At 40.6% G+C, this 288,358-nt stretch overlaps 10 protein-coding genes, 1 non-coding gene and 1 pseudogene across 25 annotated transcripts in view; 4 read left to right on the top strand and 8 right to left on the bottom strand.

Annotated features, from left to right (window-relative positions):
- Window positions 1-21,750, bottom strand: part of SEC62 (SEC62 homolog, preprotein translocation factor) — a 26,089-nt gene extending 4,339 nt beyond the window's left edge. The window contains exons 1-7 of one of the 2 annotated variants that reach the window (XM_032836136.1): window positions 21,672-21,750; window positions 13,759-13,867; window positions 12,449-12,554; window positions 7,836-8,055; window positions 7,485-7,577; window positions 5,074-5,134; window positions 2,449-2,568 (exon numbers count right to left, since the gene is read on the bottom strand). In XM_032836136.1, coding sequence (XP_032692027.1) covers window positions 2,449-2,568; window positions 5,074-5,134; window positions 7,485-7,577; window positions 7,836-8,055; window positions 12,449-12,554; window positions 13,759-13,867; window positions 21,672-21,707 — 745 coding nt within the window. In that variant the 5' untranslated portion in view covers window positions 21,708-21,750. The remainder of the gene's footprint in view (window positions 1-2,448; window positions 2,569-5,073; window positions 5,135-7,484; window positions 7,578-7,835; window positions 8,056-12,448; window positions 12,555-13,758; window positions 13,868-21,671) is intronic. The other variant, XM_032836137.1, reaches the window with a different exon arrangement.
- A 21,153-nt stretch (window positions 21,751-42,903) lies between these two features.
- On the bottom strand, window positions 42,904-59,424 carry SAMD7 (sterile alpha motif domain containing 7). The gene is made up of 7 exons (XM_032836054.1): window positions 59,339-59,424; window positions 58,329-58,453; window positions 54,901-54,979; window positions 53,117-53,748; window positions 51,879-52,000; window positions 46,815-46,925; window positions 42,904-43,101 (listed from the first exon to the last, which is right to left on the bottom strand). The coding sequence occupies exons 1-7, from the start codon at window positions 59,422-59,424 to the stop codon at window positions 42,904-42,906; spliced, it is 1,353 nt and encodes a 450-aa protein (XP_032691945.1).
- A 35,970-nt stretch (window positions 59,425-95,394) lies between these two features.
- Window positions 95,395-95,928, bottom strand: LOC116854299 (60S ribosomal protein L17-like). The gene has a single exon (XM_032836051.1). The coding sequence runs from the start codon at window positions 95,926-95,928 to the stop codon at window positions 95,395-95,397; it is 534 nt and encodes a 177-aa protein (XP_032691942.1).
- Window positions 95,929-108,359: 12,431 nt separating this feature from the next.
- Window positions 108,360-136,281, top strand: LRRC31 (leucine rich repeat containing 31). Of its 3 annotated transcripts, XM_032836133.1 has the most exons (9): window positions 108,360-108,639; window positions 116,869-117,012; window positions 118,688-118,855; window positions 121,264-121,431; window positions 121,665-121,832; window positions 122,614-122,781; window positions 126,146-126,313; window positions 129,859-130,026; window positions 135,825-136,281. In XM_032836133.1, exons 1-9 carry the CDS (start codon window positions 108,450-108,452, stop codon window positions 136,178-136,180), a joined length of 1,698 nt encoding a protein of 565 aa, XP_032692024.1. In that variant the 5' UTR covers window positions 108,360-108,449; the 3' UTR covers window positions 136,181-136,281. The 3 variants fall into 3 exon arrangements, with proteins under 3 accessions (XP_032692024.1, XP_032692025.1, XP_032692026.1); XM_032836134.1 differs by lacking the exons at window positions 116,869-117,012; window positions 135,825-136,281 and having other exon boundaries at window positions 129,859-130,615; XM_032836135.1 differs by lacking the exons at window positions 126,146-126,313; window positions 135,825-136,281 and having other exon boundaries at window positions 129,859-130,615.
- A 1,855-nt stretch (window positions 136,282-138,136) lies between these two features.
- Window positions 138,137-158,586, bottom strand: LRRIQ4 (leucine rich repeats and IQ motif containing 4). 2 transcript variants are annotated; one of them, XM_032836050.1, is made up of 6 exons: window positions 158,551-158,586; window positions 150,524-151,584; window positions 145,611-145,784; window positions 144,251-144,389; window positions 143,145-143,341; window positions 138,137-138,364 (listed from the first exon to the last, which is right to left on the bottom strand). In XM_032836050.1, exons 2-6 carry the CDS (start codon window positions 151,544-151,546, stop codon window positions 138,212-138,214), a joined length of 1,686 nt encoding a protein of 561 aa, XP_032691941.1. In that variant the 5' UTR covers window positions 151,547-151,584; window positions 158,551-158,586; the 3' UTR covers window positions 138,137-138,211. The 2 variants fall into 2 exon arrangements, with proteins under 2 accessions (XP_032691941.1, XP_032691940.1); XM_032836049.1 differs by lacking the exon at window positions 143,145-143,341.
- Window positions 158,587-159,020: 434 nt separating this feature from the next.
- On the top strand, window positions 159,021-176,142 carry LRRC34 (leucine rich repeat containing 34). Of its 3 annotated transcripts, none has more exons than XM_032836129.1 (11): window positions 159,021-159,106; window positions 162,827-162,947; window positions 163,487-163,605; window positions 163,702-163,766; window positions 164,989-165,072; window positions 168,171-168,299; window positions 170,133-170,228; window positions 172,622-172,776; window positions 173,157-173,312; window positions 174,503-174,629; window positions 175,884-176,142. In XM_032836129.1, exons 2-11 carry the CDS (start codon window positions 162,874-162,876, stop codon window positions 176,085-176,087), a joined length of 1,209 nt encoding a protein of 402 aa, XP_032692020.1. In that variant the 5' UTR covers window positions 159,021-159,106; window positions 162,827-162,873; the 3' UTR covers window positions 176,088-176,142. The 3 variants fall into 3 exon arrangements, with proteins under 3 accessions (XP_032692020.1, XP_032692021.1, XP_032692022.1); XM_032836130.1 differs by lacking the exon at window positions 159,021-159,106 and adding an exon at window positions 159,252-159,361; XM_032836131.1 differs by lacking the exons at window positions 159,021-159,106; window positions 164,989-165,072 and adding an exon at window positions 159,252-159,361.
- MYNN (myoneurin) lies at window positions 166,401-205,255 on the bottom strand. Of its 4 annotated transcripts, XR_004380137.1 has the most exons (10): window positions 204,661-205,254; window positions 203,510-203,806; window positions 198,064-198,857; window positions 197,164-197,323; window positions 194,235-194,413; window positions 193,272-193,355; window positions 192,169-192,255; window positions 190,163-190,483; window positions 182,852-182,931; window positions 166,401-166,589 (listed from the first exon to the last, which is right to left on the bottom strand). XR_004380137.1 is itself a non-coding variant. In XM_032836127.1 (8 exons), the coding sequence occupies exons 2-8, from the start codon at window positions 203,773-203,775 to the stop codon at window positions 190,221-190,223; spliced, it is 1,833 nt and encodes a 610-aa protein (XP_032692018.1). In that variant the 5' UTR covers window positions 203,776-203,806; window positions 204,661-205,254; the 3' UTR covers window positions 187,986-190,220. The 4 variants fall into 4 exon arrangements, 2 of the variants coding, with proteins under 2 accessions (XP_032692018.1, XP_032692019.1); XR_004380136.1 differs by lacking the exons at window positions 166,401-166,589; window positions 182,852-182,931 and adding an exon at window positions 187,986-188,512; XM_032836127.1 differs by lacking the exons at window positions 166,401-166,589; window positions 182,852-182,931 and having other exon boundaries at window positions 187,986-190,483.
- Window positions 205,256-206,448: 1,193 nt separating this feature from the next.
- Window positions 206,449-206,521, bottom strand: TRNAV-AAC. Its single transcript has one exon. It is a non-coding gene; the product is annotated as a tRNA-Val (tRNA).
- A 1,724-nt stretch (window positions 206,522-208,245) lies between these two features.
- Window positions 208,246-210,424, top strand: ACTRT3 (actin related protein T3). The gene is made up of 2 exons (XM_032836132.1): window positions 208,246-208,498; window positions 209,319-210,424. Exons 1-2 carry the CDS (start codon window positions 208,299-208,301, stop codon window positions 210,235-210,237), a joined length of 1,119 nt encoding a protein of 372 aa, XP_032692023.1. The 5' UTR covers window positions 208,246-208,298; the 3' UTR covers window positions 210,238-210,424.
- A 16,555-nt stretch (window positions 210,425-226,979) lies between these two features.
- On the bottom strand, window positions 226,980-227,581 carry LOC116854344 (DAZ-associated protein 2-like). Its single transcript, XM_032836126.1, is given in 1 exon segment — window positions 226,980-227,581. A coding segment is annotated over 1 exon segment (507 nt). The 5' UTR covers window positions 227,487-227,581.
- A 56,735-nt stretch (window positions 227,582-284,316) lies between these two features.
- Window positions 284,317-288,358, top strand: part of MECOM (MDS1 and EVI1 complex locus) — a 540,895-nt gene continuing 536,853 nt past the window's right edge. For all 6 annotated transcript variants that reach the window (XM_032836115.1, XM_032836111.1, XM_032836110.1 and 3 more), the window contains exon 1: window positions 284,317-284,469. In XM_032836115.1, coding sequence (XP_032692006.1) covers window positions 284,433-284,469 — 37 coding nt within the window. In that variant the 5' untranslated portion in view covers window positions 284,317-284,432. The remainder of the gene's footprint in view (window positions 284,470-288,358) is intronic.
- On the bottom strand, window positions 284,887-286,289 carry LOC116854341 (annotated as a pseudogene).

Below are 288,358 nucleotides of genomic sequence, written 5' to 3'. Positions count from 1 at the left end.
GCACCAAATATAATTTTGACCAATATATAATACTTCACAGGATAATATAAAATAAATATCCAGGTTATAAGTAGGCTACAGATGAACACTATTTGAAAGTATATTTGGCCTTGCATTTTCTAACAGAAACAAAATGTTGGGTTTGTTTTCCGGTTTAATTCACAAGATTATCAATCCACAATGCATACTTAGATTAATAGTATATTTAAGATGGAAAACACTATTGAAAACTGTTATTTTAAAGAGCAAAATGACATAATAACCATAAATTATTATGAATACTAGTTTAAATAAAAGCTAAGTAAGTGGGTTAATTCTATTCAGGAGTTAAATCTTCACTGAAATTTTTCAAAGAGCTTCTAAATTTTCAGGGATTTGAGAGCCTGAAGATACCAATTTGATTTTTTTTTTTTAAGATTTTATTGATTTATTTGAGAGAGAGTGAGAGAGAGCACGAGATGGGAGAGGGTCAGAGGGAGAAGCAGAGTCCCCTCTGAGCAGGGAGCCCGATGTGGGACTTGACGCAGGGACTTCGGGATCATGACCTGGGCCGAGGCAGTCACTTAACCAACTGAGCCACCCAGGTGCCCACCAATTTGATTCTATCTAATGTCAGATCAAAGTTTATAGCTTCTCATTCTTTTTTTTTTTTTTTTTTAAAGATTTTATTTATTTATTTGACAGACAGAGATCACAAGTAGGCAGAGAGAGAGAGAGAGAGGAGGAGGAGGCAGGCTTCCCGCTGAGCGGAGAGCCCGATGCGGGACTCGATCCCAGGACCCTGGGATCATGACCTGTGCCGAAGGCAGAGGCTTTAACCCACTGAGCCACCCAGGCGCCCCTATAGCTTCTCATTCTTGATGCAGATAGTACATTATCACTAGTTAGCTGCTTTATAATCTTAGATATAATTTCTTGGCCTACAAATGTGCTGTGTTGTATGTAGAAGCATCAGGGGATTTCCTCAAGGTGACTAAACCAGAGGAGGGAAAATATGAAGTTGGTGAAAAAAGCTTCACACAATCAGAGATCACAGAGAAAAAAGGGAGGCCCATAAACATGATAAATTGAATGAAAATACTATATGAGCCATTGGGTCCAGGGATGGTGGCACTAACTCAGGACACCCTGATGTTCAGGGTGATGCACATGCAGAGGAAAATTGCTTAGGGGCAGAGGAGTAATGCTTTACAATACACAAATCTATTATATTTCACAAACCTCAGAATAACACGTGCTCAGCTCGGATAATCTTATACAAAGTACGTCCTCTAACAGCAAATGTTAGGTCAATACTGTGATGTTGTATTTCCTTTTTGTACAGAAAGTACTCTCATGTCTTGGTGGAAGATGATTTGTCATTTGGGGAAATAATCAGAACTTAGTACCATTTGCCAATATAAACTCTACCAAAGAATTATATATAGAAGTTTAAAAATCAATATACAGCTTTAGATAAGCAGAGAAAAATTCCCATTTCTTTCTCAAAGTAAAAATTAAATTAGACCTACCCACCCTATATGGGAAAATCTTCAAAGACTAGGATTTTAAGTAAAACAGTATTTGTTGGGTTTTTTCATGGTAAGTAATATACTCATTGTAAAAACTACAGACAAGTATAAAGAATAGCTTTAAAAGTATTCACAACTACCATAACTTATTTTACATAACTTATTTAGGTGTATTTCCTTCTAGTCAAACCCTCCCTGGCATTGAGTATTTCCATTTCAAAAAAAAAAAAAAAAAATCTTCCTAATTAAACATGCAAAAAACCTACTTTATCATCTTAATTTTATTATTTGATTACTGGTGATAAGAATTTTTCATGTATTTAAAATCATTGTTTTTAACTTTCTCATTTGAAGTGAGTTATTTTCATATTGGTTTGTTTTTAGTTATAAAGACCCTAATTCATCCAGAAATGTAAAAAAATACTACTTACATTCTGATTTTTAAAAACCCTTTGAAAACTCCTTAATGTATCTAGAATTTATTTTGGTACATGGGTGCAAAATTTTTCCCAAAATGGCAACTCAATTGTTTAGAATCATTTATTGAATATACACATAGAACTTAAATATTTAATACAAGTTTCATTTGCCTTAAATCAATACATAAAAATGCTTTACTGAAAGTATTACATCTCATAAATGATCAACCACTGTAAAAATATTAAAGTCTTTGTGGTGGCTAAACTTTAAAACATATCTATATGCAGATTAAGAGACATTAAATACTTTTTCTTCACAATACACCAAATCGAATCAGGTACATATTCTACTTCAAGCCTGAGTCAGTTTTGGGATAAAACCCAAAAAGTAGGTCCATATACTTCTTCATTCGCCTACATTAGTTTTGCTATTAAGCTTTACTTGAAGCTCCAGACTACAGTCCCAACTCCTTGGTATCAACCTTACTAAGGCCAAATATACTTGTAACAATACTTACCAACAGCAAGAAGAAGAATGCTGGCTACAAAACAGCCTGCACCCACACTGAGGTAATAAACACCTACTCTCATTTCTGCGGGCCAAAGAGGGAAGAGGGTGGCTGCTATCACTGCAATCACTAGAACAAGAAATGACAAAGTTACATAGACAACTTTGAGATTAAAATTTTAAATGGCTTGGTTGCAATAACAGTGAATATTTTCCTAGGAGACAAAAGTAAAATATAAACATATTGAAACATACAGAATTTCCATTTTTATAGGTAAAAAATGGTAAATTACCAGCCATTTTACACAGTTCAATCTAACATTTTAACTACTGCTTTCAGGTTAGGATTTTTCTAGTACAAATTACTTATGATTAGAAAAAAGTGTCTAAAAATGTGAAATTGTTAGCCCCTTAAATGATCAACTGCTACTGTTTCCAAGCAATGTCTGTCTTATTTTTTTAATATATCTGCCTACTGAATAAGGGGAGCTTAAAGAAACAATCACCAGACAACACTAACTAAAAAATGATTCCCAAGATCCCTCCCCCAGGGAGGGGTGAGTCTGGGGTGGAGCTTTGACATCTATAAACTGAAAAGCTCAGCAGATAGACTCTGATAGTTTTTTGGTAGTTATGGAAAACTGGATACAAACACTTCCAGTTTTTTTCTAAGTACCATGGGACCGCATGGAATAATCAGAAGAAATCAGAAGTCTGGTTTCAGGTCTTGAGAACAAGAGAGCTCTATCATTTTTAAGCTAAGTAACTCTAGGCAAGTTATTTCAAGGCTAAGTTACCTTATATTTAATATGTGCCTCTTCCTCTTTTTTAAAGGTGGCCGTGAGGATGAAATAATACATGTAAAATATTCAATGAAGTGACTAGTACTTAGTAAGTGACTGACGTTTATTAGCAATTTGGGTAGGATTTAACTGAGTTATTTTGTATGGGATCCTATGCCATCATATTGACCACACTTATTATTTGACAGCTATCTATTTTTTTGTTTGTTAAATACCCTTCCTCCCCAGGCTCCCACCTTGAACTTACAGGAATAACAGATACCCATGATAAGAAAAACAATCCAAAAGGTATAAAGTGAAGTCTTCATCCAATTATTGGTCAGAGGTTACTACTACTATGTTTCTAATTTATACTGCCAGAGACTGCCTATGTATAATTAAAACAAGGGACATAGGATATTTTTTCTACAAAAATAAGTTTATATTCTTCTTACATTTATAGTCTCTTTCACTTAGTCTATTTTAGATATTTCTCCATCAGTATATCCTACCTAATTCTTAAAAGCTGCATGGTATTCTACTGTGCAGCTGTGCTATAATTTATTTCACCATTCTCCTACGCAGGAACTTGAATTATTTCCAGTTTTATTCTATTACAAACAACAGTGCAACCAATACCGAAGTATTGTACATTTGTGCAACTGTGATTAGGGTAGTATACATAGGATAAGTTCACAGGATATATTCCTTGAAGTGTAATTGTTAGGTCAAAAGGTACTGACATTTAAACTTTAAAAGATACTTGCTAATTACCCTAAATATAGTCTGAGGGACTTGGATTAGAATAATGTGTCAATGAGGGGCATCTGGGTGGCTCAGTTGTTTAGGTAGCTGCCTTGGGTCACGATTCCAGGGTTCTGGGAGCTGCATGGAGCCCAACACAGAGCCCCACATTGGGACTCCCTACTCCCTGGGGAGTCTGCTTCTCCCTCTCCCTCTACCACCCCCCCACCCTGGTCATGTGCATGCACTCTCAAATAAATAAAATCTTTAAAAAAAAAAAAAGAATAATGTGTCAATGAACATTTCTGCATAGATACTTTGTGTAACTGTATTAAGAACAGTCATGGGATAAATTTCTAGAAGTATAACACCTGAGTTAGTGTGTGTGCATTTAAAATTTGGAAGACATTGCCAAACTTCTCCTTAAAAACTAAAACAATGGACATACAATCAATTGCTAGAGAGTGTTGGTTTTTCCTAAGTGTTGAACCTACACTAAGACTCTGTACTATCAAACTCTGTAAGCCTCTTAATCATGGTTGCTTTAATGTGTGTGTGTGTGTGTGTATATATATATATATATATATATATATATATATATATAAAATGCGTGACTAAGTTTTGTTCATGATTATTGATTACTGTATTTATATGTGGGCTGCCTTTACCATTTTTCTTTCTTTTTTTTTTTTTTTTTAAAGATTTTATTTATTATAGAGAGTGAGCACACAAGGAGGGGGAGCGGCAGGCAGAGGAAGAAGCAGGCTCCCTGCTGAGCAAAGAGCCTGATGTGGGACCCATCCCAGGACCCTGGGATCATGACTTGAGCCGAAGTCAGATGCTGAAACTGACTGAGCCACCCAGGCATTCCTACCATTTTTCTAAGAGGTTGTTAATCTCTTAATTTTTGTTTTCATGCCTTGTAATTATTTTCCTCAGCTTATCATTTATCTTCTACTTTATTAGAATATATTATATATATATTATATATAATTATATTATATTATATATTATACCTATTTTAAAATAACTATTTTATGTTGAATATTTTTATGACTTTTATATTTTTATTTTTATTTTCCTTTCTAAATTTTAGAGATTGTACTTACCAAGAATTAATCCCATGACAAATGTTTTAAAGTGAACTGGGTCATAGATCCACACAAATACCTAAAAAAATCAAGAAACCCCAGTGCTTAAGGTTACTTTAGAAAGTTAAGCTTAATTCTATATCTTCTACTATAGTAGCTTTCAACTTCTTAACATACAAGAACTATTCCCTAAGGCAAACAAATTCCAAAGACCCTTTCGTCAGTAGTAGGGTTTCTCTGGGTATTCATTTAGTTAGAAAATTATTTTCAAGACTATAAATTCTGTAATACACTTAAGTAAATTTCCAATTATTTAACATGAATTTAACAATTTGTTCATGTGTGCCAACCATTATTTAATTTTCAACCCAAAGACTAGCACTTGTACAACTTTTTGTCCCTAATGGAATGGTGCACACTGGTGTAAGTAGAAGCAGTCTGGGCTAAGAGCACAGTTAAGATAGATCGAGCCAGGCCCTATTATAGATCCAGCAGTTATCAACTCTACCTTGTTCCCTTCATCAGTGAAACGCAAAGATTCATTAATAAAGTTCATGCTTACTAGACATAAAGATGCTATGACTATCTGCAATAATTACATTGCCTACTCCCGTGGGGAGGGTGTATAGCCTGTAGGTTGGGAACCACTGCTTTAAGCTTGATTTACTTTTACAGAAGAGAAGTTTACTTCATTCACAACAATCAGAACTCTGCTCAATCCCTATCTAAAACTCCTACTTTTATCTTAGTTTCTATAAATATCAGTACTCTTCCATTTCCTGATTTTATTTTGACCAGAGTTCTTTGTTATTGTCTTTTTGATTTGGTTCTATTTCTAACACGAGGGTTCTATTCCTCTTTTTTAACTGCAAATTTCCCCTGGAAATCAGATCCACAGACCTCACTTCTACCAGTTAGCATTCTAAAAACCAAGTTTTTAAGGACATTTCCCAGCTTTAAAAGTTTGAAAGCATGTTGCTTCCTACAGAATAAAATATAGCCTTTTCAAGAATGCAAGCACCTCTGCTTTTGCTCAGGCTGTTTCCTTCACCTAACAGATTTGGAATTCCTTCCCACTGCAGCTGGTAATCTGCCAGTCGTCCTTCAAAGCTCAACTCAAGTGTTCAAGGTCTCCAGACCCTTCTTATCCTGTCTTGATTAAATTTACTATTCTTAATTGATATTCTCATATTGTAACACTCACCACACTATGATATAGTAACATTTAAAAGCTTATATCTTTGCTAGAGTATAAAGCACTTCCAAGAAAAGAATTTCTTATTTATCACGCTATTCCTAGCACCTATAAAAATGTCTTTGCATATAGCTAATGCTTGATGTTTAACTGAAGGTATCTTAGCTTTCACACTAGCAAAAACCTATGGTCTTCTATTACAGTGGTTCTTAACCAGGGGTTCACAACAGAATCACCCTGGGACACGTTATACAAAACACACACACACACACACACACACACACACACACACCGCCTTACATTCCATACTACAGATTCTCATGCAAGTATGTTTGGAATGAGCCAAGAGCACATATTTTCTGAAAAGCCTTCCCAGAATTTCAAACTCATAGCTCTAGGAACCACTACTTCATATATACTATTACTTTTGTATTAGGTATAACAGAAGAAATATGTCTTGAATTTCACAAGAATTCAACGGCTAGTATATAACTAATGTTTCTATATGAGTTAAATGACTAAGTAATCTTCACGGAAGGCTATCATCACAGAACTCTCCATTACAAAAGAAATAAGAACAATAAAATATTGTGTCTGACTGTAAGAGGACAAAACTATAGGTGTTCTCCATTAACCATTCTACTCTTTTTTCCTCTGAGAGTAAAGGAAATTCTGCATTTTAGCTGGGCAAATGACCACCAGTATAAAAGCACACTTCTAAGACTTTACTGCAGGTAGGCCATGACCATGTGACCAGGTTTTGGCCATTGGGATCAACGCAGAAATGCAGCCACTAGCTTCCTGGAAGGTGTCCTTAAAGAGAAGGCATGTCCCTCATTCTTTCCTCCTTTGGATGCAGAGATGAGACTGGCAGTCATTTTGGACCATAAGTTAACCTTTACTAATTGCCTCAAACAGCTCCACCACAGAGCTGCCAAATCTGTACTACTTACCTGCAGATTTCACTGATGAGTGAGAAAGAGCATTTATTTTAAGTCACTGTTATTTCAGATTTCCTATCATTCATAGATAGCTAAACCCAATTCTGACTGATTTTCTTACACATTTTTTGTAACTCTAAATTCAGGGAAATTACTGACTTTTTTTTTTTTAAAGAGTAGTATCTACATGGTTAGTTACCAAAAATACTTCTTGTCTTAGTAAAGTTATCAAAGATGATTCTAAAAACTCCTATGGAAAACTGGAATTCTATTTATAAGCTAGATACTCTCACCTCATTTCCATCCAGAAAAACTTGATCATCATGTGGCTCAAGTTTGAATTTTTTCTTAGTTTCCTTCTTTTTGGGAGTTCCTGGAGTTTCCTCCTAATAAAACACAAGTTAAACAGAAGAAAAAAACACTTACAAAAAGCAAGAAAACAGTAAGACATTCACAGAGTCAAAAGAAAGTTTCACTTTCGAGACACAGAGATAAAAATTCTCAACCATGGTATTTATAAGAAACCTAATACAGTTATATTTAAGTGTTTTTGCACAGCATTTCAAAAATACTCATATGCCAGTGATCATGTCCACATAATAATTTAAATTCTGACTTAATTAATTAATTAATTCTGACTTAACTGTAGTTGAAATCACCTTTTTGGGTTCTTCCTTTTCACCATCTTTTTTTTTTTCTTTTTCCTTTTTCGTTTTTTCATCCTTTAGATTTTCTTTCCTGCTCTTTCTATCTTCTTCTTTTCCACTTTCGGTCTTTCCTTTCTCTTTTTCTTTTTTTATGTCTTTATCATACTTCATTTTCATTACTTTTAGTGCCCGGTGAAAAAATTGTTTCTTTAAAAGCCTATGGAAAAAATGGTATGACATTCCATTCCTTATCAACTATACAGACACAGACTGAAAAGAAAAACACCAAACCCAAATAAAATGAGCAAATACTACACTGGCAACTCACAAAAGAAATTACAACTAGTAAATCAATGGAAAGAATCAACCCCTAACATAAATAATTAGAAAAAACTATATTGCCAACTGTATTGATTACATAAAAGCTTGTCACTTTTCAACCATATAATTTATATATAACAGATTACAGGCTTGGAATTATGCTTATGAAGCTTTTCTATGAATTCATAAAAGTAAATCAAGATTCTATTTTATTTAATGTTAAGTCTCAAATTCAAAAGCAGACATAAGGGGAAATTAAACAGTTTAAGAAATGTTCAATTAAAAATGTGCCCATGATTTGTCTGATCTAAATCATGTCTTCAGATGTCTTTCTTCATGTCATGTTCCCTCAGGTCTTCCCTCAAATGTTTCCTTCGCAACTAGCCCTACCCTGTTTAAAATTATAAACCCATTCTCCCACCCTCCCTCCTGTTTCCTCTTATCCTATCTATAGCATTTATCTTCTAACTTAATATACAATTTATGTTTGTCTGCCCCCTTCACTAGACTATAAACTCCTTAGGAGATCTTCGCTTTATTCATTTCTTTATCCGATGAACTTACAAGACCCAAAATTAAGTCAATGTAGATGGTAGTTCCTTTCTAACATTATAATTCTACTCAAGAAACTGGGTTGCCCTTGCCTTTATTACCTAAAAGCCATCCTTTCAAATTTTATGTTCCAATTTCAGAGTTCTTGACTTCTTCCTTCATTCCTTCCTTGATGATGTACAACTACCAAAACACAACCTACAAGCTACATTTTAACTGCCACTATTTGTGCCTGTTGACTACCCACCTTTCTACTGCCACTAATACCTGTTCAGCACATCATACCACTTGTTAACTAGATGCTTCATTCCTGCCCAATGCCCACTTACTTCTGGTCATTATGCTGTGCCCTCTGAGGCATGTGTTTTCAACTGCCTGGCTGGGCTTCATTCTCCTGCCCAATTAGGTCCACCCCATGAACATCTCCACAAAACTAACTTTTAGGTCTTCTCATTTGGCCTTCTCCTTGTTCAGAAAATCTGTACAGCATAAAATTACACAACGTCTGAAATGCCCCAAAGAGTCTACCATTAATATCTACTACCCAGGTGCAACTGGCCCTTGAACACAGGTTTGAACCATGCACGTCCATTTACATATTTACATGTGGTTTGTTTTTTGATAGATACAGTATGCGCTATAAATGCATTTCTCTTTCCCAGAGTTCCTTTTTTTTTTTTTTTAAAGATTTTATTTATTTATTTGATAGAGAGCAAACCAACAAGCAGGAGGAGAGGCAGGCAGTGGGAGAGGGAGAAGCAGACTCCCTGCTGAGCCGGGAGCCCGATGAGGGACTCAATCCCAGGACCCTAAGATCATGACCTGAGCCGAAGGCAGATACTTAACCAACTGAGCTTAATAACATTTCTATATTAACATTTTCTTTTCTCTAGCTTACTTTATTATAAAAATACAGCATATAACATATAACATACAAAATATGTGTTAATAAACTGTTTATGCTATCGGTAAGGCTTCTGGTCAATAGGAGGCTATTAGTGGTTAAGTTTTGGAGTTCAAATATGGATTTCTGACTGTGTGGTGGGTTGACACCCCTTAACCCTCATGTTGTTCAAGGGTCAACTACAGACTATTAACCAAACTGGTGTTGAAAAGGTCACATTCAGGTACATGAGTTCAAATACCATGTCTACCACTTAACTGTGTGGCTTTGGGTAAATTACTTAATTTTAGTAAAATTTCGAAAATGGGGTATGTACCTCACAGGGGTTTCTAGGACTAAATGAGAAGTGCAGACTGTATATAGTGTGGTCCCTGGAATGTATGTACTCAAAGTTAGCATTATTATTGCTATAGCAAAATCTTAATTTTGTTTAATAGTTATGGAATACACACACACACATTTTGGGCTCATATTATTACATTACAACATCAATCTACTCAGTAATAAGTAAAATTATTGACTTATTCCTCGATAGGTCCTTAGAGAATGCCTACTTCAACTCACTCTGTGGCTAGAAAAGTAATATGACATTTACTACTGTAATAAAATCAGTGTCTCCATTATTTAACACATCATATAGTATAAATCACTCACACAAACAAACCTCTCTTACATTTTCACAGAACTACTGCCTTGTCCCAGTATGTTCTGTCCCCTTTGCCAGGACTGACTGTCCTTTCTCCCATTGTTTCCTGGGTAATCACCTATTTATGTTTCAAATTTTGGTTAAATATTTTCCCTGTGAAGCCATTTTTGAAGTTTTCTCTTCCCTGTCCTCCTTACAGAATGCAACATACTATTTTTAGTCATGAATCTTCTCTGAAGGCTAGAATATGTATTTAGGAGATGAAGACCAAGTCACAGTCATCTTAGTATTCTTGGGGCCTGGATTACAACAGGTGTTTGATAAATGTTTGTTGAATACACAAATGGATCGTTGAAAGCATCTGGTACAAAGTTATTAATTGCTTATATTTTTCCTCATCTCTTTTATTTTCAGGTTTCACAAACATTTATTGAAGCCAGACATGTGTTAAAAACTTTCACCTATGTGGCAATGGTGAAGTTTTATTAAGTGGTATTATGAATGAGAGTGAGAAAGACATTATTGTAGTAATGGGTTGGAGATGCAAAGTCACATGGAGTTAGAATGGTGCTAGATCAAGGGTTCATACTCAAATCAGATTATTAAGAGGCACAGAGCATATTAAAAAAGGTTGCTTTGTATATCATCCTACACTTTCCTGTTTTCTTTTGTTTCTCTTCAGACTCCTTCAAGTCCACTTATCAGCTTCATAAAATGAGACCAGACAAATGTCCCTTCCTGGTTTTGTTTATAGTCAAGCTGGAACCCATGAGGGCTGGCTGTGGTTGTTATCAGAAGTGGCTCTGAAGAATTTACGTAGTTATGCTTCTCTATTTTGTGCAGAAAGGACACAATCAACCTGACATGAGTGGGAATAACAATATACAACAAAAAGTTGAGTGTATCTCTAGGTCTTTAGGGCTTTTCACAGAATACTATATGCTGGCTCCTGGCTCCTGAAAGGACAAGAGATATGTGCACTAATACTGGCTGCTCTGTCTAGGTTGACAGATTTAATATTCAAATAGTATTGACAGACAAATCCTTCATCTTAATTTTTGTTTCATTAAATGCATCCTCATTTTGTTGGAGGAGAAAGGATACCACAGTGGTTAAGGGCATGGACTATGGAGTTTGAGTGCTGGATTTAGAATTCTGGCTCTATCACGTACTAGCTATGTGACCTTCGGTAAATTATCTAACTTCTGTTTTTGCATGTGTAACATCTCTTAATTTTCACACCATATGTACAAAACAAATCTATTTTGAGGCAGGCATGAAATTTGCACTTTAGAGTTCTACATAAACGGCTTAAGAGAAAAATGCCAGCTATACCACTAAGCTCATTCCTGCCCCAACAGTGAAACTTTCATTGTTTCAGAAAGGTCCAATAGTGACTCTAGTTATTGGCAACTAAGAATTTTAAGAAATATTTGATAATTCTTTGACTTCACAGTTTTAAAACCAGGTTGTGAAACAGTGGTTTTTAGATGGGTCTCATCTGCCTGATACTTTAAATGCCATTAAACAATGTATTAGTAAATACTATGTGTATATCACTACCACGGATATAAAATAATCTGAGATGTTAAATTCCCACTGATTATAAACTTCAGTTTTGATGTTTCCCAAAGTACCTATTATGAAAAACATGGATGTTACTGAACTATCTACATTTCACCATGGAATCAAGAAAAGCCAGATGTTGTAGTTGCCTTGATTTTATCAGGAATACATGAACAATCACTAAATAAAATAAGGAAGGGTACCTGACTAATAACCCCGTGTGGGCATAAAAATAACTAACAACCAACCAAGGGGCTATTAGGAATCCCTGCCAAAGTTCTGGAAAAGACTCCCTAGCTATGTGCCCTAGGAAAAAAAAAAGAATTTTTTGGTTACTTTTGGCACTGGTATATGATTTTTATTGCTGATCTTTCAGTTCACTCAGCCTAGCAAATGTACAAATAGAACACAAATTAAAATTATGAAAATATCATATCTAACACCAAATAAATGCCATTTCCAGAGGTACTAAAAAAATTCAGGTTGCATATAAAAGCTCTGTTTGTGCTATGTTGTAATATTACTATATTTAATGATAAAAATGGGTAATGGGCTTCTGGACTATGGCAAGGATTTTGAAATTACTACTTATGTTATCCGTCACTAAGAAATAAACACTACCTGTTGCAGTAGTCAACCACAGACTCCCTTGTTGTAAATAAAGCTTCCTCTCCTTTCTTGGCCTTTGCCCACTTTGAATCCAAAAGGCAATCCACTGCTTTTGAAGCTAAAGAAGAAATTTGTCATTTTAAATTTAGTATACATGGGAATTTATGTCTATCTAAATGATAATTTGTAAGACATATATCAACATTCTGGCATCAGAAAATAAAACCAAATCCAGAGGAAATGATCATGATAAACACACGGTTCCTCAAAACCTCAATTTATGAAACACAGCAATAAAGATCTTTTTAAGATAATGCTGGGAAATAAATGACATTCAAAAATATTAAGTAAAACATGGGAAAATGTTCTAAACAAATACATTTAAAATAAATGTAAGTATCACTCTTAATCAAATTATCACAATTAAATGTATGCTAAACAAACCAAAAATCTTCCTCTCCCACGGTAACAGAAATTGTTATCAAGCTTTACTGTTACCCACTGAGAAATAAGTCTGTGAAAAATCTACTGCTACCACTAGAAGAAGCTAAATATATTAGATCTGAAGAGAATAGCATTTATTTTTATTTTTAACGAACATCAAAACCATTTATCATAACACTAAAGAAAAGGAAGATAAGAAATTTCTTTATAATGGGAATTCAATCTTAATCAATGAGAGGCAAACTCAACCACTTTGTGGTTAGTGGGTAAGTTATGGGGCTATATTATAGATGACATTAGCTTATAATGAGGTTCTTTGGATTATGTGAAGAACCAAAGCTCCTACATTAGTTCCAACAGACTTATTTCACACTGCATTTTACTATAGAGTTTTTTAAAAAAGATTATTTTCAATACATATACTATCCGAATAAAAGGTAGTACTAATACTGAAAATAAATCTTATTTTTAAAATTTGCAATGAATGGTATTACACAGTGCTTTCTTTCTTTCTTTTTTTTTTTCTTTTTTTAAAAAGGGAGAGAACAGGGGAAGGGCAGAGGGAGAAGGAGAGAATCTTAAACAGGCTCCATGTCCAATGAGGAGCCTATGCAGGGCTCAATCTCACAACCCTGAGATCATGACCTGAGCCCAATCAAAAGTCAGACGGTAAACTGACTGAGCCACCCAGATGCCCCTTTTATCTTTTGCTATTCACATTTCCAATCATAAAAGAAAAAAACAGAATCATCAATTGCCATATGCTCATCACCCAACTTCATCAAGCATACTCAGAAAGCACTTTTAAAACATCTACAAAACTGAGATTTAGTTATCTTCATAAAATATGTACACTAATATTACTGATGTAATCCTACCAATAAAATAATCAACTCGGTGCCCCATCATATTGGTGGACTTTGTTGGACAGTTGAATCGAAGATACTTGGCTACAGCCTTCTCTTCTTTAGATGGTTCACCAACTTCCTGCAAAATAAGAGTATTAATTTAATATAATCATTTTTTAAAAGATTTTATTTATTTATTTGGCAGACAGATCACAAGTAGGCAGAGAGGCTGGCAGAGAGAGAAAGGGGAAGCAGGCTCCCCGCTGAGCAGAGAGCCTGATGCGGGGCTCAATCCCAGGACCCTGGGATCATGACCTGAGTCGAAGGCAGAGGCTTTAACCCACTGAGCCACCCAGGCGCCCCTAATATAATCATTTATTTCACAAATTCGTGCACTGAATTTACAGATGTGTTTGGCAAATCTTTTAAAGTGAAGTATAAGCCTTCCTTTCAAGCTTTATATGGAGCAGAGCTGGTAATGTATACAAAAGAATAGAGATTTTTAAAACTACATGGTTTTCGAATACATGTTGATAGGGCCAAAACCTGCCTCTTTGCCTCAGCTACAAGGCATTTATTTCTTTTGAGTTGTTTTTCCAGTATGGTAACTACTTTGTACTAGCCCACCTTCTCTCTTGCCCGATCTCTTTATAACCCATGAAGCAATAATTTAAAAAATTAACAGGCTGCCAAAAGTGAGTGCCCAAATGTCAAAGTAAGTAGAAACAGGTGCCATAAATAAATGTTAAATAATAGTCAAAGCTATGAACCCTGAACAATGGACAAAAGACTATAGGAAGAATTCTCAGATTAATCACAGAGATCTTTCTCAGTGTGGGATCCCTAAGACTATTTCAGACTCTTTTTTAACCTTGTCTTTCTTTTCTTCCCTAGTAGGGGTGAAGCAAAAATAAAAATGCAATAAACAGATAAATTATAATCTAATTTAACTCATTAATGGAAGTACCCAAGAGTTTGGAAAGGCTGCTTAAATCCTTCCCTATTCTCTCTCTTCATTTCTCCAAATTTTCTATTACTTTCTTCACTGTTTATCATTCCCTTTTTATTTCCTTATATTCTGAACTACTCCTTTAATTTGACAATTCCTCCTGTGTACTTATTCTTACCACCCACATACTGAAGAAAATGAAGGCAGTCTACATTTGTATACATCTTATATATAAACTTCTATAAGTTGTCTTACTGCTATAAGCTACTGGAACAAAAGTACGGTCTTTAATTTCATGTTTAAGCATGATATATACTCAAGCACTATTTCCAGCAATGCATAATCTAAATGTGAATGATTTCAGGAAGGTTTGTTTCTTAACTAAATGAAGTGCCAAATATTAGTAAAGAATTATCTGCCAAGAATCTAGGATGCTGAAAACAATTAATGCTACTAAAGACAGTTATGTTTTGTTTTTTTTTTTTAAAGATTTTATTTATTCATTTGACAGAGAGAGAGACAACTAGAGAGGGAACACAAGCAGGGGGAGTGGGAGAGGGAGAAGCAAGCTTCCTGCTGAACAGGGAGCCTGATGTGGGGCTCAATCCCAGGACCCTGGGATCATGACCTGAGCCGAAGGCAGATGCTTAACGACTGAGCCACCCAGACGCCCCTGGCAGTTATGTTTTAGACAAGACATTCTAATAACACAAAATAGAAAAAATAATCGACCCAAATCATCTGTCTTTATGTCAGTTATCACGCAAAATTTATATAAGTCTGAATTCAGTTATGTTTGATGAAAATGAGGAAACAATTAACAAACGAAGCTTCCAGCTTCAATTTTATCTAGAAAAGGAGTAATTTGTTGGATGAAGTGAAAGCCTGTGCTTTGGCTATTAAATCACCTGGTAGCTACTTCTCCTATTTCTTCCTTTGTATTTTCCAACTCCTCTACTTCCAATTGCCCAATTAATAGTTCATGATTCTTACACTCTGTTAGTAAGCCATCTGTGAGTTATATGTGGCAATATTAAAAGCTCAAACCATTCAATCCAAAAGAAGACTAGAGTAAAAAACAAATAACTGTGTGAATAAAAAGCCTTTAGTTTTATATAAAAATATGTATCACAGAAAAATAAAATCTTAAAAAACTACAAATTTAAATTTAACACCGTTAACAAAATTAATTAACAAAATTTAATGCTCCAAGTTCACTAACAGCTACAAGGTTCATAATGATTTGGGACTTAGCCACAAAATATACTTTTTGACAAACTAAAAAGGTGAAAAGTCTGTATTTCAATTTTTGAAATCACACTAAAATATATTAATATGTGTTAGTATATGTGAAATGATAGTATTTAATTATGCTTGTATAATACAATGGATTTCTAGGAGGCTCATCTATTAGTAAATAATATCCTATATATTTGTGGTGCTGCCAAAAAAGTAATACATAATATGATAAATAGTTGAAAATACTGTAATTTATAAATTATTTATGGAAACCAATTCTATTTTATAATCACACCAACATATGCTCAATTTTCTTCTCAATTGATACATCTGTTGTCACTTAAAGTTTTATATACTTAACTGGTAAGTTGTTACTAGAATATACTTGATTGAAAATGACCATATTTGTTCAAAGACATACTTACTGAGTGTACACCTTAGAATACCTTTGGGTGTTTAGGTTAATACCAAGATTTGTAAAACATGATATCTATACTCTGTTACAACTATCTAAAATAGCAACTGTTATATTCTGGAAACATATACATATTTTCCAAGTACATCAACTTTAGATGTGGCAAACTTATACTAGCACTCAAGCCATTTACTAAACAGAGGTATAAATGCACTAATCTAATGATTTTTGACAGAGAGATCACATGTAAAATCTGATACAAGGATACAAAGAAATGCAAAAAGTCCATTCTACTATTTTACAGTAGGGAATCTGATACTACATGAATCCACAACACTTTTACACCTCATTTTAACAATTAACTTCCAGTTTACTGAACTCTTCCAACAACCTCAAGATAGATGCAAGTAATGTATTTTTATTCCTTTCCCCTCCTTGGTAAAGGTACTACTAAGTAACAATGAATAGAGGAGACCCAGAAAACATGGACTTGAATAATCTTTTCCAAGTAGACAGTTACTTATCCATTGATACTTTTTAAAAGTATCAGTGACTTCCTTTGAAAATGACTAGGAAAGTAGTGACCTCTATCAAGATAATTGGTATAACAGAACTGATAACCTTCCTTATTCCTTCTTCAAATTCAAATCCTTAGTAAGTTTCTATTTTCTTTTGTGAATTATGAAATGTTCATTATACCACATATAAGTTATACACATTGTAGAATGCCTTTAGGTGAAAAGTATAGAATTTGTGCCATCTGTTGGGGCTTTGAAGACAGAAAGAAAGATTGCTATAAAAAACTACCAAGAAAACATGACCATGGGAAGCAGGTTAGATAGAAGATCTTGCCATGGAGTCTTCACTCTCACTGTTCCCTGCTGCAGCCAATGAGTGTATAAAACAGTCTTACCCTCTTCCTGTTTATACTTTAGACTATAGTACTTCCCTTCTTTGTTCCCTTTTGATGTGAACAAATCTTCAGATTATTTTCATAACTTTCCTAGAAACCTTCTAACAAAAACTGAAGGCCTTATGGGAATAGCACCAACCACTAAGAGAAGCCAGCTCATCAACCCTCAAATGAAAAGAACTTCATAGCTCAATCAGTGAGCTCAAATGTCTTAGAAAGAGAAGGCAAAGAAAGAGCCAATAGGTTTTGAGGCTGGACTGCCATCTTTGCACCCAAATACCAAATGCTGGCTGTCACAACTTACGATCCAAAATTATTTTAAGTTGAAAGTTCAGTTAGAACATTTTGTTTAAGTTACTTAACAAATACTCTTTTTACTTTAGAATAGATCAAGATGCAAATACAATAATGAAATAAGGATTACCATTTTAAACCATAAATTGTTTTAGCCAGTACCTATGATAACCTCTTCAGGAAAAAATATTAGATCAAGGGTCAACACGCCAGTCTTCAATCTTACTGAATTTTTAAAATTACTATATTCAGTAGAAATAAGCTTGCTTGATTTGTTGAGTGAAGTAAGCAAAAAAGAAAAAGATTAGTTCACAAATCATTAATTTTTATTTTCATACAAGCAGTATAAAATATTTGTGAAAGGCAAATAGATTAACAGAGTAAAATCTGAAACTTGGGGGGGGGACCTTAGATAAATCATTTGCTTAAAGTCACATAGCATATTACTAATAAAGCTTTTCAAGAGTCTCTGTATCTTGACTATGACAGTGCCCTTCTGTAAATACACCACTGTTCACTCCTATTGCAAACTCTCCATTAAGCCTCTGGGGAAGTTTTCAGACTTAGTACTGGCTTCCTGGGTTCCTTCTATTTTCTTCAGAAGTTCTCAGACAGTTTGTATAGTCACAAACTTTCTCTTTCCTTCCCTTTTCTGAAATGAAGCATATAGGCCCATGATATGTCAGGGTTTTACTGCCAGGCAGACAGAGGAGTGCAATAAAATTAACTGAGATGAAGATTATAAAAGTTCTAAGAATTAGTAAGCCATTTAAATGTCCTAATCCTCAACTGAATACACATAAGCAGTACACTAAATGGGATGTTTCTCTCTTTAGCAGGGACAAATTATGTTAAGTCTTTATGCTATACAATTTAATATAAAAATTTTAGGATTAAAGTATTTCAGAACAATTTATCACATCACTGGGGAGGTGTAAAGAACACTCAACTGGGAATTAGAAGACTTGGTCTAAATTTGGGTTTATATCCTTGATGAGTGACATTGGGTCAAATCACATAACCTCACCGAACCTCAATTTATTTATAAAATGATGGTGATATATTAGATCTATAAGTTTTATACCCAGTAAACTTGTAGATGTCGATCCTAAAAATAGTTTAAAGGACCATGAGGTATGGGATGATGGTAGTCGGGTACTGAGGTGATAGGGCTTTGGGCCCATCATCCTGCTTTTACATAAGAACTGCATGTGTGCAAAACAAAACAAAACCAAAAAACCTGCATGTGTGCAAAAGGATCCCAAACACATTCTATTATCTGAAAATCCTTCTCAACTCTAAAATTTCATGACGCCCCGATTTCAAACCAGTAAGCACTTTGTTAACCAAAAAGCACATACTATATATTCTTAAAAACTTACATAATTCATTTCTTAAATCTTAAAATCATTTTCAAATGGTCCATTAATTTGGATTGACATCATTCTCATTTGAGAACCTCAATCATTAAAATTTCTTATTATAACATTAATAAACATGTAGCTCACTTCCAGTTTTCAGTGATCAGTGAAGTGAATCCAAGAAGAAAATGTGACAAAATAGTTCTATTCCTTCCAACTTTGATGGGATATCAGAATCTGAAATTATGCAACACTAGAAAAAGCAAATGAATTAGCTACTTTTCCAAACCCTGAAATTGTATCAATCATTTCCCCCAATGTACCAATTACAATTCAAGGTCACTTGAATCTTTAAACATAAAAATTTTTTCTAAACATGAAACATCAAGTAACAAACAACAGGAAATTCAGTTGATATTACAGACCTTTTTGCCCAAAAGTCTTACAATAGAATCTCTTCTGTAACTTAAACTCTGAACTTTGTCATTACATTTGATCTTTTTGTCTAAAGTGATGCCAATATTATAGCTTCTGATTTGGGGTGGGATGGGTGGAGAGAAACCCAAGGATGTTATAAGATACTTTATATTTATATTAATTTGTTAACACTGCATAGTAGTACTCCAAGTAGCACTCCCAAGATCTCCACAACATTCTAGCACAGCTATATATAAACTTGGAGAATGGGAAAAATAAATGTTACATATTTTAATTTAGCAATATGTGAAGCTGATTTTTAACCATCAAATCCTCACATATTTATCTGATCCTCAAATAAATATTAGGTAAATAGCTATATTTTATGGAATCACAACTTAATGGTTTATTTACTGAATAGATAGCTGTTAATCTTTCTTCAGCATATCAGAGTGGTTAAAAAATAAATAAAACAAACTATCCTAAATCCTTCCTCCTTTTAAAGAAGTGGAAAGGAATGAATTATATGCCAAACACTCTTTTACTAACTTCTACAAATTTTAATAACAAATCACTAACTCACCTATTTTTCATAACAACTCTACAAACTTTTTTTGAGGTACATATCCTTTCTTATGATTTGTAAATTGAGGTAAAAAGTTAAGTAACTTGCCCAAAATTACACAACTAATAATTAGTGAAACTAGGGTACAAACAGGCACAGTTTGGCCCAAGTTTTAGCACCCTGCCACTGCCACTACTACACAGCTTCCTAATCTACCTTACCATTGAATATAAGATCAAAACTGAAAAAAAAGGGGGGGGATCAAAACTGAAAAAAGAGCAGCTATTCAAAAGTGAATAAGGATCACCTTTACAACAATGATAAAGAAAACCTGAAATGTACAAATAATGTGTATTAAAGGGCATAACGTACTATACGTGTAAATTTAAGTAATTACAGATCCGGCCAACAACTTCAATATAAATTCTAACCAAAGTATTACATATCCACACCCAACCAATAACCCTAAATTCTGAAACTAGGAATAGCAGAATTAGAAACTTCTTCCATAATAACCTCAAGCCCTGGTTTGATGACCTGTTGGAACTGGGGGGACTTGTCTCTTTTTGATTCTCTTCTGTACTCTGTTCGGAACTACTTTCTTTCTTCTGCTCTATTCCAAAATTCCAAATTTACTGATCACTGGCATCTTTTTTTTCTAGTAATTCATAGTTTTCCAGAGGATTTTAACGTGCATGGCTCAAATCACCTGCGGTATAGGCCCAAACCCAAAGTTTTTTGTTATTTCTTTTTAATGGTGGAATAAAACTTTAAATAGAAGAAGTCATTCTCAGCAATGAAATCCTAAGAAACAGAAAGACATTAAGTGTAACAATTTGAGATTAGTATAGTAACAAGTCACAACATTTCATCAATTTATGATAACATATGAAGGGTTCTAGGCAGATAAGCTGATGAGACAACTGACTAATAAAAAAACATCCTGAGCGTAAGATATTCCACGTATTTAATCCTCTTGGCAAAAAGGAAGAACAACAGGGGGAAGACTGCAGGGAAGAAATGCACCAATGACATGCATGTGGAACAAGCGAGGGATGTTATGTAGGTTATGAGGCTAACACACTGGCATGTGAAAGGTTTCTGGGCGCGACCAGGTCGCTGCAGTACCAACAAGGTTGTATTTATTTACACTGTGTCGCCTGAAAGAGAGCCGGAAGGCTTCAAATGGACTATGAAGTTAGTAACATTGAGGAGAAAGAAGGGGTATACGCAACTGAACATCTGGATAGGCAGACCGTCGCCTGGGCCCCCAGGGCAGCTGACCGAACCCAGATCACTCCCTCTCCTACGTCCCTATTTGCGCACAAAGAACCGGCTGCTTTAGTTCTATCAGTTCTCCACCTCCTTCTACCCTAATTACTATGGCCTTAATTTCGGGATAACTAAGGGGAGAGGATGAGGCAGAAAAGGGAGGGGAGGAGCCCGGGGAGGTCTGTGTCTGAGCTCGGGAGGAGGCTGACCTCCCAGGGCAGGCCTGGGCCGGAGCACTCACTGAAAGCCTCCTTTGGCAGCCGCGCCTCCGCGGCCGATTCCGAGCGCAGCTCCTCTTGCCTTCCGCCGCTGCCCCACCACGTCCGCCTAGCTCTCCACGGTCACCAACACCGCCCCTCCTCAGGCCCCTCACAACGACGCAGCCCGCACCCGGAGACCTCGCAGCAGAACCCCAGCTCATCTCGCCCTCGGTTTCGCTCGCCCTTCCAGGGGCTTCCCTCGCTTCTTCTACTGCCGAGCGCCCTGAAGCCCCCTACCCCTGGGCTCGCCTTTACTACCTGGATCCGCTTCTTGTGTCGCCTGCGTTCCGCCATGTTGGCCGCTCCGCCCGGTTCCCTCTGACGTGGAACGAGGCGGGGAGGGCGGCGTTGGAAACCTCGCGAGAGCGCGCGTGGGCCCGTTATGTAATCTGGCGGCTGGCTGCCGGCTGCTGGCGCCGGGCACCCAAAGAAGGGGAAGGCTGGCGAGAACCTGGGACCCCGGCGGCCCGGCGGGCCTTGTTGGCTCCTCCTTTCTCCTTTTCACTCCTTTTGTTGCGGGAACTGGAAATCTCTGGGACCAGAAGGAAGCTGAGAAGTGGTTCAGAGAGCGGGAGGGCTGGAAAGAGTCCTTGGTTCTGAAACCCGACTGAGCGTCTGAATCACCTGGGAAGTTAGTAAGATACAGATTCCCGGGCCCCACCCCGCTTTGGGTCGGTACGTTCGAGGTGGGGCTCTTCACAGTGAGTTTTACTAAGATCTACGGAATTCCGGACGTCTCTGTGGCAATTCCTGTCTTTTCAACGAGTTCTAACCACCGAGACTTGACCCGTGTGTCAATTCTTTTAAACCCACTTAAGAGAGGGAAAACTACTGAGGGGCAGAGTTTTGAACTGATTTATCGAAGTCCCCACAGTTGGTAGACTGACGGAGCCGGGACCTAAACCAATTTTCTTTTCCATACGAAGTACGGGGTAGGACGGCTCATCTTAAAGTTTGGATTCCCCATTCCATTTTCTACCTTGTTTCTCAAAAGTCACCTTTAGAATCCGAGAGTCGGAACCTAGCGAAGTACAAGCAACTAGTAAGATAAATGGGAGAAAGAGTCCACGAAGTTGGGACTGAAGAAGACTGCAGGCTACTTGAAGTCTGGTGAATTACTCATACTACTCCAGCTATTATTATTTTAGAGATTCTCAGGCTTACAACTTAATTTCAAAATATACTGCATGAATGTTTATTTCTAGCTGTCTTCTGGATATTTCCACTGAATATCCAATTAAAAGTCACTATTTCCCCCACAAAACCTGCCCCTTTGGCTGTATTTTAAATCTCTGATAGTTTTATCACTGTTCACGCAGTTACTCATAGTAGGAACCTTGGAGGTATTCCAACCATGCTTTGCTAATCGGTTACCAATTCAGTTGATTCTACAGCTGAGATGTTTGGAATTCTTTCCTTCCTCATCATTCCTACTGCCATTTCTTTCTCAGGTCTTCAGCATTACTAACCTAGACTATTGTTGGAAGAGCCTCCTCCTCATCATTTGCCTCAACTCTACCCTCTCTACTACACTCCAGCGGTCTTCCACTCCCCCACCCTATGGCTCCCCATTGTGTACAGCATTCATGATAGCTAATGTCCACACATTTAAGCCAAATTTACAGCTCAAACACTCTCCCCAGCACTCCCATTTACATATTTGGTGGTAGTAGGGAGTTTCTCCTAGGCATTTCTTGCTCTGATTTCCTTTTGAATTTACAATCTCACTCCTGTCATTTGACTGTTCTTTCTTTCCCAAAGGAGGAGCATTGCCTCTTTTTTTTCTGTCTTTTGCCAAAGCAAAACTTTTCTTTGCCCCTGAAGTCTGTCACTTCTCCCTAGGGCTCCCTCTGAAAGTTAGATTTCTCTTGATTCATAGAATAGAGGAATTGAGTTCTTCCCTCTTTACTGGATTCCTTTGGGCATATAGATTAAAAGACTCATTACCATGCTCTATTAAACAAAGGGCTCTCCACTTTGCATCCTGTCTCGGGAGGACTGATGAATAGATGGGGGTTTGAAAAATTCAGTTTCTTGGGTTCTACCCTCTCAGTAATTGGAAGGGAATAGTATGTAGTAGTATTCTCATTGATCAGACTTAAATAAACTGGAAACTGGTACATTCAGATTTTTGTTTTAAATAGCACTTTCTTTGGGTCCATTGTATATGTTAAACATATATGTATGACTAAATCAAAAAGAAAGAGATTATAGAGAAGTATAGCAAAATAAATGAAGAGGCCTTTTGAGGGCATGGTTTTTATAAGAGCATTTAAAAATATGTAGTTAATAATGTCAGTGACTTAAAGTTGTTATTACAAAGAAAATAAATTTAATATAAATATATTTAATATAAAACAAAATACAGTGAGCCCCATTTTATTTGAAAATTGACTTAATATTTATTTTTTTGGAAAAGCTATATGCACCTCTATGTTTATTGCAGCATTATTTGCAATAGCCAAATTATTAATTTTTTTTTACATATATTATTTGTTTCAGGGGTACATGTCTGTGAATCATCAGTCTTACACAATTCACAGCACTCACCATAGCACATACCCTCTCCAATGTCCATCACCCAGCCACCCTATCCCTTCCACCCTCCTCCCCTCCGGCAACTCTCAGTTTGTTTTCTGAGATTAAGAATCTCTTATGGTTTGTCTCCCTCCCCTGTCCCATCTTATTTCATTTTTTCCTCCCTTTCCCCAATGACCCCCCGCCCTGCCTCTCAAATTTAATATTTATTTTTTTAAAGATTTGATTTATTTATTTGACACAGAGACTAAGTAAGAGAGAGAACACAAGTAGAGAGAGCACGAGAGGCAGAAGGAGAAGCAGACTCCCCATGGAGCAGGGAGCCCAATGTGGGGGGGACTCAATCCCAGGACCCTGGGATCATGACCTGAGCTGAAGGCAGATGCTCATCCTACTGAGCCACTCAGGCACCCCTGATGTAATATTTAAAATAAGTTGATTCTGTAGACTTCTAGCATAAATAAAAAATGGCATAAGTAAGACATTGAGCATGTATTATTGAAAAACAAGCACAGATATTTTGTTTTGAAAAAGTGCTATATATATATATCCACTATTTTTAAAAAAATGTATATTTTTATGTTTAATATTTAAAAATCACTTTGTTGGGGCACCTGGGTGGCTCAGTTGATTAAGGGTCTGAATCTGGGTTTTGGCTCCATTCATGATCTCAGGGTCATGAGACTGAGCCCCCCATCAGTCTAAGCCCTCAACATAGAGTCGGCTTGTCCCTTTCCCTACCCCTCTGCTTCTCCCAACATCCATGCTCTCTCTCTCAAATAAATAAAGATCTTAAAAATACATAAAAAAATAAAGTAAGAATCACTTCGTCTTTTTAACTGAAATGGTAATTTTTTTTTGTCATTTCAAGGGCAAATATTAGCAGTACCAATCTCATTCCAATAACGGATACTCAGGATTTCCTTTATATTAATCAGGGTTCAGTGTGTAAAAGAGGAACTAATATAGGTATTTTAATAAGAAAGGAACTTAATTACCGTAATTAGATGTTTCCAAAATTCTTGAAAGATTGGAGGAGCAGATTCAAGTCTGAGGCTGCCTGAATGACTGCCAGAACCCTGCAGCATAGACCAGTGAGGGAAATCTTTACCCTTGGGGAGACAGGAATCTAGAATTAGGAACACTGAGTTCAAGAAACTCCTAGGATAATTGTGACCCAGCCGCTAGGAAGCCAGAATCAGAAGCTGTTGCCCACACTGTTACAACTGCCTCTTAACTCCCACACTGAAGAATGCACACTGGAGCAAAAATGTGGAAAAACCCTGTGTCTCCATGATCTTGCTTGCCAAGAGCACCAGGAAGATGGCCTCCCCATTACTTTGGTCCTGATACCCTGCCAGTGCATCGAATTAGAACCAGAACTCTAACTGTAAGGGAGTCAGGAAATGAACACGTTAGCTTTCCATCTTCTGCTGTGTGCTAGTTGACCACATCCAAGCATCACCTTCTTCCTTAGAATCACCTAGTACATGTCTACCTTTCCTCCTTCATCTTTGATACTGTGAGACAATTGTGGGGTGGTGGAGTACAACGACCAGGAAAGAAATCTTAAGATGTTTTAGGGTGCAACTTAGTAAATTTAGTTAAACTGCAAGGAGACAAGACCCATGGGCAGAAAGGGCTGCACTTTTGCTGTATGAAGCTGATGGTTACATGTTTAGTGCTCAAGGGGGGAGGGAACATGCAGGAAAATTAGATCATAAATGTCTTCTTTGAATTTCTATTCATGAAACTACTTTTGCAAGATTTCTCTGGTACTTATCATTCAGTTTAATTTTGGCTATTGGTATGATGTACAGGCAGTCATGAGACCCGTTAAGAACGTAGCCACCAACATGTATTTGATCCTTATCAAAACTATGCTGGCTATAGGTCAGCCTTCTGGGTGAAAGGTAAACATTTTTCTGCTCTTACCAAGACTACATTTCTCCTCCTACTCCCCCATCCTGCCATGTGCACTTTCATACTCACATGTTTCCCATTTACCATATCCTTCAAGGGCCAGTTAACACATCACCTTCGCAGTGAAACCATCCCTGAATTCTTTCTTCAGCAGACTCAATTATGTCTTTCTCTGGCCCTTATAACATTTTGTGGACTCACTGCTATAGTATACAAATTTACATTATAATTTGTTGTTTTTCTTTCTACCAAACTGAAACACTCAGACTGTTCTCAATGTCTAGTCCAGTGTCTGGTTCAGAGCAAATAGATGTCAGTGGAGTAGGTGACATATGATGAGACTGACATGGTTTATTATTATTATTATTATATTATTATTCTCTGGAGCTTTAATAAATAAGAAGAATATTCTTATAAGGCACACAAAATTATGTTGGGGACTCTTCGTTATATCCCAAGGCTTCTATTATCTCTATAGTCCTCTTGATATTTAAAAGGAAATCAGTTTAATAAGAAGCTCCCCTAGTTCAGGTTGAGGAGGCACTTTCCCATGCAAGAAGAGAGAAATCTATCAGCCATTTTTCCTGGTTTCCTGTGAGTGTAGTCTCATCTGAGAAAAGAGACATGTGAGAATCTACCCTCTCAACCTACCTTCAACCCAGCAATCTGAGAAGAAATACAGGGTTTGGCAAAGCTAAATGCCTCAGATTGAAGCCTTTTGGACATGAAAAGGCAGCTAAACCTCAGAGATTATTAGTATACTTAAAACTTGTTTTTTGTGCAAACCCAACATCGATGAAGATGGGAAGAGAGGAGAGGATTGGCAATGAAGAACAGAGGTCCTGCTGGCACAGAATTCATGGAATGGAAGTGAGGCAGGCCAAGAAAACCAGGGCTTCTAGACCAGGAGGGCCTGGACATTGTGAGAAAAATCCTAACCTTTTCCTTCCTTATGTTGGCCTCAGATAATTTTCTGACAACTCTTGTGCTTGACTAGCAGTTCAATAATGCTGATTTCTCTGAAATAAAAAGAACAATAGGCCAAGTAAATCTTATAGATTGGATATTTTAACTTTTGGGTAGTTATCTAAATAACTTGGTGGAGGCTGTGGTAATTATGCATCTACCCCCAAATTAAAGCTACAAACTATTCAATTATTTTTCTTTGTATATCTATGTAAGCAACTATTAAGATATAACATTTTCTATTCCTATGTGACATGTAAGATATTTTGCTTCCCATGGCTCCAATTATTGTTATCTTTCTTTCTACAGGTTGCTTCTAAGTTATGCAGCTTCTCCCCTGCCCCACAAAAGAATTCACTGCATTTGATGTGGTAAGGCAAACAGCAAAGCAGTACTAGGTTACTTTCCTAAGCTATGTTTAAGGGAAGGGATTTGCGGAGGAGGGTTCTTGATTTTTTTATCTGCCAACTGGAAAACTTTCCTCTTCTATCCAGTTTCCACTGAGGAATTGCTGATCTGAAGGTCAGTTTATTTAGAATTCTATTGTCATAATAAAACACTTCCCAGCAAAGGTCTATTCATATCATTAGAAGGACAGACCTGAGTCACCTAAAAATTTTCACAAACAATTGCTATTCTGATATTCAAGTTTTGGTAATAAAATAAATGTTAAAAGCTTAGAGCATGCTTTTAAGAAATGCCTGAATAACTCCACACCTGACTAATCAAAGGAGAAGGTTGCTTGTCTAGTCTTAAATTCAAGAGTGAAATTATTTCTTTTAATTAATATGTATATTTTTATTTTGTCCAAAACCCAATATTGTAATAAGTCAATTTTGCTCAGCCATAGTTTTTTAAATGTATTTAAAACTTTTTTTACTAACCATTTGGAAATACTTTCAGACCTTTGAAAAAGTTACAAAAAAAGAATATGAAGAATTACCATATGCTCTTCATCCAACTTACAAATGTCAACATTTTATGTAACCACAGTACCATTTTCTTTTTTTTTTTTTTTCCACAGTACCATTTCAAAGCAGGAAATTAATTTGACAGAATACCACCCAGTAATCCACAGACCTTATTCAGATTTTGTCATGTCCTACTAATGTATCTTTTTTTGCTCAGGATCCAGTCCAAGATCCTGTACTGCATTTAGCTTTCATGGTTCATTAGTCTTTAATCTTTTAAAAAAAAAAAAAAAAAAAAACTTCAATTTTTCTTTGTCTTTCATGACTTTGACTCTTTGAAGAGAACTAGTCAGTTAGAATGTTGCTCAGTTTGGGTTTGTCTGATTATTTCCGCATGATTACATTCAGGTTACACCTTTTGAGCAAGAATGTCACAGAAGTGACATTGTGCCTCTCAAGGCATCCTATCAGGAGGAACGTAGTTGATGTGTTCCCATCACTGGTGATGCTAATTTTGATGACTTAGTTAAGGTGATATCTGCCAGCTTTCATTTCACCACTGAAAAGTTATAGTCTTCCCTTTGAAATTAATAAGCATTTAATGAGGTGATACTTCGTTGTTGTTATTTTTATTTTTTAAATTTTTTTAAAAAGGTTTTATTTATTTATTTGACAGACAGATCACAAGTAGGCAGAGAAGCAGGAAGAGAGAGGGGACAGGAAGCAGGCTCCCCGCTGAGCAGAGAGCCCGACGTGGGGCTGGATCCCAGAAGCCTGGGATCATGACCTTAGCCGAAGGCAGAGGCTTTAACCCACTGAGTCACCCAGGTGCCCCTGTTGTTGTTATTTTTAAAAAATATTTTATTTATCTATTTGCCAGAGAGAGAGAGAGAGAGTGCACAAGTAATGGGAGTGGCACGCAAAGGGAGAAGCAGACTCCCCACTGACAAGGAGCCCGATGCAGGTCAGGACCCTGAGATCATGACCTGAGCCAAAGGCAGACACTTCACTGACTGAACCACTCAGGGGTCCTGAGTGAGGTGATATTTTGAAAGTATATAAATATTTTGCTTTTTGTCATACTTTTGCCTGCTTATTTTAGGGTCCATTAATTATCTCTGCCTGAAATAATTATTACTATTATGTTTGCCAAATAGATATTTTCTATTTCCATCATTCCCTCTACATTTATTAATTGGGATACTACTGTAGGGAATAGTCAATTAGTTATTTAGTTATCAGTTTGGCTTGACTCTCTGGAGACTATCACTTAGGAATGGTTTGAGAATGAGAGATAACACAGTGACCATTGGGTTCTTTATTCCACCCCATAAGAACTACTGCTTTTGTGCTATGTGTGCAGTCAGATTGTGGGGAGAGGGTCTGGAAGAGAGCTCATGTGTTTTTGTAGGGAGGACATCTCTCATTATGAATCTGTTTGCATCCACTCATCTGCATTGAGGGCAGACATCTTTGCAAGAAAAAGACATTGAACAAGAAAGCATATACAACATGGGTGATGGACTGGCAGGGTCCTCCCAGGAGCCAGAATTTTGGAAGGAATAATGAGCGCAATAGGAGCACCTTAGAAGAGAAGAGGGGGCCTGGTCAGGGAAGTCAGACCCAGTAACAGAGAGAGGGGGGAGGTTTTAGATCATTGGGGTCCTATACTGCCGCTCCTGAGCATCACCCAGAGGGAGTATTCTCCTTCTCACTTTGTAAGACCAACATTTGGACCTCTCACCTCAAAGACAACACTTCAGTTCCAACTCCACCAGACCAGTGACACTAGAGGTAGCTCTAGGCATTGTTGAGTTTTTGTTCCAGCAGTATTTAGGGGACAGCCATGGGTGCAGGGGTGATTTTAGTGCTGGGTATCACTTTTATGGAACCATCAGCCCCTGAGGTTGCAATCCTAGTCAAACTCACCAGAATGGCAAGCAATGGACATTACTGACTCATGGATACATGGGAGATCCCCAAGGATGCTAGCAAATTTCCAGAAATAAGGACTCTGTTAAAAACTGGGTCTCTTACAGAGAATTGAGCAAGTGGGAATGAGTTATAATTGATTAATATCAATAATTAATATCAATAGGGCTTCATTATAACTGTTGTCTTAAGATAATGAGGCACCAAGATCTAGGGTTAAAATGATAACTTGGCCTCGTCTGCTTGGTCTTCAGAGCACACATATGAGCCATTTTCAACCCATGAAATAAGGAGATCTTCATGAAACACTGTCTTCCTGCTGCAAATGAATAATAGTAATTATGTCATCCTTATTCAGATCTTTATCTTCTATATAACTTTAATTGTGCTAATCCCAGATCTGATGATGAACTTCAAAAAATGTATAAGTAACCCAGGGGCAATTATGGCCACTATGCTGCTGATTGCCCATCTACCAGAAAAATCTAACATGGGTTAAGGCAAGGACAGTCATGACTGAAAACCTTTATCTTTCAGTAGCTTGGAAAATTCCAGAGATGAAGTAAAGTATCTGAGGAACAGTTTCCAAAGGAGCATGAGATTGACCATTTTGTGAGCATGCTGGGTATCTTCTCTTGCTTTTCTAGGTCCATTTTCCATCCTTCCCCATTACTTTGTGATCAGGAGGCTGATCAGTAGTCTCCCTCCCACTCAGGTTTCTGGGTACATTCAGCCAATGGAGAGTGCTGGCAGGAGATTGGAGGGAGGGTAGAGAGGGTCACCTTGCTTAGTCTGCCAGTTCTCGTCCCTGCTGGGAGGCAGTGGTCTTGTTGTGTCCTTGGTTGAAGATCACAGCTCTTGCTAGGTGGCCCTCTCCATTCAGGTCTCTCAATTGGGGTTCTAGAAATAGTTCTACCCCTTGGCCCTTCAGGTTTAAGCATAAGGTAGATTCCAACTGCTGCTAGACTGAGGGCACAGGCAAAGAGCTCTCTAGGAAGAGTATCAAGAGTAAGGCAACAATGGATGCTGGTGGGCAGACTGGCTTGATGAATGAACACTGGGATCTATCTCTCCTCCTTTTCAGGATGTAGAGAATGAACAGGTTCCTCAAGCAGACATTTTGCTACTTCCTATAGGGTAAATATTACCAGTGAAAACTCTACTGATATTTTTCATCTATTGCACTAGCAAAAATGAGAAGTTTTGATAAAACTGTTGGCAAGAGTCTGGGTAATAGGCACTCCTGCATGGCTGGCAACAGTGTAATATTCTATTACATTAAAAAAAAGAAAGCCAAGTGCAGTATTTTAATGCTTTCATAAAAAGGGGGTAAAAAATATATGTACATGTTTGCTTGTTATGGGAGGCTGATGAGTAGCTGGAAGGCAGGACTGGAGCAGCGGTTTTTCACTGTATACCTTCTTGAGCAACCTGACCTCATGGACCAATTTTTTTTTAACCATAAAATTCAAACTCAGGGGTGCCTGGGTGCTCAGTCAGTTAAGCATCCAACTCTTGTTTTCGGCTCAGGTCATAATCTCAGAGTCATGAGATCAAGCCCTGCAGTGGGCTCCATGCTCAGTGGAGAGTCTGCTTGAGATTCTATCTCTCCTTCTCCCTCTGTCCCTTCTTCCCCTGTAGGCACACACTCTCTCTCTAAATAAATAATTAAATATTTTTTAAAATTTCAAATTTAAAAAACAAAAGAAGTAGTAGGAGGAGGAGCAGCAGCAATAGCAGCAGCACCTTTAGCTGAAGACAGGAGACTGCTTTCCTATCCCACTGGAAGCAGCACTGGCCCCCCCAGTACTGGAACCACAGGAACAGAAGGGCCGCAGGAACAGAAGGGCCCAGGTGTTAAACCCACATCCTATTTGGTGGCCACATTAGTGATAACTGGATAAGCAAGACCTGGCCTAGACAGGAATCAAAGACAACACTTTGGACCAGGCCTGGCACTAGGTGCTATGAGCAGAGGGGCCAACTGTCCCAAGCTAGAGGAAATGAATAAGACTTGGTTGCATTTCAGTCAGATTGGGAATGGACAAATCTGTTCTGATTGGTAATTTGGAAAAAGCAGACACTGAAGGTGGTGAGTTCCAAAGGCTTGGTGCTCTTGAGTGGATAAACTTCCAGGAGCAGGGTTTTCCCAGGGTGCTTCTCCCCAGTCCCACCACACCACCCCCCAACCATGCTTCATCGACGTTCCACTTAAGCAGATGAAGAGGCACAGGCATAAAGGAACCCAGCCTAGCCCAGATCATGTTGGAAATAACTCATTTCATAAATGCTCTCCACTAATGAGTGTGGGGTTTAAAAATGACTCTAAGCTTGATGGGCCAGAAATAGTACATGGTGGTGGTTCCTACTCTTTTCACCCAGACACTGATCATTTAGTCAATGATTTAATCATTTTCCTGTCTCAACCTGTTTTGATATTAGGATTTCTTTGCTTCAGTTGTTAAGTTCCTTTACCAAACAGCACATCACTCACAGATCGGTGAAGAGCTATTCTCTGCTTGTAACCTTGGGAATGGGGTGAGGGGAGGCAGGTATTTCGGAAATGACACAACAGAATGTAAAGCCATGAAACAAGAGAGGGAGACTCAGATGAAATTACAACATACATCTGAGAATTGGACTAAAAATTACTAAAAGGCACACACATAGATGTTTTTATTCTGTTTTCCTTTGTTGGTTTTCATGCTTTCAGTTTTCCCATCTTAGCCATGGAAAGTAGTTTTGTTGTTTTGAGTAAACTCTACCCCCAACATGGGGTAAAACTCACAACCACCTCAATTTCCTATAATATTTTTAGTTTTTAGAGGCACCTGCATGGCTCAATTGGTTAAGTGTCTGCCTTTGGCTCTGGTCATGATCCCAGAGTTCCTCTAGGACAGAGCCCCACTTCAGGCTCCCTGCTGAGTCTGCCTCTCCCTCAGCCCCTTCCCTTCCCCCTGTTCCTTCTTTTTCATTCACTCTATCTTTCTCAAATAAATAAGATATTTTAAAAAAGATTTTCCGTTTTTAGAAAATAAGTAAACAAAACCAGAATCTATCATACTAGTACCACAAAGGTTAGTTTCTGGGCCCTTTCTTCACTAAAATATAAAGCCTATATATACACATATATGTGTGTGTACGTTTGCATAGAAATACAAATTGGTGATCCATAGATCATGGGCTGGTAACTGCTGGGGATCCTAAAAGTCAGTGTCTTCATTTCACAGATTAGAAGATGGAGGTTTAAAAGAAGTAAAAGGAGAAATACAATGAACCAGCTGGAATTCAAACTCAGACCTTCTAGCTCCAAATAAAGGGCTTTTCCACTTGTGAAGTACTCCTTTCAAGGAGGGATTTTCTTTTTTTTTTTTTTTTAAAGATTTTATTTATTTATTTGTCAGAGAGAGAGAGAGAGAGAGAGAGAGAATGCACAAGCAGGCAGAGTCACAGGCAGAGGCGGAGAGAGAAGCAGGCTCCCCTCTGAGAAAAGAGCCGGATGCGGGACTCGATCCCAGGACACCCGGATCATGACCGGAGCCCAAGGCAGCAGCCCAACCAACTGAGCCACTCAGGCGTCCAAGGAGGGATTTTCTGAAGGAGTTTTTAAATACTGTGGTTTCTCAATGGTTTCTGACAAATGCCAATACCTGGTATTCTTTTGGCAGGGACACGGGAACAGAAATGGTGGAGGAGTTACTGTTTATTTCCAGTAGCATATGGGAAAAAAAAAAGGAGCAGGTTTGGACATTCACTTATTTATCCTTTTACTGAGTACCTACTCAGGCAGGATTGTGTTAGGTTCTGTGAGAAATGAAAGATGAATAAAAATAATAATGTGTAAAGAAACTCGAAAGAATATTTACAGTAAGATCCTAGAGTGATTGGGAGAGGAGTGAGTAAACTTCAAATATACACCAAAATGTTAACCAAGAAGTGGGGGCGGGGGGGGGGTGAGTGGAACAGCATGCTGGGGAGGGAGGGGGATAATTAAGGACTACTCTCTCCCACCTCCTGTTTGGGGATGGGGGTTAATTTCAAATTTCTGCATTCTGCATGACTAGCATGCATTACTTTTGGAATAAGGAAGGAAAGTTATTTTCAGTTTTGAGAATTGACTAAGATATGCTTGGTGAGTTTGTCAGAGCCAGGTGGGCTGTGCACAGGTGTTCTCCAGCCCTAGGCTACAGTGTCTTTAGTGGTCTCAAGTCTCCCCCAAAGCTGTAGCTTCCAGGAAGCACTGACTGGATGTGAGCATGAACAGGGAAGGCATTGTTCCTGTATTCACGTGACCCTCTCTTACCCCATCTGCCACCTCTTGGACAGCAGGCACTTTGCACTAATTTTCATGGTTACAATACTTGTTCTACCTGTCCATGCTAAATAAGGGCCAAACTGCTCTCATTGGAACAGCTTGGAACAACAGGGACATGCTCATTGGTTACCCAAGGAAGAGATAAATGAGAGTCAAAAACATTTTTTAAAATATATATTTTTTTAGCTTAGAGAGTGTAATCGATTTTTTTTTTTTTTGAGAGGTCAGCAGTGTTAAATCTCATACAAGCATTTCAGTTTAATGAGGGCAACTCCGTCCATTGTATACAGGGAAAAACAAAGTGCTTGAAACAACAGGAAACGTTTAAGCATGCTTTATGTTATCTTGATCTTGAACTTTGACATTATAGTATTATTAGAAACATCGTGTGTACAGTGAAAGTCTTCTAACTTCAAAAAATGAAACCTGATGTATGTTTTACTGTCTTTGGTTAAAATCATTTACTGGTAGTGCTCCTGGCCTTCTTCAGTCCCTCTGTGATCTGAATTCAGCAAGAGGAGTCAGCATTTGGGGACAGAGAGGTACGGCGATTGCATCATAGAGCATCCAGATTGACACACCATCCCAAAACAAGATAATTGAAGCAAACTACTATTTTTAAATAAAAGATTTTCATGTTCATAAAAAGCGTTTGACTCTTCACAAGAATTCTTGCATTTTATTGTTATTCTTTATCTTAAATTTTTATTTATTTATTTATTTGAGAGAGAATGGACAAGCAGGGGGCAGGGGCAGAGAGGAAGAATCTCAAGCAGGCTCCATGCCCAGCACAGAGTGTTGATATCGTGACCTGAGCTAAAATCAAGGGTCAGAATCTTAACTGATTGAGCCACCCAGGCATCCCTCCTTATCCTAAATTTTAAAACATAGCTCTGATTTTGAATTAAATATTTCAGAGATAAGAATCATAAGAAGTAACCCAATGAGACCATTCACTTTGGAAAATTCTCCACAAGGGAAACAATGCTTAGAATGTATTCTGTGAATGTCATTTGCTTAAGTGCTGGTGAATGTAGACAAAAGCTGGTGAATAATGATAGTTTTATGCCTCTGGCATGGGAACATTCATCAGGCCAGAAATAAGGACTTTTGTCATAGGCTCCCAGGACTAAAAAGGCAACAATCTTTTAAGGATTTGTCCTTTGGGGTGGCTGCTATATATCTTAGGTACAGCCTACACAATCATGTTGGCAGATTCATTCTGATTCTTATGCTGTGACCCTTTATTTTCTTGCTCAGTTAAATGAGTGGTTTTAGTGGCAAACCATTGGTGTTAATATAAAGTACTAAGAACCAACAGTTTTAAGAAAAGCCGAGTGTTAAAAGGTTCTAAACCTGTTAGACTACCATAGTAATTCCAGTCTCATGAGACCTGAACCAACCAGCTGATCATCATATAATTTATTAAAACAAAAACAAAACCAAAAAAAACAAAACCTAACATGGACAAAATTGCTTTCTGATGTTTGAAGTCATTTCTATTTATTCAGTGTCTGGGGACCTAAATGTGTATCTGAAAAGAAAATGTTGCCTTTTTTCAAGAGAATTCTGCAATTGGAGTCTTTAAAATATCAGCAGAACTGTTTTCAATGATTATTTATCAACTGTACCAATGCTTTTTGTAAACACTTGTAATTTCTGTCATGTAGGTGAAAAAAACACTGCAGCAGGGTTCTGTTATCAAGGCAAAGCACAGCACTGTATTTGACATAACTCCAGCAAATACTGTGCTTTCTTCATAGAACTGGTTGGATTAGTCATATAACGTCAAAAAACACGTTGACAGTTAACCATGATATCTGCCTAGCCCATAGAGAAAGCATGGGAATTTCAAGTCCCCACAGAACACTTTGCAGTGTTCAGAGAACAGTGGGCATTGCTAGTTTGATTCAAGGCAGCTGGTGGCACAACCTACCTTAGGGAAGAAAAGGGCTTCTGATGTACAACATACACAGAAACTTTGCCTCATAGATTCTGCACAGCGTGTCTGGTTGAATTCATCAAATAACTTTACAACAGTATGGAATAAAGTCTTAGAAATGCTTAAAACAGTTTGAGGACCCAGATAAGTAGAGAGAAGCAGCAGAATGGTTTGCAGACATGGAAGACTGTTTCAGAGCCACATAGTAAATATAGCTCATAGATTCTGCATCCTAATGCGTGTGTGTGTGTGTGTGTGTGTGTGTGTGTGTGTGAGTGAAGAGGCCTGTTTTCTAGAGGGAAGAGGAGATTCTGATCCTGTCTCCCTGGAGATATTTCCTCAGGACATCAGGACAGTGAGTGGGAGACTGCTTGAGGTAACCAAGATACGAAGATGGAACAATTTAGAAGAAAGAATGGATATCCTACAGTTAACAGGAAGTGCTCAGGAAGGAGGTAAGCTGAATTTAGAACGGGTGGGCTGGTGTCCTAAGGAATTTAGAGTCAAGAGGTAGAACAAAGGATGGTGTGTATCAGCCTGGTCCCCAGGACAGGGAAAGACATCCATCCACAGAGTGGGGTCAGTGAGACTTCTGAGTATTGAGATTCTCACAGTGGGCAAAACTCCGTGGTGAGTTTGCTTATCTGGGACAGGCAAAACGCAGAGTCCTAATTCAGGAGACCGCAGAATGATTTCAGTAGGAGGAAGTGGTGGGAAAAGGGAAGGGGCCATGAGCCAAAGATGGATGACCATCTGCCAGGTGCTATTCCAGTGGCATTCATCTTCCCTGGCAGTGTGAGTAGAGAGAGTAAATCCAAAGCATATTCTGTAATGTCCCTTCTCTTCCACCCAGAATACAATAAAAATTTTTTCTTCTTTTTCTATGAGGCTGGTCAGCAATGGACTGTATGGGTGAGTCAGTGTTGTTTTTTTTCCTTGGGTGGTTGGAATTAGCTTAAAAGATGGGTGCCTAGTATGGTGGGAAAGGTAATTATCCCACCTCTGTTCTTGCCATGGCCGGTGAGTAGCTAGCCAGTAGACTTGGGTTGCATCTTCTCCCTTGTTCTCCTTCTTGATCTCCTCCTTGTTTCAGAGCTCACTCTTGAGTACTTTTGGTCTGGTTATAGATGGACTTTGGAGCATTTGTTTGGAGGAGAGTTTTCCCAGGTAATTTTTACTTTAAACAGAATGCATTATACATTTTGCTATGCTTGGAGGCCTCTCTCCCTTGACATAAATGCCTGGGACCCTTGTAGCCCACATCCCCCAGGGCCACACATCAGTAGCACAGGTGTGGCTTCAACAGTGATGTTCAGGTACCTAGTGAAGAACCATCCTTGTTAGAATAGTGGGATGGCAGAATCCATGATGAGGGCTCCCGTGCAGAAGCTTTGCAGTGGTTGCTGAATATCAGAAGGGAGACATATGCTTTTTCTTTTTGTGCTTCCCAAGATATGCTTTTAGGATAGAGATGGTTAAGAAGTACAGTTAAGAAACAGGATTTTTAAGTTCTTATAACAGCAGGTTTATCATCTTTTCTGGAACTCCCTCATCATCTTCGATGTGAAATTTGCTGTTTCCTATATAGGAATGCAACTGTGGGAGGAAAAAAGTACAGAAATCTGGCTATTTCCTGCCCCCCCCACCCCGCCAACGACAAAGAAGAGCATCTAAAATTGCTGAATACTTCTTTAGACATCAAAGAACTGAGGAATGTTGAGAGGGGACTGACAGCAAATGGGCTGATGAAGGTATTATGGACTGAATGTTTGCATCCCTTTGCTAAGTTCGTATGTTGAAATCCTAACCCCCAATGTAATGGTATTAGTGGGTGGACCCTCTGGGAGGTGATCAGGTCATGAAGATAGTACCCTCCTAGATGGGATTGGTGCATTTCTAAGAAGAGGCACAAGAGTTTGGTCTGGCTCTGCTTTTTGCCACAGGAGGACACAATGAGAAGTCAGCAGTCCTCAACCTAGAAAAAGGCTCTCACTAGAAGTTGGCTGTGCTGGCATCTGGATCTTGGATTTCCAGCCTCCAGAACTGTGAGAAATATGTTTCTTTTGTTTATAAGCTACACAATCTATGGTATTTTGTTGTAGCGGCCCAAACTGACTAAGACAAGAGGTGATAAAAATTTTTTTTTTATAGTAACAAGGTGTTGCTTTTATATTTTATTTGATGAGTATAACTTCTTAGCAGAATGAAAGAAGAAACAATTGAATTTAATTCAATAATCAGTTAAACTTTTTAACTAGCTTGCAAAATAAAATTACCTACTAGGGAATGAGCCAAAGGAGTAGTGGCAAAATATATTAGAAATGTATTTTTTTAAAAACAAATATACACAGCATAAAAGCATCCCGATTTTTTCAAAATGGCATCCAGTCACGTTAAGTGAACTATTACCATTTCCAGGGAGATTACTTCTTATGGCTGCACAATGAAATCTTGTGCTTATTTAGCAGATATATTGAAGACCCCAGACTCTGCTTTTGATTTCCATGAAGAGAGATTAATTTCCCCAAGGACAGGATGGACACATATAATAAATTGGCTACAACTCTTTATAAAACAGACCTTTCATATATCTGTAATAAAATTACTTACCATCATGAGTAACTGCATTTGCTTGAAGTAAATTCTTAGTATTAATGGATGGAAAAAATATTCCATAAATTTTAAATAGTGAATATATATATATTGAGTATTCTATAAAAATATTGGAATTCACACATATTATATATGATAACTCTTTAGTAATAAGATTTTTAAAAACTTTTATTATGGAAAATTTCAAATATATAGAAAAGAAGAGTAACTAGTGTAGTGAACCTCATGTACTCATAACCCAGCTTCAACAAGTATTGATTCATGGGCAAAATTGTTTCACCTGTATGCCCACTGACTGACTTACACCCTCTCCTCTCAGTGGTTTTTTTGAAGCAAATCCATGCCATGATATTGTTGGAAGAGACACTCTTTTCTGGGCCTCTTTTGTTCCTACGGATCTTTCTGGATGGGCCAAGATTACAAGGCCCTGACAGTTCTTTTACCAGGGCCCATTTTTCAGGGTTGATTATGTACTGGTAACCTTAAGAAATGAGTTCTCTTTCCCATCCCACCCCCCACATTCTATCCTTAGCCCAGTTGAAGAGCAGCTTTGCTTACTGCTTCCTATAAAATTAGTGGGTTCCCGAAACTCAGTGCTACTCCACTGTGAAGCAAGACACTGCATGTGCAGGCCTCCTCTAGACCCATCTCTGTTACCCTGTGGCACTTGAGAGCACGTGAAACTAACACAAATATGCTAAGGTTTGGTCGACTTGTTGTGTCATGAGTAATAAAGTCCCTTGTCTCTGACTCAGGAGTCTTGAATATCCTGCTGGTCTCCATAAAATACTAAGTGGGGGGGGGTGCCTGGACGGCTCAGTGGGTTAAAGCCTCTGCCTTCGGCTCAGGTCATTGTCCCAGTGTCCTGGCATCGAGCCCCACATCGGGCTCTCTGCTCAACAGGGAACCTGCCTCCTCCTCTCTCTCTCTGACTGCCTCTCTGCCTACTTGTGATCTCTGTCTGTCAAATGAATAAATAAAATCTTTAAAAAAAAATACTAAGTGGGTAATTTATTAGGTTGTAATTAAGGTAAAGTCAAACCCTAGATCCAACATATATCATTTTATCCATACATATTTCAATATACATTTCTAAAAGATGAGACCTCTTTAAAATAGAGGTAAGTTCTAGAGACCTGCTATATAACATTTTGCCCATTGTTAACAATATTATATTGCACACTTAAAATTTTGCTAAGAGGAAAGATTTCACTTCATATGTTCCTACCACAACAAAAAATCCTTTGTAATATTATTATCACATCTAAAAAAAGGTGACCATTCTTTAGTAGTACCGGATATCTCTGACTATATTTAAATTTCCCCAATTGTTTAGTTTGGTTTAGTTTTTTGTTTATTTGTTTGTTTTTTAGAGTGCATTCAGTAGGATCCAAATAATTGTATTGGGTGATTTGAATCTTGAAACAATTTTTTTGTGTATATATATAACAAAATTTGCAATTTAAACCATTTTTAAGTGTACAATTAAGTGGCATTAATTATAATCACAATGTTGTGCAAACATCATCACTACCTGTTTCCAAGATGTTTACATCTGAGTGATTTGAATCTTTAGCATCTTTTAATCTTTTGATTTTCCTCTCTCTGTTTTTCTTTGCATTTTGTCTGTTGAAGAAAATCAGGTCTTTTCTACTACACAGTTACTAAACATTTTCTACTGTGCAGTTTCCCATAGCTTGGATTTTGCTATTTTCCTAACTGTTTCATGGACTTCCATTAGGAGGCATGGAATGTCTGGTTGTTTCTTTTTTTGTGATGTTAACAGCCACTCATGATCATCCTCTAGATCCTTTATTTTTCAGGGGTACAAAATGATAATATTCAAATTCTATTTTTGCTTCTTAATAGCTGTAATACTTTCACAGGGGAAAGATTTACATTGTATTCCATTGTATGGGTATTTATTCAATCTGTATAAACAGAATATTTCGTAAGTCAAAGATCTTATTTAGCAAACACAGTTTCATTGTGATTGGTTTTCAAACATAGGAGAGGTCTTTTGGTTGTTGTCCTTTGTTATATTCCCACAAAGACTACAGAGTATGCTCAAAACTAAAGTAGTATTTGCAGCAAAGTTAAATAAACACTATTTCTGTATGATAACCTGAGTGAAATTTTCATCCCTCAATATAATTTCTATCTCTAAAGCAGATCTGTTGTTGAAAAGTATCCTGAATTTATTCATCTGGAAAGAAAGTAACCTGAGTGTGGACAAGCAACTCCAGCTTTCTTTTCTTCCACAGAAGAGTAGGGGGAGCTGAGGAATCACCTCCTTCACCTGTGTCCTCTGCTTCTTTTCTTAATGCAGGGATCTAAGATTAAGCACAGTGCTTTTTTCAATGATAGTACGTCGCAGGAGGGCATATCAGAACACTTTCTTAGAGCAGCACTGCGACACATCTGTTCAAGTGAATCAGTTACCAACTCAACTGACTCATTTAGCGGGGATAAGAAATTCAAAACCATCATATGGATTGAACCACGTGATGCCTTTGCCACTAAAAATATTAATTAAGCTTTCCTTTTTATCCCCCACCATAACATCTGTTAACTCACATGTGGCATCCTCTGAAGCTTCTGTACACTGAGAATCGTAACAGTTGAAAGGTCATATGACCAAACTTCTTAAAGTTTTGAAATTTGGAGGGACTATTTCTCTCTTTCTCCCTCTTTCTCTCCTCAGTCTCTCTCTCTCTTTCTCTCTCTATAGAGGGGAAGTCACAAGCATATTTCCAAGTATAATACAATTTTATATTGGCAAAAAACCACTGCTGTTTTCAGATTAAAAGTAAAAGAAAGCAAAGCTGAGTTATGTTAGCAGAGCTTGTAGGGAAATAACTTCAAAAGCCCACTTTCCAAATCAAAAAGTGAATGTGGGTACCATGCTATACATGTTTATCAGCACAATTTATTTGTTTGTTTTAGTTACCTATTCCTGTGAAATTAATGACTCTAAAATGTAGTGGTGGAAAACAACACATTTATTATTTTGGTTCCTGTGGGTCAGGAATCCAGGAGCAGCTTAGCTGGGGCCTCTCGTTCAAGACCTCTATTGACCTGGGGCAGGAGCTGTGTGCAATGCCATTTCAAGGGTTGAATGGGGAGGAGCCACCTTCAAATTCCGTAGTGTGGCTGTTGACAGAACTCAGAAGATTCATTTCCATGTTCAATCACTCAGGCCTCTCTGCAGGGCTGCCTTTGGGCATAGAGGCTGGCTTCTTCAAGAGTAGGGATTTCAAAGGGAGAGGAAGACAGACAGACCCACAGATGTGACATTCATCATGTTTTCCATATCGTGTTCATTAAAAGAGTCAGTAAGTCTAGCCCATGTCAGAGGGGAGGACATTACACAATCACATGAGTGCCAGGAAGCAGGGATCATTGGGGACTATCCCAGAGGCTGCCTGTTACAGTTTCTTTATTTTGAATGTAAATTTTAAAATAAAAATGCATTCTCATTGTTAGACATTTAAAACGTAGAAGAGGGTATGCAGTCAGTTTCCCTCACGTCCCTGTTACCGGGCCCACCTTGAGCAAACTCCTAGCAGTTCCTTGTATATTCTTTCAGAGACTTTCTGTCAAATGGGAGGTTGAAAGGCACTCCACAGGGACAAGCAGAAACCCACTTTGATCTTCTTTCCTCCCTCCTGCCAACTCAAACCTGCTTGCAGAGATAACTCTACCCCACCCCTCTGGTGAAATCTGAGGTGGGCAGTATGGCTTTTCATCTCCCTCTCAGATAACCAGGAGTTATTTTTAGTCATAACATAGTTCCATGTCAGAAAGAAAATGCTGAGTAACAGTCACTCTGAACTTAGTTTCAAGTTTCTGTTTTTCCCTAACTTGGTCCTTCTTCAGCCTGGAAGCCTGAAATGAGAAAAAGTGGGGGCCCTGCCGTCAGCGTCTCCTTCTCCTTTTTGCACTTCACCACTTTTTCTTCTACCTCCTTTCAGCTGCTGGAGGTTGCCTTTGTCTCTTTCTGGATTGGGGGATGGGAAATGAGTGAAGAGACATAAGGAGCTCTTTTATGCAATACAGGTTCTTTTGGCTTCTTCAGAGATTTCCACATGGAAACGTCCAACTGTAGCTTTTTTTGGTGTTTGCAAATTCTCTCCTTCGTTTAGCATTTGCTTCCAAGGATACACCTCCAGCCACTTCGCTCTGAGGTCACTTTAGGAAGCCTTTCAGGCAAGGTCTCTAAGAGCTCCAGGAGGGCTGGCTTCTCTCCCTCCCAGCCTCCATCTCATCCCGGGAAACCCTCACACACCTTTCAGAATGTCCTAGACTCTTTGGAAAACTGATTAAGACCATTCTTGCTCCTTGAGGGTTTTAATTTCTCACGCTATCTCGTTCGATTCCTTTAGGAATTGTTATATCCTGGGAACAAGGGATGTCTAATGTATTATCACCCCAGGAATTAAAATCCAAAAGAGGAGATGTATCTGCTGGTTGATCAATTGCTTGTTTTGTATTGGTAGGAAGTGAAAGACTTTTCTTGTACAATATACTTTCCACATGCTGAGATACCTTTGAAGACAAAATGGTGACAGTAGTTAAGGCTAGAGATTCTTCCAGTAACCCAACATACTCTGCTTAGCCACAGAGGGCAGGGAGGTTGAGGTAATTTCAGGCATGGTCCATCTGTATAGTTGTGAGGGACACAGTTCTAGGACAAGGTGGGCTTTTTCTTTCTCTTAGTAGCATACAGTGTTTATTACTGTAATACTAGATATCAAGGGGGTAGTAACTTCCAAATTCCCATTCCCCGATCTGCTGTGGTTTATCTGTGTATACCAGTATTTTATTCTGAGTTAGTCCACCTCATCCTTTTCTAACAGTCCTGCAAGAGATCCTATAGACACACCATTCCATGTTTACTAATGGCCAACTGGTAACCTCTCCAAGCCCAGGCTGTAATTCTTTAGACGACTTCAGCACATAGCTGGCTTTAAGCTGGCTTAGTGTTGAGACATAAACACTGCCACTTTGGGCCTCAATGCCCCAGTATCATCCACTGGGCTCCTACACAAACCTGACCCTCAAGGGGACCCAGGTGATTTCTATGTTGTTCGCATTATCATAGCTCAAACCCAGCTTCTTCCATTCTAATAATATCTAGGTTCTCAAATTCTAGTAACTCTTTCCTCTCCTATCCCTTTCCTTGTATGCCTTGTCCAGGTTCACCTTCTTAGTTTCTGGTTTTCTGAGGGGGTCTCCTTCTTCTTAGCAGGGCTCACTGTAATGGAATTTTGCCCCTGCTTCCCATTTTGGAGATTGAGACTTTGTTATCTTATCCATTGATGAATTCATGCCCGCTCACTTCCGGGTCTTCCAGATGTTACCCAGAACCTTCCAATTCTGCTACTTCAATTGGATGCCTGGAAGTTCTCAATCCCAAGGACTCTACAACTGTTCCATTTGGTGGAATGTCTGGCATCAGTCAGACCTTCCGCCACAACTCCTGTGGGAGCCCTGTCCTGTTGTGCAGGCAGAAGGAGCTTGGACATTAGAGCTCAGCTGGGCTCCATGGAGGCACTGAGACATGTCAGGTGGGAGCCAAAGAAATGACTACAGCCCTCAGAAAATGATTTGGGGGTTAATACTAATGGCAAGCGAGAAGACTTGGAAAACATAACACTGTATGACAACTATAGACAAAGGGGGGGGGGAGAATGACTTGGAGTTAGCCACATTGTAAGGACCAAAACAAAACAAAACAAAGAAAACTAAATGATAAATTAAAGCTAAAGAAAATCAGATTTGAGAAAAAATTCTGCAGTGTCATTATAAAGTATGCCAAGAGATACAGAATCCTCATTAAAGAAAACTAAATTATTTAAAAGTGAATATGGGGTGCCTGGGTGGCTCAGTCTGTTAAGTACTGACTTCAGCTCAGGTGATGATCTGAATGTCCTGGGATCAACCGCACTGGGCTCCCTGCTCAGTGGAGAGTCTGCTTGTCCCTCTTCCCCTCCATCTGCCTCCACCCCTGCTCCTGCACTCTCTGGCTCTCTCTTAAATACATACATACATACATACATACATACATACATATATACATAAAATCTTTAAAAAATGAAGACCACATTGTACTGATGTTAATTTCTTAGTTTTGACAAACGTGCCACATTATGTAAGATGTTAACGTTAAAAAAAGCTGGGTGAATTCTCTGTAGTATCTTTGCAACTTTTCTATATCTAAAATTGTTCCAAAATAAGAAGTTGAAAAAAAGAATACCAGCGGAAACATGAAAGTATTTACATGAAATAAAGAATTTTTTTGCCCTAAAATTTTTAGGCAGATAAGAACGGTTTTTGAGGGCGCCTGGGTGGCTCAGTGGGTTAAGCCGCTGCCTTCGGCTCAGGTCATGATCTCAGGGTCCTGGGATCGAGTCCCGCATCGGGCTCTCTGCTCAGTGGGGAGCCTGCTTCCCTTCCTCTCTCTCTGCCTGCCTCTCTGCCTACTTGTGATCTCTGTCTGTCAAATAAATAAATAAAATCTTTAAAAAAAAAAAAAAAGAACGGTTTTTGAAGGATATTTTCAAATCTCATTGTACTTTGCATAAAACAAGCTTTGTAGAAAAGTGCAGTCCTGTATAAATTCTGGGAAGAATTAGCTGATGCTTCTTGGCTTCACTTTTAGGAAACTCACTCTTTCAATAAATAATTTTTGACCTATTTATTGGTCTTGCATATACTAAGAATACATCAGTCAACAAAACAGATAAGTATCTATGCTCTTGTGGAGCTTACATTCTAGTGGGGTGGGGGAAATCAATGATAAACATGAATATAATAAATGAGTTATATTGTATGATCTATAAGGGCTAAGGAGGAAAAAAGAAGAGCAGAAAAGGGATAGCAGCAGTATGCATGGGGGTTAGGCTGTATATACTTTTAAATAGGGTTATCTGAGCAAGCTTCATTAAGCAGGTATGTGGAGCACAGATGAAGGAGAGGAGGGAAAAAAGCACGAAGATATCAGGGGAAGAGCATCTCAGGGAGAGGGAACAGCCCTAAGGTGCCCACACGTGCCCACACGTTCAGTGTCTAGAGGCCGCTGGTCAAAAGCAGTAACTGCAGGGGAGGGAGAGTACATAAGTAGAAGATGAGGTCAGGAATTTAAGGATAGTGGTGGGTGGAGAGGAGCACAAATAATACAGATATCTTTGGCTTTTCCTCTAAAGGAGATGGGGAGCTAAGGCAGACTTTTGAGAAGGGAGACATGATCTGTCATGTATTAGAAGGATCATCCTTAACTGCTTTGTGACTAGATGCTGGGGGAGGCAAGGGCAGAGCAGAGAGAACAGAAGGCTAAAGTGGTAATCCGATGACAGATAATGGAGCGTTAGTCCCAAATGAAGCAGTGGAGATGGAAGAAGTAGTGAGCTAGAGTTAGCTTGTTCCAGTCTCAAGCGTCAGTTGAGAAACTCCTTGGAAGTTTGCAAGCCAGTTGGTAATCATGGCATTATTAGAAGTTAAATTATGGTAACCTTACAACTAAATACATTATATTGAAAACTTGAGTAATAAATACTCAAAAACTCATCACTTCTTGTTTTTACTGAATTATTTTACTATTATTACTACTATTATTAGTTTAGAGAGTGGGTATCCACATGCAAGCAGGGGGAGGGGCAGAGGGAGAGGGAGAATCTTACGCTGACTCCACAACCAGCACAGAGCCCAACGTGGGGTTCAATTTCACAGCCCTGAGATCATGACCTGAACTAAAATCAAGTTAGACCCTTAACTGGCTAAGCCACCCATCCTGGGCTATGCCCCATCCTGTTATTTATTATTATCTTTACTCCTGAGTTCATTTAGGTCCCTTCATATAGAGAAAATATTTGCAAATGGGGTACTGCTGTGCATTTCTTCCCAATTCTGTATTCAGTGGCATTACATTAGGAGTTTGTCAGTCAGATTGGGGTTTTTCCCCTATAGAAATGAAATGCTACAAATCAGCATTCATTTTGTGTTTGAAGAGAACTAGTTGTTAAGCATTAACCAGCACACCACTGCTTTGTGCCTTCCAGCATAGCTAGGAAAGTGTACCACTACTTCATCCAAAGCTTTCGGGTTCCCTTGCTCCTATCATGTCCCCACCCACAGAGGCAATTTTTCATAAAGAGGTCAAATAGGTATTGTGCATACTACAATGGGAGAAAAATTAAATAACAGCTTTCTCTTAAGTCTCATACCATTAATGCATATTTAGTTACAAGAACTCACCATACCTGTGATTGAATCTTTAGTGCCGGCCCTAGCTTTAATCCCAGAGTGCTTCGGAGATGCTCCTCTGTGAGTAACGGCAAGGTTTCCCCATCAATTGCATGATCTTTAAATACCTTATTAAACACAAAATGTGTTAACTTTGTCTCTATGCGTTTTTTAAAAATTCTTGTTTTATATATAGGTATTTAAGTTTTGGAGGAAACATTAAGACTGCTTGAGGCTGACACTAAATATTATAAAATTTCTCATTTTATATTATTCTCTTTCCTGTGCTCTGGTGGCAAGTTGTCTGTGTTCTTTCATTACTCTTAGAGCACATTATAATTCTGTTTATGGGACTCAAGTCCAACCTGGAGTAGGTATTATTTGAGGGCAGGTCAGTGTCTTATTTACCAGTGGCCCTGTAATGCCATGGCTGGCATGTAGTAGATATGCAATAAATGCTGCTGGACAATTCAATGAATGCACAAACAGACTGAATAAAGGATTGTGGGTAAAAATAATGGCAGACAAATAATGGCAATAAAAATAATGGCAGACAAAGGCTGTATCTGTCTATGACAGATAGAGCCTTTGTCCACTGCCTTGGACGAATGGCAAGGGGAGGAGAGATAATGCTGGTGAGAACCATCATTCTGGGCCTTTCCGGGGGCCCTCTCTATTCTGACTGTGGAGTGGATGCCATCATGCCTTCCTTTCTTCCAGAAACTAGGAAGGCTGCTGGTGGACAGAGATTCCAGGCAGATAAAAAGGTGAATCAAAAAATCTGGGCAGACTGGCAGCACTGAAATTTCATGATCTCCAGCTTCAACCTGCCCAGCAATCCTTTATTTACTGATGTGATCTGTTTTTTCTATTTTCAAGCTTTCTTCACACTCTTCAAGCTTAAGACCTTATAGAATTCTCCCTCATTTTTAGCAGACCATATAACTTCCTAATTGAAAAAGGAAGGAAGGAAAGAAAAGGAAAGGAAAGGAAAGCAAAGAAAAGGAAAAGAAAAGAAAGAAAGAAAGGGAAAAGGAAGGAAGGAAGGAAGAAAAAGAAAAGGAGAGAGGAGAGGAGAGGAGAGGAGAGGAGAGGAGAGGAGAGAAGAGAAGAGAAGAGAAGAGAAGAGAAGAGAAGAGAAGAGAAGAGAAGAGAAGAACTTCTTTGGGGCACCTGGGTGGCTCAGTCGGTTAAGCATCTGCCTCAGGTCAGATCACAATCCCAGTGTCCTGGGACTCCCTGCTCAGTAGGGAGCCTGTTTCTCCCTTTCTCCCTCTGCCCCACTGTCCTGCTTTGCTCTCTCTTGCTATTTCTCTCTCTCTCAAATAAATAAATAAAATCTTAAAAAAAAAAAAACCCAAAACACCAAAAACGAACTTCTTCTAATTCTGCCCAGCAACCTAACAACAGATGTGCTCCTGGCTGCATTTGACATTTTTGACCACTTTTTCATGAAAAATGGTCTTCCTTGCCTTTGTGAGGCATCTTCCTCCTGGGGACTCTTTGCCTTTCCTCCCCAGTCACTACTAAGGCTACCATTTCTTTATCCGAGTCCTTCTGTGTTTGGGTTTCTGAGGCTTCTACTTTAGGTCCTCTTAGGTTTTCCTGATTTACCTCAGTCTTTGACTTCAGTGAATGTCTCTCTATGCCAAAGTCTCCCTGAGACTTAAAAGCTGAATCATGCTAATTCTGCCTTTTAGATAGTTGTCTTTTTTCTTTTTAAGATTTTATTTATCTTACCTCTTTCTCTTTCTCTTTCTTTCTCTCTCTCTCTCTCTCAGAGAGAGAGCAAGCACACCAGTGGTGTGGTGTGGGGGCAGAGGGAGAGAGACAAGCAGACTCCCCAAGGCCTGATCCCAGGACCCCGCGATCATGACCTGAGCTGCAGGCAGATGCTTCACTGACTGAGCCACGCAGGCGTCCTAGATGGTGTTCTTATCTACCCACCCATCTGGTGCTACCCTGGGTCTAGGGCTTCCCCACTAGCCTTGCCACCTTCAACCTGTTTTCATAAAAGCAACCTAAGTGACTTTTCTGAAATAAAAAGCTAGGCATGCCACTCATGCTTAAAACCTCAACTACCTTCAGGATAAAGTCATAAACCCTCACAGGGTGTCCCCAGCTCTTGGTGACCTGGCACCTTCCCCTATTCCAGCCTCCTGTCCTGCCATTCTCACCTGTCCTACCTTGGTTCTCTGTGCTGCCAGGGACTGCTCTCGAAATCCCAACTGTGCTAGATTCTTTCTGGTTCCTGGCCTTCTCCTGGAAATTCCTCCTTTGCCTCACTTCCACCTCACCAACCCCCTCAGTTGGTAAACTCACTGTCAGATGCCTCTCTCTTCAGGGAAGGGATACATTTTCAAACCCAGGCAGGTTGGCAGGCAGGGCCTGACCCTCAGCTCTGGTGGTAGAACCTGGCCCCAAGGCAAAGTTGCAGAACTTTCCACTGTCACTTGGATGTCCCTCCCCCCTCATTCTCAACACAGTAGTTGAGGCCAAGAGCACCCTATAAACATACACATAATTTTAGTGATTTCAGTTATTTTTAGACAGAGAATATTTTACCATTGAGTCACCTAGAACAAATAAGAATCATTGAATACCACATCAAAAATTAATGATATGTACTGTACAGTGACTAACTGAAATTAAAACAAACAAACAAATAAGATGTGTTGGAACGTCTCCTGGACATCCCTGAACAAGTGAGCTATCAACCCTCTTTCTACATCTGTTTAAAAGAACTCATTCGCATAGGAGCCTCGGGTTCTAGTTGTGGTTCTTTTCTTCTGGATTTCTTTTGATACCTGCAGGAGGCAGGTGGTGGGAGGCTGCTGTGTAGCCACCTAAGGCAGAGATGAGAAAGAGGACAGGGTTGGGGGATGTGGGGGGAGGACAGGGAGTGCAACTCTGGGGAAGCCCCAGGCTGTGACATACTAGACAAGGGATTTAGTGGCAGCTGCGCCTGAGCCATGCTGCTTTGATGCTTGTTGCACTCTGTTGTGTCCAGGGACATTCTCTTTGTTTCTGCACACCATACTGTCACTGAGCATGGCAGGTCATGTCCAGCAAGGCAGTGGCCTTCCTGCGGCTGATTTTGCCAGCAGTCCCAGGGAGGCAATAGACTAACGAGGAAGCTAGAGCAGAATTTGATCCTAACCACGTTTGAGAAACACCTAGAAATAATTGTACTGCTTCTCAGGGTGGGGAAAGGAGCACTGACATCCTGTTGGTGAGAGATAATGAGTCAGCCAAGTTTGGGGTACTCGTGTTTATGTGACTTCTATGTGTCCGCAAGAGGACATGGAGGATGATAAAGTATGAAATGCATGTGGTGACATTTATCACAAGAGTGGTTATTATCAAGAGCACTTCTATGTCTGATTAAGAACCATGAGGGTTCAAATAGATTCTGTCCACCGGAAGTCAGAGATCACATGTTCATTACACACAGGGTTGCTTATTTCTGGCTGTTATCAAAATTTCGTAACTTTCCTAGTGGTTGATGAGGCACTTGATGCATGGAACAGATAAATTTAAAAAGTGATTACCCCATGGTGAATGACTAGTAACACAATAATGTTATACTTGCTGAATAGGAGAGAACAGGACAGGAATTTTCATCAAGTATGCAAAAAGACAAGGTGGGTGACTTGAAGAATACAGCTTGCTTCATAAGTAAGCTGTGGTTCTGTTCTCTTGAGGAGCCTCTGATAGAATGATGAAATTAATGTTTATCAAGTACTTATAAAGTGTGAGGCCCTCTTCATGGCTTACAACAATCCTTTGAGAATATATTATACAAGTATACCCATTTTACAGATGATTAACTGTGTACTGAGAAGATAGGCAACTTGTGCCAGGTCACATGTCCAGAAAACATGAAAGCCAGGATTTGCACTTGTACTTTCTGCTTTCATAAGCCATACTCTTAATGACTACGCTAATTTTTCCATAAGTCCCATAAACAGAAAAAAAAAAAAAGAAAATGTAGAAGAATCGACAGCATTACAATGAAGTAAAAAATGATCACAACACTGAGAGCTGAAAAAAGTTATTTTTAACATCCGTTAATTATGTTAAATTATAATGTCCTTTCCTTGCTTTCTTTTCCTTTAATATATAAACCAAAGATAATGACACCAGATTTACTAGGCAAATTGTTACTTAAAATTGTGTTATTATATCACTTGCAGGGATGCCTGGGTGGCTCAGTCAGTTAAGCGGCTACCTTTGGCTCAGGTCATGATCTTAGGGTCATCATCATCAGGGGGCGGTCCTTGCTCAGCAGGGAATCTGTTTCTTCCTCTAGCCTCTGCTGCTCCCCCTGGCTGTGCTCTCTTTCTCTCTCTCTCAAATAAACAAATAAAATATTTTAAAAAATAAAGCACTTACAAAAATAAAATTTATGTACGAAAATATAGCACTGACATAAATTCTAAAAACTGGCCAACCTATTTTCCCATATGAGTGAAACTAGTCTTCTTTCCAACTGTCCTGACAGTTCATTATAACTAAAAAGAAAAATAGTATTTTATCTACCAGATTTAATTATCTGTGTGTATGCACTTTTGTATGTTGCCCCAGCATACATATAGAATTTTAGAATAGTTAACTTATTTTTTCAGATCTATTGTCCTGTTACCCTTTTCAGAATGAAGAATATATTTCTATTACCTATTATGAGTAGGCTTATACTTCTGGTACAGAAGTGTGTACCCCCGAAGTATTCGTTATACAGAAGACTAGGGAATGTAGTAGACATTTCTCCCTGTTTTAGGATGTTTGTCCACTGAATCTTTTAATTTGGGGTGAATTCCAACCTCCTGGGAGTCTTGATAGAACAGAAACAAGCCAGACAGACATGGCTCTCCCAGCCTCCCCTGCAAATGGGGTGCGGGGACTAGACCCAAGCTCCACGAATCCCAGGCTCCTGTTCCATCAACCAGTGACATACAAAGGGGCAGATTATTGGGAATTCTCTCTGAAAGAAAAATACATGTTCAACAAAACTCATTAGGAAGGAAATATATTTCCTACAAGTGTCTTATTTTCATGAAAACACTTCAGTGTTAAGTCACCTGAGCATAGTCTGAACAACCTGGAAGGCCACTAATGAAGTTGTACACATCATCCACAGTCCATTTCTGAATATCTTCATCCAAGGACACGTTTTCCCCAATTGTAGCCAGTGGGTGTGCTCCTTTAAAAATGGAAAGGAAATTATTTGGTGATATAAAATTTCCAGGGAAAAGGGGGAAGCTAGGAGTACAGTTTCATGTATGGTTACCTTAATTTCCTCATATTCTATCTATTACCACAGAGGGTCCCTTTAGGTCCCTATAGATCTATGTATAGGCTCCTTAAAAGATACTGAGAGACCGTTTCTTCCCATCCAAGTACTAACCAGGCCCAACCCTACTTAGCTTCTGAGATCAGATGAGATCGGGCACGTTCAGGGTGGTATGGCCATAGACTGAGAGACATTTTCTTAAAAGTTGAGTATCTCCTTTCTTTTTCTTCCCCTAAAGATCTTTAATGACAGCATTATCATAAATAAACAAAGAAGTTGCCAACTGCTCTGTTTCTCTGCAATTCCAAGAGACATGCCATGTGGATTTCATTCTCCAGATGAACACTATCATGTTCTATAATGTTTTGTGATTTATCATGCTTTCTAGGTGACACGGGAATTTAGATACGTATTCAAAAATGGCAGATTAACACTTTGTAAGGCAAGAAGTTGGTTCAGTGACCACAACCCCTTCCCCTCCCCCCAAATCCCAGTATTTTAAAATATTTTTGTCTAAAGAAGTTCTAGAAAACTATTCAGTGTGTGTTTGGGTGGGGTGGGTAGTGTGCTAATGCTTTTAGGTAAGAAGGTATCACCACAGTAATGGGCATTGAGAGTTAATGTTTCTGTTTCACTGTCCATAGTTTTCTACAGTTAAATACAGGGGAGATAGAATTCATACTTTAAAGCAAGAAGTCCCTCTATTGTGTGTTGAAAAAATTAGCAGCCAATGAAATTAAAATTTTAATTTAAAATGCTGGTAGGTTTCCCCACCCTTCCTCACCCTTGCCTTCCTAGCTTTTGCTGAAAATTCTCTCTATAGCTACACAGGAATAGATAAGAATGTCACTAATATGGCTTTAGTGGAGCTAACATAATAGAAGTGACTTCAAAAAGACATAGTTCTCAATAGGACTAAGAAAAGAGAGAATTAAGGAAACATGATGAGTATAGAGCAATACGGAATAATTTAGGGATTGGTGACCTGTGGCTCATTAGGATCTGCCATTGGCCTCTGACACCCACCTGGCAGAACTGGTCGAGGAATTGGAGGGCAAACACCATTCTTTTCCCCACAGGCTGAGAAGCCCTGCTCTGAAGGCTTCTCTTTAGCACCATCCCAGGAGGCCTTTGCTTCTAGAGGTGCACCATGAGCTCCCCAAGGTTTTCTATGGGAGGGATCAAGCTCCCCACAGGTGTTGGCAAGAGCTGTAGTTGGCTTTTCATTGGTTTCACTTGACTTCTGGTCGTTGAGAGCTTCATTCTCTGGTTCCTTTGCATATTCATCCTCTTCAAAGGAAATCCCATGAGTCTGGCCTAAGAGTTTTTCTTCTACTTGACTTTTGGAGCTCTCAATGTCGCTGTCTAGAACTTTCTGATTCCCTGTACCTCTCCTGAGACGACGACATTTCTGACCCCAGCTCTCTAGAAAATGTGGACCAGTTGCCACTAGCGTAGGGTTTCCCTGAAGATTTCTCAGGGTGCTTCTGTGAAAATGCAGGTCACCAGCAGGAAGCATGCTTCTGCCATGGTAGGGGGCTGGGGCAGGTGGCACACTGGAGCCATAGAGGAATGGTATCCCTAGGCCTGCTAGTCCCTTGGGGTTCACTTTTTCTATTCTCCTTTGTTGGTAAATGGCATGCATTTCCATTTCCATCCTAAAAACAGAACAATAAATTTTATACACCTGAAGAAAACCATTAGAAATACAGTCTTAATGGACCTCTGCCTTTTCTGAGATGGGACCTCCGCTTTTCGTGAGTCTTCACACTGCTTATCTAAAGTGTGTTGGGTGGAAACACGAGCTCCCCCAAAATTCACTGGGAAAGAGAGTTTGGAATAAAGACCTGAGGGTGAGAGGTTTGGTTCAATCTCTCAACAGAAAGACAAGGCCAGTTTTTAAAGCATTAATTCTAATAGGTCTGGCAAATTCAGCAGGAATGGGGATAACATAGCAGAGGGTAGTTTCTTGCCAGAGATTAATCCTTAAAGAAACTAAAATTCTGGAAAGAGGTTTTTAAACCCTGTACTATAATCACAGTGGGACTCAAGGCAGGCAGTAAGTCAATGCAAGTCTCAACTGTTACAAATCACTGCAGCCGGCAGGGGTTGTGTAGGAGGACTTGTTGAGGGCTTTGCTTAATTTACTTTGCTTATTGGATATCACCTGGACCCACTGGGGTTTAGTGATGAGAAAACTGAGGATAATGCCTTCTTGCACACCAGGGCCATGCCCTATCATTATTGCTGTCTTTTCTTTCCAGTTGCTACAGTAGAAGGCCATTGTGGGGGGCCACTGACGTGGGGCTGTCTGGGCTCTGCTCACAGAGTCTGAAGTGGAGTTGGCAAGCGTGGCTCCTATGTTTGGGCAGAATTGAAGTCATTTAAAAGAGAAGAGCTGATATGAATTTCAGAGGCATCACAAGTAGGCATTTTAACTGTGAGACATTGTTAAACTCTTATGATCTACCTGCTTAGCTTCACTACATAATTTCCAATCTTGCTTTTAACCAGCCTGAATCTATGTTTGTATATATATATTTTTTGTAATATTCCTGAAATACTTTTTGCATATAATCAGAAATCTATCAAATATATGTAATATAATATGTGTATGATTAGGGTATGTATAATATATACAAATAAACAAATATAACAAATGAATGAGTGTATGTATACAAAAACTATCTCTATCTCTGTCATCTAGCCATCTTTCTGTCTACCTATCTTTCTATCTATGTGTCTAAAACAAATGAATAAATGAACAAGCGAGTGAATAGAAAATAAATAAAACAACACTGTGATGTTACCTGGCAGTATGCTGCCTTTGAATCATTTCATTTCTTCTGGCCATTGCCTTTATGGATTCAGGTGGTAAAATGCCCCAACCTTAAAAAAGAAAACCATCATCTCACCCCACAAACAAATTAACAATGTTTATTTTAAAATAATACAAAAAAATTTAATGATTTAAAACAGCATCTACAAAACCCTCCAGTAGAGTACAGTGTTGGAAACAGTATCAGATAATTGCTGTTCAGCATTTTAGGGTCACTTTGGTGATGGAATGATAAATACTAGATAATTTTATTTTTCTTTAAGTATGGGTCTCATGATTGGTGACATTTTCCTGCCATTATTCAAAAAGGAAAAAAGATTAAATGAGCTGTGGATCTCTTCACTTCTAGCTTTTGAAGTAAAAATGGATAACTTTTTTTTTTTTTTTGCTATAAGAGAAATTAGTTGACCTTAAAAAAAAAAAAAGTAAATAAGTGCTTCTTATGCATCAAAATGTCTGGAAATAAATGCAGTGATTTAATGGGTAGGATATAAAGCTCTCTATGTGGACTTATTTGTGAGGAAAATAATTTTTCCAAAATGTTTTCAATGATGTTGGGTAGAAATTATGTTCTTTGTGTAGTCTTCTAAAATATCTTGAGATAACAGCCACATCACAGATTTGAAGGTTGTATTCTTGCTTCGTAACTTTATCCTCTATTGACTTTCTTCTTTCTCTGTACTCCTAATGCACTTAGTGTCTATATGTTGCTTTTCAAACCATCTATGGTAAAGGGAAATGTTTTTCTCTTAAAATTTCTACCCATCATGGACCAATACTTTTAAAAATGATAACAAAATGAACTTTTATAAAATTGAAATGAAAACAAGGACAAATACAAGTGAAAAAAATTACTAGATCAATAGAGAATTACCCTGTCAAATCATTGCAAAAGTTTCTCTATATATGTATTTATTTACACAACCTCCTCACAGACCAGCACAGGTCTACAGAACACTCTTTAACATAATAGACACCCAAATTGTACTTATTAAATATAGTTTTGTTCACTGATAGTTTTACATATGAAAATCTGTTCTCCCTAACAAGGGGATTAGTATCATGCAGGCTAGAACTGTTTCTTGTACATACTTTGTACTAAGCTAGAAGATCTCCTTTAACTCCTATTAATAACCTATCTTGAAATAAATCGTACTATATCTTTTTAAAGGAGATTATTTGTCATTTGTAAAATTCAGAGATTAAATGAGGTGACCTCTAAAATCTTCCTAACTCTAAAGCTCTATATTTTTATAATTCAGTGGCTTCAAAATATTCTTCTTTAGGGAGCCAGTATGCATGAAACCTTCAACCCAGGAGGTACTGGCAAAGGATGCAGAGAAAGTTCTCATGAGAAGTCCAGTAGAGAGGGCACAGTTCTAATTACCTGGATTCTAGGACCCTCTGAAATTTGGAACCATCAAACCTATTTCAAGTGTCTTTCTCTTTCCCAAATAGATGACATCAAACTTAGTGCTAGTCCAGCTGTAATAATCCACTCTACCTAACATCTAGTTTTTGAAATAGATTTCTGTCTTAGTTTCTGTTTTGCTAACTTACTTAGTAACTCAGTTTTTGTAGGACCCAGCCCTTACTTTTCCCTTGCTCATTCTGCTACGCATCAGCCTTGAGGTAGGAGACCTGACCTATGTCCCTGAGACAGGTGGTCAACTTGCTTGTGTATATCCAAATATTGGCAGCTTCTGGATTTTTTATCACTAAGACAGGCTCTCTGAGTCAGCAATGAAATTATTTCACTGGTCTGTTTATGTGTTGCCTGTAACGATGGGCTATAGATTTACTGGGTGCTTGCTGCCAGAAAGGGCTTTTATCTGGATCAGCTGTTGGGACAGCCTTTTTGGTCCTTGGATCACTCCAGGGAGTGTGTCTAGTTTCATATCTGGCCCTGGCTTGTCTGCCCAATCCCACCGTAATGAATCCATACACAACATGCTCAAATCCAGGCAGGCTGGTCTTCACCGGCCCTGACGCCAATGATATTTCTTCTTGCGTCAAACTTTTCACTCACATTGTTCTTATCTACTGAGAGTTGTTGGAACTGGAGAGCAAGGACAAACAGAAATGCGCAAATATAGTTTTGGGGAGATAAGATACATCAGTCTGATCTTCAGTATTGTGAGGAAATTCTCACTTCCTAATCTCTCTCAAGCCCCCATCCAGTCATGTTTTCACTGATACCACTCTACTGACTGCTCTTATCAAGATCACCAATGAACTCCTCTTAGCTAAATCTAGTCATATATCGTTAGTTTTCATCTACTTGTCACACTTCACATAGATGCTCTCTCTCTCTCCTCACAACTTCTTCCCTTGCTGTCCAGGCCACCAGTCTCTCCTGGGCTTCCTCTCACCTCACTGGTTTCTCTTCCTGTTTCTTCCCTGCTTGTTCCTTTTCACCTTTTGGATCTTTTCTGTGTCCTAAGAATCACCCTTTTAACCTCTATCTGCACTCGTTCTATGGGTGATCTCATCTAGCCTCATCTATGCTGATGACTTCCAAAATTATATCTCCAGGTTGTCTCCAGAAGTCCTTTCTGGGAGTTAACTGCCTTCCTGACATCTCCCACTGATGGTCAGTTAGGCGCCTCAAACATAATAGGAGCGAACTCTGCCTAGGACATCTCTCCACCCCAAGAACTCTGTTCCTCTCACACTCTTCCTCAACACAGAAATTCTGCCTTTCCTATTGCTCAGACCAAAATTTTTGCTGTCCTCCTTAACACCTCTCTCTCACACAGCTAACTGTAAGAAAACCTGTTATTTCTACCTTCAAAATAATTACAGAATCTAACCACATGTTGCTCTTGAACTGTCACCACCCAGGGCCAACCCCTCATAATCTTTTGGCTATTCTAATAGCCCATTAACTCCCATCAGTTTATCCTCAGAACTTTGATCCTATCAAGTTTGTCCCAGACACAGCAGCCAGAGTGATCCTGGTAAAATGTAAGTCAGACCATGTGCCTCCTTTGCTTGAACTCCTCAAAAGCTTTGCTTCTTACTCAGAATAAAAGGCGAACTCCCACAATGACCTGTCAGGACATAGACAAACAGCCCTAAACCCCTTTAACTCTCAGATCTCATCTCCTCGTGACCTCCTTAGCTCCTCACGTGTAAGATAAGACAGATAGTAATAGTGCACCTTTTCATGTTATTCACCAGTAACTTGATGGTTGGAAGAGTTAAGTAACTTAAACTCAGGCACACAGTGGCAGAACCATGATTTAAATCTAGGTTGCAAGTACAGAACCTACAGGCATTACCGCCACAGAGTTCTGCCACCAAAACTTAGCAGTAAATTTGATGGCATGATGGCAAGCATAAAGCAGCCACCCAGGTCACATTGCTCCATAGACTGGAGCCATTTTTTGCCCATACCTGAGTAGACACGATTAGACAACATGTTCGGCACATTTGCATTTGGTAAAACAGAAGATCCAAACTGGGAAGGAATGCAAAACTGTCTTGGGTCGGGAGGAGCTACGGTGGAAGGCAATAAATCTCTAGGGGAAAAAAGATAAAATGAAAAAGTAGATAAAATGATGTTGGAATAGTACAAATTTCCCATTGTATAGACAGTGAGCTTTTTAAATTGCCAGACAGAATTCTATCATCTCTTCCCAAAATGAAATGTAAAAATCTTGCAGCCTCTATTGGTTTAAGTAGAAATGTGGTAAGAAAGAACTACTAAGGAAGGACTGACTCAGCTGATAGCACAACAGATAAAGCAAGAAGAGAACGTTTTAAGAATGTCTGGAAACAAGATCTAATCAAATCAATACCACTCTCTGATTTCCTGCTTGGGACCAACATACCGCTTGGACCACTACATTCTTTCCTCATATTATGGACATACTTTGGATTGGGTTTTGCCATCTGGGGTCAGGGTTTGACTACCTGGGTGACAATTTATTTATTTTGCCAAACTTCAGTGGTCTTAAGAAGTCCAAATTTGTTATTGATGCTCCACGAACAACAATAAACAATGGATATGACTTTTTTCTCAGAATGTCAAAATATGGGGCGCCTGGGTGGCTCAGTTGTTAAGCACCTGCCTTCAACTCAGGTCATGACCTCAGGTCCTGGGATTGAGCCCCAAATCGGGCTCCCTGTTTGACAGGAAGTCTGTTTCTCCCTCTCCTGCTTCCCCTGCTTGTGTTTCCTCTCTCGGTATCACAGGGCAAGTGCTCATCAGCTATGTGTTGAGTGAATATATCAAGCAGGCCTCAAATGGGAAGTGGCAGGAAGTGTGTTGACTGGACACTGCACTGGTCACGGATCAGGGAAATAACATTAGTCAAGAAACAACACTGGAGTTATTATTATTTGAAAAGTTAATGATCACCCATTTTCTCCTCAGACCAGATTAGTATACTGGAAAGAAATACCTGTCTGCCGTTGGAGGCTCAAATGGTGAAGGAACCAGTGGCATTCTCTGCTGCCCTGATGCTGTCAACAAAGGGTTCATGGCCATCATAGGATTTATCATCAATATCTCTCGCCACTGATGGAGTTCTAGAAGGGATCAGATAGATATGTTAACAAGTAACTCTACTTTTTGTGAACTGTTGGAATTTTTCTTGAACATAATGAACACCTTTTATATTTCCCCCACATTTGGGGAGACTGCTATAATAAAGCTATAATAAGCTTTAAATTACATAAAAGCCCCTCCATTTTAAGCACTCAGGTACAACTGTAGAACTTAGTCATTTATCCGTTTGTCCTTGGAATTTGTTAATGAGCCCACAGGAAATACCACATCACACTACAAGCAATAATAAAATTAAACCAGCCTTGCAAGATTCTGGAAGAACCAACCTCCTTTTTTACAATGTATTTTGATTTTTAAAAAAGATTTATTTATTTATTTATTTTAGAAAGGGAAGGAGCAGAGGGAGAGAGAGGGGTACTCAAGCAGACTCTGCACTGAGCACAGAGCCTGATGCTGGGCTCCACCTCACCACCCTGAGATCAGACCTGAGCAGAAACCAAGAGTTGGCTGCTTAACCAACTGAGCCACCCAGAAGCCTCCCCCCTTATTTTTATTTTTATTTTCATATTTCAGAGGTACAAATGCATATATTCTCCCATATGTTCAATCTTCAGAAAAATATTCTTATTTAATTGATAAAACAGAAAAGAAGGGGGAAATCTTCTTAATGGCTAAAAATATATCTAGTTAGAGTGGATACAGGATAAGACCATATTTAACTAGAACAAGTGATCAAGTTATATCCAAATGTACATAAACACAAGGATTCATAATTTTATCTGCAGAACCTAGTGATCAGAAAAAGGGACCATTGTTTAAAGGATAACATTTTGCTTTACATCTTCCTGTTAATTATTAATGTCCTTTGAATAATTTTAAATATTAAAGAAGTACTAGTCAAGCAGATCATTTTAGCTTCTCTTTCCTTCATCCTCAATTGTCACTTAAAAAAATTCAAAATACCTACAATTATCTTTTATTTTTTAATTAACTTTCATATTTTAAAAGATTTTATTTATTTATTTAGAGAGAGAGAGCATGAGCAGAGGGAGGGGCAGAGGGAGAGGGAGAAGCAGACTCCCCTCTGAGCCTGGAGCCTGACGGAGGCTCGATCCCAGGACCCCAAGAACCCCAAGATCACCACCTGAGCCAAAGTTGGATGCTTAATCGACTGAGCCACCCAGACGCCCCTTGTTTTTTATTTCTTAAGCTTTTACTTATTCATTTCAGAAAGAGAGAGAGAGCTGGGGGAGGGGTAGAGGGAGAGGGAGAGAATCTCAAGCAGACTCTGCTTTGAGCACAGAGCCAGATCTGAGAGCCCTCCGACCAGGCTCCATCTGATGACTCTGAGATCATGATCTGAGCAGAAACCAAGAGTCAGGCGGTCAACTGACTGAGCCACCCAGGGACATCCCCTCCCAAGCTATGTTTTTAGTAAAGAAAATTAGGAAGAATATGTTCTGCTTTTCAAAGTAGTGATCTTTCTTTTTTCCTTTCTCATATATATATTCGATTTAATTGTTAAACAGTTCATATGCTCATATAGTTCAAAAACCAAAACTGCAATGGTATTGAAATAAGCAATCACTTCTTTAGTTTCTTTCTAAACCTAAATCTACTGATCAAGTCCACAGTTCACATAACAATGGCTTTTGCCATTCCTATATTTAAAAAACTTCTTTATGTTGATTTATTTTCACTGTATTTCTGTGAGATCAGTATCGTTTCCTTTCTGATAGTGGCCTCAGAGAGGCTAGTGACCAGTCAGGACTAGAATAAAAATACCTGCCAGGTGCTAGCCAGCCATGATGAGAATGCCAGCAAAGAACACAGGCGAGCTCTGTGTCAGACCTGACTTGGAATTCTGGCAAGGACACTGTTCGTGCCGTGAGATCTCAGGTTCCCCATGTGAGGTCAGGAGCACAACCATCTTCTCCCACCTTGTTTATTTCACAGAAGAACAATGTGGGACGCAACTTGGTGCTCCTGAACTTTGATTGGTGTCATAAATGGTCTCCGGCAGAAGTTTGAATTTACTCATGAATGAGTTAGAATCTTTAAAATTAAAAAATATCGTGTTTATCCTGCATTTTCTGTGATGTTGGAGACAAATCAGGAGGAAAGAGGAGGAGAGGGAGAGGTACAGAACCCCTCCAGAGCAAGGACTGCATAGATGCTGACAACCCCTGTTCCTCACACATGTCACCCGAGGGAAAGGCTGTGGAGATTAGTTGCCCAAAGCAGATGAGACTGTCTTACTTTGGCGTCCCTCTGGGCAGGCCTCAAGACAAGGGCTTGAAAGGAGGTAGTGATGCCAAGAAGCCCACAGGAGGGAGTGGGGAAGGGAAGGGAAAAGCCACTAAAAGGTGAGTTAACGTGTGAGTTACTACTGTGGGCAACTGGGGCTCAGCCCTGCTGGGGAATCTCCAAGAATTGTGGAACACACCTCGGAATTGTCCCAATGAAAGCCAAAGAGTTGGATTAATAGACATCTGGGTTGTGCCTGAGCTAGAAGGAATGAACTCCTGTGGTGTGGAGGAGGGCCTTCAGATTAACAAGATGAGAGGTACAGGTGCTTGAGACAGGAAAGGCCCCCCACGGTTGTAGGTGAACTTGGAAGGGGCCCAGGGGAGATGGAATAGGGCAGCAACAGTGTCTAGTGCTGAGGAGGCGATGTGGTTACCTTCTAATGTCATTCCATTAGATAACTGGTACAAATGCCTTTCTTCTGGAGTGCCAGGCTCACCAGGCATAGGCATATTTCTATGAGGTTCTGTAGGGTCCATTGTCTGTAACAACACAGCAGGATTTTTTTTTCACTGTCAGGCACACATTTAGTGAAGTAAGCAGGGAACTCAAGGCTATTGGGTTAACAGGGATGAAGAAATGAGGTATCAGAGACAAGTCTTATCTAATTTAAATCTAATTTAAAGCCCTCTTTGGTAATATAACTGTTCTGGGTTCTATGGTCCTTAGGTCTGGCTTTCTTTCTTTTTGCAATGCCAACCAAGGAGATTGAATGTGATCTATAATTTCGTTACACATCTGGTAGAGTGATTTATTATTTTTTAAAACAATTCTCCAAGTTCTTACCTAAAATGTAAGTTATTTCCAATGTCTAGAGAAGTATCTTTAAGCCACAGAGGTCCCCAGGAGGGAGGAGTCACTGACGTCTGCTACACCTGAGTGTTCTCGGCTCCACTTGGCTTCCCTAGTTCCTTTTCATCCTCACACATGTGAGCAAATGCTTTTTTACTTACCACCATCATATTTATGGGGCCCAAATTTTCTTTTAAAAAATATCATTGCCTAGTGCTATAGACTTTTTTAATAGAATTTTTATTGCCCTCTCCCCAAATTCCTGTGTTGAAACCTATCTCCAGTATGATGGTCTTAGGAGGTGGCTCTTTGGGAGGTGATTAGATCATGAGGGTGTGTGTGTGTGTGTGTGTGTGTGTGTATAAAATCATATAGAAACTATATATAATTATTAAATTATGTTTAATTGATAAATTAAAATCAGTTAAATTATTATAGATTATATAAATTATTATATATAAATTATAACCAAATTAAATTATTAAAATATAGTACATAAAAATAAATATATTTATTACATATAATATATTTTTATGTACTATATTTTATATATATATATATATTTTTTTTTAATAAGCTTTATTTTTAGAGCAGTTTTAGGTTCACAGCGAAACCCAGCAGACAGGACAGGGAGTTCCCATTTATCCCATTTATCTTCCCCTGCCCCACGGGCATGACCTTGCTGACTAGCAGCAGCCTGTACCAGGGTGGTACATTTGGGAAAGTAGCACCATCAGTGAACCCACACTGACACATCACTGCCTCCAAAGTGCACAGTGAACCTTAGGGCTCACTCGTAGTTTTGTACATTTTATGATTTTTGACAAATGTAAAATGATGTACATCTGTCACTGGTGTGTAATACAGAATAGTTTCATCGCCCTAAATCAAATTATATTTCAAAGCAAATGCTATCAGGAGACTTCCAGGGAAATATTCTGGGGTTGACCAGATTTTTCCCTTCATCAGTAAGGTACGTGCTTGAGCTCCAAATCTAGATTTCTACAAATTTACCATTTGGGGAGTCATGGGATCAACCCATACGTCTTCCCCCCCGCCCAAGATGACATTTTTAAAAACTCACAAGTCTTTAGATGTCACCTTTCCCATTTTCAGGGTATCCTCTTCTATTTTTAGAAACATCAGACAACTTGTGAACCAAGGTCACTTAGGCACGGCCGATGAAATGCTCTTGAGTCCACATGCGGACAGGGGTAGGCACTGAGAGTGCAGTGTGTCCGGTAATCCCAAGTGCGCGAGGGGACCGGTGCTTAGGTTTGCATTCAGGAAGGATTTCCCTGACCCAGAGCTCTAATCCTGGATGCCCAGCACTTTAGGAGGATGAGGACTCCTTAATCTCTGTCTTCAGACTCTTACCCTCAGCAAACCCCTCCAGGCAGCACACAGACGACTTAGCCAGTGCTGATTCTGTCTCAACTGATTAGGGCAGTAGTAGTAAGACATGAACTTCATGAACTAAAGCTCTTGCCAAATCAGCAGATACTTACTGAATGCTTGCCTTGTGCTCAGGAGCCAGGTGTCAGTTTGATTCTATTTCCGTCTCTTGTTGGCTACCCCGTGACCATTTATTAAAGTTATAACTCTGTCTGTGGTAAGTTTTTGCATTTGAAGGGCCGGTTAGTAGAGTTAAATGTTTCTATAATTTGGAAAAAAATAAATATAAATTCTTAAAACTAGCAGGAGATACTTACAGGGCTCTTTTGTTTAAGGTACAAAACAATCCTTAGTAGCTTCATACATGCGCTAATCCAGCTGTCCTACATTAATGTGGGTTCTGAACTGCATTTTAATGCTAAAGCGTAATTCACACTTTTTAAAAGTAATAAATGGAAAATGTTTTTTAAAATATAGAAAGGCCAAGCAGCTACATAAAAGCATTTCATTATCAGTACCTATAGCAGAAAAATTTGCTGTGAGAAGAACAATCATGCTAATTTCTCACAGTTACAATTAGAAGTGTGAAAAGTCTATTTTTATATCCAATAAGAAAAAAGTTTTAAAAAATAATTACGTAAAATCGTGTGTAAAATGTAAATAATTGAATTGATATCCAAAATACATTTGTTAATTGAATAAAGCCTACTGTAAGACTAGATGAATAAATTGACATAAAATAGAATGTTTCTAATTGTAGATATACATAATTTCCTGAGATGACAAGAGAATTCTAAAATTATCCAAGCTCATTTCAAGTGGAAGAAATACTTATATTTAAAGTATATCTTTACCCCAAATGTGCATCATGGCCATTTAAAACAGGACAAATGATATTGCTCCTTAAAATCTGAGAAGCTGATGTCACCTTCGACCCCATCTTTCCTCTTCTGCAAGGTCTCTGACCATTTCTGAGGATTTCATCCTCCTGGGCATTCTGGCTCTGAGTCTATTCACTTGTGGGTTCCCCATTTGCCCCAGGGCCCACCTTCTATAGCTGTTCCCCCATCACTGCTCTACACGGACTCTGAATGCACTCCATTTCTCTCAGTATCCACATAAATCCACCCACACAAGGCAAATGTGTGCATAGCCAACTTTACCTAGATGTTGGCCAATTGGAGGTGAGGTGGGAGGGAGCAGAGAGTGTTGTGTCAAAAACAACTTAAAATTGGACATTAAGTTCTCCACTGTAAAATACTTTGAGGAATTTTGACATTTCAGGCCCAGGATTCTCGTTCTTTTTCTCGGCATTCTCTCAGCAGGTCCCCCAACAATGCTAACATTCCTCTCATTTGCAGAGGACCTCTAGACCACCCTCCTGACTCTGCTCAGAGCCTCTCCTCAATGGGCCTTTGACTCTGGGTCTCTGCATGTTCCCTCCCCTCCCCATCCTCGCCAAGGGTAGGGAAGAGACTTCGAGACTTCTCCTCTACCTGTTTGAATTATGCCATGAACATCCCACTTTAGAAGATAGCTAGATATAGTTTTTGTTCTAAATAACCAGACTTGCTCTGTTACACCAGCCCCGTCTAAATGAAATGAGTTAGCGCCGCAGTGATGAGCAGTACTGCCACCAAAGGCACTTAATCCCGAGACACTTGGCAGTGGCCCTAAAATAAATTTCACTTTTCTGAAAGGCATATAGCTTTAGCACTTTGCTAAGTACACCACATCACAACGGGTATCCTGAGTCAGTGAAGACTGATGATGTGTGTGCTGCCCTCACCTCACCTTTCTTTTGCTCTGGAAGCTCATTGTCATTGCCGCCCTCCATGCCTCCTTTAACTGTAAAGTGCTAGGCACATTTGCAAGTGTTGTAATGAAAAAGACTAAAGCCTTTGTCATTGTTAAGCAAGTAGAAATGATGTCATATCTTCACTACTTTGATATAACTTATGAGCCACTATAGTTTGAATAAATCATGTTCACTTTCTCTAAGGGATTGTGAGGCAAAACCCATCATATATAAATTTGTATGAGAACCAAAGTGAAATTGAGCAGTACCCATAGAACCGACCTGAATTTTAGATATTTTAGGTAGATTGTTGTTAAGAATGAGTGAAGAGATATTAACATAGTGGTTTTCATGATGATCATGGGTTGTTCCTCAATTTTTTTTTTCTATAAATTTCTACTCTGACATTTCATAGTCCATACATCATGACAATTTTTGGAATGTAGTTATCTGCAGCAATGAAAGGCCATCAAAATAATAATGCATAGTAAATGTACAGTAGCAACACACAGAGGCAGGGACTTAATCTATTTGAAGATGAGAAGACATTTAAGAAAGTTACATACAACTTTGAGCTAACTTTATTTTAAATAAACTTCCCTTTACTTTTACTTAAAAAAAAAAAAAACAGTGTATGCCAGTATTTATTTATTTGGCATGGGCAGTATATCATTAGTTACTCTTTAGTAACTTCAGCCAAATAAGAATTTATTAGCTAACATCTTGTTAGCAATAATGAAGCCAACAAAATCTATAGATAAACCTGAGCATTTCTTTATAAAGATTTATTTTTCTGAAGTCTAATGTGTTTTATTTTTATAATGTGCCCAATGATTTTGGCAGGAATGGTGTTGATGGTATTTATACAAGATTATTTCCTTATTTCTCCATTGGGCATTGGATCCATATATTTGCATTCCTTTTAAGATAAAGGTATCCTTTTATTTTATATGTGCAAACATGTTACTAAAAGCAACTGAGTTTGGACTAATTAAAGTGTAGCTGTATATACTTACATTCTCTGTGAAGTCCTCCTGGTTTTGACATTGCTCATGGAGGAACCATCCCAAGACTCTACTTGCAGAAGGTAGTCTGGCTGCAGACTGAAAAGCACTTCTGACAACTGTTTCAGAAACCGCCTTAATTAATTCACCTTGCCTTAAATACAAGCTCAACTAAGTTGATTAGCCCTATTTCATGACAGAAACGCTGCCCTCCGATATCCCCTCTACAGATAGGCGAAAAGACGCTAAGCCCCAGGAAAGTGCACTGCAGGGTACATAAACCTGTCTCAGAGTTTAGCCTTTAGTTTAATCCTTCCTTAGCCTCTAAGATGCTTTGTGGGCATTCGCTTAATGCTGCTCTTCAATTTGACACAAAAGGAAAATACTAGGAGAATAGTAAGTTTTCTTTGATGGGAATATGACCTTTCATATTTCCAACAGGTTCCGAGTGGGAAATTTCCTTCACAAGTAGAAAAAAAAAAGTTATTTTTCACAGAGCTGCAAAATTAAACAAAAGAGGCAGTCTATTTAAGGAATATCCTTCTAGAAGTTACAACGTACTTTCTGATAGGAAGAAAGCCCTTCACAGTCTGCGTGAGAGCTGCGATCTATATAAAAGAGAAAATACGGAATTTTGAAAATGTGATCTGTTTTATTTACTAGTGAAACATTTGTAGCTTTGAAAAAGAACACCAATAATTTTTATTCCTAAAAATTTGCTAGTGAAAAGTACAAGATAAGAATCCAAGACAAAAATTAGAATTAGGTTACTAGTAGTGCTTTAGGCTTCCTGTTTGAAGATAACTTGCTTCTTTATTCACACACATTTTTTTCCTCTAAGATTTTATTTTATTGAGAGAGAGAGCACACACAAGTGGGGGGAGGAACATTGGGCAAGAGACAAGCCGACTCCCCGCTGAGTGGGGAGATGGACTCAGGGCTCAATCCCAGGACCCCCAGATCATGACCTTAGCCAAAGTCAGACACTTAACTGACTGAGCCAGACAGGGGCCCCTGTTGACACACATTTTTATCATTGGCTGTTGAGGTTGCCAAAAAAAAAATACCTCATGGATGTACTGATTTCACTTTGGGGTTCTTTCTCCTGAAATGGCAGTCAACAGCAGAGATTTACATGACTAATAGACCCCATCATGTTTCAGGCCAACCATTTGTGAGCTTGACAACCTGCCCAAGTCATTGAACTTCTTTGAGCCTCAGTTTCCTCATCTCAGCAGAGTCTCGTAGAGTTTCTCTGAGACATGAAGGCAACAATGTAGACAGAATATTTGGATAATTATTATGTTAGGGAATGACATTATATGGAGTCCTCTGTTGAAGAGCCCTGGGAGAAATTTTCCTAGGCCTTCAGTGCTAGGAATAAGAATAATTGGGATTTTCCCTGAGAAAACCAGCCAAAACAAAATATCAAGAATCATTTATCTAGTGAATGTCTTTCTTTGCACTGTCCACCAAGGAAGCTCAAAGCCAAATTCCTGGCCTGCCTTTGGTCATGCATTTTATTTTATTTATTTTATTTTATTTTATTTTATTTTATTTATTTAAGAGAGAGAGAATGAGAGAGAGCATGAGATGGAGGAGGGTTAGAGAGAGAAGCAGACTCCTTGCTGAGCAGGGAGCCTGATGTGGGACTGGATCCCAGGACTCCAGGATCATGACCTGAGCCGAAGGCAGTTGCTTAACTAACTGAGCCACCTAGGCGCCTCAGTAATTTTAGGCCTCAATAACTAGGCATGCATTTTTTTAAAGATTTTATTTTTTTATTTTTATTTATTTGACAGATAGAGATCACAAGTAGGCAGAGAGGCAGGCAGAGAGAGAGGGAGGGAAACAGGCTCCCCACTGAGCAGAGAGCCCGGTGTGGGGCTTGATCCCGGGACCCTGGGATCATGACCTGAGCTGAAGGCAGAGGCTTTAATCCACTGAGCCACCCAGGCACCCCAGGCATGCATTTTAAAATTAGAAATTATCCATGGCTTCATCATATTTTTCCTAATGTTGTTTTCCTTTTGCCTTGATTTCTTTACTCAACTATCTCTCTCTTTGTATTGTATGTGTATATTAAAATCTCTGCTAATAAATAATAAATGCATATAGATTTTCATCACCAATAGGCCTCAAATCAGAAGAGCTTGTGTCTGAAAGGGTTATCTCTACATTGCTAAACAAGAACTTATAAATGCACTGCTTTCGTACAAGCAACTTCTTAAAGGGGAATTCAGTTCTTGGCCAGCCCATAAACACCCATCTAACAGTGTAACAGCAGTCCTCATTCCAAGATAGAGCGACCATTTATAGTCCTGCTCTCTGGAAATGTGATCAGAGTCCCGGTCGGGTTCCAAATGACCTGGTTTCTCTTGGCCTGGCCCTGGATGCATTCCTCCACCCCACGAGCAGCTCTTACTCCGTCTACCCTCCAACATCAGCTCCTGCTATGTGAAGGAAGGAAGGAAGGTGAGGGGCTCTGACAGGAAGAACTGGGGGAGAAGGAGAAACAGGGGCTTCCGGAGAGTCCGGGGGCTCTGATGGGAAGTGGGAGAGAAGAGGTAGAAGCTTCTGGTATGCAGTCAGCACACATGGGTCTGATTGTGCAGATTGTTAAAAAACAAAAAACAAAAAAACAAATCTCCTGCTCTTGTTAGAAAACAAGTGAATGCCCTGACCCCCCAAGTACTGTTGCTCCAGGATTTCCGCTGAGACACCCCTGCCAGAATCTGGTCAGACTGGTCCGTAGTGGAGGTGACTGTCGCTGCGCTGAGGAGTAGGAGAGCAATGGCTGCAAAGGAGAGGGGAAGGGAGGACGGGAGGAGCCCCAGCTATTTGGGGAGTGGCTAGAAGCAGCTCCGCAGGCAGAGAGGAATGGGTGAGGATGAGACCAGCCATGGGTGTGCAGGGTATTTGTTAAGCATTCAGGAGGGTTGGAAATTTGCACCCTATACTCAGTATGAAGAAATGCCTCTTTATTTTCTTGCAGTTTTCTAGTCTCCTTCAAAAGTTCTACTCTCTCAATAAGAGGTGAGAAACTACATTGAGTCCAATCTGGTAAATTCAAACCTACCTAACAAGGCAAAGAGACCATGTTTCTTGGGTAATCTAGCCTCTTCTGAGATTCAGTTGTCTCCTCTGGATCTTTTCTCCAACTCCCTTTCTTAAGATGCCGCATAAGTTGGGCATGGGCAACATACAGTGTCCTAGCGGGGAAGGGGGCAGTTGAGGGACCATATCTGACCCTGTGGCTCTTTGGGTGTTGCCGCAGGCTGGAGGCTCTGCCGGCTTCCCTTGGGGGCACCATGGCCTGGTCCACTCACCAGGAGGCCCTACCTGTTGACTCAACATCTGACACAGATGTTGTCAAACCTCTGAGGTTTGACTGTCCATCCTCTGGCTGAGATGGTCCTCCCTGCAGCCCCTGGGACTGATGACCCACTCCAGCAAGCTTCCCAGACAGTGCCTCTGCTACTTAACATATCATCCGAGAGGATGCAGGCACTTCCTGGTCCCTCCTTCCACACCATTCAGGATCACTCAGGAAAGCTAAGTCAGGTTCCTGCTATCAAAGCATAGGCCACCTTCTTCCTTATCTGCTGGGACTTCCCTGCTGTGTGCCAGTGAGTGGGGACCACAGTCCTCACTCATGCTGTGCTTACCAAAGGGGATGATCCATCTTCTCCCCCCAAACTCTAGTTTTAAGAAAAAAGTCTCAATTAAGCAGGTGAAAAAAGGAAGCTGGGGACTCAAAACCAGTGCCGCCCTCCCACCTTTTCCCCCACACTCTATGCACAACTCTGATGATAAACATTCTCACCCTCTCCCTCCCTGTGGCCCTAAGTCTCATGGCAGTCTTAAGAAATGGCTGATGCCTTTTTATCATCACATATTTGTATTTTCTCTATTTTTTGAAAAACAAAGTTAGCTTCAGACTTGGTTTATTACTAAAGTTCTTACTGTCCATCAGTGACTTCTCTAAATGTACAAAGGATACAGTAAAGTCATATAAATATGACTTTAGAGCTATTTGTATCATTTGTTTTGATACTGACACACATCCAATCCACCATACACTTTAAATTATTTTCTGTTCACTGAGTGCTCTTTTCCTGGAGGGTAAGCATGTAGGTATAGAAATGGAATGTAACAGAATTTGTTCTAAAGACATGTTTTCCATGTAAACAAGACTTCCAAAGAATAGGAAATATTCCTTCTTCATCTGTATTTCCCTTTCCTTGCCCAGAATGTAGATGGTGATTATTTCATGATCTATGGAAATTGTGAAAAATTGAGATCTCTAGTGTAATGAAATTGTGATTCATTTATTAAAAATATGGTAGCATTAAATAATTTCTTGTGTACATGTTATGTGCTAAATTTTAATGCTTCACAATTTCATTGTTTAACAATAACAGAAGACTGTATTTAGGATAAGCCTTGTATGGATGAAAGTGTTTGCTTATTTAAATAACCGAGCTGGAAATAGCAAACATACTTTACTTCTATTGCATATATTCAAGACTATGAAATATCTTACTGTTATAATGGCAATTCCATTGAATCAGTGAACTCTGGTTTATTTCTTGCTCATTTATATTTTACAAGTGGACAACAATTTGGAAATGGTAAGACAAGAAAATAATCAATAGGGGTTTTCGTTTCTCTAGATGCTAGTTTTACTTGCCATTTAGCTTCATTTTATCAATTTTTTAAAGTCTCACTTTCCTTAATATTCCCCTTAAAAATGATTACTAAGATTAAGAAAGCCATGAGCCCTGAAAATAAAAATAATATTTAAAAATTGTTTTCTGCACAACACTGTGCTTTCAAAACATCATTTGATCTTAAATAATGCTTCTCAGGGTTGGGGGAGGAGACAGAGGAGAGGGAGAGAGAGAATCTTACTCGGGCTCCACACCCAGTGCAAAGGAGATACAGGGCTCAGTCTCATGACTCTGAGATCATGACCTAGGCCAAAGTCAAGGGTCCAACGCTTAACCGACTGAGCCCCCTGGACACACCTTAAATAATGCTTTTTAAATGGCCATAAAAATGTCAAGCACCATGAAAACTGTATGCCAGACACATGGTTCTTGCTTCTAGCATATATATGTTCCTCCCCTCCTTTTTACAAAGGACCCTTGTTCCTGCTACATGATTCATTTGCTTCTCCCTCTTCACTATAGATATAGCATAAGAACTAAATACAAAAAAATGATTGGCAAGGTATAGAAAAGAGAGTAGACTAGCAAACAGAAAGAAATAGCATTTCATCTTCAAACAGGAAAATTAATTTGAAAGGGTCATTAAAACAATTGCATTTGTAAACTGGGTTTCTATTGGTGATATTTTCTTTGGCACCAAGATTACAGGATTAACAATTCTTCCAGGAAATTTGGATCTAGACTACTTGGCCATGTCACAAAACTTCTGGAATTGAACATATTTTTGTTATGTGGGGATTAGGTATAATGGAATTTGATTCCAAAAATTATTTTCATTTCTCTAAATAATAAAACTATTCCCCACAAAGGATGATTGTGGAAAATGGGAACTACAGTTGCCATGCTCTTAAAGCTCTATAAAATATTGAGCTCTTTTGCGAAGTGTCATTATGATTCATGAGTAACATATTTTTACTGCCATTAGAACACTTGCAAAATTAAGCTAGAATTACCTCAGTTGACTGCTATTAGCCAAAGCTCCAGGATTCAGTGCCAAGAATAAATCCTTGTAATGATAGACTTCAACAGTTGTACAAAGCAGGCTTTTAAAGATTGGTTTCTGGAAACTAAATATTACTTGCTGTGACAAACGGCCTATCATTAATAGATATTTAGCCCTGACCAGTTAAATGGAAAGATTTCTTTTTAACAATGTAAAAATGTTTATAGAAGTAGCATAATAATACCAGTGATATACTTTTTCTTTTTTAAAGATTTTATTTATTTATTTATGAGAGAGAGAGAGGGTGAATGGGGGAGAGAGAGACTCTCAAGAAGACTGAGCTGAACACAAGAGCCTGACTCAGGGCTCGAACTCATGACCCTGAGATCATGACCTGAGCTATAGCCAAGTGTCAGATGCTTAATCGACTGAGCCACCCAGTGGGTGGCTTTTTTCTTTTCTACAGTCTTCTTTTTGGTAAGGCACCACTGTTGTTTTATAAATATTATCCCATTCATACCTGAGACAGTTTCTTTGAAAGCAGTGATAGCATTTGATCAAATCCTCAAAAGGTACGATAATGCTATAACTGCATTTCACGTGCACTGCATCATCGATGAAACCAGAAGTGGCCCCAGGTTCCCTCACTCCAGCTTAGTGCTCTGACTCCTGGAATGAACAGCTTCCTGTTGCAAAGGAGTCTTGGATGTCTATATTTTATATCTAAATAATGAATCACTCTTATGAGTACCACATGGCGTGAAAGATCTTTTTTTTAAACTTGTGGTAAAATACACTCAACATAAAATGTATCATCTTAGCCATTTTTAAGCACACAGTTTAGCAGAAGTTTCATTCACATTGTTGTACAACCAATCCCCAGAACTCTTTTCATCTTGCAAAACTGAAACTCTGTTCCCATTTAAAAACTCCCCTTCCTGCCCTTCTTCCCCTCTCCTCAACTCCTGGCAACCATTATTCTACATTCTGTTTCTACGATTTTGACTACTCCGGGTACCACATGTAAGTGGAATCAATACAGTATTTGTTCTTCTGTGACTGGCTTATTTCACTAAACATAATGTCCTCAAGTTTAATTTCCTCCCTTTTTAAGGCTGAATAAAATTCCATCGTATGTATATACCACCTCTTAAAAATTCATTCATCCATTGATGGACTTTTGGGTTGCTTCTACCCTTGGCTATTATGGATAATGCTGCTATGAAAATGGGTGTGCAAATATCTCTTTAAGACCCTGTTTTCAATTCTTTTGAGTATATATCCAGAAGGGAAATTTCTGGATCATATGGTAATTCTATTTTTAACTTTTTGAGGAACTACTCTATAGTTTTCCACAGCAGCTGCACTATTTTAGATTCCTGCCTGCAAGGCACAAGGATTCCAATTTCTCCACATCTTTGCCAACACTTGCTATTTCTGTCTTGTGTGTGGAGAGGTGTGTGTGTTTTACAATAGTGATCCTACTGGGTGTGAAGGGGTACCTGATTGTAGTTTTGATTTGCATTTCCCTTGTGATTAGTGGTGTTGAACATATTTCATGTGCTTACTGGCCATTTGTTTGTCTTCTTTAGAGGAATGTCTGTTCAAGTCTCTTGCCCATTTTTTAATCGAGTTGCTTGGGTTTGTTTGTGGTTGTCGTCTTGTTTCTGGAGTTCTCTATATATTCTGGTTCTTAGCCCCAAACCAGATATATGACTTTCCTCTATTATGGCATGGTATCACTTAGATGCAGAACTGAAAAAGAAAAAAAAATCAAACTCAGAAACAGAAAGTAGAAAAGTGGTTGCCAGGGGCTGGAAGGGGAAAGAAATAGGGGAAGTTTGGTAAAAGAGTATGAATTTTCATTTAGGATGAATAAAATCTGAGTATCTAATGTAAAACATAACAATGATTAATAACATGGTATTGTATAGTCTGGATTCTCTAAGAGTATAGAACTTAAATGCTCTTACCGCCACCCCCAAGAAAGGTAAATATGTGAGATGATGGATAGGTTAATTGACTTGACAGGGAGACTACTTGCACAACCTGTGTGTTTATCAAATCATCACACTGAACATTTAAATATCTTATAATTTTGTCCATTATACCTCAATAAAGTGGAAAAAAATATAAATATTGAAAGAATAGTTTCTCAATTTTTTGTGCTGTTTTCTAAGTAATGGCTTCTCAGAGACATGACACTTAACATTTCATCTGGATTATTAACATTTTCTCCATCACTCTCTTAAGTCTACAATCAATAAAACAATGTATCAAGCTCTAATTCATAGCATTCTCTGATTCTGTGGTATCCATCCTCGCAGCATGGCAGGTCTCAAGCCACCACTGTCCCCAAAGAGAGGCACATGGTTACACATTGTTTCCATCATTCTGATAAGTAGATGTAAATCATTTCAAAACCATAGAAAATAGTAAAATGTGGTAAAATAATTATGAAGTGATGATAAGTTTTGAGTATGTATTATGTTTATTTTTAAGATAATGGATTCAATTGTGAGTCTATGTGATTTAATTTTTAATAATGGGTGTGTTTAACAACCAACATGAAAATCCCTCAGAAGTTTATAATCAGCTCTTGTGAGTTGTTGCAAGCCGGCCCAGCACAATGCTGCTTAGACCACTTCTGCCCTCAAACATCCACACTCCTTCCACCCACCCACCCCCCGCAACATTCTGCTTGGGTTTCTAGAGTAGCATATAACTTTGGCCTCTCCTTGAAAGCTTTTAAGTAGGTCTCCAATAATTGCTATTCAGAGTCTTTCTAAATCTGGCCCCTGTACCCTGCTTGACTCTGAGCCCTGCTTCCTCCCCATTTCTCTGGAAAGCCTTCCTCCTTTCTCACCCAAGTTCAACCCTTCCTTCAGGGTCCAGCTCCAATTCCACAGAGTGTACAAAACCTTCCTCCCTGGGTGCCTCAATAATCTCTTATCACTTTATTGCCCTTACAGTTTCTACCAGAAGATGCACCCTGAATGAACTCTTATTTTGCGCCGACATTATTCTGTTGTCACGTGTTGTTCCTCATTTACCAATGATAATGTATTAGAAATGGCTGCTGCCTCCAATTAGAAGGTCAGGGAAAGAATGGTGTTTTGTACTGCTTGAGTCCCCTCCCTAGGTGTCTGCTCACATTCAGAACTATTTACTGAGTATCTACTATGTATCAGGGACTGTGCTAGACATTAGGGAGATACTGGGAAGTCATTGTAAAGGAACAAGACATGTGTTTGTCTTTGCCACCCTGAATGGAAAAGCACACAGTAGGCATTAAAACTAATTAAATTAAGTTTGGAAGTAAAGTACATAAACAGAACCACCACATTTTAGAACTAGCAGGGATCTTAGACCAGGCATTCTTACTGGGGACAATGATGCCTCCACAGGGACTTTGTGGAAGCCTGTTGAAGGTTTTTGGTTGTTTGGTTGTTTAGAGAACATTATGGAATTTATGGATACTCCCAGGGATAGGAGACATCCTGCAATGTGTGGATAGTCCCGTTCAACAAAGCACTGTATTACCTCCTACCCAATTTTTAAGTGTTTCACCGGGAATTCACGAGGATAAATTATAATTAGTAAAGCTCAGAATTAGAACTCTGCATGAAACACAAAGCTTTCTCTTGTGTGGTTTTTGAAATACACCGACTTTTCCAGGTATTCAACTATGATGTAAGTTCAGAGAAAATTGTTGTCTTCTGTTCTATATTTTGTTGAGAGTTGATCATCATTACAAAAAAAAAATCACATTATGAACAGCAATACCTTTTATACTATTCAAGTCACCAAATCGACATTTCCTATCATGCTGCAATCTTAGTCATTATACATCTACCTATATAAAATCTCATAATATCCTAATAAGGACAGTGTACTCATTTAGTCCTGATTTCAAAATGTCATATATCTTTAAAAGTCAAAAATAGCCCAAACATATTACTATATTAAATACAATTTAGATATTTTGATGTGTAATCAATTAAGATATTAAATAAAGTAATATAAACACACATAAAATTAAATAAAACATTTTCAATATATGCATATATAAGCAGCTGGTTTTTCATGTCTTCTGGAATCATGGGGACATGATTAAGTGTGACAAAAATATTCAGCAGCTAAAGGGAGAGCTTGCCTTACGTGTCACTTACAATGGAATCCTAAAGATGCTTATAAGGACGGTATCTGGAAAAGCTAATCCTGACAAAAGGAAATAAGCCTCCTGGTGTTGGGTATAGTTCTAGAAACTGGAGTTCACACCCCAGGGAATCAACCTGAATGTTCACACTCCTTGTCCTTACCACCTGGTCAGTCATGTTTCCAACAACAGATTTGAGGTTTTAAACCCATCACCTAAAGGAAAGGTCCAATTACCTTGTGGTTTTGAGTCAAGGTTTAGAAAACAGTGAAAGATCAAATGCTTAAAAATGTGGGACATGTTGAGGAAAATCAGGGATGGCACTTACTATCCAGCAAACGCAGCCTCCTTGGGTCGCATCCCCCACCCCCAATACACACACCAAAACACAGGAGTCCCCATTTCACACAAGTGGTACTTCATTTTCATTTTTTTGTGGTGTCTCCCTCTTAGTTCTCTGGTCCAAACTGCAGCAGAGAGTCACACACAAAATCTGAGAATCAGACGTTCCCAACTTTTAACTAAACAAAGTCACCCCTGACGTAACAGGGACAAACCCTGTTCAAATGTTTACTGCTTCATCGTGCCCCACCTGCGGCTGCAAACCCAGGTTCTCTGGATTGGAAGGCGGAAAACGCTTCAGAGCAAAAACAAGCTGCAGCTGGTGGCCGTGCTGTTTATCCAAGTGGCTTCCCCACTTTCAACCCATTGAAGAAGCGCCCGGAGGAGACACTGGGACCAGCCAGCAGAGCCCAAACCAATCCGTCAAGAAGAGAAGTCAGCTGCAATATATGAGCAACTGCCGGTATGTCAAGTAATTTTCTGGCTGACTTATGAATTCTTTAGATACAACAAAAAAATAAGTAATTTTTCTCTTCTGTCTGTAAGGCATCCCTTTTTCCTGTGGCTAGTCTTTCCACTTTCCACTCATCTACTAATCGCCCTTCTAAAGACACACTAAGAGTAACAAGGGTGAGACCTTGTCTTTTCCATCTATTATAGTGCAAAAATGGTATTGCTGCCTCTACTCCTGTCAGAAACCATGGCAACAGCCTCCCCTCCCCACCCCCATGCTCCTCCCCAGGCTCCAGCATCTAGAGTATCCCCCTTCTTACTCCTGAAGGGAAGGCTGCCCGTGTAACTGCCCTCCATTAGAGAGATCCCGTTTGCGTTCAAGTCCTTCGAGGCATGCCTTTTGGGACATGGTTTCAATTTTGTGGATGTTTCATTTTCTTCGGTGAGACTGATGAGTGAGCCACATTCCACTGAATTGTCAAAGGTGTAAAGACGGGCAGATTCTGAAATGTGACATTGGAAGATGCATGTCCACCTTACAAAATGCCAGAGAAATTCGAAAGTTCTGTCCTGGCCTTTGGGGGAAACGTGCAGCATGTTTTTCTCATAGGGTAACACTGACCTCAAGGTGCTGATTGGAGTTCAGAGAGAGGGACTTCTTTGTCCATAAATGCAGGCAGCTCAGGCTTGGAGTCCCTTCTGTTCCTCCAGAACAGAGCCTTGCACTTCATACAACAATAACGCTGAGAGCTAACATTCACTGAGTCCTTACCTGTAGTAAACCCTGTGCCAAGTACTTATACACTGCCTCGTGCATCCATCACAACAAACCCGCAAGCTGGTACTAGTTTATGACTTTCATTTTATAAACAAGAGTGCTAAGGCAAGGACACAGGTGAGTTCGAATTCCTGGTTAGAGACAGCTGGGAATTGAGCCCAAGTCTGTTTGGCTTTACAAGCTTCTCACTCTCACCCACTGCCTTAGGTTGGAGTTGAGTGGATTGGAGCAGAGCACCTTCCCTCCCACTCCCTACCTCACTCCTGGCCCCCTAGGTCTCTGCCATTGGAGGCTCTGGGTCTTTTCTTGGTTCTCCTGAGTCCTGCGGCCTCAGGCTTTCCTTTTTTTCTTCTTGTAGTTGAGATCTCAGCACGCAATTATTACTGTTGTCTGGTGACCTGGGCTATAACTGTCCCCTCTCAGAAAACACAAGGGGAGTATAAGTTCCTTAAGGTTCTGTGCTAATGCCGCTTGGCATTCTTTAGCTAAGGGGACATGAGTCCATGGATGTCCTCTTTCTAGCTCTAATTTTGGAAGTACTGTGAGTAAGAATGTAGCCTATCAGGCTGGAAGTCTACTTTATATCCAAAAGGATAAGGCTGTCCTTTGTTTGCTTGCTCTGGGCAGAGACTACAAACAGTAGGAGTGATAGTTACGTGAACATGTAATCCTATAGGGAGAGCTAGATGACCACTGGTTTGCACACTAGCTGTGAAAAGTCTGGAATATCCTAGCAGGTTACTAGGACTTCTGTTGCATGAGGACCCCTCAGGGTCTTGGAAAAACAGGGAAGTGAATTTTGAGAAGTTAAAAGCTCCTAGACCATCAAGATGAGGACTCTCAAAGATGTGATGAAGGCTTCCTTCAATTTACGGGGACATAGGTACCCTGCGAAGCCAATCATGTACATGTCTTGAATGAGGGAAGGAAAACTGGTCCCTAACAAAGAGCTCAAGGGTTCCTGGGTGACTCAGTCATTAAGTGTCTGCCTTCGGCTCAGGTCATGATGGTCCTGGGATCAAGTCCCATGTCAGACTATCTGCTCAAAAGGGAGTCTGCTTCTCCCTCTCCCTCTCTACTCTCTCTCTCTCTCTCTGCTATCCCGCTTTCAAATAAATAAATAAAATCTTAAAAAAAAAAAAAAGGCTCAAGGTCAATAGAGGAGAAATCCCTATTACCTGCCCACATTTGTCTAGATCTGGGAAATTTTTCCCAAGTACCTCCAAAAGGAGCAGGCTACCTTTCAAAGAAAGCTCAAAGAATAGAATAGCCAGTATAAGGCCAAGCCACAGGAAGTTAGGCCAAAAAAAGCATTTTGCTGGTGAGGAAGAGACTCTTCTTCAGCATTAAGGATCACTGAAGTGAAAGAAGAGGGAGTAGAGAAACATATTCCAGTGACAGGGAAGTAACAGCCACAAAGCCAGGCCACCAAGAACCAGAACAGGCAATGTTAACCACAGCCGTATTGAGAAAGCTTCAGAAGCTCGATCGAGATCTTGTCACCCAGGGACTTCCTTGGAAAACTCTGTCTAAGCTAGTGCAATTGTCCCCAAGGACAGGTAGGTCTGGGAAGATAGGAGATACCCAGTATTATGGGTTGAATTGTGCCCCTCCAAAATTTATTTGTTGAAGTCCTAACCTAACCCCCACCCAGTACCTCAGAATGTGACCTGATATGGAGATAGGGTTTTACAGAAGTCCTCACCCGAGTTAAAGTTATTAAAGCCATTAGAATGGGCTCTAATCTAGTGACTGGTGTCCTTTTAAGAAGGAAACTTTGGACACAGACAAGCAGGGAGAATGGCATGTGAACATGAAGGCGGAAACCAGAATGATGCTTCTACAAGCCAAAGTATTATAAAAGTGTGAGCAAATCATCTCAAGTTAAGTGAAAGGCATGGAACTAACTTTTTCTTTCAGGTCCTCAGAAGGCACCAGCCCTGCCAACACCTTGATCTTGGACTACTAGCTTCCACACTGTAAGACTAAAAACTTGTGTTGTTTAAGTCACCTAGTTGTGAGTCTTTGTTGGAGCAGCCCCAAGCAACTAACCTATCCAGGGAAGACCTCAGAGCACCAGTATCAGAACATTTTAGTTCTAATAGCAGGGAACCAAAGGATGGCAGGTCCCACTATCATGATAAAGTTATGCCCCTTAAATTTGTGTTCTCCATCCAGACCATGTTCTGGTGAATCACTAGATTGACCTCTCTCCTGTGGCATGAGTGTAAATCCTATGAAACACTCTATGCACAAATGTTCATTCAAAGACCACTTACAGGCAACCACTATATGCCCAACGACTTCGCAGATTTTTTTTTTTTTAAGATTTTATTTATTTATTTGACAGAGATCACAAGTAGGCACAGAGGCAGGCAGAGAAGGTGGGTGGAGGCAGGCTCCCTGCTAAGCAGAGAGCCTGATGGGGGGGCTCAATCACAGGACCCTGGGATCATGACCTGAGTCCAAGGCAGAGGCTTTAACCCACTGAGCCACCCAGGTGCTTTGTCCTTGCAGATTTCAAAACATGACAAATCAAATGAAATTAAATACTCTGTCATCTCTTTTTAAAAATATTTTTAATGAACAGGTGTATTGAAATCCATCTCCAACATTGCTGCCCTGGCCAGCTCTCCAGAGGGGAGGTGGGGTGGAGAGGACAACTGACTCAGCAATCAGGTCATTCAACAGGGTGTCCTTTGTTTCAATGAGAACGTGGTTCCTGTATGGACTATTTTCTGGAATGCACTAAATGCTGCAGGATTTCCCTTTCCAGAGTGGAAATCCTGTATGGAACAATCATCAGGATAATCATGGCCTCTTTTGCTTGGCTTTCCCTTAGAGGTGAGATTGGAGCACAGACTCATTGGTCCATTTTATCTAGTTTTGTTGGATTCCACTAGAGCATATAAAATTCTTGTTTCTGAGGAACATTTTCTCTTCTTTGTTGTGCAGTTTAGGAATACAGAAGAGGATGGTGGTTGGACATAGCCTTAAAAAAAACAACAACTCATTATGGCTAATTTCAAACATACTCTAAAGGAGATAGACTAGAACAATAAACCTGAATGCACTAGTAATGTAGCCACAACAGTGACAAACTCTTGCCTGCTCTGATTTTGTTTGTGCCTTCTGCTTCTCCTTCCCCACACTGGAATATACTGAACCAAATGCCAGCTATGATATCATTTCATCCACAAAGACTGCAATCTATATCTCTAAGAGAGAAAGACCCTAAAACAATTATCATGAAACCATGACCGCATCTTGATCACCCACAATTCTAAACATCATTTATTGTCTAGTCAAGGTTTAAGTTGCCTTGATTTGTCTCATAGTTTTTTTTTAAAAAGTTGGTTTGGTTGAGAATCCAAAAAATGCCCATGTGGTGTATGTGCATTTGTTGATGTGTACTGACTTTCTGTGAAGTTCTTGGTTCTCCTCTCCCTTCTTTTTCCTTGGAATGTAGTTAAGAAAACAGGTTATTTTTTCTGTCAAGTCTCTGGTTTTGGTAATGGCATCCCCCTGGTGGTGTTACCATGTTCCCCAGGCCTTCATATTCCTGAAATATTAGATTTAGATGCTCGATCTGATTCAGGTTTAATATTTTGGCGAGGTCACTTTATATAAAGATGGTGTTGAATCTTCCATCAGGAGGCACGTCCTGTTCAGTTCTCCCCTGCAATGGTGGCTGCGGATAGCCAAAACCTAGATCTTACTTCGTTTGAGATTTGCCAAATGGTTGTATTCTAATTCTATTATTCCTTGAGTGTGAGGGTACAGCTCACACAGGAAAGACAGATTCAAGTTTTGACTCATTTTAGAATAATTGGTTTACTAATATCTTTCAATGAGGAATGGTGACTTTACTTTAAAAATTTCATTATTGGGATGCCTGGGTGGCTCAGTGGGTTAAGCTGCCTTCAGCTCAGGTCATGATCTCAGCGTCCTGGGATCAAGTCCTGTGTCAGGCTCCTTGCTCAGTAGAGAGCCTGCCTCTCCCTCTGTCTGCCACTCTCCCTGCTAGTGAGTACTCTCTCTCTCTGACAAATAAATAAATAAAATCTTAAAAAAAATACACAATTAAAAAATAAAAGTTCCATTATGAACTCATGACTTTCTAATTTATTTAATATATTTATATATTTATTTAATCCATTGTTGGTATTAGTACTCAAATTGTCCCATCATTGGCTATTTGGAGCTGTTTCAAATTGGTTCTTGAGTCTTGGACATAAGCTTTTTAACTGCTTTTGGGAAAAGGGCACAGACCCTTACCAGAACATTCACTCCTGGATCCAGTGGTATCTAAACTTCTTTGATTATGAACTCCCATTAGAAAACATTTTCAAGCATGAATCCCCTCTATATGCTTATTTATAAATTATACACACATACTAGGAGTTAATATGTTAGATACATAACAAAACTCCTCCAAATGGAAATCTTGGATGTTAAGAAAGAGCTGAGATAAACAATATTTTAAAATGATAGTCACCTAGGAGGTCATTAGACATAGCTCTCTTAGCCAACCCAACAGGGAGGTTGGAGGGGGAAGAATCTCAGCCATGGCAGAGCTCCACGTTTGCTGGCTGAGGAGCCAGGAATCCTAGAAGAGACCAGGCTGCTGGCCTCCAGCACCGCAGCCTGGAGAGCTCAGCCCTGTTTCCTGCCAAGTGCTTGGCCATGAGCAGGGCGGAGATGCCAACAGCATCCTGGCAGCCCACCAAGCTCTTTCACCATCCAGCAATCTGGCAAGCAGGCCTCGTGGGACCAATGTTCAGCAAGGGGGCATGCAGGCTAGCTCCATAGATACAGAAGTAGAATCATGTCTGCTTTCTTTCTAGGAAGGAGAACTCTGAAGCTGCAAAAGTTGAACTCCCTTTAAAAAGGGAATCAGCTTCAATTAAAAAAATTGATAAAGCAAATAACTATAAAAAGACCTTCTCAGAGCACCTGAGTGGCTCAGTTGGTTAAGCGTCTGCCTTTGGCTCAGGAGATGATCCCAGTGTCCTGGGATCGAGTCCCACATTGGGTTCCTTGCTCAGTTTCTCCCTCTCCTTTTCCCCTTGTTTGTGCGCTCACATGCTCTCTCTCTCTCTTGCACTGTTGAATAAATAAGTAAATAAAATCTTTTTTTAAAAAGGACCTTTTCATTGGCTTTCTGTGCTGATAAAACCAAAAGATGAATATTAATGACTCAGGCTGCTACACCAGTGACTTGGTTAAGTAACCTGTTTGAGACCAGCTCTGAGGTAGAGATTTGGCTGCATCCTAAGTAGCGGGTTCCCTCACCTATGTTTATGATATTCAGTTTAAGTTGTGAGGACCTCTTACTGTCAAATTGTTTTGATACCCATCTAAATGGCAGAACTTTGTGCTTGTCAATAACTCTGAAAAGTGGCTGGAAAATTATGGAACACCTAAAAGTAAGGCAGGTGTTGGAAGTACTGATGGTTTATGTCAGGACCTGTCCTTAATCTCCTCAAAGTATCTGAACATAAAATCAGCTCCAAAATTTCCACAAAAAAAACACCATCTTTTGTTCTCCAAAACAATAAAAAAAAATCAGAATAGCATTTGGCTTTTGAAGTGATGACTACTATTCCCTCTCTCTTGTGAAAAGCTCAAAAGCAAATTTGAATAAAATAAAATGTGCTCTTCTGACAGTTTCTAAACTTAAATATAGAATTTTGCTCATAATTTGCAATTGTAGCAAGAAAGTTAAGAGGAAGACCTCAGAGTAAGATAATCTTTAAGAGGAAGTAGAAATTTCTAAATGGTTCATCATCTGAGGTCATTCCTGTGAGTTAAGGATTGCTGATCCTAGGAGAATATAAATATGTCCGGAGAGCGGAACATCATGTTGCTAATATTTTGTGTATAAGTCATGTTTTTCTACTGATCGATGGGATCCAGGCAGAGACGCTGAAACTTTTGAGTCAGTCTTTTCAAAGAATGGGAAAATTTCTCGCCTACTGACTTCTTTTCTTTTTTCCCCCCTAATAATTATTTTTTTTAGCATCTTAATTTAATTTTTTTCTTATTCCAAGATTCACTGTTTATGCACCACACCCAGTGCTCCATGCAATATGTACCCTCCTTAATACCCACCACCCACCCATCCGCCCACCCCTCTCCCCTTCATAACCCTCAGTTTGTTTCCCAAAGTCCACAGTCTCTCATCTTCGTCTCCCCCTCTGATTTCCCCCCACTCACTTTTCCTTCTCCTAATGTCCTCTGTGTTATTCCTTATGCTCCACAAGTAAGTGAAACCATATAATTGACTCTCTCTGCTTGCCTTCACTCCTACTGACTTATTTTCTATATGAGCACTCAAGCCCTATTTTTGTAACCCTAAACATTCTTACTGAAAAATAAAATATGACCAATTTTAGGATCCATACAAGACATTATCCAAAAGTTCAGTTCACAAAACTGGAGCGGGGAAAGGCCCAGACTGAAACCTAAAGAGCCTTTATTCCTTCACAACCACCTTCACCTGAAGGAAGCTTGGCTAGCCCCTCAGTTGTGTGATATTAACCCACCCCTCTCACTGCTTCATTTATAAAGTGCCTTGGGATTCTAAATGATTTTTCTACAAATGCTCAGCATCACCAATTTATTTTTTAAAAAGAGAGAGAGAGAGACAAATAGATTACATCATCATGGAAAAATCTTCCTTTCCTTTTGACTTCTCAACTGGATTAAGTGCTTAGAGGCCCCAAGGCAGGTGTTGAAAAGACAACAGTGCTCTTTCTATTATGTAAACAAGTTTAAAAACTTCCAAGCTACATAAAATACTTGTAGGGAGTCCAGCAAAGGATTTCTATTTCCCATGATGACTACTTAAATTTCAAAAAATTTTTTTTCAGATACTGAATACAAACTTTTTCAGAAAAGAGGTTAGCAGGTGCTTCTCTTTTGCTGACCAGCCCTTGCCTGGCTCTTCCCCTCTGCAGATCCCATCCACATATTTTCATCACAAAAGACAATTTGCTCCAGGAAGCCGGCTCAGGTTCAAGACTGCCGTTTCTTGGGAACAGGCTTATGAGTTAATAAACTGGTTTTTATTAAGCACTTGCTAATGCCCAGCACCGTGCTAAGTCCTGCAGAGAACTCCAAGACCTATGAGCGCCGAGATGGTATGACATTCAGAGAGTTTATAATCTAGTAGAGAAAGACCACTTATGTAAAAAAAAAAAAAAAAAAAAAAAGAGTCAGCAACCAAATGTCAGTTGTTGGGCACGGTGTATCTGGAATTGAGGGCCTGGGAGGCCGTTTGGAAGGTAGTTGGACTTGTGGGTTGTGTTTTTATTACTTACATTTTATTGTCTATTTTAAGTAAATACTATATCCCCAAGGTCCAAAATTGCAAAGAGTTCCTTTTCTCCCCTGCCCTTTGACTGCAACTTCCCTTCTCGAGGCAATCAACCTGAGTGGCTTTTGCCTATTTTTTCCAAGCTGTTTTATGTATATATGTAAGTAAATATGATAAATCTTTCCTCCCCCTTCAGTGTTACAAAAGGTAGCCACTCTGTGCCTTGAAGCACAGAGTGGTGGTATGGTAGAGTTATTAAAAGCTGAGGCTCTGGAGCCTTGACTCTGTCCAGTCTTGACTCTGTCCATTTTTACCAGGGTGACCTTGGACAAAAGTCATGGAGGCTGCTTCCTGATCTCTGCAAGGAGGCAAATAGGAGTGCCTGCCTCTTATGATTGTTGTGAGGATGAAACAAGCTGATGTCTATTAAATGTTTAGAGCAGGGACCAGCATGTAGAAAGCACTCTAATATATGTTAGATTTTGCTATTTTCACTGAACATATCTTAGAAATCGTTCCATATCAGCACCAATAGAGGAATTTATTTGTTTACAAATGCTTAATATTTCCTTGAGGGACATGCTATCTTGTGCTTGGCCTTATGTGATTAAGACTCTTTAGAAAATTAGGAAAACAGTGTCCTAGGGATTTTAGCTAATAGAAGAGGTAAAATTCTTTGAATGTCCAAATTACAGTTGAGTACATGTGCAAATATAGCCTAATACCAAAATCAGCATTTACATTTAGTTCTTACTTTGCACTTTTTCCTTCCTTGCTCCCATATCCAAACTACATATTATATAGTAGTTTTATCAATGCATATTGATAGGGGAGGGAAAACCTTTCCTTCCACCTTCTATGTTTTCAGCTGGGTTAATGTAACAAAGAATAATTAAAAGAAAATAATCCAAGTTTGTTAGCATGTATATCTTATGTATGCATGGGAGAAACTCAGAAGAAGAGAAACTAAATAGAAAGGGGGGCTTATACTCCTGCTTATGTAGTATCTTCCACACAGAACAATAAATGTGTGAAGAAATAACAGGACAAAGGGGACCTGTGTTAGCCTTCCAAGGGAGACAAACTGAGGGAAGGAAATACAGGGGCGGAAGCTGATGAAATTGATTTGTTGGCAGATTTCTCTGGGCTGATGAGTCTGTAGTCACCTGTAGTCACCTCCAAAAAAAGGGAATTCATATCCTGCCTTTAGGCAGAAAAGTTGGAAGGTAGAGAGTTTTCCCATGTTTGCTGCTGCTTTATTGCCTTCAGCTCAACGTAAAAGCTCAAAGAGGTGTATTTTCGGGTGACATACTCTGGTTTCCTCCTTTGTTACTCAGTTGGGGAACTTTTTTCTTTCAATTGCTTTGATGAGTTGTTTAATATTAGTTATTGAATGAAATGGTTTTTTTTCTTAAGTAAGTGTTGGGAAAGAGCTTGATTGGTGTGTGTGTGTGTTGTGTGCTGTTCAAGGTGGAACATGTGGAAAGGTGACTAGTACATGGCAGGGACATCGCCGTATTTCCTTTACACCAGCAATTCTCAAACTATTTTTGGTCTCAGGGTTCATTTTGTTTTTAAAACGTATTGAGTGCCTCAAAAAACTTTTGTTTAAATGGATATATACATCAATATTTACTGTACAAGAAATTCAACCAAGAGAATTAGAAAAAATAATTTATCAGTTTGGGGCATCTGGGTGGCTCAGTTGATTAAGAGTTCACCTCTTGATTTTGGCTCAAGTCATGATCTCAGGGTTGTGAGATCGAGTCTTGCATCAAGCTTTGCACTAGACATGAAACCTGTTTAAGACTCTCTCTCTCTCTTCCTCTCCCTCTGCCACTCAGTCTCTCTCTCTCTCAAAAAAAAAAGTTAAAAAATATTAATTCATTCAAAAACAACAGTTTACATGTTAATGAAGTAAGATAATTTTTATTGTATTATGTTAGTCACGATACAATACATCATTAATTTTTGATGTAGTATTCCATGATTCATTGTTTGCGCATAACACCCAGTGCTCCATGCAATCCGTGCCCTCCTTAATACCCATCACCAGGCTACCTCATCCCCCCCACCCCCTCCCTTGTAAAACTCTCTGTTTCTTGGAGTCCATGGTCTCTTGTGGTTCATCTCCCACTCCGATTTCTCCCCCAATGTAAGTAAGATATGTTTATGAATAATATCTTTTCAAAAAATTTAGTTTGAGGAATGGCATTATTTTCCATTTTTGTCAGTCTCTGGAGTGTCTGGCTTAAAAGAAGACAACTGGATTCTCCTATCTGCTTCTTATTCCATCTGGTGTGACATCATGTCATGTAGTTTCTGGCAATTTCCACTGTACAGTCATGAGTGTATGAGAGTGAAGCAAGCAAATAACTTCTTCATGTTGTTATGAAAATTGTTTTCACTTCAAGGACCTTAGTGGAAGGATTTTTTTGGCCCCAAATCTCTTCTCTGGCGGAGACTTTGAGCCCATGTCTTATAGGACCACATGTAAGTCGTAGCATACCACTAAAAATCTATCCTGTTTTACAAGAGTACCTTTGAAAGAGAGTCAACAACTGTCCCAGTTTAATAAAATATTTACCAGATAAAGTAGCTGGAGCCTCAGAAGTGTTAGGCTGGAAAAAATGGATATGAGGCAGAGAAAAAAAGGAATGTTTATATGTATAGTTAATAGTTACTCCCAAAGCCTTAAAGAATGTATCTAACACTGGATTTTAAAAATCTTTACTATGGCCAGACTACTCGGAAAATTGACCCACTAAAACACCCTGGAATTGCTCTAGCAATCAAGGGAACAGTCCCCTGACCACATTTTTCTTGAATGGCAACAGAGTTTCCACTGTTTTCCTAGACAACAACAGTTAGTCATTAAGGGCTCTTCTAGGGCAGAACGTGGTCTCACAGTCCTGCCCAAACCAGTGGTTTAATTTAAAGTAATTACATAGTGGAAACCCAGTACTGTGTTTAAATGATACTGCTCCTAGCCACAGAATTCGGGAATTGGTGGTGACTGCACCTCCAGGAAAGGTCTAACTTTGGTTAATGTATAAATTACATAAAGCTTATTTGAGGAACAAAACAGTTAGTAGGTTTTTGTTGAGCATTGGTTCTTGAGGTTAATTGCATACTTTCTCAGTGAGGCAAAAAAATAAAATATATTAAAAACCAGAGGAAATTCCTCAAGGCAGAATCCCTCCTTTTCCACCCTCCAGGAGTTCTTTCAGATTGTTTCTATTTCTATTCAGTCATGTGTAATTTTACCCTGTCAGTGTCATACAGAAGGTATGTGATTGATAGGTATCCAGTGCTGGTGCTGGGCATTACTGAATGTATGTATGTACCTAGTGGTACAGTCCTTTGCAACTAAAGAATGAGGGGCGGGGTGGGGGGGGGGAAGGTAAAGGAGTCTGCTTTCCAAACCTAGGACAAAGTAACAATAAGCATTGTGGGGATCAAATAAATAAACACATGCAAAAAAAAAAAACCTACAAAATTCTAAATTGTTTCATCATCCACAAATGTTTATTGAAGCCCCACTATGCATTCTGCCAAGCAGTTATCAAAGTGTTCTGTGCTTGGCAAGGTGCGGTGTGTGTCAAGGTATGAAGTACCTTCCAACGCTGGATTTTATACTCTAGTTGGAGAGATAAGCACACAGGTTATATTAGCTCAGATCAGAAGTGTGGGGGAACATTTCACAAAGGCTGAGAGATCCCTTCTGCTATAGACTGACCGCATTCCCTCAAAACTCTTGTGTTGAAACCAATTCCCAATGTGATGGTATTTAGAGGTGGGGCCTTTGGAAGGTGATTAGGTCATGAGGGTGGAAACTATGAATGGGCTTAATGCCCTTTGAAAAGGGACCCAAAGAACTCCCTAGCCCCTTCTGCTGTGTGAGGGCACAGTGAAAAAAATGGCTTTCTGGGGACCAGGAAGCACGTTCTCACCAGACACAGAATCTGCCTGTCAGTACCTTGATCTTGAACTTCCCAGCTTCCAGAAGCATGAGAAATAACTTTTTGTTTATTAGCCACCCAGTCTATGATATTCTGTTGGCGCAGCCTAAATGTACTAAGACAACTTTTGTCTGGAATTGCCCCAGAAAGCTTTGTGGCTATGGTGTGATGTGAGTACTCAATGTCTGGAAGAATATGGTCCATATGATACTAACACCAATATTATCATGTATTATTTTCTGGCCTGAAACTGGGTTTGTGGTTATAGTAAATGTTAGTACCTGGTATAAACTTCATTACTCTTTTCCCACCAAAATTTAAAGAAGAAGAGAACCACAAAATGTCCACTGTAAAATTTTTTAATGAGTTAACTGTAAATGATTCAAAAACATAAGGATTTTATTTCCCTTAAAATACACAAAGATCCCTGACCAAGGGGAAAACATGAGGTCCCAGTGCAGCTTGCTGTTTGCCAGAGGAGGCATGTGTGGGCAGAGAATGAATGGGGGATTGGGGGGATTATTTGACCAGGATCCTGGCATGGTTTTCTCTTTGCCACATGTTGAGCCAATTGCTGTCAAGGACACTGTTTGTTAGTGAGTCAACTGATAGTTCTTCCTATTTTGTTTGGTTAAACATAATTCTCAGGAAAGAAACTGTACATTATTTTTTTAAGATTTATTTATTTAGTTGAGAGAGAGAGAAAGCAGGGGGAGGGGCAGAGCGAGGGAGAGAGGGAATCTCAAGCAGACTCCCCACTGAGCCTGACCTGGGGCTCCATCCCATGACCCTGAGGTCATGACCTGAGCCCAAATCAAGAGCCAGACGCTTAACTGACTGAGCCACCCTGGCGCCCCAAGAAACTGGACATTATTAATTATATATGTCCCAGAAATATTTAGTGGACTCGATTCTGGTTTTGGTATTGTGCAGTGAAAAATCTAGCCTTTACTCCCAAGAGAGGTCTGCCTTTGTCCTCAGCTTCCTGATAGGAGTGTTTTTGTTTGCCTGAGGGCTCTGCCGCAAACAGATAATCACAACTCGATAGGGGTTGGGGATTTGAGCCTTGTGATATCAGGTGAACTTCCGAGGGGCTAGAACCCAAGATCTGCCACTGGATGGGACCCTAACAGAGACTCTGGACCCCAAGGCTTGGGTAAACCTCCTTGATTGGCAATACTCACTGCATATTTTGTCACATCAATGCCAAGAAAGTGGAAGTGTCATGGGTTCATGGGGAGTTCATTTTGTACTCAATCTTGACTTCTGCCTTGGGTACTTCTTCCCTTAACTGATTCCAATCGGTATCCATCAGTTGTGTTACAGCCTGACCAGAGCATAACAGCTTTCAGTGAGTTGTGTGAGTTTAGCAAATGATCAAACCCAAGGGTAGTTACAGGTACTAGGTACCCCTGAACTTGCAACTGGTGTCAGAAGTGAGGGTAGCCTTGTGTGTACACTGTTCTAACTTCTCAGTTGGCTAAACTCTCACAGGTATAAAGGCACATTAGTACGTCCTGCAAAACTCGCTGAGTTCAGCTTTACTGCCTGAAGGCTGTCCATCCTGGCCTATCCTAATAAAGTACAGGCTAGGATTTTTCTCCCAACATTTGGGTCAGGAGAAATCACATTAAAATGAAGATTAAGGACAGTTTGGGAAAAGAGGGTGCATACATACATAGAGATGTCCGTTGGGCTTTTGGCTTTCAGCTCAGAGCGGGAGGTGAGGATGCAACGGTCTTTGGTCACCCTGATTCTGGGCTCATCTGACACCAGCTGCCTTCACCCTGCCACACCAGGTCACCCCAACAGGATCAAAGTCATGTACCTGAGGTGACCATGGGAAAGTCCGTGCCTGTCTGCCCCGGCTCCCAAGATCAGGAGTGTGATCTTGTCTGAGCCTGAGTCTGTCTCCCAGAAAGGTTGGTGATTGGAAGGGTCTGAGGATAACAGTGAAAATGACCTTTCTGAACAGACAGGCCCTGATTGAAGTGATACTTTCTCCCTCTGCCTGATTATGAGATCCCTCAAGAAACTGCCAAGAGACAGGGAGAAGCAGAAAAATATTCAGCACAGGGGGAATACCACTTTTGATGGGATTGTCAACGTTGCCTGACAGGTGCAGCACTGATCTTTAGCCAGAGAACTCTCTGGAACCATTAAAAAGATCCAGGGGACTGCCCAATCTGTGGGCTGCCACGCTGATGGCTGATAACCTCAACACTGGTGCCGTGGAATGCCCCACTATTTAAGAACGACAAAGGAAAATAGTTCAGTAAAGGATCTTTGATGACCCCCCCAAAAGATGTCCATTGAAGTATTTATCACAAGAGTGAATAGAGAACTGATTATATAAATTATGATATGCCACAGAGTGGATACTATTTCAAAAATTAGATGTATATGTACTAATATGAAAAGATCTCCAATATAACTTATTAAACTATAAGATCAAGGAGCAAAGAATTTGCTTTTTTTAACCTCAGTAAATAACCCTGAGGCAAAGGGGTAAATACTGTAATGATGCAAGAAGTGAACAAGTTTAAAGAGTTTTCTTTCCTTATTTGGGCATGAGGACTTACTTCTTTGGGGACTTGGAAGATGAAATGTGAGGAGGAAAAGCCAGTCCAAAGTGTGTTAAAGAAGGGAATGGTGGTTCACTCTCTCTGGGGAACCCCTGTGGAAATATGTAAAACACCCTCAGAATTATCAGCCTGAGAGGAGGGGAGCACGTATCTGGTGCATGCCCCTCACAAGTGCCCTCTTGGCTAAGGTTTGCCCCAGGGGTGTTAAGTCCCTGGCACTTGAGACTTGTGGCCACAGAAGAATGTCTGGGCAGCTTCCTCAGCATCTTTCAAAATGGCGGCAGAGCTCCAGAGCTGGGAAGAGTCATCGGGTTCAGCCGAGGCTGTGCTGTCAGGTTAGGCCTGCACAGGCCTGCTTGTTGCAATAATGGGCAGGGCAACCATGGGCTGAGACGATGTCAGACACAACACAAAGATGTTTGACATGACATGGGATTTGGATGTTAACCCCAATCCTGGGCTTCCTAGATGACCTAGAATTTCTGGATTCTCACATGCAATTATGACCTGAGGACAACCCAACCTCAGGACTGAGATGGCTGGACAAACTGGAAGTCCCCGCTGGCCTAAGTCCCCTGATTCCAATATTTCTCCCTGCTGCTTTGACAGCCTCCTCTCTCCATCCATGGATGGTAAATGCTCCCTCCCTATCACTGTTGTTGATCATGCTCCTCTCTCTGCTCTCTCAAGCTCTCTCTAAGGAAGCCCAGGCCGGGGTTGGGCAGGGGGAGACCCATATTCTACTTGCTGAGATCTACCACCCCCCAGGCACAGATCACCTTCCACATACCCCCAGAGATCCTGACTATACAACACTATATAGAATTTTCTTGCCTCTGAAATCCTTTTTATTGCCCCACCACTGAGTCTTTGTTTAAATTTACATGGTCATGAGTTTAGGTGATATTTGGGGGGGGGGGTACATCTTGTTTTCTCAGCTGGAGTTAGTTCCTTGAGGACAAGTGCCATAAATAGTATTTTTTACCTCTCAATACCTAGTAAAGGAATTATAGGTAACAGATGTTCAATAAATGTGTGGTTGATTGTTGATGCAATCTGCAATCACCATTCTACAAAGACCCAAGAACAGCTAATTTCAAAGCAAATGAATGAAAGCAACAGTACACCCACGGTTCATGTGTAACAAAGGGACGAAATCTGCTTGTCCTCATTAAGGCAATGAATAGATGATGAGCCAGCTTGGGTAAGCAAATTCTGCTATTGACCTAACGTTCATTTTCACAGGGACATTTCTGGTAAAGCCCTGAGCTTAGGACTGCCAAGATATGAATGCACATTAGCCAGAACTTAACAATAAAACTGAAAGGGGAAAAATGTGCCTTAGAACAAAGAATGCAATGTGTTTGCTTTAGAAAGTAAAACTCAAGCCACTACTTACAGACTAATCAGTACTTCCCCCATCCCAACCTTAATGTTTAGGTTAGCCTCTCAGGTGGGGAGCTGCAAGAGGTCAAAATTTCCAGTTCTTCTCCCATTCCTGATCACCCTTTTGAATGTAGATGACCTTGTGACTTGCTTTGGCCAATAAAATGTTAGTAGGAAGGGATGCAGGTCACTCCCACGCAGAAGTATTTAGGAACCTGTGGCCGATTCTGCAGGCTATCTTCCCTTGCTGCCACAATCTGGGGGCACGTATTCAGACAGAGATGCAACAAAACTGAGCCAGGAAGATGGAGTGCATTGACTCAAACTACGCTTACTGAGAAACAGCCATGGACCAAGCACTGTGAGACGCCGGGAATATGCTAGCCCATAAGGCAGGCTCTGCTCTCCTGAACTTTGTCTGCAGAGCAGACATCTATTTTTAACTTCCATAAATCAGTATTTAATTCTGGCTGTGACTCATTACGAAGAGCGATAGAACATGTCAAGAGAGCACATAACATGAACAACCCAAGGTCTGAGATTTGATGGGAGGACTGACTTAAGAACACATAGGAGTCATTAGTTGAAGAATGTTCCAGGCTGGGAACGCAGAAGGGCATAGTCAATCTGAAAAAGGAAAGGCCAGCATGGCTGGACAAGAAAAAGTAGGGGAATGGTCCACTGGGCTTGTGAAACACAGAGAAACCACTCTGGACGGGCCTTGTGGGCTTCATTAAAGATCTCAATAACTTGTTCTAAATGTATTTGGGTTTTCTTAAAACAAACAGTGGTCATGCATCACCCTTCTATAATCCTTCTCTTTATCCCAGCAGCCCTTGTGGAGTGACACTGAGCTCCTCCTTGTTGGGAGGCACTGAACCAAATCGAGAGATTGAGCAGGCCCCCCTGTCATAAGTTTGCCCAGGGGTGTCTCCCACTCCTTCAGAATTTACCGTCGCTTCTTGCCATTGGAGGTATCCAGCCTGATCCAGGATCATCTCTGGCTAGATTGGTGGAAAGGCATTTGTTACAGGTATTAAATGGCTTATGGAATCATGGAGAAATGGGTTCTACACTGTGTTTCCAGGAAGAACCTAGAGCCACCCCACAGAAATGGCCCAGCAAGAACACTGCTGCCTGGGCGACGTTAAGGATGCTGCCTGTGGGGCGCATGGGTGGCTCAGTGGGTGAAGCCTCTGCCTTTGGCTCAGATCATGATCTCAGGGTCCTGAGATCAAGCCCCACATTGGGCTCTCTGCTCAGCAGGGAGTCTTCTCCCCCCTCCTTGCCTGCCTCTCTGCCTAGTTGTGATCTCTGTCAAATAAATAAATAAAATCTTTTAAAAAAAAAAAAAAGATGCTGCCTGTGAAACTGGAAGCAGCTGTTACAGCTGTTGGCTTGAGACCACATACATCAGGAAATTGGGTGTCACGTGACCTGCCCCTGTCCCCAAGTACCCTGCTTACAGATTCAAGACTTGCACAAACGTGAGAGATCAGCCAGACTTAGATCACATCCAGAACCTAGCTTTTCGGGAGGCTGGGAAAAGTCCTTAAATTTGTAGTCTCAGGGCGCCTGGGTGACTCCGTTGGTTAAGTGTCTGCCTCTTGGTTTCAGCTCAGGTCATGATCTCAGTGTCATGAGATCCAGCCCAGAGTGGGGCTCCACAATCAGCATGGAGTCGGTGTGACTCTCTCCCTCCCTCAGCCCCTCCCCCAGCTTACACATCTCTCTCTTTCTAAAAGAAAATGAATAGATAAATAAATTCTTTTTTAAAAAAGAAAAAAAAAGCGTGTAGTCTCTGCAATATAGAAAAGCTGCTGGAAGAGGGTTGAAGGAGATTTTGAACGTGCAAGTCGTGGTGCTCATCACACCACGTCTCAGAGGAGCCAAATTTAAATGAGAGCCCCGCTTTCGAAAGCCTTCCAGCTCTCACTTCAGCTTTCACAAACCCTATACTTATCTGTATTTATTTTATGCAGAATCGACTCTCAGGCCACAAGTTTTTGTTTCTTTAGTTTCTTCTGAGTGAGCTCCTCTTCTGGTTTGGGAAAAATCTTCTCTTTTTCAGTAAGGATCATCATCTCAGCATGGCAGGGAGAGCTCATGCATGGGTTCATCTGACCAGGAGCCCCATAAGTTCTATGCTGCATCTTGGGGGCTTTGTGCACTTGGATGTGCTTAGTGACCAGAGAATCTGCCTCTAAACCCTTAAGTTCAGCATTATGCTCTGCATTTTTAAGCACATGTGGTAAAAATCCAGCACTGCTTTTGAGCCCCCAAGCCTGTGCCCAGTCGCACTGTTTGGCCCGGACACACCTGCCAGGTCCACCACTGTAGCAATGGAATGGCACACGTGGCTTCTGCAAAGTGACAGCTTTCAGATACCTGGTGGCTTCTCGGATATGCATGCCCTTGATGGCCTGGGCAGTTTCATGTGAGTTCTTAAAGTGAGCACGAAGATTTGAACCTCTTGATTTGCATGATTTTGTAGGGTTTTCTGGGTCAAGTGACTGGCAAACCATTTTCAGAGATCACCTGAGGCTACTTATGTGATAAGAAACTTGCATCTAGGCGCCCCTAGATGCAAGTTTCTTTTTTTTTTTTTTTAAAGATTTTATTTATTTATTTGACAGACAGAGATCACAAGTAGACAGAGAGGCAGGCAGAGAGAGAGAGAGAGGGAAGCAGGCTTCCTGCTGAGCAGAGAGCCCGATGCGGGACTCGATCCCAGGACCCCGAGATCATGACCTGAGCTGAAGGCAGCGGCTTAACCCACTGAGCCACCCAGGCGCCCTAGATGCAAGTTTCTTATCACATAAATGATTTATAAATATTTTCTCCCATCCTGTGAGTTTTTTCATTTTCCTGATAATATCCCTCAAGGCTCAAAAGTTTTAAATTTTGATAAACGCCAATTCATCTATTTCTTCTCTTTGTTGCTTTTGTTACTTGTGTTTTTCGGTATCATATCTAAGAGCTGGCAAGTCAAAAGTCACAAAGATTTACTCCTATGTTACCTTTTAAGAATTTTATAGTTTTGTCTCTTACATTTTATAAAGATTTTATTCTTTTTTTAAAAATATTTTATTTATTTATTTGACAGAGAGATCACAAGTAGGCAGAGAGGCAGGCAGAGAGAGAGGGAGAAGCAGGCTCCCTGCTGAGCAGAGAGCCTGAATGCGGGGCTCAATCCCAGGACCCTGAGATCACAACCTGAGCTGAAGGCAGAGGCCTAACCCCACTGAGCCACCCAGGCGCTCCTAAAGATTTTATCCTTATGTAATCTCTACACCTAACATGGGTCTCAAATTTTAAAACCCGAGATCAAGAGTAGCATGCTCTACCAACTGTGCCAGGCATGTGCCCCACCTCTTACATTTTAGGTCTTTGACATGGATGGAACTAGAGGGCATTATGCTAAGTGAAACAAGTCAATCAGAGAAAGACAATTATCATATGATCTCACTCATGTGGAATTTAAGAAACAAAACAGAGGCACATAGGGGAAGGGAGGGAAAAAAAAAAAAAAAACAAGATGAAATCAGGGAGGGAGACAAACCATAAAAAAACTCTTAATCATAGGAAACAAACTGAGGGTTGCTGGAGGGGAGGTGGTTGGGGAGATGGGGTAAATGGGGCATTAATGAGGTCACGTGATATAACGAGCACTGGGTATTATATATAACTGGTGAATCACTGAAGTCTACTTCTGAAGCTAATAATACACTATATGTTAATTAATTGGATTTAAATAAAATAAAGTTTTATGGACCATTTACTTATACCACACACAAAAATAGACTCAAAATAAATGAAAGACCTCAATATGAGAAAGGAATCCATTAAAATCCTTGAGGAGAACACAGGCAATGACCTCTTCAACCTCAGCCACAGCAACTTCTTCTTAGAAACATTGCCAAAGGCAAGGGAAGCAAGGACAAAAATGAACTTTTGGGACTTCATCAAGATCAAAAGCTTTTGCACAGCAAAGGAAACAGTCAACAAAACCAAAAGACAACTGACAGAATGGGAGAAGATATTTACAAATGACATATCAGATAAAAGGCTAGTATCCAAAATCTATAAAGAACTTATCAAACTCAACACCCAAAAAACAAATAATCCAGTCAAGAAAAGGGCAGAAGACATGAACAGACATTTCTGTAAGGAAGACATCCAAAAGGCCAACAGACACATGAAAAAGTGCTCAACGTGACTCAGCATGAGGGAAATACAAATCAGAACCACAGTGAGATATCACCTCACAGCAGCCAAAATGGCTAAAATTAGTAAGTCAGAAAACGACAGATGTTGGCGAGGATGCAGAGAAAGGGGAACCTTCCTACGCTGTTGGTGGGAATGCAAGCTGGTGCAGCCACTCTGGAAAACAGCATGGAGGTTCCTCAAAAAGTTGAAAATAGAGCTACCCTATGACCCAGGAATCTCACTACTGGGTATTTACCCTAAAGATACAAATGTAGTGATCTGAAGGGGCACGTGCACCCAAATGTTTATAGCAGAAATGTCCACAATAGCCAAACTATGGAAAGAACCTAAATGTCCATCAATAGACAAATGGATAAAGATGTGGCATATATACACAATGGGATACTATGCAGCTGTGGAAAACCCCGAAGTCTTGCCATTTGCAATGGCATGGATAGAACTAGAAGGCATTATGCTAAGTGAAATAAGTCAATCAGAGAAAGACAATTATCATATGATCTCTCTGATATGAGGAATTTGAGAGGCCAGGCAGGGGTCATGGCAGGTAGGGAGGGAAAGATGAAACAAGATGGGATGGGAAGGGAGACAAAACATAAGATACTCTTAATCTCAGGAAACAAACCGAAGGTTGCTGCGGAGTTGGGAAGGGGAGGGTTAGGGTGGCTGGGTTATGGACATTGGAGAGGTTTTGTGCTATGGTGAGTGCTGTGAATCGTGTAAGACTGATGATTCACAGACCTGTAACCCTGAAGCAAATAATTTAAAAATTAAAAAATAAAGGATATCTTGGTTGCTTCCAGTAAATAAATAAATAAATAAAATAAAGTTAAAAAAAAAACTAACTGAACCACAAACATACAAACAAACACCCAAACCATTTTAGGTCTTTGATTTATTGAAGTTAATTTTTGTAATGATGTGAGATTAGGGTCCAATCTCATTCTTTTGCATGTGGGTACTGTTGTTCCAGAATTATTTGTTGAAAGAAGCTCTTTCCCATTGAATAATCTCAGCACCTTGTTGAAAATTATTTGACCATAAATAAGTGGGTTTATTTATTTTTTATTTTTAAAAAATTTTATTTATTTATTTGACAGAGATCACAGGTAGGCAGAGAGAGAGAGGGGAGAAGCAGGCTCCCTGCTGAGCAGAGAGCCCGACGTGGGGCTCGATCCCAGGACCCTGGGATCATGACCCGAGCCGAAGGCAGAGGCTTTAACCCACTGAGCCACCCAGGCGCCCCAATAAGTGGGTTTATATCTGGACTCTCAATTCTGTTCCATTCATCTATGTGTCTGTTATAATGCTGATACCACACTGGCTTGGTTATTGCTACTTTGTAGCAAGTTTTGAACAGGGGAAGTGCGAGTCCTCCAACTTTGTTCTTTTTTGGCTCTTTTGGGTTCCATGTGAATTTTAGGATCAGCTTCTCAATTTCTACAAAGAAGCCAACTGGGATTCTTATGGTGATTACGTTGAATCTGTAGGTCAGTTTGGGGAATACTACCATCTTAACATATTAGGTCTTCTGCTCCTTGGAAATGGAATGTCTTTCCATTTATTTAGAGGTTCTTTAGTTGTTTCAAAGAATGTATTATAATTTTTAGAGTATAGATCTTACACCTCTTTTGTTAGATTTATTACCAAGTGTTTTATTCTTCTGGTACTATTATAAATGGAATTGTTCTCTTAATTTCATTTTTGGATTGTTCATTGCTAAGTGTATAGAAATTCAATTGATTTTTGTATATTGATTGTACAACTTTGACAAACTTGTTCAATATTTCTAATAGTTTCTAATTATTGCTGCAGTTTATTTTTTTTTAATGTTTAGTTAGCAGATAGTGTAATATTAGTTTCAGGAGTGGGATTTCATGAGTCATCACTTACCTATAACACCCAGTGTTCATCACAAGTGCCCTCCTCAATACACATCACCCATTTAGCCTATCCCTCACCCAACTCCCCTCCAACAACCCTAGTGTGTTCGGTATAGTTCAGAATCACGGCAGTTTAAAATTTGCTTTCTGTTGTACTTATTACTAATTCATGCACAGATTCTGGTAGAGCTTCAAAACTCCCTCCAATATGGCCAGATAAATCAGAAATCACTCTTGCCCCAGTTTTGTTTTGTTTTGTTTTGTTTGTTTGTTTGTTTGTTTTTTACTGAAATATCCCTCTTAAAATCTTTTGGTTTTGACCACTAATGGCCTGGGTGACCCTAACCCTAGTACCTGTCATTCTGGGATTTCCCTTTGTAAATATCTTGGGACTTTTTCCTTTTTGGATCCTATGTTTTTCTTTATCTTGTCTAATTGCCTCATTTGGTGTGCAGTACATAATCCATTGGCCTCCTGAGAAAGTATACATGAGAGGGAAATTTTTTTGAGACTCAATTTGTTCAAAATCTCTATCTCTTACCTTCCACAAGACAGGTTACTTGGGAATGTAGAATTCTACATTGGAAATAACTTCCCATAGAATTTTGAAGACACTATTCTATAGTCTTTTAGCCTTTTTTTTAAGGTTTTATTTATTTGTCAGAGAGAGAGGGACAGAGAGCACAAGCAGGGGGAGTGGCAGACAGAGGGAGAAGCAGCCTCCCCACTGAGCAAGGAGCTCAATGTAGGACTCCATCGCAAGACCCTGGGATCATGACCTGAGCCAAAGGGAGACTTTTTTTTTTTCAGTGTTCCAAGATTCATTGTTTATGCACCACACCCAGTGCTCCATGCAATACGTGCCCTCCTTAATACCCACCACCAGGCTCACCCAACCCCCCACCCCACACCCCTCCCAAACCCTCAGTTTGTTTCCCAGTGTTCACAGTTTCTCATGGTTTGTCTCCCCCTCCGATTTCCACCAACTCACTTCTCTCCTTCTCCCAATGTCCTCCATGGTATTCCTTATGCTCCACAAGTAAGTGAGACCATATGATAATTGACTCTCTCTGCTTGACTTATTTCACTCAGCATAATCTCCTCCAGACCCATCCAATTGATACAAAAGTTGGATATTCATCCTTTCTGATGGAGGCATAATATTCCATTATATATATGGACCATATCTTCAAAGGCAGACATTTAACTGACTGAGCCTCCCAGGCGTCCCTATAGTCTTCTAGCTTTTAAAGTTAATGCTGAAAGTCCAATGTTAGTTTGAGTCCTGATCTTCTTTATGCATCTAAGTTTTTCTTCTATAGCAGCTTTTAGCATCCTCTATTAGTCGTTGTTTAGAAATGTCAGGAACAAGTGCTTTGATACAGGTGTTTTCTTCTTCATTCTTTTGATGACTACTTGGGAGGCTATTTCAATGTAGAAACTCACACTTTCCAGTTCTGGGAAGTTTTCTTATATAATTTCTTTGCTTTTTTTCCTCTGTCTTTCTGGAGAGAATAGACTATTATTGGTCATTTTACTTGCAGCTATTTCTTTTAGTTTTTTCCATAATACAGAAATCGTAGTCTGTTATACTATAGTGCTATTACTTTTTCATAGGTTTCATAATTTAATATTCATGTCAGAGCACACAACCATTAAATACTTGGTCTTCCTTAAATATATCAATTATTCTTAGAACCACACGTAAGTATATATTCAGTGATCAACATCAGTTAGGCCTTATGCTGATGTCATTTTCATTATTTTTGTTGTCTAAAGATAAATCTTTAGATTAGGATTTCCCAGGAAGAGTTCATGGCAACAGCATTTCCTTATTCTTAAATGCTCATAGCCGTATGCCTACAGAGTTCAACTTGGCTAATTATGAAATCCTTGGCTCATTTTCTTCCTTGAATATTTTAAATATGTATCCCACTGTCTGGGAAAAATAGTAAACTACTGTTGAAAAGTCTGCTGACAGTCTGATTATTTTCCCTTACAAATGACCTCATCTTTTTGCCTTTTCTTTCTTTCTTTTTAAAGCTCATTTGTCTTACTGGAATATATCTTGGTATTATCCATTCCAGGTAGCTTGTCCTAGGTATGCTCTATGCCATTTAAATATGCCGGTTTAAGTCTTCCTTCAGAGGTAGTTTCACAGGGTGCCTGGTTGGCTCAGATGGATAAGTGTCTGCCTTTGGCTTGGGTCATGATCCCGGGGTCCTGGGATTGAGTCCCACATCAGGCTCCTTGCTCAGCTGGGAGCCTGCTTCCCCCCTCCCCCTCTACTCCTCCCCCTGTTTGTGCTCTTTCTTTCTCTCTCTCAAATAAATAAATAAAATCTTAAAAGAAAAAAAAAAGAAGTAGTTTCATGAATTAAAGGTTTTAGTATTTGCTTCGAGTTTCTTCTTCAGGGAATCCCAAATAGATGTTGGTTTGTCTTTGCCTATCATCTATTTATATCTCCCACTTTCTAGTATTTTTTGATATTGTAGGACATTTTAAATGTCTGCAAATTCTTTTGTATTCCTCCCTTTGAGGGGTAGAACCTAGTTTCCCTTACCTTGTGTGAGGGCTGGACTTAGTGACTCACTTTTAACGAGTAGGATATGTTACAGTGCGTGATGAGCGACTGGGTCACCACAGGCCTTACAGCTTTCTCCTTGCTCTCACTCACGAGTCATGTGCTCTGGCAAGCCAGCTGCCATTTTGTGAGAACACATCAAGCCAGCCCTATGAAGGGGCCCGCATGGTGTACCTTAGGAGAGCGAGTGGGCCAGGACTGCTTCCCTAGCTGTGGCTAGTCTATTGTTATTTTAGAGTTAGACATGGATGTCTGGGTGGCTCAGGCAGTGAAACTTTTACCTTCAGCTCAGGCCATGATCCTGGGGTCCTGGGATCGAGTCCCACATCGGGCTCCCTGCCTGGTAGAGAGTCTGCTTCCCCCTCTCCCTCCGCTGCTCTCTCTCTCTCTGTCAAATAAATAAATAAATAAAACCTTTACAAAAAAAATAAAGAGTTAAACAGTATTGCCTTGTGCTTTCTGAAAAGCTTTTCTGCCTCCTCCCCCACTTTACCTGGATCTTCTCTTGTCTTTGCCCACAACGTCTCTGTGCTGCTTCGTTTAGATTCTACCCCAGCAGACTCTCCTCTGAGAGGGACCTTGTTCTGCAAAAAGAGATTCCATTGGTTAGTGCTGAGGCTTAATAGGGCCAAACAGCCCCATATAATCTAACCTTTCTTTTGCCTTCACCCCTAGGAACTCCTTTCCAGTTCTAGCACCACTCCCCAAAAAGTCCAATTAGCTTTCAATGCTGAGTGTGGACATTTAGATTTTGGGATAAATACCTTTGGCAGTTTTGATAATGAGTTTATGGGCACTCAGTGCCACCAGAAGATCCTATCTTTGCCTGCTTTCTACTATCTCCTGCCACTTGCTGATATCATGTGGGTCTTGCTGCTGTCCGTTAATCAGCCCTCTCCTTGTACTTGGGAATTCACAGGATATTAGTTTCATAGTAGGTCACTCCTATGCATTTGTGGTGGTGGTGGCTATTGCTGGAGGATTAGGTAGATTCAAAATGGTACCACTTTATTCTTGCACAGAAAATATCACATTCTTAATTTCTAGAAGGACTTCTGTTCTCTGGATTTTCCCTTTCTTACATCTGGTTCTTGGTTTATGGACCCTCCATCAACACTTCACTCTCTAAGTACAATAGTGAGTTTTTAGAAATCTTTTATTCTCCCTACATTGTCCTTATTCTCTCTAAGTTCCCTTTTTCTTATTGTTTCTGCATCTCATTTTCGTGTCAGTCTTCCCTCCACTATCTTGAGATCTTTGGCCCTTGAAACATATATAGAATTAGGCATTTTTTTTAGGAGCTCTGTGTATATATGTAGGACTTCTCAGTCAGTGAGCATCTCTGTAGTTGCTTGGTAGAGGCAAATTTATGTAGTTGAAGGACACCACACAGTCAGTATTGGTTTCCCTAGATTGGTGTCCTCCCATATGCTGCTATGGGGTGGGGGAAGGGGAGGTTCAAGCTTGGTTGCCAGTGTATTCTTAGAGGAACTGAAGGGGGAGTTGGGGGAGGTCTCGTGGTTCAATATACAGACCTTACTCAACTTTCCTATCCAAAAAGGTACTCAAAACATGACCAGTGTCTGAGTCCAGATCTTCAATATTTCAAACTGTCCTGAAAATAAACTTTCTATCTTTTGCCAGGGTGGGGAAGAGGTCATCTCTGTCTGCCCTGGTGTGAGAAATAAAATTTATTTATTTATTCTTGAGAGTGGGAGAGAAGGTGAGAAAACGTGCGAACACGAGTGGGGGTGGGGGTGGAAGGGGGAGGTGCAGAAGGAGAAGCAGATACCCTGGTGAGCAGAGACCCCGATGTGGGACTCAATCCCAGGACCCTGGGATCATGACCTGAGCTAAAGGCAGATGCTTAATGGACTGAGCCACCCAGGCAGAAATAAAATTTAATTGTTTAGGTGGGGACACCGGGCTGCTCGGTCAGCAGAGCATGCAATTCTTGATCCCGGGTTTATGGGGTTGAGCCCCAGGTTGGGTGTAGAGATTACTTAAAAATAAACTCTTAAAAAGAAAAAAAAAAACAAAAAACTTCTTACAAATTTTTAACTAATCACTCTGTTCTCAGTCCACCCATACTCACCTCTTCCTTCAGAGTTACCTGGTACAATTATTGGTTCATTTACTGAGTCTTTTGGTATACTGAAATTTTTTAAATTTGTTCCTCGACTCTTACATGCACTTAACTATAAAATCAGTTAAATTCTTCCTTACGCTCTCTAGATTCCAAAATTTTGTTGACATCTAGCCAGTTCTCTTCATCCTTAGAGACTTATGAAGTGGTTTAGAAAAAAAAAAATCCCTTAATTATTATTTAAGTGGGGTTCAAAAGGAGTGCAGGCAAATACATATTTATCTCTGCCACACTTTTAATAAATTCCTTTTCTGCTTAAACTGAGAATAGTAGTACTAACAATAATGCTAGAAATATATTTACAATAATGTGTTTTCTAGAGAAGAGTTCTGGGTAAGGCTCAACTAAGACCATCAGATATATAACTCAAGACCCTGCGTGCCACCATAATACTTCTGTAACAATTACCTAGGATTTTTACTTTATACTCATGAAAATATATTTAGGCATGGATTTTAAAAAAAACATATCATATTACACTTGTACATACATAAGGAAAATAAAAGCTGAAATTAAGGTACGTCTAAAACTTCCTTACATTTAGTGTTCTAGTTCTCTGTATCATATATATAAAATTCTTAGTTGTGCTAAAAACCCCATATTAAGTAAAGTTTACCATATTAACCATTTTCTAAAGATTTTATTTTAAAGCAATCTCTACATCCAATGAGGGGCTTGAACCCACAACCCCAAGATCAAGAGTTGCATGCTCTACCAACTGAATCAGCCAAGTGCCGCCCATCTTAACCATTTTTAAAGGTACAGTTCAGTAGTTTTAAATATATTTGCATTGTTGTGCAACCCATATCCAGAACTTTGTCATCTTATAAAACTGTCTTCTTATAAAACTCTGTACCCATTAAACAACTCTTCATTTTCCCCTCCGCTCTGCCCGTGGTAACCACCATTCTATTTTCTGTCTCTACGAATTTGACTAGATTCCCCCACCCCCACCCCATAAGTGGAATCACACTGCCTTTGTCTTTTTGCGACTGGTTTATTTCACTTAGTATAATGTCTTCAAGGTTCATTGATGTTGTCGCATGTGTCAGGACTTCCCTCTTAGTGAAGCACCTTTTGTTGAGAAAGAATGATGCATTTCCCTTTAACAAGCATCAGTGAAAATATGACTCACTCTGAAACACTGGATCAGAAACGTTAAGTAATGTTAAGCCCAAACCTGAGGATGGAAAAGGAAGAAAAGGCATTTCTCACCTTAAATATAAATAAATAAATAAACAAACAAATAAATAAATAAATACAGCTTAGATGCAAGAAAACAACATGCCAACTGCGTATTATCCTTGGAGTTTCATGGCAAATAACCTTATCTAGTGATAATATAGTAAATATCAAAAAATAACTGCTCAATTAACGTTGTTAAGTCAAATTGGAGTGCCAGCCCTTAGTTTTCCTAAAGGCCTCTTAAATGAATGTGTCTGATTCTAGAAGAAGAGACAAAGCCCAGTTTTCAGCGGTTGTAGTCTGGTTGTTATGTTGTGATCTGCAAATTTCCCAATTCCGCTTCCAGGCTTTGCCTTCACACTGTAAAACCAAGTGCAGGGACAAGGGGAAAATGGAAGGTTGTGTAAGCCTGAGTTGGTACGGGGAAGCTGGAGTACTTGTTCAAGTTTGTATATAGAGAGGAATTTCCGGAACACATCCTGGAAAAAGAGAAAAAGCAAAAAGATGTTTTTAGAGTGAGCATGGTAACCTACTTCTTACCCACTGTATGTTAAGCAATGTGCAAATGCTTTCTGCTTGGCACTCACATGTCTGCCTTCCTTATGCTTGGTCCTTTTCTACCTCCCTGGCTTTCTGTCTGTCATTTCTTACCCTTGCCTTTCTCTGCTTTCTGCCTTCCCCTCCCCCATCCCCCCCAACTTCTGTTTCCTCTTCTGTCCCCCTAGTCCTGAATCCTGCATCCTGGGTTGTATCTTGCCTCCCAACCCTGCCCTTCCCATTCTGCTCACAAGTGCGCTCCTCCTCAGAGGACCTGGAGGGGCCTCCCAAGCTGGGTGGGGTTTCACTTGGGTAAATTACCACATCCTGGAGCACCATCCAGTAGTGTTTTCTTAAGACTTGCGAATTGAAGTCAGTGCATTTAGTGGGGGAAAAAGTGAAACCATTTAGTGGGATGACACTCCAGAGAAGGGCTCTGTATCCACCAAAAGCTGCAATTGCATGACAATGACCATGGAGGTAAATCTTGGAGGGGGAGGCCAGAGGACCAACCAAAGGACAAGGGCCCCTGAGGTGATGGTGGAATCAGGGTGGAATCAGGATGGGACAGCCAGGGCTGCTGGTTGTGGCTGGGTTCATTGCCAGAGGTCTTTTTTTCTTTCCCACCCAACCCACTGAGGCTAGGTCAGCTGTGGGCCTGCAGCTGGGGGCTACTGTTTGCTTCCATTGCTATCTGTTCCTGGGTAAACCTGGGCTGCCCCCTGCTCTCATTTGAAAAGAAAATGCAAAAAGAAAAAGATGCCCAGTTGTGACTTCTAAAATTTTAGTGCTCCAGGTGTATAGAATATTGAGTTTCCCTAGCATGGAGGTGGGCTCTCCAAGGTCATTTTTCACAGCCCCTGTGCAAAATGTTCTTGAGTCCTTCTAGAACATACTATTACAGAAAGACCTATTTTATAGGAAGAAGCCATGAACATTGTAATTTCAAAAATACCTATTAGGGGAGTGTCTGGGTGGCTCAGTCAAGCATCTGCCTTCGGCTTCGGTCATGGTCCCAGGGTCCTGGGATCGAGCCCCGCATGGAGCCCTATATGGAGGCCCACATTGGGCTCCCTACTTAGCAGGAAGCCTGCTTCTCTCTCTCCCACTCCCCCTGCTTATATTCCCTCTCTCGCTGTCTCTCTCTCTCTCTGAGTCAAATAAATAATAAAATCTTAAAAAAAAAACAAACACAAAAAACATTAGGTCCTGTCCCAAGGACAGGGTCTAAATTTTATTAACGAAATCTAAAATTCCAGGAGTCGGGTGGGGATGGGGTAACTGGGTGTTGGACATTAAGGAGGGCACAGGTTGTAATGAGCACCGGGTGTTGTATAAGACTGATGAATCACTGAACTCTAACTACAAAACTAATAATATACTGTATGTTAATTAATTGAATTTAAATTTTTTAAATGCCCCCCCAAAATCTAAAATTCCATTGGCAGTTTAAGTATTTAACCCTCTCTTAAAATGTAAGCAAATCCCAGGAGGGACAATAGATTGACCCTTATGACTCTTTAGCCTCAAATCACACCAGACCCACTCCTTAGCTCCATCCCTACATCTTTTGCTCTAGGAAGATCAGAATTCACTGCTGGAGCCAACCCTAGGCTTTTCCCAGCCTTTATTTTTGGAGACTTTTGAGCTTGTTTTTTTCTGCCTAGACCACTCTAACCTCTCTCCTCTTTTTAGCTAACTCCCCAGGCTAAAAACCCAGGTTCCAAGTCTGTTCTAGGAGGCAGGCACAGTCCATCGGAGCCTTCCCTGACTTCCTGGGTCCCTCCTCCCTGGCAGCCCTTACCCCAGTGTGTTCTCCGACTTACAGGTTAAGCCTCCATCAAAGACAGGAACTGTGTCTTGCTCCTCATCAAATCTTCCATCTAGAGCCACATTTGACCCAGAGTAGGCTCTGTTTATGGAGTGAGTGAAAGTTTTACTGCCAATGTGTTTTCCATGGGGGAGCAGAGCCGGGGCTGGAGAGGAAAAAGGGAAGATGGCAGGAGAAAAAGCAGCAGTATGTGGAGAGAGGAGGCTGGGCTCACTGAAGGCAAACTCTTCCTGGGCAACAGTTCTGCGAAGGGTCGGACAGTTGACAGCTATGCTAAATCCTCTTTTACTGTCGTCCCTTAGAAGGTAATTGACAGCTGAAATTTCAAATGTATTGACACATCCGATGCATTTGCCCAAGTAGTTTTTAATGACCCGTATCTCACATAATAAAATAGGGCAAAGTTAAAAACGAAGTTTGCTTTAGATTTGTATCGGCCACCATCTGTTGGTTCCCGGATCCTGGGTTACGTCATTCTTATTTTTACATTAAACATTACCAGTAATAAAAACAAAGGAAATGGGGAAATAAAAACTCATGCAGGGAAATTCTGATTTCACACGGCTTGACAGAGTCTTTTTCTTCTCAGTGATCCTAGAAACAGAAAACAACAGGAAGTTGTCTTTCTGAGACAGGCCCCCTTCAACTTGACCATGAGTCAAACACAGAAGAAGAATTCCTCAAATGGAGAAACTAAACCCCGGACCTCATTTGTCAACAAATTCCTCAGGGGCTCAAAATTCATGTCCTCCAAACCTGAAAGCAGAAAAGAGAGCAATGACCTTGAAACAACTGATTTCCAAGCCTGCAACGAGGCACAGAAAACAGCCACCTTAGATACTGGTAAACTTCTGACTGCTCTTGTTTCTTTATTTTTTAGAATAATGCTTTCCCCTAAAGAGATTGTATGGGTTAAACTAAAACTAATCTGAGTCTCTATTCTAAGCGTTTACTACGGGACTTAAATGCTTTAAATACTTTGCTAATTTGACTTTTAAATAATCAAAAGTAACACTACGGGAAGGTATAGAGAAAATACCTTGTTTCCTTTCATTCTAACACAAATGATTCTTTCTTCAAGATTCTTTTCAGTCTTTTGTTCATATGCATGCATTTGTGGCCAGTCAGGCAGTCAACAAACCTGGAGTCACTACCTTTTGTATGACAGCTACTGTTTTGTTACAAATGCGGCCACGAGAAACAGGACCTCAAGTATACAAAGAACCGAATGCACACAATTTCAGTGTGATAAGTGACCGGAAGAAAAATAGGGGAGGCTAAGGAGACAGAAGGATGGATGGGGTCCTATTCTAGATGGGATTGTGGGGAAAGAGTCTCTGATTTGGTGGCATTTGAGCAGAGGTCTGGATAAAGTAAGCCAAGAAGAATGGAGGAATAAAGCCAGTCACGTGGACGTCAATGGCAATAGGTTCCCAGGCAAAGGGAACCGTAAATCCAAAGTCCCAAGGTGGGACTGGGCCTGGCATGCTTGAGAGTGAGCCCAAGGTCAGGGGTGCCGAAGCAAGAGGAGTGACGAGAGAGGACAAGAGCAGGAGGACAGTCATGGAGGTGCATGGGGGACAGAGCAGGCATCTTTTGCACTTATAATAGCTTACAAATCCCTCTTGAGCTTACATGGAGCTGTACTACTTCTGCAACATACGATTATATTGCTTAACCCTAGCATGGCAGACATGCATAAAAGGATGTTCATATGCCACCTTTAACAGCTATTCCACGCATATGCCATAACTACTTAAGCTCTTTTTTTGTCCTTCAGTGACTATTTTTGTCTTTCCCTCTTGCTTGTTCCTGGCTTCATTGTATTTCAGCCTTTTTTTTTTTTTTTAAGATTTTATTTGACAGAGAGAGAGATCACAAGTAGGCAGAGAAGCAGGCAGAAAGAGAGGAGGAAGCAGGCTCCCCACTGAGCAGAGAGCCTGATGCGGGGCTTGATCCCAGGACCCTGAGATCATGACCTGAGCTGAAGGCAGAGGCTTAACCCACTGAGCCACCCAGGTGCCCTTCAGCCTTTTTTAAAAATATAAATTCTTAGAACAGAGATTACAGATTCAAGGGTTATGAAAATAAATAGTGCCAAATCTCTCCCTAAAGCAATATGTCATACACAATACCATTGGCATATTATTAGATTAAATGTATTTTTTAATCATCTTAAACTTCTTACGCAAACATACACAGCAGTAGAGAGAATAGTCTAAAAGGAGTCTCGAAGGAGTCCCCATGATCACTTCCCCCCATCAATGATCAACCCGTGGCCAGTCTTGTTTCATTTATACCTACCTTTAATTCTGTCCAGTTATTTGCATCAAATACCAAAAATAATATCATTTTATGTGAAAGTCAATTAAGTATATTTAAATATATTTTGGAAATAGGAAGTTAAAGTCTACTTAAAAAAAAAAAAAGAAAGGACAATCTGTATCAGAAAATTGTTGATACTTGTTCTAAAGTAGGAAACAAAGCTTCGGGAACGTGGGTCATGAACGCCACAACCATGATGAAATTGACCGTGCAAGGCCAGGCATTGGTTATCCTGGCTGTGCAACACTGGCCACTCAACCTTGCATGGCTTCTCCATTTCCATTTCTCCCCAAATTCAGTGGCTCCTGGAGTCCTGTCAATTCTGCCCTCAAATGGCTCTGAGAACTGGTTCCTCTTCTCTATTGCTGTTCTGGCTTTCACTGGTTTTTGCCCAGACTGCTGGGACAGCTTCCTAACTAGTTTCCCTATTTCCGGTCCAGCTCTCTGGCCAGCTTGTCCTCCACCCTGCCACAGCTTGCTCTCTCTAAATCTCTGCTTCAAATCTTTCCCCAAGTCTCCCTTGCCTTGAAGAGAGTCTACACTCCCAAGCACAGTGTTCAGGGTATTTATGATCAGATGGACCTCTCTTCGTGTCCTCTGCCTTCCCCCAACCTCATGTTCATCCTTTACTCCTGACATTGAGATTCACTTGCAGTTTCCTGAACTGGCCATACATATTTTTTCAAAGGGGTTCCCTGGGCTTATAAAGACCTTCCCTTATGTCACCATGCTCCTTCTGCACCCCTCCTCCACTTATCCCTCCCTCATGTCCACCCACCTGGCTGACTCTCCCTCACCCTTAAGGTGTAATTCATGTATCCCTTCCTCTTGAAAGCTTGCCAAGACCTGTCCATGGGACCTGAGGTACTTATTGTCATACCATGTGTTCCCAGGTACCCTCTGCATGCCTTCACCATTGCATGTCTCCTCTGTATGGAGAGCATGGCTTTCGTGTTTGTCTCTTCCATTAGACAGGTAGCTCCTTAAAAACAGGAACTTGTTATCTTGGTTCCCTGTACAGTGCCACCCATGTTACAAATGTGTAATCATGTTTTATGAAACCACTGGGATTCTTGGTTGTTTATAAGCAAGAAACCAACCCTTACAGATGTAGGTCGGAAAGAACTCAATGTGAAGATACTGCTTAGCTCACAGGATCACGTGGAGAAGGCAAAACTTGGTTCAGCAGTAAAACGCCAGGAGAAGGCCCTGAATCACTCCTCTTCATGTACTCTTCATGGCACATCAGTCATCCTACCTCAGCCAACAGGGAGGAGTTCTGACTCAACTGTTTTATGTCTTGAGCTGCGACATATGCTATCCTTTAAGGAAGTGGTTTTATGTATTAAAAAAATGATATATATGGTCTGCAAGGACGTGTCCAAGGACCTCACAAATTGGTACTGGTATTTATACTTGGGAGTTTGATAAAGATTTATCGTGTTGACTTATTTTGGTCATTAAGGAGTTTAAAGCTAATATTCATTCATTCATTCAATTATCTGTACATTCAACAAATATTAATAGAATACCTCTCACATAACAGGCACTGCAGAGTCCCATCTCCCTGGGAGGCCCCAGTAAATGAGAAGTAAACCAGGTAGGAATTATAGTCTCTCTTTCCAGACGAGTAAACTGAGGCTCAGAGAAGTTCAGTGACTTGCTCACCTGAGGGACCCATGATTTGAACCAGGTCTTCCATTCATGCTGTCTTAGACTTGCCAGTCACATCCAGGATTACAGAGTGCCCAAGTAGGATGCGTTATGAGAAGAGATTCCTGAAACTGTCAATTGGTAGGTCACTGCTGATGACCTTTGAGAAACAATTTGTTGGGATAGTTGATTGTGGTCACCAGAATAGAAGGTTAATTGGCAAATGGGGTTACATGGGACCAGCAAGCCCAGACCACCCTTTCCAAACATTTGACAGTAATCATTTCCTAATGATGGACCAAACAGTAGCTTGAGAAAACAGAAGCTTTGGTGAAGCTGGAACTTGAGCATGATTGTAGGTTGAGCCTATGAAGATAAAAAGCGCAAAAACAGAAGGGAGAAAGCATCAGATAGCACACACAGAGATTTTTTTAACATAGAAACTCTAACACAAACATACATATAATGCGCTTTGGAGCAGACCATTCTGGGTTCAAATTCTGACTTGCTACTTACTAATTGACAGGCTCTCTGTGTCTCAGGTTCCAAACCTATGAAATAGTGTGATTGTGACTCCTTGCATAAAGTTTACACAAAACATCCTTTACCCATTGGCTCATAAATGTTAGTCCCCCACCCACCACTCTCTTCTGCTCCACCCCAAATTAGAATTGCCATATAGAATACACGCAATATTTGGGACATACCTTTACTAAGCAATGATTCCTTGTTTACTTGAAGTTTAAATTTTATTGGAAAGGCTGTTTCTGTTTTTCCTAAATCTGGCAACCCTACCCAAAATAAAATGCGATCTATCCAATCAATGCACGATGCAAGTGGAAGGCCAGAGTGAAGACGCTAAATGGTGGATGGTGCTGCCTCCTACTGGCAGAATGTGGTAACACCAACCATCCTGCAAAGGTGAACGCCGTATAGGTGTTCTCTTAAACACAGCCAGCCAGTGGTGATAGTGGACATCCCTGCCGTGTTCCTGACCTTAGGGGAAAAGCTCTCAGTTTTTCCCCATTGAAAATGATATTTTCTGTGGGTTTTTCATAGATGGCTTTGGTGATATTGAGGTATGTACCCTCTATCCCTACACTGTGAAGAGTTTTGATCAAGAAAGGATGCTGTACTTTGTCAAATGCTTTTTCAGCATCTATTGAAAGTATCATATGGTTCTTATTCTTTCTTTTATTAATGTATTGTATCGCATTGATTGATTTGCGGATGTTGAACCAAACTTGCACCCAGGAATAAATCCCACTTGGTCGTGGTGAATAATCCTTTTAATATACTGTCTGATCCTATTGGCTATTTTGGTGAGAATTTTTGCATCTGCGTTCATCAAGGATATTGGTTTGCAATTATCCTTTTTTGATGAGGTCTTTGTGTGGGTTTGGGATCAAGGTAATGCTGGCCTCATAAAATGAGTTTGGAACTTTTCCTTCCATTTCTATTTTTTGGAACCATTTCAGGGGAATAGGTATTAATTCTTCTTTAAACGTTTGTAGAATTCCCCTGGGAAGCCGTCTGGCCCTGGACTCTTGTTTGTTGGGAGATCTTTGATGACTGCTTCAATCTGCTTCCTGGTTATGGGTCCGTTCAGGTTTTCTTTTTTTTTTTTTTTTTAAGATTTTATTTATTTATTTGACAGACAGAGATCACAAGTAGGCAGAGAGGCAGGCAGAGAGAGAGGAGGAAGCAGGCTCCCTGCTGAGCAGAGAGCCCTATGTGGGGCTCCATCTCAGGATGCGGGGATCATGACCTGAGCTGAAGGCAGAGGCTTTAACTCACTGAGCCACCCAGGCGCCCCCTATTCCGGTTTTCTATCATACTATTAGAAGTCCTAGCCTCAGCAATCAGACAACAAAAAGAAGTAAAAAGCATCCAAGTTGGCAAAGAAGAAGTCAAATTCTCACTCTTTGGAGATGATGTGAAACTTTATGTGGAAAACCCAAAACTCCACTCCAAAACTGCTAGAACTCATATAGGAATTCAGTAAAGTGTCAGGATATAAAATCAATGCACAGAAATCAGTCGCATTTCTATACACCAACAGCAAGATAGAAGAAAGAGAAATTAAGGAGTCGATTGCATTTACAATTGCACCCAAAACCACAAGATACCTAGAAATAAACTTAACCAAAGAGGCAAAGAATCTGTACTCAGGAAACTATAAAGTACTCACGAAAGAAATTGAGAGAGACACAAAGAAATGGAAAATCATTCCATGCTCATGGATTAGAAGAAAAACATTGAGAAAATGTCTATGCTACCTAAAGCAATCTACACATTTAACACAATCCCTATCAAAATACCACCAATTTTTTTCAAAGAAATGGAACAAATAATCCTAAAATTTGTATGGAACCAGAAAAGACCCCAAATAGCCAGAGGAATGTTGAAAAAGAAAACCAAAGTTGGCAGCATCATGATTCCAGACTTCAAGCTCTATTACAAAGCTGTAATAATCAAGACAGTATGGTACTGGCACAAAAACTGACACACAGATCAATGGAACAGAATAGAGAGCCCAGAAATGGACCCTCAACTCTACGGCCAACTAATCTTCAACAAAGCAGGAAAGAATGTCCAGTGGAAGAAAGACAGTCTCTTCAGCAAATGGTGTTGGGAAAATTGGATAGCCACATGCAGAAGAATGAAACTGGACCATTTCCTAATACCACAAACAAATAGACTCAAAATAGATGAAAGACCTCAATGTGAGAAAGGAATCCATCAAAATCCTTGAGAACACAGGCAGTGACCTCTTCGACCTCAGTCACAGCAACTTCTTCTTAGAAACATTGTCAAAGCCAAGGGAAGCAAGGACAAAAATGAACTATTGGGACTTCATCAAGATCAAAAGTTTTGCACAGCAAAGGAAACAGTCAATAAAACCAAAAGACAGCTGACAGAATGGGAGAAGATATTTACAAATGACAGATAAAAGGCTAGTATCCAAAATCTATAAAAAACATCAAACTCAACACCCAAAGAACAAATAATCCAGTCAAGAAAAGGGCAGAAGACATGAACAGACATTTCTGCAAGGAAGACATCCAAATGGCCAACAGACACATGAAAAAGTGCTCAATGTCACTCAGCATCAGGGAAATACAAATCAGAACCACAGTGAGATATCACCTCACAGCAGCCAAAATGGCTAAAATTAGTAAGTCAGAAAACGACAGATGTTGGCGAGGATGCAGAGAAAGGGGAACCTTCCTACGCTGTTGGTGGGAATGCAAGCTGGTGCAGCCACTCTGGAAAACAGCATGGAGGTTCCTCAAAAAGTTGAAAATAGAGCTACCCTATGACCCAGGAATCTCACTACTGGGTATTTACCCTAAAGATACAAATGTAGTGATCTGAAGGGGTACGTGCACCCAAATGTTTATAATAGCAATGTCCACAATAGCCAAACTATGGAAAGAACCTAGATGTCCATCAACAGACGAATGGATAAAGAAGATGTGGCATATATATACACAATGGAATACTATGCAACCATCAAAAGAAATGAAATCTTGCCATTTGCAACGATGTGGATGGAACTAGAGGGTATCAAGCTAAGCAAAATAAGTCAGAGAAAGATAATTATCATATGATCTCCCTGATATGAGGAATTTGAGAGGCAGGGCAAGGGGTCTGGGGGGATAAAGAGGGAAAAAATGAAACAAGATGGGATTGGGAGGGAGACAAACCATAAGAAACTCTTAATCTCACGAAACATATATAGGGTTGCTGGAGGGTGGAGGGGGGATAGAGTGGCTGGATGATGGATGTTGGGGAGGGTATGTACTATGGTGAGTGCTGTGAATTGTGTAAGCCTGATGATTCACAGACCTGTACCCCTGAAGCAAATAATACCTTATATGTTAATAAAAATAAATAAATAAAAATAAAATTCAAGTTGCCTTTAAAAAAAAAAAAAAAGCCAGCCAGTGAATGAGGGACATCGGGGAGGGTATGTACTATGGTGAGTGCTATAAGTTGTGTAAGACTGGTGATTCACAGACCTGTACCCCTGAAACAAATAACATATTGTGTGTTAATAAAAAAATCATAGCCAGCCAGCAAACACACTGCAGAGGAGAAGTAGAGTTTGTGTTCCTCTCCTAATATTTAAGTCTAGGCTGATTACTACTGAAATCCTACTATTAATTTTCACTTGTACCAATACATTTCTCTTTAGCTATGTGGTTTTATACTTCATAAAGGTTAGAAGAGTATCACTGCATATTTGGAACTTACATTTTCATTGTGGATTCCAGTATACTCTTTTTATGTTTTAAAATTTACATTTTCATCTACAAAACCTCCTTAAAGTCACTGTCAGTACCTGCATATTTGTTTTTCCTTACAAAAGTATGATGTGTTATATGTGTTTTAAATGCTGACACATACTGGGACGTAATAGGTGTTCAATGAAACTAAAGCTTTTCTTAGCTTAATGTTCGCATTAGCCCAGCATTAGTACAGAGGAACTTGATAAGGGGGCCACATAAGTCGTCTCTCACAGCAAGAAGGACAAATGAGGCTTTCTGGGTGTATTCTCTGGCAGGGGTGGAGAAAAGCTCTCCCAGCCACTCTGCCCTCTGGATCTGTCAATTGAATGGTCTAGGAGCCGCGTTTCATTGTCTCCGTAGCCATTGCTCCAGGCCGGTGAGGGCAGGTGACTGCAATGCTTCCCTTTCCTCACCTGTTTGGTCAAATACCTGTATTCCCCACCTGGCGTGCACCAGGCTGCGCGTCCCTCAGCAGCCTTTAGCTTAAAGGCTGTGCTGACAAGTTCGCTGCTTTGTTCAGGAAGACAACCGTGTCTACATGCTGACAAGCCCCTGTCAGGCCGTGAAGGAAAAGCCCCTGAGTCCTCAGTTTCCTTGCCGGAAGAGGGTCACTGCAGTGATCCGTGTCCAGCACCTGGAGGCAGGACAGTGGTGAAGTTCTGTCTCCGCTAAGCGCTCCCCTTCTGGGCGGGGTTGGCTCAGGACTGTCGTTAGTCGGTTGACTTGTCTTATTGCCATCACTGTGCCTCTTCACCACGGTCTCACTCACGGCACGTTCTTCTTTATCCTCACCATGTAGCTCAGCCTCTCACTTCAGAAACGGAGTGGGGACCCAGCATGGAGGAAAAGGAGCAGTTCCTGCAGAAGCTGGGCAGAACGGCCGTGGACAAGTGTCTAGATCTGAACAACTGCAGGCTGACGGCGGCCGACTTGAGGGAAGCGGGTCTGTAGCATCCGGCGCGCAGGGAGGGCCTCGGGAGCCCTCGGGTTGCCATGGGAGGGCAAAACACGCTCATTACTCACCTGGCAACCCCGGGTCTCAGGGTGGCCCCAGACAACTCGGGAATAGCAGCTGCACCACTATTTTTTTTTTTTTTTTAAACAAGTTAATTGATCCTTCCTCAAGCTTCAAAGATTTGAGCGGAGCGTAGGAGGAAGGTTCCTTTGTCTGTTAGTTCTCCCTGAGCATTTCACCTCCCCTACTGATGGCTCCTTACTCCCTGAAAAACATTTGTCTTGCCCACAGCATGAGATATAAACTCGTGCAGCCTGTCCGTGAAGCCTGAGCCCTGCTGGGCGCCTAAAGGGGTGTTGTGCTCAGTTATCTGTGGGGCGAGAGAGGAACCGCCAGCAGTCATTGCTCTCAACCTACATGCTTAGCAGTGTAAGCAGCACCTGCCACACAGAAGCAGCTGTCTGGTTGCGAAGGTGCCCCTCCCCACACAACTATGACCACCTTTCTTTTCCCTTTTTCTCAGAGACCTTAAGTCCAGCCTTCCCTCAAACTAGTTGTGTCTCCCAGCACAGAGGTATCAAAAGAACTGGATGGTGAGTGAGGGGTCCTGGACCATTTTAACAGAAATCCATGCCATTACATTTTGGACTTTCTCTTCAGCGAGAACCTACCCACGTCTGTGTTTCCAGACGCCCATGTGTCAGAATCACTCTCAGAGTGTGTTCACTTGACTTCAACCCAGACCACTAACCTGGAGTCTCGGAGAGCGGGCCCCAGCAATCTTGTTTTTAATTTTTTTTTCCTTCTTTGTGTGTTCAGTAGACTTCTCTGCTCGATAAAGTTAGGATTTTGGTAAACAAGTTGAAATTGAAGGCTAGTAGAAAAACAAAAAGCAAAACCAAATTTCACTCCTAAGCCTGGCCTCAGAATATTGTGGACGCTGCTGTGCCTAAAACTGTAAGAGCTCGGCTTGCTACTTCTGACTGCTGCTCTAAACCTTCAAGATAGGTATTTAAAAGCAAATACTCAAAGATTCTTTGCTGCTCCAGGTTGGCATTTCTACTCTTGAGTCTCGTTGCTTCAGGACATAAAGACGGCCTTAGCGAATCTTTATCACAGACAGTAAGGTCACTGTTAATGGGCAATGGCAGATACTCAGAGAAGGCTCCAGTCAGGCTTTGTGCCTGTCGAAACCTCCACATGTTGGTCTATTTAAATACAGTGGGAGCTTTCTAAGGTGGTGATACCCAGGCAATCATGATCTAAAAGAAGGGGTAACATGTACCCCCAATCTCGGCAATCCTGGCCAACAGAGCAGTCCTCCAGCTTTCAGCCTGAGGCTCCGATAGGATGAAGGGGTGAGGAATTGTTTTTGCAAAATAAAGGACTAGTATATATATCACAGTGGCAGTGGTAGTAACAGTAGAATTACCATTTCTGCTACAATAAAGGAGCTCCTATGAAATCTTATGAAGATACCACTACATTTTTGGAGCGCATTTATTTGGCAGAAATAGGAAATATCCTAGGAAATAGGAAATACAAAAGTCATTCCTCCCAATTGCATGGCTGAGGGACCCCTGCTTTGCTGAAAGCCAGTATGGCCACCGCTCCTTCGTGTAGTTATGTATGCAAATCTGTATATCCTCTTGTTCATTTCCAGTTGCTTTGCTGCCTCTTCTCCCACACTTGGAAAAACTGGATATTTCCTGGAATGATTCTGTAGGCGGAAACCTCCATTCAGTCACACAGCACCTGCATCTCCTCAGCAAGTTAAAAATCCTGAGGCTGGGAAGTTGCAGACTTACCATGGATGATGTGCAAGCCCTGGGTATGGTCAATGTTTCAGGGGAAGCGGCTCTGAAGTGTCAAGGGCAAACTCCCTGGGTCACCCCCGCCCCCCAGGTGCTCGTGAATGAGAGCACCTGGATGATGGAATGCCATGCCAGCACTTGCAAAACTTCTAAAAAGCTATGCGGCCTGTACCTACTAGCACTGTAAGCCCCAGGACAGAGTAGGGAACAAGGCTGGCCAGAAAGACACCTGCTCTCATGGAATTTAAATGGAGATAGTTTGTCAAATTTGCTTACTCTCAGTCTGCTAATTGTCTGTAAAATTGAGGAGTTGGGGTAGATAATGATTATTTTCCGATCCCAAAATAATCTCTTCTATTTTTCCATTCCTGTCTTAAAAAATGGATCAAAACAAGATTTTTAAACTAAAAGCAATGGTTTAAATAGAACTAGGACCTCAATTAAGTTAATTTATATACTGAACACAGAATGTAGGATAAAATTTGTCATGCTATTAACCCAACTCTTTATATAATCCTTGCTGGTTTCAGATGCCATTCAGATTTTTAAATATTCTTTTGGTCTGAAGTTTCTTATTTCAGTGACATATTTTGATCATTTACATCTCTGCAAAGATCTCTGTAAAAACAACACAGTTCATGTCAAATGTCCTCTCTCTAATCCCTCTGTGGAAAATCAGGGTCAGTTGACATCCCCTGGCCCACCCTTCCTGTAGCTGAGGAGAAACACCACATAAGTGACCAAGTGTTAGTTCACATTCTAACCCCCCGTCTAGTCTTGTGACCATGGACAATTATTTAAACTTCCTAAGCCTCAGCTTTCTTATCTCTGAAATGGGTTGGATATCTACCTCAAAAAACTATTGTGAGGATTAAATAATTTCTGTGAAGCACTTACTATGTGCCTGGTGCATAGTACAAGCTCAGTAATGGAGAGGTCCTCCTTTCAGTACTCCCTCATTCGAAATTAACTTTCAGTGGTTTGATGTGATGAGTTGAGCCCCACTGGTTAGCAGCTGATTATTATGTAGCAGACTGCAAATTTAACTCATTGCTACTCAGGGGTGAAAAGAAAATGTAGTTTCTCCATTTTCTGTGATTCATCTAAATTTTGTTCATGGTCTTCCAACCTTAAGAAATGGGGAAATGGGAATTTCTGCCCTGGAACTCATTCCAAACTTACCTGGTTCAGGAGAGAGCCTACATCCTTGTTGCCATGATGTTTTATAACCCATTCCCTCTCCCAGACTCCTTCTCCTCTCTGGAAGGGCTTCTGCATCTTCTCCACTCAGAGGGGACCTTCCTTAGTATTGATGGCAGATGGGGTACAGGGAGAATAAACGGTTTAATGAAAAGAGACCATAAATCAGGGGGCACGTCAATGTTATTATACCTGTTACAATTGCTGAATGTAGGATGGTCGATGATGGCTCCCCCGTACCACGTGCACAGCAGACATGGCTATCAGTCATGCACTCTCTGTCCCTGATGCTGAGGAGGGCTTCCGGGTATAGAAAGCCACCCCAGCTGACTGGCGATGGCACACAAAATGGCACCTGGGCTGAGAGAACATGCATTTTAACATGAGGCTCCTGGACTCCCAAAACCTCAGTCCACACAAAGAATGGCCAGCGGCAGAAGTCCAAGGCCAGTAGCGGACCATGGAGGAGAGGCTTCTAGACACAGGGGACTTTCCATTACTCTTAATCATTCAGTGTTGAGATTGACTCCGCACATCGAGGAAGTGCATTTTCCATGTGTGTGCCTCTCTGCCCTGTTCTACCCAGGACAGTGGAAGTCATTCCTAAGGCTGCTTTCCCTGGTCACTTCCCTGCTCTCCTCCAGCCTCCATTCCAGCCCTTAGATGCTTTCCACCCTTTTCTCACTGCACCCTCCTCCACTCTCCAGGGCTGCATGGCTATTATGAGCTGCTAGCATCTTGTGCTTTATTACTGGTTCTCTCTAGGGCTCAGTTCAGTTGTATATTCTTGATGTCTAAGTGAGCTTTGCCCCCACGGTGGCAGGTGCCCTGCTTGGCCTCTCCTCATCCTCTGGTCCAGCTTCCCAGTGATGCTGACCCCAGACAAGGTGGATGAGAGAAAGCAGTTGGATTAGTACACGTATTTACTACCACAAAACCAACTCCACGAAACCACCCTACTGACAGGTGGGGTTTTCTGGATAATGATTTTTGTACAGAGTCATGGTTTCTGAACTTTGGAGGGACTAGAATTGCTGAGCCTCTAAATACAGGGGCTCAGCCTGCTGAGACCAGGCAAGAACTGGGTCTACTCTGTTCTTTGGCATCTGACCAGTCCCTGGCTCAGCCATTATCATTCCATAAATAACACTTGTGCTGATTTTGAGGCAGACTCCCTGCTTTGCAGATTAGCAATCGACCCAATCTTTGGGCTGTTTTGTAACAGGAGAAGCACTCGGGGGCATAACTGACCTGCAGGAGCTGAACTTGTCCTGGAACAGTGAAGTGGGGGGGAACTTGCCTCTGACCCTCCAGAATTTCCAAGAAGGGAGCAAGATACAAACGCTTGAGCTTGTGGATTGTGACCTCACATCTGAAGATGGGGCATTTGTGGGTGAGTGGAATTTGGAAGGGTCCTTCCCAGAAAATAAATGTGAAGATGCCCACGAGCAGGAAGCCTGAGGGTCAAAGGGTCAAAGTTGGCTGTGCTTTATCTTTCCCTGAATTGGAAGAGGGGCTCACTGTAGCCCCGGGATCACATGAGGTCACCCTCCCCCTCCTGCCCCAACAGTCATACGCTGCATTTTTATTGAGTTGTTCTTCTCATTTGGATTCACTTCCCTCTAGGTCAGTTGCTACCCATGATGCAAAATCTCGAAGTCCTTGACCTTTCCCTTAACAGAAATATCGGTGCCAGTCTGAACAGTATTGCTCAGGGATTAAGAAGTACCTCAAATCTGAAAGTACTGAAGTTACACTCATGTGGGCTATCACAAGAGAGTGTCAAACTGCTGGGTGAGTTAGCAATGATTGGGATTTTTCTGTACATATGTAATTTTAGTTTATATTTAATATTTTTAAGCTGTTAGGAAAATCAACTAAATATACACAGCGGTTATGTTGGGGCAGGAGATTATAGGTAATTTATATCTTCTTTGTTTTATTCTTTTCTAACTCTTTTACAATAAGCATATACTTTCATGAGTCTAAAGATAACCTCTTAAAATGACTGACTCTGAAAAGGCCAGGATATTCCGGGTTTGAGATATACACTGGGCAAAAGAAAAGTTACATGCTAAGAAAGCTCTCCATTTTTCTCTTACTTTTGAAAATGTCAACATTATTTTATGCTCGGTAGTAGGAAGGAATTGGTACTGATAAAAAGAAAGCTTCAGTGGCATCTGTAGGGAGAACATGACATGAAATTTTGTGTTCTCCTTCGACTTACAGAGCCTATAATATCCTTTCCACTGGCAGTTTGAGTAAGTCTAGAATTCTGTGAAATGCCAATGCACCAGTGTAGGAGGACGAGAACGAGCCATTGCAGGGCTCCACTGAAGCCATTGGCAGTCAACACAGATCACGGGGTGTTGGTGGGGGGGGGGGTGTTTGAAGCCACTGTCAAGTCCAGAGAGGGCCAGATGGTAGGATGTCTAAAGTTCTTCCCTCATCTTGTCTTTTCTCAACAAAGTGTATTTTCACCATCTCCCTTCTACACACCTGCCCCCTTGCCTGCCCTACACCTGCCTTCTACCTTCTAGCTTGTCAGAATGGGACTTTTGATTTTCTCTTTTAGATGCTGCTTTTAGGTACTTGGGTGGACTGAAGAAATTAGACCTTTCCTGCAACAGAGAACTGGGTGGAGGTTTTGAAGACTCATCAGCTCCGCTGGCCACGTTGGAGCATCTAGAAGTTTTGGATCTTCACCAGTGCTCGCTCACGGCCAATGACGTGGCATCGCTGAGTAAGTGTGAACAATAGAGTCAAGGAAGGACTTTTGGTACCTCAGTATATGTTTGGAACTTGGCAAATTTGAGGTGTCCCCTTAAACTTACTTAAACTTACTAAAAGCATCAAATCATAAAAGTTCTTTGAATGCCCCAATATTTTATTTGCCATATATTATGTGCTCAGTAAATATGAGTGAATCTAAATTCCTCCTATACACATTTGTAAATGATGGATGTGGCACTTGGTGGAGAAAATTTTGAATATATGTTACTGTTTAGAAATGACTCTGTTAGTTACAAAGTTTGTTTCAAACAGGGATGTAGAGAGAAGGCCCAAAAAAGGGCACTGTGGCTTTCTGACTAACAAGTGAAGTTAAGCCCCTTGGATACAATGAAATTACACAAGAATTTAGGGTGGTGCCTCATGGGTATACATTTAACTTTAGGTGCCTACACTGACTTTCCACTGTAGACATAATCCTGTAATTATAACACATAATGTATAAATGCAGTTTCCCATAACAAATAGTGCCAAGCGCAGCCTTGCCATTAAGGGGTTTATTCCATCTGTGGCCACAAACTTCCAAAACACCTCCAGGATCTCATCACCAAGGTCTACCATCTAGACCTTGACCGGGCTGGTTCAGGCCGCTGTCATCTTGTGCCCAGACTACTGTGAGTCCAAGTGGTCTCCCTTTTCCTCCTCTGTCATTCTGACTTTGTTGCCTAGCCTTCCCCTCCTTGATTCTACCCCAGCCACTTTTCTGTGCTGACCTCCTGTCCTGGGGCCTTTGTCTTTGCTCTTTCTCCAGATCATGGCCCCTCCTGTGTTGGGAGCCCCTTCTGCGTCTCTCCTTCATTAGGTACAGAGGGCTGGCACAGAGTTGGCACCAGGAAATTCTTGTTGAATATGATTGAATGAATGAATCAATTAAAAACAAGAATAAGGGCACCTGGGTGGCTCAGTTGGTTGAGCGATTGCTTCAGCTCGGGTCACGGTCCTGGAGTCCTGGGATCGAGTCCTGCATTGGGCTCCCTGCTCAGCGGGGGCTCTGCTTTTCCCTCTGACCTTCCCCCTCTCATGTTCACTTGCTCTCATTCTCTCTCACTCTCTCAAATAAACAAATAAATTAAATCTTAAAGCATTTAAAAAAAAACAGGAATAAAATGAATTGTTTAGCTTTCTTTAGTACAATTTGGGAAGGAAAAGACTAAAATAGGTTCTTAGGTCTAACATCTATATTTTAGACCTGCTAAATTACATTTGGGGCTCATGCCTCAATTTGGAAAATGGAGAAAAGTTCAAGGCTTTCATAAAGTTTTTTTTTTTAAAGATTTTATTTATTTAGGGGGCACCTGGGTGGCTCAGTGGGTTAGAGCCTCTGCCTTCAGCTACTTGTGATTTTTCTCTGTCAAATAAATAAATAAAATCTTTAAAAAAAATTTAAAAATTTTAAAAAAAGATTTTATTTGACAGACAGCGATCACAAGTAGGCAGAGAGGCAGGCTGAGAGAGAGGAGGGGAAGCAGGCTCCCCACTGAGCAGGGAGCCCAATGCAGGGCTCGATCCCAGGACCCTGAGATCATGACCTGAGCCGAAGGCAGAGATATGGGAGGCCGCAATAAGGCTTGAGATGAGGACCAAACCAGGCCCAGACTTGTGCCTCCTTTAAAGTCCAAATAACCTAACAAAAGGTTTAGGACGGGAAAAGTTGAGTAGCACTGAGAAAGGGTCTGTGCTATGTGTTGTGCGCTTGCCTACATGACTTTCCACATGCTTACTAAACAAATGAGAACAATTCGGTTGGGGTCATAAGTTCATGGCTGTTCCTTGCTGCCCTAGTACAGCCCATAAATTACTTTCAGGTTTGCTATATCAATATAGAACAATTGTACTGGCATCAGCCATTTAGTGTCACGAGGTCTGCTTATAGTTAATTGGGAACTCGTGGTTGTTTAACTAGACACAGATGTATTGCTTCTCCTATTGTAATATCACTATATATATGGCCTTAATGCTTTGAGTAAACTTAGCACTGTTGGACATCCTCCTCAGTGCTCCTCCTGCCCCCATCTCTCTGCTTCACGAGTTCTTTTCTTCATACTCTTACTCTCACGTTCCTGGTTGATTTGTTGCGCTGGCCGTGACACAGAGGCTTTAACCCACTGAGCCACCCAGGTGCCCCTTTCATAAAGATTTTAAAGGAACAAAACAAATCTCTTTCTGAGCTGCAGGTGGGGGCGTATGGGGTATCATCATCCCCTTTCCTTCTGAGCATCATACCTGGAGGAGATATCCCTGAATTATCAACAGCCAGATTCCAAAGAATGAATTTTCCTTATTACAGCCAAAAGAAATGAATATCACCTCTGGTCATCTTACTCAGAAGAAGGTTCCAGGGCTAGAGGGACCTCAGTTGTTACTGCTTCTTTTACCAAACTTGCCGTTACCAGCACAGGTGAATGGCCCTGGAAAGCTAGTGATTATAGAAGAACTGTAGCAAATTGCATCGTTCTCCTACTGTCTAATTTGAAAGAGATGGAAATGAAAATACATTCCGTTTATATCTTCGGAGGTTAAATAACTCACCATTCTTTGATCATTCTAGATACTCCAAAGAAATGGAATTACAGGTCATTTAGCCAACAACTTTTGATTCAAATCGTCTAGTTGTATGAGGCACTGTGCCATGGGCTAAGGGAAATTCACAGTCCGGGAGCCTCTATCTGGTAGGGACAGGAATCAACTGCCCACACGGTGAAGAGGAAGATACTGAGCCATCTGTTGGGATCCCACCTGCCTGCCTGCCTTTCCTTCCTATCCTCCTTCCCTCCTTCCACAAATGTCTGTGCCTCCAGTGTTCTAGATTCTTCCACACACTCTGGGGAGGAAGTGGGCCCTAGACAAGCTCATCTTCACTGAGGGGGGACAGAAAAACACATAAGCAAAAATGAATAGGGTGACATAACAGTGACCAAGGGCTTCTGTGGCTTAGGGGGCCCTGGAAGGCTCTGCGGAGGTGAGGTGGACCCACAGAGATCCCAGCATACTGACAGGTACCGAGTCATCTCATCTTCCCAGTGACCCTGTGAAGTTCTGTTATCATTATTACTATGGCAGTAACCGAGGCTCAGAGAAGTTAAGTAACTTTCCTAAAATCCCACAGTTCTTTAGCCGCAGAGGCATGATTAGAACCCAGTTCTGTCTCCAAGGTCTTTGCTCCTAATGTCTAGCCTGGCGAGAGCCCTGCACACTGGGGAGCGTGGCTGGTGTGCGTGTGCGTAAGCGAGGGAGACTGTGGGACTGTGGGACCCAAATATCCAGCAGACTCTTCATGAGATGGTGCCTAAAACATGTCACTGCTGACATTTCCACAGCCCAGGTAATCCCTTTACTCTCCAGTCTTCAAGAGTTGGATTTATCTGCCAACAAGAAGATGGGCAGCTCTTCCGAAAACCTCCTCAGCCGGCTCCGATTTTTACCAGCACTGAAGTCCTTACTCATCAACAGCTGTGCTCTGGAGAGTGAGACGTTTACTGCCCTGGGTAAGAGAATTCCCTAGATCCCTGCAAGTATGTGCAGTAACACATGAGAACACATATTCCCTACATAGGACTCTCATGGCAAGCCTCTGCCAGAGGCAAGGCTGTGAATTAATAATTTGTCTTCTTTTCAGGAAATGTGTTCTCTTAAAAGTGGCTTTCTGAAGGCCAGATGAATGATTCTGGCTGATTCGCAAATTTAACATTTTCAAAATCTAAAGTGTACGTAGCCAACACTGGAGGTCCATGTCCATCGTAACTTGGGATTTCACCAAGGTGCCAATATAAACTGGATTTCTGGGAGTCTAATGGGGAGAGTGAGGCAATTCCTGGTCTGTGAGTCTAATTGATGGCCCAGCACCCACTTTCCAACAGAATTCGTTGCCCTCTCTAGGAATCTGGGCCTGCTTAAAGGTCATAAATACTGTCCAGCCTAGATCAAGGGTCTACGGAATCTGGAATGTCTGCCTCTTCGGGGGCAAGAACATTGTCTGCAAGATAGAGGGAGATACTTTTTTAAGATTTTATTTATTTATTTGACACAGAGAGAGACAGTGAGAGAGAGGGAACACAAGCAGGGGGAGTGGGAGAGGGAGAAGCAGGCTTCCCACAGAGCAGGGATCCCGATGTGAGGCTCGATCCCAGGACCCTGGGATCATGACCCAAACTGAAGGCAGATGCTTAATGACTGAGCCATCCAGGCACCCCTAGAGGGAGATACTTTGAGGCAAAGTCACTTGGCATCATTCTGCAGAATCCGCCACCCAGGCAGAGCACTTTGGGCATACATTGCTGGAGGGGGTTCCCCAGTGCCACCTTTAGGTTCAGTGATTCACTAGGAGGACTCACCGTTCTCAGCCTAGAGTTGGATTCACTGTTGGGATTTATTACAACAGAAGGATACAAGGCAAAACTGGCAAAGGGAGAGGCATGTGGCACAAAGAGGAAACCAAGTACAAGCTTCCAAGAGCCCTCCATCTGTGGAGTCACACAGGACACGCTTCCTTCTCCCACCGGCTTCTGACAACACATATGAAGTGATGCCTTCCAGGGAAGCTCACCTGAACCTTCCATCCGGGGCTTTTACTGGGGGGTGACCATGCAGGCACCCTCTACTGGTACATACAGGAATTCCAGAGCACAGAAGGAAAGCTGGTGTTCAGCGTAAGTCATAGACTTTGCAGACACACAGGGGAGGCGCAGCGAGCCACTCTTATTAGGTGAGGAAGGGGTGGAACACATCCAACTACAAGTGCCCACACGCCGGCCAGCCTTGCCAGGAAGTCTTTAGGGGGTGGCAGCCTCAGGCCTGGCAGGTTAACTCTTGCTCTGCACACACGCATGGACTAGAGAGCTTACATTGCGGTGCTTCCTAGACAAGGAGGAAAACAGAGTCCTTCTCTCTGGCCCCCAAGGGTTCTATGTCCGTTGACATTTCTAGAAAAATGAATTGTACCATGGACTAGATAGGAGCTACAATTAATGAAATAAACATATTCTAGTAAGGCAATAAGCTATTTATTAATGTCTGTTAACAGAAATGAATGCATGTAATTCACCCCAAATTCTAAGACCTCTACTTTTAGGGCACACTTGCGGCCTTTCAGCCCAGTACTTTGTTCGGCCCACATAGATTTGGTTCTTGCTGTGAACTGTGCCCACCCCTCCCAGCATCGCTCATCTCCTTATCCCCATGTCTGGATGGGCAAAATAGCAGATCTAGAATTCTTAACCTGGGTCAGAGAGTCAGTCTAGAGTTGTGCCTGGGGGCGGGGGCTGTGAACTCCTGAAAATTGATTGCAATTATTTTGTGGGGGAATATGTGGTACATTTTCTGGCTTTGAAGCACCTGGGATTAGGCTGACTAAAATCAGATTCTGGCTCTAGCTCTTGTGACCTGAGATAGTTAACATCTCTGTGTTTCAGTCTCCTTGTCTGTAAAATGTAAAATGGAATAATAGTACATACTTCATGGGGTTGTAAGAATTAAATGTGTTGGGACGCCTGGATGGCTTCGTCAGTTAAGTGGCTGCCTTTGGCTCAGGTCATGATCCTAGGGTCTTAGGATCGAGTCCCACATCAGGCCCCTAACCCAGCAGGGAGCCTGCTTCTCCCTCTGCCTGCTCTGCCTGCTGTTCCCCCTGCTTGTGCTCTCTCTCTCTCACTCTCATTTAAATAAATAAATAAAAACCTTTTTTAAAAAAATTAAATATGTTGATACATGTAAAGTCCTTGGAAAGGTGCCTGGCATATTATAAATGCTCAGTGAATGTTAGTTGTTAATATTATTATGGGGAGAGAAACTATAAATTTCATTTACAAAGTAAATTAGATCTTACCACTACCCAATTTAAGAAGACACAATGGCAGCCCACAGTACCTCGGTTAAAATCCACATCCTTCATGGGGTCTAAGAGGCCCAGGTGATCTGGCCCTAGTACCTCGGGCCACTGGCCAGTCTCCCCCTTGCTCCCTGAACCAATCTCAGCTGGTTTCTTTTGGTTCCTTCCTGTCACTGAACTCTCCCTTGTCTTCAGGCCTTCCTGTTCTCTGGATGGAATGCCCCCCTCACCGGCCTCCTTCTCTTTCCTGGGGAGCTCTGACTTCAGGTTTCAGCATAAAGGCTCCCTGTTAAGATACCATCTCTTACCTAAATGAGGAGCCTCTGTATGTTTTTGGCTTAGGTCATGATCTCAGGGTCATGAGATCAAGCCCTGTGTCAGGCTCCATGCTGGCGTGAAGACTGCTTAAGATTCTCTCTCTCCCTTGCCCTCTGCGCCCCCCTCCTTAAAGTCTCATGTTCTCTCCCCCTGGCTTCCAAAAAAAAGAAGTCAAGTAAACATATAATTCTCCACAACACTTTTAGAAGAAAAAGTTCCATTTCTTATTGATAGGTCTCTGTACCGTGCAGGTGGGAGGGATTTTCTTATTAGATATCATAAAAGGACATATACTTGCCCCTTGGACGCCTGTTATTCTTTAGAAAGAAGAGTGGAATTAAAGTATAATTAACTATATCTTAGGAATAGTTGTTTGGGTTAATTTCAACATTAGGGGCAGCTGAGAATTAAGCAGAACCTTTTCAACCTCATTTTAAAATCTCTCCCAAATCCACTAGTTCTCTTCCTCGACTCTGAAACTGCAGGAAGTTCGACACAAACACATTTGGGTGCTTCAGAGTCCGGAGGAGGCTTGGCCCCATTTCTGAACTTCTGCTGCGACTGAACACAAGAATATGTAAAACAAGAATGCGCTCTGGAAATCTCAACTAGCTGTTCAAATCCTCTGCTGCTTTCTCCTTCCTAGATGGGAACTAAAGGAGAAAAATCCCAGTGGATAGTGAATTCCACTTAATCAAGTCTTACTTTTCTAAATTTCCAACATTTCTCCCAAATAAAAATAGACAGCATAAGTTGTGGTCATGAATTTCCGGCAGAAGACAACAGGTCCTGTAACTTTCTTACCTCAGTTATGTTACTATGCTGCCCCAGGTTCCTCAGTTGCAGAGAAAGAAGCCTAAAGGATTGCTCTTCTGTTATCAATTTTAGCTGAAGCCTCTGCTTACCTCCCCGCTCTGGAAATATTCGACCTCTCTTGGAATAAATGTATTGGTGGCAACCTGAAGCTGCTTCTGGAAACACTGAAGTTCTTAGCGTCCCTTCGCGTGCTGAGACTGAGCAGCTGTGGCCTGGTGACGGAGGACGTGGCTCTCCTGGGTTGGTATCCACTGGTCCCACGGCAGTCCCGGCCCTCGGAGCCCAGTGCACCTGCACTGCAGGGCAAGGGTGGCAGGGAGCCGGGCCAGGCCTGTGGTGGACCCTCTTTGCCCCTTCCCTTCTTTCTCTTGGACATCTGCTTAGGAGAGAGCTGGTGGAAACCAACAAGGGCAATTCCCAAGCCAGGAAGACAGAGGAGGGCGTTTCACAAAGGGACAGATGGGCATAGACATGGCGGTGGGGCGTTCCAGCTTCTGCTCCCTGCCTTCCCTGCACAGGGAGGGGAAGGACTGTCCTGGTCTCTTACTCAAACTTCAGTTCCCTCCAGTCTGCCTTCACAAAGTTTGCCCTGTCCACATGGTACCCGCACTGTTACTTAATTTTTCCTTTATACTGAGTCTTTAACCTAAATGCTTTTATTTGAACAGGAAACTCATCATCACCATAATTGAAATATGGGAATCACCTCTCATAGACATTAGTACACTGTTGCCAGCTGAAGGCTTTGAATAGAGGTTCATCCTCTCTCTGTTAGAAAAAGGGGAAGAGAGGTCTTTAAGAGCATCAGTCTGACGCTTTCTCCATGTCAATTTAGAAAGATGGAAAGAGAGTTGAATAAGTTTTGCATTGCAGGATTCCAGGGTATATAATATAATACCTTTCCCAAATCTCCCCTAAAATTGCCTCTGTGATGTCCACTTCCCATTGGGAAATAATGAATTGGAGAGTACATCTGTGTCTCTCCTCCACCCTTGTGCCCACATCCCCAGGACCACGCAGCCATCCGCCCCCAGATCTCTTAAGTGATGAGCACCTCTCCAAATTTTTTTTTGTGAATAACAAGTTTTATTATATCTGGTTAGCCATTGCCACTTTTATACTGCTTGGATTATTTTAACAAATGTTCTTTAAGAAATACTTAATCACTTATAGCTTTTTTTCTTTTATAAATAATAACAGTTTCTCAGAGTAAACTACAAAAATATTTCCATAACTTAAACGATCCTATTATCCAGATTTTTAAAATATCTAATAAGTATGAAATAGTGAAATATAATAATTAGGATACTTGCGTGATTGGAAAATTCAAACAGTACAAGTAAGTTAAAACGATGCCTGTGATTTGGTTTAAAATACAGTAATATGATCATCTCAAAAATAATATAGTCATCTCAGGACATGCCAAAAAAAAGCATCTGACAAGAGTCAATATCCACATGTGATAAAAACTCCCAGAAAAGTGGGATTGGAGGGAATATACCTCAATATGATAAAAGTCATCTATGTCAATCCTACGGCTAGCATCATACTCAAAGGTGAAAAATGGAGAGTTTTTCTCTTAAGTCAGGAACAAGAGAAGGATGTTCACTCTCGCCACTTTTATTCATCATAGTACTGGAGTCCCAAACATAGCAGTCAGGAAATAAAAAGCATCCAAATTGGTAAGGAGAAGTAAAGCTTTCACTATGATGCATGATGACATAAAACTACATCTAGAAAACTCTACAGGCTCCACCAAAAACTATTAGAACTGCTAAATGAACTCAGTAAAGCTACAGGATACAAAGTCAATTTGCAGAATTCTATTGCATTTCTATACCTAATAATAAAGCAGCAGGAAGAGAAATTTGAGAAAACAACCCATTTACAATTGTACCCAAAATAATAAAATACCAAGGAGTAACTTAACCAAGGAGGAGAAAGACCCGTGCTCTGAAAACTATAGGAGGCTGATCAAAGAAATTGAAGATGACATAAACAAATGAAAAGATACTCCATGCTCATGGGCTGGGAGAACAAATATTGTTAAATGTCCATACTATCCAAAGCAATCTACAGATTTAATGTAACCCCTATCAAAATATCAACAGCATTTTTCACAGAACTAGAATAATCCTAAAATTTGTTTAGAATTACAAAAGATCCCAAGTCGCCAAAACAATCATGAAGAAGAACACAACTGGAGGTATCACAATCCCAGATTTCAAGCTATACTACAGAGTTGTAGTAATCTAAACAGTATGGCCCTGGCACAGATACAGACAGACACATAGATCAATGGAAGAGAGCAAAGACCCAGGGCAGGGAAAAAAAAAAAAATCTTTGCTTATGTGGTCAAGTAATCTACAACAAAGGAGACAAGAATATACAATGGGAAAAAGACAGTCTCTCGATAACTGGTGCTGGGAAAACTGAACAGCTACATGCAGAAAAATGAAACTGGACCACTCTCTAACACCACACACAAAAGCTCAGAATGGATTAGAGACCTAAATGTGAGACCAGGAACCATAAAACTCATGGAAGAAAACATAGGCAGTGATCTTTTTGACACTGGCCTTAACAACATTTTTCTAGATATGTCTCCTCAGGCAAGGAAAACCAAAGCAAAATTAAACTCTTGGGACTACACAAAATGAAAAGCTTTTGCGCAATGAAGGAAGACACCAAAAAACATGAAAAGGCAACTTACTGAATGGGAGAAAGTATTTGCAGGTGATAGATTCAGTAAGGCATTAATGTCCAAAATATTTAAAGAATTCAAACAATTCAAAACCAAAAAACCCCAAATAATCCAATTTAAAGATGCACAGAGGAACCGGAGAGACATTTTTCTGAAGACGACACGCAGATGGCCAACCAGACACAGGAAAAGACGCTCGGCATCACTAATCATCAGGGGAATGCAAATCAGAACCACAATGAGGGAGGGCCTGGCTGGCTCAGCAAGTAGAGTGACTCTTGATCTTAGGGCTGTATGTTTGAGCACCACATTGTGCATAGAGAATACTTAAAAATAAAATCTTAAAAACCACAACAATATGAAGTATCACCTTATACCCATCAGAATGGCTAAAACCAAAAAGACAAGAAATAGCAAGTCTTGGAGAGGATGTGGAGGAAAAGGAACCCTCCTGCACAGTTGGTGGAAATGTAAATTGGTGCAGCCACCCTGGAAAACCATACGGAGGTTCCTCAAAAAATTAAAAATAGAAATAGCCCATGATCCAGTAATCCTACCACTGGGTTCTTACCCAGAGAAAACAAAAACACTAATTTGAAAAGATAAACACCCCCCATGTTTATACCAGCATTAATTATAATATCTAAGATATGGAAGCAACCTAAATGTCCACAGACGGATGAATGGTAGAAAAGAGTGGTGCGCGCGCGCGCACACACACACACACACACACACACGAGAATATTACTCAACCATAAAAAAGAATGAGATCTGTTTTTTAAGATACATACATTTTATTTACTTATTTTTAAAGTAAATTTTATGCCCAACATGGGGCTTGAACTCATGACCCAACAATGGGATCAACGACTCAACAATCTTGAACTTCTGCAGAGTCTTATGCTCTACAGACTGAGCCAGCCAGGTGCCCCAAGAATGAGATCCTCCATTTGCGAGAACATGGTTGGACCTAGAGGGTATAATCCTAAGTGAAATAAGTCAGAGAAAGACAAATATATGGTTTCCTTTATATGCAGAATCTAAAATGCAAAACAAATGACAAAAAGCAGACTCTTAAATGCAGAGAACAAACTTATGATTAGTTACCAGAGGAGGTGGAAAATGGGTGAAATAGATCAAGAGAACCAAGTGGTATAAAAACTTAATAAATAAGTCATGCAGATGAGAAGTATAGCATAGGGAATGCAGTCAATAATACTATAGGGTAAATAAGAAAAATAAAATACAGTTATATGTCAGAGATATTGTGGGTTTGGTTCAACACTACCACAATAGAGCAAATAATGCAAAAAGTCAAGTCGAGTACATTTTCTGGTTTCCCAATACATACAAAGTTATGTGTACACTATACTGTGGTCTATTAAGCATGCAATACATTATGTCTAAAAAAAGAATGTACCTTAGTTAAAAAATACTTTATTGTGGGGTACCTGGGTGGCTCAGTCTGTTCAGTATCTGACTTGTGATTTCAGCTCAGGTGATGATCTCAGGGTTGTGAGATCAAGCCCCACTGGGCATGGAGCCTGCCTAGGATTGTCTCCCTCCCTTTCCCTCTGACCCTACTCCCCCTAAAAAAATACTTGTTTGCTTAAAAGAGCTAACCATCACCTGAGCTTTCAGCAAATCCTACCACAGATCACTGTAACAAATTAGGGAAAAAATTCAAATATCGTGAGAATTACAAAATGTGACACAAAGACACAGAGTGAGCAAATGCTGTTGGAAAAATGGTGCTTGACGCAGAGTTGACCCAAACCTTCAATTTGTTAATTTAATAAAAGCACTATCTGTGAAGCACAGTAAAGTGAAGTACGGTAAAAGGAGGAAAGTCTGTACTAAAAAAAATAAATACGTAAATAGAAGGGAAGGATTAGGTGAAACAAGATCGTTGTAATGAGGGTAAGTGTTGAATCTGAATGACAGGGACATGGGAGTTTATGCTCCTATTTGGTCTATTTTTTTGTACCCTTTAAAATTGCCATAATAAAAAAAATTGTAAAACAGAAAAGCATGCACATTGTCTCTAACAGTTAGGTCTTGAGAATATGGTAATGTTGCACAGAGAGGAAGAGACCCACATCAATACGGACACCCACAAACGGAGTGCAGCTCTTGAGTGTATGGAATGCTAAGCTTTAGAATGCACAGTGGACCCAAACCGTGGGCAAGGGAAAGCGATGGGGATGGAGCAACCTGCTTGCTCTGGGAGCCAGGACACATGAAGAAGGACTGAAAGACCAGGACACATTTACTCCTAAAGGGAGAGAATTCGAAGGGGACAGACTGCTGTCCAACACACCGCAAGGCTGGTGTGAGGAAGGAGCCAAAGCGTCTGGCAGGCTGTGGGGCGATCAGTGAACGTCACTGGAAGGCAGAAAGGGACCTGAAGGACGGGGGGTTTCTCCTGCTGAGAGCCACCCCACTCTGTGGGGGCAACCGGCAAGGGTGCCTCAGGCAGGAGCTGGCTGGTCACTAGTAGAGAAGGCAGAGGGAGAGTGGTCTCTGATCATTGATCCAGAGGCTGAATGAGGATGCCTCCAGGGTGGGTCCCTGCCAACTCTGAGATCCCGTGCTACTCATGTGATCTCTGTGGTCCATCACTGCATTTGGCTGGCAAGGGAAGCACACGCTGGCTGCTCTGGGAAACTCTCCTATCTCAAGTTACTATCTTGAGTGTTACTCAAGTGTTACACTCTTGTTAACTAAGCTAGTTACTATCTAGTGTTACTATCTTTTCTTAGTTTCATCACAAACTATTATCAAGTGCCATTTTAGGTCGTACTGTGATATGTGCTCTTCAAAGGGAAAACTGTTCTATGAATTGGAGGTCCCTAAGGCGACTTAGAAATCACCCATGTGTATTTTGCCATGAAAAGTGCTCAGTTAAATACTTGCTGAACGAAGAATGACTGAATGAGCAGTAACCAACTAAACGGTATTAAACAGCAAGATGACAGTTTATAAATGGTCCTCAGTTAAGTGAGAGCCATCACTCATCACATTTAATTAGAGTCTGTAGAAGAGCTGGGACTTTAGTGGAGCTAAGAGCAGGAACTTGACACAAAAGATATTCTTTGGCTTGGGATTTGGAAAGAGAGGAAAAAATACAAAAAAAATACAAACTTTCAAGCTGTACTTGGGATGCACAGAGAACAGATTTGGTATTAACGTGACTTCAGATGCCCCGAATAAAGCTGCTAGCTAATAACAAATCATTTCTAATCACCAATCATTACTGATCTTGGAACTGGCAAATAGCCACGGGAGACAGTTTGCTTGTATTTTAGCATTTAGTGTGATTTTTTTTTTTCAGCATCGGTAATACATTCAGGTCACCTGGCCAAGCTACGGGAGCTCGACCTGAGCTATAATGACGGCATCTGTAATGCAGGATGGGCCATCTTCTGCCAAAATGTGTGGTTCCTCAAAGAGCTGACCGAGCTGGATATTAGCCTTCGGCCATCAATTTCTCGAGATTGTGGACAATGGTTTGGACACTTGTTAAAGGCTATCACCAAACTTTCCGAGATCACGGAGATAGGAATGAGAAGATGGATCCTCCTCACTTCACAGGAGGAAGAACTAGAACATTTTTACCAAGATCACAGACACAGCATTCACTTTGAACTTGGTGAGTTTCAGGAAGCTGATTTCCCAAGGCTTAACTAAGCTATAAACCATTATCTGGAGGAGGAAAAGAGCATGAATGAATCTTAGTGTAATCAAAGGAGTATCAGCTTCTGGGCTGTTTAATGGGATTGATGTTAATGAAAGTTGTGTAAATATGTATATGGTAATCTAATGTAAGTACAACTTTACTTTCCAATGACAAAGATCATGTGTTTCCATGGAGTTTCATTTATTCCAGATATATAGTTCACTTAGTGTTTAGAAGTCCTGCCAAAAATGTTTAGAATCTGGTAATACCTTTTTTCTTGACCTAGAATTTTCTCTGTCTTCTTTTCCCATGTGATAAATGTTCTAAATACAAGTGCGTGTGAGTGTGTGTATGTGTAAGTATGTGCGTGAAATTCTAATGTGTAAGGCACTAGCTATGATAGTTTCATGCTATCTTTACTATTATATGTGTCTTAATGTAATCTATTTGCATTTTTGTCAGAAAGTATACTCTTCCCTGGTTTATTATTTTATGTTCTGGTGCTTTTTATCTCAGATATAAACCATGAACACTAATAATGGTCACAGACATATAAATCTTAGTAAAAAGTGGTCAAAACTTTGAAACCCAGTATCAAAAACACATCTTAATAAAATAAAGTAAAATCTTTTATTGTTAAAATAAAATAACATTAGCTCTGGGCACTTTTTGGTATGGACATTCTATGTAAAATCTATTTAATTTGTTAATTAAAATTTTTGTCTTGCTCTGAATGATTTTTTAAATTTTTGGTTATTTTTTTGCAGGAGCATGAAACCCATTACACAGCAGAAGTGTTTGTCTGCTTACACATTTCTATGCTGATACACTCTAAGCAGATTATGCTTGGTTTCTAGTTGCTACACTAGTAATTTATATTGCAATCATTGCTTGAAGAACATGTAGAATTTGAAATCAATATTACTCCATAAGGAAGTCATCAGGAACGAGGAGACTTTGGGTGGTATAGATGGGGATGTTTTAGGCAATCACGGTATTCTTCACTCTTTGGACATTTCCATGAATCCCATGAGCACCTGTGCTCATGTATTTCCATGAACATAGGCAAAACCTATGTACAACTAGCCCAAAACTGGAAACAGACCAATATCCTTCAAAGGGTGAATAGTTAGACAAACTATGGTACTAGGCGATACCACTCAGCAATAAATTGATTCCTGCAACGATGTGGATGGACTTTGACTTACGCAGAGTAACAAAGCCAATCCCCAAGTGTTACACACTATGCGATTCCGTTTACATGACATCCTTGAAATAAAACTGTACAGCTGAAGACAGGGTTAGGGATCCGGAGATGGAGTGGACGGTAAGTGTGACTCAAAGGAATAACACCCGGGAGATTTGTGGTGATGGCTACGTAAAGCTTACATGTGACATAACGACACTGAACTACACACACATACACATGCATACACACAAGTTTCCTACAACCCATAGAATCTGAATAAGCTCAGTTTATGGCACCAAGATCAGTTTTCTGGTTTTGGTATCCTATTAGAGTTATGCAGGATGTCGACACTGAGGGAGGGTGAAGGGTGCATGGACCTCCCTGCCCATTTCTTTGGAACTTCCTGTAAGTCTCTATTTCAAAATTAAAAAGTTTTAGGGCTGCCTGGCTGGCTCAGTCCAAAGCGTATCCGACTCTTGATCTCAGGGTCATGAGTTTGAGCCCCATGTTGGAGGTAAAGATTATTTAAATAAATAAACTTAAAAAGTTTTTTTTAAAGTAGACAGGATCGTACAATGAACCTCCATTTACCTATCACATGCATCTACAATTAACAAATTAATGCCAATCCTGTTTCTTTGGGATCCCCCACACTTACCTCTCCCTGATATTATTCTGGGGCAGTTCCCAGGCATCGTATCATTTCATCCATAAATATTTCAATAAAGTGAGAACCTTTATTTTTACACATAGTCATGTTTCTATGAATAATTTTAGTGTGGTAGGCCATCTAATTCCTACACATGTTGCTGTCTTAATCCAACAGAATTCATTACCTCAATTTGTTATAGAATTATTTCCTGTTTTTCTTTGCAGTTTTTCCTTTTACATCCTTTTTTCCTTTCTTATCTTTTGGAGAATTCTTTCCTTTCTTCAGCACTTTTTGCAGTTCTTCAAACCTCCCCAATCCTTTCCGGACCATTATTCCACGCCACCATGCCTGAATCTGAAAACAAGATAAACCCAGAAAGCATCAGCTGGTATTACTCGAGACAGGGATGGTTATCTCTTCATTCTGGTACGTAGTTTTAAAGATGTGAAGAATGGAATGTCATTAGAACTCCACACCTTATTTTCTCTTTCAATCGGCCATTCTGGCAAATGTAAAAACAACAACAACAACAAATCAGTGCTTTTATGTCCCAGGCACTGCTGTAGACATTCAGGGAACAGCAGTTAAATGCCAATGTCCCAGACCTCACACTGCACCGAGAAGAGACAATAAACACAGGAATGTATGATTTCATAGATGCCAGTAAACGCCACAGAGACAACAGTGCACAGGGGAGTCAGGAGGGCCTGCATCCGCCCTCCCTCTCCTCACTGGACTGCCGGGATCCCGCCTACAGCCAGCCCCATTCCTTCCAAGGTCCTGTGCTCTCCCACCTACTCAGAAACATCCCTCCCCTAGCAGTAGGCTCTGAACCTCCCCGGGCCTCCCCACTTCTCCCAGAATAAAAGCTCAAGTCCTTGCAACAGGCTTACAAGGACCTCTCGGATCTGCTCCCTTCCTCATTTTTTTTTTTTTTTTTTAATTTTTATTTATTTGACAGAGATCACAAGTAGGCAGAGAGAGACAGAGGAGGAAGCAGGCTCCCCGCCGAGCAGAGAGCGGATGTGGGGCTCGATCCCAGAACCCTGGGATCATGACCTGAGCCGAAGGCAGAGGCTTTAACCCACTGAGCCACCCAGGTGCCCCTACTCCCTTCCTCTTAACTTGAAAGGACCTCTCTCCTTCCCCTTGCTCACTCTGCTCTGGCTGTCAGGCAGGCTCACAGTCAGCCACACCCCACACAACCCCACCTCCCAGCTCTTGCTTTTGCAGCTGCTTCTGCCTGGAAAGCTCTTTCCAATACTCAGATGGCTTAACCTCCAGTTCTCCAAGTTATTTCCTCAATTGTCATGGCTGTGGACTGAACTGACTCTCCCCACCCCCAGCTCATATTGGAAGTCCTAACCCCTAATGTCATTGTCTTTGGAGGTGGGCCCTTCTGAGGTAATTAGGCTTGGATGTGGTCATTATGGGGTCTTCATAACGGGATTAATGCTCTTATGAGAGACAACACACAACTTAGTCTTCTCTCTGTCTCATGAGGGCACAGCAAGAAGACAGCCACGTGTAAGGAGGAAAGAGGGCTCTTACCAGTGACCGACCACACTGGCCCCCTAATCCTGGACTTCTCACCCCTAGCACTGTGAGAAAATGTCTGTTGTTTGAGCCATCCAGTGTATGGTATATTGTTATGATAGCCAGAGCTGACTAAGACAGTCATTTTTCCAATGAGGCCTGCTCTGACCATCTCATTTAAATCGAACCCTCCCCCCCCAACCCCCGCCAGCCCACTCAACACACACACATGACTTCTGGCAACCTCAGTTCCCCTTAGCTTGAGCTTTTTCCAATGCCACATATCACTTTCTAACAGACTGTATAATTTTCTGTTTTATATTTCATGTTTTTATTTCCATGATACTAGACTTTAAGCAATATGAGGACAGAAAAATTTGTTTTGTTCACTGATGTATTTCCAGTGCCTGGCACCTAGCAGAAGCTCGGTAAGTATTTGCTAAATGAATGAATGAGGTGGGCGGGGAATGCTGTTCTATATAAGATGGATCAAGGGCAGATATGAGGATGTTTGAGCAAGGACTGAACTAAGTGAGGGCCGGGGTCTTGTCCATATCCGGGAGACACATCTCTGGGCAGAGGGAGGAGCAGGCTTGGACTTTGGGAAAACACCAAGAATCTGTCTGTGACGTGAAAATGGGATGGAGGATATGGGAGAGTGAGAGCAGCCACACAGGAGTTCAGGGGGTGATTTTCCAGGGGAACAGTATCGCCCTCTAGAGGCATTCTAGGCATTTTCCAGGCTTTTTGATGTCTTGAGGTTTAGCCATCTTCAATGGTCTGACACATGCCCCAGGGCACAAAGACTTTCCCAGGGTGTGAACGCTTGGATAGTCCGGAGGCAATCCATTTCCAGAGCTTCAACTTCCACCCCTGCCCACAATGTATCTGCCTAGGAACCAGGCTGCCAGTTCTCCATTCCCACTCTGCTTCCTGGCTTCCCCTCTGGCACACCTCTCAGCCACCCGAATCTGACTGGGGTGTGTGGCCCTGGACTCCAAAGACCTCTGGCACACCACAAAAACCAGACAATACAAAATAGTAGTATCGGAAAAACAAAACATACAAACAAACAATGATAACATAAAACAGACTCTTACAAAGAACTGTTGGTTGTGGTGGGGAGGGATGGTTAGATGAGTGGAAGAGCTGATGGGGTGAAGAAGTACAAACTTCCAGTTATAAAGGAAGTCATGGAGATGAAAAGTACAGCGTACGGGAACATAGTCAATAATATTGTAATAATGTTGTATGGTGACAGATGGGGACTACACTTGGGGTAAGCGTTGTGCAATGCACAGAATTCTCAAGTCAGTATGTTATGCACCTGAAACTAATATAACATTGTATGTCAATTATATTTCAATAATAAAAGACTAGCAGTATTGATGTTGGCCCTAGGGACTAGGTAACCAATTCTTTTGTAAGGCAAATGGTTCCCAGCTCTTTGCCTTCAAGAAAATTGAAAGACCAGTTGATTTGCCAGCCAAGAGCCCACTATCTGATTTTTGGGGATATAAATCTGGAAGAAGGTCAGAGATGTGTGAAACATTACCATTTAAAACGAAATAATACAGGCACACACACACACAAAAACTTCTTCCATTCTTGTAACTAATCTATGTAAATAAGGTTTCTCGGCATTTCATCTGTAAAATGAAAAATAGGAATAGAACCGATGTCAACCCTGTCTCATTCCAGCAATAACTAACAATTATACAGGGATATATAAACTATATCAGAGAAGTCTCACATTTGTGTATGTATTTTCCCCAAATCCTCTAGGTCAAATAATTAAATACCAAAATTTGTAATGGATTTTATAGTGTTTTGGTCAATTTTATACCACTAATAATTGTAATATGACTTAATCAGGACATTAAAAACCCTATGGTCAAATAAAAAAATTTTAATTTTAAAACTTAATTAGTATAAATATTTGTGCTGCCTAAAAGTATGAAAGGGGATCTGTAAATGACTTAAAGTTATAGATATAAAACATTAAGCTCAATTCTTAAGGGAAAGTGAAATAGAAATACATGTTCAAGAAGAAAAAGAAAGGATATAAAATTTCTGCCTATGGGACACCTGGGTGGCTCAAGCCTGACTGGGGGTTTTGGCTCAGGTCACCATCTCATGGGTTGTGTAACTGAGCCCAACCACTGGTTCTGGGCTCGGAACCCAGCATGGAGTCTGCTGAAGAGATTCTTTCTCCCTCTTCCTCTGCCCCACCCCCACTCAGTGCGCATGTACATGCGCGCACTTTTGTGTGTGTGTGTGTGCACGCGCGCACACGCGCGATCCTAAAAAAAATTTCTGGCTATAGGAGCTTGTTCGAGAATTTTGTAAATTGAGGTGACTGACATATCAAATCATAATGGTATTTAGATTCCACTGGGTATGTTTAAAATACTGATCTAAGAGCTCTATTTTAAGATGTCAATATTTAAAACTCGCTGAAAAGTAAATCCTTTGCAATAATTTAAACTTAGTGGCAAAAGAATTTAAACATCAATTTCAAAATGTGCAAAAGGGTACATGGTTTTTCAAAACACTTTTGGGAAGTATCCAAAAAGCATTATATTCATTCTTCCAGTGTAGCCATTCTTGAGTATATACATATTAAAATAAATATTTTAATATAAATTATTTTCCTTTCTTCTTTAAGTTGCAGCTCAGGCATTATTTTCATTTGTCAAAATTACGGGTTTTGGTAGGTTATATTATCTGAGTTAAATTTCAGAAGAGTAAAGAAGGTATCACATACTATTTAGCATACAAGAAAGGGTGTTAGGTTTAATATAGTTGAGGGCCATTGCCAGAAGAGGGTCTTACAAAGTAAAGACGGACTCTTGCTTCAGGTGAAAAAGAGAATCATGGACTTCAGCAGAGTAGTGGTAAGATCTCACCTGTGTTTTAACAGCACTGGTCTGACAACTGAGAGGAAGGTATACTGTAAGGGAAGCAGGTTTGAAAGCGGGGATACTAGTTGGAGGACTAGGGTGGTCGTCAAGGTGTGAGACAATGGGGGCTTGGATCAAATGCATAATGTATACTGAATCCTGACGGACGTGAACACAGGCCTGGCCTAGCCGGGGGTAGCCTATTATCTCCATGGGCTGGGGGGGCAAGGAGGAGATGACAACGTCCTTTGACCCCATCACCCTCATTCCCCCATCCCCCACTTTAAAGGCTCTTTGCCCTTTGATCCAGAGCAGAACTCTGGTCCCCACAGCCCTGCTCCACAAATACTTTCATTTCTAATTTTTCAGCCTTATCTTAGCAACTTTGTGAATATAAGCTTTTCAGTCCAGTCCAAGAATTTTAGACTGCTTTGGGATTGGAAGTTTGGGTTTCTTTCACCTCTTTGCTGTCTTCTTAACTGGCAAAGAGATGAAGAACAAAAATGCAAAAGTGTCAAGAAGATGTTCAAAGATCCTCTTGCTTAATTCTGAGGATATAAAGGAAATAAGAGGGTTTATTCTTGATGAGGACAAGGTATAGATGGGTAAAGAGCAGCCCTGGCACGGTCTGTAATATCTTTACCACTGGCCCTTCTCCAAAGCAGCTGTGAATGTGCTATCCAGAATTTTTTTACCTTTGTTGCCATTATCTTCATGTTTCTTTTTTTCTTAAAGTGTGCCCATATAGCCTGGATGCCTTCAGTATACACTTCTTTTGGGGGGTCCTCTAGGGGGTTGTCCACCAGTGTCAAAACCTTTAGATTCACTAGATTATCCAAATTCTCTGGAAGACAGGTGATCAAGTTGTCCTCAAGCAGTAATTCTTTCAAAGCTGAAACAATTTGTTTTTAATGACAGATTTGTCTTAAGAAGAGGCAAAGTCAACCCATGCATTCTTTAGTCCAGTTACTTTGAAATGTGTGTCTCCTGCTGTGTCATGTAACAAAAGACACATTTAATGAGGCAAACCAAGTTCTCTTCCTTATAACAATTCAAAGTTTTTAGAGCCAGTGTATATAAGTATGAGAGACAGAAATAGTACACACGAAAAAAATGTGACCATGTTTCAGTCCTCCAGGGACCAAGGACAGGATGAAAATGCAGGGTCAGGTGCATTACTAAGGAGTACTGCATGCTCATCCCTGACTTTAATCTATGGCAAAAAAGATTTTTTTAATTTGGTCCCACGAAAAGCTCAGCAAAAGGCTGTTAAATGGATGGATAAATTGACATATGTACAAATAAAGAATGATTTAGCCTAGCATGAAATGTTTGGGTGTTTAAATATGGGTCATAACTGATTCTTCATGCCAGTCATACAGCTCCAAAAGTCCTTCCTTGCTGATTTCACCACTCTGGGTCAACGCTTTTCCTTTTATTCAAGTGACTTAGTGACCTAAGGCAAACTCCAAATTCTGGCATGTAGTAGGTAGGCAATAAAGTATGGTCATTGGAATGATGACTATATGGGCGAATGCTAATTTTCTTAGCCATTGCTATTTACTTCACTATTCAGTTCCCAATAAACAACCTAACTGCCTTTGTGAGGTTCTTAGCTGTACTAATCAGGAACCTGGCCTTCCCTGTCTGGCTAGGGAGACCTGGGAGGAGGTAATGGGGTCAGGCTAAGCTCTCTAAATTGAGATTGGTCTTTAGTGAATGGAGGAAATGGGAAATGCGTCATCATGGGACATGCTGGCCTCACAGTCCACCAGGCTGGGGATCTACCAAGACTCCTCACCTTGTGCCTGGCAAATGGAATCCGGAAGTTGTTTAAGGCGGTTGTGACGGCAGTCAAGAATTTCCAGGTTAGGCATTGATCCCAAGGATGTAGGCAGGTACTCCAGATGATTGTTCTCTATATACAGCTCTTTAAGACTCTGAAAAACATGAGAGTAGACCATGATGATCCTTACACTGATAAAAGAATGAAAATAACCACAATCACTGGAGAGTTCCCATACTCTTTCAATGGGGGATACTATGCACTGGGATCAAGGGAAAAACATACTTATTTAAAGAACCATCACCAAAACATAAGATTATTTTTGAGTAAAACCATTAGACATGGTTCCCAGTTTTGCAGGGAATCTAGTGTTTGTTTCGCACGAACTTTATGGAGAGATAGTTGTGATAATTTAACTATATGTATCATTTGCTTCCTTTCAACAGCTAATTACCTGCAGCAGTTGATAACGAACTGAAATTGTGTCAAGTATCAATCTAACATTGCCCAGGTTTGAAGTAGCCAAATGTGCAGGTAATGAGTTAGCTATTTTCGAATCCTCTGAGCAAAAATGTAATGTTTGCATCTCATCCGAAGATTTCAAGGAGTGTTATGCGGCCTGTCAAGGAGCCAGATGATGAGAAGAATTCTGAACACAGGACAAAGTAATGGAGAATCAGGAACAGGACCTCCGTGTCACAGGTGAGAAGTACCCGGGCTACACACACTGTCATTCAGGTCCAGGATGGGAGGTCATGTTGTGGCCCGCATCTACTTTATCCTTAGTAAGAGTGCAGTACCACAAACATGGAAAAAAATTCTCAATTCTTTATGCATACATTAAGACACAGGATAAGGCTACCTTGAATGAAGTTACCTTGTTGCTTTGTCAGGATTTAGCACAGGGCTGCGGGCCCATCTCCACAGGAACCCGGGACGATGTTAATATTCCCTGATTGGCCTGCCACCATGGAGGGAGGGAGGTCACCTTGACCCATCCAAAATGCAGGCACCTACCCATGTCACCTGCATGACACTTTAACTTAAAATAGTACAATTTTCAGGGGCCTCTTACAACAATGTAGTTATCAAATGGAAAGTGGAATTGCTCAATTTCTGCAAATAAAACATGCCAAACAGCACAGTGGAGAGGAGTATGGCATGGCATAACTTCTTGGCTATGTTCTTTGAGGATGGACCCAGCAGCTCAGGAAAACAGTGTTAGAGTGACTACTTGTTCACGGTTGGAAATCTAGTTGGGATGATTCCACAGGCAGCCTACGGGGGGACACCACCATGTTTTCTCAGTCTCAGCCAACTTAAGGGATCAGTGGGCATGAACTGCTTTGCCTACTCATCTGGGGAGGAGGCTTACCTGTAGTTTACTAATGTGTTCTGGCAAAGAGGTGAACTTGGCTCCTTGGTCTTGCCCGATGCATAATTTCTCTAAAGACTCTAAAGAAAGGATTTCTTCTGGAAATGAAAGGAACTGATTTCCCGTTAATCCAAGCATCTTCAGCTTTGAAAGTGAGCCGAAGTCTGGCGGTAACTAGAAGTATTCCAAAAAGGTAAGTTTCACGTCAAGATTATTTTAAACAGTAAGATAATAAATGGGGTTTTTAGTTTTGAGGCCCATTGATAAACATAAAGCAGAGCAATTTAGCAATTCCTGCTGATGAAAAGTTGGCACACGTGTCTGCATATAGAGTATTTATATGGTAGATCTAATGTCTGGAGTCCCACTCTTTCCCCGAGCCTCTCTGCTCCTCACTTTTAGGCACTGCTTGAAATTGAAGCAATTTTTAACCTACTTTATTGCAAATTTTTGAACTGTAATGTAGCTTGACACTCCTGAAAAAGTACTGAAGTTTTTAGTGTAATATTGCAACTATAATCTGAATAAGTTCAGTTATTAGATCTGATTAGTTGAGGAACATGACTTCTCATTCTGAAAGGCTTTAAGTCAGCAATTTAGAAACTTCAGCTGAGATCTCAGTGGGGGGTACCTGGGGGCTCAGTTGGTTAAGTGTCTGCTTTTAGCTCAGGTCATGATCCCAGAGTCCTGGGATGGAGTCCCATGTCAGGCTCCCTGCTCAGTGGGGAGTCTGCTTCTCCCTCTCCCTCTGCCCCTCCCCTGCTCCTTCTCTCTCTCTTTCTCTTATTCTCTCCCTCTCAAATAAATAAATAAAATCTTAAAAAAAAAAAAAGAAATCTCAGTTGGAAGCAAACAACAAAGACTGTTGAGTTTTTATCTTGTCATATTCTGCCCTCCATGAACACCAAGGCTTATGTGCCCTTTGTAGGTATTGGGTAGCCATTTTCCAGACTCCCAGACTGTCAGGCTTGGAAGGCCTTCCAAAGGTCAACTATTCCAATCCTTTAATAGGATGGTTGAATGTATTTCACAGCTAGTCATCCAGCATACATTCAAACACTACCTCCTGGAATGAAAAACTCATTACTTGGATGGAGACCTCTAATCATCAGATTTCCTTCTCCTGTCAAGCCAAAATTTGTGTCACTATTATGTTCACTTATTGGTCTCTTTCTGGCCCCCTGGAACCACATGGAAAAATCTCATTCTTAAAATGTGACAGTCTCCCTATTGATTGCATTACAGAGACACCTACTTTCTTGTAGGAAAAAAAAGCCCAGCTATATATATCAACAGCTTTCTTCACTCACTTTGAACCACCCTCATCTGGCTTTACTCCTAATGGGAAATCATTCCCCACATTTGACTGCCCTGAGCCCTGGTTTCTCCTCTCCCCCCATTCCTCTCTTCTTCATGAAAATGGTTACAGTTCAAGTCAGCCTGCTCTCTCCATAGATGGGGAGACAGATAAATAATTGGGAAGTAGGTCAAAAGAAAGCCTTCTTATGCCCGAGTTTTCGTGTCCGAGAGACCACCAAGGAGCCAAGGACCAATGCAATCACATGAGGGTTTATTTGACAAGCTTAAGCTTGGGCCCAAGTATACCCGACACAGCGGAGTAGGGACTTGGACCCCGAACCAGATTACAGTCAGAGTTTTTAAAGGCAGAGTAGGGGTGGACTCGGGAGTGGGTGAGGACAAAGGGGATTATGGATGATGTAAGTCTCCAAGGATTTTGGGGAGCAAGGTCTCCAGGACCTTGAGGGGCTAGCTATTGTTGGGAGAAAGGTTATTTATTACCAATAATAAAAATCTTCTCATGAGACCCTTTAGATGTATATCAGTGGGCCATATACTTGGGAATGACTCTCAACACTATCTTGGAGGTTTAGAGATAAAGGAATTGTTAAAGTAGACTTACAGGATCCTGGTCGGACCTGTTGGGGTAGGGGGTTGGTCAGGCTAGGATTGTCCTTAGCAAAACCTCAAGGTGAGGACAGTTAAGTCCCCAGGGGAGAGCCACTCTGTCTGTTTCAAGGGCTTGTCAGTAGGTGAGGAATTTTAATGATTTTCTTCTGCCTCTGTTTCCCACATCAGCTAAACTTGAGGTGGGATGGCCTTAATTTTCTCGGCCTCCACATTTCCCCCTGAACAATTTTGACCCTTAAATCTTTAAGGTTGTTGAAGGTGGAAGGTTTCATCTTCTGTAACTTCTTCCTGCTGAATAGGGGCGTAGAGTTGTCCCTACCTACTCGGGTCAACACTGGTCAGTTGGGGAATGTGTAGGGGAGTAATGAAAGACAGAGGCAGCTGAGTCCAGGGGTTTAAATCAATCATTAAAGGAGAGAGGGACTGTTTAAAGCGCTAACCTGAGTAGGTCAGAACCCAAGAGATATTTTATGATAATCTGGAACATCAAGATGGCTGCACTTATGTCAAGGGTAGACTTGAGGCGGGTACAGCCTTGTTTTTCTTGGCCTCCACAGCCTCTAGGAGGATAATATAGTAAGTCTCACACACCTGCAATCTTTTATATTTTTCTTTTTATTGTGTAGGGTGAGTGCTCATTTTCCTAAAAATGCTATAAAATGTTCATAGTTTTATTTATTTTTCAGAGGAAGTCAATCTCCAGAGAAACTGTTGTTTAAGCTTTCCTTCTTGACTGTTTCAAGATTCTTCATCAGGCCCTTAGATCCCTTTAATACAAAGCATCAGCATCAATGCAGTTCAAAATAATAGGAAAAGGGTTTTCAATCTAGTCCCTTCATTATAGCCTAGTAATGTCCCTCTTACTGCTGTTCAGTTAGCTCATAGGTTTAGTTTTTCTTTTTCAAAGCACATTGAATGTTTAAAGATTTTTTTTTTAACATATTCAAGATCCAATAATTAATCCCATCACAGTCACATTAAAGTGTAGTGGGAATAAATCTGGATGTACAGAAAACCTATGGAGTGTCAAATGAGGACAATCATTAGGGATGCTCTAACCAAGCTTTTGTCATTTTGACGTTGAGTTGTCCCTTCACAGAAGATGGACCATACAAATAAAATTCATCTAGATACACACTGAAAGTCAGCTACTTTTGCATCCACCTAGACAAGAAAAAGCTACTGGCCAGGCTCCAGGAGCAAGCAACCCATCAGGAAAGTCTTTGGGGGAGGAGAGGTAAGCAGCTGGCTTAAAAGTCATGTGTCATTTTACAGAGAAATGCACTGGGAGGGTAAGTACTGGAGGGATTATAGGAAATGAGAGAAGACCAAAAACCACAGAAATACCATCATAAGAACTGAAGAATAACAAGCAATGGGACACAGAGATTTTCACCTTCAATATGACAATACTGAACACATCCACATTTCAGCCAACTTGACTTGAGGTAAAACATGGTGTCGGTTGAGGCTTATGTTTGTTAAGGTGCTGTCAGTGTGTGATTCCCTCTTCTATTCTGATCTCTGAAAATGTTTCCCAGGAAAGGATTAGGTATCATTCAGGACTCAGTGGGAATTAAGTCAGTGGGTTATACTTCCCAAGGGTACTTCATACATTGAGCCTTTCACTCCCACGTAGAACTGGACAGACTTTTTCCACTGTAAAAGGAATTTCTTACCTCAATGTTGGAATAGCTGGGGGGTGGGGGCAGATGGCCTCTGAAAAACCTCTAAAATCCTCCAAAGTGGGTTGCTACCTAAATAGAGATTAAGCCCTAGATTCTCTTCCTAAATCCTAAATTAGCATCAGAATTGTTACTTCCTGAAGGGCTGTTTTAAAATTGCAGCAACTAGGAAAAACAACAACAGCACTCTCCACAAAAGTTCTAAATTAAAAAGCGAGTAACAGATTAAACAAAAACACCCCCAACAAACCCTTAAGGCCTAGGACTAGGATAAAGTATGGTGAGCACAGGAGATCTGTGCCCATGGCCAGGAAAAGCAGACCTATTATTTGATACAGTCGTGGATTTCCAAATCTCTTGCTTTCTCCCTCTACAGTTGTAGCAGAACTCACTGTTCTTTTAAATTTTCAAATATTAAAAATAACAAAACAAATACCTGTGCATGCACCATCCAAACCATTTGTTAATAAAATGAAATGTGCATCAACTAGACTCAAATAAAAAGAATTTTTAAGTAAACAAAATGAAATGCTGCAATTAAAACCAGGCTCCCCTGTAATCCCCTCCTCATATCCTTGACTTCCTTCCTCTTCCCAGAGGCAGCCACTATTAAGAAATCAGCGCGTTTTTTTCCTAGCTCATATGTTTTATCCTTTTATTGCATATATACATATCCACAACGTATGTGTTGTGTGTGTATGTATGGAGTTTGTGTGATTAAGAATTTATAAATAGCGTCGTGTTCTGCAATTTGTTTTCCTTTTTAAGAAACATCATAATTTTGAGATCTGCCCTGGCACATGGGTTAAATTATTGTATAGTTTTTAAATTTACGAATATAGCATGATCTGTGTGCTCACCGCTCTAGCGACAAATTTAGATGGTCTCCTGTACTTCCTTACTGTCAACAGGGCTCTGCCGGACATTTGTCAACGCGCCACCCTGCACACGTGGGAGAGAGTTTCTTTGAGGGACTGTTCTGCAGTTCTCCATGAGGGGAGCATCACGACCCGAGGTTGTACGTGCCAGAAAAACCCCTGCCCTGTGAGGAACCTCTGTTAGGAGGTGGTCTTGGTTCAGAACACAGCCCCCGGGACCCAGCCGCTCTGGGTTGAAACTCGGCTCTGTCTCGTGCAGGGGTGTGGCCTCGGCAAAGTAGTTACCGCTCCCTGTGCCTCGTTCTCCCCGCGTGTCACTGAGGATAACGGCACCCACGTCAAAATGAGGACATGAGCACCAGCCCAGGTGCGGGAAAAGCCCTTGCGGAAGCGCGGTGACAGCCAGGAAGGGCCTCAGTACCTGCCATATTTTGTTATCATCCAGCGCCAGGACTTCCAGGTTCTTGAGCGCCGCGATCTCCGCCGGACAGCGTTCCAGATGGTTCTGGCTGAGATCCAGGAAGCGCAGGCTGACCAGGCGCCGGAAGGAGCGCCGCAGCCCCCGCAGGCCGGTGTTGCACAGGTAGAGCAGGTGCATCGAGATCCACTTGCAGACGAGGCGCGGCACCTTCTCCAGGTGGTTGCCGCTCAGCCCGATCTCCGTCATCCCCACCAGCTCGGCCAGGGTGTGCGGAATCGAGTGGAGGCGGTTGTAGGACAAATCCAGCACCGAGAGCTGGCAGCACTGGCCCAGCGCCTCGGGGAGAACGGGCAGGCTGTTATAAGCTAGGTAGAACTTCTGCAACCTTTTCAGGTTCCCAATCTCTTCGGGGATGACGGCGAGTTTGTTCTCGTCCAGGTCAATGATCTCCAGGTTGGTGAGAACACAGAGCTCGGCGGGAAAAACCTCCAGCTGGTTTTGCTTTAGGTAGATCTCCCTCAGTTTGGTCTGGTTCACTAGTTCCTTGGGCAGAGAGCGGAGGTGGTTGCCGCTCAGCCCGAGCAGCTCGAGGTGGTGCAGGAGTTTGCAGATGACGATGGGGATCTCCGTCAGGCCGGTGTGGTAGAGGCGCAGCTCGCGCAGGCGGCGCAGGCCGCTGAGGACCGGAAGGGACGAGGACAAGAGCGGGTTGTGGCTCAGGTCCAGGCCCTCCAAGCTGCCCAGCTTGCCCAGCTCTGGGCACAGCTCGCTCAGCTTGTTCCTGTTCAGATAGAGGATCCGGACGTTCCTTAAACGCTGGATGCCCGGGGGGATTGCTTCAATCTGGTTGTTTTCCAGATGCGCTTCTTCTAATTCTTCTAACTGCAAGATCTCTGATGGGATGGTAGTCAGGCTCCGATTCGAAGCATCAATGAAAAATGTTCTACCAGAGGCCTGTTGTGGATCATCTTTCGGATGAATTCTAGATGCGCCACCTACTGATTTTATGATGTCATTTGACATTGTGTTGAGGGAAGTTCAAGTAGTCAAAATCCGAAATACTGGGAAAAGAATAAAAAGATCCGTTTACTTGCCAGGGAATTCCATATCCTTAAGACAGATTAAGTTTAGTTAATGGAATCTTGTGCTTGACATTCTAACGTGGCATGAAATGTAGGTTTCTGTGTTTCATGTTGAGAGAGGAATTCAAGTAAGAGATTCCTTCTAACAGGTTGACTTACATGAAAAGAAAAAAGATAGTCTCATTTTTAAAAATCCCTATTTTGACTCTATTTTCAGGTAGAATGGAGAAGATTGCAAAAAGTTTGCTCTTACCATAAACACTGAGAGAACACTAGGAAAAAATAATATTTTAAAATGTTGAATTTTTTCCCCCTTGAAGCCACCAGAGAATTGTGGATGCAAAGAAGGCCAAAAGAATTAAATTCTAGAGGTGGACTACCCCTTCCTAAGGAAGGAGAGACCAGTGGGCACTTTGATGCCTGGTGGCATTTTCAACTTTGGGGACTGGCAGACAGAGAAGCCAGTCTTCCATATTCACAGGAAAAGGAACTTCTTGAGACAAGGAGAAGCGGAGATACCTTATGGTCTTAGATCCCTAAGCCTGGCTGGGGGGTAGGGGCTTAAATCCCTGAGCAAGGTATCTGAAATTGCCTCAAATTGAAATGAACTACAGTAGCAATCTAGAAAGAAATTAAATGAGAAGTATATCATGTCCATGGATTAAAACACTCAGTGTTAAAATGTTAATGTATTCCCCAAGTTGACCTTTTGTTTCAGTACAATCTCAATCAAAATCTCAATAGGCAGGGTACCTGGGTGGCCCAGTGGGTTAAAGCCTCTGCCTTCCGCTCAGGTCATGATCTCAGGGTCCTGGGCTCTCTGCTCAGCAGGGAGCCTGCTTCTCTTCCTCTCTCTGCCTACTTGTGATCTCTCTCTGTCAAATAAATAAATAAAATATTTAATTTTTAAAAATCTTAATAAGCTTTTTTTTTTTTCTTTTTTGGTGGAAGTTAACAGGCTGATTCTAAAATTTATATGAAAATGCAAAGAACGTAGAATCGCAGAAGACAAACTTGAATAACAACAAAATTGGCAGACTTGCACTACTGGATTTGTAAGTCTTATAAATCTAAGGTGTTAATATTATATTACAGAAGACTAAGTACTTGGTCATTAACCTATGCACACACCCACCAAAGCCTAAGAAGGAAGGCAGAGAAGACGAGGAGGTGATGATGGCCTGGTTGATTGTAGCATCTTTGACTTGCCTTCTAGGCTGGGGGCTTTTCGGCTGAGTACTGGGCCTCTCCTCCCACACAGGGTCCTAGGCCCTAGATGGAGGGGATGTGCTTCGAGACCCACACTTACAATTACTGCGCCTTGCAACATAAAATATGTGGTTTAGATTCTCATTACTATATGCCTAGCTTCCAAGAGAGTTCTGGGACAGTGTTGCTCTCTGTTATTTAAAGAAAGGACAATGTTATGCCCCAATAATGGGTCCGTGATTAAAGGAGCCAGACTGATACAAAGCGAAGGTCAAGCAAAGCTTTATCTCGAGCCAAGCATCAAGAATCTAACCGAACGTTTGGGGTCGCACCTCTTACAAGAGAGGGAGACCCTTCTCTGTTCCACAGTCTAGCTTTTAAGGGCAAAGGCCATGCGGTCGGGGCTGGCCACGCACAGGTGACCGATGAGATTGTAACACACACAGGAAACTCCACAGTGATGCTAGGTGACCAATTGAGTTACAATTTACCCTAGTAGACATTTGACCCAGCCTATTACACCTTGATTGGGATTGGCGCCCAAAAGGCTCCCAAAGGGCGGGGCCCATACTCCTTGGTAACCAGGGAGACAGTATGCATCCCCTCACTGATTGGATGTCTCCACCTGGCCTGACCCACCTTTGTATCTGGGCTTTGTTACCTGAAGCTGGTTTCCGGGACTTGTCTCCAAGTAAATCCCCTGGGGGAAGGGGAGCAGGGACAGTTTCTAAATAGGTCCTTACAGACAAGACTTATCATTGATTAAATTGTGTATAGAATCAGCTGTCTCCAACTTTTCTCATTTGATCATTAGATTGATTTGATACTATTCAGTCCTGTAGGATAAAACTTCCAGTGTCTTTCATATAAACTGGCAATGCTGAAAGACTCTTAGACAACGTACCGACTAAAGCCACAGGAGAAAGGAAAATTGAGAACACTCGGGACACTGTATGTGCTAAGCTTTACTTAAATTAATGTATGGAATCCTCCCTAGAACCCTAAGAAGCAGACACCATTACAATCTCTGTTTTACAGATACAAAAACTAACCAAAAGGCCTTTTCTCAGAACATAATAGGAAGTGGGGACCGGAGTGTAGAATTTGTCCTAACCTTGCTCAGGATATTAACATCATTTGTTTACCAGAAGCCTGGTTTTTATTTTTTTATTTTTTAGGATTTTATTTATTTGACAGAGATCACAAGTAGGCAGAGAGGCAGGCAGAGAGAGAGGAGGAAGCAGGTTCCCTGCCAAGCAGAGAGCCAGATGCAGGGCTCTATCCCAGGATCCTGGGAACATGACCTGAGCTGAAGGCAGAGGCTTTAACCCGCTGAGCCACCCAGGGGCCCCATAAGCCTGGTTTTTATTAAAATCAGGCTTGGGTGTGAGCATTCAGGCTTGATTTTCTTTGGACGCCTTTCAGCAGAGTCATCTCAGGAAGATTCTTGAGGACTAGCTGTATGATTAGGGTTAACCCAAGTGCATCTGGGCTTCCAGACACATGAAAGAACTTATTTCTCCTCTTGTTCCATGATGAGACCTGCCTAGAATGTCTGAATGTGTGTAGACATACATTATCTCACCAGAATATGCCACATGCGTCTGGAACCAATTTGATGGACTCTGAAAGCTACATAGATTGTATATCCATTAACAGACTTAATAAAAGGAGGTTGCAAAGTCAGATTTGCAAGAGGTTGGCCAGTAATTCAGCCACAGTAAATAAGAACAGATAAGATTGATTCCTTACTGGTTATTTTTTTCATAAGGATTGCTACCGCAACGTGGCCAAATGAACTTGTTACAACCCAGTATTACTGTGGAATATCTAGGTGTAATAACTGTTGTGTCTTTTCAAGGAGTCAGGGTTTGGATAGTTTAATAATTGGTCCCTTTAGGGGTAATTTTAATGCCTGAGAAAAACCATTTAGGAAAATGATCAACCTTCTCAAATTTATATCAAGCGTTGATACTCTCATTTCCAAGTCTATTTACATGCCAACTGGATAGATAAGACTAGGGTCCTGAGGTTAACGTGGCTCTCTCTGATAGCATAAATAACCATTTCTAGTTAAAATAATTTCAAGATTTTACTTACAGCTTCACCTAGGAGATCTTCTCCCTCTAACACAGACAAGCCAAGAGCCTCAATATACCTAGGGCTGGAGAATCATGTAATGGTAAGGGTAACACCCTTTGCTTTGATAAAAATTTCTGGGAAACCCAAACCCCAGGAAAAATGTTTAAGTCTCCTCTCAAGTAATACGAGATGAAGACCCATATAAACTTCAGACTTGAGTGGAAAACTTTCATAAGCAAGCAACTTTAGATTTTTGGCCTGGGCAAGGGAGAATCTAAACGACTCCGACAATAATAAAGGCAAGATTCTAGGTGTGATGTTGTGATATAATAATAAATACATATTTGGTCTTTGTTCCCAAGTTCCTGATACAAAAGCTTCTAAAACCTTTAGTGTTTTCTGAGGGTTTGGAGAGAAGTGTCTCTTGTTATTCATAATAAGCCCCATTCAACCCACCTGAGTCCATACTAATGCAGTCACTCTCCTTAGGCCTCCAGATTGCCTCTCGAGGGGGCCTGGTTGCCAGAGGAACCATCCACGTGATGAGAGGGGTGGAACTTTCAGCCCTAGTCCAGGACCTCATGAAGAGGCAACTGGGAGAGGGGCTGGAGGTTGAATTAATCACCAATGACCATTGATTTAATCAACCGTGCTTCCAGAATGGAACCTCTATAACCCTAAACAACGGGATTGGGAGAGCTTTTGAGTTGGTGAGCACATCAAGGTGCCAGAAGGGTAATGTGTCCAGAGAAGGTGTAGAAGCTCTGTGCCCTCTCCTCATACCCTCTCTTCCCCACGTGCATCTCTTCTATTTGGCTGTTCGTGAACCGTAGTTTTTAGAACACAGCGGTAACAGTAAGTAAAGTGTTTGAGATCTGTGAATCTTTAAAGCGAATTGTTGAAATTCAGGAGAGAGCTGTGGGTACCCCCAATCTGTAGTCCACTGGTACTGGTGACAACCTGGGACTGTGGCTGGTGTCTGAGGTGGGAAGCAGTCTTATGGGACTGATCTCTCAAGCTGTACGGTAGGCACTAACTCTGGGTGTGTTGTGTCAGAATCAAACCTTAGGACACCTACTTGGCGTCTGCATAGAACTGGAGACTGGCTTGTTTGGAAAACCCCCAGTTGGTGTCAGGTATTTGGTAAGTAGAAACTTCCACATTAGTACTAGGATACGGAGATGTTTCGTATGTTAAGAGAAATAGAAGGAAAAAAGTCTATAATCTGATAATGAGCTCTGAAAGTCTTGTAGAGTGAAGAGTCTTCCAAGCACGGGTCCACCGCAGGTAAAAGAGGCCTTATAGAAACATTCGTTTGCCAGAATTGTTAGCCGTGTTGCATGGTGTCCCCCCATCCCCGCTGTCACCAAATTATTGATCTGAAATAGCTTCTCGGGACTTGTTTTCTTTAAATAGGCTCAGACGGGCATTTTACCCATTTTCAAAAATGTTTCTACCCTTCATTCCCCTACAGGTACCACCAAGCTATAGATCTAGTAATTCCTAGGCAAAACCTTTTCTTTTAGAATGTGGTTTTTCAAATTATTGTCTTGCACAATGAAGGAGGTTTGAGGTGCTATTCTATTACTAATCAGATACCTTTTTGTCTCGTCAGATAATAAAAATGTAAACTTTTCAGACCACTTACTCTTTTATCCATGGGCCAAATAATTTTTTTGATAACACTATTTTTTCCACCTGCATATTTAGTACCTAAACAACACACATGCGTGAGCAACACTGGAAGCCAGCACGTCAGAAACTCGTCAGAAAATTCAACCAGGAATTTGCTCTGACACTTTCTAGCAGCTTAGTTGAGCCTTCTGGTACCTGGGGAAGAATAACTAATGAATGTGTTAAATATTAATTCTCCCAGATGCTTGGAGTTGTCTCCATGTTAGCAGGAAACAACTTACCTAGACCCTATTATCTGTGTTTCCTCAAGACAGGAGGACTGTAATTATGAAAACTCATGCTATTGGCTTTTTAAATAGTTACAATAAAAGAAACATTTGAAAAATACTTCTGGATTTTTTTTTATAAAACTATAATCAAAGACCTGTCTATTAAGTTACTTATATAAAGATACACCTACTAAACCTTCTTACTATAAGGTGCCAGAGAAATATAAATGCTGCCTTTTATAGAAGAGTGGGGACTACAAACCCTCATATATTCTCTTTGGTTCTGACTTCCGGAAAGCTGAGGTTCAAGTTCGACTTCCACTCTGGGTTCTTGACACCTAAGCACCCAGTGAATCCACTTAAGTCTCCTTGAAGCCAGCTCAGCAACAGGTTTCCCCACCTCCTATCCCCTCCCCACCAGTCAGTGATTCTCAAGGGGAGGGTTTTAAAAAATTATATCCCTTCTCCACCTGGAAATCATTGGATTAATGAAAAAATGTGCTGATGGAAAGGAGTTGTACATATGGTCAGTTTTTTGTTGTTTTTTTGACCATCCTACTTGATATGCAGTTTGATGAGCTGTAGTTCAGCACAAATACTGTTACTTTTTGGTTTTGATTTTTGCTAAGGTGGATAAGGAGAACAGTGCTTTAAGTGCTGTTTGTCTAGCTAAAAGCAGCTCTTTTCTGTTTATTCTGTTCTGACCGTGTTTTCTAGTTACTCTCTAGAACAAAAGGGTGATTGGCACTTCTTGTTCTCTTAGAAGAGTATCTCTCCCTTCCCTTAGAGCAGTAATTAATAAATCCTGAACCTTTCTTTACTTTCCTCCACTTAACTCCAAATACTCTGAAAGGGGTTGGGAGGGTAGATGCTGAATTGTACACACACTCGTGCTTTAGTGTTTCAAGCTACCTCTTGGCTTTGTTGGTAGAACATGGGGTAAATGAAAATATTTTCTATTCATGTTTAACCTGAAATAATTCAAGTGATGCTTAAAATCTGGGCTACACTGGGTGTGAAGAGACCCCGCCTTGCCTAGCAGAGTTTCTTAGCAGTGGACTGGTGTTCTGGAATTGCCTAATGGGGTATACTCAGGGACAGAGGTCCTGGACATTTTTGTTTTCACTGTGTTCAGATACGTCTTGGTTTCACCTTGAGGGGCATCCTTCTTTCTCCCAGGCAAGGAGTCTCTGGTTGGCTCCAAAGCTCTCTGCAGGGGCCCTTCAGCTGCTTCCTCTGGGGTCTATGGTAACCACAAACAGAAGACCTTTCCTTCTCTCCTTCCTCTTTTTCTCTCTCCCACATCCAAGTACCTGAGCATGTTGCCTGTAACTGTGGCTGGGTTTTGTTCCCTTCTCCTCCCTTCCCCAAGTCCAGCCTCAGCTGGATCTTCTCTCAGCGGGGATACTGCAACTGCTTCAGACCTCACCTCCCCCAGGTCCTGTTAAATCCACCCTCCACCTGCTGCTCCCTATCTGAGAGCTCCCAGCGTCCTTGTCCCATAACAGCTTGGCGCTCAGAGGATGCACAAAGGGCTTCTCGTGGGTCCGACCCTGCCTGCCTGCCTGCCTCCCACCCTGTACTCATCTGGGCGGCCCCAAGTACCAGCGCGTCTCCAGCACCTACCAAGTTGTTCCGCCCTGGGGTGGATTCACTGGGACCACTCAGGAAGTTACCTCCTACAGAAAGCCCTCCCTGATATCCCCGCCCCTCGCCCCCCCCCCCCACCGCCCCAAGACTATCTACATACCCCTTTAAGCTCCCTTAGCTCCGTGCCTTATCCGTGCTGTTGTTACTCTCTGCTACTGCACGTGGCCACCGCAGGTATGTACACACTTTGGGGAGGAGACTGTGTCATAATCGTCTTCGTAGCCCGGCTCCTAGCCCATCAGCCGTGCCCCTGAAACCTCAAGAACGTTCCTCTGCAGAGAAGCCAGAGCACCCTCCGTGTGTTTTTAACCAAGGTCTAGGGGATCCGGAGCCAGAGGGGGTGACCAAGGAACTTCCATTGCTTTGGCAATCACAGCCTGCCCGAGGCCCACGTGGGTAATGGCGAGGGATGCGCAGCCGACGAGAGGTGGCGCTCAGGGTCTGGCGCTCATCTGAGCCCGGGAGCGGCAGGTGGGTGGCCGGGGACTGGGCAGGCGCATGCGCGCCGTCGTCATGCCAACGCTTCCGCGGCAGCCTAGGGGTGAAGAGGAATATGTGGGGCCGCCAGAAGGAGACCGCGGGGCCTGGGCCTGGGTCCCCCACTCCCGTACCCACGACAACCCCTAATCCGTCCTCGGCCCCCGCGGACGGTAGTGGTAAGAAATCGGATGTCCTTCGGCGCCCGCCCGGCCCACGGGAAGTGCAGGAGGCGTCTCCGGCCCCAGCGGCAGGGTCGCTGGCACAGCCCGTTCCTCCCAGCGGGCTGCCAGCTGGAGGCGGTGTGGCAGGCGGGCGCCCCTGGGAACCTCAGCTGCGGCCAGAACTTTGGGGCCCCCAAATGTGGGTGGGAAGGGAGCCCCAAGTTACCCCGATGGGTCTGCCCTTCACACTAGCCATTGTCCTGGAGGAAGGTGTGTCTGTTGCTTTACCCTTATCAGAGTCTCCGGGAAAGTTCTGGGGCCCTTTATTTGGGGAAGTTCCAGAAAGCAGGGCCTAGGTGGGCAAGAGGGCCTTGAGACCGTTCTGACTTGGTATCTATGTCACCTCCGTTTTAAATATTTCTGCAACCGTGAATGATCTCTAGCAAATTAAGCATAGCCTGCACCTCCCTCCTCTTGCCACCATTTCCATTTTGGATGTTTGTATTAATGTGCCTATAGATTCGGAAATGTGCTAGAAGACTATCCTTGAGATGGGCACCGTGCTCTGCTTTTAGCATAAGAGGAAATTTAAGATGGGAGAATTAAGATAACTTGTTCAAAGTCACACAGCTGATCCTGGGCAACCACCCCAGGCTGACTCACTCCCAACCCTTAGATTTTCTGGTATTTGGCTGTTCCAGTATAGAAGGGCTTAGGGGACCACCTCCAAAATGAGCCCTTTCTTTAGAAATTTTAAAACGTGCTGCCCGGTGAAAAATATTTGGAATACAAGAAAAATGACATTTGAGTTAGATTCTTTATATTTTCTTGTGTAACTGGTTAGTCTTAGTTTTAGCTTTACAATTTGAAGATGGATTTATTATTCTCCCCTAAGATGAATACAGGAAATAAATTTTTGGTACCATAAAATCCTGACATACAACATGAAAGAGCATAGCAGAAAAATATAGCAGAAAATTTTAAATACTTTAAATCCATGGTTAGGTAATAAGAATTTCCTTTTCCTTTTCCTTTTCTTTTCTCCCTCCTCCCCCCCACCCTTAAAAAAAAAAAAAGATTTTATCTATTTATTTGCAAGAGAGAGCACAAGCTGAGGAGAGAGACAGAGGGAGGAAACAGACTCCTAGCTGAGCAGGGACCCCAACATGGGGCTGGACCCCAGGATTGTGACCTGAGCTGCAGGCAGATGCTTAACCCACTGAGCCACCCCGGAGCTCTTAAGAATTTTCCTGTAACTTTCTTTAGCTATATTAGCTTGTAGTCTAAGATTCCTTCCCTCAGAGAAACATGAGTTCTAAGTCGTGAAAAGTTTCTTATGCACATCCTGGGTGTGGTGCAGCCAGCTGAGGGCAGGCTCAGTCTTTGCTTTTTAATACCAAGGAAGGTAGTAGCCAGAAGGGAGAAAAGAAGCCTGGTGGGAGCCCAGCTCCAACAAGTAAATTTGTTACAGATCAATTTGCTGTGTTGTCTGTGGAGAATGCTAAAGTAGCATTTTGTAGCTTGAACTCTGTGTGAACCATGGTCACATAAGTCTGGGAAACGGAATATTTTTATTCTCCCTTCTCTTCAGGCTCAACAATTTGAAGTCTTTGTGCCCTTGAGTGTTGTAAATGTCCTGAGAAGTATTATAGAGGTCTGTTTAGCTTTAATTCAGAACTTCCCAAATGTATATGACAATAAAATCTATTCTATTTAGAACATGTTTGATCATCTTATGAAAGATTTGTATTCTGAAGAACAGTTTGGGAAATATTGTGCTAAAATGTTATTTAGATTCATGGAAATTTCCTAAAATAAGGGTTTCTTATATACATCAACCCATAAGACAGGAAATTCTGTTGACATTAAAATTTTTCCAAGGCTGACATGGGAAAACTCTATGTTAACTGAAAAGATATAGAACTGTACTGAAATATTCCAATTTTTAAAAAAAGGCTAATATGTACATAATTGAGAAAATAAGGAGGAAATACCCAGAGACCTTAATTGTAATGGTTCTTTAACATAGGATTGCTGATAATTATTTCCTTTCGATATTGAAATTTCCAACTTGTCTGGAATAAGTGGGTTAAATTAAATTTTTAAAAGCTGATTTAAAAGATGGGGCACCTGGGTGGCTCAGTGGGTTAAAGCCTCTGCTTTCAGCTCGGGTCATGATCCTAGGGTCGTGGGATCGAGCCCCACATGGGGCTCTCTGCTCAGCGGGGAGCCTGCTTCTCCCTCTCTCTCTCTGCCTACTTGTGATCTCTGTCTGTCAAATAAATAAATAAAATCTTTAAAAGCTGATTTAAAAGAAAACTATTAAGAAAAGTTTAGTGCTTTCATTTTTAATGTAATGTTCCTCATTTTAAATCTTGTTCTGCAAGTTTGTTTAGCAAACTCTTTGAGTTCATACAGTACAGAAATCTCAGCAAAGTACATCTCTTGAGATGCAGAAACTCAGAGGCTGGCTCCTGAAGACCCCAAGCTGGTTGAGTAGTGAGATCTCTGAGCACAGATTTTTATTTTTATTTTTTTATTTTATTATTATTTTTTTAAGAGTCCTATACAGGGGCACCTGGGTGGCTCAGTGGGTTAAGCGTCTGCCTTCGGCTCAGGTCATGATCTCAGAGTCCTGGGATCAAGCCCCGCATCGGGCTCTCTGCTCAGTGGGGAGTTTGCTTTTCCTTCTCTCTCTGCCTGCCTCTCTGCCTGCTTGTGATCTCTGTCAAATAAATAATTAAAATCTTAAAAAAAAAAAAAAAAGACCTATACAAAAGATAAGACAGAAAACAAAGATAGTGGTAGGTGCTTCTAAGAAGAGGAACAACATCACTTCTACCCGCAGAAGGCTTGGGTCTTCCAAAGATCCTTGTAAATTAATATCCAAAACAGTAAGACCATTAAGGAAAGCTTCAGGCATAACAGAGGAAGGAGATTTCAACTCCTGCTTTGTTTCTATCATCTTTATTAAGGACTGAACAGAGAAAAATCAACCTTTACAAAGAGGAAGTGAAAGGCCAGGGTAGGTGAAGAGCTTCTCTGAGTCTGGCCTCAACTCAGCTTTAGGAGGAACCGACAGAGCTGTAGTCAGAGATGCCATCAACGTGCATGTGTAGAGGGTATCCAGGGAGCCTTGGGGACTCACGGATTTTTCAGATCCTTTTTGAGTTTAGATCCTCTGATTAAAATGTTTTTATTTGATTAAAATAAAAAAATTTTAAATAAATTTTTATTTTAAATATTTTTATATTTTAATATTTTTAATAATATTTAAGAAAATAAAAAATTTTTATTTGACATCCTGTTAAGAAAACGTGAGTCCCCTAACCCAGTGTGGTAGAGTGGGAAGAGGCTTTGGAGTCTGTTTTTTATACTCTACCCTTATTAGCTGTATGATTTTGGACAAAATCTTTAATTTCTCTGAATATCCTTTTCCTCTGCTACCAGGATGTTCTTCTTTGTGTCACTTACAAGTTAGTGTCTGCCTAGCCTCAGTGAGTGTTCCTATGGCCCTGCTTCTCCAAACAGCATTTTTATTCCCCCTAATTCCTTCTATTTTCTTCCTTTCTCTAGTCTTAATTCTTTTGCCCTTTCTTCCTCACTCCTGACTCTATACATACACATTCTTATCTTTGAAGAAGTGTAATTTTTTGGGAGGGGAAGGAGTGGGGACAGGAAAGGTCCTGATATCATTTATATGTGATGAAGAGTAATGCACTTATTTTTCAAAAGCTCCAGAAGTTACTGGCCATCTCCAGGAAACTTACTATAATCTTTGTATGGAAAAGTCCCAGAAAATTAATTATTTTATATTGCATATACTCCAAGAAGTCGATGAAGAACTCGAAAAGGGGTAAGGAAGACAAATACTTGATTACATAAGTAGTATTCACTGACCTCCTTCTGTATGAAAATCCTGGAATACTGAGTGATTTGTTTAAAGTGATTTGTCCATGGCTTTTAAAAGAGATCTACCTTTTGATTTAGAACAGTGGCTGATGGACACTGTTAGCTGGTCTTGGAGGTAGCAGAGTACACAAGGAAAAACAGTAGTTCAGTGGCCTCCAAGTCTAGCCTTCCGATTTGTCCTGAACTCCTGGGAGCTGGATTTATTTGTGAAAATATTGAAGTCTTTGATGTGATTACCTATCAGGAGGAGTGTGTGTGTGTGTGTGTGTGTGTGTGAGAGAGAGAGAGAGAGAGAGAATAAAATTATATACTATAGGAGTATTTACAAAATCTGTTGAATATTCAGTCGTCTTAAGTTACTTGGTATAAATCTGTATTGTGATACATACTTGGTTTCAGTAAATGCTATTCATGATGTTACTATTTATATAGGGGGAAAATACTTCTATTTCTTTAGTGGGTTTCTTTTTTGCATTTTAATAGGTCAGAAGGAATCACATTAAATATTGCTGGTAACAGTCGCTTAATGCCAGAAGAAAGAGTAACAGGCAAAGATTTTTGGATTCTTTTCAGAATTTTAAAGAAGAATCCATATATCAGTGGTATATGTCTCCTTAAAAATCATTACCTCTTTAATTTTCCTGATTTTAATTATTCAGTATAAGGAATATCAGTCTGTATTCATCCGTGTTCTTCAGGTTTGGATGTTAGATATAACCTCATAAGTGATGTTGGTGCATACTATGCTGCAAGACTGCTTCAGGTATTTTACTACAAAATGTTGTTAGTTCTTTTTGTTTTCTTCCAGGAGTCAGTTAAGAACCAGTACTTTTTCTTTGGAAGGTACATGGTTTGAGTACCTCAAGTCTGCTAAGTTAATAACCCTTTATTGCAGACTTCTTTGAAGATGCCCATGCTGAAATGCTGCACTGTGGTTGCATTTCATTTAAGAGAGACAGTGGGGTCCAAAAAAAAAAAAAAAGTGTGGTCCACCAATCAGAGTAGGTGTACTTTAAGAAAAGGCTTTGTTTCAACCTCAGAAGATTGGCAAATATAGGTATGTGTTTGTATTTTCAGTTAAAATGTTTAAAGCAGCATTATCACTATTGTTTAAATTGGCTATTTAAGTTCCTAACTACTTTCCCCAATCGCTAAATATACTTGTAATGAGCTTAAAAATGATCTTAAAATTCTCATGTCCATGAGGGGCACCTGAGTGGCTCAGTCCTTAAGCGTCTGCCTTCAGCTCAGGTCATGATTCCTGTGTCCTGGATAGAGCCCCACATCGGGCTCCCTGCTTGGCAGGAAGCCTACTTCTCCCTCTCCCTCTCCTCTGCCCTTGTGTTCCTTCCCTTGCTGTGTATCCCTCTGTTAAATAAATAAATAAAATCTTAAAAAAAATTTCTCCTATCCATGAGATGGCACACAGCACAAGGACAGAGTGAAGATTAAGAAATATGAACTAATTCTCAGCAATTACAAAAATGTTGCAAAAATCACCAAAATGTTCTTAAGTTTTCTTAATTCTGTTTGCAGTGAAACCACCTAGTCTAGCGGCACACACAAAATGCTAGTCTTGCAAAATGTCCAGGGTCCTGACCTTGCACTGTATTTACAACACTTGAAATAAACTAAAAACCCACTTGTGTATTTAAATGTTCTTGGTAGATTGCTGGCAACTAGAGCTCCTAAGTCATCTTTTGCAAACTTGTACACTATGGTTAAATAAAGGGCATTCATACTTTGAATAATTGATCAAAATAGAATAGTCTTTTTCTTTCACCTACATTGCAATTATGTTTAAATGAGCATGATGATTCCCACAGCCCACCCCACCCCAATGGTAGCTTTTTGTTGGACTTGGAGATTTTCTGTTACAAAGATTTTCTTTGGAGGTAAATTCTTTTACTTAAATAAAGCAGCGCCTGTATTTTTTTTCCTTAATAATTACATATGTAATAGCTTCTTTTCTCTTCTTATTATAGAAGCAACATAAACTCATTTACTTAAACCTTATGTTTAATGATATTGGGCCAGAAGGTGGAGAATTGATTGCTAAAGCACTACATGTAAGCATTTATATACCTCAAACATTTTCTTTTGGAATTTTAACTTCTGATAGCTTGTAATTAACCAAAATGTTATTGTGAACTCATTATTGTGCAAATATGTATTTTTATTACACTTCATTTTATTAAAATGTAATATTACATGAGCATTTTTGAACTCATTTTTAAAAAGCTTTAAGATACTTAGCATACATAAGAACTTACTTTTTCTCCATCAAAATTTAAGATTTTTGTTCAGTGGGTTTTTGTATATTCAGAATTGCATGTCCATCACTGTTTTTAGAACATTTCATCCCCCAAAGAAACCGTGTACACATTAGCAATCCTTCTCTATGCTTCTTTCACCCTCCCAGCCCCTGGCAGTCACTAATCTATGTTCCATCTAATAGATTGCCTATTCTGGACATTTCACATAAATGGAATCTTAAAATATGTGGTCTCCTGATGAACCTTGAAAGCTTAATGCTTTCAAGGTTCATCTGTATTGTAACATACTTGATTCTTATTGCCAAATAATATTCCATTGTTTGGATATATCCTATTCATCCATCAGTTAAGGACATTTAGGTTTCCACTTTTTGTCTACAATAATGTATGATGAATATTTGCACATTTTTGTATGCATGTTTTCAGTTTTCTTAGGTATATACCTAAAAGTGTAACTTCTAGATCGTTTGGTAACTGTTCAACTGTTTTCCAAACTGTCTTTTTACAAGTCCAACACTGTAGGAGTGTCCTCGTTTCTCTACATCCAGCACTTGTTACTGTCTTCTTGATTTTAGCCATCCTAGTAGATATGCAGAGGTTTTTGGGATTTGATTTGCATTCCCATCATGAATAACGAGGCTTAGCATTTTTTCATATGGCATTGTTTGGAAAAAATGTCTGTTCAAAGCCCATGTCTAGTTGTCTTTTTAAATGCTGATTTTTAAATGCTAGTCTGTATGTTCTGGATATAAGTCTCTTATACATGATCTGCAAATGTTTTCTGTCATTCTCTGGATTGCCTTTTCACTTCCTTCATGGTATCCTCTGAAGCACAAAATTAATTTTGATAAAGTTCAACTTTTTTTCCTTTGTGCTTTTGGTGTTATATCTAAGACCTTGCCTATCTCAAAATCATTAAGATTTATATTTGCATATTCTAACAGTTTGTTTTTAGCTCCTTTGTTTAGTTCTTTGATCCATTTTGAGTTAATTTTTGTATATGGTGTGAGGTAGGAGTCTAACTTCTTCTGCATGTGGATATCCAGTTGTCCCAACACTATTTAAGATTATTCCTCCCCCATTAATTTTCTTGATGCCCTTGTCAAAAATTGATTACAGTTTCTCTACTCTTCATTCTATTCTATTAACCTGTATGTCTGTTCTTATGTCAGTCCCACACAATCTTGATTACTGTAGTCTGTAGTCAGTTTTGAAGTCAAGAAGTGAGTCCTTTTTGTTGTTTCAAGATGTGTTGGCTCTTCTGGGTCCTTTGCATTTCCGTATGAATTTTAAGACCAGTTTATCAATTTCTGCAAGAAAAACAAGGATTTTTTTTTATAAGATTTTATTTATTTGACAGAAATCACAAGTAGGCAGAGAGAGGAAGAAGCAGGCTCCCCGCCAAGCAGAGAGCCCGATGCTGGGCTCGATCCCAGCACCCTGAGATCATGACCAGAGCCGAAGGCAGAGGCTTTAACCCACTGAGCCACCCAGGTGCCCCCCAAAACAAGGATTTTGAGAGAGTTTCTTTCAATCTTTAGAAAATTTGGGGAGTACTGTCATCCTAACAGTATTGTCTTCTGATTCATGACGTGGGATGTGTTTTCATTTATTTATATCTTTCATTTCCTTCAACAGTGTTTTGTTTTTAATGTACAGGTCTTGATTTTGCTAAATTTACTCCTAATACTTTATTAACTTTTTGATGCTACTATAAATGGGACAGTCTTTTTTTTTTTTTTTTAATATTTTATTTGACAGATACAACAAGAGGGGGAACACAAGCAGGGGGAGTGGGAGAGGGAAAAGCAAGCTTCCCGCTGAGCAAGGAGCCCCATGCGGGGCTAGATCCCAGGACACCGGGATCATGACCTAAGCCGAAGGCAAATGCTTAACCGACTGAGGCACCCAGGTGCCCCTAAATGGGAGTCTTAATTTCAGTTTTGGAGTGTTCATTGCTAGTGTGTAGAAATACAATTGATTTTTATATATTGGTGGTGTGTCCTGCAGTCTTGCTGAACGCACTAGTTCTAACAACTTTTTTAGGTGGATTCCTTAGGATTTTTCATGTATAATATCCTGTTATACGCAGACATAGTTTTCTTCTCCAATGTGGGTGCCTTTTTTTCTTTTCCTTGCCTAACTGCCTCATCTAGAACCTGCAGTACACTGTTAAATGGCATTATTAACAGTGGACCTCCTTGCCTTCTTCCTGTTAAGGGGTTTCAGTTATTTGCAGTTATGTCCTCTACTATTTATTAGGACACTGAAATGTCTAATTTTCTTTGTGAAAGAATTATCAAGAGTGAAATGAGAGGAGTTAAACTTTGCAAGTGTCTGAGGAATTACATTCCTTTAAAAGTGATGGAGAATATAAAGTGATTGCTTAATGGGTATAGGGTCTCCTTTGTTGGGGGTGGGAGGGTGAAGTGTTTTCGAAACTAGCTAGGTGATGGTCCTTGAACATTGTGAGCATTGTGAACCTATACATTGTGAACTTATTAAAAACATAACATTGTGAACTTATTAAAAACCAGTGAATTGTATACTTTAAAATGGTTTACTTTGGGTTATGTGAATTTCACCTAAAAAAAAAAGTGGTATAATTTTCTTAAAAACGAATCTATAGATTTCTCAATGAAAGGAAAACTTATAAAATCTGCTTCATTTACTGGGCATCTGTTTCCTGGGCATTCTTTCCAGCAAAAAATTAAACCAGATTTTTATCTTATTGGGAAACTAAATGTTATTTTTAAGGAATATCCTATTCTATCTCCATGAAACCATGAAAACTTGAGTCTGCAAATAGTAAAAGTCTGCTAACTGATGTAATCAAGAAAAAATTTTGTGGAATACAAATTTAATGAAGTTTTGATTCTTTTTCTTTTCAGAAGAATACAACTCTGAAATACCTAAGAATGACTGGAAACAAGATTGAAAATAAAGGTGGAATGTTTTTTGCTGCAATGCTACAAATTAATTCATCTTTAGAAAAATTAGATTTGGGTGACTGTGACCTGGTAAGTAAAATTGTTGAGAAAAATCACCCACGTACTGCATCGATCTCCTTGGAAATAGGATAAGGAATTGTTGAAGAGATCAGCTAAATGAGAGTCTTATGACTGATTAAGCTTGTCCCTAATATCTAATATCAGGGAAAAAAAGATTTTTTTTTTGTTTTGCTTTGATTTACTATTAGGCATATCAGTGTTATTAATAAGATTGTATTAAATAATACTATAGAGGAATAACTAGAATAAAATTCTTCCCAAGCTTCTATCTATAACCCTTCTTAACTTATACAGGACTTTTTGAGAAAAAAAAAAATGTTAATTGAAAAAACGCTACTTCATTAGAAAGCCTATATTCTAGTTGGGAAAATATCAAAGAGAAAAGTGCTACAAAGATAGCTAAGTACTCTGTCTGGTAGGAGGTAATCTGCATGATAGCATGGTCGCCTAGTATCTGAGGAACTACCTTGGAAACGGTCCATGGCAGAACATCCCAGGCAGGGGTCCAGCACACACACACTCTAAGATAGTGCTACCCTGACTATGGTATGGGTAGCACAGCTATTACAGATAGAGGTAATTTTACTACTCATGTATTTATTTTTACAGATGCTCTATTTTGAGGAATTAGTTTTCCATTTATGGTTGTGATAGAACTTTAAAGTGGGAAAAGTGAGTTGATTTAATAGAAAACTATTAAGTAAACAGTAAAACTGATAGTATTATATGGCAGAAATCATGAGTGGTACGTGAATAATGAAAGGCTGAGTCTGGCAGGTTTTAAGAACTGAAAAGCCAGAGTGGCTAGTCAGAGTATCTCAAAGTGTGGGTGAGAGTGTGCAGAGGCCAGATCAAGCAGTGCTGTATGGGTTGTGGGTCAAGGCCAGGGGAAAAGGGGATTGGGTTCTAAATACATCTCATAAGGCTTTGAGTGGTGATGTGATTTGATTTGTCCTTTAAAAAATAGATCACTCTGGGGCACCTGGGTGGCTCAGTGGGTTAAAGCCTCTGCCTTCAGCTCAGGTCATGATCCCGGGGTCCTGGGATCGAGCCCCGAATCAGGCTCTCTGCTCAGCATGGAGCCTGCTTCCTCCTCTCTCTCTGCCTGCCTGCCTGCCTGTGATCTCTGTCAAAAAAAAAAAAAAATCACTCTGGTTTCTGTGGGGAATTAGAGGGTAGCAAGAAGCTCACTGACCACTTAAAGTTATGGTCCAGGTGGGTTAAAAGGACTGGGGGTGGGTGGTGGCACACAGATGGGTTAATCTGAGACCCCTTTTAGAGACAATCTCTAAGACTTACTGATTATTTGGATGGGAGGGTAAGTAGACTGGTGAAGAGGAGGCCCAGGTTTCCTAGTGTTACAGCTGGGGGTGTGTGGTGATGTCCAACACAGAAATCAGGGAGAATTAGGCCCTTCCAATAAGGTATTTCCACTGCACACACACTGAAAGTAACGAGTATGCACATAAAAGAATGCTTTCACAAGGTCTGTTCTAAGTAGTGTAGAGCCCTAGCTGGGATCTGCATGTGTGTCTGGGTATCCGAGGCCGGAAACACACAGAAACTTGAGGACTCAGGAGCGAACCTAGAGGTGAATGTCCTAAGAAATAGATACTGAAACTTTAAGAAACTCCCTGTGCATGTTATAGATTTTAGGGCAGGGAGAAAAGAACATAGTAACAATTTACTTCTGAGTTTGATCAAACTATAATTCAGGGTTTACAGTTCTGACAGATAAATAAAATCTTAAAATACAGTTTATTTCTCTGAATCTAGATTACTGATTTTGAAATAGGGAGATTATATACTTTGTCAGCTCCTTAACGAATTTACTGTTTCTAGGGAATGCAAAGTGTGATAGCATTTGCTACAGTCCTAATGCAAAACCAAACAATTAAGGGAATAAACCTAAACCGACCTATACTGTATGGTGAACAGGTATGTATTCAAAGTGATGACAGCTAATATTACATGTGAAAAAAACGAAGGTACTATTTACTGAAGGTTATTTCAAGGTTCATATTTTTAGAATTTACTGTATTTACAAAGAACTTACTTGAAGAAAAATTGAGTTAAATTATGATTTTAGATGTTGTTTATTTAAGCAGTAAACAGGTTTTTTTTCTTTCTTGTAAACTCAGATTAACGGTGAGTAAACCTGTAAAGAGGCAAAGTAGTCAAGACGAAAACAATGATTAAAGTTTTAAAGGCTGTGAATTTTGTTGTTATTTTACTATCACTAAACTGCTTTGAAATCATGAGTAACAGTGGCAGAATGTGTGTGAAGTCTGGACTTGATCCTATAGGTAAGCTGCAAGCTGGAGACAAGATGATGAGTAAAAACATGGTAGTTGCTTTCAAGGCTTCTCCGTGTTCTTTAACATTCTTTCAGAAGTGGCAGACAAGGTTCTCAGAACGAGGACATGAGATTTGAAGGCTAAATCAAAATGTTCTGATTAAAGCCTTGAGGAAATAAGTATGTTAAACTATGTGAAATCACATTAGAAACACCATTCCTCTTTTAAGTGTGTTGAGTGGTGTCATTATTCCCAAATCCGAGAATAGTTAAGAAAAGCCCAAGGTCTTTCTCAGGTGCAGGCCCTTGCTCTTAGCCCAGTCCTTCTAGCAGTCAGCTAAACTCCAGGCTGCTTTCTTTTCCTCTCCAAGGCAGCCACTCTCTGTCCCTCTGAGTCCTAGTCTCTTCAGTGGCTGTGGAGTAGAGTCCTGGGCTTCTTCATACTTTGCTGTTCCCAAACATAAGCCTGCAAACCTATTCCATTTCACTATCTGGGGAGCATGGAAAGATACTGATGCCAGGTGCCATCCTAAGCAAACTGTCAAAGTTGATAAATGATCTGAAAACACTATTTCTGATTTTTAGTTCCCTTCCTTAATAAGGGTGGTCCCTCAACCAAATTTCTTGATCTAAAAAAAAAAAACCAAACCACAATCAAAGCATAAAACACAAACATGTATCCTGTCCCGTTCCAGGCACCATGCAGAGCAACACTGGACCCCCTACGTGGTCAGTTTGCATTTGTTAAGATCCCAAACTATAGCTCCTTTTGGGCCTTTTTCAGTGTCAGCAATAATTTAAATAAATCAGATACAGGATTATAGACTACTGAACAATAAAAAAATGCTTTATAGTGTTCTATAGATCAGTTATTTTATGCTAGGGACTTTTTTGTTAATTGTGAGGGAAGTTTAATTTTACCTACCTTACAGATAAGGAAACAGACTTAGCTAGATGAAATCATTTGCCCAAAGTCAGGCAGCTAGTATAGAGCTAGTATTTGGACAGTTTTCTCATAAAGTTCATATACTTTTATTACAAAACTCATGTACTGTCTGCTACTGCTACATGATTTAACTTTTGTAGTTTTTCTCAGTTATTATGTAGAAGTACATAATTTGAGCATACAGAGATATCCATGTTCGTGATCAGCATTTCCAGTGACTGTAAAACTTACAAATACAGCAATCTGGGGACACCTGGGTGGCTCAGTCGGTTAAACATCAGACTCCTGATCTCAGCTAAGGTCTTAATCTCAGGGTCATGAATTCAAGCCCTGCGTTGGGCTCCTTGCTGGGCATGAAGCTTACTTAAAAAGAAAAAAAGCAGCAATCAAGTAAGAGGACTTCTTACCATAAAATACTGACCCATTCATTTTAAGACCTGCTTTGACTTTGTTAAAAAAAAGTGCTTGGTATTCAAATCCTCATTGATGTTACATACTTTTTGCCTGGAAGGAGCTAGAGTTTGGAATTAAAAATAAGTCTTCCAGTGACTGGAAATGTATTTAGAGATTTGGGATGATTATAAAAAGGAAGAATTGGGTATCACAGGTCTCAGTGTATTTTTAAAATAGAACCAACATTGAGAAATGGCTTTATATTTTATCCATAAAGAGTGGAGATCAAGAGTAAAGTTCAGGAACATATGGGTATAAGAAACATCTGGAGATTCTTGAAAGGACAACAGTAAGGGAGCTTAATATGTGCAATATATCATGGGGCCAATCACCCCCGCCCAACCTGCCTTCTGGAGTGATTGTTTAGAACGGACTTTTTAAAACCAGCCTATTTACATCACTTAGTCACTGTACTTTCCAAATGCCTGCTGCTGGTTTTTAAAATGATAAAGTATCACTTGTGGTAAAAGTGATTTTTCTTAAAAACCAAGCCAAAGCAAATACAAATTATAGGCTAATAGTCTCAACTGGTATCTTTTTAAAAAGCTAATTTAAGTAACTTAGCATATATTTGGTACAGCTTCAAATGTACAGCTTCAAAACTGTATTTTAGAATAAGATTTTACCTATTTTTAGGAAGAATCCACAGTTCATCTAGGCCACATGTTGAAAGAAAATCACTGCCTTGTTGAACTACACGTGTGTAAGCATAATATAAAAAACTGTGGTATGAAACAGTTATGTGACGCACTGTATCTGAACAGAAGCCTACGCTACCTTGATGTCAGCTGGTAAGTGATAATACATTATAAGTCCTGGGAATAATCTATGTAAATATTCATGATACCGAGGCTACACTGTTAAGACAGTAATTCCAAAGATCAGAAGATACAACCATTGTTGTCAACTTTTTGTACTAAGCTTTAGTATCTAGTTTATATTGATTATTTTATCTCAACAATGTGAATGGAGCATTTAATCATGAGTAAACCAGAATGGAGCAACATTTTATAGCAAATTTTCATTAACTTTTTTGGAAACTGAGTGATTAAAATCTTTTACTAAACTAGAAAAATAATGTTCTATACAACAATTCTGAGGCATGTTAATCTCTGTGACTAAAAGAATACTTCATATTTTCAAATGTAACCATGTATTCTTCCCTTCCCAGCAATAAAATAACTTGTGACGGAATGGTGTGTTTGGCTGATGTACTGAAAAGCAATACTACCCTGGAAGTACTAGATCTTTCTTTTAACAGAATAGAAAATGCAGGAGCAAAGCATCTCAGTGAAACTCTTGCTTCACACAACAGGAGTCTTAGAGAGTTAGTATGGTTTTGTATTTAATCAAGAGAAAAACTTAAACTTTTAAAATACTAACATCAAGGGGCACCTGGGTGGCTCAGTGGGTTAAAGCCTCTGCCTTCGGCTCAGGTCGTGATCCCAGGGTCCTGGGATCGAGCCCAGCATCCGGCTCTCTGCTCAGTAGGGAGCCTGCTTCCTCTCTCTCTGCCTGCCTCTCTGCCTACTTGTGATCTCTGTCAAATAAATCAATCTTAAAAAAACAAAACAAAACAAAAACAACAACAAAAAAACTAACATTAATCCCCTTAAAACCCAAGATTCATGATGAAATATGAAAAATTTCTAAGCTGACATATTAAACATTTCAATTTTTTTCAAAAGTAATGTCTATTAAAAATTAGATTGATTCTAGGGGCGCCTGGGTGGCTCAGTGGGTTAAGGCCTCTGCCTTCAGCTCAGGTCATGATCCCAGGGTCCTGGGATCGAGCCCCACATCAGGCGCTCTGCTCAGCAGGGAGCCTGCTTCCTCCTCTCTCTGACTGCCTCTCTGCCTACTTGTAATCTCTGTCTGTCAAATAAATAAAATCTTTAAAAAAAAATTAGATTGATTCTAGCATTTATGATTGCTTAAGTTGGAGAAAATTCTTACTGCCTACTGTATTTATCCTGAATTCTATAGAAAAATCATTATGATCAAGACAAAAAAATAATCAAAATATTACTGCAGGACTCTATCCTGAGGGGTGTATTTGTAACCCACCACAAACATTTACTGAATAATAACAGACTATTGGTTTCTAAAATGTAGGTAACTCTACTAGGTACATGAGCATCCACTTAAAAAATGAAGTTTCTTGGGTTTTAGTTAACATTTTTTTTTTTAAGATTTTTATTTATTTATTTGACAGAGATCACAAGTAGGCAGAGAGACAGGCAGAGAGAGGCGGGGAAGCAGGCTCCCTGCTGAGCAGAGAGCCCGCTGCGGGGCTCGATCCCAAGACCCTGGGATCATGACCAGAGCCGAAGGCAGAGGCTTTAACCCACTGAGCCACCCAGGCGCCCCAGTTAGCATTATTCTTAAGTATCTTTACTTCCCAAGATTTTACACAATAAAATATTTACAAAATAAAATAAATGTTGTTGGCTAACTTATGCATCTTCTTTGTGGAAGTATGTATTGGTTTCCAGGGTTATTACTTGTTTCTGATAGGTTGTCAGTAGTCAGCAACAACATACAGGGAGAAGGACTGGTTGCACTTTCACAGTCAATGAAAACAAATCTCACACTCTCGAATGTTTACATTTGGGGAAACCAATTTGATGAGGCTACATGTGTGGTAAGTTTTTTTTCTTCCTTCACTAAAGGCTTTTCCTGGGGTCTTCTCTATAGTGTCAGGCATTTACAGGTGGCCTTGGAAATGATTCCAAAATGTAGTAAGACACTTCAGTTTTGATAAATTTTAACATAAGTCCTAAAAACTAAGCACTGGAAAGTTTTGTGGTTTAAATAGAAGGCAACGAATACCATATATTAATATAGAGATCACTGAATTATACAATCCCAATTCCTCTAAAAAAATATTTTAAAAACCGGAACTACTGATTTATTCTAAATTTGATGTAGCACAATCTCTAGTCTGCTGCCCAATAATTAAACCAAGACATGGAATTTGGAGACCTAGTCTTTTATGTTGCTTTTAGGTTGCTTATGTGAACAGAGCCCTTGATACCACCTGCAAAACAAAAAGCATTGTAACAAATAGTTTTTATTTGGAAAGAATGAAGATGCTAAAATTCTCAATTTGCAAAAAGACTATCCAAAATTCCACCTCCAAAAAGAGTAATAAAATATACTATTTAAACCCTTGATTTCAGAAAAAGATCATATTCTACACACTAGAATGAGTTTGGAATAATAAGCCTAAGCAGAAAACAGCTAAAATTTTAAATTTTTTACTATCTATATATCTTTCTCTATACTCACAATCTTATTAACCAACCATTTTAACATGTTTGTATGACACCCTTAACAAAGATACCAATGATCCTTAAGTGATATACAAAGAAAATTCTACAATGAAGATAGAATTAGGCTACAGCCAGGTCAGCATCTGATACTACAGAAATTGTCTTAGCCTCAATCTATACATTAGCTTCAGGGAGTTCATGAACTCCATACAGCTGTATGCCAAAATCTGGTTGCTTATTTTTCTGTGAAATGGGTCCCTGGCTATCATCAAGATTTTCAAGGCATACACAATTCCCTCCTCCCTCATTTCCAAACCCCTGTAGGACTTGAAAATTTTGACAATGAGACCTTTGGCCCACAAAATCTATAATACAGAGAACTGTTAATTCTGGGAGCCATAAAACAAAATACTTCAAAACTTAGAAGTAACTTTTTCAAGATTATAATTATGTGAAATTAAGTGAATAAAAAGTATATGTAAAAAATACTAAAATTTAGTATTTACTCAGAATATTTTAAACTGAAAATCACAGCTAATCTGAAAATTGCAATTAGCTTATTCATTTTATGGAAATTAAACAATTTTCTTAATGACAGGTTTCTCTTTTCTTAAAAATCATAGGCTTATTCAGACTTAATTCAAATGGGCCGTCTAAAACCAGACAATACAGATGTGGAGCCATTTGTGGTGGATGGACATGTGTATCTTGCAGAAGTCTCCAATGGCCTTAAAAAGCATTACTACTGGAGACCAACTTACGGAGAAGCTTGCACGAACTCACCTAATGCAGGTTTTACTCTTGTACCAGTAGGTGGACATCTATGAAAAACAAGCTCTGAAATTTTCACATTATTTGTCTTATGTTAATATTGCCTATTAAATTCTTATAGAACATCTTACCTTTTATACATTTGAAAAAAATTATATTAAAATGACTTTGTATAACTGTCCACTGTGGAAAAACAGTATCATTGTTTTAAAAGAAATTTTACAGGAGAGGGAAGATGGCAGAGTAGGAGAATCCTAAATTCACCGCCTCCCCGTACCCCGGCCACACATGGTGGCAACTGCTGCATGTACTGCTACTCACTCTGAAAACTACCTGACGGGTGGCAGAACAGATCACCCACAGCTAGGTGTAGATCATCCACAGCTAGGTGTAGCAAGGTCACATCAAAAGCGTAGGAGGTACAGAGCTGCCATCTGCCATCGGTAATGAAACTCCTGGAGTGACCACTCACAAAGGTGAGGGACATTACAGGCGAGGAGGAGCGACCCCACAATGGACACCCTTGGCCCTGAGGACTTGCACTAGGAAGACCAGTCTCCATAATGTCTGGCTTTGAAAATCAGTGTGGCTTAACTCCAGAAGAGCTGGAGGGCTACAGGAAACCAAGTCTTTAAAAGCTAACACATTAAATAACTTGGCCCAAGACAGAGCATAGAAGCAGCAGTTTGAAAAGTGCCTGGGGTATATCTGAGAGAGATTTATCAACTAGTTTTAGGATGTGTACAGGAGGGGCAGGAATCTATAGGAAATAAACAGGAGCTTTCCCTGGGCTTGAAAGTGCTAGTGGGTGCCATTTTTCTTGTCCTCTCCCAGCCTAGACAGTCAGATACTTGTAGAAGCCAGTTCTGACCTTCTCCCCCTACCTTGCTAGCACTGTGTGCCCTGCCCTTCCAACCTGCCCACTGTGGTAGGCACCCCTCCACAGCATCTCCTGCCCTGGGGAGTGGGGAGCTAACCCCACATACCAGTGCACATGCAGATGTTGTAGCCGTGCTTCTCAGCTGCCTCTAGAGGGAGTAAGCCCTACCCCTCAGTGTGTCTGCAGCAGTCACCCTCTCATTCCAGACAGCACTGGGCTGCAACCAGGTCTCACAGTCACCCACACAGGAAACAAGCGCTGCCTACCAGTGAGCCCAGAGCAGGCAATGCGGACCACCGCAGACAGGCTGAGTGCTGGCCCAGTCTGCATGATGTAGAGATGACTAGGGTTTATTAGCCAGCTGTGCAGCAGACAAGCCCTGCCCACCAGTGTGCCCTTAACACTACAGGATGATTACTGAAAACGGTAGGGCAGAGGGCTAGCATCATCCACCAGCACGCCAGCATCCGGCATAGCTCAACCTCAACAAATTCTGGTGACCAGAGAGGGCCATGTTGCAGGTTAACTACAGGACACGTTCCACACAAGGCCACTACTTTCAAGACCAAGAGAAGCAGCTGACTTACGTAATTCACAGAAACACAAAATGAGGAGACACAGGAATACGTCCCAAATAAAAGAAGGCAAAACCACAGAAAAAGAGATCAGCAATATGCCTGATAGAGTTCAAGGTAATGGTCAGAAAGATACTCACCAGACTTGAGAGAAGAGTGGCTGAACTCAGAACTAGTCAGAGGTGAAGAATGTAGTAACTAAAATAAAAAATGGGCTAGAGGAAATCAGTGGATTAGAAGATAAAGAAGAATCAATCAGTGATCTGGAAGACAGGGTAATGGAAAACATTCAAGCTGAACAGTAAAAATAAAAAATGAGAATAAGTTAAAGTATCTCTGTGACTTATCAATTGTATGAACATTTGCATTATGGGATCCCAGAAAGAGATGAGAGAAGGGGAACAGAAAGCTTATTTGAAGAAATAACAGCTGAAAACTTCCTTAATCTGGGAGGAAACTGATCTCTAGGTGCAAGAAGCAAGAAGAGTCTTAAGATGAACCCAGGGAGGTCCACACCAAGATACATAATTAAAATGACAAAAATTAAAGAGAAAGTCCCAAAAGCAAGAGAAAAGCAAACAGTTACATATATACATGGGAAACCCCATAAGGCTATCAGCTCATTTTCAGCAGGACTCTATAGACCAGAAGGGCATGGCATCATCAAAGCGCTCAAAGAAAAAAGCAAAACAAAACCTCTGCAACGAAGAATACTTTATCCAGCAAGACTATCACTCAGAATCGAAGGGGAAAGTGTGTCCCAGACAAACAAAAGTTAAAGGAGTTCATCACCTCTAAACTAGCTTTACAAGAAATGTTAAAGGAGATTCTCTAAGTGGAAAGGAAAGGCCACAGTGGAAGAAAATTAGGAGAAAATTTCACAGTAAAAGCAAACATATAGTTAAGGTAGTAGATCAATCACTTAGAAACCTAGTAAGGAGGTTAAAATAAAAGTAGTAAAATCAATTTTATCTATAAAAACTAGTCAGGGGATACACAAAAAGAGGTAAAATATGACCTCATATACCTAAAACATGGAGGGGGGAATAAAACTTCAGTGCTCTTAGAGAACTTAAGAGACCATGATCTCAATATAGACTGCTATTACACAGGGTGTTATATATGAACCCCAGGGTAACAACAAAGCAAAAACCTCTAACAGATACACAAGAAGAGAAAGGAATTCAAGCAGGACACTAAAGAAAACCATGAATCACAAGGGAAGACAGAATTACAGAAACAACCAGCAAACAACAAAATGCTAGTAAGTACATACCTATCAATAATTACTTTAAATGTAAATAGACTGGGGTGCCTGGATGGCTCAGTCATTAGGCATCTGCCCTTGGCTCAGGTCATGATCCCAGAGTCCTGGGATCCAACCCCTCACAGGGCTCCCTGCTCAGTGGGGAGCCTGCTTTCTCCCTCTCCCTGCTGCTCCCTGTACTTCTGCTCACTGTCAAATAAATAAATAAAATCTTAAATAAATAAATGAATGAATGAATAAATGTAAATGGACTAAATGCTCCAAGGAAAAGATATAAGGTGACTGAAAGGATAAAAAAACAAGGCCCATCTATATGCTGCCTACAAGAGACATCAGACCTAAAGATGCATACAGACTGAAAGTGAAGGGATGGAGGGGTGCCTGGGTGACTCAGTCAATTAAATGTCTGCCATCAGCTCAGATCATGATCTCAGGGTCCTAGGATAGAGCCCCACATTGGGCTCCCTGCTCAGCGGGGAGTCTGCTTCTCCCTCTCCCACTGTCCCTCCCCTCTGCTTGTACATGCTCTCTCTCAAATGAAAAAATAAAATCTTAAAAAAAAAAAATGAAGAGATGGAAAAAGATATTCCATGCAAATGAAGCGGCGGGGGAAATGGGATACCAATACTAATTATTAGGTAAAATAGACAAAAAAAAAAGACTGTAAGGAGACAAAAAAGGTCATTAAATAATGATAAAAGGATCAGTTCATTAAGAGTATATAATAATTACAAATACCTACGCATCCAACATAGGAGCACCATATAGATATATAAAGCAAATATTAACAGACATAAAGAGAGAAACTGACAACACAGTAACAGTAAGGTGCTTTAACACATGCTTACGTCAATGGATAGGTCATTCAGACAGTAAATCAAACCGTGGCTTTGAATGACACACTAGACCAGGTAGACTTAACAGATATACACAGAATTTTCCATGCCAAAACAGCAGAATGTCTATTCAAGTGCACATGGAATATTCTCCAGAACAGATCACATGGCAGACCATAGAACAAGTCTAAGAACACTGAAATCATATCAAGCATCTTTTACCACCATAACAGTATGAAACTAGAAAGAGATCAATTATAAGAAAACTGAATGAAAAACAAAATACCTGGAAGCTAAATAACAGATTACTAAGAAACCAATGGATCAAAAAAGAAACAAAGAGAAAATCAAAACATACTTGGAGACTAATGGAAATGGAAACACTACAGTTCAAAATCTTCAGCACACAGCAAAAGTATTTCCAAGAGGGAAATTTATAGTGATATAGGCCTACCTCAAGAAACAAGAACATTTTAAACAATCTAACCTTATATCTAAAGAACCAGAAAAAGAAGAACCAACAAAGCCCAAATAAATGAAATAGACACTAAAAAAACAACAGAGAAGATCAATGAGACCAAGAGCTGGTTCTCTGAAAAGATAAACAAAATTGGTAAAACGTCAGCCAGACTAATCAAGAAGAACTCAAAATCAGAAATGAAAGACGAGTTAAAACTGACACCATAAAAATATAAACAATTATAAACAATTACAACAAAAAACTAAAGGCCAACAAAATGCACAACCTAGAAGAGATTAATTCCTAGAAACAATCTTCCAACTGAGTCAGGAGGAAACAAAATCTGAACAGACCAATTACTAGTAAAATTGGACCAATAATAAAAACTCCCAATAAAGCTAGGATCAGATAGCTTCACATATGAACTCTACCAAACATTTAAAGAAGAGTTAATACCTATCCTCAAGCTATCCCAAAAAACAGAAGAGGGAGAAATTCTTCAAAATTCATTTTACAAGGCCAGTATTACCTTGATACCAAAACAAACTACAAAACAAACAAACAAATCTATAGGCCAATTATCCCTGATGAACATAAAAGCATAAAACTCAACAAAGTATTAGTGAACAGAATTCAAAAATATATTAAAAGGATCATTCACCATAATCAAATCATATTTATTCCAGGGATGCAAAGATGGTTTAATACCTGCAAATCATTGATGTGATCTACATTTACAAAATGGATAAAAGTCTTATGACCACTGCAGTAGATGCAGAAAAAGAATGACAAAATTAAATATCCACTGATGATAAAAACTATCAAAGTGGGCACAAAAGGAACATCCCTCAACATAATGAAAGACATATATGATAAGCCCAAAGCTAACCTCACTATGGTAAAAAAGCTGAAAGCTCTCCCCATAAGGTCAGAAATAAGGATGTCCAAACTTTCACTACTTTTATTCAATATTGTACCAGAGGTCCTAGGTATAGCACTCAGACAAGAAAAATAAAAGGTGCCCAAATTGGTAAGGAAGAAGTAAACCGTCACCGTTTGCAGAGACATAGACTATATATAGAAAACTCTAAAGACTCCACCAAAAAAATTATTAGAATAAATGAATTCAGTAAGTTGCAGGATACAAAATACAGAGATCTGTTGCATTCCTGTACACTAATAACAAAACAGCAGAAAGGGAAATTAAGAAAACAACCCTATGTATAACTGTATCAAAAAGAGTAAAATACTGAGGTGCCTGTTTGGCTCAGAAGAACATGTGACTCTTGATCTTGAGGTTGTGAGTTTGAGCACCACACTGGGTGTAGAGCTTTCTTAAAAACATTAATAAAATTAAAAAAAAAAAACAACTGATGAATGAAACTGAGGACAACACAAATGGAAAGATATCCTGTGCTCAAGGATTAGAAGATTTAATATTGTTAAAATGTTAAAACGGAGTCAAAGATGACAAACTAGTGACTGGACAAACTAGTGGTTGCCAGAGGGGAGGGAGATGAGAGGTTAGACAAAATAGGTGAAAGGGATTAAGAAGTACAAATTTCCAAACTTATTAAAATAAGTGAAGAAAATGAAAAACTACAGCATAGAGAACATATTCATTAATATTGTAGTAACATGGTACAGTGACAGATGATAACTATACTTATCATAGTGAGCACTCTGTAATGTATATAATTGAATTACTGTGTTGTAACTCTGAAGCTACAATGTCAACTACACATCAATTAAAAAATAAAAAAAAGCCTAGGGGGGGAAGAGTAGAGACTAAAATTTTAGCCATGGAGAAAAAAAAAATCAAGGAATTAAACTAATATGCTTTTAAAAAGAAAATATCATTAAGTAGTAAAATAGCATAAAAAGAAAAAGGCATTATAGGTATCCTAACTGCAAGTTGTCATGAAGTGGTAAAAATGGTTTAGGTGGCAGAATCCAAGGGAATTTCAGGCAGTTCAGAGTTGAAAAAGTATTTTATATATCTTATTTAGATAATAATGATTGTTGATACAATTTTGCAAACACAGGGAAATATATAGAAACACATATAAATGTATGCTTTTTAAACAAATCGGTAATGCCAGTGAACTTTTTAAGATCATTCTCTTTTAGAAGATGCCAGTAAGATTTTAATGATTTGATGGCAAATTACTGTTGTCTATGGCCAATCTTGTTTTCAAATTAAGATTCCTATGAGGAGGCAACAAACACTATGATGCTTTGATTACAGACCTATATTCACAAATTTATTCACACATGCCAAGATGCTGCTTCACCTGAATGATTTACTCGTCAAAGTGTGAAAAAAAGACATGTGGACAGTTTTCAAAGGTTACTTTAAATTATGCTGAGGTCCTACAGTCTAAAAGAAAATACCATCTATCTCTAAAGGTCTACAGGGAGGAGGTGGAATAAAGGTGGTAGTCAACTTTACACAGTTGTCAAAATACTGGCCTTCATTTTACTGTGAATTCCTCAATTATAGCTGTATTTATTTTTTAAAAATTAGCATATCCAAAAAATCTATCTGTCCACTCCTTTAGTAGATTAAACAATTAAGATCAGTAACCGCTACCCACTATTTAATGAGTTCTGAAGGTTTACAGGTATTTCCTTGTATTTGGCACCTAACACCATGTTCCTATACTCCCTGGGGGGAATGAAGGGTGGGCACAGAGGGTAGTGGTGGTTACATAAGGGGAAGAACATCTAATAATCTGTTCAGGCATTATTTTCACTTAATGTTACAGAGTCACTGAGCCAGAAAAGACCTAAATGCCTTACCAAATCCATTCTCTTGCTTTCAGAGATGAATGTGAGTCATCCAGGACAGGACAGATGGTTGCTATCGGGATGAGTCTGTGCTGAAAAACAAAATCTTAAAACATCTGGAATTGGTTGAAAAATACATACTCAATAGTTCGTATTAACTATGTGTGAAATGGATTTCAAGTTGTTGGTATTTTTTTAGATAAATATTGTTTATATGTTATATCAAAGAAACTTACCACAATCTGATAATGGAATTTTACAAATAATATGACCTTCCACTGATGTGAAAATCATGTAAAGATCTGCCATTGTTTACAGTAGAACTAACAAAGCTATACTTTATAGACTACGGAATTCTATAAATGACATTATGTATCCTGACACTTCAACTGACTAATTTTACTAGTTACTGATTTTACTTATTAGGTTTTACCAAACCTTACTTGGCAACATTCTATGTGTTCAAATCTTATTTTATTTCCATTTTAAGATCTCTGCTTTGCAGATATGAAGACTGGTTGTTTTTTAGAGAGTTCTTTTACATCACATGTTGAACAGTTTAGAACTAAATATCTGTATCTAAAAAGGCAATATATCCCAGGAAAATCAAATGTCTTTGTATTGTTAAAAATGCAATAGGAAATGAACAAAATTTTTTTTATCAAATTTGAAAATCTGCAGAATTCAATGGATGCAATAAAACCACGCTATAGAAAAAAAAAAAGGAACATTTTAAACAATTGTCATTACATTTGTAAGACATTAAGGTGGTGAGGAAATGCTACTCCTAGATATTAGAGATCCGATAAATTCAGATTCAAGTAACAATTAATATGACAAATTTCTTATACTTGAATATGTGTCCAGAGAGTTAAGGAGAGTTTGTTAAACTACAGATGGTAAATTGGCATTTTTAAAGCGTGGAACATCAGAACCACTGGGGCAAATGTTAAAATTACAGATTCTTAGGAGTCAGACCTACTGAATCAGAACTTCTGAGGACAGTGTGGGGAATCTGCATTTTTACAATCCAGGTCTTTAAGCTTACTAAAGTTTAAAAACCAATACTCTAGTTTTCTTCATTCTTCAAATTCATTTTTTTAATATGTACTTTTTAAAATGTACATACAAAAAGTACACAAATCTTTTTTTAAGAAGCCTCCATGCCCAGCGTGGAGCCCAATATGGGGCTTGAACTCACTACTCAGAGATCAGGGCCTGTGCTCAAGGCCCAAGTTGAGATCAAGAGTTGGATGTTTAACCTAATGACCCACCCAGGCACCCCTTGAAAAGTACACAAATCTTAACTGAACAGGTAAACGAGTTACCACAAAGCTAACCCACCCATGTCAGCCATGACTTAGATAAAGACAGTAAATGCCACATGCTTCCAGAAGCTCTTCCAAACTTCTTCCAACACGCACCACTCTCTTGCCTTCTAACAATCACAAGTAGTTTTGCCTGCTTTTAAATTTTATATAAACTGAATCTTAACAGTATACACTGTGTCTGACTTCTTTTGAACAACATTAATGTGATTCATTCATGTTTAATGTAGCAACAGTCCATCTTTTATTGCTTTGAAGTATCTGTAATATGCTGGGTAGTAGAGGAATTTATAGGAATCTGGAATGAGATGGCCTCTCATCAGGCTAAGCAGGGCACAGTCACATGAAAGTAAATCTTGGTAATGAGATTTGTTTGTCCAGGCTAATCTTTGTTCTTCTGTGGTATGGAGCAGACCCAAGAGTTTCTATATTCTCTCAAGGGGAAACTCAGAAGGTAGCTGAGTGGGAAGAAAGCTCATGGATGGGAAGAAAAAAGGCTTACTTTGAGTCTGCAGGAAGGTAGCACAGGTGAAACCTGCATCCTGATCTATACCGGCCTGCTTGAGACAGAGCTGCAGAAGTGTGAGAGTTCTCCACATTTCTTGGAACTAAGGTGAGGCCAACTCAGTCAAGAACTACCTGGTTCTGACCAAGCTAGGAAAAACCTGATCGCATATTTCACAAGCTATGGCCTACTGCATCAGAGGCCAGTAGGATGCCCAGAGAATGAAGAACTGAAGACGCTGTCTCCCTGATAACATTGTATCACTTAAGTCCCCTTCATATACCTGGACACCAGTTTAAAGAGGAGACAAAGGATAGAAATAAGAGCATTTTCCCAAAAGTTTAAGCATTACCTCAAAATCTTTTAAATTGTATCTCCTTTTTATCAGACTAAGTTTTAAACTGGCTCAGACAAAAAGTTAATTTTTTCCTGACTTCCCATGGGGTGTGAGCTCAAGAGGAAAGAAATTCAAGTTGTCAGAAACTCCACTTCCTCTGCACACCTGAACTGTAGTGAGTAAATCTGCAACCATATAAAAAGTTTCCTTCCACTTTCAAGATCAGGCTCGAAAATACAGCCTCTGATTACAGTGTTGCAAATCATATTATGCTGATCATTTTAGTGTTTGAGATGTGAAAACAAGTAATAATGTGCTTTGTATTTTTTACGTATTTGACAAAAAATGATCCTGCACCACACTGCTTTTCAGCTAAATAGTAGTATTCAATGTCTTCACTACTCAAACCATATCCACCTAACTTCTACTCCTGCTATTACTACAACTGCCTTCTCCAAGGATCATCATGCCCCCATTACCCAACCCAAAGTTGTCTTTGATTTGCACCCTATTTAATTTCTCTGTACTGTATGACCAGTACAAAATCACTTGCCTTCTTAAAACTTGCACTACCCTGGTGTTCTTCCACCTTTTAATCTCCTTTTTTATCTTTTGCTCATTTTTTAAAAGTAGGGTCCACACCCAGTGTGGAGCCAAAGCGGGTCTTAAACTTACAACCCTGAGATCAAGGCCTGAACTGACATCAAAAGTGAGATGCTTAACTGAGGCACCCAGGCACGCCTATCTTTTGCTCGTTCTTTAAATGTATTTCCCCAAAAATTTTCTTAGCTTTTGTTCTTTGCCATATCCCAGGGCTGCCTTAATCATTTCTATTGCAATAATTATTAGCCTTATGCTACAAGATCCGTATCCCTAGCTTTAACGACTCCTGGATTTGGGGCTCTATTTCCAAGTACTGCTAGACATTTTCACAAAGCTATTGTACCACCAACCAAATTCAGTGCATCTAGAATAAAGTCTTCTCTGCCATAAACCTCTTCCTTATCTTCCCTATCACAGTTAATGGCATCACCACCTTCTTAATCATTAAGGATCAAAACTTAAGGTGTCTAAGTCAGGGCTAGCCGCAAGGAAAAGAAACGGATTCAAGACTGTCTAAGAAAAGGGGGATTTACTGTATGGATGTAACAGGAAAAAATCACTGGCACCCAGGGACAAGGAAATGAAGCATAAAGCTAAGCCAGCTCAAGAATGGGACTGCAAAGCCAGACACCAAGGCCACACCAATCTCTCACAGGCAATCAGTGACTTGGTTCTGTGAACCTATTTCATTCCATTGCTTCACTCTATAGATTAGCTTTCTCTGCTTATTCATCATTTCCTTTATATTTCGACTTGCTTCACACTGGCCCAGTTCTAAATGATCTTTTCACTTACACGTATGCCAAAACATAACAGTCTCTGAATTTCAGAGCTCAAATTATTGAGAATCTAACAAGCTCAGTCAGACTTAAGAACGGTTTCTCCCTCGTAAGGTGTTCAATTAAGCTCTGGACATCGATATGGAATCATTTGTTATAAATGTGGCTGTCTAATCCTCTAATCCCTGCCCTTCAGCAGTCAACTGTGCTTGGGCGTGTGAGGTTATAGGAGTTACAAACCTAGTTACCCAATCCTACTCCTTCAGCACAGGTTAAGGACAGAGGACTATTTCCTGTAAGATGGTGCAGGCATAGCGCTGGATATGTCTTTGACTCCTATCTCCTCCCTGTTTCAGACTTTCTTCATTCGGCCTATTTCAGTTAGCTGTGTGCACATTCCTTCCCATCACCATCATCCATCTCTTCTGGTTTGTCTATGCAGGGGAACAATGGCCTTTTTTCCTGTCCATTCAACTCTCACTGACTGCTCTGTAGTTCCTTCCTTGTCTTCCCCCATTAACACTTGACATTCTGCCTTGTTTTACTGCCATTATAGTCAGGCCTGTCTTTCCCATTTGACTTAAGGGTGGCATTTATCTTATCTTTGTTAGGTTTATGTATCCTGATCTCAATTTTCCAGTATTTGAAATACTGGCCAGACATTTTAATCCAAATAGATGTTCACATCCATGATGTTTACTTTAGTATATTCCTCTTGAAATTAAATACCCTATTTCTAGATCGTTATTATGTCTACCTGATAATCACCAAATTCCTTAAGCAAATATACCAAATCTCTCTTGAATGAATGGGGCAGGGGTTGCAGAGAATCAAAGAGTAACCATATCACTGTCTCAAGAAATTAATGCTCCAGTAACTAAATCTCCATACTGTTCATAAATAATGAGTAAAAATGTAGAATTTACTAGGTTGTATTTCTAGGTAAATTCTAAAGCCTCAAAAATCTGAGTATAAGATGGAAATTTCTATCAAGAGCTTCAATTTTAAATGCTTCCCAAAAGAAAACCAAGAAACATTTAGGCTATCAGTTCTCAAAATCTGGTTACATTAAAACATCTGTGGAGATTTTCTAGCTTGTACATCCCAAAGGCCTAAGGAGGGGTGGGGCTTGGCTAGTGTTATTTTTAAAATGTTTCTGATATGCATCAAATGTCAGAACAGTTATTCTAGGATAATTTTAAAAAACAAGAACATGTACATTGTCTTTATAAATGTACATTTCAACTACTCTCATTTGTACAATTTCCACAGAACTGAAACATACAGAAGTAATAAACTACTTTTACAAGAGAACGATAGAACCTTTTCTTTAAAAAAATTTTTTCTAAAAGTTGTCTATCAAAATCAACCTATGAAATTAAACATAAAACAAATACCATTTAAAAACAGCAAAAAATCATTTATATATAATCTATGGTTTCTTTTTTAAAAGTCTACAGTCTAACAATACAGTAGCAATAATCTAATACATACAAAATTATTTTAGAAAATAATTTCTCAGTAAGATTTTCAACATCCTAAACAGACTTTCAAAAATGTAGTCATATTTAATTAAGAATAGACTTCCGCAAACTGCATTGTAACAAATATATTTAAAAATGGGCATAATTAAAATGGTAATTATGAGTGTTAGGACAATACCAGATACAACTGAAATATATCCACATTATGATAAAGAAGAGTATAGCATTATGAGAAGAACGAAAAGACAGGAACCTCAGCCTTTGAGACTTACTATATGTAACTATGGAAGAGCACCAAGCCATGTCAATTTAAAAGAGAATTATTTTAGCTATGAAGCAGATAACGTGATGAAGAAAAAGCAAGTAAATCAACCTTAGCCATTCCAATCCAATAATATTAAAAATAATAAGTCTGAAGACTAATCTATGCAAAATGCTAATTACCATCATATTAGTGGAAATTTGGTAACTATTGCTCTCATAAAATTTTGACATCACTGTAGATTTTGAAATTTTATTCATTAGATGCTTGGATTAATGAAGATGTGAATTAAATATAACCTCTCCATTTCAGCAGACTTCTTAAAGAGGCTTAGTCTTTTAATTTTCTTTAATTTCTTCACATTCCAATAAATTCCTATTGAATTTAAGCCAGAATAGATTAGTTGAACATTTTGTAACTTTGTAAATTGTATTTAAACCAGTATATTAATACACAAGCATAATTAGATTTCTTAGATAAATTATTAAATACTAAGCTTGATGTCTATTATACAAAGGCAACAGTTCAAAGTCTATTCAGTTAAGTCAGTCCTACTGGTAGCAATCCACTGTTAAATGCTGACTGTGCTGGGAAATGGTGACAATCTCCACAGAATTAAAGAGTTTTACTATATCCTCTTCTAGTTGGCTCCTCTGACTAGGATGCCAGAGAAAATACAATTAAAGAAATCAATACCCAAAACCCCACATTAAATTTATTATAGGTGTAGTTTAAAGTCAGAAAACAAATAAGCCACAGCTAAAGCAATGGCAGAAATAAGAAATAATGTCACCATGGTGTTTGATCAGCAGTATAGGAATTGACTCTGTGGAACTGATAATTTAATGTCCAAAGACTAGGCAGTAAAATAAATCAATTATGTGGGAAAAGTGGAATGGGGAAGACTGGTAGTGAATATCAGAATGATATTCTATTTTCTACATTCAGCAGGAAGGAAACAAGACTACTGTGAAATTAAGACAATAGGCAAATGTTATGGTTTAATTTATAAAATTTTAAAACTCAAAACTTACAGAAAACTTAAATATAAAATAGTTAATAAACTGGCTTTCTGATAACTCAAATGTTCACTTATAATTGAAGCTGGTTTCTTAACTCTCTATGTAATTATAATGTGTCAATTCAGAGGCCAAGTGATTTAGAGTATGCATTAAATTTATATTTAAAAAATTCTTCTTAGAGCTTAATATTTTAAAAAGATTATAACAGGTGTAAGAGAGGCTTATCAAAAATTTTCAAAACTCAGTATTTTCCTCATCACCAGTAATCTAGAAACCTATTAAAACATAACCTGAATCACATTTTGAAACTGTCTTTTAACAAGGTAAAAAAATCAAATGATCTATTCAAAACTCATTTTGCAAAAGTAGTCTAGGATAACTCAGTTATTAAGTCGAAAGTACTGATGCTTGCTTTTCTCCAGAATACTGAATTCTAAAAGAACAAAAATGTACATACAGTTTTCTAGCTTTTAAGAAAAACACTTTAGAAAATTCACTAGAAAAGTTACCTCCAATGGAATATATTAAATAGCACAAGTCGTTCAGTACCTAAACTCTCTTAAGTAGAAATATGAAAATTTACTTTCCCCCCAGAGTTTATGTATTGATCTATGGGGCTTGGTAACAGCAACACTCTTGGCCGGATACTATTCTGGATTTTGCTTAAATTTTGAGGGGAAAAAAAACTAAAAAATCCCACAGGTCAAAACTGACTCATATAAATGGAAAGATTCCACTTCAATAAATGAAAGGCAATTTAAAAATGCAAAATAAAAATGAATTAAGGCAGCTCTAAAAGAAAATATAACTTGCCCATCCAAAACAGTACTACTACAGTATAATTCACTCCTTAACACGCTATGTTTATAATCTAGACATAAAAGCCAAAAATCAAAACAAGCGTTGCAGTTACGATGCAGCATCAGGTGTTTACTTCAGTGAATGAAAAATAATGGTCACAACTCAAATGAATGGTAATTTAATATGAATATATGCACCTTACCAGAGATGTTTATGTTTACTACCAGAGACGTCTTAGCAATTCCACATTCCTCACAAAGTCAGTATAATTGCTGTAAAAAAATCAACTGTGGTTCTGAATACCCATTCACAGTTGATCTCAACAATGTATCTGATGTAGGAGACTGATTATCTGTGACAGGCAGAAGGATGTGGTGGTCCTCAGTTCCAAGTGGAAGAGATAGTGGTAAAGTCATATCAGAAGGTTTCACATCCAATGTTTCTGATAACGGACTTTTTTGTATAGAATCTTGTTCACTCAAGGGATGATCCTCTATACTAGAATCCAGAACTTTATCTGCACCTGAAATAGAAGGGAAACAAATTTAGCCTATCTTTGAAAACAAAACAAAACCACATAGACTAAATCTGCTTACCATTTCAGAACCTGCATTCCAACCTCCACACCTTTTACTTATGCTATTTCTCTTACACTGATTTACCTTCATCATCTATTCAAATCCAATAGGGGTCTCAAGCCTAGGTTCAAGCACCAACTTGAAATTAAAATGGACTTAACTGTTCTAGACTAGGGTGAGCTGTTATCTATTTTATCACTCGCTTGTCAATTTTTCATGTGCCACCTTGTGACATCTCTCTTACTGCTACTGAACATTCTACTTCAGTATGCCCTGAATTCTCAACCTGACTGTAAATTCCTTAAGGGTACAGATCAAGTTATGCTTCTCTAATTCCTTAAAAGTACTTAATAATAGTGCTATACATATAATAAATTTGTTTGCTAAACATATTAATGAGTAGTTCATACTATTCTCTGAGTTCAAGCACAGAGAGGTATGGCAATTTTGTATATTCCAGAAGTGAGAAATTTTGCTCTACTTAGGGAGTGATTATTACCCTGACCATGATACACTTTTGACTTCAAATTTTTCATGAGCTTTACCATACTCCTGTCACTCCAAAGTACTTACACGATTTCAATCTCCGTCTTCATTAGACAAATTTGCCTATTAACTTTCATAAAATTGTAATTCTCTGTTCTTGACAAACTACTCTTCAGTTCAACCAGCCAAGAATGTAACCTGCACTTCCCAATGACTCCCTTTACAATATTCTCTCTGCCTGAGACAAATGCTCTTTTCCCTATCTCCATCCTTCAACCTTCAAGTTCCCTAGAATTAAGCCTTTCCAATACTTACCACAGAAAGACTTTATCTCTTCTTTGACACTTTTGTATCTCTATAATACCCTACATTTTTTCTTGTAATCTCAGTTATTTAGCTTTCTGGTCTCCCACACTAGACTGCAAATTCTTTGAGGACTAAGAATGTGCCTTGTTCAACTTCATGTATCTTGCAGTTATGTGTACTTTGGAGGTAGAAGCATTTCATGTTTGTTCAATTAACAACACTGCAGTTTTCAGAAGTTACTGACTTAACCCTTATTATATTTCTATTCACTATCAGACCTGTTAACATCTCTACACACTGAAGAAGCCTAGTATTTTGTTTCCAATCATGACAAACACAGTAAAACTTTTTCGAAGATTTATTTTAAGCAACAGACTTAAAATTTTATAGTCTGCCCTTCCATTTCTATGTAACAATTTGGGGCTACCTGTTCCCCTATTTATATCTTTCTATTATATTCCTTCTTCTATGTCTCTGAATTAGGGCTCATGATGCCCTTTTCTTCACGTAACTATATGTAATTCCCACATAACCCAGACTCTGGTATGGAGAATAGTGATACATACATATATGTATGTTTTTTATATTCTTTCATTCTTGAAACTTCATAAATCAGGTTTTTAAGAGGAAATATTTCAAGTATTGTTTATTAGAAGGTCAATATGTAAAGAAATTCTTAGTGAACTTATCTACAAATTATAAAGCTCCCTTCCTAATATGGGTATACCTAATTTTAAAAAATATGTATCTAATTTAAGCTGTCAAAATGTGCATCTCAACATTTTAGGAATAGCACCAATATGAGAGCACCAAATTTTTATAAAACACAAACATTTACCGGAATGGACTTTTGTTTTGTGCTTCTTTAAATTTTTAATATCTGTGTAAGAATTTCCACATAATTCGCAGATAAATGGCCTTTCTCCTGAAAAGCAAGTTAAAAAGTTTAAACTCAATATTTTAGAAGCTGCTAAGACAAAAATACCAATGTCTATGAACAAAGTGCAAAATCTACTGTTTAAATTTAGTTTTAAATGATCTTTTTAATCACTTGGTTATAATACAGTGAAATGAAAACTTCTATACATACTAGGCACTCCTTTACTTTATCACACAAAGTATCCCCATTTCTGGGAAAATGGAGCATGTTTATTAACAGAAATTTAACTTACGCTTTTAATTCTATTAGACATTTAGTGAATGCAAGTTATCTGCCAGACCCTAAGAGGAACAGCTAAGGGAAAAAGTGTAATTATGGTTTCTGCTTTCTGGCAGCTTACAAATTAGAAAATCCTTTAAAAACAGTGACAGAATAAAATGCTACAAAATTGTAATTCCTCTGAAATAAGAACTGTTCAATACTTTATAAACAAAGAGCATGAGAAAATAGATGCTTATTAAATGTCTACTAGGTGCTCACATTTTTCTAGATAGGAATCGTGAGGAATAATTTTAAAAATAAAAAAATCACAACAGTACATTTTCACTTTTGACTTCATTTCAAAATGGCATTTTCCTTTAATTTGTTCCATATTTTCTTCATACTACACAATGCTATTACAAAAAACACATCAATACTAAAGTTCATTCTGAAAACTTGCTTACTGAACACTAATTGGTAAGAAAATATATCATCTTGATATTATCTATTCCTTTTCATGTCTTGGTACACCTGTGCAACTTAATCCAAATTAATCTAAAAACTATTATTATCTGGCATATTAGAAAGTCTATACAATTCTAGACCAAATTTAATTAATACTACTCCAAATAACTTAAAAAATAAAAAAGCAAGTAAAAAGTTAATATTTATACATTAAAATACTACTAAAGGTAGAGTATGACTAGATACCATATAGTCCATAATGGTTTAAAAGTCAAGGTTTACATAAAAAGAAATTAGAGAGAACCACAAATAATACGTTCTCTCTAAACACAGACCTGTATGGGATCGAAAGTGTTTGTTGAGCTCTCCTGAGGAAATAAAACTTTTCCCACAAATACCACATATGTATGGTTTTTCACCTAGATGGAAAATAAAAGATAGCGAAGTGGTGTACTATACCAATATAATATTTATCAATTACAATAATCTAAAGTAACCTGAATTTAAATTAAAACCTCTTTATATATTGTATTTTAGAGGTATCTTCAGTGTGAACCTACTTAGATGAACATCAGTAATTATTTTACACTGTTCATGTAACCTGATGCTTTTCATATAATAAAACTTGATTTCTGCAAAATTCTTCCAGTAGACTAGAGTTGGGCAAGAAGTTCAATTTTTATATGATTACAAACATATGATTAAAAATTCATCAATCCATTACTTTAATTCTTGCTATCTACTATATTAAGAAGAGTAAGATTATTCAGAAAGATCTGTTTTAAAAGGTACCCTATCAGAACTGAAAATCTTTGAGTATAATTTGCTTCAAAACTGATACTCTGCCTCTGAAGTATCCATTTAATTTGCAAATCATAGAATGTCTGCATAGGAAAAGTCCTAAGAAGTCATAAAAATCTATGTTCTACCTAAACCCACTCTCACCCCATAATTTCACTCTACAGTTTTATCCAAGGAAAGTAAAACAGAGGCTAAGGAGTTTTTCTAAGGTCATAAAATATGACTCAAGTTTATATACTGTCAAAACTATCTGATTTTAATGTACACAAGTTAAAATGATAAAAAAATTCCAACCACCATTATTACTCTAGAAAATAAATCTGCTTTAATAGCTAGTATTTATGTGAAAACCACAAACACAAAAAGCTTCAATAAGCACAAACACAACAGATATACAACACAAAGTCTATAATCTATTTTCCTTAAGGGCTCAATTTCCCTTTTTCTTTCTTTTATTTACAGCTTTTCCTTATTTTAAACATCTGTCAAATTCTTACCTGTATGTTTTCGAGAATGAGTGATAAGAGAACTAGAGACAGCAAATGCCTTCCCACAAGTATCACACACATAAGGCTTTTCTCCAGTATGCCTACGAACATGATAGGTCAGTGTGCTGGCTTGAGCAAATCTCTGTCCACACCTATCACAGACATATGGCTTCTCTCCACTATGCTTCCTATTCATAAATAAATATAAAGTTATAGGCTGGTAAGTAAAACAATTTGGATCCAGTCTCTGCAATAAACATTTTTCATACAATTTTCACGCAGTATTTTATTTCATCTTAACAGACCAAAAATACTATTTAAAATTAACAGTTTCAATGTAAACTGTCAAAAATAAATGTTTTGGTTGTTATCAAAACACCTGTTCTAAAATTAGTTAACAAAAAATTGTGCCAAGCAATGAGGTATCACCTCACACCAGTCAGAATGGCTAAAATTAACAAGTCAGGAAACAAGAGATGTTGGCGAGGACGTGGAGAAAGGGGAACCCTCCTACACTGTTGGGAATGCAAGCTGGTGCAGCCACTCTGGAAAACAGTATGAAGGTTCCTCAAAAAGTTGAAAATAGAGCTACCCTACAACCCAGCAATCATACTACTGGGTATTTATTTACCCCAAAGATACAAATGTAGTGATCCGAAGGGGCACGTGCACCCAAATGTTCATAGCAGCAATGTCCACAATAGCCAAACTATGAGAAGAGCCTAGATGTCCATCAACAGATGAATGGATAAAGAAGATGTGGTGTGTATATATATATATGTATATATACACAATAGAATACTATGTAGCCATCAAAAAACCCGAAGTCCTGCCATTTGCAACGTCATGGATGAACTAAAGGGTATTATGCTAAGCAAAATAAGTCAATCAGAGAAAGACAATTATCATATGATCTCACTGATTTGAGGAATTTGAGAGGCAGGGCAGAGTCTTGGGGGATAGGGAGGGAAAAAAATGAAACAGGATGCGACCGGGGAGGGAGACAAACCATAAGAGACTCTTATCTCAGGAAACAAACTGGGCGGGGGGCAGATAGGGTGGCTGGGTTATGGACATTGGGGAGGTATGTGCTGTGAACTGTGTAAGCCTGATGATTCACAGACCTGTACTCCTGGGGCAAATAATACATTATATGTTAATAAAAAAAAACTGTCATCATCTTTATATGGTTGTCAAGTATGCCCCTAATACCACAGGCAATTATTTTCACTTGTCCATTCATGCCTTTTTTTTCTTTTTTTAAAGATTTTATTTATTTATTTGACAGAGAGAGTTAAAGAGGGAACACAAGCATGGGGAATGGGAGAGGGAGAAGCAGCAGGGCTCAATTCCAGCACCCCGAGATCATGACCTGAGCTGAAGGCAATCACTTAACAACTGAACCACCCAGCTGCCCCTCACTCACTCTTTAAAACTCTTTCCTTAAACCTCCAGCACTTCCTTACCCATCCTCATCCTTAGCTGATGTCCTTGCTTCCTGTTTTACTGAGAAAATTTAAGCAATCAGAAGAAAATTTCCACCATCCCAACTCTCTACCTATAGAGGTACTCATGTATTTGCTGTCCTTCTGTTAACTCTAACATGAAGGTGACCGTTCATCTGAATTCAACTACTCCTATCTGCATAATGAAGATAAACTATCCTATCCCCCATTCCTACTCAGTATCACTCCTATATATTCCTCCACCATTCAGTTTTCCCATCCCATTGTATCACAGCATAAATATACTGAAGTCTTCAATCTTAAAAAAAAAACACAAAACACCCCTGACCTCTTTTGCTTCTCCATTTCTCTGCTCCCCTTTATCAAAAATTTGAGTCTCCAACTGTTTCCACTTTCTTATCTACCATTCTCTACTAGTCTCTGCTAACATTGCTTTTGTTAAAAGCACTGCTGACCTCTCACTACTAAATTCAACTGAATTCTCAGTCTTTACCTCCCTATCATCAGAATTTGACATAGCTGACTGCTCCCTTCTGGAATAATTTCCTTCACTTGGATTCCAGGGCAGTCTACTCTTGGTTTTCCTCCCAGACTGGCTGCTTCTTCCTAGTCACCTCTAAGTGACTCTGACTCAGTCCTTTGATATCTTTTCTATCCACATTCATTCCCCTGGTGACCTCATTCAGTGTTACAGCCCTAAATACTATCGATGCACTGACGACTCCCAAATTTGTACTTTAGCTCAAACATGTATGTAAGTCATACAGACTTACATAACCAATGTATATCTCCATTCAAATGTCTAATAATCATCTCAAATTTAACATGTTTGGATCTCCACTCCCTCTTAAACTGCTCTATCCACAAATCTCCATTTCAGTTAATATTAATTCTATCTAAGGCTTGGGTCTGTAAACCTCAGAATTATCTTTGATTCCACTCTTCTTTCCTCCTTTCATACCCCACATCCAATCTGCAGCAAAATCTGTTGTTCTACCTTTAAAGATATGTCTAGTACCTGAATATTACTTATCTCTTCCACAGTTACCATTTTGGCCTGTATCATTATCACTCTCACTTGGATTTTATCTATAGCTTCCTAACTGGTAACTTTGCTCCCATTCTTGCAATCTTACATTCTTTTTCTAATATTGCAGCCAGAGTCATACCCTTCAAATGTAAACAAGATACATTACTTACTTTTCAATCTCAAGAGTAAAAGCTTTATAATGACCTACAAAATCTTACACTGTCTAGATGCCCTATCACCATTCTGATCTTATGTCTCTCCCTTATTTATTCCTCTCCAGTCACCATGGCTTCCTTCTGGTTCCTTGACTATGCTAAGAAAACTTAATGGTGGAGCCACAGTTAGAACTCTATTGTCCTGAGTGCTAATAAAGTAGGCTATTCCAAAGACTATGGTGAATAACAGACTCAAAGACCAAACAACTCATTGTTTTGTTTTTTACCTTGCATGAATCTTGAGATTGCTAGAAGTTGCAAACTGTAAATTGCATACATCACATTTATAAGGTTTTTCCTCACCATGATGCATACGACTATGGAAGACCAGCTGGCATTTCTGAGCAAATCCTTTATCACACAATTCACATTTGTATGGCTTCTCACCTGAAAGAACAAGCAAATAAAATTTATATTTAAAAGGAGATATTATTTGAGCTGCTTGAACCACATAAGCTTTCAAAAGAGTTCATCAACAGTACTATTTTCAGTATTCAGAAAATGTTAACTGCTAGAAGTAAAAAAACAAATGGGATTTTTTTCCCGATTGTCTATTGAAAACATTAGTAGAATTAAAAGAAATCAGTGTTCTCATTTCATAATAGTGAAAGGTGATCAATGAGAGAAATACACATTGAATCTTAAAAGTACAAATCTAAGTGTACCGACAAAGGTAAACACAGAGGCTGAGGAATGAATGTGTGTGTAATGCTAATAAACATGTTCAGAAGTTGACAGTCTAGGAAGCAGAAGGTAAGATGGCTGGCAAAGTCTGAGAATTGTCCCGAGTTGTAACTACTTTTTCTCTTTATCAGTTCTCTTAATCTCTGTTTCTGTTAAATACTTAGCACACTAGAATCAAGTTTGTGTTTATTGTAACTATGAGAGAAAATGGCACAAAGACCTCAAACATTAGGACTTCAGAGTGATCAGCAGCAATAAAACAAATAACTATTAAATACTTGGTCACAATTACAAATAAATTTTCAACAATCTAACATGCATTTGTGAATGCAAGTATATACCAAATGCTGGTCAAAAACAGTCAACACTGCTTATTAATATGTTCTGTACGAAAATATTACTTCAGTATAAAAGCAATTTTATCTCCCACAAACCAGTCTTACCTGTATGAGTTCTTACATGTGTTTTCAGCTGGTTACACTGGGTAAATGCCTTTCCACACAAGTGGCAAACATAAGGTTTAACTCCTTTATGTATTCTCATATGCCTTCTCAAGCTGCTGGCTTCTGAGAACACTTTCCCACATGTGTTACACATTGGCTTGGCCTTGGAATACCTCTGATCCAGCTCTTCCCCAGAGCTCTCCAGCTCGTAAGAATTCTTGACACTGGCTATGTTAGACATAGAGTGTTCCTTCAGAGCACAGTTGGGTTGTGATTTTCCACGTTTCCGTTTCACTGTAACAGTCTGCACAATATCTTGTGCTGGAAAAGTATTTTCCACAACTGATGTCAACTCGAGTTCTGAATTATCATTTCTTTGTGAAACTTGATCTATTACAGGTGTGGATACTTTATTTGCATCTAAGAATAATTCAACAGACGCGTTCTCTAAAATGTCACTGGGATATTGCACTGTTTTATTCTGTCCTGTTTTCTGGGAGTGGAAGGCCTTCTTCTTCTTTTTAGTTTGAGATGACTTCTTTGCTAAAGCCCCTTGTTTAGGATTGGCCTGAACTAAATCTGTAGACACTTCTGATTTTTCCCGACTGTTATAATCTCGTAGAGTAAGGAGACAAGTCTGTTGATTCAATTCAATGTTTCCAGTAATACTAGATATTTCTGTAGAAGAGGGATTAGCAATAAAAGCAAAATCTTCCATCTTTATTTTACATTTAGTGACCACCTCTTCCACCTTGAGATAGTCAGCAGCCTGGTGAATTTCTTTAACATTCCAACTGTAAGGAAACAAGGCTAAATGACAATATTCTGAACAAAGAAAAACTACTTGTGAAAACAGAGCTGCACATAAATTTCAATGTCTTTTAAAGACCTAATGCAGCAAAATGATGAAAAAATTCATTCACTCATTCAGGATAATGTGTAGGCAAAAATCTCCAGTTTTGCAACTTGAAAAGATGTAAACAATTTGTTACATACTACATTATGTACCACTATGAGAAAATAAAATGTTAAAAATAACTGTGTGTTTTAAAAAATACTTGCAACACAAAAAGTAGCTGTTGGCAACTTACTGCCTCCTCCCATTCATCCTGAGGCCTATTCAGATACAATCATCTTTTCTGGACTTACAACAGCGAGTCTAAAAAATTACTTCCTATCATCTTTCTATGCTCCCCTGTGAGGGACCTTAACTGTGCTTCTCAAACTTTCCCATGCCTGTGAGTCACCCAGGTATCTTGTTAAATGAAGATTCAGATTCTGTGGGGAGGTCTGTGGTGGGACCTAAGTGTCTGCGTTTCTAGCATACCTGCTGGTGATGCCAATGCTGCTTGTTTACTGATTACACTTGGAATGAACAAGGATTTAGAATGCACTCAGCTCTAACAACCCTCGTGTGTGTGTGTGTGTGTGTGTGTGTGAGAGAGAGACTCAACTCATGTTAGTTGGAGAGTCTGTCATTACTAGAATTATATAAAAAGACTTAAGTTCACCCAGTTCAGCATTCCAGTCAATATTTACTAAGCATCTATCATGTGTGGTACACTAAGAGGGATATTAAGAAATATCAAATAGTCCCTGCCCTTCAGAAGTTTATATTGCAAAGAAAAATTGTTTGATTACTCTAGTACTGGCTCTGGCATTACAAGGTGAATTCGTCACGGTAGTCAGGACATTTAGGCACTCTGATTTTCTTAGCTATAAAATCTGAGAGTTGAGGGGTGCCTGGGTGGCTCAGTTGGTTAAGTGTCTGCCTTCAGCTCAGGTCACAATCCTGGGAACCTCCTCAGCAGGGAGCCTGCTTCTTTCTCTTCCTCTGTGCTCTCTCTTTCCGTCCCTCAAATAAATAAACAAAATCTTCATTTAAAAAAAAATCTGAGAGTTGGGGTGCCTGGGTGGCTCAGTGGGTTAAGGCCTCTGCCTTCAGCTCGGGTCACGATCCCAGGGTCCTGGGTTGAGCCCCGCATCGGGCTCTCTGCTCAGCGGCGAGCCTGCTTCACCACCCCCGCCCCCACCACCTGCCTCTCTGCCTGCTTGTGATCTCTGTCAAATAAATAAATAAAATTAAAAAAAAAAAATCTAAGAATTGAGTAACTACTAATATAAAAATATGACCCTTTTAAGTATCTGAGAATAAATACACATACACACACAGAAACACACCCTCCAAGCAAACTTACTACTTGCCATTTTCCCCAAATAATATTAAACTCTTCAGAAAAAAATGTATTTTCCCTGTCCCCTCTTCATTATACATATAAACCAGAAAACAGTTTTAGTCACAGCTTATAATATATAGTGCTATTAATACATCTTTAAAAAAAGAGTAAAATTTGAAATTAAAAATTAACTAGTGTCATAAATCACTGTCTTCGAATTTATACTACAATATCTACAGAGCTCTATCGATTTTCTCATCATCTAATGAAGACTTCTTTATTTCAAGTGCCACCTATATGTTTCTTTTCTTTTCTTTTTTAAGAATTTTTAAAATTTGTCAGAGAGCGAGAACAAGCAGGAGGAGAGGCAGGCAAAAGCAGGCTCCCTGCTGAGCGAAGAGCCCAAGGTAGGGCTTAGTCCCAAGACCTGGATGTCCCTGTTTCTTCTTTTTTAATTTAACATTACACTGGCTTTTAAAAAATTGCCTTTCGTTATATACATAATCATTTTTCAGCTCATTACAGATTAAGTAGGTTGATAGGCCAGTTTGGAAACCTAATCACAAGTTTAGGGAACATTTTATTTTCTGGGAAAATATACCTCGAATTCCTAAACATACTATAAACTCTTGGAATATAACCTACTTGCAAATGGAGTCCTTCCCCTAGATAAGAAAACATTATCTAAAGACTTCTTATGTCCCTCAGTTATAATTTTGGAATATATAACAAATGATCTTTATAATGAAGTTAATTCTCTATTTGCAAAGATAAAGCACAAATGCTCCAAATATAAACACAATCTTGTTCATCTTTTATACAAAGTATTTTGTTTTTGCCATATATACAGAAGCAGTAACACTTTCTAAAAATGTTATGCTTTTCCTTAAGCATGTTTATTAATTTTGTTACAGTCTATTATTAAATTACAATAAATGAGAAATACCACTAGAACAAAACCAAATTTATCACTCATTGTAATAAGGCTTCCGATTATAATTGTGCCTTAGTGTTCCATAAAATGAACCACCAAACACATAACAAGGTCTGGTAGCATTTAAGACCAATACAAACTAGCACTGAGTGGCACATTAATTGTTTAGTACTGATACAGTATTTCGTACAAATTATTCATCTATTTCATAGACAGCCTATATCTCCGTTACGGTTAAGAGAACCAATCATCATCTGTTTACATCAATAACTGCTTTTGTTTACAAGCATGAAGTCACAGTGCTTGCAAACTTGCTTTCATCTTTTGAACAGTCACTGAAAGTCATTTAATTACATAGTGCCAGATATATGGCTAAACACTTTACATGAACAGTTCATTTAATTCTTAGGACATGTCTATGCAATCTGTAGTAATTCATTTTACATTCAAATGAAAGCTAAGAGGGCCAAAGAAAGTTAAGTTGTACAAGATCACAGTGTGTTAGAACTAAGATTTGATCAAGGAAATCTGGCTCATGAGTCCACTTAATTATTTATTTATTTTTTTTCCCACTAAATTTAACCACTAAGTTATATACAAACTTTCTACTTTTGACGTAAGCCTTCTCACATCTGTGGCTGGGCTCAAACAACTAGTTCCCAGGAAAGGTATGTACCAAAAAAGACTGAGCAAAAATCTGGCTCTTTTCACATTGGTCCTTTGCATGAAGGCTCAAAGTAAGATGCTCTTCAGTGTGTTCAAATCAATTCAAGATTGTTCTGGAAAGGTTAACTGAGAAAGGAAAACTACTAAATTGAAGATCAACCAAAATTCACTAGTTTTATGGTTATTTTATATTACATATTCTACATATTTAAGTAAGAGGCACCTGTAGAGTCAACTATTCAGCAAGTTTAAATAATCTGTCATGTGGGTTAATCTATGACACTGGTCTGTTCCTTTAATCAATTCATATAGAACTGACTTAAAGATGTCATCACCCCAAAATTTAAAAATAATTCCAAACAGTACAAATGTTTTCTTTTCAAAAGGATTAAGGAACATCCTGCTTCTAGCTTTTTAAAGAATAAGTTGCAGTGTAAAACAGAGAGAAGAATTCTGCTTACTGTGTATGTGTATATATATATAGAGAGAGAGAGATCATCTAGAAAAGAATGAAAGAATATTTAACCGAAATGTTAACAATGATTATCAGTGGGTGGCAGAATTTCAGGTGTTTCCTTTTGGCTTCTTTCCTAATTCTTCTCCAAAAATTGTGGAGTTAAAGGGAGAGGAGAGTAGAAAAGGGAAGATAAATGAAACTAATGTTCATCAGGAGGAGGGCCTTCATGTAAATCCTTGATCTTTACAGTAACACCAAGGTAGTTACTACCATCTTTTACTTTTACAGATGGGGAAACTGAGGCCCTCAGAGGTTGCATCTTGCTCAGAGACACAGTGACTGACAGGATAGACCTAACTCTAAAGCCCATAACCTTTTCATGTCAGATTATGATCTAGTCATGTTCACACTTTCATAAGAGATAAAGAAAACAGGAGTAATTTGATTGGTTTCTCTTCCACCTCCACATTTCCCTCCATAACTAATAAATGCATTAGTATTAAACTAATTATGTAGTTCACTATGCATGGGAGACACACAGCACCTACATTATCAAATTCCTCAGAACCTACTTCTTATTAGTGCAGTGAGAGCATTAAACATTTCAGAAAAGCATTCTAGCACCTCGGATCTGATTTAAGCATTAGTACTGATAGCTTTACAGAGATAACAGGAACCACTGCCATTTACACTCCAAGGAAATTATTTTCCTGAAACAAGATCAGGAAGAGGTCCTGCACATTGCTATCTATGGTTAGAAATGGGAGTATTACTAAATGAACACTGAGGCTTATCCTTCTTTCTTCATCTACACTCCCTTACCTCCACCACCATAAGAGATAGAGGATAGAGTGAGGGAGGAAGAAGAGCAGAGGTAACTAAAGACCAAAGAAACTGGAACTCAGAATTCATTGTGTATGTTCCTCACGTTTTTATAACTGAAATCACAGGCTTTATTTCAGTAGATAAATCAAATATGTCAGAAACAAGGCTTTAATCTTATTAACGCCTGAGCCTTTTGTGCTTAAGAAATGCAGTCTGTTCATCCCAAATCAGTAATACTGACTTCTTTATTAAAAACAACAATAGCATTGTACACATGACTGTAAGACAACTCCAAGTTAAGGGACTGAATGGAAAAAATACAAGTATACTTTAGCCCTACAGACTGCTGACTAGCTTTTATAAGTGAAAATAAAATGTGTACTTTACCTGTCAAGATTTAAAGTTCCTGTGTATATGAACTCCAACAGTTTCTGAAATCCATCAGCCTTCACCTGACTCTGATCAAGGAAGACATTGTTCTCAGAAGTGCTTCTGTAGACTGCACCAAAATACTCACTAAATGAGGCAAGCACATTCCTATGAGCTTTAAACTGGAATTCCCCAATCACTACAGTGCAGTCACAAAGAAAACCTGCTTCCCGCTGTTTGTTCAGTCTCTCTAAAAGGTGCTCACAGTGGTGCGAATACTGCATTTTGGTATCAGAATGGAATTTTACCCTTGTTCTAAAAGACAAAAAGAAATAGCAAGTCAGTAACGCTTAAGTTTTCATCAAACATTTCACCCAAGCAACTGGTAAGGGGAGAAGGGACATGGGACAGAACATGGACAAAAACAAAGTCAGTTCTCCTTTACTGCCTCCCCCAACGAAAATTCTTATCAAACAGAATAGTTTAAAATGCTGAAGGGTAAGTTCCTGTCTATCTACGTTACATCTTGGACAACTAACACAATCCTTGGGACACATAAATAAATGGCGATAAATGAAAACACTTGCATGACCTGAAAAAAAGCACCGCAAAATTTCACGCTTTTGCAGCAGTAGAACCTTCAGACTTTCAAACTCAGTACGCACGCACATGCGGGGGAAAAAATATAACAAACCACTAAGAAATGACCCCCTTTGAACAGATGGCGAAAAAACACGGTACGAGTTCTTTAAAATTGCTTTCAAATCACCGAAAGCAGTTAGTTTCCGTAGTGCACAGCTGCTTTAAAACGCGAAGTGGGTGCCCAGGCGTGGAGAATGAGCAGAGCCAAGAGTTGTCAAGGTTCCGTCACTCGCCCGGGGGAAGCCACACCCCCTTTCTTCCCACTTCTCCATTCCCGACCGCAACGGAGAGTGACAACCAAAGCCACCGTCTCCCGGCTTGTGCCGCACTGCCCTTCGCCCAGCTCCCACTACCTCTAGTTCCCACAGCAGAGGTTGCGGCCAAGGCCAACATCGAGCTGCCTCCCCGAGCTTTCCACATTAATACCTTCTCCCCGACCTGAACTGGAACTCCAAGAAGAGTGCCCTCCGATGGCTCAGTGTCTAGAGAGTGGGACTGGCAATCTGGGGGGTGAAAAAAGAACTCACCTAGAGCAAACCAAAGGGAACAGTTTCTTCACGCTCTCTCCGCCATCTTGGAAGGACGTCACCGCCCCCTGCTCCGCCTCTTCCTTCTTTCTCTACGAAGACATCATATCCGGCCCGGGCGTCCCATGGAAACGCAGGAGGCTCTGGGACTGTGGAGGTCCGAGCCCGGCGAGGACCCGCCAGTGTGGTCCGGAAATTCCGCTCCTCAGCATACTAGGGCCCCGGCGAAACCGCAAACGTCATGAATATGGGACTTAAGCCTTGTACACAGCGCCGCGCTTGTCCTCCTCATTCTGAACATTGTGGTCGGCCGTCGGCATCTCTCCGACGGTCCGCGGTTGGGCTGCACCTCACCGAGGCCCTCTTTCCAGGAGCCGGAGTGTGCACTGCATGCTGGGGCTTGTAGTTCCTCTTCTCCCATCATCCTCCCCTTCCTCGGGACCCCGCGAGTGCAGGCAGCTTGTGTACTCAGGCTCCTGGCCATGGGAGATTTTCAAGCTGAGACAGATCACCCCTTTTCAGTTTACGTACCCGAAAGCTCTTGGGAAACCCCTGGGTTTGTTGCATCAGTCGACTGCAGCTTAGTTTCCAAGATATCCTTACCTGTTACAAGTCTGAGATGCATCAAAGCGGAGCAAAGCAGTGGGGTACACTGGGCACGCGCAACATTGCAGGAAGGTGGGCTTTATACCGGAAGAGGTTCTGCGTCTGGACCAGAAAAATTTTAATATAATGGTTTACATCGAATTCAGATTTTGTACAGTGAAGGAAAAGGATGCCAGATATCTGCGTAACATACAAACGTTAGTATGTTAGTTAATATGTTAGGGTGAATTTTTTCCTAGTTTTTGGTGGGCATCATAAGCCTCAGAAAAACAAAACTTCATTTTTTCTTGTTAAAAGTTGTGTCAGGGGCGCCTGGATGACTGAGTCGTTAGGCGTCTGCCTTCGGCTCAGGTCCTGGTCTCAGAGTCCTGGGATCGAGCTCCTCATAGGGCTTGCTGCCCGGCGGGAAACCTGCATTTCCTCTTCTACTCCCCCAGCTCCTGTTCCTGTCCCGGCTGTTTCTCTGCCATTATAAAAAAAAAAAAAAAGGTTGTGTCAGGACTTTAGAATATTTACTTATGACTTCATTTTAAAGGACAACAATTGGAATTTATTCGTTTCTTCCGAGATTTTTCCAATAACATTCTGTTTCCTCTTTAGCTTCTTTTCTCTCATCTGTAAAAATCATATTTGTGGATAAAGCACTATCATGTTTATAAGAGAAAAAGTTGAGTTGGGTTCTTGATTTCATCTTTCTGATTTCTTTTATATTTTGTCGGAACCCTTTTCAGTAGAAATATTTATGAGTCTCTACCAGGTGTTAAGCATGACACCAACTATGCATAGTATGAGTAAAATACGGTCTCTTGGCGTTTAGGGGAATTTGCAATCTGAAGGGGAAAACTAATGGAAAATTAAATAACTTGTAATACAAAGAATGCTCAGGAGGCAACAGGGCTAACAGTTTTTAACACCAGTGTTTGAGCTCCTCTCTAGGTTGTACATTACATTATTTATCAGTAGTGGTTTGGGAGTTGAAATTTTTTTTTCTAATTTTGAAACATTTCTGCGTCTCAAGTGGTCAGTGAAAACATTTGCTGAATAAAATAACTAAGGTGAAAGTTCAAATTTACACTGTTCCACAAGTTTGTATTTAGATTGCCTTTTAGAATGCTAGATTGGTAAAAATGACATGGCCCTGTTTGAGGAAACCCAGTAGGAAAGGAAAAGGCAACAATAAGCTGTTTCCGCCCGGTTTCGAACCGGGGACCTTTCGCGTGTTAGGCGAACGTGATAACCACTACACTACGGAAACTCCACTGGCTTCGAAGCTTCAGAATGGCCTAGATATGGATATAGTTCCATGGAATTCCCGGCACTTAAAGCAGTACTAAGGTAGCTTTTAACAGAGAAACAAACAAACAAACAAAAAAACCAGAAAAGAAAAAATGACTATACTTTTAATTGTATGATGCTGAAAGTATTTTTGAAAGTTGGAATTTGCGTGCGCTTCCCCACCCCACCCCCCCCAAGAGGCCCCTAGGGACGGACCGCTGCAGAAACCAGGCACAGGCTCCTTGCACTTCCTTTGGGTACACTCTCTTCTGTGGGAAAGAAGTGTTTTATTTGGCATTCTCTCCCCGCCACGCAGTGCTGACAAGCCCGGGGCAAGTGCGGGGCTTCGTTGGAGTCCCCCTTCTTGCAGTGGTCTGCTGCAGCAAACGCCACCTCTGTTACTTAGTAACTTGACCCTTCCAGCCTCTGGTGGAAGGACAGGACAATAGCTTTTCAATTTCCTCCCCTGCTTCCATAGACCAACCCGAGGTCCGAACTTGCCTACTTGTTTTTAAAATTCTCTACACAGTGTGTAGAATTAAGGGGATAAAAAAATCAGACACAAGATGCACTTTTTGGCACGCAGTGTACTTAAATTATTCTAATCTTGAACTTCACATGACCGAGGGAATATCACTTTTCTTGCAAACAGGCAGACACGTCCTTATGCCTAAAAATCAAATATTTTTAGGAAATGAGAATGACCTTCCATATCACACGAGGGATAACCGGGTGAGATTCTTAAAAATCAATCAATCAATCAAAAGAAAAAGAAAAAGCAAGACTCTACCATTTTGGTTTTGAGCACATTTTGCTTAGAAACTGCAGGAAAGAAACACAACAAAGTATTTGCCCATCATATAGAAACAATAATAAAAGTATATAAAACCCACTTTTTTTTTTCTTTTAAGATTTTATTTAAATTCAAGTTAGTTCACATATATTATAGTATCAGTTTCAGGGGCAGAATTCAGTGATGAATCTGTTGCACATAACACCCAGTGCTCATTATATCATGTGCCCTCCTTAATGCCCATCACCCAATTATCCCATCCCTCCACCCCTCTCCCCTCTAGCACCTTTCAGTTTATTTCCTATATTTAAGAGTGTCTTAAGGTTTGCTTCCCTGTCTTTACCTTATTTCATTTTTCCTTCCCTTCCCCTTTGTTCATCTGTATAAAACCCACGTTAAATCCCAGCATTTTTTCCTTTTTCTTTTCAGAAGTTAAGGAGGGTTTCAGAAGCTCTTCTGAAATTCAGCTTCTTCGACAACTTTCCCCTGTTTCTCTCCACCTTTTCCTACTTTCAAGGGCACATTCCAGAGCTTTCCAATGGACAGATGCCTATTAGGCAGAATTTAAAGGCTTTGGAAAAGAAAATTGTTTTCATGGCCCATCCAGGTATTAGAGAAAGCTACTTGTAAAGGGTTAGATTTGTATCTTCAGGGAAGAAAGTTGGGTTTTCCTGATACTGGCATCCCTGGATTCCAGGGGGTGGCAAGTGACCCAGCCCCTGTGAGAGGCAATCGGTGGGCAGTACTTTGAAGAGTCAATGGGTCAGGCCTCTCCCTGCCCCCTGCGCGCCCTGGCCACGGCGCAGGCCTAGTGGGGCAGGCCAGGGCCTCTGTGACGCGACGTTCCAGGCGGTGAGCCTGTTAACTCTGCCCAGAGCCTGCGCCCCGCACTTTCCGCCCCACTGGCGCAGCCCACAGGCAGGGCAGCCCGTGTGGCCAGGCAACAGGAGGCAGCGGCGGCGGCATGAGCTACTACCAGCTACCAGTCGTGATCGACAACGGCTCGGGAATGATCAAGGCGGGCCTGGCTGGCTCGCGGGAACCCCAGTTTGTCTACCCGAATATTATCGGCCGAGCCAAAGGCCAGAACTGGGAGGCCAAGAGCGCGCTGGAACTGTGTGTGGGCGATGAGGCGCAGGAAAGAAGACACTTACTGTCCATCAGGTATGGCCTTCTCCCAGTAGGCAGGACCCACGTAGGGGTAGGGGGAATCCAGATGAGGGGCTCAAAGTTGCCAGGATATGGAAGCCGGGAACAGGAAAGTTTCAGCCCGCTGGTGCAGGCCACAAATCTCCAAGGGGTACTAAACGTCCAAGAGTTAACATTACTTGCTCTCGGTATCTAAACAGATGTATTCAAATGTATAAAATTAATCATAAGATATAAGTTCACTAAGAATATCACTTAATTCATAGTACCCTCATCATGTGGGTTTCTTCAATTAATTGATTTTAAAACTGTACTATTATGTACCCTCATCATGTGGGTTTCTTCAATTAATTGATTTTAAAACTGTACTATTATGTAAAGATTCCCTGATTTAAAAAAAAAAAAAGATTCTTGTGGGGGCGCCTGGGTGGCTCAGATGTTAAGCGTCTGCCTCCCGCAGGGGTCATGATCCTGGCCCTGGGATCAGCCCTTCATTGGGCTCCCTGATCCGAGGGAAGCCTGCTTCTCCCTCTCCCACTCCCCCTGCTTGTGTTCCCTCTCTGGCTGTGTCTCTCTCTGCCAAATAATTAAAATCTTAAAAAAAAAAAAAGATTATTTGTTTTCTAAACGGGGTGGGGGGGATGGAAATCAACAAAAATTGCAGAGGAAGGGAGTAGCTGTGCTAACTGTTGCTGACAGTTACCTTTTCTGACTGGCAGTCACTGCCCTAGAAAAATTAAAAGCTGCCATTGTAAAAAAAAATACAAAAAAAAAAAAAAAACAACCCACAAAAAAACAAAACCTGCTGCCATTTATCTTATTGCTTTTCCTACAGCTACCCAGTGGAGCGTGGTCTGGTTACCTCCTGGGGAGACATGGAAGTCATGTGGAAGCATATCTATGATCATAATCTGAAGCTAAAGGCCTGTGATGGCCCAGTCTTGATTACTGAGCCAGCACTGAACCCACTGGTGAACCGGCAACAGATCACTGAAGTGTTTTTTGAGCATTTGCAGGTTCCTGCCTTCTATATGTGCATCCAAGGGGTGCTTGCTCTCTTTGCCGCTGGCTTCACAACTGGCTTTGTGTTGAATTCAGGTGCTGGGGTGACCCAGTGTGTGCCCATCTTCGAGGGTTACTGTCTGCCTCATGGTGTCCAGCAGCTAGATCTGGCAGGCCTTGACCTCACCAACTACCTCATGATGCTGTTGAAGGACCATGGCATCATGCTGCTTAGTGCTGCAGACAGAAAGATTGTCGCAGACATTAAGGAAACCTCTTGTTATGTGGTAATGAACTATGAAGAGGAAATGGCCAAGAATCCTGAGTCTGTAGAGAAAGTTTACCACCTGCCTGATGGGAAGATGATCAAGCTCCATGACCAGCTCTTTCATTGTCCAGAAGCCCTCTTCTCTCCACATCTTATGAACCTTGATACCCCTGGCATCGATAAGTTGTGTTTCAGCAGCATAATGAAATGCGATACGGATCTGAGGAATTCATTTTTCTCTAATATTGTCCTTGCTGGGGGATCAACCTCTTTCCCTGGTTTGGACAAGCGGCTAGTTAAAGATATAGCAAATATGGTACCTGCCAATACGCCTGTGCAGGTTACAGCTCCCCCAGAAAGGAAACTGTCAGTGTGGATGGGAGGCTCTATTCTTGCATCCCTGTCTGCCTTCCAGGACATGTGGATCACTGAGGCAGAGTTTAAAGAAGTTGGACCCAACATAGTACATCAAAGATGCTTCTGAATACAGATAAAATGGTTAGAAAAAAATGTTTTGAGTATTTGTGACAGAAAACTGTATATTGTAAGTATCTGGGGGAGCAAGATGTATTTGAATTATTGGACTGTCCATGTCTCTTGCATTTCTATGTTGGGGGAAAATAATGGTGAAGTAAACCATTGAGTAGAGCCAAATTAAATGCTAGAGGAAACTATTCTTGACCTTGGAGATCTTATATGTCCTTTGGAAAAAGAGCAATTTGTAGTACAACATGTGTGCCAAATGAGTGATATAGATTTAAGTTTGTTAAGGTTTATGGAAAGAAGGTTGCTGTGAGGAAAGATTTTATAGCAAATGTATGCCATCATGGATGGGGTGGCATTAGGATGGGTGTGTGGTAGAGGAGGAGGAAGAGGGCAGATATCCAGAAAAGCATAATGGAAAAGAGCCATGGTCTATGGACGAGAATGAACAAAGCATATTCAAAGCACGCTTAACAGACTGGTGGTAGTGAAACGAAGGTCTCACAGGGAGCAGGCTAAGAACAAGTCTTTGTGTTAAATGTCCCATAGACAGAGGGGAATAATTAAAGACGAAAAGCAGGAGACACAGGAAATTAAGATAAATGTGGTTGTAGTTTGGAAGATAAATTGGACTGGGAAGGCCCTGGAGATTTGATCAGTTAATTTATTAGTCTAGATATAAAGTAGTCAAGTTTTATACTCAAGATTATAGGCAATAGGAATTAAAAAGAAGAAATTACAAAAAACTGACAAGTCTTGGTGTCAAATTAGATATGAATGGTAGAAGAAAGGTGTAAAATGACCTGGGTTCCTGATAATGACGGCACTGTTAACATAAGTATTTTGTATCTGCTCTATACATGCACTGTGCTAAGTGCAATGAATGTCCAATTAGGAGTCAGAGCCTTTCCTTAAGAAGCCAGCAGTCTAGTATTAGAGGTGAAATTTTTACCTTAATTATAATAATACTGGATAGAAGTGATTTAATATTCTCAGAGAAATATATAATGCCCTGGGGGCTCAAAGGAGGGAAATACCTTGAAGGCTCATGGTAGACTTTCTAGTAGACTTAGGTTTGGGGCTGGGCGTGAAAGACAGCTGGAACTGAAACCCAATGCAATGCCCTTTCCTTAGAATTTAGGGCCAGCATATATGGATTTCGGTCCAGGCCCTACCACCTACCAGCTGCACCACAATTTGAATATCAATTTCTTCATCCATAAAGTGGGGCTGCTGATCCCTGTCGGTCTCACAGGGTCATTGTGGGGTTCAAATGGGATAATGTCCCTAGAGATATTTTCAAAATATAATAAAAGGTTTTTTTGGTTATAGAATTAGATAACATAGGTCCAACTCAGATGCTACTTCCTCCACGCAGCCAAAATTCATTTTGTACTCCAGCACATTTCATTACTTGTACTTCTATTGACCACTTAATTTATGCAGCCTTACTTGGTTTGCTTGTCTTTCTCCTGCACTAGCTGTGTTCTTAGAAGTTAGGGATTGCAGGATTTCCCTTTTCATCTCTATCTCCCTCCCTGATGCTCTCTATGGTGCACTCCCGGTAAGTATGTAGAGATTTAGAACTGACCAGAAGCATACTCTGGGCAGAGGGAACGTTAGTGCAAAGGCTGCAAGGTGTAAAAACAATGGGCACATTGTACAAGTAACAGTAAGTAGACCTGAGTCAAGCATTTGTGAAGAGATGCATTTTGTTCCTTGGTACTTCTCTCCCACTTTAGTGATTGTAAGCAAACCGATTGGATAAGGTGTAGATAATGATTATCTGAGGGCAGTTTGAACAGTTGATGCTGCACTCACTAGATTCACAAGCACGGTAGAGAGCATGAACTCACTCTTCACTTTAGAATTTAAGGTGAAGGCTCACACACACGCCGCCTCCAGAGAGATGGGCAAGACAAGTCTTATACCCATTTTACAAATTAAGAAATTGAGATTTAAACAGGTTAGTAGTTTAGACTTAAGTTTAAAGTGATCCCAAAGTAGCTTGCTACGTTAGGCAAGCGAACAATCCTTAAGCATGGTCTCAGTTAACCCAACAACCAACCTGGACTATTCTGTACTGACTCCAGCCTCTAACATGGGGTCATAGATGATCCTTCTCAGGTAATCTAGGGATAGAGAATAAAATTAGAAAATCACGTTTGTATTTTCCCTACCCTTCCAATCTTTGGAAACCAATGCCCCTAACATTTTGCTTTTCTCTCAGATTGAAGTGTCCACAGCGACAACTCACAGAATTCACCCAATGCAACATGAATTCAACAATTAGGATCTGCCAGTTGTATGTAAAACAGTATTATACCGGCTATTATAGAAACCCGCTACAATTTATGGTGGATTGTTCTTTTTTAAACTAGTCACAATATTAAAGCAAAGTCGACGACTGAGAAGCTTTTATTCGTAATAAAAGGTAGATTCAATCTTGAATGTTAAAATTAAGAACGAAGTAGTTATACTTAATAAAACCCGTTCTTTGTTCAAGGAGAAGTTGGAAAAGCGGCATTCTAATGAGAGAGGAGCAGGGTAGGAACTCCAAGGCAGTCCAACGAGCCGCGCCAATATTCTGGTTTAGTCAAGGCTGTCCGAGAATCTATTTTCTTAAAGATCTCTAACAAATGTGATTAGAGTTACGAATCACTGTTGTTCACCCGGCCCTAAAATTCTTCTGTGAACTCCACTTTTTAAGGTGGTTGAGCGCACCGTGCCCGGTCTGTAGGGGATGGAAAACGTAGCCAAGATTTGCTGCAACTTTCCACTTTCGAAGTACGGACGGAAAAAAACACACAACACTCTTCCTAAGGAACGTGGAGGAGGGGCGCAAGAGTCCGCATGGCAGGAAATAGAACTTGGCGGGGAGAGGGGGAAGTGCCGAGGCCGGCTCTCGCGAGAGCCGAGACAGGGGCTCCGGCCAATCGGCGCGGGCCGCGGCCGCTCCCTTTATAGGGAGACGCGGCCGCGTGCAGTTCGGGTAGCGGAGGGTGGGCTTGGGAGGGGTGGCGGTCATTTTGTGTCTAACCCTAACTGAAACGGGCGTAGGTGCTGCGCTTTTGTTCCCCGCACGCTGTTTTTCTCGCTGACTTTCAGCGGGCGGAAAAGCCTTGGCCTACCGCCGCCCACTATCCAATTTGGAGCAAACAAAAAATGTCAGCTGCTGGCCTGCTCGCCCCTCCCGGGAGCCTGCGGTGACTCGCCCGCTTAGCCCCCGCATCCCGCCTGGAGGCCGCGGTCGGCCCGGGGCTTCTCCGGAGGCACCCATTGCCGTCGCGAAGAGTTGGGCTCTGTCAGCCGCGGGACTCTTGGGGGCCACGGGCGAGGCTCTGGCCGCAGGGAGAGAAACGGAGCGGGTCCCCTCGCGCGGTGCGCTTCCCTGAGCTGTGGGACTTGCACCCGGGACTAGGCTCACACACACGCCGCCTGCAGAGGGTCTGCTGGAGGCCCGCAGTCGACTTTTCCCGCGGGAAGGGGTTGTGGGCTCCTTTTGAGCGCTTCGGTCTCCCTTCCCCATCAGTGGTGGGCCTGTGGATCCCCAGACCTGCGGATTGGACCAGGGTGCGTGCAGATTGGTAGAAAGGTGGAAGGGCGTTGAGCCAAGCAGCTAGCTAGCCATTCTTTTGCAGGATTTTTGTGTTAATGCCCCACTTTGTGCACATTTATATTTCACGTATTTTCTGCTCTGCGGATTTTGAACTTCTTGACATAACAAAAGTAGATTTCTCAGTGTCCTCAATCGGGTGCGAGATTTTAAAACATTTCGTAAGCATTTGTTAACTAAAACTAATGTGTTGTCAAAACATGAAAATTGCGTTCATAAATGGTGGTTGTGTTTTACTTTTCCTCTGCCTCTGGATGCGAAGTATTAAGTGGTGACAAACTAAAAGGAATTTTACAAATAAATACATTCCCTGCCCCCACTGAATCTGGTTTTCTTCCCAGAAAAAATAAGCTGGTGGCCCACTAGGTTAAAAGAAACAACCTACAGGCCCTCTTGCCCACTCATCCCCAAAAGCTAATTCCTAATTCCAGGTTTACGTATTGGATTCGTCCCAAATTTGTGCCTTCACCTCCTTAAGAGGGCTATTCTGGGGTCAGTTACTGGGAGAGATAATAGCCAGCAGCGTGCTGGCTTACAAAGGCAAATGATCCGGGTGATACCCATCTCAAATCTGACATGATAATGGGAACAGTAATTCAGGAGGACCAGGTCAGCAAATTTGCAAATGTGTAGGTCAGCCCATTACCCAAAATAGGACCCTTGGTGTTGTCCAACACAGTTTTTAACCCTATTAAAGGAAAAATGAGAAATGGGCTATGGGAAAAAACTGAAATTCACTGTTGCTGGTAATGTTCTCTAAGTAAAATGAAAAAAATTTCCCCAGTCAGCATGGTTTTGTGGAAAGGACACAAGGTGAGTAACCAAGTGAAATCTAGTTCTGATTTTCTAGATTTCTTGAAGTACCTAAGCATCACTAAGTTTCCTTTTACTCAGAAGTTGATCTTTGAAGTCCCTTGAAGTTTGCCTGGGTTCCTTGAACTAAAAATAAGTCTTTTGTTCCTGCTCCCTCTAGTGGTACTTTTGCTTCTCCACATCCATAAAATTGGTGGTGGTATAAGGCCTGAGGCAAGGATGGCCATCTACTGGGAATGTTTTTAGCTCATTTTTAAAAAAGAAAATGTAATTGAATAAATATAATTAAAAAATAAGTCCACAGCTTTTTTTTTGTTCTCATATTTGAAGTCCTCCCTCTGGCTAATATCTTGTAAACATTCCAAAGGAAAGTTCTTCTTAGTATTATAAACACTTGACTTATTTATTCTATTTTGGCAAAATAATTCTCTTAAGTTATATAGTTTTGGAGTAGGAAGCAGCCATCGAGTTCATTAAATAAGAAAATTTACATGGAAACCTTTTGTAGATAATTATGGCAAATGTGACTTAACTGCTGCAGGATTTAAATCCCTCTAGCAGATAAAGAAACTGATGCTTAAATGGGTTTAGATGAATTAGATGAATTGCCTGAATTAATTATTTGCAGAGTTGGGACCAGCAACAAGACCTCCCAACTTAAAGTTCAGTCTTCTGTTTACTATGTGGCATCTTACCGCTGCATTGGTTTGGCTGGGAGGAATGACTAGCATTAACTCCACCATCATTTGCTGATTTAAAATAAAATAGCATCTTTAATGGTTACTTGCCTGTGAGCTTAGTTTCCATCCCCACCCCCACTCCCTCCATGGTGTCTTTGATGTGATTTTGTGCTGGAAAGTCCCTTGTGTGTGTCACTATTTTACAAGTATAGTTATCTGTATCATTTATGGTACTTATGTTCTATAAAGTCATCATAAACACTGAATTAGTGAATATTGAACCATTTCTCTCAGGGAAAATATAGAATTTAGTTTCTGTGAGCCTCTGGTCACAACATCTTCATTAACTGATTAATACATAATCTTGTTTTATGTGTGTTTCTGTTTAAAGAATTGTATTAATATACTCAATATATTGTTGACTTACTATTTTTAATATATTACTTAATATATGTTGTTGATTCATTAATACTCAACTCATGTTAAACAACACTATAATCATGCCTGTACAAAGTTTATCTGGCACACTGTTTTCTCTATATGTCATACCACAGTCTTCTTGCACTTGGGAACACAGGATAGCCCTTCAACACTATGCTTGAGGGTCGTTTTAAATGGCAAAATCATTAAGAAAAAGCACAAAAATGCAAAAATAGTGCCACTAAATAGAACACAAAAAAGGAAGTTACTTACAGTGTTCTTTTGGAACAAGAATGTATAGTGTCACCTTGTTTGGCCTCAGCGGGGAACCTTCATAATCAGGTGACTCAAATTTTTCACTGCCCTGCACATGTTTGTGATGACCATGGAAACATTGCAGGTACTGATTCTGGCGTTACAAATTTTAGTGAGTAGATGAATTCCAAATAGGAAATCCACAAATATTGAGATCAACTCAAGGACTGTGTGTGACTGTACCTGAGAGAGATTAGAAGTGTCCCCATGGCCACTGAAGTAGATGGGGCTTGTTTCACGCCTTTTATGTTCTTTAAACAAGTGATTTACAAAGGGAGGAGTATGTAAAGTTTGAAAATAACAATACTTGTCCCACTTACTTTCATTGAATGATGTTGAATTTCAAAGAATAAAAGAGGATGTGAGAATTTTATGCTCATGAAGGAAGCTATAGCTTTGAAAATATTGAGAAACCTAGGTTTTGGTTTGTCTTTAGAATGAGAGTCTTCTTTTCTAAGGTCCTGGGTGGGCTATTGTTGACTCTGAAAATGACGCAATTTTATATTCAGCTTGTCCTGGTTCTGCAGTCAAAAATGTCATGCTAGCCTGGCTCAAGACTTAAGAGACACGTACATGGTACAGGCATGCATATGTGTGCACATGTGCCCAGCCTCATAGAAAGCATAGAGGAGGAGCAGTTTGCAGTGGAGAATGAAATGAGGTAATTGTCATTCCTTCCGCATTTATTCCTTGAAGTTAATATGTGTGATGCAGTAAAAACCGCCAGGATACCCAAGGCCTAGACCAGAGTTTGCGAATTTAAATGTTTGTATGAAGGAAGCAAAGGAGCAATTCACCCCAATAAGAAAACAGAGAGGAGGGAGATGGCAGGAAGCGCGAGTCCTTTCTAAAGGGGGCAGCAGCTTTATGGGAATGGAGGCAGAAAGTTGCCGATATGTTAGGGGAGGACAACACATTTAAAATTTTATGTGAACACAGATTTTTAAATGTTGGTAGCTTGTGTGAAATAGAATTTAAATATTGCATGGGTTTCTAAGTAATTTGGCTGGTCTTTGTTTCTGAGTCGTGGGGAGAAGCTTTTATACCCTTGGAATTCCCCGAGTGGTAGGAGTGCCTTTCTTGCTCATGGTGGGCCCCTCACAGTTTGTGAGATGGCTAATTGTATGAGGTGACTCAGTCCGGGGCTGTTCATGCCAGGAAGAACAAACATAGGGTTATCAGTCCAGCCTCCTGGGAAGGTGGAAGGGGTAGGCTGGGTGGGCAGAGACTGATACATGATTTAGCTGATCATACCTTTATAATGAAACCCCAGTAGAAACTCTGGACACACTGATACTTGAATGAACTTTCCTGATTTGTAATAATCTGTCTTGTCACATAGCAATGTGTTGGGAGAATAAATCCCTGAGGACCCAGGAGAGGACAATGGAAGCTCCACATCTGGGACCCTCCCAGACTTCACTCTACGCATCTTTCCTTCTTACTGGTCCTGATTGGAATCCCTTTGCTACGATAAGACTGTAATTATAAGTATTGGATTTTTCTGAGTTCTGGGAGTCATCCTAGCAAATTATCAGAGTTGAGAACCCCTAAATTTGTAGCCAGCAGCTTAGAAGGGAGGGTGGCCTGGGATCCTCGAACTTGTGGCTTGTATCTGATGTAAAGGCAGTCTTGTGGAGGACTGTGCCTTTAACCTGTGAAATTTGGCCAAACTTGGGTTGTTGGTGTCAGAAGTCATTGCAATGGGCCAATCAAAAAACCTTTTGAGGTAAAATCTCTCCCGTCATAGGCTAATTTATGTCCTTTGGCCTAGGCAAATTCCCCAGTACCAGAGGTCAATTAGGTATTCCCTAGAAGTGTAGGGGTTTGGGCCATCCCACCAGTTCGAGGCCTACCCAGGGTAATTGAATTTGAGAAGAAGTTATGCTGTTGGTATCTTTTATAGGCCCTTGAGTATATTGCTGAAGACAGAAATTTCAAAATTAAACTTAAATAATATTCTGAAATAGTAATGCTACTCCTTCCCCATATAGAGGGCCTATGGTATTTTCCCCAGGGTTCTGCCTGAGGGATGAGCCTATTGTCCCTCACTGTCCATTCTGTCAGATCCTGGTGGGACTGTGAGCAGGATTCTACCATCACTTGGTGGAACTGAGGCCATTTTCTCCCTACCATTCCACTTTTCTGGTTTAGCTCTCCCCTTCTAGAAAGTTATCAGAGTGTACAGTGTCATTTGTGTTGCCTCAAATTCTAATTTCTTCCTGGAGAGAAAAAGGAAACAGGAAGAAAGGGTATCCTTGTGGTCAAGCATTTTTATTTAGCTTGTGTTCTGACCTAGCTGGGAGATTAGTGTAAGTCACCCCGTTTCAGATTCCACGTCTGTTGAGTGGATATATTAAGACTTACCTGGAACAGTGTTATCTAAGAGAAGAGAAGTAGGCTTTATTCTCTTACTTTGCAAAGAAAGATTTTATAGCACTTGACTGGGAGTGTTTTGGCTACTCTAGCAGGGAGAGTTTTGATTTGTGTTAGGTATATAGGTAAGAGATGTGTGGATAAGGATGGAAATGCTAATGGTTTGAGAGTTTTTTAAATATATTCCTGATGATGAACCTGATGCACGTCTGTTATAAGAAATGTTGTTCTCTAGATGTACGTTAGTGTTGTCAAGAAAGGCAGTCTTGCTTCGCATGCTCCAAGGTGGGAGAAAAAAAGCTGAGAATTAAATGATTGGTTCTGCTTTTTCCTGGAGTTTTGCAGTAAGTGGGTGTGGCTATGATCTTCCGGCTTCCAGGGAGCTTTTGTAGATAAGGAAGAACTTTACTGTTTGTTCTTTCATTAATGTTAATTTTGAAAAAAAAAATGTTTCATTGATATTAAGAAATCTTTATAAACCCAGTTGTTAAGTGTCGAAACACTGATGACCAGCTGATTCCATTCTCTTTGGCTTTTAGTTAAAAAGAAGTCTGTTATATTTCCAAGAAACAAACCAAAAACAAAACCAAAAAAAAACCAAAGAGTTTATGCAATAATTAATATGTGTTATTGGGGTGTATATTTAATTTGGAAATAAATATTAAGTCCTAGGAATGCATACAAGAGATTTATGAAATTGAAGAAATGTATACGATCTATTTGCTTTCCTCCCTAATCCTAAAACTAAAATATGTTTGTGCGTAAAGAGTATTTAAATGAAGAAATAAAATAATCTGAAAAAAAAAAAAAAAAAGAAATGTTCTCTATGTTTACTATCCTGTATTCTGTCTTGAGGCCTATACATCTTTACTTTGGTGATATTTATGGGTGTACCCTGGCTGTTGATATAGATCTTCCTTGACTTAATATGGGGTTATGTCCTGATAACCACATTGTAAGTTGAAGGTATCATAAATTAAAAATACATTTAATACATCTAACCCAGCGAATATCATAGCTTTCCCTAGCCTACCTTAAATGTGTTCATAATACTTAGATTAGCTTACACTTGGGTCAAATCTCTAAAGTAAAGCCTATGTTATAATAAAGTGTTGAATATCTCATGTTATTTGTTGAATACTGTGCAGAAAGTGAAAAAACAGAATGACTATGTATGGATACAGAATTGCTTTAAGTGTATTGGCTGTTCACCCGTGTGATTGTGTGGCTGACTGGGACCTGTAGCTTGCTGTCACTGCCCAGCATCTTGAGAGAGCATCTCACCATATATTGACAGCCCAGGAAAAGATCAAAATTCAAACTTTCAAGTATGGTTTCTACTAGAAGTATCCATATCGCTTTTGCACCTTCCTAAAGTAAAAAAGTTGTACGTCGAACCATTGTAAGTCATGGACTGTCTGTATTTATAAGGTTAAAATGCATAATTATCGCTATTGAAAGCAATTTTAAGAAAACATCAAAAAATGCAACAATGAAGAAATTAAAAATACTGAATTTTTCATATCAATTTTTGAATGAGGATAGTGTAGTTAAAGTGAAAAACATTATACACATCTTTTGCATAAAATAGTTACATTCATCTCACAATCACTTTTTAGAGCTCAAGTAGCTTACCAAAGGACTTATTTTCAACCTTGGAAGAAAAACTCAATTAAAGCTGCAATTGAACTATAATGGCACCAAGGAGTTCAACTTGACCTCACATGCTAGATGATAATCATCTCTCAAGTGTACAAACAAGGAAGCGTAGTTATCAAAGAATGAGAAATACATTTGTTCAAAGACCATTTACTGCTTTAACAAGAGGTGAAAGCTTGCCAGAAATGTATAAACACCTAACACAGTGCTATTCATAGGCTTAACGTGTTCAAAGACTTGGGGGGCAATTTAAAAATATCTTTGAAGTTGTGAGTATTCATCATCATATCTAATAATGCTTACTTTCTAGAGCCCCTTTCCAAGGAGGGCAAAGCAATTTATCTGACTTATTTTCATGACATCCTTGTGAGATAAGGCAACTACCATTATCTCCCTTTTGCAAATGGAGAAACTGAAACACTGGGAGGTAAAATCACTTGAAGTAGGTCAGTAGCTGGCCCAAGAATTTAAGCACACACATTAAAGCTTTGAATTCCCATTTTAGTTTAACTACAGAAAACTAAACAAAGAATCAAAAAACAAGAATCTCATACTTTTTCTCTCTCTTTTTAAGTTAAAGGATAATTAATGGTCAATCAATTTTTCCTTGTCAGCTTTGGTTAGGAAAACAGTCGTAGATCAGGCTTTTCACAATAACTAGGATCTTATTACATTAGAATGGATGAAATATTTGCAAAGCTATGACGTTCGCTTAACAAATACTTAATGGTATTCTGTAACATGTTGCATTGTTCAGGATGTTAAGATTTCAAAGGTGAAAAACATTCCCCATTTTTAAAGGTCTTCCTGAAGAGAAAGATTATATAAGTAGATTATATATGGCAGTTCAGTATTATTTAAATTTAACTACATTCTTCATTTTACCCCTCCAATCTATTTCTTCCTCTATTTTCCCATCTCTGTAAGTGCCACTGCTGTACGCTCAGTTGCTCAAACCATTAATCTGGCCACCATCCATGACTAGCATTCCCCACATTCCACCATATGCTCTGGTCTATTTTGAAAACATACCCTGAAGCTTTTTAGTCTAATTCATCTCTTTGCAGGTGGCTGTAAACACCCCTGACTAGTCTCTCTGCTTATCTTGTCCCCTACTCACCACCAAATCATTTTCCAGAATACAAGGGTGATTTTTTTTTTAGATTTTATGTATTTGTTTGACAGACGTTGGGGTGGGGGAGAGGACAAGCAGGGGGAGAGGCAGGCAGAGGGAGAGGGAGAAGCAGACTCCCCACTGAGCAGGGAGCCCAAAGTGGGGGCTCATCCAAGGCTCTGGGATCATGACCTGATCCTGAGAACAGGACCTGAGGCAAAGGTAGATGCTTAACCCACTGAGCCACCCAGGCGCCCCCAATGGGTGAGCTTAATTATAGTGCAAATTGAATCATGTTTCTTCTCTATACAACCCATCAGTGGTTTCACGTTGCATTCAGAATAAAATCCAGAATACTTGTCAAGGTTTTGCAGGAGCTGATCCTTGCTTACCTCCCGACCTCATTTCACCCTTCTTCTCCTCTTGCACTGTGCTCTAGCCACTCGGGCTTCCTGCTTTCAAGTTCCCAGGACTTGCCAAGCTCTTTCTCACCTTAGGTCCTCTGCTGAAAGTGCCCTGCCCCAGCACTTGCAGTTTGTGGCTACCTTCTCATTCTCATCTCAGCTTAGATACTATTTCCTTGGAAGCCTCTCTGACCTCCTTTTCAAGTAGGTTCTCTTTCCTATTATGACATTATTTGGTTATCTTCATACCATGTTTTCCTCATTTGTAACAAATTATTTGCCTACAGTCTGTCTTTCGTACCAGGCTGTCAAGATAGGAGCAGGGACCACATCATTTACTCATTGATACATCCTTGGTGCCTAATAGGTAATCGTTGCTCAATAATTATTTCTTGAAAAAATGAGTGAGTGCTGTCGGGACAGAGGACAGACCACTTAAATGTCATTGCTGTGTTTTTTTGTTTTTTGTTTTTTTGTTTTTAAGTGAAGTAATCACTCACCCAACGTGGGGCTCAAACTCACAAACCCAAGATCAAGAGTCACATGCTCCTCCCACTGAGCCAGACAGGCGCCCCTGTAATTACATTTTTACCAGCATAGGGGCAAGCGGCTAAGTAGGTATCTGCCAAGTAATAATGCTTTCTTTTTTTTTTTTTTTCCAGTTATAAAGTTAATGTAACAGTATCACAAGAAAAGTTGAGAAGTGGAGAGCAATCACATTTCAATAAAACTCAAGTATTATTTGGTGTATTTCTTTCCAATCTCTTTTTAGATGTATGTTTCACATGATTATATCTGATAGGTACATTTTTACATAATTATTTTCCAAATTCCAAATTCTGCTCTTTTCACTTAGTAATAAATCACAAGCCTTTTTTTGTGATATTACAGCAACTTCGGATCCATTAGTTAATATTGCTGCTTAATGTTCCATTGAATGAATGTATGAAATCAACATAACACTTTGCCTATTGATGGATACTTAAGCTGTTGTCAATTTTTCCTCTGCTATTGTGAATATTTATTATGCACAACATTTGCCATGTGTTTAGATTATTCTCTCAATTACTAAGAGAGCCTGACTAACACAAGGGGTAGTAATTGGTTTGAAGGAGGATCACTCATGCTTGTTTAGTGTCTTTGGATAATCCACTTAATTTGCTTTGTCATCCAAAATTTCCCCAAACAGAATTTTTCTTGATCACCATAAACATCTGCTTACGTACAGCATTAGATCTGGCCACAGCTGCAGGCCTTGGGATAACGTGCAGATTGAGTCACTGAATCTTTCCCAGAGTCTTTCTACTAAAATGAGAGACACATTATACATTCCCTGTCTTATTTCTTCATTCTCTTTCCTATCTTGCTTTCATGGTCAATCAGTTTTAACAAAGCAGGAGATAAGAGCTGATGGGGAGAACGAGACGGGTTGGGGAGAGTGGGAGGGATGGAGGGGGAGAAAGAAAGAGAGGGTGTGGAGGCATGGGGGGCGCTGGTGGAGAATGGTTCAAAATGCTAAGTCTGTTTCTCAGAAGGTTTTGTTTGTGGTTCTAAGTTATAGGGACTGAGGAAATGAACACAGAGCCTGGATCAGGACATGGACATTCTACTTTATTCTCTCCTCCTGCATTCACTTGCAGCTATGCATTGTGGGTGGAATGGACTGACCTTGGCCTTATCTGGGTGGTTCTGATCCCATCTTCCTTGCCATTGTGATCAGTTCTGGGATGGATCCAACTGGAACAAGTCGAGCACTTCACTTTAATGGTTGAGTGAAACTAAGGTCTCTCTCCTTGGATGGGAATGAAGATGCAAGAAATCAATGTTGCTGCTACCGGCGATTAGAAGGGAAGCCACCGTGAGGACAGAGTCACCACTTAAAGTTGGAATGCAGAGAAACAAAGGAATGGGGGTGGAGCTCTTGATGGACTGTACTTAAAAGTTTGTTCTGCTTCTGGAATTTCCGAATACATGAACTGCTACATCACCTTGTTTAAGCCATTTGAGGTTGATATTTTTGTTGCTTCCACTCACAAGTACCTGTACTGTTGCAGAAGGACTGGCATGACTGCTCTATGATTGCTGTCTTGCCAAGTAATCTTACTGTGGCCCTATCCCAGAAGAGGGGTGACGGTGGCTTCTGTCCTAGAATGGGATGTTCTCTCCAGCACAGGAGGCCTGCCACAGAACTTCTGGACCTGCTCTTCTCCCACTTTGTGTTCTCAGGCCCTGGACACAATGATAGGTGGCATTGCCATTTCTGAAGACAGGACTTGCAACTTTCAGATACTGTATTTTTTTTTTTAAGATTTTATTTATTTGACAGAGAGAGACGCACAGAGAGAAAGGGAACACAAGCAGAGGGAGTGGGAGAGGGAGAAGCAGGCTTCCTGCTGAAGAGGGAGCCTGATGCAGGGCTTGATCCTAGGACGCTGAGATCATGACCTGACCCGAAGGTAGTCACTTAACGCCTGAACCACCCAGGTGCCCCTCAGATACTGTTTTTGCAAGCAAATGTTCTCCTCTTAAAAAGATTTTATAACTACCAAATGCCACGGATATGGTTTGTGATGATTTATAGTAGATAATATTTATATAATTTAACATAGACATATTTTAAAACTGTACAATAGAATTTATAAACATATGAATAATATAATATATCAAATAGCAGAGGCACAGAGGCTATAATTCTGAGGCAGAAGCAACTAGGATAACAGCCCCAGGCTATTCAGGGATGTAGGTCCAAAGGCTAGGAATTTGGAACCACAGGGCAAGCTTGGAGCGTTTGTTCTTGGAGGTGAAAAAAATTGTGTGTGTGGGTGTGCATGAGAAACGGCAATGAAAATTCACAGTTCTCCTGCCCTTCTCCATCTCCCACTCCCATTCCATCCTTTCCCCATTACTAGCTCTCCCCTTACTCAGCTGGTTGTTTACAAAGAGAGATTCACATGAATGAAGTTGTAACCGAAGTCAGAATACCTGTCTCGTTTAATTTTGTCTTAAAGTTAATGTTTTAAGAGTTAACGCATGTTATTGGGTGACCGTCCAAGGTGTTATTCCTGTGATGGAGTAAGTCTTCCTCTGGTATTTTTTTGCGACAAACTGACGCTAGCAAAAAAATGGCACTGCTGATGATAATGCTTCTGAGTGGTGACTCCCAAATCAACAGGGCTCCCCTTTGGGCCAGACAGAATGGTGTTCCTTAATCAGAAAGATTGTTTTGACCTGTTTATTGATGGAATTTTCTCTGTTAGTGCAAGATATGGAATTCAAACCGAGTTATATAGAGAGCAAAGGAGAAGAACAGAGGAAATGGTTTGAATTCACCAGGTCTCTCTACTTTTCTCCAGCCGGGCTTCACTTTGCCTTTTCCCAGCACTAACTCTGACCTTTCTTGGTTGTTTGGTCTTTGTCTTAGAGATTCAGATGATTTTTTAATAGGGCACAAAGACCCAGCTATATTATTCTCAATTTCACACTATTTATACCAGTATTTCCCAAAGGTGTTCTATAGGATGTTTGATTATTTTTTTTTCTGTTTGCTTATTCGTGTATTCATTCATCTAATAAACATCTATTGAGTACCTGTTATGTTAGGTGCTGGGAATGCCAGGCACTGGGTGATCAAACCTCAGGGTCCCTGGCAGTAAACTGGAGAAGACACATAGTGACAAGGAAGCTAGCAAATATGTAGTTACAGAGTATGAAGGAAGTGAACAGGGGGATGGGCTAGGGAGGACTTACGGAGTGGGTGGAGGAGAGAAGTATATATATTTGGATCATATTTTGTAGGTAGATCTATGAGAGAAATTTCATGAAATGGTTATGAGAGAGTGGAAGAGAGAACTGGGCATGATTCCAGGTTTCTGGCTTGAGCAAATGGAATAAATACAGATGGGATTTAATAATATGAGGAAAACAGGTTTTTTAGAAAAATCAATGATTCACTGTTTTCTTGTTGAGTGAGATGAGAAATGTCTAAGCGGAAGTATTTATAGAGTTGCCATAAATCCTGGTTTGTATATAAGCAGGGCCTGCTTGTGCTGATCATTTCAGTGTAATTATTATTATTATTTTTTTCAAATCTTCAAAATAGTCTTTATTCTATATTTTTAGTGTAAAAAATCCACAAGTTAAGTGCACCACAGTGTACAGAGAGACATACAACGCTGAACTTCCATAACAGTCAATGGTACAGTCAAACATCACATGGACAGAACACAAAATTTAGATGAACTGAAATTATAAGATAAAATAAAATAAAATTCAATTTCAGAAAACAAAAATCAAAATATTAAGGATCCCTGAAATATTCTTAACCCTAATGAGATTTTACTGGACTCAAGTCATTTTGTAGTGAGGGACTCATAATATGACCCCATTAAACCGGCTGAGGAATTCTTGGGAGCCATGAAGGCCTACACGAGATACTCTGACAATGAACAGTAATCAGTTTTTGGGTTGCGAAAACATCCCCTAATTTGGCTCTAATGTCATCAGGCTTTTGAAATGCATCCTCCTCCTTGCCCCCACATTTTTAAACAAACCTGTTTACAGTTTGCATTGATACCCTTGGTTGAAATAGAGCTCTGTTTTTCTGGCACTGAAGCAAATTGGAGTTTGGTTCACAGATGAAGAAACAACCTGTAAGGAGGGTCTGAGGGGCACCCTCCACTTTTGCCTGAGGAGATGCAAAAGCAGAAGTAATGGGGCCTGTGCTTGGGGCACAGAGGGGGTTTCAGAGGATCCTTGTGAAAGACTAGTTAAAAGATGGCAAATGGGGACAAGTGCAAGGAGAGAAGGAAGTTAGTCTGACTGGCTTTCTGTCCTGCACCATTGATTCAATGGAGATTGGAGGGAAGGAACTGGAAGACTGGGGGTGAGGGTGGGCCATGGGGCAAAGGAGGGAAAGGTAGACAACTAATGCATTTCATTTATAACAAGTAATAGAAATCAAAGACTTAAAGGAGATTGAAGACCAATCAGAATAATTTGGCAAATTTAATTCTTAGGAAGATCAAAGTTCCCTCCAAACCTAATTTGATGTTTTATTACTAAGAGCGAAGACCAGTATGGTACAGTAGTACTCCAGAGGAATTAAAGGAAGATCCTCAGGGCTGCTTTACTCACATTCATTTTATGAATGGATGTCTCCCCTACCTGCTACCATAACATGGTTCCTTATTAAGTTTGAAAAGTGCCTGAAAGTTTGGGCACCAGAATGACACCCCAACAACATGTGTCTAAACTGCAACTTCAGGTTAATATGACTAAAGCAGTTACATTGTGAGAAGTGCTGAAGGTATGTGATGTCTTTCCCCGCACGGAGGTGGCCTTGGTTCTTCACCAGATGGTGTAGCCACCATCTGAGCCACCCATGAAGAAGTTTCCCTTCCGCTGAGTTACGAGGACATTGGCTCCCTGCACGACTGCAAGCTGAGCGGCGTTGGGAGGGCATCCAGGGGGTGGAGGAGGAATGTTGCCAGCAGTAGCCCCAGCTCCAAATCTGGCACCTGCATCATACCCTCCTTCCACCAGCATGGCTGAATCAGGCGGATAGATTGGACCAACTGGATAATAAGCCATAGGGATTATGGAACCTAAAGGTCCAACAGCCACAGACTGGGTCATGGGAAGATACAGTGAGGCGCCAGGAAATGCAGCAGACATGGTGGGGACTGTGGCGGCCCCGGGGTGCATGAAGCTTGGATGATAGAGCTCGGAGTAGGCAGGTGGAGCATCAGTATAGGGTGGAGCCTGAGGAAGATGCAAGGTCTGAGGGTACACGGGATTCCCAGGAGGCTGCACAGGCTAGGTTGGCTGCGTTGGATATTGACCTTTGCTGTTCATGGTGGCTGCTGGTCCCGTTTGGCTCGGCGTCGCGGACGGTTATTTTTTTCGTCCTCTTCCTGTTCGTAGTCATTTCCATGTCACGTGACGATTCGTCCTCCCAGTGTAATTTTTTTTTTAAAGATTTTTTCTTTGTTTATTTTAGAGAGAGAGAGACAGAGAGACAGAGAGAGGGTGGGGGGAGGGGCGGAGATAGAACCTCAAGCAGACACTGCACTGAGTGCGGAGCCCAACGTGGGGCTCAATCTCAGGATCCTGAGATCCTGACCTGAGTTGAAATCAAGAGTCAGATGCTAGACCAGCTGAGTCACCCAGGCATCCTTATTCCAATGTAATTATTAATCCTGTTCCTTCTTATTCTCAAGAATCCCGGTTTGTGCAATACATTACAGGGTGATGTATTGTAAGACTAGATTTGGTCAACTGGAGAGGTGTGATATTGTTTATAATAAAAAATATATATTGGTCTCCCACCCTATTTCTGGCACAGAGCTCCTAAAACATTTGGAATTTCCTGAGTGGTAAGAGTGATAAAGATGTCTTGATATTCTCTTACAAACCCCTTTTAGGCATACCTGAGTTTACATCGATAAAGTAATTTTGGAGAGCAGCTAAGGATGGGTCTGTTTGCTAGGGGAATCCCCAGGTACTTAGGGGTTTGGAACTTTCAGTTCCCTCTCCTCCCTGACCACCATATGAATTTAGAGCCTAGGTCATGTGCAAGGACTCCTTCATTCTTCTAATACTCAAATAGCTCTTTGTTGAATATTTGAAAATAATTATTTTATTTTAGTAGCATAAAAACATTATACTATAGCTACTATTAATCTGAATTTTATATAGGATAAAATCTAGGGTGAGCAAGGTCTGTGACACCCTCCTTTAAGTAATGTTGCTTCTGTACTTCCAGCCCCACTATGTCCCAGGTGACTTGTTCTTCTTTCTAACCTTTAGTGGGTGGCAGGAGAGGAGCGATAGCCATGCTTTCATTGCACTGAAATTTAGAGTATTAGCTTGAGTGTCTGATGGGATTTCTCCTTTGGGAGCTCTCCCACAGTTTGATCTTACTGTTTGAGTATTTTTTTTTAAAGATTTTATTTATTTATTTGACAGAGATCACAAGTAGGCAGAGAGGCAGGCAGAGAGAGAGGGGGGAAGCAGGCTCCCCTGAGAGCCCGATGAGGGGCTCGATCCCAGGACCCTGGGATCATGACCTGAGCCGAAGGCAGAGGCTTTAACCCACTAAGCCATCCAGGTGCCCCGAGTATTCTTTTTTTTTTTTTTTAATGTTCTATTATTATTTTTTTAAGATGTTATTTTTAAGTAATTTCTATACCCAACATGGGGCTCGAGCTCACATCCCTGAGATCAAGAGTTGCATGCTCTACTAACTGACTGAACCAGCTAGGCACCCCTAGTGCTTGTGTATTCTTAATTTGAAAACCAGCTCTTATATTCCAACAGTTATGAGTGTGGTAATGCAGAGACTATGGCTTTACATGTGAAATCTGAATTCACATGTGAATCTGGCCCAGAAAATAAGATTTATTGTCCCTGAAAGTAGAAGGAACATTGAATTGAGAGAGGATATCTGGGCTTAAATCTCAATTTTGCCACATAGTTTCTCAGTGACACTGGGTAATTCACTCAAGTTTGAGCCTATTTCCAGATCTCTAAAATGAGCTTACTAATATCTGCTCTTTCTAACTCACAAAGATTTCTACAGATTAGATTAGGCAAACCATGTGAGAGTACACTGATATGCAAATTTAAGTGACACAACTTCTTTCCTTAAAAGAAATATTTTGAGTCATCCCTTCATGTTCTGAAAATGAGAATAAAGGAAATTCATCTATATCCATGCAAGTGGCCTGATACTAGTGTTAGGAATCTGGGGCAAAGTAGAAAACACAAAGAATGATATACAGAATTTCAATTGCTTAGAATTCAACTAACCCAAACCTTTAATTAATCAGGATTAGCTTTTAAATTTTCTGATTCTAAACCCCAGAAGAAATTTCTTGGATCTGTCTTATGATTCATCCCATGGTCCACCCATCTACAGTACGTCACAGCGGGTAAGTGTGAGGATGATGTTGGAGGGAAATGTGGGATGAAGGGGTCCTTGACGACACAGATGCACTGCGATCTTTACTTACTCTGGAATCCCCTGCCCCCAGACTTTGTTACATGAGATTATAGATTTCTTTATTGTTCGAGGCTCCTTCAGTTGGGTTTAACTATTATTTGCAACCCAAAGCATGTCAATATATTTGCCTCTACTCATTTTACATGAGATAATCTTTATTCTCGTTGAGGATAGGCTTTTATGAATCTTTGATCCCTTCCTCACTAGAACTAACACCCAAAGCCACAGATCTTCCCAGAAGCAGCACATAGTAGAAAACATAAAAACAAAAGTTCATTCTAGAATCAGAAATTTGTCTCCCCACTCACTTCATCTATTCTGTTGAACTCCTGATAATTGACTCTGGTCGCCTGAACTTGGGTATATCTCTGCTTTTTTTTTTTTTTTTTGCCTCTGCTGCTGATTTGAGTTTGGCCATATATTGTCTAAACCAGGACAGTCTTTACCTATTTTAACCTCATCTTCTCCTACCTTCTCACTTGTATTTGGCCCAGCTCCTCTTTTCTTTACTAGATAACTGCATAATTACATATTTCATCCCTGGGAATCATACCTGTCCTTACTCAAGCAAAGCAGGAAATTATCATTCTAGTGTTTTCATGAAGCTATTAAAAATTATGGAAATTTACATGTGAGAGCAAATGGCATCGAAGTCTAGCAGGGTACCTCATTTCCCAAGTCACATGGTAGATGATGGCAGTGCTAGATTCAACCCTGAGTCCATTTGTCTCCAAGTCTCCTTGGCTGCTAGTCATCATGTTTTTCATTTCTTACTTTCAAAACAGGAATAAAATCATACTGAACTTGAAAGAGAAGTCTTATTTAATTTCTTAAAAATCTAAACATACACTTACCATATGGTCCAGCAATCACACTCCTGGACATTTATCCCAGAGAAACGAAAACTTACGTCTTTACAACAACCTGTACGTAAGTGTGCAGAGCAGCTTTATTTTTGATAGCCCCAAACTGGAAATAACTCAAATGTCCTTTAGTGCATGAGTGGTTAAACAAACTGTCCATCCGTACCACAGATGTTACTCAATAAAAGACCAATGATACATACAACAACTTGGACAAATCTCCGGCATTATGCTGAGTAGAACAAGCCAGTCACCCAATGTCAGGTATTATATGATTCCATTTCCATGACATTCTCTAACAGAATTATAGAGGTAGAGAACAGATTAGTGGTGGCCAAGAATGAGGATGGTAGAGAAAGGGGAGGGTGTGTGTATCTATAAACTGGTAGCATGGAGGATATATTTGTGACATAGTGTCATGTCTTGATTGTATTGGGGTTATATTAAGTCATATTTAATAAAATGACAACTATAGACCTACCTTATACCAACATCATTTTCCTGGTTTTGATGTTGTGCCATAGTTACGTAAGATTATCCCATTAGGGTTAAGTGGGTGAGGGGTATTTGGGACTTCTTATGAATTGATAATTATTTCAAAATAAAAAGTTAAAAAAACTTTAACTCCCCTCGCCCTCCCTACCCCACTTCCCCAGTCCAGCTTGTCACTCAGCCAGAGACCAGTGTAGGGGTCCAGGACTGCCTCAAAGTGTAGCCGGGTGGCATACCCCAATTATTTTTTGAGTTGAAGCTCCTCGGGGAAGAGCTGATGCAGGGACACTCAGACCCTCTTCTGTCCCCGCTTAAAGCAAGAAATATATCTCCATGTGAAAAATACCCTCCTCCCCCCCCCGCCCCCCGCATTAAGGAGTAAAAAGATATCTTTACCATCAGAGTTAGGGACTTTAAAGCTGAGAGAGCTGTAGAAACAAATCTGATTACTTTTTAAAAAATCTACTATCTTGGGGCGCCTGGGTGGCTCAGTGGTTTAAGCCTCTGCCTTCGGCTCAGGTCGTGATCTCAGGGTCCTGGGATTAAGCCTGGCATCAGGCTCTTTGCTCAACAGGGAGCCTGCTTCTCTCTCTTCTCTGCCTGCCTCTCTGCCTACTTGTGATCTCTGTCTGTCAAATAAATAAATAAAATCTTAAAAAAAAAACCAAAACCACCTACCATCTCAGCCTAAATTCTGCTTAGAATTTCTTACTAATTAAAGCTCCCAAACATCTGTTTTCTTTATTCTGTCAACTCCTTACAGATTTATTGTCTCTTCATTTAAAACGTATGGAAACTGCCTGCCCTGGTCATTTCTTTGGGTCTCAATTTCACTATTGGACCTCCATATGTGTGTAATAAAACTTTGGCTTTTTTCTCCTGTTGGTCTGTCCCATGTCCATTCCTAAGCCAGTTAGAAGAACCTGCGAAGAAAAAAGGAAATTTCTTCCTCTGGTACATTAGACTCTGTTCTTTCCCTTCCCCCCAAGTGTAAGCAGTCTTGGAGTCCTGTTCATCCGTTCTACTCGTGAGGATGTGTCTTTCTGCCTCCTCCCTGTGTCATACCCCCCAGCCTGACCTTCTGCTATAGTTCCCTGGTTGGCTTCCTATCCATCACCTATCTTTTACAATGCTGGTGACTTCGTTAAAATGTGAGTCAGATCTTCTTATTTCCCTGCCCAAGAACCGTCAGTGGCTTCCTGATGCGCACAGCTTCAAATCAACTCTTGCTTGGCAAGCAAGAGTCTTCAGTTCCTGTTCTCCCCACTTTTTAAGAGCAATAAATCTGGGGGTGCCTGGGTGGCTCAGTGGGTTAAAGCCTCTGCCTTCGGCTCAGGTCATGATCCCAGGGTCCTCGAATCGAGCCCTGCATCGGGCTCTCTGCTCAGCGGGGAGCCTGCTTTCCTCCTCTCTCTGCCTGCCTCTCTGCCTACTTGTGATTTCTGTCTGTCAAATAAATAAGTAAAATCTTTAAAAAAAAAAAAGAGCAATAAATCTGCATGTATAAATAAATAATTAAATAAAATCATAAATAAATCCTGGAGGCGTCTCCTCCCCATTTTTGGTAGATTTGAAGACAATGGCTTAGCAAGTCAGAGTGAGTGCACTGGAAGGACAAGCTGACCCCAGTCTGTGGGCTTCAAAGTTTCTCCCTTTCTATCAAGGCCACTCTCTGACCACGGAGTGTCCACAGGACATTGCTGTTCCATGTTCCTTAGAGTATTATGGGGTAGGGCCCCTTTCTACTGGGATGTTAGCCCTGGGCCATCTGTGCAGGGCCTGAGCTATGGGATAATGAGAGTTCAACTGACAACGCACACTCCACTACTTCTCTGCCTTTCAGCTGTTCTCCTATAACCTTTATTTTATATAACTTCCCTGCATATATGACACTTAGGTGTATATGCCTGGAACTACCGATCATGATGAGCAGGCCTGCTGAGCATGTGTTATCCTGCAATGACCCGTAATTCTCAGCAAGTGTGCCCTCTGCTGGCTTATGTGCTGTGTGGTTTTCTACCATCTACACTTTCCCGGTTCCCGCCTTGACCACCAGACAGAAACATATGTGCTATGGTTCATTTTGACAGAGCGCCCCTTCAGCCCTCTGTCGGGGAACTTCCCACATTGTTTCATAAACCCAGCGGTGAGGTTGCTTTCTTCTCGCCTCGTCAAGACTGGGAAGCTCTTTGAAGGATAAGATGGTTTCAAGTGGAGTTTTGTACTTCGGATGCTCGTGGGAGCCTTGCACATGGCTGTTGCTCAGGACACATTTGTTAAATGAGTAAATAATTTGTGACATGTGTCAGGGCCCTTTAAACAGTAATTACTATCTATAGCAGTGCTGATTATGATGAAAAACCTTAATGAAATCAGCAAGATAAGCCACATGAACCAGAATTGTTGATACAGCAAAATCAACGACCAATACATTAACTCCTCTTCAGACACACACACACACACACACACACACGCACACAGGGCCACGTGAACACACACACGCCTGTCTGCATTATACCCAGCACATAGTGTGCAGCCAGTTCTCACACTTAGACTAACACACTGCAAAACTGGGGTCTCTGTCCTTTCTTCTCACAGATGTCCCCACTGGGGGTTTGCTCCCCTCCACCTATATATGGTGCTTCACATCTGCTTCTCGAGATTGAGATAGCTGACACGGGACGTGGTATGGTGCTTAGCTGTTGACAGAGTTAAATAAATATTCCTTAAAGGGGAATCTACTTTTTTATGTGCAAAACCAAATGCATTTCGGCCACCAAGTCATGTCCTCTAGCTCAACACCAGCCATCAGAATAAAGACAGGTCATTCTTCACATTGATAGATCTGGAGTCACAGAACTCTGTCTCTCCTTACTAGTAGGTGAGTTTTAATGTGCTGGATGGATTCTCTGACTCAGATGCATTGCTTTTGTAGTAGCTTTCAGCCCTAAAGGGGCTTTCTTGAAATTTGAACTTAATTATGTACAAGAAAAGCCTAAAGAAGGCTGTGTTAACTACCTTATTTTTCTAAGGAAAATTTATTTATAGCTAAATCTAAAGTTAAAAACTGAGTTAGTCTTATGCATTTCTAATGGCTTTATGAAAACATAAGGAAAATAAATTAGATCTTAAATTTTGAAGTCAAGATAATGAAAAAGGGATGACTTACTTATACTTCATCTTTATTGTACTATCTAAAATTGTGTGCCAGATAGACACTGATGAAACAATGATTTGCTTTCAACTTCTTTTTTTTTTTAAGATTTTATTTATTTATTTGATAGAGAGAGAAAGAGAGAGAGAGAAAGCACAAGCAGGGGGAGCAGCAGGCAGAGGGAGAAGCAGGCTCCCTGCTGAGCAGGGAGCCCGACTGGGGACTCGATCTCAGGACCCCGAGATCATAACCTGAGCCGAAGGCAGATGCTTAACTGATTGAGCCACCCAGGCACCCCTCACTTTCAATTTCTAATCTAAAATGGGAATAATTACACACAGCAATTTTTCGGATTTTAGGTAAGAAATTTTCCTGGTTTGCTATATTTTCTATTTTCTATCCTCTTTGGTTTTCAAACTACTTTATGAATACTAAGTAGGTGCATAAGCGAAGAGAAACTATTTTCACAAAGCCTTTTTTTCCCTTTTAAATTTATGATCTGTCAAAGCCATAGTAAGGCTGAAAAATTTTGGCTTAGCCATTTTATTTTTTCTCAACAGTAGATGGCAATATCTGTTCACCTGTAGCAAAAACCTCAATCACAGTTCTGACCATAGACTTTGATTTTCCCTCTCTCTCCTGTAGAGTGGAATCAGTCTATTTAAAACTGTAAAATCGAAGACAGAAGCAGTTTGCATGTCAGTACCGTCTTTTAAAATTTTGGTTGTAGGGGCACAAAAGTATATGAGTAGATGAAAACTATGCCTTCTTTCACTCCAGGGTAGAGGGGCTGGCGGTTCTATGAAAGGCAACTAGATCCTGTGAACAAAGACAGCCTAGAGGTAGACAGTCTGAAGCAAGAACAAGAGGTTAAGCGAACAGTTTTTAGCTAGTTCTATTAAAATTTATGCTCAGATCTTGTTACATACCCATAGAGATTTTTTGCTTATTTTTTTTAAAAAATTCCAATGTGTGGTTTCACCTAGAAAATTTTAGGCTTTACATATTTTTATTTTTTGAGAAATAAAACAAGAAATAAAGAAATAAAACAATGCCAGTTTTGTACCCAATGCCCATGTTTAAGGAAGTAAGTGGGGGTCAAGGAAGTAAGTGGGGGGAGGGTCAATACTAGAATTCGGGAGAAGCTTCCTTCACATCTGACTCTCCTGATCTCCTCAACCAGAGCAGCTGCATTTTTTTTATAAAGTGGATTTCTAAGGTGTGTTTGAAGAAATGGGTCCACAGTTTCAAAAATTTCAAAAATGACAATTAATGGCCTATAAAAATAGCTGCTCTACAAGTTATACATCTTTTCTTCTGTGACAGAACAAGAAAACAAATCTTTTTTTTTTTTAAGGGGTAATAGGTAATTGTGTCCTCCTTAACATCTAACATCATCTATGCCTTTGAGAACTCCAGTGTGTGGTATCGTGTGCTATGATGAGAGAAATCGATTGACATACCACAATACTCTAGATTTTACTTTAGGAATTTCCATAATGAGAGTTATCTTTGTTAGAATCTATCTTGAATATGGAACAGTTGGTATTAATTTGATTGTTTCTAGGCTATAACTTTTTTTTTTAACTGTAACTTTTCTGTAACTCTTTTATTTATTCATTTTAAAATAAATCAGCCTTTTGCCAGAATAGTTCCATTGATTGTAAAACTGAAACTAATATAAAACTATATGCTAATTATATTGGAACTGAAAAAAAAAGCAATTCCATTGATAGTTGCTCTTTGGAGGACTGTGGATAGGAAAACAGCTGTTTTGGACAGAACTGGGGAGAAACATGGCAAGATTCTATTACCACATCGCCAAGCAGCAAGCTGTATGCAAAATACAAAGAAAAATAAAAAGAAAAAATGGGGGCATACCTGATGGTATCAGATAGGTCTAGCTTCCGTGACATCACACTGATCAAGATCTCACACTTTTTCATGGACCACATTAATATCAGGTCAATTTTCATTAAAAAAAAATGATTTAACTTATTTTTAAGTTTATGTATTTATTTGACACAGAGAGAGAGAGAGAGACAGTGAAAGAGGGAACCCAAGCAGGGGGAGTGGGAGAGGGAGAAGCAGGTTTCCCACTGAGCAGGGAGCCTGACGCGGGTCTCTATCCTAAGAGGCTAGGAACACGACCCCAGCTGAAGGCAGACACCTAACAACTGAGCCACCCAGGCACCCCAACTTTCCTTGTTTTGATAGTGATGATTAGCCTCTCAGAATCAAAATATCCAATTGTAATATATAAAAGGATTATAGTCCTTTTAGATTCTTTTTTAAAAGTAGCTCATTTTAAGGTAGATTTTAAAAATAAATGTTTTGAGGAATCAAGGAGGAATGAGATACAATCTATTTCTAGGTCAGTCTGTGTTGGTGACTGTTGATGTCAGTAGAAAATTCCTTAGGATTCTGGAGATTTACACTGATACTTGAATTCCTATTAAAGAACAGGTCTGATGTCAGTCTGTCTGTCTCTCTCATTATTTAAGAAGTCTATGGCATGTGTGGTTAACTGAACACAGTTACTGCATAAATAAAGTAACCACATTCCATGAAGTTTTGATGGGTTTATGGTCAAATGAAGGAAATTATCTCGGCTATTTCATGGTGGATCTGTTCCATAGAGTACGGCTGTGTTTCTCTCATTATTTCCTGTGAAGTGATGGGTTTCACAGTAGAAACTTAACTATTTTTAGGATCACTGGACATCTGACCAGTTTTACTATTTATAACAAGTCTTCCTTAAGCACAGAACCAAATTTCATCATTTCTTTTATCATCTTAATATGCCTGTAAATGAATGCATTATAGGATCTATTATACTTAGCTGAGGAATATCTACAGTGCGTATGTACATCTATGTATATTTCATCATAGGAAGCAGCTTGAATTTCTTTATAACCCAGGGACTCTCATTTATCTTATTTCACAACAGCCTTTTGCTGTTCACCTGGTTTTATGGCCCCTACTATGTACAAAGAAAAGTGTTAACCTAAGAACAGGCCTTGTGACTGTAAACTCCCCCACATCAGAATACATTAAAGGTTCAATTTAATATTATGCATCTGTGGGCAGCTTTGAACAAACAGAGCGTGATGGTTCTGAGTGTGAACTGGTAAAGCCTGCTAATTTCTCTTCCTTTCCATTCACTCTTATCTCAAATTCTCCAAGGTGGAACTTTTATCTGCATGTTTCCAAGAAGGAGTTCAATTAATAACAGAGAAGAATTAAGGCTGATAGGATCATTTCATGTCTTAATTTAACTCTTTTAAATAGACTGCTGGGAAGAAAATACCATTTTCATGTTGGCTTTTTTTATTTTTTAAATTACAGGGCTTTTTTTTTTTTTAAGATTTTATTTATTTATTTGACAGAGAGAGAGAGAGAGAGATCACAAGTAGGCAGAGAGGCAGGCAGAGAAACGGGGGAAGCAGGCTCCCAACTGAGCAGAGAGCCTCAGGTGGGGCTTGATCCCAGGACCCTGAGATCATGACCTGAGCCGAAGGCAGAGGCTTAACCCACTGAGCCACTCAGGTACCCTAAATTCCAGGTTTTTTCCATTATTTGTTTTGTTATGTTATGTTACAGATTTAATATTTCCTCTCAGTAACTTATCCCAGTAACTTATCTGTACGTATGGTATCTGATCACTTAGCCACATAGCATAGACCGACTTTAACTTGAGGTGAATAATATTTAAAATGTAATCTGCCTACAACTTGCTCAAGCCATGAGTTCTCCTCCCTGTTCAGAACAATGACCTCCTGTTTAGGTGTCCCTGTTTGATGCACCTCATGTATCATCCCCTCCAAGCTTTCTCTTCTAACCCCAACTTATATTATCCTTCTCCAGTCAGCCATGAGCTAATGCTCTGGGTCCTGCTTTAGCTTTTCCCCACTATTGGGAGAGCCAGGGTGAAGGAAAACCATGCAGCCTACATGCAGCTGGCTCACTCCATCTTTTGAGACTTACTTAAATGGATGTAGCCCTTCCTGCTGTACCTAGTAGGAAAGGAAGTATTCCTTGCCCACATCCCATCCCCTCTATGTTTGAAGGCTTTTGGGGGAGCCTATCTGTTTCTGGATGTCTCTGTGGTGTGCTTATCTTACTGTCTTTCCTGCCTACTTTTGCATGTGTCTTCTTCCTGGACGTCATTCAAATCCTTTCATTGCCCCAAGTCCTAACAATTCGGGGTTACATGTGAGGTTTTATGAAAGGTTTGGGGCCTTGAAGCTGTGTAAATACAGCTGAATTTCAGATATTTCTGTTCTCAAAAACCCTTGACCATTTCTGCCACCAGGCAGTTGGTCTCCTCTAGACTGGGAGGAGGACCCAGAGCTCCCTTTCTTCTTCCTTCAAAGTCCGCCCTTTTTCTCAGACTAGCATGTGCTCCTAAACCCCACGAAGTCTTGTTCTCTTCTTATGTAGAACAATTTTCCCCCCTTTGTCTTATTTGTGCCTCATTCAAGCTGTGCCGCAACGATTCTTTCCACAGCTGAAAGGGCACATCAGGATTCTGTGTCTCACCAAGCAGAGACTGTTCTCTTAGATGAATTCTGCTACTAGCTGTTAAAGTAACATTTATTTCAATTGATGTAATATAATATTAAATTTATTTATTTAATGTGCTATGTTACATATTAATAGTTACTGGATTAATATCCCTCTAGAGATGTTTTCACAGGGGATTCACCTGAGGAATTGGGAGTCTTCTCAAATAGTTTCTGGACTACTTGTGGGCCCTTTTGGTGAGATGTGTCTGAGAAGGAGAGTCAAGGTTCATAATGAAAATAGAGGTTAAGTAGGTGCCTGTGCTAAACTATTTAGGTGCATTATTTTATTTAACAAACAATTTTATGAGGAATCTATTGTGTGTTAGGAAATAGTTCCCTGTGAAGTAACTCACCCAAGGTCACATAGGAAATGGATTCAATCTAGATGGGTCTCACTCCAAAATCCCGTGCCCTTCACCACTAGGCACTATGGAACTTTTATCCATAGACTAGTTCATTACATTCTTTCAAGGGCACAAGTCTACTGACCTCAATGTGGTTTTTTTTTTTCCAAGTCAGTAAATAATGCATTGTCTAAACACACTCATTCCCTATATGTGAAAAAGAATCAACTTGTTGTGGGATATGTTGGTTGTGTGACAAGTTTAAACCAATGATAAAGTTTTGAGATAGTGTAATATAGCCTAAAAATTAACTTCAGTTCCTTTATAAATATGTGTTGTGCATAATACACAATATAATATAAAATCTATTTTGCTCTTTATTTTCCTGCACCTGTCTCAATATCAAAAAATTGGAAATTTTTTCTTTGTTAAACTATGTTAATGTGGTACACTTTGTGTTAAAGTTAAATATGAGAAAACAATACTTCTAATTATAATATAATTGCCTTTATCATGGTAAAAAACAGATTTTCACAAACACATTTATAAAGTCATCTTATGGCATGAAGAAGATGATTTTCAAGTAATACGTAAAGAGAAAATGTCCAACTAAAATTTAGTTAAAATTTTTCCAGTAGGTAGTACATTCACACTATTCAAAAATCCAAAAGTTATGAAAAGGTAAATCGTGAAAATTTCCCTTCCCACCTCTAGTCTTCCCTTGTATTTCCTGAACCCGATCCCCTTTTCCAAGTCACAATGGTTATATTCTTATGCATTCGAATATATATTTTTATTTCCCCTGTATACATAAATATTAGCATATTTAAACACTCTCATGTACTTTGCTTTCTTAATGATATATCATGGAACTTTTCCCATATCAGTACATAAAGAATTTCTTCCTTTTCTTTTCAGCTGAATGATATTCTTATATGGATGTTCCATACTTTATTTAAGCAGTCCTCAACCAAAGGACATTCAGCTTTTTTCAATCTTCTACTACTTTAAACAGTTTTTCATCAATTAATTTTGTATCATTTTGCATGTGTGTGAGTACATCTGTAGGAAGTGGAATTATTGGATCAAAGAATACATGCATTTATCATTTCTTTTTTTTTTTAAAGGAGAAAGGCATTTCTTTCTTTCTTTTTTTAAGATTTTATTTATTTATTTATTTGACAGAGAGATCACAAGTAGGTAGAGAGGCAGGCAGAGAGGTGGGATGGCGGGGAAGCAGGCTCCCTGCTGAGCAGAGAGCCTGATGCGGGACTTGATTCCAGGACCCTGGAATCATGACCTGAGCTGAAGGCAGAGGCTTTAACACACTGAGCCACGCAGGTGCCCCTGCATTTATAATTTCAATAAATAACATGCAATTGCCCATGATAGAAATGTAACTAATCTGCAACATACAGTATAACATACAATATAGTAATATTCAACCAATGTATAAAAAGTTCCTATTTACCCATAGCCATGTTAATAGAGTGCTATCAAACTTTGGTTTTTGCCAACCTGGTAAGTGAAAAATGGTATCTTAGATGTGTATTATTTTACATTTCTCTTATACAAACGAGGCCAAACTTCTTCTCATGTACTTAAGACCAGCTTATATTTCTTCTTCTGTGACTTGGTCATCTCTTTTGTCCTTACCCAGAGGAGCTCTGGGTCCTCCTCTCAGTCCAGAAGAGAGCAACTGCCAGTGACAGGAATAGCCAAGGGCTTTTGAGAACAGAAATATCTGTAATCTGAATATTACAAATTCAATTACAAGTGAACTTTTTTCTATAAAATTACTGTTTTTTTGGGTGCCCCAGTGGCTCAGTTGGTTAAATGTCTGCCTTGGGCTCAAGTCATGATCTCAGGGTTCTGGGATCGAGTCCTGCATCAGACTTCCTGCTCAGCGGGGAGTCTGCTTCTTCCTCTTCTCTTCCCCTCTGGTCATAATCTCTCTTTCTCTCTCTAAAATAGAGAAATAAAATCTTTTTTAAAAATTACTATTTTTTTTTTTCTTAGCAGTTACTGTTTGGAAGATTTGCCTGTCATATATGTATTGCAAACGTTTTCCCCAGTTCCACTCCTCAGAGGTAACCAAAAAATCAGTTTGGGATTAGAATAAACATATAGATCAGTTTGGTATTATTACAATTTTTTTCAGGGGGTGCCTGGGTAGCTCAGTTGGTTAAGTGTCTAACTCTTGATTTCAGCTCAGGTCATGATCTCAGGGTCCTGGGATCAAGCGCCATGTCACCCTCCCTGCTAGACAGGGAGTCTGTTTGTCTCCCTCTCCCTCTGCCCCTCCTCTTCTCTCTCTCAGTCTCAAATAAATAAACAAATCTTAAAAAAATAAAATAAAAATTTTTCAGAATTGCTCTTTCCAATCTAGAAATAGGTCTGTTTCAGGTTTTTCTAATCTAATTTATTATTTTTGTTTGTTTTATTGTTGTGATTACAGCAGTCTTGAACATTTCTTTTATATTTATTTCTAGGTATTCTGGGGATTTTTGTTGGACTATTTTCTTTTTGGTTCAGAAGTATCCTCTTATCTTTCTCTAGTTCAACGTTTTAGTGTTCTGGTACGTAGGTCTGCGGGTTTGTAACTCTTCTGAACTTTTTGGGGGGAGGAGGATCTCCATGCCCCATGTGGCTATTGGTGGCTGAAGAAGAGCAAAGAGAAAGGCCAGCATGGTTCTTATTTATTACTGTCAAGATGAAGAACTTCATCCCCTTTAGCCTTCTGTGGTTAGGAAGGAAATGTTCCAATTCTAAAAGCATTATTCCTTAGTATGAAAGGTCTAAATGCCTAAAATGAAAATGCAGTACAAGTCCTCCAATTTGCTTTGAATGGGTTAAAATGTAGATAGTGGTTTTGGAAGTTTTTCCTTGGATTAAGATAGACTGTGAAATAGAAGTATTTTGGGACACCTGGGTGGCTTAGTCTGTTAAGCATCTGCCTTCAGCCCAGGTCCTCATCTCAGGGTCCTGAGATTGAGCATCAGGGCTCTCTGCTCAGTGGGGAGTCTGTTTCTCCCTCTCACTCTCCCTCTGTACTCTCTGTCTTTGTTAAATAAGTAAATAAAGTCTTTTAAAAAATAGAATTATTTTCGTGAAATCAAGATTTTTTTCCTCCAACAATCATATTTCCAAAAAAACTGTCTTATTCAAAAAAATGTGAGGCTTCATTTTATTCTAAATACCAGCTGTTTTGGACAGTAAAAATCCATATCAAGTTAGTTCTATGCACTGGGTATTCTCCATACCCAGAGCTAGTGAAAAGCTCATGACATTTAAGACTTTTAATTGGTCAGATGATCACAGTTAAGGCAATTTCTTATTCTGTGGGAATTCCAGTGCATTAAAAACAAATAATAACAGCAGCAATATATTGTGGGGGAAAGTTTCAACACCTTTGGCTATGCTAAATTTTTACTTTTGTCAATAGCAAGTCATCCTGCCTTATTAATTCATAATGGACTGCATTTATGTTTTTATAAACAGCTGTGGATTTTTTTTTAAAAAGATTTCATTTATTTATTTTGAGAGAGAGACACAGAGAGCATGAGCAGGGGAAGTAGCTGAGGGAGAGGGACAAGCAGATTCCTGGCTGAGTGTGGGACTCCATCCCAGGACCCCCGGATCATGACCGGAGCCGGCTAAGACACTGAACCGACAGCCACCTGGGCATCCCAGCAGCTGCAGTTTTTAGGGATTATGCCATACCTTTTAGTTTATGTTCAATAGTAGTGTCCAAAAAGCTTTTATTTATTATTTAAAAAATCACCTGTGATAGTATGAATTCCGACTGTGTTGACCTTTTCTTGTTGCCTTTTCCTTCTTCTTTTGAAATTCTTTATTCTGGGGATTTGCGATTGACCCCAGCTTTTCATGGCCTGCTGGCCATGCCCCTTTGCTCACAATGTGGAGAACATGTTTTTCTGCAAGTGAACGGTCAGGTGGCAAGGATGCGGCTTCTGTGCCTCAGAACATGGTAGCTAGTTTAGTGATTTATCTGATGGGAAATTTTCTCTGGAGGAGTCATGTTGATGATGTCCCTGTAATTCAGCTACCTCTGCTTCATTGAACACAACTAAAGCAGGTCTGAAAGCAAATGGGAGACAATGTGGTAAACCACAGGCAGAAAGACAGAGCTCTTGAGTATTCCTGACCAAATAAAGGCCTGACAAGGAAGAATATGTGTTGACAGCATTTCTTAGGACATGCTTCAAGGATCACATTAAAACATTTCCACAGGGTCCAGGCTTCAATCAGCAGAAGGTGTTCTTATAGCCCAAGTACCACAGGGTCGAGTTTTCCAGTGACCCCAGCCTAGCAGCCGATATAGGGGCTGTTGGAGTAATTAAACAGATTTCATTAAGTGTCAGCAAAAGCTCCTGGCCAGCTATTAGAAAAACTTTTATGCATTATTACAGTCAGGTCCTTCCAAAAACATCCAAGCTAATCTAATTGAATTGGATATTGCAGTAAGGAAACATTTATTAAAACGGAAGATTTGTTCTTCTGCCTTAAGTGACAATGTTTTAAGAAATTCTGCTTTATTCAGTTTGTAAGATAGATAAGTGGCTGGGATAAATTCCTCTCAAGACACTTTTCAGACAGATGTATATACTCTCTTCTAGAAGTTTTACTGACCTTTGGATTCATATTTACCTAACGTTAATTATCTACTATGTTAGGCTTTGAATTTTAACAAACTCTACTATAGCTATTGTTCTCTCAATTTTATAACTGAGGAAGGGGGACTCAGAGAGGTTAAACAATTTATCCCGGATCACACAGCTATTAAATGGGAATAAACCCAGGTTGAAAGAAGAAAGCTAATTACATTCCCTTCTTAATCATTTTTTTTATACGTTTTTAAAAAGCAGTTGGGTGGCTCAGTCAGTTGAGTGACCAACTCTTGATCTCAGCTCAGCTCTTGATATCAGGCTTGTGAGTTCTAGTCAGCATTGGGCTCCACGCTGGGCATGGAGCCTACCTTAAAAAAAAAAGCAGTTGGGGGGCACCTGGGTGGTTCAGTCATTAGGCATCTGCTTTTGGCTCAGGTCATGATCTCAGGGTTCTGGGATGGAACCCCTTGTCAGGCTTCCTGCTCAGAGGGAAGCCTGCTTCTCCCTCTGCTACTCCCTTGCTTGTGTTCCCTCTCTGTCTCTCTCTGTCAAATAAATAAGTAAAATATTTTTTTAAAAAGAGCAGTTGGTATTATGTCAGGTGTGTATTATCATCATCTCATTACCGAAGCCATGTTCGATTTGATGTGAAAAATCCTTATGTTAACAAACTTACTAGGAATTTGTTAATGGAGTAATAAAACTACTTTTTAAAAATAGACTTGATTATTATTTTTTAAAGAGAGACAGATAGAGAGAGACCACAAGTTTGGGGGGGGGCTGTGGGAGGGGCAGAGAGAGAGAGAGAGAGAAACCTAAGCAGGCTCCATACTTAGCATGGTGCCCGACGTGGGGCTCGATCTCATGACCCTGAGACCATGACCTGAGCCAAAATCAAGAGTCTGGCGCTTAACTGACTGAGCTACCCAGGTGTCTCAGTAAAACTCTTTTCTTATCCTGGTTAATGTATTATATGTTTTTCTTTCCTTTTTTAAATAAAGATTTTATTTGTTTATTTGACAGACAGAGATCACAAGTAAGCAGAGAGAGAGAGAGAGAAGCAGGCTCCCTGTTGAGCAAAGAGCCTGAGGCCGGGCTCAATCCCAGGACCCTGAGATCATGACCTGAGCCAAAGGCAGAGGCTTAAACCACTGAGCCACCCAGGTGCTCCGTACTGTATATTTTTCTATTGATTTTACCAACGTGGAAGAAATGGGAACAATTTGAACAAGAAACATTTCTCCACAGGCAACAAGATGGGCTTTTGGACTGTGGCCATTATGATAATCTTTAGAGATCATGGCTTTTATTTTACTCTCATAACTCATGGAACTCTGGAGAGAAGCCTCAAAGTAGGAACAGGCATAGTTGCAATGGTTGCGGGAGGGCAAACATTTGACAGACAAGAGCTTATAAACAACTTTATAAACAACCTGGTTTCTCTTAGAAATTCTTTGGGTTATTTGATGATATCTCCTTGATATTTCAGTCTTAAGAGTTCACTGAACTCAGAACACTGAAATGAGACTGTCGGTTCCTCTTAACTTAAGCTGTCCTCAAGTTAATGATATCGACTAGACAAATAATTATCTTAAAAACTAATTCTCCAATTTTTCTGGTAATCCATGCATTCTAGTGTCAGGTGATTATTTATTTTTAGGTAGTTATTTTTTTTTAATTGCACAATGTCTAAAATAGTAGCTAGCACATGATAGGCATTTAATAAATACTGAGTGAATAAAAGACTAAAAAAAACATGAATCCATTTGTTATCATCAAAGGAGATGGAATTACAAGAAGCCTCCTTGAAAAACTGAGATAAATTGAGACTAAGGGAAAATTGGATTAAAATCAGTGTAAAGTGGTGAAAAAAAATGCCCCTCCTTTGTATTGGTTTTTTGGTATTAAAAAACCAAAATTTTAAAACAAAATTCTTTCAACAAGAGAAGAAAATAAATTTTAGTAGTTTTGTGATTCAAATAAAAATCAATTAGGGGGATGCCTGGGTAGCTCAGTCTGTTAAGTGTCTGCCTTCAGCTCAGGTCATGGTCTTGAGGTCCTGGGATCGAGTCCTGTCTCTGGCTCCCTGGGCCACAGGAAGCCTGCATTTCACTCCCACTCAGCACCTTCCTTCATGTTCTCTCTCTAAAATAAATAAAGTCTTTAAAAACAATCACTATTAAGTAGACATGGTAGGAGAATTACAACAATGGTATAAGAAACAGCAATAAAAAATATATTATAACATCTATATCATGTTTAGACTTGATGAAAGCAAATGCCATATCACAATCTTATGTCTCAAACCTGAGCTTTGTATGCACAAGAAGGATCCATGTTGTATAACAAAGATATTGAAAAGCGATCTATATCGTAATTTACTGCACAATTCAAAGACTAATCCCTAAGAAGCATAGGTGTGGTATAGAACAAAGCAGCACAACAGAAGATTCGAAAACCGGACCAACACTGAAACTAATTGAGCAATTTCCATGAACCAGTCATCTTTTCTTGGGTGTTAGTGCTTAATTAGGATATGAAAAGATTCAAGGGTGCCCAGCGAAGGTCATGGTCAGGAATATAGAATGTGCCTCCACATTGGGCCCTTTTCAGTGGTACCCATGTAGCTGCTCATGTTTGAGTTCCTTGTTAAGAATGATAGTAGCTGGGGTGCCTGGGTGGCTCAGTTGGTTAGGTGCTCGCCTTGGCTTGGGTCATGAGCTCAGGGTCCTGGAATTGAGCCCACATCTGCAGGGAGCCTGCTTCTCCCTCTCCCTCTGCCTGCTGCTCCCCCTGCTTATACTCTCTCTCTGTCAAATAAGTAAATGAAATCTTAACAAACAAACAAAAAAGCAGTTGAAAAGCACATAGTCTGCCAGCACCAGAGAAATCCCGGTGACATCCCCTTTCTTCACATTAACATCTTTGTTGTAGTGCCAGCAGTAATCTCCTTAAACTGATCCCCAGTGCCTTGAGGGATCCAGCTTGGCAGCTCTCCTAATTTAACGAATCCATGAGCTTTTTCACCTTCACTGGTATGGATGATGCCATCTTGGAGTCATGGGTGTCTGACCTATTAACAATTTTAAAAGTCAACATTCTGCAGAGGATCTTAATAGTACCTGGGGTTTCATAATACAACATATACTCAAAATATCTAGAATACGATCCAGAATTACTGAACATACCAAGGAGCAGGAAAATATGACCAATTCTCAAGTGAAAATTCAAGCAACTGATGCCAACTCTGAGATGATCCTGGTGTTGAGATTACTAAGCTTTAAAACAGCCATTATGGGGCGCCTGGGTGGCTCAGTGGGTTAAAGCCTCTGCCTTTGGCTCAGGTCATGATTCCAGGGTCCTGGGATCAAGCCCCACATCAGACTCTGCTCAGCAGGGAGCCTGCTTCCCTTCCTTTCTCTCTGCCTGCCTCTCTGCCTACTTGTGATCTCTCTCTGTCAAATAAATAAATAAAATCTTAAAAAAAACCAGCCATTATAATCATCCTTCATGAAGTGGAATTGAACACATTCAAAATGAATGAAAGATAGTAATTCTGAGGGGAGAAATAGAAAATATAAACAAAAGAACCCAATGGAGATTGTAGAACTAAAAAATACAGTGTGTGAACAGTAAGCCTACTGGATGGCAGAATTTAGGGACTGATCAATAGAAATCATCCAAAGTAAAGAATTAAAGAGAAAATATTTTTTTAAAACTGAACATATCATCAGATACCTATGGGATAATATTTTAAGATGTAACATATGTGTCATTGCAGTCCCCCAAAGAAAGGGATCGGTTCAGAAAAAAATATTTGAAGACATAATCACTGAAAACTTTCCAATAAGGTGAAACATATAATGTTACAAAATAAACTCAAAGAAAACCACACCAGGCACATTATAATCAAATTGCTGAAAACCAGAGGTAAATAATAAAAAAAAAAAAGAGCTTAAAAGCAGCCAGAGAAGAATAACACATTACACAGAGCCTAGAAGACAGAGGCACAAGGTCTTTAAACTGCTTAAAGAAAAGAACTGAGCATTCTACATCTACTGAAAACATTCTTCAGGAATGACAGTGACATAAAGATATCCTTAGAGTAAGAAAACTAACAAAACTCATTGCTGACAGACCTGCTCTAAAAGAAATGATAAAGGGAGTTCTTCAAGCCAAAGGGAAGTGATTCCATAGGGAAAGGTTGCAAGAGCAGGAATGAAGGAGGCACAAAGTCATGTTTGAATAGATGTAGTGTAATATTTTTTCTCCATAAGTTATTTAAAATTGTTATTTATTTTTTGAGGGAGGGAAGGGCAGAGGGAGAGGGAGAATCTCTAGAAGGTTCCATGCCCAGCATGGAGCTCGATGTGGGGCTGGAGCCCAATATGGGGCTCGATACCATGACCCCAAGATCACATGAGCCAAAATCAAGAGTTGGATACACAACTGACTGAGCCATAGAGCCGCCCCTCCTCATAAGTTATTTAAAAGCTATATGACTCTAAACAGCAAAAATATAAGATTGGTGGGGGTTTCCATGCATGTAGATGTAATGTAAGTGGCAACTACAACATGAAAGGGAGGAAGGGTAAAGAGAGTCTTAGGTAACTGTTAGGCTTCTACATTTTCCTTGATGAGCTAATAGTAGCTCTAAATAGAAGCTAAAGGTTACACAGGTATATTGTACTCCCTATAGGCAGTGTACACAAAGAGTGAATTTTACTGTATATAAATTTGAAACCCAGAATATTTTAAGGACTTTTATAAATAATTGAACTTGAAAGGAAAAAATTAGAGAAGAGTTTGCATTTTTGTAGCCTTTGCTGAGAAGAGGAAGTTTTGTCAACTCAGGCATAAGAGGCACACAGGTTCTTACTCTGAAATCAATGATTTATCCTTGTGTTTTCACCACAGACTGTGTAGTTTCAGTGTTCTTCAAGTTCAGCTCAATAAAAGTGTTTGACAGTTGACATCATATATCTGGCCAGATAATTAATTGGTGTTACTTCCCATTATCAGCCTTTGAGAAAGCCTGCAATTAAGCATTTTATAATAGTTGTTTTTTTCTTTTTGGTATTGATTTCTGGTGACTTTTATTCCTCGGTTTTCCTTTGGATTGAAAAATTACTGAATGGGAGACATTTGAAAAAGATGATGCTGGATTAATACATGAAGCCATATCATAGTATAAACTCTTATTACAAACTCCTATTATAAATTCCTATTATCTCTATATACTGTTGTGAAATGGGCTCCAGATATGCTATTAAGTGCAAAAGACAAGATGGGGAAAAGTATATATTACATGCCACTGTTCATCAGAGGAGATGTATGTGTATGTGGACACATTTGCTTTGTTTATATAAAAACAACCAAACCTCAATGGCAATGGAAAGTGTGGTAGGCAGAATTCTAAGATCGCTCCCAGTGTTTTGTCCTTATAGGATATATACCTCGTATCTGCTCCTGCCCTCTAGTGTGGATAAGGTTGGTCCACACAATGCTCTCCTGCTGGCCTCCAACTGGCCAAATTTAAAAAGAGAATTTACTGGATCATGGAATTCAGAAGTTTTCCCCTTGAACAGCAAGGTAGAATGTTACAACAACCAGGTTTATTTCTTTACAGGTTAGCAACCCCCCAAAAAAGTTTGTACCCTTCCCCCCTGCCCCGCCTCCCCCTCAAATAATTCTGACAAGGGTTTCATTCATTTGGCTTGGTTTACAAAGAAAACAGCCATGTTGTGAACTGCATTTGGGGGGACCCAGGCTGCTAGAACCTGAGGGAGTCCTCTAGAGCCATGAGCAACCCCAGAACAACAGGCTAACACTAAAGGAGGGACCCTTCAACTCTAAGGAACTGAATGGGCTTCAAAGACGTCTCAGAGCTCTAGATGAGACTGCAGTCCTGGCCGCTCCCTCCATTTCAGCTTTGTGAGGCCTTGAATGGAAAACTCTGTCTTCAGCTCAGGTGTCTGGCCCACAGAAACTAGGGGATAATTGGTATGTTTTGTTTTAAGCCATGTAAGTTTGTGCCATTTGTTACCAAGCTGTAGCAAATTGTGAATACAGATGCATAGTCTAAAACTTGCCAAAAACTTAATGGAAAAGGGGGATGGGTAGGGGAATGAAAGTTTTATATCTATATTTATCTTTTTAGCTAGTTTTGAATTTCAGATCATGTAGGTATATTATATAAGATAAAGTTAAATGAAGAAGAAAACAACCCAACAGTTGACCACTGCAGAGTTTCTGAAGGCTGTTCACGTACACAGTCCTGGCCCTCACTGTGAGTCCTCTGGATGCTGTGGAGACCATCATATACAATGCTAGAGCTCATACAGTGTTCCCATTGGTGTGCCACAAGACAGTTTCTCATGAAGGCTGGGATGTACCGGCTGCCAAAGAGAATGTAGAGGTGAGATCTTAGCATCCTTTTGATGACCGTGCGCAAGAGGACACAGAAGGACAGGTGTCCTTGCCATCCAGGATGCTTCTCCCTTTTCCATCATTGGGAAATACCCTCCCCTGTCCTACTGAAGAACAAGGTACCTCTCAAAGAACCATGTTTGTGCATTGTGAGAAGTGCCTTTTGTGTGTTCTCATCAAAGACTACATTTTTGAAATAGTTTGCTAATATTTACTCAGCTAGTACCAGTTATGAGTATGGGCAGTGGGGAAGAAGTCAATGGAAAAAGGGAAATGGATAAAACAAGGCCTCAAATGAAAATAAGGCATAGCAGGAGAATTATACAAGTAAGAATGGTACCTCTGAAAGAAACAGATGACAACAAGTCAGAACAGGTAAAGATATAAATAAATTGGGAGATCAAGAGGAGGTTATAAATCAAAAACCTTGGTTGCAATTATAAGAAATGCGATTCCAACTGGCCAAATTTAAAAAGAGAATTTACTGGATCATGGAATTCAGAAGTTTTCCCCTTGAACAGCAAGGTAGAATGTTACAACAACCAGGTTTATTTCTTTACAGGTTAGCAATCCCCCAAAAAAGTTTGTACCCTTCCCCCTTGCCCCGCCTCCCCCTCAAATAATTCTGACAAGGGTTTCATTCATTTGGCTTGGTTTACAAGCCCATGCCTAATTTGTTTACTGTGCACTGGCCAACCAGCCATACCCAGCTTTGGAGGAGAGGGGAGCCAGTCCACTGGAGCTACATGGACTAGAGGTGGGAGAGGGGCCATTCCTCCAAAGAAGACTGAGGTTTAATGGATCTGGGTAGGTAAAAGCAATAGATGTCTGCTCTAAGGGGGAAATTTAGGGGCTACGAACTTGATCAACATAAAAAGAAGGTCAACAATTCATCCTCTGGGTGTGAGCAAAAATTAAGAGGAAGGGACATAAGGAAACAAAGAGAGGAAAACATTTGGCATCAATGCAGTGGGAGTCTACAGAGATTAGTACAATAATCACTGAGTGGCCCTGAGGGCCCAATTAAAGTTAGATAGCGTGGATTTGTCATTAAGTCATTAAACCCGGTTTCCAACAGACTCATAGCAGGAGGAAAGAAAGGACATTTTACTGTAGCTTTCCCAGGGCTGGGGATTGGCCTAAGGGTGGAGAAGTCAGGTGCTAGCAAAGTCATGGCTAAGACAGGGTCCCGGCTGAGGCATGACAGAGGGGAAACTAGATGGTGGCTGGAGGACTAAGAAGCCAGGAGGGGCACGGACTGAAGGTCATGAGGCAGAGAAAAAGCAGTTTTAGCAGGAGCAGGGGCCTAGAGAGGATGACGAACATGTTTTCTGGAGATGCAAGGAAGAAACAGAAGTTGTAGAGAGAGTCACGGCTGTCAGGATACTTCTGCTGACTGGGTTCTTCGGGGAGTAGGTCCTGAAATGGAGTTAGGAGGGCAAAAGTCTTATTAAGAAGTTAACACCAGTCAACGGAGGAGGGTGAGGGTAGGATTGAGGGGGTGGGGGAGTCGGACCATGATGCAGACTTGTGGCCACACAGGAAAGAACAGGAACGCCCCGTGAACGCTAGGCAGACTCTGAAGGAGCAAGCAGCTGGAGGCTGTCAGCTAATTGCCCTCCTCACAGCTGGACAGCCAGTCCTTTCTTGAAGGGGAATCTGAGTGCACCAGCCCCTGCCACAGGTACCTTTGTGCAAATTAGAAAGAGGTGCCTATGCTAGGAGTTTATGGCTCTGTGGGGCCATGGCTTGGTGAACATCAGGAGACTCTGATTGTATTTGGAGGTGAGGGGAGGGAGACCCAGGCGCACAGCTGGATGAGTAGGCAGCCCTTATTCATCTAGGCACCTTGGACAATGGCCAAACTGCCAAACTAGAAGTAGTGACCCGGGTGGATGCATTGTGAAGTCAGTGGCCGAAGCGGCCACCTCCCTTCCCTTCTCAGCAGAAACTGGGACATGTCTTCCCTATCCCCACAGAGGGCAAAGTGATTTCCTCCCAGATCTTGAAAAATCCAAACCCATCATGGTAATCCCAGCTTCTTTGCCAGAGACTGGCTCAAGCCAGTCCCTTGGAGCCTTCCCCTGTTGCCGGAGCTGGGCTTAGGACACAAACCAGTCTGTTCTGACATGATTGGAGGAGAGTTCCCACCCTCACCTGCACTGGGACAACAGCAAGGGAACAATGGTGCCAGGTGCTCCTAGCAGCCACCCCAACTGTTGAGGGGAGCCAGGCTTTGGATGAAGTTTACAGAGTGGGCAGGTCCTTGATCCTTGGATCAGGGATGGCAGCATCAGGTTGCTCAACCATGGATCCGGGAGATGGGATCCACCCTTGATAGTTCTTAGTCTGGAAGATCGATACCCTTATCAGCTAAGCCAGCCCAAAGTGGAGTTTAGATTCCTGCAGCCCAAAGTATCCTAACTGACAGGAGAGGAGTTTTCTGAGCTGTTAAGCTGGGAGGAGCCCCAGAGGGACAGCAGAAGAAACCACGGAGGGCCAGCTTTTGGTTAGTAACTAACTTTCCTTGCAGTTGGTAAATAATAGCAATCTGGGGAAGGGACGGTCTAAAGAGAGGGTGGGAAATTTTAAAAGAGGGGTGCTGCTAGGGGTTGGGAAACAATATGCAATCACTCTTAAAAGCATGGGTTCTGGGCTTAGGAAGCTGCAGTTTATTTTCTGGCTCTATCACTTAATAGTTGTGTCACTTTCAGCAACTTAATCTCTCTGAACCACAATTTCGTTATCTGCAAAAGGATGGTTATAAGGATTGAATAGGGTAATACTTATCTGGCACGTAATACATAGTAAAACTCAATGGTAATTACTTTAAAAACTTCTATCAGACGAATGGAGACTGTTTCTCAACTAAAATCACACCATTGAGCAGAAACTCTATAAACAATCTCTTTTGTATCCTGGATAAAGGCTAAGGGATTGGGATAAAGGAACTGGAAAAGCTGCTCCTGAGAAGGTGGGCCCTGGGGAAAAGAGTGAATTTATGGGATTTGATTTTGTCCTGTCTGTGGGTTGGAAGTTGAGAAACCCCGGCCCAGAGCAGCATGATGCAGGAGGAGCTGACCCCTGCCTTGGAGAACAGGAATGAATGGAACCAAGTGAAGTGCGTGGGCGAGAGAGCATGGTTGGGGGTGTGTGGCTACTGCGGTATGGGGGGGATGGGGCAACAGTTGCAGGAAGTGAGCTGGAGGGTCATGCAAAAGGGAGGCAGTGGTAGGGTAATAAGTGAGGGGCCTTCGTGTTGGAAGATTTCACAGACTGACCACATCCAGAGCTCCGGAGAGGTCAACACGCCAGCCCGGGTCTTGGCTCTCGCACTGGTGGGAGAATACCCACCCTAACGTTAGTGACTAGCAATAGCCCAACAAGGGGATGGCATCTCCCATTTCAAGGGAACGTATGTTGCTTTTCTAACTCTATTTGGGCTGTGGTGGTTTGCATGGCCCCAACATTCAGTGTCTGAAGTAGGCCCACCATATGGGGCATCCACCATCGCTGCAGTTTGCGGGGCTGTGGGGCCAGCTGCCAGGGAGGGGAGGCTCACTCTCCTTTTCTCCTCCAGGGGCCTGTGGTTAATGCACTGCCAGGTCACTAGCAGTTTGTAATCGTGTTTGTGTCCACTGTGGTGAGTTCCTTAGGGAGATGCGGGGAATTCCGGAGACAGCGGTGCTGCAGAGCTGTGTGTGTCCAGAGGTCACTCCGTTACTCTGCTTGGGGTCAGAGAAGCAGGGAGAAGAGTTGGGGGGACATGGAGTGTCGGCATGAGAGCGTGTGCCAAGATCAAAATGTTCCCCATTGCTGCAAGCAGATGAGATCTTGGAACCTGGAATCACACAGTCCCAGCTCCAGCAGGGCTTCTGGCAATAGCCCCAGTGTCTTCAGCTACAGACACCACCTCTGTGAGTGCCAAGAAAAGCAAATACAGGCCCCAGATCTCCTGTTGCACCAATTGGAACGAAGCCCGCAGCAGAGGAGCTGAGCTGTGGGGACAGTCTTCCCATAGCTCTTGATTTTCTGCCATCCTTTCCCCACCCGAATCAAACAAACAAACAGCACACTTGTAATAAAATTTGCAGGTGTGGCTGGTTTATATTCTGGGATTCTCTTTTGATCAAATTCCTGCAGGACACTGGGATAAAATGGCAACTAAAGCTGGATAACGCTGTATGTCCCAGACGTTTGAGACTGAATAGGAGGGGAGGAATCCTGGAAAAGCAGAGATTTCATTCCGCTCCTAGGGGCTGGTTCTTTGTAGTGGTCCAGGATGGTATCACTCAAATGCCTTCCAGCCACCTCTTGGGAAACATATTCCATGTTCTCTTCTTAGGAGTGGGGGGTGGGGGGAGAGGGTGGGAGGGGAGCGAGGGGTTCTGTAAAGCTTAAAGAATGAGGCAATAAAGTGGCATCTTAAAATCCTGGCCGTCCAAGATTGGCAATAAGAGCAAAAATCCATCTGGAGGGAAAAGCTCTTCTCAGCTTTAGGAGAAGAAAAGTAGAATTAATAATATCAAGAATTACAACAGCTACCAAGGAGAGGAATATGTCCATAGTTTACCAAAGAGAATTGTAAGCCTCTGGGGGCACACAGGTGGGCGAGGAATCTAAATTTCTAAAAATCAAACTGGGGATTGTTGGTGACTCGAGTCTTCGGATATTCCTAAAATTTTAGTTTTCTGATTAGACAAAGTTCAGTTTTGTTTCCAGTCAGTTACCATGTTTCTAGACTGAGGTCAGTCAACAAATGAACATTGGTCCCATTTAATGTGTGAGGCACTGGGTTTTCTCTGGATTATTCCTAACAGTTTGCTCTCCATTAGTGTTTCCATGAGCCCTGGATACCCTTCTGCATCCAAGTTTTATAATTAGGGAAAAATCTCAAACATACAAAAAATATAAAGAGAATATCTCAAAGACCATATACCTCTCAGCTTTAACAATTAACAACATTTTGTGAATCCTCCTCATTTTTCTCCCTTTTTACAAAAACAAATCCACCCATTATATCCTTTTCAGCCTTGGACATAATTTCTGCTTCATTACTTCTGTTCAAAAACCACATTTTTCTGTTTGTTTGAACAGTTTCATTGTGAAATATACATACAAAAGAGTGTTTAAAATGCATTAGGATTGCTTAAAATAAGACAAACAACTACAAAAAAATAAAACAAACACTCATGTGTCTACCTCCCAGCTTAAGGAATAGAACATTGATCCTTTTTTTCAAAACCTAAGATGAAATTTAAGTTGCAGTTCCTACCATGACGGTAAACTCGCATGGATTCTTGGCTCCCTCCCCTGAAGTTGGCCTGGCAGAGACTATAGGTGTGAGGACCTCACTGTTGCTGCCATCCCTCCCAGAAACACTGGACTCTCAGTTCTGCCACGGTCACCCAGAAAAATCAGACCATGCTTGCCTCGTGCATTATCGCGTTGATATGCAAAAATCCCTAGTGGGGCATCTGACTGGCCAAGTCTAGGTCACTGTGCCCTGTTTGCCAAAGAGCTTGGAAAGACAAGTGCTCCCCTGCTGATTACTCTGATGGGAGGAGGGGCCCTGACTCCATTCATTTTATATTTTCCCCAAACAGGAAGGAGATTCAGACAATGGGCACAGAAATAACAACAGCCTACTCTACCTGGCATATATGGTCCAGCTCAGGCCAGTCTTCCGAGCTTCTCAACATCCTACTTCTCAACTCCACTTGGCTGTTCTTCACATGTCTTGGACTGATCATATTCAACTGTGAACCTATCATCTTCTCCTAAATCCTCCTTTTCCTCCTTTATTCCTTTTCTTAGAGAATAGCATTGCCATTCCCCAGTTACCCAAATAAGAAACCTGGAGGCCATCTTGGGATTCCCTGATATTTTCCTTATTTCGTTTTAACATCTTTTGAACGTATCTCCAGCTCACTTCCTTGGTCACCAGCTCCGTGTTTCTGGCTTGAATCAGGCCCTCCTCATCCTGCACCTACAGTGGCCTATAGTTTGAGTTCCCCCAGAAGCAGACCCTAAAATAAACATTTGAGTCCAAGTAACTTCTTTGGGAGGTGAAGTATGGAGGACAGGGGGATGGGGACGTGTGACAGGGAAGAGAAAAGTCCAAAAGGCCTGTTAGCCAGCCCTCTGCTGCTGTGAGCGACGGGAGCTGGATCCCACGGAGCCTAGCCTGTGAGTAACACCCCAGAGTTAGGAGCCAGCCTTCCAATCCCAGATCCAGGGTGTGGCTGGAGCACCAATTCCCAGACAGGCAACAGAATGAGATCCAGCAGCAAAAGGACACTCTGGGGTACCACACAGTGCAGGTGCCAGTAGACGGAGACCTGGTGTTGTGTAGAGAAGTCCTGAGGGTGAGGCACTGGTGGCCAGGGACACAGGCCACCTAACTTTCTTTCTGCATATCTTGGACCCCTCCACTCACTCACTTTTCTACTTCTAAGCCACGGTGTTTTTTGTGTTTTTTTTTTTTTTTTTTTTTTTTACACTGCAGTCTGATCATGTCATGGCCCCACCAAAAATGCTCATAAGGCTTTCCATAGCTTTTATGTCAGATTCAAATAATTTAACGAAATGTACAAGACTTCTCCTCCATCATTTGTCTCTTGCTTACTTCTTCAGCCTCATCTCTTACTACCTCCTCTCTATCTGCTCGAGAATACAATCCTCCCTTCTTATTGAACCATTTGCAGTTCTCAGAATGTGCCACATTCTTCCATGCTGCTGGCTCGCTCTCCTTGGAACATTTCTTCTGTGTCCTCTGTTGGCTCCTTCCAGACGACAGAATGGCTGAGCATGTGCGGCTCTGGGTAGACAACCAGTTTCCGTCAGAGCAGTGAGAGAGGAACAGAGGTTTCTATGTACCTACGTAGCTATGTGTGTGTTCCTTATGAGACTCTATCCTGAAAATGTGTCCTTCTGCTAAGAAAGTAGAAATAGAAATAAGAAATGACTTAATGGGACTATCAAAATCCAGTGCCATCAAACATTTGAATTGTACAATAACTCCCTTAGTTCAAATTCTTCCCTGCTCACCAAGCAACCTTCTGGTTATAATATGATTTGAATATTAACTATCTACAGGGAAAGTATAAGCCATGCTAAAATGAGCTCTCCTTTCTGTGTCATGATCATACTTCTTACTTAAATGAATAAACGGCATTATATTTGCATATCAGTCCCCTGCGTGTTTGTTGTCATGAGTTTGTCTCCTTGAGTCCAGTAACTCTGGTGCACTGTGGAGAACACATTTTTGAATCTGTAAAGTCAAAATCCGTACATATCTTTCACTCCTGTGATGTCACCAAGATAATTCCCATTTGTCAGGGAACCAGCCAGCTGGTTTTCCTAGGTGAACACTTTCTATTATCCTTCTTTTTAAGGTGCAAGGATTTAGGTCCAACTAGTTTTTGTTGATTTATCGATCTCTGAAGTCATGTTTTAAATTCCACCTTCTGTATCCAAAGATGTTGCCAGTAACGGCCTGAAAGACATTTTTTGTGAACTGCTTTTCTGAATGGTTATATGTGGAGCTAAACCATGAACATCTCATTTAGCTGCTCCTTAGACCTATGTACCTTTGAGACTGCTGACTGGACAGGCTTCACTGTTGCAAAGAATTTATCTTTGGGCAATATGCAAACTGGGTAATTCACACACAGCGACTCTGTGGTCTTATTGAACAAACCAGCTTAGATGAGATGACTGAATCCTCCATTTAAGGATAGAAGGGTTCTGATTTTTCATGCAGGTGAGATTAATGTGGAAGATTAACCTTCTATGATAATATAGTTCCATGGAGATATTAAACTAGTAAATATCAACACTGAGAAGCACTTTTTAATCCCCCAAAAGAAAGTGAGCTGGATAATTATTTTAGATTAGTAATATATGGTTCTATTCATTCATTTTGTGCAAGCTGAGGGATTCTAAATAAAATGTCACCCATCCACAGTTTGTTTAATTAATTAATTAGTTTTCAGCGATGTTATTAGCTCTGAATATCTATCCTGAGAAGTTTTGTGGGTTTTTTCTTTTATGATTTATTTATTTATTTATTTGAGAGAAAGAGAGAGAGAGCATGAGTGAGAGGCCAAGGGAGAAGCAGACTCCCCTCCGAGGCGGAAGACCAATGTGAGGCTCAATCCCAGGACCCCGGGATCATGATCTGAGCCGAGGCACACTTAACCGAATGAGCCACACAGTCCCCCAAGTTTTGTATTCTTAAACACTTTAAGAAGTCCACACTAAACTCAGTTTAGAAAGCGATTCTACAGAGATTATCACTTCTCCCAGTTAGATGTGGAACAGAAAACATATTGATGCAAACACTAGATTTGCAACCATCAGTTTGCTTCCTTACCAAATAGTTGATCTGCATTTGACCTATACAGCGTAGCCACCTTTCAGAAGAGATATCATTGGACAGTAGAACGGTCCCACTCATGTTTCCCTTTGTGCTTTCTTTTTCCTCGGGCTCGATGCAGATTATGCCCTAAAGAATGACAGTGGAATTCCGTGATGTGGATGAAGCTTGGGTCTCCGAATGATCACGTGGAGGAGAGCTAATGCACTGGCCTAAGTTCCCTACCAAGACAGGAGCAAGAACAAACATTCTATTGTTGGAGCCATTTCACACTTTGGTCTATCTGTCACGTGCTTCAGTCTACCCTCACTGTTATATTATGAGAAATATAGTGTGTGAAGTTAGTGAAATCAGGGGGACGTGTAAAGTCATCAGAACCCTGTGACAAAACAGAGAAACAGGAGAAGGGAACTTCAAAATGCTTACAAAAGCAAGAGTTTGACCAAAGAAAGTTAAGGTTTTGGAAATGCAAACTATACATACATCATCACTAGTTATGTTGGTAATTTGTGCCCAGCTGATATTATTAGAATGAGAACAATCCCATAAAATAGAGTAAACAGGTATCAGAGGTCTGGCGTGCACTTGTTCTAGCTAGCTTTATTTGGAGAAAAATTCTGGGGTGGAGTGTTGGTGGGGAGGGATTTGTGCTGAGACAGACCATGGGATAAAACAGGAAAGAAGTTGAAGGATGTACAAAAAGGTTAACTTGAGCATGTCTGCGATCTTCTTAGGAGTACTGGGGGCATGTTTTGTGACAGAGTTTATTTGTTCAAAGTCAGTGAAGATAATAAACCTTAAACTGCCATGTTCACCTGGTCATCATAATTGACATCGCTGTCAGGAATGAACCTTGGGCTAGAAAATGGCGGCTGTGCTGGGATTGTGGCATTTGTGGCAGCTACTGCTTAGATGGTAATCCGGGACAACAAGAAATCGGGCCCATCGAGGGGTGGTAGAAGTAGAACAGGGAGTCAACAGTATGTTTAAGTGTCAACAATTTAGCCACCCTCCTGTTCAAGGGCATTTATGTTCTCACTCTTTTGCTGGCACAAACCATATTGCAGTGAACAACCCCGAACATTCATATATCTCTCTTCATGGGAGGTGAGTATTTGTGAAGAATGCAAATTCCCAGACATAAATTGTGTTTGGCTCTTTTTTATCTTGTCACTTTTTGCTGTTATTTTTCTTAGCCCCTCAGTATTTTCTTTCTTCCTTCCTTTCTTTCTTTCTTTCTTCCTTCCTTCCTTCCTTCCTTCCTTCCTTTCTTTCTTTCTTTTTTTTTTTTTTTAGATTTTATTCATTTATTTGACAGACAAGAGATTACAAGTAGGCAGAGAGGAGACAGAGAGAGGGGGAAGCAGGCTCCCCACTGAGCAGAGAGCCCGATGCGGGGCTCAATCCCAGGACCCTGGGACCAGTACCCGAGCTGAAGGCAGAGGCTTTAACCCACTGAGCCACCCAGGTGCCCCAACCTCTCAATATTTTAATAGTTTAATAGTTTTAATGGTTAACCACAAAATATGTATTAGGATCCTATGGCAGCTGGTAACAGAAAATCTACCTCACGATTATTAAAAGAAGAAGAAAGGAGAGGTTATTATTTTATATAAAAGTGTCCTAGTATGATGACTTCAGAATTGATTTATGCAGTGGCTTAACATCATTGAGGACCAGGGTTCTTTCTAACTGCCCACTAAGCCCCTCTCTGTATGATCACTGTCTTCAGGCTAGCTCGCCTCCTGGTGGCAAGGTGGTTGTAGGAGATAATACATGGTCTCTCTTGGGCCTCTTTTTTAAGAGTGAGGAGATTCTTTCCTGTTACTTCCCAGGAAACTTCCCCTAAAATCATATAAACATATGCCTGGATCAATCATTGAGAGTGAATGGGACCCTCATTGTTAGACCAAACAGGATTTACCCCCTGGGACTGGGGCAGGGCCAACCTTTCCTAATGCAGAAGGCCTGGGAAGGAAAACATACCTGTAAATGACCAAGGTTCTATAAAATAAGAGAAAAGGGAGGAAAAATGGTTGTTGGTTAGACATCTAACAACGTCTCTTATAGATCATGTGTGTTATGTCTTCTTTCAGAATAATCTGTGTTGTTAACATGCCTAAAAAATTTGAGAATAGAGGTCTCCTGGGTGGCTCAGTGGGTTAAGCATCTGCCTTTGGCTCAGGTCATGATCCTGGGGTCCTGGGATCAAGTCTGCATAAGGCACCCTGCTCAGAGGGGAGCCTGCTTTTCCCTCTGCCTCATCCTGTCCTATCTGTTTGTGTTCTCTCTCTCTCTCCCTCTCTCAGATAAACAAGCAAACAAACAAACAAATAAATCTTTTTTAAAAATTTGATAACCATATGTTGATAGATGGTAGTTGGTGAGTGTTGGGTAATGTATAGAATTGTTGAATCACTATGTTGTACACTTTAAACAGATGTAACATTGTATGTCAACTATATTTCAATTAAAAAAATAAACCCAGAATCGAATTTCTTATCCATTTTGAGTAATATTTTTATCGGTGTTTCATTATGGTATTATTGAATTGCTGAAAACCACATATACCTTCAGAGATGTATTCAAAGTAAAGTTCCTTCCAGTGTAGGTGAGCAACACAACTAATGTAATTTAAAAAGATATTTAAAAAATTGTTTTCATTCTTTTGAAATCAACTCACTAAATCTCTGTTATAATGGTCCTAGAAAAAAGAAAGAGCAAATTTGTGTATGAGAAATCTTGTTTCAAGTTTGTAAATCTTTATGTTGATTTAAAATAGAAACACCATCTTAATCTGCTTGTATACTAACTCCTATTATATTGGCCAACTCATATTTTAAAATACTGATTTGACCTTGAAGATTTATTCATACACTTTTGGAGTAGACAAATGCTGCACATTAATTAAACTTGACTTAGGGACAGTTTATTGGCTTCATGCAGGTTCAAAAATTTAGATGTTGTTTTTCATTACAGCTGCAGGTTCCAAACACAACTCATCTCAAACTGTTGTAATTTAACCCCTTGTTTTGGTGGTTTGAAGATAGTGCTTATCTGAGAGGAAAAGGAAAGGAGACATTTAAGAAATAAAGTATAGTAGAGATAGCTGTGGTAGGATGTTTTTGGAATAATTTCAAAATCAGAGTCCTTCTCATATTATAATGAATACATTTTTATTAAATTTTTTTTTTAATATTTAAAAAATATTTTATTTATTTATTTGAGAGAGAGAGAGAAAGCATGAGCAGCAGGGAGGGGCAGAGGGAGAAGAAGAAGCAGACTCCCTGCTGAGCAGGGAGCCCAATGCAGGCTCCATCCCAGGACCCTGGGATCGTGACCTGAACCAAAGGTAGACACTTAACAGACTGAGGCACCCAAGCGCCCCCCACCCCTTTTTAAAAAAGATTTTATTTACTTATTTGAGAGAGAGAGAGAGCATGCATGCAAGCATGAGCAAGGGGGAGGGGCAGAGGAGAGGACAAGCTCAACACATTTTTAAACAGAAGCAAAGATAGGCATGAAGATTTTCAATATCATCATCTCCAACATAGTGGTCTGTTCTAAATTTTAAATCTAAATGTTTTCTTGCTCCACACTGTCTCCTTTCCCTTGGCTTGCCAGGGAGTGTAGTAGTTTATAATTATATTGTAAACATAAGTAAATAATAGTAAATGATATTAAATAATATTTTATATTAATAATAATAATAATTAGTGCCTTCAACCTCCTCAGCCCCCCTCCCATCCCCAACCTGGTTCTCTGTGTAAAGTTACCAGCTTGCCTACTGCCAGCATCATATCCAGATACCCAAGCCTCAGTTCCAGTGTCATTTCAGATTCCCCCATGTCTTGTGCGTTACGCCTTCTACATACCACTAAAGTAATTTGGTCTCTGTAAAGACATTCTGCTTTATTTATTCCCAGTTTTCCTTTAGAGAAGCTTCTTTCTAGCTCTTAGTTCAAGTGGTTTGGGCGGGGCTCTAGACGTGGCATGGAACCCAGGCTTGCCCAGTCAGCAAATCCCATTTACCTGTCCACGCTGAAGGTCAGAGTGAAGGGCACACAACCCAGTTCTTCCAATGAGATGCATACTCAGAACTTTTTGATGCTACTGGGGCTTTTATAGGGGGAGTATAAGCCTGGAGCTGCTTACCGACTACTATAGAATCAAAAAGAAGAAACAGAAAGAGAACGAAATTCGGTGACATCATTTGAGCTGTTGGACTAGCCATACCTGAATCCTTGCCTCGGTACTTTTTGGTTCAAGTTGCATTTCTGCCAGTTCTGAAAATGTTCTGGTGGACCATCATTTTTCCATGCCCACTTAACCCCTCCTAGTCCCTCTCCTAAAGTAGTCTGTCCTTTTGTCTACCCTGACAATTTCATTCTTTCTTTGAAACAAGAGCAGAGTGTTGATCCCACGTGAAACCCTCCACAACAACATCTCCCCCTAATATGAGAGTAGACATTCTGTGTTCTGCAAAAATTTATTATGTACAAAGCATACAATGGTGTAATTGTCAATGTGATCATTAGTCTATGTAATTGTTAGCCTATTGTTAGACACTACTTATTGCCAATCAATTTCCCCTCTTTCTTATGGTAGAATCCCTATTTTGTTTGGAGTGGCAATATGCTTACCTTAAATACTTGTCTTTCCAGAATTGTTTGTGGTCGAGGTAGCCTTGCTGCACAATTTTGACCAGGAAACTTGGAAGAATGTCTAGGAGAGATTTCTGGGAGAGATTTTTGTTTTCCTGATTCAGGCCGTGTTCTTTTCCTCCTCTAGTCTTTCCTTTCCTTCTCTGCTATCAAGAGGTATGAGATCAGAGGTGGAGCTGCTACCTGGAGGTCTTGAGTGACAGGCCATACATGAGTGATAGTGGAGCAGAAAGATATTTGGGGCTACATCCTGGATGACTCTGAACTGCCCATCTCTGGCTCTAACTTTGACTGGAATATACCCTATTTAATTAAGCCACTGTAACTAGATTTTTACATTTGGATATTTTATTTGGATTGCATCCTAACAAACAATTCTGATTAAGTCTATGATCTTCTTAAAAATAGAGCATAGGCTTTTACTTCTGAACCCTGAATATGCCCAAGCTGGTATGTAGTCAAGCTTCCCTCTAATGCTAAAAATGGGATTCAAGCCTCAGATACATTTCAATCCCGAGATCTCCCTGTTTTATTCTGTTAACCACTTACAATGCCAGCTCTCACTCCAGCATCTACCTCCTTCTCCAGCCATTTTTTTTTTTTTTGCATGTTATTTTGAAAGGAGGCCCCAGACCAGGAAGCAGAGATTGGTTTCTACTTCTTTGTAATATGGATTGCTGTTGATACTACTTTCTTTGCTTAATAAACTCCTAACCATTTATTCAAATTTGTTCTTGTTTCCATTTCATATATGGGACCTGTAAAGACTCCAATATGAGACTGAAAGTTCAGATTCCTTAGAATATGGTTTCACTCAGAAAATACTTAAAACAATAATTCTGACTTAGGAATTCAATATATTAACAGCTGCCAGTATCGGTCATCAAATTCAGCTCTTTGAGAGGCTGCTTTGGGCCTTAGGTAAAATTCTTCATCATCTTAGATAAAAATGCATTTCCTTAGGCCCTGACTCTTGCCCCAGGGGACCGATCAAGCTGATGGTGATGATTATTGTAATGAGCAGTAATTACTGTTGGCTGAACACTGATTCCAGAATTTCTGAAGAAAGAAAAAAATATCCAGCTATTATTATAGCAGGGAAGAGAACTTTATTCCATATGATATGCACTGTTTAACTCCCATTAGCAGTAAAGGAAAATTATTCATGTATATTTCTCATTCATCAGTGGTATCAAAGAATTTAAAATGGGCATCCCCCAATTAACTTCTGAAAGCACAAGTGGTGTTATCACCCTGAAGGAGGCAAAATTAGTTATGTCCTTTCATTAAAAAGAAGTTTACTAGAAAAATAGTCATGTCTTAAATTAGCTACACAAGGGCTTTTACTCTATAAGAAGCAAGGACTAGATTCCTTAGCTCATCACTAGAGTCACTCAAAGTCATAGGTGCTGATAGGTTAACCAATAGCAAGAGAAAAGAAAGCCCCCAAATTGGTTGGTAGCTTCTTGCTGAGATGAAGGAACATAAAATATATGATCCAAGATTCTTTGGGCCATGTGACTTAGAGAACCTAGATGCGACCTAGAACCAAAATAGTGATTATAATCATCAAATTTCAAACCTCTTCAAAGGACATTCAAGAAAGCCAATGACACTTACTTGTGCAACCCTGGTACTGCCCTTAAAGACGAGGTATTGTTTTGGGGCACCTGGGTGGTTCAGTGGGTTAAGCCTCTGTCTTCGGCTCAGGTCATGATCTCAGAGTCCTGAGATAGAGTCCCGCATCGGGCTCTCTGCTCAGCGGGGAGCCTGCTTCCCCCTCTCTCTCTGCCTGCCTCTCTGCCTACTTGTGATCTCTCTCTTTCTGTCAAATAAATAAAATCTTAAAAAAAAAAAAAAAGACGAGGTATTGTTTTTAGATTTCCTCTGAGTTCATCTTACCCAAAGTTTTTTCCTTATTAAACTCTACCCCTGGAGGATATCTTTGAAACTAGTTTTACTGACTCTTGAGATGTCAGCTAAAATCACCTCATTTGTTGAAAAAGTGCCACAAAGAAAACTAAGTAACACTATAAAAAGTGATGGTTGGATGGTGGCTATTTTAGAATGAATGGTCAGGGAGAGGAAGTAAGTTCTGAGCTGAGCTAAGAAGGAGCTGGACCATTAGAGATCTGGGAGGCAAGCGTTTTAGGCAGACCAGTGGAATTGAAAGCTTGAAGACTTTCTGCAGGATAGAATGGGTGAAGAAAGGGCAGGGGCTCCCTGTGCTCAAGGAAACAAAGTTGGGAGTTGATGGGAGGAGCCATCCGAGAGGAGGTTTGAGGCGCAGGCAGAGGCTGGGTTAGATTGGCTTTAGGAAAGAATTTCTATTTATTCTAGGTGGAATGGGAAGCTGTTCGACATGAGCTGATCTCATCTATGTTTTTCAAAGACACATAGGCTGCTGTGTAGAAAATAGATGTTGTGGGGTGACAGTGGGGATAGGAAATGTCAGGAGGCTATTGGTTGAGTCTACATGAAGAATGATGGTGACTGGACCTGAGTGGTAAGAAGGGGAGAGACATGAATGGATTCTGATGCATTTTGGAAGAACAGCCAACAAAATATTCTGATAAATTGAACACAGATATGAGAGAAAAACAATCGGGTCTGGAACTGAGTGGACAATGTTGCCATTGAGTGAAACTGGAAGACTGGAGAAGGCGCAGATTATTTTGTGGTGTTAGCAAAGAGAAATTTTGGACATACTGAGGTTCCTTTTAGATATCCAAAGTATTGCTTGGAAGGTGAGGCTGACCTTGATAACAGTGTTTTCACTGGAATATTAGGGAGTGGGAGAGACATTAATGACAACTCTTTTTTTTTTTAATTTTATTTTTTATAAACATATATATATTTTTTTCCCCAGGGGTACAGGTCTGTGAATCTCCAGGTTTACACACTTCATAGCACTCACCATAGCACATACCCTACCCAATGTCCATAACCCCACCCCCCCTCTCCCAACCCCCCTCCCCCCAGCAACCCTCAGTTTGTTTTGTGAGATTAAGAGTCACTTATGGTTTGTCTCCCTCCCAATCCCAACTTAATGACAACTCTTTTAAAGAAGTTTTAAAGTGAAGAGAAGCAGGGAGATGGTGTGTTACCCAGATGGATGTGGAGTTAAGGAGGTTTGTTTTAAGATTGAGGATACTCGTTTAAGATCGAGGATACTTTAAGATTGAGGAACATATTTGTAAACCATGGAAAGAAACTGGCAATGCATTCCTATGAAGGGAAGAATGAAGTCCCTTAGAAGATGAGAGGTGAAGAGATCAAGAGGAAAACCAGAGGGTTGATCTTTGATAGGAACAGGAACTCTTTATCCAGAGCCAGTAAAGGGGTATAGGATGTAGGTACAGATGTGCATGGTTTTATAGATTTGGAGGTAGGAAGATAAGGAATTCCCTCCAATATCTGATTCCCCAGTGAATTATGAGGCTATGTCATCAGCCAAGAATGGTGAGGAAGGGAAGGGAATTTAGAAGATTTGGGTTAGAGAATAAAAAGTGTAGTGAGGTAAACTGAAAAATCTGAAAACATAGGAGGGTTTTAACCTGTGCCGTGTGTCCTACTGAGATTTGTGATCATGGATTTAAAGTTAAAATAAGCAACGTGGTCAGTTTTGTGTTTTTCCCTAGGGATCCTTGGGAGCTTTGGTTCAGACATGAAGTAGTTGTGGCAGTGAATTTAATGGCATTAGGGGACTTCATGAGGGAGATGAGAGTGAGGGGACAGTGAGCATTTGCACATGATTATAATTATGGACTATGGGAACTTGGGTACCAGGGCATGAGAAAGTGATGAATGGTGAAAAAGCAATTGGGCCAATGGATCAAAGATCTCTATAAGGTCAGAGACATATTGTGGAGAGAGCACTTGAGTAAGTGAGCAGAAATCATCTGGAGAGCTATGAACACATAGTTCATGCCCTACCTCCAAAGATTCTGATTTAGTTAGTGTGGATTGGAACCTTAGCATCAGTGTTTTTAAAAAACTTTGTAAGTGGTTATAGATTCGACTTTGGTTAAGAACCACCGTGTAACAGGAAGATGGACAGTTAGTTCGCATTTAAAGACCAGTGGTTAGTTGGAAGGAGAGGAGCCACTGGACAAACGGTTGTTTGGTGGCTGCAGACCTGAGAATGAACAAGGGTTTTCTCCTCCCTTGATCAAACAATGTCCGAAAGGGTACATTTAAACATAACTATGGTAAATATTAACTGGGATGATAATCCCAGCTGTTAACAGGGGTATATTTCCATTGTTGCAAACATTCTTTATGGGGCTCTCTGAGCTTGCTGTGGTATGGCAGCTTGGGAGAGGAAGGACAATCTCCCCAGCATGGCAAGGCTCTGGGAGGGCCCTCTCAAAGCATCTGAATCATGAATGCTCTGAAGTCACTCAGAGGACCTCTCTCTTCTCAGCGTGGACGAATAAATGTTACCTCCCAGTATATGGCCAAAAGCGATAAAAGAAAACAACGCAAAAGCAACCCCAAAATGCAAATTCCCTATCACCCTCTTCTACTCATTTTATAGATTAAATATAGGACAAAGTTGGGGCTTCTGGGTTGCTCAGTTGGTTGAACGTCTGACTCTATTTCAGCTCAGATCATGATCTCAAGGTCGTGAGATCAAGCCCCACATCTGCTTTCAGTGCAGAGTCTGCTAGAGAATCTCTATCTTTGCCCCCTCCCCACTTTCTCTCTCTAAAATAAAGAAATAAAATCTGAAACAAAAACAAAAACAAGCCATGACAAGATGTCACTTATGTCCAAATGAGATAAAAAGAATTTTCTCTTTATCAATCAACAAAAATATCATGACTCAACAGTTTCTGAAGAAGTCCTATAGAAAACAAAAGGTGTTTGTGACACACAACACTAGTTCCTAGTCTTGCTGAATTATGAACCCAGGAATTGCCACGATCACCCCAGGGGCCAGAAGAAGGCTAGCTTCATGTGAGGTGAAATGGGTGGGCTTTTCTGCACTGTCCCCGGCTAAGCACAAGAACCAGAGAGATAAGCTTCCAGGTTATAAGGTCAACAAAGGGCCTTTTACCTGCATGGCCACAAAAATATCCAAGTTGCAGAAGACAGATGTGATATCAAAGAGAAATCAGGGAAAATGCGATGTAGTGTTTAGCCATGGCTGGGTCCGAAAGTTACCAACACCAACTAAAGTCAAATGTGACCAAAGAACTTACCGAACTTTCTCAAGCAGGGCTCTCCTGCTTATTCCTATCACTGTGCAGGCAGGGTGAGCAGCAACTCTTAGGGGAGGGGGGCAGAGGGAGCATAAACATTTTAAAGGAAAATAAACTGCATGACTTTAAAAATGTTAAAGATGCTTTCTGTTGGTTTTAATCTAAAATGGAATTTATCAGAAAGAGGTGAAAATGATCAAACAGTGTCCAAAAAGGTAAATTAAAGGGTAAATTTGAATGTAGCTACAGTAAATATTCACTGGGATGATAATCCTAACTGATAACATGACTATGTTTCCATTGTTACAAACATTTGGTTTAACTTAATCCACAGAATATATTACTGCCAAAAGGAATCTTATTGACAAGAGCTAATGCACTGGTTACTCTTAAAACTATCCGTTTTTAACTGTTGACTTACTGGTAGTGTTCATCATGGAAAAGACCATTTTTATTACCATTGTCATCAATCTCAGTGAAGTTCAGAGATATTTGCTTGTAGTCACTACAGCTTAGTCCTTTGCTAGTTAGAATCCACATGTGTGAACAAGAGCCCAGAAGTTCCAGTGAAGCTACATTTCTATCGGATGACAGTGTGACTGTGATTGGATCTGTTGACAGTGTTTGGCAGAGCTTCCAGTCCAAATTCTTTCGACTAAGTCCAAAAGGCAAGAGGAAGCAGAAACAACATGCACAGTGAGCTCATTAAAAATGTCTTTAATATGATCAGCCTTGCTTGGAAGTGCCGAAGGTTAAGTGGTGGGTAGGGAAGCTATAATACTTCCCTCCAGCTTCTCAGATAATCCCCAGACTCAGATTGGCAGATACCTCCTAACATCTCAGAACTGCAAAGGGAAAACAAATTAGAAAGCATCACCAGATGCCTTCAAAACCAGCATTTCAATGAAATACAAAAAGAGAATCGGGAAATGTAGGTTGAGCCCCAGTTCAATCAGCAAATAGAAAACTCATCTTGGCCAAGTCATTTCCTTTCTGGGCCTTGAAATTCCTAATCTGTAAAATGAAAGAGACCTGGTATATCAATGGTTTGCAAATAGTGCTCCTCTGGACCCTTCAGGAAAAAGTAGATTGGGAACCCTATCAAGCTATTTGTTATTTTAGGTATTGGGACTTTCTTTGAAAAAAGATTTCTGCCACCAAAAAATTTCAAAACTTACATGTTTTGTTTCAAAACTTACATGTTAAAGATGTTCTTTAAGGTCTCTCTAAGAATAAGTACTTTGAATTTGCACCAGTGGTTTCCAAATTTTTTGATCATGCAGACTAATCAATAAAAATATTTTTGCCATGTATTCCCAAAATAAATATTCAAAAATTAGACATGTATGTTACTGTAAAATACATTCCATATAAACCAGTTTTCCCAAAATAGAAATGTCAAAAGGTAGATAAAAGTGAAACTTTTAAAGTAAATCATAAAAAATAAAGTAAATCATAAATTTGTTTTTTAGCCATTAAAGCCTTTCATTATCATTAATGATACTTTCATTATTTAACATTAATATTAAAGCTTTTAGTGAAGGCAATACTATTTGAATATGCCGTATCTTGATTGGTCAGTCATTGTGTTTCACATTACTGCATAGTACCTGTTAATTTTCTACTACTACAGTGGAGCTCAGAGTAGATCCTCAATATTAATAGTGCTTTGTGTCAGGGTCTATCTACAAACAAAAATTAAGTAAACAGGTTATGGCTCTGGGATTTTCAGAATCATTCAATGATCACAAGATATTGGAAGAGAGAAAATTCAGTGTTCTTAATTCCAGACAGAATATTCCACTCTGGTTTAAGCAGAAAGATTTTATTAAAAGATAGTAGGAAGTTTAAAAATCTTTGAGAAGATCAGAGAACCAGGGTTGGATGCTTTACATAACTAGAAGAAATGCCCTCCCACAGCACAAGACTGACCTAGTGAAACACAGTGGCTGTCCCTGCTGGCTTCTGAACATGATACTTGGGACTGGATGCTAGAAACTCCCACCCAGCTCTCCCAGGAGTTCTGGATGCTTCTGCCTCTGGGCTTGTCTGAAAATCCAGTTGCCTCCTAGTGACCCCTGCCTCACATGCTCATTCCACTTCCATATCTCTGTAGGTGATTCTGCTGCTAGAAGATCTGCACGTGACTAATTGCAACCAACAGGGTGGCTCTGGTCATGCTGTTCCTTAAGGAGTCCTGGTAAGGGGAAGGAACATACTGGAAAGAATGGCTGAGAATGAGGAAAAAGCTATCCCCTTCTCGGCAGGGACCAGCGTCCAAATTACCAAATCCATGAAGGCAAAGCTTGGCTGGCAGCTGGACTGGAATTGATCTTTGAGTGGTCCTGAACAAGAGAGTAGAGTGAGCACCAGGGCTTCTAGGTAACAGTCAGGCTGGCTTCTGATGAGTGGCTTGGCTGCTCTTGGTTAGGTCAGCTTGTCAGAGTTCATGTGAAGGAGGGCAGAGGCCAGATCCAGACCTAAGGAAGAGGAGAGCCATAATGAGTTGGGAGGTCACTGCTCCTAGGCAACCAGGTTGAGCTCAGGCCTGGGTTAAGACAAAAGATAGACTTAACACACAGGGTGAGAGCCCAATGCTCAACACCTCTCCAGAAACTAAAACCCACTTGAAGCACACTTTTGATTCTGGACAGGGGAGCAGGCATCTACCACCAGACCCTTTACCCACCTGGGGTAAAGGTGCTTCTTTATACTACCAGCCCAAGCTCTGAGGGTTCAGAACTGTCCAGGCTATAGATATTCCTAATGGACAGGCCAGATGAAGGCAATGCACTAGTCATTTACTGATGCACAACAAATCACCCCAAATGTAGTGGTGTAAAGCAAAAATCATTTTATTATGTTCACAGAGGATGTAGGCTAGGGATTCAGATGGAACAGGGAAGGATGGCTTATCTCTGCTCCACAATATCTGGAACTTTAGCTGGTAAAATTCAGATGCCTGGAGATGACTCAGTCAGCTGCAATCCAGAGGCTGGAATCCACTGGGGACTTTTAAATTCACCTGCCTGGCACCTGAAGGGAGATAACCCAAAGGTTGAGCACAGAGGCAACCATTGGCCAGAGAGCCTATGTGAGGTCCTTCCATGTGGAAAGAGCTTCTCATAGTGTGGCCACTGAGCTCTGAGATAGAGCGCCCAGCTGAGAGCATTCAGAGAGAAAATGTTCCAGGACACCAAGACACATAGGCAGAAGCTGCATGGGCTTTTAATGGCCCAGTGTTGGAAGTCACATAACATCACTTCTGCTCTGCCCTGTTGATTGAAACAGTTACAAACCTGCATGGATTGATGGAGAGGAGACATAAACACTACCTTTTGATTGGAAGAGTGTCAAAAAATTGGGGCCATATTTTAAAACTTCAACTAAGAGAAAATAAGAGAAAGAGAAAAGCTCAAAAGCACATCAACTCCATGTAAATACTGACCGAAGCTTGCTAATAAACTAACCCAGCTTAGTTTATTTAAACAATAAAATAATTGAAGACTTGTCATGTACTAAGTAGTGTGTTATGTACAAGGAATACAGAACTAAGGCACAATCCTCCAGGAATTTACAATCCACTGGAAAAGACAGATGAAAAAAAAGACAGATGAATGTACATTGTTGTAACTAAAGGTCAAGTGAGGAAAATGAACCAAGACAGATAATATACGAGTGCTGCAAAACAGCCTTGAGTAAGGGATAATTAATATAATAGAGAGTTTATGTTGTCCAGGGGGAAGCATAAGAAGTTAGAAATTAGACCTGGATTTGAATCCCATTGTCACTATTTCTTAGATTGAGCTATATAAAAATGCTTTTTCATGAATAAAAATGATTGAATATCAATTATTTCATATGGTTCAACCCAATACTAGCTAGGTAACCTTGAATAAGTCACTTAACCTCTAGAAACATTGGTTCCATCACCTGTACAAAGAGGTTAATAATGTCATAGGGTTATTTAGAAAAATAAGGTAGTACTTGCAGCATGTCAGTGTAGTGCTTTATACAAAATAATCGCTTGAGAAACAGTTGTTTTATAATTAGTATTACTATCATAGAAAGCTTTAGAGAGAAGGCTGAATCTGATCTGACATTTGAAGGCTCAATATGCTTTTTATTTTATTTTATTTATATTTATATATTTTTAAAATTTATTTTAGGTGGACTCTATACCTAGCATGGAGCCCAACTTGGGGCTTGACCTCATGAACCTGTGATTAAGACCTGAGCCAAGATCAAGAGTCACATGTCTGGTTCTAATTACACTTCCTCCATCTTTTGGAAAACCCCAGGGAGATAAATAAACTTTAAAGTTGATGATATTCGGGGCACTTGGGTAACTCAGTTGGTTAAGCATCTGCCTTCAGCTCAGGTCATGATCCTGGGGTCCTAGGACTGAGCCCCACAGTCAGTCTCCCTGCGGGAGTCTGTTTCTTTCCCTCCCTCTGCCCCTCTCCCAACTTGTGTTTTCTCTCTCTCTCTCTTTCTCACTCTTTGTCTCTCAAATAAATAAATAAAATCTTTTTAAAAATGTAGTTAATGATATTCCTTTTACTTGATATTTGATAAAAGAAGTACGATGTGAGCAAGATCTGGATGCAATATCTGTTACCCCATCGATCACCACGGTTGACTGAACTGATCTGGCTGGCTAGGTATGTGTCCCCTTCTTCCCTCACCACTCCATGTGTGTCCCTCCTGAAGCTGTACACTCCCTCAAAGAGGATGATCTTCCCTGATAGAAAAGGGGAAGAATGGTCTTCCATCAAGAGTATACGAGTAGCTGCACTCCCCTACTAGAAGCTCCAAACAAGCTCTCAAGGTCCATTTGAAGGAGAACATAGGTTCTTGAACATAGGTTCTTGAACATAGGTTCAAGCTTCCAAGACACCAGACACATCCAAATAAGGTGCTTCATGTGGCAGTCTTCCTTTCTTTAGGGGGAATAAAAAAAAAATGTAAAACTACTTTGAAGGGTAAGTCTTCAAGTAATATTAAACATGATTCACACAGATAAAGTCTTCCTAAAGGTGAACTAACAATCCAAAATTTTAAAATATGGGAAAACAATTTATTTGAGCAATGGTCAGTGGATACAACAAACAGCTGGATTAGGCCTCCAGCAACTTCAAACAATAGAATTATCGGATAAAAGAAATCTGCTTAAAGTGCTTAAAAACTCAACTTGAAACTGGAAATAAAAAAACAAGGCAGTGTTAAAAGATAATGGCAACATCTAAAAAAAATTATAAAAATGAAAAAAAATATAGATGGAAAAAGTTAATCAACAAGTTAAATAGTTGATTAGACATAACCAAAGAGAGAATTAGAGAACTTGAATATAGATCTGAGGAAATTATCTAGAATTAAACACAGAAAGATTGAGATAGAATTTATGAAAGAGAGGCAAACAAACATGGAAGACAGGGCAAGAAGATCCAACATATACCTACTAAAGAGCAAGAAAGAACAAATTGAGAAGCTGAAGGAGAGGCAGTTTTAAAACAGGTAATGTGGAGCACTTTCTTAAATTGCTGAAAAGCAAAATCTTCACATTTAGAAAGGGCCATGAGTTGTTAGCAAGATATGGTTTAGCATTGGAGGACGAGGAAAGTTGGGTACAAATACCCCTCAAGGAACTTACAGTCTGTTAGGAGGTACCATAGAGGTACACACAAAAACAACACGGAAGGAAGAGAGCTGCAGTTGTTGGTAATGGAGCGATACTGCTTCCCATTGGAAGAACCATATCAACAGTTTACTGGAGGAAGTGATGTTTGCCTTGGATCTCAAAAGATGGGTAGACTCAACATGTGAAGAAATGTAATCCATCCTACACACCATTGCATAATTAATTTCCCTAAGACATAGTTCTGATAATGTCAACCCTTTATTCAGAATTTTCAAGATCTCTCAATTATTTTCAAGATAAAGCCCCAAGTTTTTGTCTTTCCTTCAAAGTCCCCCTTGGCACATGTCCAACCTATCTTTACAAACCTATTTCCCATAAAGTGTCCTCTTCAGTCTCGTAACTCGGACAGATTAAGATTCTTAACACTTCTGGTACATATCTCATGCTCTCACACCTCACTTGCTATTATCCCTATCTAGAATACCCTTGAACTAAAGGCAAAAGTTTTGGGGCCTTATCCTAAAAATAACTCAGGGATATTGACAATTCTGACTAGGAGAAATATTATCAGAACTGTGCTTTAGGAAGATTAGTGAAGCAGTGGCATGTAGAATGAATTAGAAAAGGGGGTTCCTGGTGCTAAGGAGCCCATATGCCACCATTCTTATGTTGTACTCATCTGGGAGGCACAAGTGCACAGACTGCCCATTTAGAGTGATGAAGAAACCTGAATGATTGTTGATTGTGTAGGGATTTTGGACATGAATGTTGTGAAAAGCTCAGCATAACATTAACACAACAGAAACAGATGTATCAAAATAGTATTCACTATCTTGGCTTCTCTACATTGGTGCTCCCGCTGCAGTTAGAAGTGAAACTCTCCTAGAGTCCTTCAGAATGCCAAATGTCCTGACGAGTACAGTATACACAATTTCAGAGCTTCAGTTCAATGCCAACTATCTGAAAGAAAAGCTGGATATGAGTTGGAGTGTCATCTTTTTGCCTACAGACTATTACTTCTAAATGGGTATGAGCCCAGACCAATTTTAAAATTATTATTTCTCTGTGCAACAGAAAATTCTTCCTCAGTTTTGAAAAGTATTTTTCAAGAGTGTTTATAGAATTGATTTGGAAATTTTTCTATTAAAACCCTGCATAACAGCATTGTATTTTAAAAAATATTTGAAGTCCAAATCTTACCATAGGTCAGATTTCTAGTACCTCTACATGATGTTTCAAAGTAGGTAATTTAAGAGATCAGTTCCTACAGTTTCTTGTGGGTACAATTGATTCTCTGTGCTGAAATTGTTTCTTTCCCAGTCTCAGAACTGTGGTTTGCTTCCTTACCTTAACCTTTGGAAATGGACTGCTTATAAAACATTTGCTAAGGGATATGCATCATCATTAAAAAAAATAGAGCTTTACCTCCATAGGTATGTTTCTGGGAAAAGTGAACATAAATCAAATTTTTGTAAGTCAAATCATATTTTAAATGTCTCAAGGGAACTCATTATTTAATAAAATAGCATAGAGAGAATAATCACATTGTGATGTGGCTTTTCATGAAGCAGGGCACACCTGTATCACACTCTGTCATGGCTGTGGGCTTCACTCTATAGCTGAGTTTGAGGGTAGCCAGGTCTGCCTTGGACTCGAGTCAAGGGAATTAAGTTACTGAGTACTGAGGATCTTGTTACAAGGCAGTTTCCTTTATAAGCTGTGTCAGCACGGGTTCTATAGTTAGTGCTTTATAAAGATGTGGAAAATCTGCTATATCTATAAATTTTAAAGTACATTAGACAAATTAATTTGCTTTGATGATGTCTTTATTTTCTTATGTCGGCCATAATTATTTGTTTGACTAAAGAATTTTAAAGTACTGCATATGTAAATTTCACAATCTTTTATTTCCCGTCAGGGATCTAGGGTTCATGTATTGATAGTAAGGATAACAACTAGATTCATGGAAAATCAAAATTTAAAAACACTCAACAAACAAAAAGAATCCTGTAAATAAAATATTTTTTAAAAATAAAGAACACTTACTAATCCCATTGAAAACCACTTTCTGTTTGAATTGTCTGTGTGGCTTGCATCTTATGGGATAGAATATGGAAAAACAGATACATTAGATATCTTCGAATTATGACTTTGTATGTATTGTCCAGCAAGACTTGCAATCAGGTGGTCAGGGGAGGAGTGGTGTCTCCATCAGTGGGTTTTGGTGGCCCTCATCATGTGGCTCAGATTCTGTATCCTGAGAGATGGTCAATACACTGCTTGTACTGGAGGAGCTGAGTACAACCTTGATTCATACTGACAGTAGGAACAAGTACACAAGAATCCCTTGAAAATATGTAGCTAAAATTCAATCACATACACACACATTGGTGCCCATTCAAACTGCAATGTTAAGATCTAGTTGCCCCAGGCAATTTTATATACCCCAAATGCTCAGTCTTTGAGCGTTTGAGGGGACAATTTGCTGAGTAAAGAAAAAGTATCTCATTATAGATGGGAATGGAAAGGGCAGTGTCCAAGACCCCTGACCAACAACAACACACACACACACACACACACACAAACACACTGTAAGTCGTATCATTATGCCAATTACAGAATATCGGAACTTAGAAGTCTAAATAGCTTCATTTGTCAAATTTCTGCTATGCAGCAGACACTACATAGTAGACCCTGCTTACATGGTCTTAATCCTCACAATAACCCTGTAAAATATACATAATTATTCCCATCATACAGAGGAGAAAATGGGGACTCAGAGACATCCAGCAACTTGTCTGAGGTTACACAGCTGGTAAAAAGCAGAACTGAGATTTGAATGTCCAAAGGTTTGACTCTTATAAAGTCTTTCAACTTTATCTTGCTGTTCCAGAGTTTGTCTATTGTAAAATGGCTCTGAAATCTGAATACTGCTATCTTTTCCTAACACTGGCAACCAAGGCTTCCAAAAGAGTTTCAGAATCTTTGATGGCATTTGTCTTTTTTTTTTTGCAGTCCCCCAAAAAGGCTCACTTAACAGAATATACAAAATCTAGCTTTTAATTCTTGAAGATCTCAACTTAGAGCTACTGACCACTTAGAATGCTGACAGCTTCTAGGCTCCAGAATCAACTATCTGAGTAATGAAACTAGAATATGCAGATGTCGCAAAGAATTCTTCCTATTCCAGTCTAAGAACCTCTTCCTAGAGCAGTTTATGGAGGAGAAAAGTAGAACTTAAGTATTCATACGAAAAGTTTTAAATTTGATTGTGTTCTAGGTTCAGTATAACAGATGTGTGATTGAGTTCAAGAACCTTCCAGAGAGAGACACACCATACTAAGTACTTAGCGATGTAAAGCATTGTGCTAGTCTATGGGAAGAGGGGTTAGGAATGTGAAAAAGAGGTAACAGTTACTTTAGCGTTTTCCTTCACAAAGCATTTTTAGACATTAATCCCATGAGGGAAGGCATGACTATTTCTGATGCATTGAGAAAAAAAAAAAAGCTTAGAGAAAGTAAGGCATCGACTCCTTCAAGAAGCCAGTAGCTGAAAGGGGAAGGAAGATGTGGAAACAAAGAACTCTAATGTAAGGAGGGAGAGATAAATGTCAGAGACTTGACAAGAGACTGGGCTGGGGGTGAGAAGGAAGTGGAGAGGTGTGTCATCTGGGTGATGACCAGAATCCTGGGAAAGCCTCACTGGTGGTCTTGAGTCCAGGAGTCAATTGATGAAGAGGGCAAGAGTTTCTGGGATGGGTCAGAGGAGTTGTAGCTTTGAAGAGATTTGTTCATTGACTCCATGCTCTCCGATGATCAAGGAAGACAGCACGTTGGGTCATGGAGGTGTCCTGACCTAAAACAGAAGATAGAAAAACGGCCAGGCACCTTCTAGAGCAGGCTTTTCAAACTTTGACGTTCAAGTTAAGCTCTTGCTAAAATCCCAGTTTTGATTTACTAGGTCTGGACTGGGACCTGAGATTCTGTGTTTCTAATAAAGTCTAGATAACGCTTGATGCTGCTGATCCGTGGGCCACACTTACGGTCGCACCCACTTCCCCTAGGAGCGTTAGAAGAGCAGACTGCTTGGGTCTCACTGCAGACTGACTTAATCAGAATTCGCATTTCAACAAGATCCCCAAGGGGTTCATATGTACATTTAATTTTGAGTATCGCTTTTCTAGGTTCTTCTTTGATCAGTAGAAGGGACTCAAAGGAGGTCCAAACTTTCCCGGGCATCGCATACCAGCAGTCTGGTTTCTCTCCGGAGTTCCCACCGGCAGAGATTTGTGCCCCGTGGAGCTGCTCCTCCTCATCTTAAACCAGTAGCGACTCCGGGAGTTGATCGCCTCATAATCCTGGTCGCTGGGTTCCTTTCCACCCCAACCCGCGCTTCCCCGGGGCGCTCCAGCTGTTTCCCACCCCCACGCCCAGGCAGCTACTGTGCACAGCTGGAGCCCTAGGCAGCGGGCGCACCCGGGGCTGCGGCGGCCGGGGAAGCCAGGCGGGGGCGCCGCAGACTAGGCTGTGCGGGAGGAGGCTGTTCTGAGCCGAAGAGGGCGGCGGGAGCAACGGGCGGGGGAGCGCGAGCTCCGCATCTGGTGCCAACCCGCGCGGCCCTGACGCGGCCCCACATTCCCACACCGCGGGAGCGGCGGCTCGCTACCTGGGAGGCGGCGCGCATCACCCCAACCTGTATTTCATAAACCCGTCGGGAAATGGTTCCCAGCCTCGAGGGCCAGTAATCAGGCCGACCTTCTCTCGGAAGAACGGCTGATTATAATCCCCGAGCTGGGCGAGGGCCTCGGGGACCTAGATTTAAGTCGACTATATAATATCATTATCATTATTATTATTAAAAGCCAGCCACCCCGCCCCACCTTCCCTCATATGCACTTCTGAATTGGGGGTGGGGGCTGTGGAACGACCAGAGGGTTGCAGCAGGATTGTAAAACCTAACGATTTGCTAAGAAATCGGGGCCGAAAAACGCAATTTACAAAACGGCGAGTTTTACAAGGTAGAGAAGGTAACTGGGCAGAAAACGCACGGCCGCCGGACCCTCGCCGCGCGTGCTCGCAGGAGCGGGCTTGGCCGCGAGCGCGCCTCTCTCCAGACGCGCCGTTGGGGCAGCGCGACGATTTCGCAGGAAGAGGAGGCTGCCTTGGAGCCTCGGACCCGGCCATCGGCGCATCTCCGAGAGGGCCACCAACAACGCCCTGAGCCCCCTGCAGCCGCCGGCGCCCCTTCCCCGGCTGGTCGTCCAAGTCGCACTCTCCCTGCCCCTCGCCCGCCTCAGCCTGGCTCTCTGTCCTCGCCGGCGTTCGAAGCCCGCATTTCACTGCGAACCTCCCTTTCGGGACAGACCTCAGCGGACTGTTTAAAATTAACACCTTCATGCAGCCACTGCTGCGGGGATGTGCGCATTTCCCCCTGCATCTGTGTACGCGTGTGTGTCTCCGAGAATGTCAGACTAAACGGACACTTTTAACATTTATTAGAGCCTACGTGTCCTGTTTCGAGGCTTATCGGGTTCGTCCAAACGTGTGTGTGTGTGTGTGTGTGTGTGTGTGTGTGTACGCGCGTGCGCGCGTGTCTCCACCCTCCTCTCGCCTCCCCACCCCCGCCCGTGCAGGGCGAAGTAGTCCTATATAGCGATGATAAATATCCCTGTTGATCACTTGATTGATTACCTCCCTGAAAGGTCACGCGGGCTCGCAGTAATTTCCTTTTGCCTAAGGCTCCCTTTTCACTTTTACTCCGGCACGACAGCTCCGAGTACACGGGATCTTTATTTTTTATTTTAACCCCTAAATGCAACCCCTCCCGAAAACAATGCAGACAAGAAAAATCGAATAAAATCAACTCGAGACCTTTTAGCTCACTCGCAGTCGCCTTCCCCATCTCGCTCCTTTCTTTCTTCTGCCCCCCGCCACTCCTACTGCGACCCCCTCTCCCCAACTCGAATGTATTCTAGACACTATTTAATAGATGAGTGTCTTGCAAGTAAACTCAGGCGTCCCTTGGGTCTGCATTTCATGTCTGTGACTCTCTCTTTCTCCCGTGGACTAAAAATTCGGATTTAAACCACTAGACAAGCTATTAATTTAGCTAGACTACCCAGGGTCCTGAACCCAATTAATTTCTAATAATTATAGCCCAAGGGGGCTAGATAGATCTCCCTGCCTCCTTCTTTTATTGCCACTCCACGCCACCGAGGTCAGCGTATAATAATAAAGTGTATATTTTGAAAGCGATCTCCAGAACAGTGAGTTATTGCAATGAATGAAAATTGTTTCCATTTTGGCTAATTGAGCCCGTGGCCGAAAGCTAGAGCTCTGAGACTAAATAAAGAGGACTGTTTCCTTTCAACATGAAGAAACCCCTGCCTAGCTCTGGTCACCCAGCGAGAGTTTAATTTCTTAACAGCCAACCTGAAACCCAGAGTTGGGTAAACAGTATTAATAATTGCATTACAATGATTAAATTAATCTTGCTGGTAGCCAGGAGAATATAGGTTGAATAGCAAGATGTAAAGTTCACTGCACAAAGACAATAGGCCAAGAAATACCTCCATAAAGAATTCAAACTTTCTTCCAAAGACACTGTGGGGCTGGTTCAATTATAATTCGAGGAAAGGAAAAGTTCCTGTTGCATGCAATGTATTAAAAATCAGTTCTTTGCCTTTTTTAGCATTTATTAAAGAAACATAGTTGGAGAAAGGGTATACTTCTCTTGTCCTCTTCCACGACCCCTCTCCCTTTCAACCCCCCATCTTGATCTCTCCACTTCTCAAAAAAACTCCAAAAAATTTTTTTAAAAAGCCAACAAAACCCCCAAAACAAAATATGACAGTAATAAAACAAGCAAATCCAGACAGCCCGTAAGCTCATCGACTTTCCAAGGAGGCACTGTTTCCAGGATGCTCGCTTCCGTTGGAGAAAACGCAAAAAACGTTGGTACCCATGCCCCTCAAGGAAACGAATTTCAGGAGGAGAGGGGGAGGTGGGTGGTGGGGAATCGGGCAACGAGGGCAGCTCGGCCAACTTGTTGGAGGCCTCTTTTCTCTTGGGCGAGCGACAGCTTGGACGTCCCGTCCGAGGGTTTTAGGAATCCGAGGGGCCGCTGAACAGAAAATCACCTGTTCAGGTCTCACGGCTGAGACTTGGGACAGGTGGAACTGACGGGGTTCGTGTACTTGGAAGTGGGAACCCGCCCAGGTCCGCACGCAGGGGCCGCGGCGCTGCAGGCGGCGAGCGCAGTCCGCTGCTGCTGGGCGTTTGCTCCATCAGGTTAAACACACTTGAACTACCAACTTAGCTTTTTTATTAACATTCACCTAGCGCAGAAAGCAAATGAGAGAGAGGGAGGGAAGGAAAGAAAGAGAGAGAGAGGAAAAGGAACCCAGCTTTCAGGTTTGAAAATAAAAGTGATGATTTTCTGAATACTTCGCTAAAAAAAAAAAAAAAAAACCAGAAAGAATGATGCCTTGTCTATTCACAATGCTTTGGCCCTAGGGCACAGAGGAGTTTGTGTTTATTATTTCAGTTGGAAGAGGTTGGATTTGCTCGTGTTCCGAAACTCTTGGAAAGACCAGGCATTCGCAGTGGCGGCTGCGACCCCAGGGACTTTAAAAACCAGAAGGGGAGGGTGCTTCGGCGGGGCTTCACCCTCGCGCCCTTCGTTCTATAGAAAAGTTTAAAAGACAGGAGCTTTAAGTTTGGGGACTCCGATTTTATTTTCCTGAGTCTTTCATATCCGACCCAATTCCCTTCACAGCCCCCAGCCCACCCCTGGCCCGCCACGTGGTTTGTAATTTCTCAGCAGAAGCAATCACCGCAGCTTCACATGTGGGTCTTCTATTTAATCCCGGGGCTGGTTCCATGGTACCTTCGTTTCTTAGAAAATTCTCTGGCACTCCTCTTAACCTCCTGTCCTCAAGTGGACCAGGATATAGAACCCCCTGGGGATAAGATGAAAAGAATTAATGAGAGCAGCAGAGGGAAGGAGAGTAATTCCTTTTATTATTTTTTTAAGCTTCCCGGGGCTGAGAAGGTGAAATGCAAAGTCCCAGGCAGAGCCTCCTACTGTTCTGGGAGCTCTTCCTCCCTCTGGGGTCTCTTTCTTCTCTCCTAGCGGACAAGGCCCTCGAGGTTCCGACAGACCGGAGGTGTCTTTTCCTCAAGCGCAGCCTATCCATCCTCTGGCCTGGGTGAGGGTCCTCAGGAAGTCCTTAAACTGATCAGAAGCAGCTTCTATGAACATCTTGCCAGCCAGCCTAGTGTTTCTCTCCCTAGAGACTCTCTTACCTTTCTAAAGGTTCTCAATCCCCCACTTCTCTTTTTCATTTGGGGACTTACTGGTCAGAGGGAAGGCACGACTCCACCTAAACCCGGGAGCCTGTGAACTCACATTCAAAAACCTCTGGGTAGCCACACTCAGAATGTTGAAGTTCCTGGTGATTTTGCACCCACCTCCGCTGTGTATGAGCACATTGTACACTCTTGATGTACAGGCCAACAGGAATTGTATTTGGACTGGCAAAAAAAGCAAAAAACAAAAACCAACAAACAAAAATAACAAAAAAACCAAACCCACCTGCCTGTTCAGTCTGGAGGGGATGACTTGTGTCCATATGGTGCTTACCAGAACCTTCTCTTTTGGAAGTTGTTTTACTCCTGCTCTGTGCAATTCCTTCCTTTGCTCCCTTTCTTTTCCTCACATTTCAACATTACACTTCTGTCTCTCTTGGGACCTGTACTTAGTTCTCTAGGGACCTGTATCTTATATCCACATGCTCCCAGAATTACACAGCTCTGGAGAAAGACATGGTGGGCATCCTTAGCCAGGGTGATCCTTTGAATTTTTATTTCCACAAACAGAGGTATTTTACAAGCCATTGGTGAATGCCCCTTAAGCTTGAACCTTGCTGTTTGCTCAGGACATTCTCAGTGATCTTTTTCCCCCTCCCCTGCCTTTGCCAAACTCATGCCCAGGGCTTGCTTTTCTTTTCCTTTTCCTATAACTGGAACATCAAGGATGTACTGTTGCAGCAAAGAGACTGAAAAGATTGTAATTTTCTTTTATGGTGTCTGGCAGGATTTGCAACAGATATTATTGGGGACATAAATAGCTCATGGAAGGTATTGAACAAAACTGTTTAATGCAAGGAGGTTGTACCAAGAGAAAATCCATATGTAGTTGAAATTGATTCATACCTTGAACACAGCTGGCCCCTTTAGGATTTCCCCATTTCTATGTGCCCACTTCATTGGTAAATCCTGTAATTAAAGCAAATCTCAACAATGTATTTTTCAAGGGCGGGGGGAAGAATTTCTCCCCACCTCCTCTTTCTTTTGACCCCCAAAAGTTGTGGGTTTAACCAAATGAGTGAAAATGGCTGGCTAGCTGAGCTGCAGCAACAGGAGATGGGGGCAGCCATGGGGCAGCCGTGGGGCAGGCCGGAAGGTGACAGCCGACCTCAGGGAAGCAGGAGGTCTTGGATGTTAAATGCCTGAGCCTGTCTGGACCTGGGAATCAAAGGTGATCATTACTACTTGGTGGGAACAGACCACTGAAATGTTCCAAGGGTAGCTTCAAGCATTGGTATTATACCTAACATCGAGAAAGAAAGCAGTTACTTATTCAGCTTTCCACTCTGAAAGCACAAGCCGCAAGAGCTTCAGTAGCAGCAGGAGCGGCAGCAGATTTCCTGAAGTTCAGGATGATTCTTTCTCCTGGATCAGTTGTCAAAAGTCCTGTCCTTCTAGTTCTTTAGCATGGAAAAGATTTTAAAAGCCCCACTTCTTGCTTTCTCCGTGGATAGTATAGAAAATTTCCTGCAATTTATGGTGGGAAAAACAATAATGGTAACGATACAGGCTTATTGGTGATTCCAACATGAAATCCATCCTTTGCCCTGGTCGTTTTATTCCGCCCCCCTCCCCCGCCCGCCTTATTTTGGGGCGAGGTGTCTGCTCCCCTCTGGCTCCCTGTGCTCGTTCCCCGCCCCCCGCCGCCCTCCCCGTGGCTCCCTTTCTCCGCCTCCTCAGCGATTGCCATCTGACAAGATCTCCAAATCAAAGTGATAAATCGCTCCAAACTTTTTTTGGCGGCGCTGAGATGTTGGAGGGGCGTCTAGCGCGCATGTGCGAAGGTGTCCGAACTGACAATGCTGGAGAGATAGCGAGTGTGGATTGAGAGAAAGAGAGGGAGGGAGAGAGAGTGAAAGAGGGAAAGACAGAGAGTGTGTGTTTAAGTGCGGGCGTGTGTGTGTGTGTGTGTGTGTGTGTGTGTGTGTGAGAGAGAGAGAGAGAGAGAGAGAGAGAGGAGCGAGGGAGGGAGCGAGAGGGAGAGCAAAAGAAGGAAAAGATCCAAGAAAAAAAAAACCCAACCACACACCAGCGGCTGCAGGACTGGGCACAGCATGAGATCCAAAGGCAGGGCAAGGAAACTGGCCACAAGTAGGTGCAATATCCCTTTTCTATTGGCTTTCCCCCTCCTCTGCCATCTTGCATATCTGTCTCCAGCGCTCCGGGAGGGAGCGCGCAGCTGCCTCTCGCGCCGGGGCCCGGTGGAGGGCAGGCGCAACGCAGCCCCAGCAACCTGCCGGTCCCAGCCTTCGCGCCCGGCCGCCCGCGCTCTCGCTCTTGGTTTGGGCGCCAGAGGAGCCGGGGCAGCCCTTAGCCCCGCGCACCGACCAGCTGTGGCAACCCCGGGGTGGGGGTGGGGGTGGGGGCAGCCAAGACCCGGGTGGGAGGGAGAAGAGCGCGCGAGAGCAAGCGGGAAGGGGTGGGGTGGGGGGGGAAGAGGAGAAGAGAGAGTCTCCCCCTCCCCTCCCCTTCCCCCCAGGCGGAGGAGAGTTGCCTCTGGCCAACCAGCTAGCCCCGGGTATGGGAGGGGGAGCGGGGGATGGGGGGAGGCGGACTGGGGATGGGAGAGTTTTCGAGCCTCGGTTTGTTTCTGGGGTTTGGGGTGGGTGGTAGGCTCGGAGGGAGCCACAGTGGCGGCGGCGGCGGGCAGCCGTGGTGGAGTTGGGAAAAGTTGCGAGGCGGCCGCTGGAAGTTGCGCGGGCTGGCGGGCTGCGCCGAGCTGCGGTTGCGGTAGTGGGCGCTGTGCGCTCGGCTGTGCTCTCCGGCGTGCGCCGCGCCGCGGGACGACTGGGGTGGGGAGTGGGGGAGACAAGAGTGGGGGCTGTAGTCGTCTCGTGTGTGGTGGTAGTGAGGCACTGGCAGTGCGGAGCTACCGCCTCCGCGGAGCCGAGGGCAGGTGAGGAGAGAAGAGGCCCCGCGAGCGCCTGGACAGTGAGGAGGGCAGGGCGCACAGCCAGCGGCGACGGCCGCCGAAGAGAAGGGGGCCGAACGGGCCTGCTCCCGCCTTCGAGCCCCTGGCTGGCCGGGCGCCGAGTGACCCCCAGGGGGCGGGCTGCCGGGACCTTAGGCCGCGGAGAGAGCACTGCAGAACCTCTCGCTCTATTTCTGGATGCAGCCCGGGTCTCGGGTCACTAACCCTCCCCGGCGCCCCCTGCCTGCCCGGCATGGAGCGGCCTTGGTCACGCGGGACCAGGGAGATTGGGTTCAGGGCAGGGGCGGCAGGGTCCCCATCCCCCACTTTTCTCACAGAAGTGTTGGGGGACTTCGCCTGGAATTGTCCGCGGAGCCGACACAGTCCGGAAAGGCAGAAGCCTCGATCGGGACTGTAGGCGTTAGGACTGTGTTTGTCCAGACGCTTCTACCGCAAGTGTAAGGGGACTAGGAGGTACCGAGACCCGGAGCAAACCCGAGCAGTCCAAAGCCCTCCTCGAGGTGTCAGCACGCGAGGCTGGAACAGCCTCGGGAGGGGACAGGCCGCCGTTCGCTCTCCCACTTGCTGGAAAAACAAAACAAAACAAAACAAACTAATTGTTTTGCTTGTGGACCAGAGAAGAGAGAGTTGGGGGTGGGTAGGATGCTTCTCCCTAGTAAAATCCCCAATTCCCCCCACCCTTGCATATTAAAACCAAGTACGTCCCCACGCCTTCCAGCCTCCCAGGTCCCCACTGCAGCCTCGCGGAAGGCAACAGCACCTCTGCGGGCTGGGTTTCTTTGGCAGCGGGAGTCTGAGGTCTAGCCCAGAGAGATGGTGTCATCGCAGGCTCCTTTCCAGTGCTTCGTCCAGTCCTCACTCAAGCACTCCTTCACTTCCCAGTACGTTTCCTTTCGCCCCCGTCTCAGGGATCAACCTAAATACAGGGCTCTTGGGCCATCAGTACATCTGTTTCTCTTTTGGATATTGTTCATTTCACTTAGTTGCGACACTGTCAAAGGGCGCCAGTAGAAGACCTTTTTTTTTTTTTTCCTGTTTTCTTTTAAGTAAGACCGATGTCTTTATTTTCATCTGAGGAGGAATTAAATGTACATATGCTTGGAGGCCTGGGGGCTTCAATTCCGGCTAAAGGTTTGGAGTGTGTGTGTGTGTATGTGTGTGTGTGAGAGAGAGGTTGGAGGGTGGGCGGATGAGAACGGTGTGGGGTGGGGGGGCGGGAAGCGTGGAGAGCCTATTTCAACCATGCCTAAATTGTGAAATGAAAGCCGAATGCTTTGCGCCTCATTGCCCGGTATCCGCCGAAGTGAAAGCAGAACACAAAACCCTTCAAATTTTGTTGAGGAACTTTTTCAACTGTATTAATTGCCAAGCTATACGCCATCCTATTAAAATATTCCCGCACGCATAGCCGGCTCAACATCCAGAAACCGAACCTCGTTTTCCGATCTGATGATACTTGTCATTCATTCAGTGGGAGACCCATTCTTTTTGTCTCTAACGTCTCCAAGGATGCCGCTGCCGCTTTCTGATAACTAGATAGGAACTCTCACCAACTTTCCTCGCTGAGCCTCAGGTTCTCGCTCGCGCTGCTCCAGCTGTTGCCACTGGGCAGCCTTTCTCAGGCAGAAGCATCAGTCACAATCTGAGTAATAAAGGAAATCACGTAAAAAGTAGGGATTTTTTTGTATTTTAAAGCGCTATTTCCTTCCCCCTGCCGTAGTGCGTGAGTTTCCTTGAGCGTGGCGGAGATAGTCAGTGACCCCTTGCCGTGCAGTCCAGCGAAAACTTCGCCGCTCTCTCTGCACCGGTTTTTCTTTCTTTCTTTTTCTTTCTTTCTTTCTTTCTTTCTTTCTTTCTTTCTTTCTTTCTTTCTTTCTTTCTTTCTTTCTGGATTAGAAAGAGACAGTGTGAGCAGCATACTTTAAAAAACATACCTACATTTTTTTTTAAATGCAATGTCAACCTTGCAATGGGAACAGATCACATAGGAACAGCAGTTTTCTGGATTTCTCGTTATTCTTTTTGTCTTTTGTAAATGTCTTTGTGGCCAAGTCCTGTCCCCATCTTGGCTACAGCACAGGATCCCATGGACCCTGAAAGTACCCACTGAAGTTAAGCCCAAATGAATGCACAACCCATGTTCCAACTTATAGGGCTTGTTTTCTCTTTTCTCTCTCTCTTTTTTTTACACAATAGTTGAAACCAATAAATTCGTTGCAAATCATTTGGGAGGGATAAACCGTTTGATTAAAAATAAAAAGAAGGGAAAAGCAAGAAGATTGACAGTCATAAAAGCCCTTGGCTTTTATTCCCATCTTTAAGAAAACAAAACAAAACAAAACAAAACAAAAAACCCACAAAAAACTAAAAACCAAGCGAACGCTGGCAGCTCCGGGAGGCTTCCCAGTGGTTTTTTGGGGCAGCAGCTAGGATAGCACCTGGGCGGTGCCAGGATTGCCAGTTGCAACTTTTTTCTCCTGGTGATGGGAAAGAAGTCAGGTTGGGTTTGCCCAGCCTGTCTACAGCGGAAACACGGAAGCAACCCCTGCCCCACTTCCCTAAAGTGACACCGGGCAGGGTTTCAATCACAGTACCGAAGGAGTTGCAACGTGTAACCCCCCTTAGCTACCGGCCCCCCAGAAGTCTCGTAAAGACCCAGAAGGCGATGCGATTAGCAAGACCCCCGAGAGGGGGGCACTTGTTACTTGTACACTTGATCTTTGTCTCAAAAGAGTCTCTTAAATAGGTAAGGAAGATGAGGACTCTCCCTCACGTGCTTAAACTCCTCACCTTAGCACCCCAGTACCTAACAAAGGAAACGTGCACCCAGTTTCCAGCCTGCATTTCCCGTAAGCCCACCCATTTGTGTTTTTCCTCCATAGTTAAAAAAGAAAAGATTGAAATACAGGGCTTTGTTTAAAAAAACATATTTTACTTGTTTATTTCAGACTGCTTTTGAGGAGGAAAAAAGCTCACACATTGGAGGCTGAGGCCCCTTCTAGGAAGGCGGTTTATTTGCCATTACTTGACCATTACCCTGGCTTAGGG

Source organism: Lontra canadensis, unplaced genomic scaffold, assembly GCF_010015895.1.
Source record: "Lontra canadensis isolate GAN:19392208 unplaced genomic scaffold, GSC_riverotter_1.0 scaffold90, whole genome shotgun sequence".
Lineage (NCBI taxonomy): Eukaryota > Metazoa > Chordata > Mammalia > Carnivora > Mustelidae > Lontra > Lontra canadensis.
This window is presented reverse-complemented; position numbering and strand designations above follow the sequence as displayed.

Coding starts and splice junctions, on each gene's coding strand:
- SAMD7 (XM_032836054.1), bottom strand. CDS start 59,424: ATGGCCATGAACCCTTTGTTGACAGCATCAGGGCAGCAGAGAATGCCA. Junction 58,454..59,338: donor GAGCCTCCAACGGCAGACAG/GTATTTCTTTCC, acceptor TTTTTCCCCTAG/AGATTTATTGCCTTCCACCG. Junction 43,102..46,814: donor CACTAAAGATTCAATCACAG/GTATGGTGAGTT, acceptor TTGTCTTCAAAG/GTATCTCAGCATGTGGAAAG.
- LOC116854299 (XM_032836051.1), bottom strand. CDS start 95,928: ATGGTTTGCCAGTCACTTGACCCAGAAAACCCTACAAAATCATGCAAA.
- LRRC31 (XM_032836133.1), top strand. CDS start 108,450: ATGAGTCAAACACAGAAGAAGAATTCCTCAAATGGAGAAACTAAACCC. Junction 121,833..122,613: donor AGAGAGTGTCAAACTGCTGG/GTGAGTTAGCAA, acceptor TTTCTCTTTTAG/ATGCTGCTTTTAGGTACTTG. Junction 122,782..126,145: donor CAATGACGTGGCATCGCTGA/GTAAGTGTGAAC, acceptor ACATTTCCACAG/CCCAGGTAATCCCTTTACTC.
- LRRIQ4 (XM_032836050.1), bottom strand. CDS start 151,546: ATGTCAAATGACATCATAAAATCAGTAGGTGGCGCATCTAGAATTCAT. Junction 145,785..150,523: donor ATGATAACAAAATATGGCAG/GTACTGAGGCCC, acceptor GAATACTTCTAG/TTACCGCCAGACTTCGGCTC. Junction 144,390..145,610: donor AACACATTAGTAAACTACAG/GTAAGCCTCCTC, acceptor CATGTTTTTCAG/AGTCTTAAAGAGCTGTATAT.
- LRRC34 (XM_032836130.1), top strand. CDS start 159,289: ATGTGGGTGGGAAGGGAGCCCCAAGTTACCCCGATGGGTCTGCCCTTC. Junction 170,229..172,621: donor CTATACTGTATGGTGAACAG/GTATGTATTCAA, acceptor ACCTATTTTTAG/GAAGAATCCACAGTTCATCT. Junction 173,313..174,502: donor CACAACAGGAGTCTTAGAGA/GTTAGTATGGTT, acceptor TGTTTCTGATAG/GTTGTCAGTAGTCAGCAACA.
- MYNN (XM_032836127.1), bottom strand. CDS start 203,775: ATGCAGTATTCGCACCACTGTGAGCACCTTTTAGAGAGACTGAACAAA. Junction 193,356..194,234: donor TCATTCTCGAAAACATACAG/GTAAGAATTTGA, acceptor TTTTCCATCTAG/GTGAAAAACCATACATATGT. Junction 190,484..192,168: donor CAAAACAAAAGTCCATTCCG/GTAAATGTTTGT, acceptor CTTCTATTTCAG/GTGCAGATAAAGTTCTGGAT.
- ACTRT3 (XM_032836132.1), top strand. CDS start 208,299: ATGAGCTACTACCAGCTACCAGTCGTGATCGACAACGGCTCGGGAATG. Junction 208,499..209,318: donor AGACACTTACTGTCCATCAG/GTATGGCCTTCT, acceptor CTTTTCCTACAG/CTACCCAGTGGAGCGTGGTC.